This window comes from Mesoplodon densirostris, chromosome 17, assembly GCF_025265405.1.
Source record: "Mesoplodon densirostris isolate mMesDen1 chromosome 17, mMesDen1 primary haplotype, whole genome shotgun sequence".
NCBI lineage: Eukaryota > Metazoa > Chordata > Mammalia > Artiodactyla > Ziphiidae > Mesoplodon > Mesoplodon densirostris.
In genome coordinates, this window is record NC_082677.1 from 18,204,083 (window position 1) to 18,410,971 (window position 206,889).

Genomic DNA, 206,889 nt, shown 5'->3' on the forward strand with positions numbered 1-206,889 from the left:
TTCTTTTTGATGACTGACTAGTACACACACACACACACCACATCATCTTTATCCATTCATCTGTTGATGGACACATGGTTGCTTCCATATCATGGTTATTGTAAATAATGCTGCTATGAACATTGGGTTGCACATATCTTTTTGAATTAGTGTTTTCATTTTCTTTGGATATATACCCAGGAGTGGGATTGCTGGATCATATGATAGTTCTATTTTTAGTTTTTTGAGGAACCTCCTTACTGTTTTCCACAGTGACTGCACCAATTTACATTCCTACCATTAGGGTACAAGGGTTCCTTTTTCTCCACATCTTTGCCAACATTTGGTGGTATTTATGGTCTTTTTCTTTTTCTTTCTTTTTTTTTTTTTTTGCTGCTTTGTGCAAGTTGTGGGATCTCAGTTTCCCCAACCAGGGATTGAATACGGGCCACAGCAGTGAATCCTAATCACTAGACTACCAGGAAGCTCCCCTATTTGTGGTCTTTTTGATGATGCCCATTCTGACAGGTGTAAGGTGATACCTCATTGTAGTTTTGATTTGCATTTACCTAGTGTTAGCAGTGTTGAGCATCTTTCTATGTGCCTGTTGGCCATCTATTCATATGTCCTCTTTGGAGAAATGTCCATTCGGGTCTTCTGCCCATTTTTTAACCTCGTTTGTTTTTTGTTTTTTTTTTCCGGTACGCGGGCCTTTCACTGCTGTGGCCTCTCCCATTGTGGAGCACAGGCTCCAGACGCCCAGGCTCAGCAGCCATGGCTCATGGGGCCAGCCGCTCCGTGGCATGTGGGATCTTCCCGGACCGGGGCACGAACCCGCGTCCCCTGCATCGGCAGGCAGACTCTCAACCACTGCGCCACCAGGGAAGCCCCCTCTCGTTTGTATTTTTGATGTTGAGTTGTATGAGCTGTTTATATATTTTGGATATTAACCCTTTATCAGTCGTATCATTTGCAAATATTTTCTACCATTAAGTAGGTTGTCTTTCTGTTTTGTCAATGGTTAATGTGTCATTTAAGGCCAGTGTTTCCTTATTGATTTTCCATCTGGATGATCTGTCCATTGATGTAATTGAGGTGTTAAAGTCTCCTACTATTATTGTGTTACTGTCAGTTTCTCCCTTTTTGTCTGTTAATATTTATTTGCTTTATGTATTTAGGTGGTCCTATGTTGAGTGCATATATATTTACAATTGTTACATCTTCTTGGATTGATCCCTTGATCATTATGTAATGTCCTTCTTTACAGTCTTTTTTTTTTAATAGATCTTTATTGGAGTATAATTGCTTCACAATACTGTGTTAGTTTCTGTTGCACAACAAAGCGAATCAGCCATATGCGTACACATGTCCCCATATCCCCTCCCTCTTGAGCCTCCCGTCCATCCTCCCTCTCCCACCCCAAAGTCTATTTTGTCTGGTACAATATTGCTACCCCAGCTTTCTTTTGATTTCTATTTGCATGGAATGCCCTTTTCCATCCCTTCACTTTCAGTCTACATGTGTCTTTAAATCTGAAGTGAGTCTTTTGTAGGAAGCATGTGTACAGGTCTTGTTTTTGTATCCATTCAGCCAGTCTATGTCTTTTGATTGGAGCATTTAGTCCAGTTACATTTAAAGTAATTATTGATATGTATGTAGCTACTGCCATTTGTTAATTGTTTTGGGGTTGTTTTTGTAGTTCTTTTTTGTTCTTATTCTTTTTTTTTTATATAATGTATTTATTTATTTATTTTAATTTTTGGCTGCGTTGGGCCTTCGTTGCTGCATGCAGGTTTTCTCTAGTTGAGGTGCGCATGCTTCTCATTGTGGTGGCTTCTCTTGTTGCAGAGCACAGGCTCTATTGCCTGGACTTTAGTAGTTGTGGCATCGGGCTTAGTTGCTCTCTGGCATGTGGGATCTTCCCGGACCAAGGCTTGAACCCGTGTCCCCTGCATTGGCAGGCGGATTCTCAACCACTGCGCCACCAGGGAAGCCCTCTTTGTTCTTGGTCCTTGTGATTTGATGACTATCTTTAGCGTTATGTTTGGATTCCTTTCTCTTTTTTGTCTGTGTATCTATTATACATTTTTGGTTTGCAGTTACCACGAGGTTTTTGTATAGCAATCTATATATATATGTGATTATTTTAAGTTGCTGATCTCTTAATTTCAAATGCATTTTAACAGCCCTACATTTGTACTCTTCTGCCCTTATGATTACTGTTTTTGGCATCATATTTTAAATCTATTTATTTTGTGTATCCCTTAACTGCTTATTGTGGATATAGACAATTTTAGTACTTATGTCTTTTAACCTTCCTGCTAGCTTTGTTCATGGATGATTTCCTATCTTTACTGTATGTTTGCCTTTACCAATGAGCTTTTTCTTTTTATAATTTCCATGTTTCTGGTTGTGTCCTTTTCTTTTTCACTAAAACATTTCCTTTAACATTTCTTGTAAAGCTGGTTTGGTGGCACTGAACTTTTTTAGCTTTTGCTTGTCTGTAAAACTTCTGATCTCCATCGGATCTGAACGAGAGCCTTGTCAAGTAAAGTATTCTTGGTTGTAGGTTTTTCCCTGTCATCACTTTAAATATATAGTGCCACTCCCCTCTGGTCTGTAGAGTTTCTGCTGAAAAGTCAGCTGATATCCTTAATGGAGTTTCATTATAAGTATTGATAACTTGTTGCTTTTCCCTTGTTGCTTTTAATATTCTCTCTTTATGTTTAATTTTTGCCATTTTAATTATGCTATGTCTTGGTGTGGTCCTCTTTGGGTTGATCCTGTTTGGGACTCTGTGCTTCCTGGATTTGGGTGACTGTTTCCTTTTCCAGGTTAGGGAAGTCTTTAGCTACTGTGTCTTCAAATATGTTCTCAGGCCCTTTCTCTCTCTCTCTTCTCTTTCTGGGATAATGGGAATGTTAGTATGCTTGTTGTTGTCTCAGAGGTCTCTTAAACTGTCCTTCTTTCTTTCTGTTCCTTTTTCTGTTCAGCATCAGTGATTTCCACTACTCTGTCTTCCAGCTCACTGATTTGTTCATCTGTGTCATTTAGTCTACTTGTGATTCCTTCTAGTGTATTTTTCATTTCAGTTATTGTATTCTTCATCTGTTTGGTTGTTCTTTATGTTTTCTAACTCTTCTTTAAAAACTTCTAACTTCTTGTTCTGTTTGTTCGTTTTTATTCTGAATTCTTTGATCAACTTTATGACCATTGCCTTGAGCTCTGTCTCCACTTCACTTATTCCTTCTCCTGGTGTTTTATCTTGTTCTTTCGTCTGGAACGTATTCCTCCGTCCCCTCATTGTGCCTAACTTACTGTATTTATTTCTATGTATCAGGTTGGTTATGATTCCTGACTTTGGAAAAGTGGCCCTTTGTAGGAGACGTCTTATGTGTCCCAGCAATGCACTCCCCTCTTGTCACCGCAGCTATATGCTCTAGGGGCACCCTCCATGTGGGCTGCATGGGTCCTTCTGCTGTGGTGGGCTGACTCTTGTGGGCAGCCTGGTGGGTGTGGCTGGCCTCTGGTCTGATTGGTTGCCAGGCCCTGCCTTGTATGGAGGAGCCAGCCACTGGCTGGCAGAGTGGATCATGAGGTGGCCAGCTGTGGAACCCCGGGAGGCTGGCCCTGGGACTTGTGCTGGTTCACTGGCACCAGGAGTCAGGTCCATGAGATCTGGGGCTGGTTCCCACCCACTGGTGGGTGAAGCCAGGTCCTGGGGTCTCACTGCAGGGCCCAGGGGCTCCAGAGCTGGTGTCAGACAGCTGGCAGGTGGGATCATTTCCTGACACAGCTGGCTGCAGGGCCTGGGGTGTCTTGAAACTTGTGTTTACCTCCTGATGGGCGGGGCTTGGGCTCAGGTGGTCCCAGGACTTGTGGCAGGCTGCAGGACTGTGGTCATCCTGTAGGGGTGAGGCTGGTCCTAAGGCTAGAGCAGACTTGCTGGTGGGTGGGGCTGATGCCTGCCCACTGGTGGACAGAGCTGGGTCCCAGGGTGTCTGGGTCTGTTGCCTGCGCACTGGTATGTGGAGTTGGGTCCTGGGCCCTCTGGTGGGCAGGGCTGTGTCGAGGGACGGCTGTGGGCTCAGGGGGTCTAAAGGGGGCGTGTATGCTCCACCCCAGTTGTTCTGCCTGAAGTATCCCGGTACTGGTACCTATAGGCTAGTGAGCAGGGGCACAGCTGGATCTTGAGACTAATAAGCTAGAGGGAGGATTCCTGAATGGCGCTTGCAGGCACCTGTGTCTCCGTGGTAGAATGTGCTCCCAGAAATGGCCGCTGCCAGTGTCTTTGTCCCCAGGGTGAGCTCCATTTGCCTCCTGCTTCTCCGGGAGACTCGCCACGATCAGTAGGTAGGTCTGTCCCAGGCTCCTTTCAAATTACTTCTTCTGCCCTGGGTCCTGGAGCATGAGTTTTCGGGTGCACCTTTAAGAGTGGAATCTCTGTTTCCCCCTGCCCTCTGGGACTCCCAAAGGTAAGTTCCACTGGCCTTCAAAGCCAAATGTTAATGGGGCTTGTCTTCCTGGCACAAGACCCTTGGGTTTGGGGATCCGGATGTGGGGCTCAGACCCATTGTTGCTCCCTGGAAAGAACCTCTGCAGTTGTGATTATTCTCCCATTTGTGGGTTGCCCACCCAGTGGTGTGGGTCTCGACTGTATTGTGTTTCTGCACCCCACCCCACCCCCACCCCCCGTCTGGTTGTGGTTTTCTTGGTATCTTTAGTTGTAGAAGATCTTTTCTGTTTGCTTCGGTCTTTTTGATCCATAGTTGTTCTATAAATAGTTGTAATTTTGGTGTGCCTGTGAGATGAGGTGAGCTTACAGTCTGTCTACTCTGCCATCTTCTAAAATCTTTTGTTGGCTTCCGTAGTTTTTTAAGTGCCTCAGGTGATTCTGATGTGTAGCCAAATTTGAAAACCACTGAGATTTTGCCCCTCAGTTATTAATGACTTGGGCTGGGGTTGCCATTACAACAGGAATGGACGTGTTCTTTCGTTTATATCATATTCTTCAGCAGATATTGAGCATATTATGTGCCAGATACCATGCTGGAGACTCAGATCAAACTCATGTTGAAATGTAGCACTACTGTGCATCAAAGCAGTGTGGTAGAAAAGTAGAAATGTGACGTTTTCAGAGGTCGGACACGGTAGTTAGTAGGGCATACAGATCTCAATTGTATATTGTTGGGTTGAGCAAAACCTTCAAAGAGTCCATCCAGTTGTAAATGTTTGCTTTGAAGATGATGTTATGCCCATGTGCTGTGGCTGAAGAGAAATTTTAAAAACACACAGGTATGTTTGGTACAGGTATACAATTCAGATTTATTATATCAAAGAAGCATTACGGGCTGGAACTAGTCTCAAAAGATAAAAACAGTTTATGCATTTTTTTCAACATTTATTGAGCACGCTAGCTGTTGGGAATGTGATAGGGAGGAAAACACAGGAATAGTGAGTTTCTGCCCTCAGACTGCTTATACTCCAGTGGTTTGATGTATGATAGAGTGGCTTACACCGAGAAAGGGATATGAAGAGAAAGTGCTCTCAGATGGAATAGGTATGAGGACATCAGCAGGAGGAGCAGTGAAGACTTCACAGCAGGATGTGCAATGGCCCTGGGGGCAGGAGCACCTGGAATCCACTTAGCTCACTGTAGTGGGGGTGGGGGAGGCGGGATCTAAAAATCTAAAAACTTACCAAAGGAGTTTTAGGGAGATGGGAGGCATGGCCCAATTTACTCAAGTAGAATCAGAACTGTTTTCCTGGGGGGGAGAGGTAGACGTGAGATGATGATGAGGAAGAGGAGGCAGTAAAAAGGCCTAAGATGCCGAACCAGCAAGAACAGGTAAGGGCTGGCGAGGGTCAAAGTCTGAGGGCCAGAGAGACACGAGGGCCCTAGTGCTAAAGATGGGAGGCTTTCACAGGCCCGTCTCCAGCTTTCAGCCTGTTTGCAGCTGTGCTTGATTCCTGGCTTAGGAAATGGTCATTCTTAAGAAGACAGAGAAGAATCTGAAGTAGAACTTGTTGACTGAAGCTCAGAGCACAAGGTCTGTTTTACATCCTGTAATAGCTCAATCTCTTCCTTCAGCTGCTGCTGCCTTTGTTCAGATTGATGAATTTTATTCTCTATTACTATAATAAGAAAATTATTTCAGGTTATCCAGTAGTTTTATACACAATGTACTATTTCTAGCCTCTTCTGAAAGTGCATAGTACACAATGCTGTGCCCCATATGAAAAGGATCTAGGGTCTTGTCAGCAGGAATTGATGCTTTTATGCCTTTGCTTTCTCTTCTATCTCAGGATAGAATTCTAGTATTTATCACACATAAAGCTGGTCTGTAAATCTTTAAAATTTTGTATACATTTATAACAGAAAAGGCACTTCTGTATACTTTTGAGGATTTGAAAGCAGCCACTAAATAACCTTCATGCTACACAATACCCATTTGTTGAGAGGATGCCATTAGACTATCAAGGGTTAAGGGCAAATCTTTCAGAGAAATGCATCCAATTTTTAATGTTACATAAAAGCTTTTGGTTTTATTTAGAAATAGGAATGCTTTTATTGTGGAAACTTAGAAGCTACTTTAGTTAGGCTTTATAAATTATAATATTACTCAGTGGCAACTTTTTAAAAACCTCAAAATCTTAGAATATCTGTAAACCTGCAATTAACTTTCTGGAACACTGAAAAGGCTGAATTAAGCAAAAGAGTCTTTATCAGTTGGGGTGTGAGAAGTTAAGTCTTTTAAGTTGGTTCTCATACGATTCCAAATAGTGTCACCTCCGGGAGCTCACACCCCCCAAATACGACACTATACTGTATGTACTCCCAGCTAACTTAACCTAGGTAGTGACATGTTCCAAACATGTTACTTTTATATGAAAGAAAAATAAACATACATGAAAGTCACCTACAAAATAAAGCTTTTTAGAAAAAAAATTTAAAGGCCTCTTAAAAAAAAAAAAAGGATATTCCCATAAGACATATGCAGACATTCTCAAGAAACTGGTAAAAAAACACACTATTGTTGACTATTTTTCTGCTGATTATAAATGTAATACAAAATTCAAATAGAAATGTGTAATATCAAAACAAAAATGAGAAAGGCTTGTGTATACTGAGACAGGAATATGAACTAATATTTTCTCCACAGGGAAAATCTATTTTCCTAATACATTTGCTGGAAGGACAAATACATCTGTGGAAAAGAACAGAGTTTAGGGCACTGTTTGTGTACAACTTCAGGGGGAGCCATCTGCCTTAAACTCTGTGTCAACCTGTGCCCTCCACTCCCACCGGGATGTGCAGTGCACAGCCTGCCCAGCTGTGTGTGGCAGCCTTGATGGAGAAGTCAGGTCAGACTCATCAATGTGGAAACTTAGCCTGTCTTGAAGGCATCTGAAATAGTGGTGAAAGGACCACTGTTTGTTTGATGTTTTATAGAAAGGTCAACTCTCTGTTTCCACTAGGTTTTCTTTTTCAAAAGTTTCTTGGCTATTCTTTTTTTTTTTTTTAATGATGAACTTTAGAATCAATTGATCAATCACAACCCTCCCTCTCCCATTAGATTTGAAGATTAATGTTGAAAGAACTGAAATTTATACACATCATACCAAGTGAGAGGGAGACAGTGCAGCATGGTTTATCACAGCCTCACCAGTTCCTGCTGATTTCCAAACGTGGTGCCCAAATACTTCCATTTTGCAATAAATTTTTTGTTTCCACTTTTTTAGATGAGTTCTTTTTCTGATTACAAAAGCATTGTGTGTATGTATAAAATGTGGAAAATACAATGAGCACTAAGACAAAAGAATATAATCCAGTCACCTAAGATAACTACTGTTTCCATTTATGTGCAGTTCTTTGTGCATGTGTGACCCTGGGTATATATATATATTTTTTCTTCTGTGTGTGAGGGCTCATATTGTTTTGTAAAGGGCTTTTTCATTTAATGCAAGGGTGAACATTCTTCTAAAATAGGATTTTTATCACCTGAATAGTGTTATTTTAATATATATGATAAATGTTTATAAACTTTGCTGCTCAGTTATAACTCATATACCTGCTTGAAGATTTACAAATGCGTCTTCAAACAATCTACAGTCAAAAAGTGAAGTCCCAATTTCTTCATAGTCTGGAGGAAGAAAAACATTTTCAGTTTTAATTTAAATAACTTACTTACATAGGAAGAAACACCTCTCAGAATAACCCTCAAAAAGGAAAAGCACGCAGAGCAGGCATCCCCTGCGGACTGCAGTAGCAGCAGCCTCACCAGGGAGCTCGTTAGAAATGCAGATTCTTAGCACCTTTACTGGATCAGAACCTCCAGGGATGGGGCCCAGCCATCCGTTTTTACAAACCCCCCTGGTGGTTCTGAGGGGTATGCTCAAGTTCGAGATGTGCTTGGTCTAGAGACAAGAGTAAACGAACAAAAGAATGTAATGAATGAGCTTTGGGAAATGTCTGTTTGCTCTTAACTACACTTTTTGGTTTTGTCCTGTAGAAAAAAAAATCCCTTTCAAATAATCATATATTTTACATTGTTGCCTAAAATATAGACTGTCGAGGTTTTTCCTTCTAAGACAGCTATACAGTCGACCCTTGAACAATGTGGGGTTAGGGGTGCTGACCCCCGTGCAGTCACAAATCCAAGCATAACTAACTTTACAGTCGGCCTCCCAAATATGTGGTTCCTCTGTATCTGTGGTTCTGTATCCACGGATTGTATAGTATTTTATTGCGTAGTATTTATTGAAAAAAATTCAGGTATAAGTGGACCCGTACAGTACAAACCCATGTTATGTGTCAACTGTATTTATAATAAAGTTTTTAAGCTCCTAACACAGGTTATGAGAAGGCTAAGTGTCTGTATACCTGCATGTACAAACGGAACTTCAGCGTCCCCAAGAGCTCTTTCTGAAAGGCCACATTTAACTAAACCAAACATCAATCAACACATTAAAATTACTTATTTCTTCTATATTTTACAGTATAAAAAAAGGCACTTGCTTGTTTAAGGAACAGAATTAGAGGCAAATCAAAACTAGCATAATGAATGCCATTCTCAGAGCTTAGCAGCAAGCGTGCTCAGCTGCGGGGAGTGGGGGGGAGTGCGGGTGTGTGACTGAACCTGGTTCTGAACTTGCCCGTTCTCTTGATGGTCACTCTCAGTTATGAACCTCTGGAAAAGACATTAAAACTTTCACGGAATCAGGGTATTTTACTAAAGTAATGATTTTGTGAATTACCTACCTCCTGTTGATTTATAAAAAGATAAGAGATCTAGAACAATAAATTGTATTAAAGAATGAGATAAAGGATGTGAGGGTGATCTGGCTGCGACATCTGTCACCCCCACTGATCACCAGGGTTGATTCGGCTGATCTGGCTGGCTAGGCGGGTGTCCCCTTCCTCCCTCACCCCTCCACGTGCGTCCCTCCCGAAGCTGCGTGCTCGGTTGAAGAGGATGACCTTCCCCCATAGAGGAGGACTGTTCTTGGAGGACTGTTCTTCGGTCAAGGGTATACGAGTAGCTGCGTTCCCCTGCTAGAACCTCCAAACAGGCTCTCAAGAATGAGATAAAGAAGGAAAAGAAAAGAAACAGTACAGAAAGAAAATGTGTACTTTTGTGGGGGGGGGGGGGCGGGTGTTGGTTTTGTTTAACATGTAGGTCTGTGAGAAGTCTCTATATGTAGAAATTTTCTTATTTCAATACCTGATTCTGAAGTGGTCTCATCCTTGAGTCTTTCCTGAATCAAATGAAGTTTGTCTACTATTTCTTCAAATAAAGCATTAAGAAGACCCGCTTTTTTACATTTCTTAAGAAAAGCAACTTTCACAATTGCATCTAAGAATGAAAAAAACATTTCAGAAGGAAATCGTCTGTCTCAGGACAGCTATCATACATCATTTTATGGTCACTTCTTCAGACTTTGCCTAATGGTGGATGAACATTATTAGATAATACGTACAGCACCTTGTATCTTTTCTATTAATTGTAATTTCATCATACCTCATTTTTTTTCAAGCTGAAACAATGAATGAAATGTTATAAAAAGTGAAAATAAAAACTTCTCTTAGAATAATTATATGAATAAAGATAATTTTCTAAAATTTAGCTTCAAATCTTTGAGATAACAGCCTCCCTCATTTTTTTCTGTCACAGTTGACTGTTATTATGGAATGTCTGTTTCCTTAACAGAAAGTTACAATTACTGGCTTCAGCTTCTTGGGCGGGGCGGTCACAGTGTGAGGGGTGGCATGTCATTGGATTCTGAACTCAGGCAACCCTGGCTTCTATATCAAGAGCTGTATCCTTTCTTGAGCGGCATGGACATATATACACTACCAAACGTAAGGTAGATAGCTAGTGGGAAGCAGCTGCATAGCACAGGGAGATCAGCTCGGTGCTTTGTGACCACCTGGAGGGGTGGGATAGGGAGGGTGGGAGGGAGACACAAAAGGGAGGGGATATGGGAACATATGTATATGTATAACTGATTAAATTTGTTATAAAGCAAAAAAAAAAAAAAAGAGCTGTATCCTTTCTTAATACTGAAGAGCAGTTGGACCATCCCAACCTAAGTTATAACCTAAGTTATTTTGATCTGTTGGGGTTATGATGGAGTGAATAATTATGATAAAAGATTTCTGTTCTTATAATTCATTACTACAAGTCTAGAATAATAAAGTGGGATACCAACTGTGAAATGGTACTAAGTACTGTAAGTCATATTTGTTAACAGACAAAACTTATAGCAAACCTGTGTGTCTGCCATCCTTTTCCTTCCTATCCAATGCCATTCTTTCCGGTGGCTGAAAGGAGAGAAAGATCAAGATTACTTTACACTAATTTTTTACTGTTGACATTTAATACAGTAAGTCCCCTACATATGAATGAGTTCCATTCTGAGAGCACATTTGTAAGTCCAATTTGTTCGTAAGTCTAACAAAGTTAGCCTAGGTACCCAACTAACACAATCGGCTATATAGTACTGTACTGTAATAGCTTTATAATACTTTTCACACAAATAATACATTAAAAAACAAACACAAAAAATAAAAATTTTTAATCTTCCAGTACAGTACCTTGAAAAGTACATTAGTACAGTACAAGACCTGGCACACAGGGGCTGGCATCGAATGAACAGGCAAGAAGAGTTACTGACTGGAGGAGGGAGAGGAGGTGGGAAATATGGTAGAGCTGAAGGATCGTCAGCAATAGGGGACGGAGGGCAAGCTGCAATTTCACTCACGCCTGACGTTGATGGCACAGGTTCTGGTTCCTTGCTGGATTCAATTCTATCTACCCTCTTGACAGAACGACCCCATGATGTCTGGGCAGTAGCTCTTTTTTTCTTGTCATAGATGACATCGTAGCACGGGGTTGCATTCTTAACAGCTGCTGCAGCCTTCGTGTACTGTTCTACGTTCGGGTCCTGTGCTTGAAATAAAGTTACTGTACTACTGTATACAGAACTGTACAGTAGAGTACACAAAAGCACAACCATTTGTAGAGGATGCACGCACGTGACAATGTACTCCAGACACATGAATGTGATTAGACGTGTGAATGCACGTTTGCATCTTTGAAGGTTCGTATGTAGGGGACTTACTGTATTGCATAAAATGAAGACCAAATTCAGTGATATGCTTATGGTGAAAATCATGTTCCATGTTCATATGTAGATGTAAACATCAAATGTAGTTTTGTTTAACAAAACATTAACAGGTGTAACAAGCACCTCTTGTATAAACAGGGTGAGAGGTGAAGGTTGCTGGCTCATATTAAGCTTACATGAGCTGTTGCAAACCCCCAAAACATTTTCATATGCTTTACATAGAAATAGGAATCCAGAAAATTATGAATCACAAATTAGGTCAAATGTGGATCCTGCAGCTGGGAAATACTTGGCTAGGTAAGGATGTTCCACTGCACCTATGCCTGTTTTAAGACCATAAACACCCTGTGGGCTCAGATCCTCTCGCTGATTTGGTACCCGGGGATGTGTTACAGGGGCCAGGGGACGGTCACCTCCTGGAGGTTATGTGCTTGGATACCCAAGACACATCCAACTTCTCTTTAATATTCATCATCATCTATCATTGTGTCTCCTGAAATTCAGAAGGTTAAAAAAAAAAAGACATTGTATGGAGAAACTTAAAGCTATAATGAAATTAATTCAAATTACCTGTACAGGATTGCCTGTTGAGAGACGTTTTTTCCTCCCCCTTTTACTTTTCACTCCTGAAAAGTAAGCAGAAAAGTATAAATTATGTAGGTACTGGAATCCACAAAGGAAAAGACTGATGCTGGACTACAGAAAATGTACAACTCTTATATGCCAAAGGTTATAACAAAGTCAAGAGATAGGTCAAACAGATTACATGTTTGCAAAAAAAAAAAACGACAAAAGGCCAATTTTTAAAATATAAAAAGACCTTATAAATCAATACGAAAAAGGCAATTGGGTAGAAAAACGGGCAAATGAGGAACTCTAGAGAGAGGGTTCATTAAACAAAAATAAATGAGATCACAGGGAAACAAATATAATGGATCAAAAGATAGGGGAATATACTCAGTTTCACCCATAAGTAAAGATATGCCAAGTACAACAGGTAGACTTTTTCACTGATCAGGTTAAGATGTGTAATATACAATGTCTGCAAGGATTTGGGTCAGTGTGCACTGCTGGTGTGGCCTCTTTAGAAGATAATTAGCCAAGAGTTACCCAAAGTTTCATTGTTTATACTCTTTGACCCAGCAATCTACTTACAGCAAGTCTTTCTAATAGTATTGTTACATAAAGGCACAAAGATGAGTGGAGAAAAATGTTAGCTACAGTATTAAATGTGATAGAAAAAAGCTGGAAATAACTTACATGTCAGTCACACAGAGTCTAGTTCAACTGTGGTTCAGCTATACCACTGAATAATATACACAGTGGAATACTATGAAGCCTTTTAAAAATGAGGTAAGATCTACTTATACCCACTGATAGAGAAGAATCTCTAAGATATACTAAGTGAAAAAGCAAAATATAGTAGTAGGTATGTTTCTATACACAGAACATTTTTGGAAGAATTCGAAAGAAACAACGATGGTTTCCTCTGGGGAGAGGATTCATTACAGTGTTATAATCTGCTTTTTAAAACGCATACATTCTTGTCATCTTTCCCTGTCAGTAAACACTGACTGACAGCAATGTTTTTGATAGTATTTCTGATAAGTTGCAAGGGGAATGGCTGAAGAATGGCTGAAGGGTAACGCTCTTGTTTAGAGAGCGTTGCTTACCACCACAAAATGCAGCTGGCATGACAGGGAACTAAGCCTTTTCCAAAGAGGGCCGACTCCTGTCCACAGAGAGCATTCCACATCTGGTGTTGGCAAGACTGCTCTTCTGGCAGTACACAAAGGCCAGGTAACCCCAGGTAGCCAGGACCCAATGTTCCTCAGAACGGAAAGGCTAGTCATGCATTCTTAGGAGAATTGCATTCAGGGAACATACAGCACTTTATCAGTTTTATCTACAGAAAATTCTGATAGTCTTCTTAGAAGACAAGTAGTCACAAAATTCAAAGCTTCTTACAGTGTTTTGGTTCAGTCCGCTGACTGTAGTGAGAATGGAAGACACCAGACAAAGGCTTCACTGAGAGTAGGTCTAGTTCACGAAGAAGAAAAGTTTAGTCCATTATACGGCACACCGCACAGGGACTGACAATTTTAAAAGTATGTAACATTTTGACTCAAAAATTTGTATTTTAACTTAGGCCAGTAAATCAGATTATTCCATGTCTTACCGAAGGTTTACCTTTCTTTAAACCCACAACACTAAATTTTAGAGACTTACCATTTTGAGGGTCAGCATGTTGTTGGCACAATACTCTGAAAACATGAAATTTTAAAGAGTCAAATAATTGTATTTACACGTTTCAAACATTATGCCTATTGCATTGTAATTTAAAAGGGAACTAATCTGTTTTTCATGCGAGCTTAACCTTAAATATTTATTTGTTAAAAACAAAATTGCTGTTCAAGCCTGTGTAGTTACTGACAGACATCAAGTGTAGATGGACCCTGTGCCAGCGTCCCCTGTGCCCTTGAACCTTGGACAGGTCAGCGTGCTCTCTGCAGGGGTGAGTGCTGACTACATATTTTGAACAATACTTGTTCATAGACAGCGGTCACTGAGATTTTACTGTATAAAGAAAATACCTAGAGATCCAACAGCTAAGACACAAGTTTTCATCTGACTACACAAAGTTCTGCTGACTTTCAACAATAAGCACAAAATTGCATGCATTATCTGGCGGGAAAGTAGTTTTCTAACTCAACGGGCATCTCCCCCAGATCTTAGATTTGAACTGCATGAGCTTAGAACTGATCAGAGTCCTAGAAGAGAAGAAGAAGCGGAGCAGCTAGAGCAAAGAAGTGCAGTGAGTAAACCTGAAGGAGCTGCTCAGGCCCTGTTTTCTCTCCAGCCTTTCTTCCTCCGCAGCCCCCAGTTCCCTTCCTTATGGTGCTGACCCACATAATGCAGGGTCCCCCTCACCTAGGGGAATGTATGAACTCTTCCTGTTGTACATCAGTTCCCGCCTCCTCCATGCAGTCCTCCCAGCACCCCACCCGCCCACCCCCAATCAATATTAATCTCTTCGCCCTTCAGATTCTGGTTTCTCAGCACTTTTGTTTGCCAGGTACTTAATTTTTTTTTTCAACCATATATAAAAGTGGAGGAGATGTGATGACCTCCCATGCCCCCAACCCATCACCCGTTTTCAACAATTATCAACTGAAGGCCAAGCCAGTTTCATGTAAATCCCCTCCTGCTCCCATCAGGCCACATGCTCCTACTAGTTTTGACCTTCTGGTCCTCCTGTGGGGTGATAGTTTTAGTTCACGTCTTGTTTCTCTTGATATTCTCACTATACCTAACAAGGGGTCTCGTGCATGACAGCCACTCCGAATGTTTAAATTCAATTTAAAAATAAAAGTTCACCTGATACTTGATAAAACTATGACAAAGAAGATTATTTTATGAGTCTCTATTCATTGGTTCTACTAATATATGATCAGTATTTTTTCAGACTTTAAGGTATAGCAGGAACTTGACTCCTTTTTGTTTGACCTTGTAGCTCTGCTAATAATAGTCTTTCTAGTGGGTGTTTTAGGTCTTTGGAGAAGTCATAATAAAATAAGCTCTTTGGGAAGGTAAATAATAAAAGTGAAAGAATATTTCAATCCATGAGTTTCTCAGCAAATCAAATATAAAAATATAAAATTAACATATTTACACATTTCCTGTCTAGTCTCAAGCAAGAAAATACCTGTGTAAAATCAGATTTAAAATTATTTAACAAACTTCTTTGAGTGTTAGGCTTGCCCACATTTTAGGATATATGGCCGCTAAGCTTAAAGAGGATATGGTGTCAAAGAGCAAAGACTCTGGAGCCCTGAAGCCCAGCTCTGCCTCTTACCAAATGTGTGGCCTGAGTACAAATTACTGTCAGGGCCTCAGTTTCCTCATCTTTAAAATGGGGATAATAGTACCTACCTTACTGGGCTATTATGAGTATTAAATGAAATAACATTTGTAAAGTACTTTGAAGTATTCCTGGCATAAAGTAAGTGGTTAAAAGATAAAGTAATATAATAGTTCTGGAACACATTGATAAAATTGGGGATATATGCCCACAGGGGGAGAGAAATCTACCCTCCATATAGAATTTTAAAGTATCATTTAGGAATGTAACAGATCTTACAAAAATCATATTAAAAATAATCCTCTGGGAGGGATAAATTCGGAGTTTGGGATTAACATATACATACTACTATATATATCAGTAAAATAGGTAACCAACAAGGACCTACTGTATAGCACAGAGAACTATACCCAATATTTTGTAATAACCTATAAAAGGAAAAGAATATATATATATATGGGTATAAGTGAATCACTTTGCTGTACACCTGAAACTAATACAACACTGTAAATCAACTACTTCAATTAAAAAAATAAAAAAATAAAAATAATTCTCTCATAACACTAATCCTATTATTCAGATACTATGCCTGAAAAAAATGTATATGTTTCAATGAAATTTAAAATGTATGTTCAACCAGAATCTATTCATATGCCCCAAAGAAGTGAGAAGTGTCTGCCTGGCTCGTCAACATTAGACCATCATTCTCTGTTTTATTCCATCTCATAACTTTAAAAAGGTCAAACCTAACCTTTTGACTGTTATTTCCTTCACCTTTATATGACATATTCTAGACTGCATCTACGTACAAAAAAGAGTTCGCTGAACATGACCTGAATCAATTAAAAACTGGGTTACTGATTTCTTCTGACTAAACTGTATAATGACTTAACCGAACTGACTTCTTTCATCAGAAGGAAGATCAAGTTTCTTCCTGGATAAAACAAATATACTTGTTCTGGACTTGAAATATGCCTTACCGGATCAAAGTTAACACTAAAGAGTTATTGAAAAACAAGGAGCAAGATTTCAAAGCCAAAGGCAACACAAACAAGGTCTAAGTTTCTTCAAGGACTTAATGACTGATAACTGTATTTGCTGCATAGTTTCTTTATCATTTTTAGAGGCTATTTATAGTTAAGAGGGTGGTGACAGTGATGGGAAAATACATTCATTTGGAGACAAGATGGGTAAAGCATGGACCTAGAACTAACAAGTCAGGCTCCTTTCCTGTTTACAGAAAAGAGTGAGTGTGAACTGGTTCCCAGCCTCGTGGCCACCTGTTAGGTTACTTGTGCTACCATGCCAACCAGTGCTTTCTATGAGGAAAGAAAGGATGCAGGGAGAGTAAAACCCCAAACAAAACCAACCCTGCTTCTTTTCCTCCTATGACACTTAGGGAAGGTGCTTTGAAGTTAGGTTCCCAGCTGGGCATCTCCCAATCCACATTCTTACTTGGAAATCATTTGCATAAAATTAGCTTTAAAAAATCTCCTTGTCCTTATTCCAATCCCCCAAACGTGGCTTTAAAGCTGTTTTATTAAATACCTGTAAGTTCCTTTAGGTACACCAGCTTGTAGAACTGCGTGGTCACTCTTGGCACAGAAAAAGTGGTAATTCTTGAGACAGGATTTTAAATCACATCCCACGGTGGCTCCTGTTTTCCCACAATATGTGCACTTCTACAGAAGAACAGATTTTACTGAGTAAGCACCTGATTTTTCAGAATCTTTGTTAAAATTTAACATTTCTAAATTTCTAAAAAGCAGCGTTGGCAACACTGTCCAGCTCTAGGCAAGAGGTTCTGTTGGGGACACTGAGCCTGTGGCCAAGGTCAGCTCCTGGCAGTGCCACCAACAGCTGTGTGATCTCGAGCCAGTCCCTTCCCCTCTCTTAGACCCGAATTCCTCCCTGGGGATCACAGTGCCTGCCTTACAGAGGCACTACTGAGGAGACGTGAGAGAAAGGAAGTGAAATGAAATCTCTTTGGCATCTATGTAGAAAGGCCAAAAATGTAAACAAAACAAAACAAAAAAAAGCCCCTGAGGAATAAGTTTTTTTCTTAGCTCAATTCATTTGATCTCTTTCTTTTATATATCAGTCTATTGGTCTGATAGGAAGGTGGCGTAGACATGGCTAGGAGGAGAGTACGTGGCCACAGAAACCTGTTTGGGGGAATCTGAGCCATGACCACAGCTGGTTTATATTATGCTCTGGCTGAATGACATGGGCGCACAATGAAACCACCTAGCAAAACAGGAGGTGACAGCTCACACAGTATCCCAAGGTCAGCACAAGCAACTATATAAATAAAGGAAATTTAATTGCGGGTGAGAAATTATATTGTGCAAAAGGCAGAATTTGAAGTCAGAGCACAAAGAATGATCATTTAATGTTGGGGGGCCATCTGACTATATGTATAGGAAAGAAAGAAAGTTAGATCCCTACCTCACAATATATTCCTAAATAAACTCCACGTGGATAAAAGCTTTAACTATATATAAAAAAAAGTATTTTTAAAAAGCTGCAAAAAATTATAAAATATAAGAGAAAGAAAAAAAGGACAGTATTGAGGCTTTCTAAGCAAGGCAGGAGACACAGAAGCCACAAAGAAAAAGACTGACAGATCTGACTATATAAAAAATTTAAGCTCCACTTTTAAGGTGATAGATACCATTAAAAAAAAAGGAAAAGACTGTTTGCTGCATAGTAGATAAAGGGTAAGACTCTGATAGCCCATAGAAAAATGGGAAGAGAAGAAATACAAACGGCTAATAAAGGGTGACTCATTGAAAGACTACAGAGTAGCTGTGATGCAGCAGGCCCTCTTCCAGGACGGGGAAAACAGTGGTGGATAAGGTACCTGCCTGCATGAAGTTAACTTTCTTTCTAGTGGAGACAATGATCAAATAAAGCAAACTTTAAAACATAGCGATACACGCTTTGTAGAGAATTAAGGCAAAGTGACAGAGTGTCTCTGGGTCTCTACTTCAGATTGGGTGGTCAGTGATATAGAAGGCCTCTCTGAGGAGGTGATATAAAAGCTTAGATTTTAATAATAATAAGAGCTGCTAGTCTGCACCAAAGCAGGGGAAAGGACATCGTAAGCAGAAGGCCTTATGTGCTCATGGCAAGAATGAGCTTCCCCACTGGCAAACTCACAGGAAGGGCGAGAGGGATGGGTAGTGTTGTTGGAGCAGAGAAGAGGCAAGGGGGACAGTCTGAGCTAAGATCCAAGGGGTAAGTGAGGACTGGGTCATGGAGGGCTTGCGAGCCACAGTGATGAGTTGGGGTTTTACCTTTGTGCAATAGGAGCATAAACCAATTCATAGTTTAAAGATACTGTTCTGGCGGCCGTGTGGAGAATGGGCTGGGGAGGGATAGGCAAGAGAGAAAGAAGGACAAGTATCTGTAGTGTTCAACAACAGTCTGAGAGAGTGAGGTCACACTTCACCACAGTGTATGAGTGGCAGTGAGGGAGAAGAGGATGCAGGGTCCGTAGGGTGATGCTGATGGACCCGATGCTGGGCTGGGGTTGAGGAGGGGATGATGGCGGACAAATGGTGTGCTGTTTACTGAGGAGTGAGCAGGTTTGGATGGATCGTGTGTGTATGAGTGTGTAGAGGATGGAACTATTCTTTTCCGGCCAGTTTAACATGAGAGGCTATTACCTATCCAGGTAGGTATGTCAGGTTGGTCATCAGGGCTGGAGATAGAGAGTCCCGGCATAAGAATGGTATTGAAGCCATGGGAACTGGATGAGGTCATGTAGGAAGGATGTTCAGATTGAGGAAGGAGCCCAGGAAAGAGCCTTGGGCACCCCAAACTGTAGAGGTTGAGCAGAGGAGGAAAAACAGCCAAGGCACCTGAGAAGAAGCAGCCAGAAAGGTAAAAGACATCCTAGCAGTGTATGTCCAGGAAGTCAAAAGAAGGAACTGCTTGAAGATGCAGGGCAGGGACCACTGTGTGATGATACTGCTGACAGGTCCACTAAGGTCAGACAAGTGACACTGTAAGTGACCAGCTCTTTGTGTATAAGGGAGAGTTTTTTTTTCTTTTAAAAGATGACATGATCAGTTGATCATGTTTATATGCTGACAAGAGTAATCAATCAGAAAGAAGGGATACTGATGTGAGGGGTAGAGGAAAATGCAAGAACCTAGTCCTTAAGGAGGGAAGGAGGACGGCTCCAAAGCCCATGTGCAGGGTTGGCTTTGACAGGACGGAGCTCTGAGAGTCTGGGGACAGGCTGGTGGGCACTGGTTCGGACAGTAGGGGTTCCTGTCTAGTCGCTTCCATTTTCTCGGTAAGAATCTGGCAAAGAAATGTACAACACCAGGAGTGAACCCTAATGTAAACTATGGCCTTTGGGTGTTTCTGATGTGTCAATGTGGTTCATCAGTTGTAACAAATGTCCCCTCTAGTGGAGGGTATTGATAAAGGGGAGACTGTGAACGTGTAGGGGCAAGGGGAATACAGGAACTCTCTGTACCATCCCCTCAGTTTTCCTGTGAACCTAAAACTGCTCTAAAAAAGTTTATCCAAAAAAAAAAAAAAATCAGGGATAGTCATCAACTTGGCAAGGAGAAGTTGGGGTGGATCAAGGTTTTAAAGAGAGATGATAGGATATGAAAGAGTAAATGTGGAAGGTGGAGGATGAAGTGCTGATTGTCTGTTTGAGGTTTATGGCCATGAATCTAAGATCAGTCAAAACATCTGTGGGTTTTTCTCCGGTTAACTGCTCAACTGCCAGCACTACTCAGCTCCTGCAGACATCAGACAGACACACTTCCCCAGGCTGGGGCTTTGCTCAGTGAGTAAGGAGGGTGTCCAGGGGGTTTGCAAGGGAGTGACTGCTGTGCTGGACCATGGCCAGGGATCACTGAAGAACTGCTGGAGCTGGGTGAGCCAGGAGGATTGGGATGATGACTAAAGAGGGGTAATGTTCAACCTCTCCAGTGATCAGGGAAATGCAAGGTAAAACTTTTTGAGACTGGCAAAAATTAACGAGGTTTGAGATGTTCATTTTCGTCAAGGGCTGGGAGAAGTGCTCTTTCATCCGCTACGTACAGAAGCATAAAGTGGTGCAGTCTTTCTGGGGGACAGTTTGTCAGCATGTTTCAAAGATGTTAAAGGGGATTTTCTTTGACTCAGCTGTTCCACTTCTAGGAGTGTGCTGTACAGCACCGATCAAACCAGCACACGAGGATAATGCACAAAGATGTTTCTGCAGCATTCGCTATTACAGTGAAAAACAGTGTCAGCTCATTATCTAAGGGCAGGGAATGGCTTCATGCCTTCCAGTACATCCTATGGAATTCCATGAGGTCAGTGAAGAGAATGCCAGGGACAGTCCTATGCTTATGGTTTCATGAATGTGCCACATCTTCTTTCTTGCCTTCCACACTTTTGCACACCCTGTTCCCTCTCTCTGAATTTCCCCCTTCCCCATCCTCATTCCCCCCGACATTCCCAACTAGGAAGGCTTCCTGAGCCCCAACTGTGCTGATCTGCCTGCTCACTGAGCGGCCCGTGCTGACGTTTCTCAAAGCACATCAGGCGATGTGGAAATTGCCCATGTATATGCTGACATCTTGCAAGGACTAAAAAAATGTTTGTTCCAGGTTACTAACCTGACTGTGGATTGTGGTGGTGGTTAGGGTGTTAGTGCTCACGCTGGCTGTACCGCTGATTAAGCTGCGAAGGGCCTGTCACGGAGGGAGTCTACTACAGCAGATCCAGTAGAGCAACTACTCAACATTCTTCCTTCCCAGGGGGAGCTGACCCCAGCTCTGAGGGTAGATCCTGATTAGTTATGGTTGCCTCTAGCAATTGGTGCAGAAAGAGGGGTGTGGCCTAATTAAACTTTCAGAAGGGCTCTTAATCCATGCTTGGGGATGAACTTTCTCTTGTGATAGGAGCAAGAAAGCCTGATGCTTCAGCTGCTGCCTGTGGCCACCCTATGATCACAAAGGGACCAGCTGATGTGGACAGGAGAGCGGAAAGGATGATGAACCCTTGATGACATCATTGAGCCACTGAATCAACCAACCCTGAAGCCAGTTTTTCCTCTGGCTAAGTTAAGAAAATAAGCATCCCTTTTTTTTTTTTTTTTTGTGGTACGCGGGCCTCTCACTGTTGTGGCCTCTCCCGTTGTGGAGCACAGGCTCCAGACGCGCAGGCTCAGCGGCCACGGCTCACGGGCCCAGCCGCTCCGCGGCATGTGGGATCTTCCCGGACCGGGGCACGAACCCGTGTCCCCTGCATCGGCAGGCGGACTCTCAACCACTGCGCCACCAGGGAAGCCCCCCCCCTTTTTTTTTAAGCCAGTTTGTTCCTTCTACTTATAGCCAAAGCATTCTAACTCATATCTACTTTGCCGATGAAGCATATTGTAGTTTATTTTAAAATATTAAAATATTCAATTGAATCTAAGTTCCCAATATAGGTCCTATTTCTTTCAGCTCTCCACGTTGCATCTCTGTCCCCTGGTTTATCAATCAAATAGACTTTCTTTTGAAAGCATCACCAAGGGTCTGTTCATCTGAGTAATAAAATCATTTATACTTACCAACTTCCTTCCTCTCTTGATTTCTTTCTTTACTGATTCCACATCAAAATTTCTATCATTATTAGACGAATCATGATCCTCACATTCCACAAGTGCTGAGGAATACAGCTGCAGATTGGGAAAAGAAAAAACCCAGAGTATGCACAAAGTAATGTTGAAAGCTGCAAGTCAGAAAATGGTACCAAAAAGTACTCACCAGGAGTGGAAGATGGGTTGGGTATAGAACAGTGCCCACCTTTTGGCGTGTGTAAGCAGATCCCAAGTCACCCTGCTTTTCTTTGGGAGTTGTCCTGATCCCCAGACATGTTTTATACTGCATAACCCTGACCCCCAGCGGCTAACTGGACCTGGTCGGGGCCCTGACCCCAAGCTGGGCCAGTCAAAGTCCCTATCCTAGGGGACTAAAACAGGCTCTGAGCCACATGGTCAGAGCAAGTCAGTCAACAAAGAGAGGAAAACAAAAACGAGGGCTAGAGAGGATATCCTGGGTTCCTGATGGCTTCCCAGCTCCTGTTTCTTGTACCCACCTCTGTGCCTGCCTTCAGGAGCCAAAAAATGCCCCTGCAACTTATTGCAAAGCCCCTTTTATATTTAGGTTGGCTCGAGCTTTAAAGTTTCTTGAAACCAAAAGAATCCAAACTACCTCTGAATGAAAGATCAACATTACACATACACTTAAATAATAAAGGGCATGAAAAACATAAGATAAAAAATTTTTGACACTGGCACAGGCAAAGATTTCTTATAAAAAGCAGAAACTATAAAGAAAAAGTTATTAAGTTGGAATTCACCAAAATTAAAACTTTTTGCTCTTTGGAAGACATTGCTAAGAAAACAAAAAGGCAAGCCAGAAATTGGGAGAAAATATTCACAATTCATATATCTGACAAAAAAAATTATATTGAGAATACAGGAAAAACTCTTGCCACTCAGTAAGACAAATAATTCAGTTAAAAATGGGCAAAAAACCTGGACAGACTCTTCAGAGAAGGAGAGTTACAAATGGTGAATAAGCACATCAAAAGATGCTCAAAATCATTAACCCTCAGACAAATCAAAGCCACAATGAGATACCAATACACACTCACTAGACTGGTTAGAATTAAAAAGACTGAAAATACCAAGTGTCAATGAGGGTGTGGAGCAAATGGAACTCTTACACGTTGTAGAAGTGTAAAATGATGCAATTACCTTTAAAGTTAAACATACACTTACTTTATGACCCAGCATTCCTCTTGTAGGTATTCACTCAAGAAATAAAAGCATTATTGTCCACATTTAAAGAAGGCAACAGTATACAATGGAGAAAAGACAGTCTCTTCAATAAGTAGTGCTGGGAAAACTGGAGAGCTACATGTTAAAAAAATGAAATTAGAACACCTTCTCACATCATATACAAAAATAAACTCAAAATGGATTGAAGACCTAAGTGTAAGACAGGACACCATAAAACTCCTAGAAGAAAACACAGGCAGAACACTGACATAAATTGTAGCAATTTTTTTTTGGATTTATCTCCAAAGGCAAGGAAAACATAAGCAAAAATAAACAACTGGGACCTAATTAAACCTAAAAGCTTCTGCATCAACAAACCATTGACAAAACAAAAAGACAACCTACTGAATGGGAGAAAATATTTGCAAACGATATGACCGGTAAGGGGTTAATATCCAAAATATACAAACAGCTCATAAAACTCAACATCAACCTGATTAAAAAATGGGCAGAAGACCTGAATGGACATTTTTCCAAAGAAGACATAAGATGGCCAACAGGCACATGAAAAGATGCCCAACATCACTAATCATCAGAGAAATGCAAATGAAAACCATAAAGAGGTATCACCTCACACCTGTCAGAATGGCCATCATCAAAAAGGCCACAAACAAATGTTGAGTGTGTGGAGAGAAGGGAAAACCTCCTGCACTGATGCTGGGAACGTAAACTGGTGCAGCCACTGTGGAGAACAGTGTGGAGGTTCCTCAAAAACATAAAAATAGAGCTACCATGTGATCCAGTGATTCCACTGCTGGGTATATATCCAAAGAAAATGAAAACACGAATTCGAAAAGACATATGCACCTCATATGCTCATAGTAGCATTATGCTCATAGTAGCATTATTTACAATAGCCAAGGTATGGAAGCAACCTAAGTGTTCATCAACAGATGAATGGATAAAGAAAATGTAGTGTGTATATATGTATGTATATATACACACACATACACATACATACAATGGAATACTATTCAGCCATAAAAAAGAATGAAAGTTTGCAATTTGCAACATGGATGGATGTGGAGGGTATTATGCTTGGTGAAATAAGTCAGACAGAGAAAGACAGATACTGCATGTTATCCCTTATATGTGGAATCTAAAAAAATTAACTAGTGACTATAATACAAAAAAAGTGTATGTCTACATGAAGACACATATTCAGATCTTCACAGATTTATCCTAGTATCTTCAAACTGGAATTAATAATATGTCTATCAACAGGCAAGTGGATAAACAAATTGTGATAGAGCCATACAACGAAATACTGTGCAGAAACAAAAAGGAACAAAATACACATACAAGAAACAACATGGATGAATCTCCAAATACTGTAATGAGCAAAAGAAGCCAGACACACAGAATACATACTGTAGGATTCCTTTCATGTGAGATGAGAAAGACAGGCTCAAGCTATAGAAGCTGGGGTGGGGAGGAAGTGGCTGCAAGGAGGCATGAGGGAACCTTCTGGGGTAATGGAAATGTTCTACATCTTGATGGTGGTGGTGGTTACGTTGGTAAATACATGTCTTAATACTCTCTGAACTGTACACTTAAAATGGGTGCTTTTTTTTTTTTTTTTTTTTGCGGTACACGGGCCTCTCACTGTCGTGGCCTCTCCCGTTGCAGAGCACAGGCTCCAGACGCGCAGGCTCCGCGGCCATGGCTCACGGGCCCAGCCGCTCCGCAGCATGTGGGATCTTCCCAGACCGGGGCACGAACCCGTGTCCCCTGCATGGGCAGGCGGACTCTCAACCACTGCGCCACCAGGGAAGCCCAAAATGGGTGCTTTTTAAATGTAAATTATACTGACAAGGTTAACTAAAAATAGCAACTTAACATTAACAGTATATTAGAATAAAACATCACAATCAAATAGTGTTAATCTCTGAATGGTTTAACAGCAAAAAATAAACAAGCACATAATTGATTACTAACAGATTAAAAGGAGAAAATTTGAGACATGAAAACCAAATGTAACCTGTGAATCGGAATCTTTTGTTATAAAGTTATTAGGACACTTGAACCTGAAACCTGGGTGGTTTGAGGATTAGATCGTAGTAATATATTAATGTTAAATTCCTGATTTTGATGGTTACATTGTGATTATGTGAATGTCCTTTGTATAAAATACATAATGGATTATTCAGGAAAGATAATGCATCATGTCTCAAATTAACTTCAAATGGTTCTGTAAATGAAAATAATCAATAAACAGTCTATAAAAAGAATAGAAAAGAGTTTTATTTGAGCCAAACTGAGGACTACCCTGGAAGCCCACTTCCCAGATTACTCTGAGAAACTGCTCTGAAGCACTGTTTCCAGCACAGTTTTATATCTTGTCAGAACAAAGAGCATTAAATGAGTCAGGGTTACATTTCTTCAAGGTTAAAAAAAAAAAAAAAAAGAACAGACTAGTATGTACACAGTGAGTCAGTATGGCCTTGGAACCTGGGAAGGGAGTCTTATCATCAAAGGAGTACCAGCATTGGCATCCCAGGAGGAGGGGCATGTAATCTTTATTTTTAACATGGACATTCTTTACTTCTGGTCAATGTGTCCTTTTCTCTAATACTTAAAGCAGATGTACAGTGTATACTTGATAGGCCACAAACAGGCTATTTTAGTTAGCATAAAATTCAAGTTAACTCATGTATAAGCAGAATGACTTCCCTCTGTCTCAATATGTGAATATTTCTTTCATCAGTTCCAACAAAAAAGGTACTTTGTACTGTATGTGCAACTTTTCTGTAAGTTTGAGATTTAAAAAAATTGTGTATATAAAAAATAAAGCATCGGACTTCCCTGGTGGAGCAGTGGTTAAGAATCCGCCTGACAATGCAGGGGACACATGTTCAAGCCCTGGTCCGGGAAGATCCCACATGCCGCAGAGCAACTAAGCCCGAGAGCCACAACTACTGAAGCCCACGTGCCTAGAGCCCGTGCTCTGCAACAAGAGAAGCCACCGCAATGAGAAGCCTGCGCACCGCAACGAAGAGTAGCCCCTGCTCACCGCAACTACAGAAAGCCCGAACGCAGCAACGAAGACCCACCACAGCCAAAAATAAATAAATTAATAAATTTAAAAAAAAATAATAAAGCATCTAGCATTGTGCATGGCCAGAGAAAGAGAGGGAAAGAAGCCAGAAGATCATTACAACAGATGCAGAAAAAAGCATTTCATAATATTCAATACTTTAACTTGTAGCAAGCTAGAAATAAAAGGAAACTTCCTAATTTTAATAAAGTATTAAAAAGCTAAAGTATGCACAAATTTAATAAAACCTAGAAGCATCCCAGTAATATAAGAAAAAAGACAATGCTCACTAAAATGCTTTTAATCACCACTATAACACAATGTTCTAGAAAAATGCAGTAAAATAAGAAAAAGAAATTAAGAGGCCCAAAAATTTAAAGGAAAAAAAGTCATCTTTATTAAAAGATGAGGATCGTCCAAATAAAATATCCAGGTGAATCTGACTTTTAGATTTGAGTTTGGCAAGACTGTTGGATGAGATAAAAAATAAATAAAAATTGACAGTGTTTGTGTATACCAATAATAGCTCACTTTAAAAATGTATTAACAAAACAAAACAAAAAACAAACCCACGAATAGGCCTAACCCAAAGTTCTAGACCTCTATAGAAAAAAAACTGTTGGACATTTTTGAAATTCATAAAAGACCTGGATAGTTGAAGAGACATACCCTGTTAATGGATAGAAAGACTAATAGATTATGAGGGTGTCTATTTTATCCCAAATTCATCTATAAATTCAGTGGAATTCCAGTTAAAATTCCAATAGAAATTTCTGTGAAACCTGACAAGCTGATCCCAAAATTCAAAGTGCAAAAAAAATAGCCAGGGTTTATCATAAAATCATAGTAATTAAGAGTGTTGTACCAGCTCATTAGTCACTGATAATCTGCTTGTTTAAATGGCCTGTTTGAACTCCCATGCTTTGGAGACCTAACTGTTCTTCCAGAAGATAGCATTGAAAGTACCATGTTACACTCTGTGTGATCTCTGCTAATGGCACTTTGGAATTGTATTAAGTCATTTTAGACATAACATCACTGTGGATCCAACTGTCAGGTACTGAGTTATCAGCTCTTTGAAGCAATAAATTTTGAGGAGGTATGGGAGGAAGGAATACATTTCATAAAACATTACAGTGAAGCTCATGACTGACTTTTGAATAGTAGGAGTTTTAAGTATGCTGTTAAAAATCTGTAAGGGACAGTTAAGAAAATTATCAGACTGTAAGAGAAACATGTGAGCTCGCCAAACAAGGATTTCAGTGTAGATTTTGTCTTTATCAAATGAAGTTAAAGGAACAAGTTATAGTTAAAGTTTGAATGGAAGAGCCTGCCATTGTTGTTCCACATCTGGTTGTTGCTGTTTACATTCCTTGACTGAGCCTACATCTTCATAAGCTTTTTGGCAGGTACACGTTGAACACTTCTGTTTCGTGGTCAAGACAGGATCAGAGGCCGTGGATACTGACAACTGATTTGTCTGTTTTCTTCTTTTTCCATGACTATCTACTGCCTCATCTTGATTTACAAGCAAAACCTAGAAAACCTACAAAAATAAGTGTTTTGTGGTTTATCTGGGAATAATACAGAAAATATTGCTTGTTATTTTTGGTGAAGAAAATCAATTTCGTATCGTTTATTTCAACCTAAATAAAATGCGAGTTTTGTTTAAAAGAAAAAAAAAAAGAGTGTTGTAGCAGCTCAGGAATACACAAGTGACCAATGGAAGAGAATGGAGAGCCAGAAAGAGATCTGTGCACATATGACAATACTGTTAGAGCAACGGATTAGCATGAGGGTTTGAAACTAGATAGCTGGGTGAGAGTCCCGGCTCAGTCACTTACAGCCCTGTGACCTTGAGCAAGTCATTTAATTTCTCTGTGCCTCAGTTGTTCCACCTTTAGTTTGGGCGTAATTATAATACCTACCTCTTAGGGTAGTTGTGAGGATTAACAGTTAATCCTGTTAATCTCCCAGAGCTCCTAGGTTAAGCTTCCAGAACATTACCTTACATAGTGAACACCAAATAATAACAACAGTTATTATTATCACTACAAATCAGTGAGGAAAGGATAGATTTTTCAATAATAGTGCTGGGGAAGGTGCTTAATCTCATAAAAAAAAACAACTAAAAGTAGGTCCCTACTTTACACTATAATCCAAATAAATTCCAGTTGGATCAAGAAGCTAAATGAGAAAAGCAAAATTTTTAAACTTTTTGGAAAAAAGATAGAACTTTAGTTCGGAAAAGAATTTCTTAGGGGAAAAATCCTACAAATTATAAAGGAAAATAATGATGAATGTTAATTACATTACAAGCTTCTGTATGACAGAAAGCACCATAAATAAAATTAAAAGCAAAAATATATAATAAAGCATTAGAATTTATTTACATGTGAATAAATACATATAAGCAAAACTAAGATCTCAAAGATAAAGTGTAGTCTATGAACACAAGTCACAGAATCGAAAAAAAGAACTGCACAGGAGCACAGCAAACGAGGTGCACACTCACTAAGTAATCTAGTAACTGCAAATGCAAATAACAACGAGAGACCATCTCACACCCATCAGAGAGGAAAACATTAAAATCTCATAGTATCATGACAGACACCAAACCATAGATCCAGGGAGGCACTGTAAAGAGAATGAAAAGAAAAGCCACAGATTAGGAGAAAATATTGGTAAAATATATCTGATAAAGGACTTGTATCCAAGGTATAGAGAGCTCCTAAAAGTTAATTATAAGACAACCCAATAAACCCAATTAAACAATAACAACCCAATTAAAAATTGGACAAAAGATCTGGACAGGCAACACCAAAGAAGATATACAAATGGCAAATAAGTATATGAAAAGATGCTCAACACCACATGTCATCATATGTCAGGGAATTACAAATTAAAATATGAACAACATCATATATACAGTAACATGTATAAAATAGATAACTAGTAAGAACCTGCTGTATAAAAATAAATAAATAAAATAAAATTTAAAAAAATATGAACAACATGAATTCTCATTCATTGCAGGTGGGAATGTAAAATGGTACAGCCACAGTGGAGGACAGTTCAGCAAGTTCTTTCAAAATTAAACATACTTTTACCATACCAAGAAATAAATAAATCTCATAGAATCAAGTGTTGACAAGGAAGAAGAGAAACAAACTCCGAAATAGTGGAAGTCAAACTTGGTACGATCCCTTTGGAGAGCAATCTGGCACATTTAGTGAGGTGCAAAATGTTCCCTTCCTGTGTCCAGCAGTTTTAAGTGCCCTAAACCAGAGAAATTCTCCCGTGAATTAGGAGACCTATACAAGGATATTTATGACAGCTGGTCAGTCACATAAAAAACTGGAAAACCATAAATGCTCACAGAATACTTTAATGGTGATTATAGTCATAAAATGGAATACTATAACATTTAGAATAAAAGATTAGAACTACATTTATCAACATGGATATATCTCAATAATCCACAGAATCTGATAGAAATTCTATAAAGTCCAAGAACATGTAAAACAATATATTTGTTTATAAATACTTAAAACATGGTGGGAGCATAAAGTTAAAAACACAAGGTAATAAGAAACACTGAATTTATGATGGCAATTACCTCTGGGGAGGGGTGGAGAGAAGGGAACAGAGAGAAGAGAGAGTCCTTAACTATCTATGTTTTTTTTTCTTTAAAAAAAAATCAAACTGAGGCAAATATCATATACTATCATGATTTTATAAATCTGGGTGAAGTGTCTATGGGTATGTTATATTTGGAATAATTAAAATATCTTTAAAGGAACTTCATCACCATAATTCTTTGTGTGTTTGATCAGTTATAAATAAAACTAAAAGTAATCATAAGGTGTTAAGATCTGAAACTTTAAAAAGGGAAAAATATGCTCCCCAAATCCCCACTTAAAAGCCCTGGTGGCACAGTGGTTGAGAGTCTGCCTGCCGATGCAGGGGACACGGGTTCGAGCCCTGGTCTGGGAGGATCCCACATGCCGCGGGGCAACTGGGCCCCTGAGCCACAACTACTGAGCCTGCGCGTCTGGAGCCTGTGCTCCGCAACAAGAGAGGCCGCGATAGTGAGGGGCCCGTGCACCACGATGAAGAGTGGCCCCCGCTCGCCACAACTAGAGAAAGCCCTCGCACAGAAACGAAGACCCAACACAGCCAAAAAATAAATAAAGAAATAAAGAAGCTTTCATTAAAAAAAAAAAAAAAAAAAAAAAAGCCCAAACCATGGGCAGCCAACGTGTTATTCTTTGTTGTATCCAGAGTACATTTATCTATTTGGGTATGTCCTTCCCTAAAAGGACTCATGTGTTTTCAAGTAACTTACCAAACAGTTTTCATGAGCAGCTATATTCTCTGACTGTGCAAAGTACAGGACACTACACTCGAGGTCTTTGGGGCAAAGCGCGCATATCCTTTTTTGCAACCTTTCTGCAACCTGAAAGACACCTATAAAGTAACATCCCTGATGAGAAATGGAAAAGTGGAATTTCTTGGTGTCTGCAACTCCTCCACCCATCTTAAAGTAGAGGGCAGGGAACTTGTTTTATGAGAGAGTCTCAACTCCCAGGGAGAAAAAAAATTGGGACCCAAGTAGAAAAGCAACTTTGTATTTTTTTAATGGCTTAATGAAAGAAAAGAAAAAAATGTTTCATTTAAAATGTCTAAACGTGAGGAAAACCTTTACTTAAGAAACATAAGCAGGAATTTAAATACAAAGCTCTCAAAGCATTGCCTTGCCCATAGTAAGCTCTCAATAATAATTACTGACATTATAAATCAACAAGAAAACAATGGTGTATTCAAGAAATAATGCTCTGATTAACTACCTGTAAAAAATAATTTAGATCCCTATATCATACTATACTCAAAAGTAAATTTGGGATAAATAAATAAATTTGGGGTGAATTAAATAAGTAAATGAGCAATATACTTTAAATGTGCTGTAATCTAGCATTATAATAAATTAGGAGAGAAAGATACATGAAGGCAGGAGCAGTTTTTTTTTTTTTTTTGAGAGGAATAAAGAAAGGAAAGAAGCTTAAGAGAAGGAGAGTTAGGAAGAACAGGGAAGAGACAAGAGGGGGGAAAAAAGCCAGCTGTTCCCAATATCCACTGGATGCATTGGTGACAGGCAATCTTCTCTAACCTATTAGTTTGCTATTAATTGGCCACAAGCATCCATTTAACATTTCTTTGACTTTTCCAATGCTCATCCTGTTATTCATTTAGTTTTCTGTAGCAGAAAGCACTTTCAATTTTATCTTCAAATTTTAGTTTTGAAACAAAAATTCATTTAACCATTTAATGGCGAAAGGTTTTAATTTAAATGAGGTTAACCGCTTAAGCGCTTCCTAAAAGTCCTTTTTGTTACTTAAAAGTGTAAGGTCTCTTGGTGTCTCTCTAAAATTACATCTTGCATCTCACAATGTCAGAAGACCTCACTTTGGAGCTAGCATTTCTTTCACATTCAGATGAGTTTCTTCCTCAATTAACGTCTGTTTCCTGGATTTGGGTCGTGCTTAGTAGGGCTACAAATTAGTAGTCCTCCTGCTCCACATCAACCAAGAAAAAGGGGGGAGACTGAGACAAAACTCCTCAAATGAAATGAAATGGGAGAACTACTGCTTTTCATTCATCTCAAACCACCACCGAGTTGGGAGCACCTCTTGTACGAGAGTCACCGCGCTAAGAGCTCTAGACCAGCGCGGTCCGCAGAAACATAATGTGAGCCACAGGTGCAGATGAAGAATTTCTAGGAGCCTCATTTAAAACAGTCAAAGGAAATGGGTGAAGTTAATTTTAATAAGCTTTATTCAACTAAACATATCCAAAATACTACCCTCTCAACGTTTAATTAAGGAAACAATTAATGCATTCTTTTGTACTGAGTCTTTGAAGCCCAGTGTATTTTGTGCTTACAGTACCTCTCAACTGGACGAGCCACATTTTCAGTGCTCAAGAGCCATATGTGGAGAGTGGCTACTGTACGGAAGGGCACAGCAGAGGATATAAAAAAACATGAGACAGAACTGTTGCTTGCAAGAAGCTTACAAAATAAACAAGGAGACCAAATAGTATTCTGGAAAATAAAATAACAGAATACGTGGCACAAGTAACTGCTGAGTAGGAAATACAATATACACTATGGACAGAGGAGGAAGTGCTCCTTGTGGGATGGAGTGCTGTCAAGGACACTTCCTTGAGCTGGTACAAGGAAGCTTGAGATGGAGAGGAAGGGGGGTCGGGGTGGGAGGGACGTTGCAGACAGAAGCAGAGATATGTAAGAGACCAAGAGGTCTGACTGGGAGACAGAAAACCAGCCAGGCTGAAGAGGAGAGTTCATGCAAAGGAAGCTGGAAAAGAATTTGAGAAACAGATGGTGAAAGGCTGCCAGGAAGGATTTTTTGAGCCCCAGGCTGGACATTATAATGCTGTCAGCTCTATCTCAGATAAGTGCGGACAAAAAAATGTTGCCGACATCAAGCCATCAGCCACTGCAGCAAACCCCGCCCCCCCCAACAATGGTGTGTCCTGAGGGGAATTCAGGGTGGAGAAAAACAGGATACTGGCCCTAGACAGTTACGATGCATTTCTAAGGAATAATTTCAATGAGCCCAGACTCTTGCATCTTCCCATACTTAGAAAAGCACTAAAATCATTAACTTAAGACGTCTGTTTTTTGTTATTAGCAGTAATTGTTTGATGTTTGACTACATGTTTGTTTTCAGCAAAAACTCCTATATATCCTGGCTCATCCCTTACCTCTTCCGATCAGTTCCTCAGAGCTGAGAGGCTGTCTCCCAGGCCATAGTCTTCAGTAAGCTCCCCAAATAAAACATAACTCGCAATTTTTAGGTTGTGTGTTTTTCTTCAGTCAACATAAGTTTTAGATTTAATGCCATTTCAACTTAAATCCCAAGAAGGTTATTTTAAAGAAGTTGAAAAAAATATTATTTGGAAGAACAAATGGGCAAGGGCAGTAAAGAACACTTTCAAAAAACAATGAGAGGGTGTCTACCTATCTGATTTAAAAACATACTAGAGGGGCTTCCCCGGTGGCGCAGTGGTTGAGAGTCCGCCTGCCGGTGCAGGGGATGCGGGTTCGTGCCCTGGTCCGAGAAAATCCCACATGCCGCGGAGCGGCTGGGCCCGTGAGCCATGGCTGCTGGGCCTGCGGGTCCGGCCGCAAAAAAAAAAAAAAAAAAAAAAACATACTAGAAAGGTACAGCTGGAACAGAAGGTTAGATGACCATGTCAAAAGAAAGAACACAAAGTGCAGAGAGAAGTGGATCATAATCTCTAATTATGAATTTAAGGTGGCATTTGCATTTCTTCTCTGGCACTGATGTCCTTAGCCCATTTTTCTATTGGTTTATTCACTACTTCCTTACTGATTTATAAGAGCTTGTGGTGTATCCAAGATACTAACTCTTTGTTAGTCAAACATGTGGCCTTTTAACTTTGTTTATAATGTTCTCTGATATACAGAATGTTTTAAGGTTTTGTTTGATGAAATTATATCAATCCTTTATCATGTCTCTCTGGGGTAGGGGGAACATAACTTAGAAGACACCTCTTCTTTTCCTCTAGAATTTTATTTCTTACATTAGAATATTAACGTGGAATTTATTTTATTGTAAAGTATGAGATGGAGATCTAACTTATTTTCATAATGGCTAGCCACTGATTTAAAATCTTTTTTCATATATTTAATTATTACATATATTTAGATTTGTTCTACATACTTCTATTTGTTCCACTGATCTGTCACTTCCCCCACCAATACAACACTTTACAATTTTCAATGTTTTAGAATATATTTTAATATCTGACCACACAAAGCCTCCATCCTAGCATGAAAATGGGAAAAAAATATCCCCAAATCTTATTCACCTTGGACCCAAAATCTACTTCGATTAAATACTGTGTTCTTATTTAAAAGAACACTCAAACTGGACATTAAAATTTGTAAAGCATAGGCTAAAAAAAAAGATTCAGGCAGTTAAATTACTAGTGCTAAAATTCCCTAATAAAAAAATATGATAATGGGGCTTCCCTGGTGGCACAGTGGTTGAGAGTCCGCCTGCCGATGCAGGGGACACGGGTTCATGCCCCGGTCCAGGAAGATCCCACATGCCGCGGAACGGCTGGGCCCGTGAGCCATGGCCGCTGAGCCTGCGCGTCCGGAGCCTGTGCTCCGCAACGGGAGAGGCCACAACAGTGAGAGGACCGCGTACCGCAAAAAAAATTAAAAAAAATTAAAAAAATTTGACAGTGTTTGATAGGCTATGCAGCACCCCTTGTGTAAGAGCTAGGTATCTTTGCCGTGTCACCCCTTCCTGTGCAGAGCTGCACCTGCAGGCAGACAGGTGAACTGCATCGGGCTGAGCTATCAGGCCGCTGATACCTGAGTGTGGTCCCCTGTGCTTGCTCTGGGGACTCTGCCTGTCTGAGCTACACTCCCAAGTCTGCAGCGTCTTGGCAGTCGGGAACACAGAGGTGGTGGCAACATTGCTATCCTCTGATCTGGAGTTTCCAGTGTTGATGGACAGAAATCCAAGGTGGAAACACAGGCTCCACCTAAGAGTTTCTTCCTGCTAAAACACCCCCTCATCACAATTTCCTAAAACAGCTTGGCTATTTTAACTTGTTTATTCTTCTAGACTGGGGGATCACAGAACTCTCTGTAGTTGGGAGAGTAACATTATAGGCTTTTACACAGGCAGGCATCCCTCATATCTGAACGTTTGCTATACATTATCTGAAACTCATGGACCAAATACATTTGGATAACTTGATATTCCTCACTATCTGAACTCAGGAACTGTATAGATTCAGACAGTGAGGGACAGGTGTATCATGGGGGCTGGGACATTCCATATTATGGAAGAGTCCATTGGTCTCCATCAGTAGTTGAGACCAAGAACAATGAAGATATGTAGGTCTCCCCAAGGTCTTTCTACTGGGTCTAGCAGGCCTAAGGGCTCACAGAGACTGACTCAACGAGAATTCTCAAAAATGAAACTGGTAAGCAGGAAACGTTCTATAGAATGAAGCCGAAGAAAAATTATAAGCCAACAATACATGAACTACGACTAACTCAAACTAACAGCGGCAGGCTCGCCAGCAATCTCCAGGCTCAGCTCCACCTGGGAAGGGAGTGTTAAGGCCACAGCCTCTGCAGGGGTGTCTTCCCAATGCTTCTCTTCCAAGAGATGGTCTTAAAGCTCACCAGACAAGGGCAATCCACCCAGAGGATAGAATCTGGGGTAGTCAGATAGGATGGCCAAGGAACATGTTCCACCACTAAAGAAATGAGTGAAATGGATAGAATGAGATTCACTAACCCTATACTTCCATTTGCAATCCCCTTCCAATAGGGTATGGTCTATGTTCTGGACTGGCAACCAATTTATGGTGCTGGCTTGGAAATTCCTTCCTCTTTTCTCCTTTGATCAATAGTTTTCATTGCAGTTTACTATTTTAGTTCTGCCACTGTATATCAGATGTGTAGACGTTATTACTGAGTCCAGTGACTGCATACCTGAACTGACCAAAACAGAAGGGGAGTAGATATTACCTAGAGGCTTGGTAATGGACTTGGAAAATGAATGGCTTCATCACATTGTCTCTGGATGGTGTGACTGGATATAACTTTTGGAGAAGTTTGGCAGGATGTATATTTGGGATAGCCAGAATGCATTACTGGGGACAGCTTCAAAATTTGAAAAGAGGAATAAGGATGTCTGTGTTGTAAGGGAGGGGTGGCAGGCAGCCAGGGAATAGGATGTTCAGTGGACTTCCTTAGGGTATCCATCTGACTCACAATCATACACGGGGATAAGCCCCAGCAGGCATGCTTACACTATGTGACTCTCTTTCCCTAGGCACAGCTGACAGGCCCACACGATCTACCTGCCCATCTCCCAGATATACAGAATTCAGAACAGAAGATTTTAGTTCAGATTGGGCTGGTTTCTTGAAGGAGATGTAAAAACTGAGAAGCTGTGAGGGTAGCCATCTTCTATCCCATTATCAGGAAAACTGGACCAAAGAAAGAGAACAAAGCAGATATTCTGAGTGCTGTCAAAGTTTATGATGGCTTCTCAGGCCCTATTTCCTGGCTCTTTCTGATAAATGCTATAGCATCCATGTTCCTGGGGTCTGTGAGTATGGTCTCCCTGCTTTCCAGTAACAAACATCCCTTTTGCTTAAATGACATCAAATTGATTTTGTACTATTTGTAGCCAACAAGTCCTAATTAACACTGTAAGTACCATGACCTGATCTCTCTGTGTGTAGGCACGTGTGTACGTATGTGCGTGCGCACATGTGCACTTGAAAGTGAGTTCCGGCAGCAGCATGTAAAGTGGACTGCCCTGCCTTCACTGTCTTCTACCTGGTTCATTCTGATAATCTCATTTCCCTCCTTCTGCTTTCCCTGTCATGACTCCACTTCATTCTTCACGTTGCTGCCAGAGTGATCTATCTAAAATGTACATTTGCCCATGTTTCTCTCCTGCTAAAAACCCTTCTCTATCACCTAAAGATCAGAAGCCAAGCTCTTTAGTGCTACATACAACTCCATTCATTCCTTCAACATATACTTAATGAGATCCTACTATGTATAGTTTTAGGCACTAGAAATAAAGCAGGGAATAAGATGTGAATTTCAAGTCTCATGGAACTTACATTTTAGTAGTACAGAGACATCAAACAAGTATTATTTCAGGATGTTAAGTGCTATGAAGAAAAACAGTGCAGGGGAAGGAAGTAGAGATTAATGAGGGTGGGGGAGGGCTCTTCTAAACAGGATGAGCAGGCAAGGCTGTGGAGGGTACATTTGAGCAGATATGTGAATATGGTGGGGGCTTAGAGGACTCACAGTGCAGTGAGGGGTAGTAGAGTCATCAAGATGGGTAAGGGCTGGATCAGATCAGGACATGGGGTACACCGTAGCCACAGTAAGATTATTCTGAAAGTAATGAGAGACTATTGGAGGGCTTTGAGTAGGAGAATCACACTTACTTTTTGTTTTTTAAAGATCATTTTAGCTACTGTGCAGGCTTGTCTGTATGAGAGGCTAAAGTGGAAGCCAGGGGACCAAAAGTCCAAGCCTGAGATGATGGTGGCTTGGATGGCAGTGATGGAAGCGGTGAGAAGAGGCCAGGCTTGAGATATATTCTGAAGAGAGAACTGACTGGTCTGACTAATGCATTAGTTGGGAGGTCAGGAGGAAAGAGAGGCACGAAGAGTGGCACTGGGGTTTTGGTCTGAGCAACCAGGTGAATGGAATGGGGAAGGCTGGTAGTGGCTGAGCAGGTTTGGAGTGTGTGGGTGTGTGCAGGCAAACAGGAGTCTTCTTTGGGACATATGCAGTTTGAGATCGTTCCTGGCATTAATGAAGTTGGTTATACAAGTCTGGAGTTTGAGGAAAAGGTCAGGATGGAACCTCATCTCCAGTAACTCCTCATCTTGCATTCTGTATACACACTAGCTAAATGAAATAGTCAACTGCTTGGCTTGTGGTTGCCACATCTGATGTTTTGTGGCTGGTGCCTTTTGTCGAGTCTTCACCTCTTTCTGGACCACCTTTTCTACGTTTGTATCTCTGGGTGACTCTTTCTCTTTAAAACTAAGACAGGATGTTCCTTGAACACCAGGCTGAGTTGGAGGAGCCCCTCATTTGTGACTGTGGTTCTTAGCAGGTCACACACGAGTTGCCTATTAAGACTCTCTAGGGCAGGATCTGCCTAACTCGTCTCTGCATCCCCGGCACCTGGCGCTGAGCCTGCACAGGGTAAGCGCCCTACACCTGTTGAAATGCAGGGAAGGAGCCCAGCCAGAAGGCTGTTGCCTCGCTTAAGGGGAGGGCCACAGACTTGAACTACTACATGGAAAGGAGGGGATGGTTCCAAAACGTTACATTCTCTGTGGAAACTTCTCAGACTGCTTCCTGAAACCTAGCTGACCTCTCTTCAAGAGGGGTCCTCCTCCAGCCTTCCTCCCCAGAGCACTTCTCCGACTGCACTGTTTTAGAGGCAGGTGGAACCGCGCTGGGAGAGTAAACCCCCAGGCATTTCCTTCGGTTTTCCTTGCTGGCTGTATTCCTAGCGTTGTAGGACTGTAGCAATGGGCTGTCCCATTAGCAGTGGGTGAGATAAATGGTAAACGGTAAGCCGTAAACGGTAAACGGAAGGCAAACCCGCCCCTTACGAGAGGCCCTAGGCAGCGGTCTGGGCGCAAGGCCGCCGGCGGTGGACGCCCAGGGGCCGAGGGGCTGCTGAGCCAAGACCTCAGCGCGGTCTCGGGAGGCGGGCTCGCGGGCCCCCAAGCGGCGGCGACCAGGGAGCTGCCCTGGGCCCCGACTGCCCCTGCCGGACCCCGCCCTCCCCGCCTGACCGCCCCCCCCGCCCCCCACGAGCAGTACTCACCGGTTGGGAGGGGGACCAAGTCCTGCGCCGCCCGGGCCTCGGACCAGCTGGCGCCGCAGCTCGACTTGGGTTCCGAAGGTCCCGCCGGCTCCATGGCTGCGCGCTGCGCACTGCGCCCGCGCGGCCGGAAGTCCGTGACGGTGAAATCATGATGATTGATTTCCCCTACCCGGGGAAAAGTCCCGAGCAGGAAGAGACACCTCGGCTTTGCACATGCAGTTCTCAAACAGAAACTCGCAACTTCTCCAGATCTGAGTCTGAATTTGAATTGCTTTAAAAAAAAAAATCATGCCAGGAGCTCCCCACCCTGCGCCCACTTAACTGATAGTCGGAGTAAAGGTGGCCGAAGCTCCTGGACTCAGGTGGAGAAATGATTGTTCTTCTGAGGGTTTATCCATTATTTTCTAAAAACTGTATCACACCAAGTCTGGCCTAAACAGGTCTACCATAAACGGACGCAGAATTAACTGAGATTAATTCCAGTTGCCAGTAGAGAGCCTTTATTTAGCACCCATTGGGTACACAGCACCATACAAGACAAGGTTTTTGGTGCATGGAACAAATACACATGTAGAGAACACAAACGCATATAATTACAGTTAAAAAATAAGTTGCTCTGTAAAAGAAGCATGTAATAGCTGGTGGTTTGCTGAGGAACTAATCAAAGGAAAACTCCTGGAGGTCTTGCTTTTTGAGCAGATTTTAAAGAGAGGAAAGGAGACAAACTGGGGACAGAAAAGAGAACAATATTAAAAAGGATAACTTGGAGAGTCTTGACAAACACAAATGGATTACAGAAGCAAGAGTGTGGAGCTGCAAAACGGGAGAAAAGAGCACGCTCTGGCAGCAAAGTTTTTTTGCTTTCAAGCAGTAAGATGGAAGAGTACTCCTTGCCAGGCCAGAAAGAAAGTGCTAAAGAGACTGGATAAGAAACTGAATAGCTCAGCTAGGTCAGGTGAAGCAGTTGAAGAGCCCCTTACCCTGCTCTCAGTTTATAATCTCAGCTTTTCAGTGTTCCACTCTTAAGAATGAGCAGACTTAACACATATATATGGAATCTTAAAAAAAAAAATGGTTCTGAAGAACCTAGGGGCAGGAATAAAGACGCAGACATAGAGAATGGACTTGAGGACACGGGGAGGGGGAAGGGTAAGCTGGGACAAAGTGAGAGAGTGCCATGAACATATATACACTACCAAATGTAAAACAGATAGCTAGTGGGAAGCAGCCGCATAGCACAGGGAGATCAGCTCGGTGCTTTGTGACCACCTAGAGGGGTGGGATAGGGAGGGTGGGAGGGAGACACAAGAGGGAGGAGATATGGGGATGTATGTATATGTATAGCTGATTCACTTTGTTATACAGCAGAAACTAACACACCATTGTAAAGCAATTATACTCCAATAAAGATGTTTAAAAAAAATCCCTTATTTAAAAAAAAAAAAAATGAGCAGACTGCCAAGATCTAACTAACTAACTGAGGAAAGCCTAAAACATGAAAGACAAAGACCAAAGGACACATACAGGGAAAACACAGAAACAAACCTTGCAGGTCACAGAATATTCAGGAAGAAGAAAATATAGATATGAATGCCTGTATGTATGTTACACTATATAAATAGTATTTTCAAAGAGATAAGATACTGCAACCATGAACTAAAAATAGGATATTGAAGGAAAAAAACATTCAGAGAAGAGAGCTCTAGAAATTTAAAATGAGACCAAAAAAAAAAAAAACCTAACCAGAACAAAACAAAACCCAATCCCCACCCCCCAAAAACTCCCCAAATGAAAACTCAACACAATAGACAAATTGGAAGATTAAGTTGAAGAAATCTCCCAGAAAGTAGAGCAAGAACACAAAGCTGGAAATTAAAAGATAAGAAAATGAGAGAACCAATCCTGGAGGTCTAATGTCTAGATAAATAGGAATTCTAGAAAGAGACAACAGATAACAGACAACATAACTATTTCATTAAAGAAATAGTTCAAGAAAATTTCTCTGAAGAACAAAGTTTTCAGATTGAAAGATCCCACCAAGCACCTGGTATGAGGTATGAAAACTGACTCTTACTGGGAACAGAACATTGGGACAAAGAGAATGCTATAAGCTTGAAAAAAACTGGCCACGTATACAAAAGATAAAGAACGGCTTTATCTGACTTCCAACAGTCACCCTGAAGGCCAGAGGTGAGAACATTTTCAGACTTCAAAGCAGCAACATTGGAATGTAGCAGATGTGTTCAAAATTGGGTATGGAAGCTACTCACGAACTGAGTACCCCTACCCTGCCAAAATAGCAATCAAGTGTAAGGGTAAAATAACATGTTCAAACATACAAGGGCTCAAAATATTCACCTCTCATTTTTCCCTTTCAAAAGCTACTGGAGGATGTGCTTCACCAACATGTGGGAGTAAATCAAGGAAAGGGGAAGTAACGGGATTTAACTGGAAACAGACCTGACATAGGGAAGACAAAGGGAATCTCTAGGACGCTGACAGAAGATGACAGCTGTGAACCAGTACAGAATGAAGCAGATCAAGATGTCGATTTCTGCACAAAAACATTCTCCATACTTATCAAGCGTCTTCACTTTATTTTAGTGCATTGCCTAAAATTCCTGCATCTTTACTGTGAACAAATGGACTTCTCAACTTTCCTCATCTGTCTACAGGCTGTTGGGTTATAATTTTTTGCTCCCTTTCCTAGCTCTTTGGTTTCCCACTCTCTAAACCAATTTCAAGTTAAATTTTTATTTAGTTCAATATTTTTAAGAAATTAATCTGGTCCAAACTTAGAAGAGATTTTTGTTTGAAAGGTAACCAAACTAAACCCAGAATCAAGATCAAAAAGAAAAAAAAAAAAGAAAAAAACACCTCAAAAACCAGAACTACTTTTAATTACTCCTTTTTGAGCTAGTATTCCCATCCTGGTTCCTAGTGGGAAGTTTCTGGCAGCCAAACGTACATCTTTGTTATAGATAAAATTAGTTTTAACTCTTGGAGATTCTCATCCTCTTTCCACTAGACAATCATGGTTAGGTAACCTAGAGCAAAGTAACTTTCTCTAGGAAAGTAATTTGCACATCATGCCTAGGAGAGTCCAAGGGTCTGTTTCAGACTCTGCAGTTCAGTAGAATTGTTTTGTTAAGTGAAATTCTTGCCCAGCACAATCTCTTCTGGCTTAAATAAGCCACGTCTGACTATTTTCTAAGTTTCCTTTTCTTAAGGCTCTATCTAGAACAAAAATATTCTAATTCCTCCAAGTTTCTACTCCCTCCTTTCCTGTCCGTGTTTATGTGGAAGGAGTGAAGAGAATCTGTGGAAAAGAAATTGAATCGCAAAGAGTGTGCCAAAACCTTCCCCACAGGAGAGTTTCTCTCCCTTCTCATTCAAACGGACTGATGGGACACTTTCACGGAGCCAGATACAGCTTCTCCAACTAGCATTAAAATACTTGGAAGTAATATGCATGAAGTGAATTTCGACAGATTCTTCAGGCTCTGTTGCCCACCTTATGGTTCACAATGGTAGATTATTTGCCAGGAATTAAACATAAATAAATTTTGTAGGTAAAGATGTGAACTTTGGCCTTTTGGGGCCATGAAAGTCAAAGATAATTCCAAAAGCAATAAGAAGTGCTGAAATCAATTGTGACATTTGTCTTTCTTAATATATAATTTACAAATAAGTTACAAATTATATAGCAGTATTTCATATAAAATATACACTTCCATCCTACTCATGTACAGTTGAACAGCAGTAAGAATAAAGAGATACCCTATGCATATGAAAATGTCCTTATTTTGTTCCTAGAGTTTCTAAGTAATGCAAATGGACCCCCCAACAAGGGTAAACTGAGAGGAATTCTCTTGATGGATTATAACCTAAATTAATTCCACTGACCACTGGGGTTTCTTTTGCATGACTCTAATTTCAGCTTGATAAACTAATTTCATGAACAGGCACTAGCAACAGGTTTATAATATTTTTTTCCTACACTTATTAACCCCACATTGGCAGAGTATTTCTTTTTCAGGCATAGTCCCAGCTTCATAACCATAATCCCATGTTAGTTCTGTTCTTGCTTTCACATACCTAGAAAGTAGAAATTTTAAAAATAATTATAAATTACCCTGAATAACTACCAAATGAACCAAATTTGATTATATCAATTTTCATATTAACATCATTAACCATCCTCAAAAATATGGTTTTCTCTCTCTCTCCAACACCAACCAATTAGGAATGCTCTTTTATTAAGAATAATCATTTAAGCTTTATTTCAAATCTACTAAAATCATAAGTAAGAAGAAACTTGTCAATATCCACAAGGAAGGAAGTGTGTTTTGCAAACAGTGGAACCCAGTAATGGGATGAGGCATGTGGTGTGGTAGTTGGGGGCAGTTTGGACTCAAAGATATAGCATTCTGCATCATTTATCCTCTGAACTGAACTGGCTGAGGCCTGCCATCCTTAGCCTTTTCAGGCATTAACTCTAAGAGGAAATAAGAATGAAAATTTCAGCTATTTAAAATTTTATTGACCACAAACAGTTTGGGATAACTGAATATTCTAGGGTGCCAGATATGTGGGGCTATAGCATATATCTTCTCTTAATATTTTTCTATTGTTATTTTTAAAGTCACAATTTCAAAATTAAATCATATAAAAAAATTTTTCAAACCTGTTGGTGAAGAACGCCACCAATGGAAAATTTCTGTCATGTGTTTCTACAAAAACATTCTGTACCAAAAGATTTGGGCAACAACTATGCTGTTAAAAAAAAATAAACAAACACAGAGGTTAGACATAGCATCAAGTTTGATACCTTGTTCTTTGCAGCATTAGAATACCATTCTGTTTCCAACACATCTAACTTATTTTTGTTTATATCCTTTTTTTTCCTGACTAGTATATAGAATATCATAGCTCATTACAATTTTGTTGACGGTAGGAATCCATTCAGAAAAGCCCTGTTTTGACACTCTTACATCTTTCCAGTAGAAATGCAAAATGGTGCAAACCCCTATAGAAGATAATCTGTCAATATTTATTGTTATTATAGATGCATATCTTTTTTTTTTTTTTTTTTTTTCCGGTACGTGGGCCTCTCACTGTTGTGGTCTCTCCCGTTGCGGAGCACAGGCTCCGGACGCGCAGGCTCAGCGGCCATGGCTCACGGGCCCAGCCGCTCCGCGGCATGTGGGATCCTCCCGGACAGGAGCACGAACCTGCGTCCCCCGCATTGGCAGGCGTACTCTCAACCACTGCGCCACCAGGGAAGCCCTAGATGCATATCTTTTGATTCAGCAATCCAGTATCTGGAAATGTATCCGACAGATATATCTGCACATGTATCCATGTGTAAGATTATTCATTGAACATTGTTTTTAACAGTAGAGGTTTGGAAACAATCCAAATATCTATCTAAAGAGGACTGGTTACATGAACTTTAGGATATCCACACGTTGGAATTCTATGCAGCTATTAATATAAACAAAAAGAACGAGGAGCTCTGTGTACTGATTAGAAAGATCTCCAGGGCATGCTGCTAATTTAAAAAAAAACAAGGTGTAGGACGGTAAATATAATATGCTATCTCTTATGTAATGGGTAGGAATAAGAACATATATTTATATTTACTTGTATTTGCATAAAGAAACTATAAGAATACACAAAAAAGTAGTGAAAATGATTTAACTATAGAGGGTGGAGTGGGGGCCAGGTGAATGGGGGCAGAGTACATTTTTTTTAAACAAAACAAAAAGTTTAATATGAAGAATGTATATGACCTGAGTTTTACAACACAGTCAAACAGACCCATTGGAAAGGGTACCTGTATACGTAACTGATTTCCCTGATGAACATGACCTTCTCCTTTCTCCAAGGCTTCTAACATGATGGTACTATTTCCTCCCATTACCACCAATTCCAATATTGTTCTGTTGCCCACTAGCTGCCACCTCTACACATTCATCTATCACCAGATTCATAAAGGGATCAAATCCCAGCAATTTTCCTCAGGCATATTTGCCACCATTAAATTTCAATGATAACTTCCTGTCCACACAGTTTTTTCAATTTGGGCCTGGTAAGCTTTACTCATGGTGCCTACTTGGCAGGGTCAGAGCTACCTTGAAACAGAATTCTGTTCGGCTGTATGTATGTATGTATTCTCTAAGGCTTTTTATTTTATTTAAACTTTGAAATCATGTGAATGTATTATCTAAGTAGAGAATTAAATTAAAAAAGAAAGAAAAGCCCTATTTTTTTCCTCCTATAAACAAGGGATGGACACAGCTGGTGAAACCAACCATATAGTTCTAGTGCAGCCACCATTCAACATGACCTACCAGAAAGGAAGCCACAACAGTCCTTTGCTAGAGATCATTCTTTAATGATCTTCCGGCTCTCCTGGCATGTTTAATAACTCCTAGCATGTTTGGCAATAGTGTAGAAGTAGTGAAAGTGGAATAGAGAAAAGCAGTTGTAGGAAAGACGAAGGGAGGAGAGGATTCTGTTCCCTGTTAACCAAGTATCCTCCTAACTACGAGAGAGAAAAAGAAAAAAGCCAAATAAACAGATTTATCTAGCAAGGAGAAAAGCTCTTTGGTTTTAAAGATTTTCTGACTTAAGAATATTTTCTCTTCTGATGGCACCTGAACTACATGTAAAATTATCACTGAGGGCTTCCCTGGTGGCGTAGTGCTTAAGAATTCACCTTCCAATGCAGGGGACACGGGTTTGAGCTCTGGTCCGGGAAGATCCCATGTGCCACGGAGCAACTAAGCCCGCGAGCCACAACTACTGAGCCCGTGCACCACAACCACTGAAGCCCGCATGCCTAAAACCCATGCTCCGCAACAAGAGAAGCCACCGCAACGAGAAAGCCCGTGCACCACAACAAAGAGTAGCCCCTGCTCGCCGCAACTAAAAAAAGCCCGCACGCAGCAACGAAGACCCAATGCAGCCAAAAATAAAAAAATTAATTAAATTAAAATTAAATTAAATAAAAATAATCACTGAACGTCAACTTCAAACTACTCAAAAGTCATTTTAAAGAGGTGTTGAGGGAATTCCCTGGTGGTTCAGTGGTTAGGACTCCACTTTCACTGCTGAGAGCACAGGTTCGATCCCTGATCGGGGAGCTAAGATCCCGCCAGCTGTGCGGTGTGGCCAAAAAAAAAAAAAAGAGGGGGAGTATTGAGCTTCGCAAAGGGAATGCATAAAAGAGTCATGGGCCATGCATGCTTCCCATTACTTTAAGGGAAAAAGCAAAGCTGTCCATCCCACTAATTCAACCCCAGAGAGGAAGAAGAGCTCTGATACAGATCAAAGAGAAAAATTAAGGTCATATCCAGGGGTCAGAGTACTAGAGTGGACCTTTCCAAAGATGTGTGGAGGGTATCAAAGTTCCCATCCTCCTTCCACGACTCCTCTTCACTCTCCTAGATAGGATAAGCAAGGACAAAGTGGAGACCAGAGAGTAGGGGGCATACAGGTGGCTTCCACATGGTCCAGTTGGCCAAAGAGAGTCTATATACACACTGGGACTAGAGGTTGAAGGGGATTTTTTTTTCCTGTAGGACTCCTGGGACCATACATTCTTTGATAAGCATGTATGACGGTAGGAGGCAGGATAGAATAGCAGTATGATGGGAAAGCTACAAGGTAACTCCAATTCTACCCTACACAGTAGTTATGGCCAATAATACAAGTTATCCCTCTTATCATGAAGATGCCAGGAGTCTTAAGTCTTGAACCTTAAAATCAGAGAAATCATAAATACTTCTCTGTATAAATAAAAATAAATCTCATTACATATATCCCAAACATACACAGAAACAGAAAACGACTATGGTTTATGAATAAAAAAGGAGTAAGATAGTAAAATGCAATATTCTGATAAATGTACTGGTTTTCTGTACTAAGCCACTAAACCACTCAAAACTTAGTGAGAGTAAGTAAAACATAAGTACTCCCAAATGATTTTTTTGAATAGAGGCATTTCTGAATAAGACATACTGTATTATATAAGACAAAAAAGAGAAGCTTATTCTATGTGTCCCATTGTGATTTTTTTTGAAGTAATGAATCTTGAAAACCTTTCAATAAACATATATGATTTTCTTACTATTTCTTATAGCTTTCTCAAGCAAATGTTTACTGTGTGCCAGGTACCTTTTAAGCACTTTATATATAATACATTTAATCTTCACAACATCCTAGTCAGTTATTATTATTATTATCTCCATATTATAGGGGTGGGAAATACAGCATAGAGAGGTCAAGTAACATGCCCCAGGTCATGTAAGTGGAGGACTGGCTTTTTTTTTTTTTTTAATTGAAGTATAGTTGGTTAGGACTGGCATTCTAATCTAGGTAGTCTGGCTTTGGAGTCTTTTAATCATATTTTCCTCATGATTTTGTTAAGAAGCCTAGGAAAAAAAAATTGTGTTTAGACATAGGAACCTCAGCCCATATACTCACATTAAGGAAGCGGCCCACATTTCCTTCTTTTGTGGCATCCAATAAAAACACTCTCTCTTTATTGAACTTCTTTAGAGAATCAGATGAAGCATTCTTGGTTTCACTTGGTAACTCTTTATCACAAAAGACCTGCTGGTTTTGACATGCTGGAGATTTTTCCTCTTGGGGCTTTTGTATTTGAATCTCATTCTGATCATCCAGTGTGATTGCTTGGTGACATCTGCCCCCTGGTGGAGTTTCTTCTCTACATTTAGTTATATCTATCACATCTGATTCAATCACAGGGTTGTCTTCAGAATCTTCAACTTGGTTTGAGCTTGAGTCCTCTAATAAACATTGTGGAAGGAATTGTCAGGAAATATAATTGGCTGAGCAACAGTGCTGAGAGTAACAATACTAATTAAATGCAAGCTGTGCTGATTATTGCTAATCCTTACAATGTATTAAGGTAGACAGTACTCCAATTTTACAAATGAAAACTTCAAGCCTCTGAAGGCTTAAGGGATTCACCTCACTAGCAATAGTAATGAGAACTGGGGTAAGAAACCCAGAAATATCTGACTCCAAAGCCTGCCTTCTTTCTACTACATAACAATGCCTTTTTACGAATCTGTATACATGTTGCTTCCTGTTACTACATTTAATCTCTACTCCTTAGAAACTGACTTACCTCTCTTCAACTTTGGAATCTGCATTTAAGTGTGTTCTAAACATCTGTAACAGAGAGGGTATTTAGGGAGCACTTTAGGCCTTTAATATACCAATGAAAGGCCTGAGAAGACCCTGATGGAGTCACCCTCTATAAGTCCCAACAGTAATAACTATTGCTATGGGTTTTGTATACATTAGTGTTTGGAGTTTTTACTAGATGATCATTCAATAATTACACTTTTACAAACAACAGTACTTTAGAAGAAGATGAACTACTTATTTTTCTTATCCAATAATGGAAATAATTTTCTGAAAATATTCAAAAGTATGAATGCATGTCAAATCGAATAAAATGATTTATTTTTAAAAAGTCATTTGTGTCACCTAATTCAGTGGCACGAAGAAATTATACTTCTCTAAAATTAATGTTTTTGATGTAATCATCATTGTTGCTGGCTGCTACTCCTACATGTACTTGTATTTTAATCATGGGTTACTTGTGAGCCATAATAGTACATAACTAATTTCTTTTTTTTTTTTTTTTGCGGTGCGCAGGCGTCTCACTGTTGTGGCCTCTCCCGTTGCGGAGCATAGGCTCCGGACGCGCAGGCTCAGTGGCCATGGCTCATGGGCCCAGCTGCTCCGCGGCATGTGGGATCTTCCCGGACCGGGGCACGAACCCGTGTCCCCTGCATCGGCAGGCAGACTCTCAACCACTGCGCCACCAGGGAAGCCCTACATAACTAATTTTTGTGGTGCCTGCTATATACACTGTAGCAGTCAATGGAAATGACAAAAGAACCAAAAGTAACAGTAGTCGTATGGCTCACATGCATTAAATGGTGATATATCAGAATGTCATCCCAAAATATGCATCTCTGACCTAAGGACTATTTTGAGCTAAGGGCAATTAAGCAGCAATACAGGAAAAGCTCAGCCCTCCCCCCATCTGTCTAAAAGCAGGATATAAATTTACAAAGGTGTCCCTCCATCTATAATACTAGGAAGGACAAAAGTTAATTACCAGAGATAACTTTAGACCTTTGTCAGCTTGGAGACTGAACCAGAGCAATCTACATAGCAAACTTGACTAACTAGCCTTTATCTACCATTGGTTTCACATACATCTGGGTCCCCACAATTTCCACCCTGAGAGATTCAAGGCCCTTTTCCTTTGTCTTGTTGTTCCTCTAAAAATGTATTGTTCTTTGACTAAGATACTAGATAAGCCAGAGTTCTAAGCCACCTCTCTGAGTTACTCATCTCTGAGTACTCATGTGTTATGTGTACAATATGCATACTAATAAACTTCTGTTTTTCTCTTGTCAATCTGTCTTTTGTCAGTCTAATTTACAGGGCTCTGGCTAGACAGCTTAAGATGGGTATAAAGAGATTTTCCTCTTCTACAGGTGAAATTATTATAAGTGCCCTTTCTTTTTTTTTTTTTTTTTTTTTGTGGTACGCGGGCCTCTCACTGTTGTGACCTCTCCCGTTGCAGAACACAGGCTCCAGACGTGCAGGCTCAGTGGCCATGGCTCACGGGCCTGGCTGCTCCGCAGCATGTGGGATCTTCCCGGACTGGGGCACGAACCCGTGTCCCCTGCATCGGCAGGCGGACTCTCAACCACTGCGCCACCAGGGAAGCCCCAAGTGCCCTTTCTTGATAGACCTTTTCTGTCAAGGAGCTGCCTTGCCTCCCGCAGTCTCCATCCTTTAAGACCAGGTGGGGAGTTGGGGGTGCAGATGCAAGGAAGCCCAAAGGCAGAAGAGGCCATGGTTGGTCAGTTCTTGACAAAGGGTCATGTCTCAGCAAACGCCTCTCCACTGAGGGATATATTGAAATGCAAATGAATCAAAATCCAAGTTTGTTAGGTTGTAATATTAACCATGGCAGGTCCGGTAACACTGAAAGATAAGCACTCATGGTAGCAATGTTTACACTTTTTGCTAAGCATCTCCTGCAGCAGCACTGGCTGGAATCCTGCAGGAGAATGATGTGTCTTTATTTTTAAGGAGCCTAAACAAAGAGTTAGGATAGCTGCATTGGACAATGCTCCCAAAGCCATATATGCAGACTTGGAGCTGACCACCCCATTCTCCTGCCATGCATCAAGTCATGGTTGGCATCTAGACCAGGGGTCAGCAAACTTCTGTAAGGGGCCAAACGGTAAATACTGTAAGCTTTGTGGGCCACATGGTCTCTGTTGTGACTATTCAGTCTGCTGCTATAGTGTGAAAGTAGACAGAGACAACATGTAAATGAAAGAGTGAGGCTCTGTTCCAATACAACTTTATTTAGGAACACTGAAATTATAATTTCCTATAATTTTCAAGTGTCACAAAGTATTACTTATCTTCTCATTTTTTCTCAGTTATTATTTAAAAGGTAAAAATTATCTTAGCTCATAGGCTATACATAAACAGGTAGTGGGCTGGATTTGGCCCACCAATTATAGTTTGCCAACCTCTGATCTAAACAAGTAGAAACTCTTGTGATGAATGCCACATTTTTGTTATGGAGTCTGAGAAAATGAGCCACAAGTACTGAGCAAGAGAGACAAAAAGGCAGAAGAGGCAGGCAATCAGACTGAAACAAAGCCTACCTCTCATTTCCTTGGCTTTAGAGTTCAGATGTACTTGAGTTGGTTTAAATCCACCATTATCTTCTGAGGTGACAGACTCTGAGGAAGTAAATCCCTTAAAAGAAAACAAGGAAGATGTCTTTACTTCCTAGGTCAGGAAAAAAAATTTAATTTAGCAGTAAGGCCTCTTTCATCAAGTGTCTATCTTCATAGGCTATAGCTACTAGATTAGTTTTGAAAGCCTCTCTGAAGTGATGGAGCCCTTATGGCTGTACTTTACTCCTAGGCACTTTAGTGAGCAACAGCTATGAAAATTATAAGAACTGTCAAGACACTCTTTAGGCATTGTAAGTTCAAAATAAAATTCAAATACACCTGTCTGTATCCCCCAATTCTGATGGCAGATTATAAATTTGGCTTCAACTATAAGATGTGCAAAGATTAAAAACACTCTTTGGCTAGTTACTTCAAAGAAAAGGTTAAAGGAATTGCCTATCTCCATGAGTTACAGACACTGCAGTCACTATTTTTTTCTTATTTTTATTTATTTTATTTTTTTATTTTTTTGCGGTACGCAGGCCTCTCACTGTTGTGGCCTCTCCCGTTGCGGAGCACAGGCTCTGGACATGCAGGCTCAGCAGCCATGGCTCACGGGCCCGGCCACTCCGCGGCATGTGGGATCTTCCCGGACCGGGGGCACGATCCCGTGTCCCCGGCTTCGGCAGGCAGACTCTCAACCACTGCGCCACCAGGGAAGCCCTGCAGTCACTTTAAATGGTAATGATAACTTTCAAAAAGGGGTATATGCTGAGCACAATGCTTGGTACTCAACTAAGTGCTCCATACATGTTGACCATTATTATTATTATTTATGTACTTCAGTGGTCAACATGTGTTGAGCACTTAATTGGGTGTCAAGCATTGTGCTACACAAAGTTTCTGATGTTTATCTCATTTAATCCTCTTAACTCTGAGATAGATACTATTATTCTCATTCTACAGATAAAGAAATGTAGACAGAGAGATGTCAAGCAGCTAGTAAGCTGCAGTGCTGGAGGGCAAACCCAAGTCTATGTGATCCTTTGGCCCAATCTTTTCATAATCATGTGGTACTGGGGAGGTACCTACTGTATGTTACTAAGCAGAGGGCAAATACTTGCACACCACCTAGGGCAGAGTTTTTATTTTTCATCAACAAGCCTTACCGTGAACTACCATTATGTCTGCCTGTTCTTTTTCCCGCATCATTCTGTTTCGAAGTTACATTCTCTGACTATTCTTCTCAGTACAGACTGAAAAGTGTACCTTCAGAGGCTATCATGTAAAATCTTGCTTTCTTGATGATTCTTTCATTAGGCTGCTTCTCTTTTCTCCTACATCTCACAACCATCTCTCCTTAAATTACTCCATCCTTTTTTTCTTATTATGTAATACTATCAACTCTTGAACATTTTAGCTTCTTCTACAAATTTAGACTGGATAGCTCTCAGTCTCAGTAGAATACACTGTCAGATCATGACCAACATTCTCCTTATATATCTAAGTTGGGAACATGCCAACCACCACTGAGGATACTAAGTAAATAAAACATAGTCCTAACACTTTAACAGCACCACATTACAAAATAATAAAAGAAATCCTACACATTATTAAGTAACACAAACAATTTGAACTAAGTAATAGTTAATGTTCTCAGAAGGGCACCATCCACATTTTGCAGTTTTTACCATCTTTTTCCCATTGTGCTGAATACTGGCCGTCTTGGTTTTAGGACTTCTAATGACTGAATGATACTGAATTCTTGAAATATTGTTACATTTCATTTCTCTGAAAAGGAAAAAAAAGTTATTCTGTATATCACTAAAAATGCTCTTTATTGTGCCCTGAAATATAGATAGCTTCACTGTTACATAAATATCCATTAGAAATTAATCTAAGTTATAATATCTATGCCTACCCCTCACTAGAAGAAAAAAGTATAATCATATTTTAAAGTCAATCTTTTTTTTTTTTTTTTTTTGCAGTATGCGGGCCTCTCACTGTTGTGGCCTCTCCCGTTGTGGAGCACAGGCTCCGGACGCGCAGGCCCAGTGGCCATGGCTCACGGGCCCAGCCGCTCCAGGGCATGTGGGATCCTCCTGGACCGGGGCATGAACCCGTGTCCCCTGCATCGGCAGGCGGACTCTCAACCACTGCGCCACCAGGGAAGCCCTAAAGCCAATCATTTTTGAACTATATTAAAAAACTGAAGAAAACCTAAGAAAAGCTTTGCAAATAAAACGGTGATAGAAAATAAAAAGAACTGCAAAAGTTATGACATCCATAAAGAACCTGATTAAAGTCAAAGTTTTTAAAGGTAAAACTCCACAAATGGAAACTGAGGAAATAAAATATGTTGGCTAGATTTTTAAATCTAAGTGCCCTAGATTTCTCACAGTGTTAAGCTTACAACTGTGAAGCAAGTTGACATACAGGAGATATATAGGAGTGGAGGTGGAAAGTAAGAAAGAAAGAGGAAAGAGAAAGAACTACTCTTGATCAATAGTATACAGTAGAGATCAATCTTGATTGGGTTCATAAGATCTCACTCACATAATAGGCTCTTTGGGATTATTATGGAGCTTAGGTGGACACTCCTCAGTCACAGCACTTCTAGGATATGTCCCCGGTTCTAATGGGAAAACTTCAACCTCACAATCTGTGACTTCTATTTTCCTCTTTTTTGAAAACGTATTTTTCATAATATTCTCTTCTTTTCCATTTTCATCAATAGCATCAGGTTTCTCAGTGTTAGATCTGCTTAGTAATCTTCCTAAAAGAAAAAAGTAAAAGAGCTTAACACAACAAAAAATAACACAATTACTAGCAACAAAAGGGCATCTCTTCTGCTCTGTTACTAAAGAACCCTGTAAGGTATACCTTATTTCTAGAATGAAGATAAACACTAACTCATCCTAGAAAGCTATTGTAAGAAATAATATATAAAAGACCAAGAAGAGATTTCATACCTCCCAGTACATGAAAAAATACAGGGCATCTAAAAGAAGTATTTGTCTGTTGTGGTATAACATGAAAGAGAAGAGATTTTGCTACAATAATATAAAACAAAAATACAGATCAGAAAGCATTCTAGAAAATTAGAGAGGTGAACTCTAGTCTTAAAATTTCAGCTTTTGTGTCTAGTTATAAATGCTTTATCATTTAAAACCTTTACCCTTTTTATAAAGTGACCTATTTAAATCTGTGGTGATATGTGCCTATTCTCATATTAAGCCCTAGTGTAATTAAAATCTTCATCTGAAGCTTACGCATTTTCTTTCAAGGAACTCAAAATTATAGTTAACAAGTCAAAATTGCAATTAGATCAGAGAGATAACTTAGGTGCATTTTCTAGCAATGCAGATAAAGCCAATGAATGATACTTTCTGGACACGATTTGGCATTTTATGGGCAGCTGACTTTCATCAAAGAGTTATTTTGAAAGCTGTGACAAAGCGAGAGAGAGACATGGACATATATACACTACCAAACGTAAGGTAGATAGATAGTGGGAAGCAGCCGCATAGCACAGGGAGATCAGCTCGGTGCTTTGTGACCGCCTGGAGGGGTGGGAGGGAGGGAGACGCAAGAGGGAAGGGATATGGCAACAGAGGTATATGTATAACTGATTCACTTTGTTCTAAAGCAGAAACTAATTTTTAAAAAAAAGAGTTATTTTGAGAAATATGAGAGATGAATTGTCTAGGCAAGTTGTGTAGTATGTGTGTCTGTAAGTGGTATGTGGCAGGGATCCAGGTGTGACTATTCTGAACTCTGATAATTCTCACCCTCACTGAAGTGAACCTGGAATTTCAGATGAGGAGGGTTGCTCTAGTCCCTGCTGCCTAGCACATTTCCTTTAGACTGCCTTGAGAGTCATGTTTCTCCAACCTTTCTCATTTCATGGTACGCACAGAAAGTGAGGATTTTTGCCTGACACTCTGGGGTAAAAGGAAGAGACAACTAGAGACCAACGTGTCTGGCCTGTGGGATATGGCCTGAAAGAATCAGTAATTGCACAACTGTAACACACTGGTTGGAAAGTTTCGCTCAGAACATGGGCAACTCTCTCGAGTCCCTGAAATGGAGTGAACTGCTTTGCCTGAATCATCACTTGAAGGTATTTATTACAACGTTAACCTATTAAATTCTAATAGCTCAAGACACTGAACAAGACAGTCTTTGATTAATAATCTTTACCTTAGCAAATAAGTCATTTAGATTTCCTATTTAAATAGGAAGCTTTCTTATCTTACCCCAAAGCATCTGCAGCCACAGAGACCAAAAAATGTGCCTCACACAATAACCCAAGTTTTATCCCTTAGCCTTTCTTTTCTGGAACACCTGATACCTCCTTCTAAGGCATTTCATCCCTTCAGTGCTCAATTTCCCAGTCACTTGTCTTCCTCTGATGCTCCTCCTATATATTGTTGCTCTTGTCCTTGCTATAAGATCTCAGTGGCCCTGACTAGTAAAATGGAGATTCAGAAATGTAGATCTTACTATAGAGTAATGTGAAAGTAAACCTTTGCTTTACCTGAATAAATGCAAACAAACGTCCCTCTGTCAATGTCATCTAGGCAGCGTACTCCCCATCCCTTCTTCTCAGTTTTGAATACTTGTAGCCTCACTTGAGGTCCATGTTGGACAACTCGGTTTTGACACATTCGTCGATTACATTTGCACAACAGGCTGCATTCATAAATGCTGTCAATAAAATATACAAGAGAAAAATCAATCAGACATCTTAAATTAAAAGCAAAAGCACTTTATATTGCTACCTCACTAATAATTACCAAGGGAGACAGACAAAGTGTGAAGGCTCCTAGAGCTAGACTGCCTGGTTCCCATCATAGCTCCAGCATTTACTAGCCACGTGACCTTGAATTTAACCTCTCTGTACTTCAATTTTCCATTTTTAAAATGGGGATTATATGATACTACCTACTTCATGGGGTTGTTTTGTGAAGATTAAATGAGTTGGTATCTACAGAGTGCTTGAGACAATGCCTGGCACATAGTAAAGGTTAGCTCTTTAAAAATGTCTAGCAATGTCTACGAAGGAAATGTCTAGGAAGGGAAAGTCTAGGGAGAAAATTTTCTGTTTACTTTTATTAATAACAACCATGAGAAGTTGAAAATTCCCAATTCTCAGACAAGTTTTGCACAGTATATATCTTAATGGGGAAACATCTACCCAAAGTAAGCTAACCCTAGCAGGGAAAGAGTCAGACTCAAAGCAGATGAGTGTTAGATATAGTCTGCATGTTACATGTGTGCTCTCTGACTTCCATTTCCAAGAACAATATACAGGTTTGTTTTTTTAATTCTTTAATTTAGATTTTTGGTATAAGAAATTAAGATTTAACAACATTTATAAGACTACAGGCCACAATGATAAAGTACCCTTCTTCAAAGATATAAACACCCTGCAACGGATCCTCAAGGTATCTTACCCAGTAGGTATCTGTCTCTGTAGTCTTTTATATTTATATCCAGTGGTTATTTTACTACTTGATAAGGGGCAAGTCTTGGCATTCCTTGCTGTCAGTTGAAGACATGCACATTTTGTTCTAAAAGGCAATGGACGAAGAAGTCAGAATAAAAAAGCACCAAGTTAAGAGACTGTCTTGACAAAAGTGTAAAGGATGTAATTGTATTTAGAATAGTTGTTTGGTTCATGGACTGTTAGACTTCTTCCCTAAATAAAAATGACCTCTTTGAAAGACAACATCTACCAAAAGTTTATAAATAATTATAAACTGCCCTGTACCTCTATTTGCTCACGAAATAAATACTTAACTTTACGACTTTTCTCTAACTTTTCAAAATGAATTCCTTTCATTTCCTATTCTGCAAAACCTTCTTTGTAAAAATTCTCCTATGTCTGCTCTCTTGCAATGGATAAACTTATATGTGTCAAACTCAAAAGGGCATATATAGTTTTGCATATGTCTTGTATTACCTCTCCCTCCAATGACATGAAAATAAATTGGGGAGACTGATGCTGGGTATCTGGCTACTACAATCTGTTTTTCATAACATTGTTAAGCAGTAAACATGCAACCATAAAAAAATTTTCCCTCTAACTATTTTGATAACTATCTAACATGACAGGGACTTATAACTCGATAGGGAGTTAAGGAACCTGGTTATCTCGGCTATAAACTAGGTATGTAACCACTGGTAAGCTGGTTAAAATCTCTGGATCCTAGCTATAAACTAGGTATGTAACCACTGGTAAGCTGGTTAAAATCTCTGAATCCTGTCTCCTATGTTGAATTGTAAGTGACTTTAAGGTCTTCTCCTCTATGATTTGCTTCTGCATTTTTCTGTATATACACAATACATGTCAGAGTGGTAACTACTGTTTGCAACAGAAAAAAACAAGCAATAAATTCATTAATTTGGATTCTATTTACAGATGTAGAAATCTACTGTTGCGTTTTTTAGTATGACTTTGTTTGCAAAGTTTAAAAAGTACAGAAAAACACAAACAATAATACAGTAAACACTCATATTTTGACCATATAGAATTAGCTGTCATCATTTTGTCTATTTCTTTTAGTTGACCCTTGAACAATATGAGTTTGAACTGCATGGGTCAACTTATACATGCATTTTTTTCAAGAGTAAATACCACAGTACTACACGATTCACGGTTGGTTGAATGCTCGGATGTGGAACTACAGATGTGGAACCACTTATATGGAGGGCCAACTATGTTATATGTTATATTTTCTACTGCATGGAGGGTCAGCAGCTCTAACCCCTGCATTGTTCAAGGGCCAACTGTAATTTAAAACATATATACTGTATATATGATCTTCCTTAAAAAAAAAAGCATTACAGATAAAACTAAACTCTCAAGAGGTTTGGTGAGGCATCCTTTATACTTTTTACATACATATTTATCTACAAACAATATATTGTATTGTTTTTTTTAAAAAGTACTATAGTTATTATCCTACAACTTTTTTCATTCAGTATAAGGTTTTTGAGACCCATCTGTGTTATATACAAATCTAGTTATTTCCTTTTAACTTTTTCACAGCATTTAGATTACAATTAAGTTGCTTGGTATACAATTAAGTTGCTTCTAGTTTTCAATACACCAAAAATGCTACAACATCCTTACTCTTACGCACATGTGTAAGCATCTCTAGGGTAGTAGCTTTCAAATATTTTTGACTATGACTCACAGTAAGAAATATATTTTCTTCACGATCCTACAGAGGCATGCATATTTATATATGTGTATGCATACAAGCAGAAATAGCAGTGGCATGAAAGTACCTTATCATGTGTGATGCACGTGGGTACCTTCTGTATGATTTAATTTTTAAAATGCTAGTTACAAGTGATTTTACATCCTACTAAACCTGTAGCTTGAAAAACAATGCTCTAGATAGACTTAAAAGTACTATTGCTAGAAAGCAGTTATGCATGTCTTCAACTGCTGTGTAATTGTGTGAGGGCCCTCCTCCCTCCCCACAAATGACCGTCTGGGTCGGTACAGAATTCTAGTTTTACCTTTATTTTCCGTCAGCATTTTAAGCTAATATGCCTCCTTTTTGTCTTCTTTCTGATGAAAAGTGTGTTATCAATCTATTTTTCCTCTTTTCTATCTGATAGTGTGAGATTTACTCTTTGCCCTAGATACTTTTTAAGTTGCATCATGATATATTTAGATATAGTTATCTTATTTTCCATTACTAGTATACAGTAGGCTTTTTCACTCTGAAGACTCCTGTCTTTCTTCAATTCTGGAAAATTCTTAGCTATTATCTCTGAATAATGCTCTTTTCTTCTCAGATGTATGTTAGAATTTTTCATTTATCCTCCATATTTTTTAACCTGTAAATTTAGTTTCCCCATATCTTTATCTCTTTGCATTCTGAGGGAATCTCTTTAGTTTTGCCTTGCAATTCACTAATTCTTTCTCCAGCTCTACCAATGCTTACCATTTAGTCCATCTATTTAGTTTTTATTTCAATGACCATATATTTTATTTCCCATATTTCCAAATGGCTCTTTTACATATATAGTATACCTAAAAACATAATCTCCTTTTCTTGTTTCATGGATGCTAATATTTTATCTCTTTGGACATTTTAAACGTACCTATTTTAAAGTCTCTTTCAGTCAGATTCTACATTTACCTCTGATTCTTCAGGTGTGAATGCTGCCCGTTGTTGGGACTTACGCTGCCTTCATGGTCCTAAATGTCTCTGTGTGCTTTGACTGTTTGAAGTCATACTTTTCGTGGAATTTACTCCTGGGTGCTCCTCTACACTGTTTGCTTTCCTCATTGCTCTGGCTCTGACCTATGGGTTTCACAGCTCTAAACCCAGTTGTTATTAATACAATTCCAGGCCCTGTGAGTTATTAGCCTGCTTCCCAGCCTTGTGCAGGTCCCTGTTTCTGTCCCCCCATAGAGCTCAGTGCCCATTCTCTGCCACACATGGGACATGTTTAATTCCCATTCCTGTCAGGATTAGAATCCCTGGCCACAGTGCTCATGCCCAATTCCAGATCCCAGTGGGCTTCAGCTTTTGCTTATTTTGTGATTTCTCTTGTAATTTCTGACCAACAGATGAAAATATATATGTTGGTGGTGCATGTTACATGGGGGTTACTTTCTGCAGTCTAAGGCAAAAATCACATACAGTCAAAATTATTCTTTAAAAATCCCTGTTAAACTGACCATAAAGTACAGTAAACACTATCCAACAGTTAGTTTTTTTCCTCCATCACTGAAAAAGATTGGGCTTGGCCAGATGTAGATGGGTTACGTTTAGAGGCAATGCTGAAAAAACAACAACTTATATTTAAACAGAATAAAACTTGGCACAGTGAGAGGTTTCCTCTGTGACAGACCTAAAGGAACTGAGCCAAACTGAGGTAACAGCAGATGGATATCTCATCTCACACTCCTTCTGAGAGGATGGTGAAAACTATCTATATAATTTAAATTATTTCTCTTTATCTCTCTCATGCTTTTTCTTTTTCCTAGTACAGGCAGCTAAATTTGCATTGAATTAAATGTACATATAATGCAACTCCGCTCTACATATGCAAACCTAAAAATACCAATAAATTACACACCCTGAAAAAAAATGGTTTTCAAAGTCTTAATATATTAGAACATGTTTTCATTTTTTTTTATGGAATGTCAATTTTATGATCAGGAGAGGCACCATTAACCTTCTAAAAAAAAGTAGCAAAGAAACGATTTGCAAAAGTAAAATACAACATATAACATAATGGTTAAGAGCACAGGTTCAAATCCTGGTTCTTAAATTTGTTGACCTTACACTTGGCTTCTCAACTTCCTCATCTGTAACATGGAAATGATATTACCTACCCCATGGGTTTTTGTGAGAACTAAACAAGAAGATATATGTAAAGCACTTGTCATAGTGTTTGGCACAGTTCCATGGCATTAGCTGTAATTGCTCTATTAGGAGTATGGTACTAGATTAAAGGGAATACTTATCCTTGGAAGAAATAATTCCCAAATTACTAAAATAACTGGCAAAGAGTTTTCTTTCCTATTGCTAATGAGATGCATCTTTCTATTTCAGATTCTCAATGAACTGGTTTTAGATAGACAGACAAACTGATACACAGCAGGACTTCTTGACAAGTACCCCTACATTCAGAAGATTTTTTTGAAATGCCATGTTTTTCTACTCACATGTCTATGCAGCCCTCAGAACAGTCACATGAATCAGTAAACATGTTGGAAAAGCTGTTTAAATAATATGGTCGTGGCCACATAGTCTTTCTGTACTTAAACTGTGGAAGCTTTCTATTGTCAATTTCATTACAGAAAGAAATGGGCATCGATTCCACTCCATTGCTAATATCCATATCAGAAACAATTTCTTCTTGCTTTGGGCAATTCCGAGTCAACTGAACATAGGTATTGAAAGAAAAGTTATCTGTAAATAGAAAGTTACACTCTGTCTCAAGCAGGTAACGAAAAACTTCCTCCTTGTTTCGTAGACTCCTTCCACAAGGGGTTTTATAACTCACGTGGAGTGCTGAAGAATGAGAGTTTGTCTTTGCATGTCGTCTTTGGAAGTGGCATTGGATTGGTAGCTGCAGAGGGTTTTCTCCCTTGAAGGTAAGTGGCATTTTCATCAGACAGGCACCAGAGCAGTCATGCTTTTGGTAAGATAAATTTGAAGATGATTTTTTTTCTCTAAAGTCTGCAACTTTATTTTCCAGAGGGGGAATTTCCTTATTTTCTGTAGATCTGTTTAAAATTAATTATTTATTAGTATTTCAAATGTATAGCACAATCCCCATTTTTTAAAAAAACACTGCACACTAAGGTGGTATTTAACTATTAGCTTCTTCTTAGACAACACTAAAATAAGCCAGACTCTGAAATCAACATCTTACTATGTTCTGCAGCCACATAAAGTTATATCTGAAGGTTTTTTTTTCTTCTGGACATCAAATATGTGGTGTTTTTTCCAGCACCACTTCTTCAACTGGGTGTCCAATAATTCAGTTCAATTCTGACACTATCGACCTGGAGTGTCAGCAACAGATTCCACAAGTTAAAGGGCTCAGTCCCATAAGACTGCCCCCATGCCAGATGCCAAATGCAGTTTCCAGGTCACCCACACTCTTGACAACCCCTTTCTCTCTGATAATGTGCTGGAAAGACTCAGAACTCAGGAAAGCACTTTAATTACTATTACCAGTTTATAATAAAAGATACACTCAGGGGCTTCCTTGGTGGCGCAGTGGTGGAGAGTCCGCCTGCCGATGCAGGGGACATGGGTTCGTGCCCCGGTCTGGGAGGATCCCACGTGCTGCGGAGCGGCTGGGCCCGTGAGCCATGGCCGCTGAGCCTGCGCGTCCGGAGCCTGTGCTCCGCAATGGGAGAGGCCACAGCAGTGAGAGGCCCGCGTACCGCAAAAAAAAAAAAAAAAAAAAGATACACTCAGGAACAGCCAAATGGAAGAGATGCATGGGGCAAGGTAGGTAAGAAGGGGCATGGAGTTTCCATGCCCTCTCCAAATGCACCACCCTTCCAGCACCTCAAACTGTCCACCAACCAGGAAGCTCCAGGAGCCCTGTTGTTTAAAGTTTCTTATGGAGGTTTAACTGCTTAAGCATGAATGATTAAATCATTGGCCACTGGTGATTATCTCCACCTGCAGCCCTTCTCCCCGCCCTGGAGGTTGGGAGGTAGGGCTGAAAGTTTTAGGCTTCTAACCAAGGTTGTCTTTCTGGCATCCAAACCCCATCCTTAAGTCAACTAGGAGCGCCTCACCAAGTCATCTCATTTGCACACCAAAGACACTCCTACCACTCAGGAGATTCCAAAGGTTTTAGAAGCTGTGTGCTGGGGACCCAGACAAAGCAAGTATCTTTCTTATTATATCACAGTCTAGGGCTTCCCTGGTGGCGCAGTGGTTGAGAGTCCGCCTGCCGATGCAGGGGACACGGGTTCATGCCCCGATCCAGGAAAATCCCACATGTCGCGGAGCGGCTAGGCCTGTGAGCCGTGGCCGCTGAGCCTGCGCGTCGGAGCCTGTGCTCCGCAACGGGAGAGGCCACAACAGTGAGAGGCCAGTGTACCACACACACACACACACAAAAATACATAATCTCAATGGCCCATCTTCACATTTCCCTGATTGTCTTAAAATCTGTTTGAATCAGAATCAAACAACCCCTACACTCTGTATTTGATTCAGGTGTCTTTTATGTCTCTAACCTTATGTAGTGCTCCCTCCCTCTTCATTAATGACATTTATTGGTTAAAGTTAAATAAATTGTGTCACTTGTCCTATAGTAGTTCCCACATTCTGGAATTTGGCTGATGCCTTCCTTGTGGTGTTGTCATTTAACTCACCCCCTTCCATTCCTGGCAAAGCGGTAGTCAGTTCTAGAAGCCTGATTTGATTCAGGTTCAATTTTGGTGGGGGGTCGGGGGAGATAATTCATACGTGGTGCCATGAATTTCCTATTGCATCACATAAGGAGACAAACAATGTCTGATTGTTCACGTTTAGTGATGCTTAGATTTGTAAGTGGGTTTGGGTGTTTCCATCCATTTTAAAGCTCCTCACTTTCACTTAACAGTTTTGGCATTCACTCATGATCGCTGTCTAGACCAGTGCTACGTTCAGGTGTGGTGGTGCCAGTTCCCAGTGGTTTTTTAACAATTCATGGTAAGTACAAAAATTGAAAGTGCAAAAGTTTAGAAACTTTTACAGCAATTTAACATTGCTGCAACATTTTACTGCATTTTACAAGAGCATCATTCCTCAATAAGTTAGAAGTTTAAAACAAAACACCTGTTCTGACCACAATTCATTTGAGACCACTGGGCTAAGGCCACTGTTTCTTTGGGGCAGGGTGGGGTGGGGGTAGTAGTTGTAAAAATAACAATCTTCTAATTCTATCATTCCTACTGCATTTTCCAGCTAGAGTGCTTTGATAAAGAAGAAATTTTACTCATCAGTTCTTGGGTTATCCTGAAATACAGTTAGTATAAGCAGGCAGATAAATGCTTGATTCTTTTTCTTTAATTACTAGTATTCAGAATGATGAGTTGTATCCTAGGAACTACCAAAGTGACAGATTTTTTTTTTTTTTTTTTTTGCTTTACAATGGTGTGTTAGTTTCTGCTGTATAACAAAGTGAATCAGCTATACGTATACATATATCCCCATATCTCTTCCCTCTTGCGTCTCCCTCCCACCCTCCCTATCCCACCCCTCTAGGTGGTCACAAAGCACCGAGCTGATCTCCCTGTGCTAGGTGGCTGCTTCCCACTAGCTATCTATTTTACATTTGGTAGTGTATATAGGTCCATGCCACTCTCTCACTTCGTCCCAGCTTACCCTTCTCCCTCCCCCTGTCTTCAGGTCCATTCTCTATGTCTGTGTCTTTATTCCTGTCCTGCCCCTAGGTTCTTCAGAACCTTTTTTTTTAAATTCCATATATATGTGTTAGCATATGGTATTTTTTTTTTTTGATAGCTTTTTTTGCTTTCTGTCACAAGATATCTCAGGTCTGGAATCAGCCATTTCTCTAAGGGACTACGGTTCCATTTAATGAGAAATGGCATTTAGAGACTACGATCATGGTACTAGGAGGTACACATACTTTAATCAATATAAAATGCCAAACAGCTTTCCGAAAAGGCTGGACCAATTTATACTCTCATAGCACGGATGAATGCTCAGCTACCTGAATATTTTAAAATTTTTCATCAATTGGATTGGTGAAAAATATTTTATTATCTCAACTTTTTCTCTAAATAATAAGGAGTTTGAACATAATTTCATGTTTATTGATTATTTTTTTCCTTTTGGCTAACTGTCTATTCATATGCTTTGTCCATTTTCCTACTGGGGGCTTATTCACTCGTTCGTTCATTCATTCATTCATTCATTCATTCATTCTTCCATCAACGATTTCTTGAGTGCCTGCTATGCGCCAGGTACTACGGAAAAAAAGACGAGAGCTCTGTCATCTCAAGGAGCTTACATTCTAGGCAGTGAACTAAGTATTTATAATAAAGTATAAACAATATTATGAATAATGCCATGATACATAATGTTATAGAAAGATATCTAATATTTATTATTTTTCTGTTTTTAGGGTTCTAATTTTATAATTAATTTTTCTATGGTTTGGGAGTCCAGTTTCATCTGGAATTTATTTTGATGAAACATGAAGATATAACTTAAATTCTCCAAATGATATCCAATTGTTCCAGAGTCTTTTACTGAATACCTCCTTCTTTCACCTTCTGACTTTTGACTTACTAGCTTAATCATATCTCAAGTTCTTAGAAATATATAAAAATGTCCTCTTATTTTCTAGACTTATTCTGCCTTTTGATCAAACTGTTAATTCTTATGAAGAACATAGGGGTAAGACAGGAATAAAGACACAGACCTACTAGAGAATGGACTTGAGGATATGGGGAGGGGGAAGGGTAAGCTGTGACAAAGTGAAAGAGCGGCATGGACATATATACACTACCAAACGTAAGGTAGATAGCTATTGGGAAGCAGCCGCCTAGCACAGGGAGATCAGCTCGGTGCTTTGTGACCGCCTGGAGGGGTGGGATAGGGAGGGTGGGAGGGAGACGCAAAAGGGAGGGGATATGGGAACATATGTATATGTATAACTGATTAAATTTGTTATAAAGCAAAAAATAAAAAAAAAATTAAAAAAAAATAAAAAGACACAGACCTACTAGAGAATGGACTTGAGGATATGGGGAGGGGGAAGGGTAAGCTGTGACAAAGCGAGAGAGTGGCATGGACATATATACACTACCAAACGTAAAATAGATAGCTAGTGGGAAGCAGCCGCATAGTACAGGGAGATCAGCTTGGTGCTTTGTGACCACCTAGAGGGGTGGGATGGGGAGGGTGGGAGGGAGGGAGATGCAAGAGGGAAGAGATATGGGAACATATAAAAAAAAAAAAAAACCTGTTAATTCTTATACCAATATAACATTGTTTTCCATACTATGATGGAACATTTTGATATTTCTCAAAGCAAGTCCTTCCTCACTATTTTGCCTTTTAAACATGTTCTAGGTGTTTTCTGATTTTTTTTTTCTTTTGAGATTAAATTTATAATGGCTTTCCAAGTTAAAAAAATATCCAAGTGCTTGGATTTCATATGAAATTAAATCTATAAATTAATTTGGGAAGAATTACCATTTTTACAATATGCAGTTTTCCCATCCAGGCACATGGTAAGTTTATCCATTCATTAAAATCTTTAGAATTAATTTTCCTCGGTATATACTTCTTGTAATTAGTCTCATTTATTTTACTTTCTGGTGTTGTGAATGGGGACTTAATTTCATATTTTCTAAAGGTATAGAGTTTCGTATTTTTATTTTATGTGACTGTCACTAAACCCTCATTTTAGCTTAATAATTTTACACTTGCTTCTTAGATTTTCTAGAAGGATAAGACTACAAATAATTTTACTTTGTACATTTCAATAATCATATTTTCTTTTACATTCTATTATACTGGCTAGAATTTCCATAAAAATACTGAATAACAATTATGATAGCAGGCACTTCTGTCTTAATCTTTATTTAAAGGAAATGTCTAAGTTTCACCAGTATATAGGATGGATGCTGGTCTGAGAAACATATTCTCTCCCACATTAAGAAAGAATTCTTCAAAATGGTACAGATGAACCAGTTTGCAGGGCAGAAATAGACACACAGATGTAGAGAACAAACGTATGGACACCAAGGGGGGAAATTGGGGGGGTGGGATGAATTGGGAGATTGGGATTGACATATATACACTAATATGTATAAAACAGATAACTAATAAGAACCTAATGTATAAAAAAATTAATAAAATTCAAAAATTCCAAAAAAAGAGAAAGTTCTTCTATTTCTAATGGTTCATATTACTTTTAAAAGTCTTTTGGCATCTTATCTTAAGATAAGCTTTTTTTCCTGTGGTTTACTTCTGTAAAATAATATATTTCCTAATACTAAATCATTCTTGCTTGACTAGTATAAATTCTAAGTCATCTCATTCTTTTAATATTTCTCTGGATTAGAATTGCTAAAATTTTATTTAGAAGCTCCATATCCACAATAATGATATTTTAAACTTTTTAGGGCCATAAACCCTTTGACAATCCAATGAAAGCTATGAACTCTCTCTAGAAATACACTATAAACATAAAACTTTGCATACCATGCAGGGCCTCCATTGTCTCTAGTTTAAGGACTCATCTTTATTATAGTTAACTCTACATTTAGATGGTTTCCATTCCACTGCCATTTCTTAAATACTATATCTTATACATTCTGACTCCTCTTTTGGTCAGCAAGAGGATTTCTGAGAAAGTTTTCCAGAAGGTTATGTATATAGATGTTTTCTGAGCTTTTGCAAAGGTGCTAGCCTGATTTTTGCTGTTTTGTTGGCTTTTTTGGTTTGTTTTGATACTTGTAAGATATTTATACTTTAAGACTGATATTAAAACTTTTAAAAAATCAATACTTATCTATTAGTAATTTTCATTTCTGTGGTACTTGGTAAAAACCTTTTGCCTCCAGACTTGATATTTTCTTATACTCAGAAGTTACCTTCTTTGACTATTGCTTCTGCTTCACTTATTCTAGCTTCTTGTGTTTTTGTTCATTTGTTTGTTCTAGTTCAGAAAAAATAGGGTAGATTTTTCCGAAAGCAATGATTCTGTTGGGCAAGTTTACATTATTTTTTAACATATTGAAAACATCTATATTTCATATTTATTTAAGTACCAAATTTTTTAATGGAAAATATATGTATTTTCATTTTCTAGCTGCTGGAACAATTCTGAATCCTAGTTTAGACACTGTGATTTCCTGCACTGCCACTGTAAGCAGTAGCACATTGGTCCTAACTCTGTCGCCTTAGCTTGAAATTCTTAACATTTTGTAAAGAACATTATAACATATGGATGATCCTGAAAATATTTTACAGTGTTCACTAAAATTGTTGGTTTTCTGTTAAAAGCTTCTTTTTTGAGAAAATTATTCATCATTCTCTTCTTTTTCTCATTCATTTGCCCTTTTCTTCTACATTTTGGGTAATCTTTTTTTTTTTTAATAAATTTATTTATTTATTTATGGCTGCATTGGCTCTTCATTGCTGTGCGGGCTTTCTCTCGCCGCAGTGAGCGGGGGCTACTCTTTGTTGCGGTGCATGGACTTCTCAGGCTCAGTAGCTGTGGCACACGGGCTTAGTTGTTCCGCAGCATGTGGGAACTTCCCGGACCAGGGCTCAAACCTGGGTACCCTGCATTGGCAGGCGGATTCCTAACCACTGCGCCACCAGGGAAGTCCCGATTTGGGGTAATCTTAAAGATCCCAGACTATACCTTTGATTTCCTTAATTGGCTTTCACAATGAATACTTTCTTAAAAGAAAATCTGGGATAAAACTGATCACTGCACTACTATTTATAATAGTAAATACTTGGAACAATCTAATTATCCATCCTTAAAGGAATGGAATTAATAAAATGTATTCTCACATGATGGAAATCCAAACAAGGAGATGAAATAGATCTATAACACGGAAGCAACATGATTATATCTCAAAACTAATGCTGAGTAGGGACTTCCCTGGTGGCACAGTGGTTAGGAATCCGCCTGCCAGTACAGGGGACACAGGTTCGAGCCCTGGCCTGGGAAGATACCACATGCCGCGGAGCAACTAAGCCCGTGCACCACAACTACTGAGCCTGTGCTCTAGAGCCTGCGAGTCACAACTACTGAGCCCATGTGCTGCAACTACTGAAGCCTGCACGCCTAGAGCCTGTGCTCTGCAACAAGAGAAGCCACCACAATCAGAAGCCCATGCACCACGACAAAGAATAGCCCCCACTTGTGCTGCAACTAGAGAAAGCCCGCCCGCAGCAATGAAGACCCAACACAGACAAAAAAATTAAAATAAATAAATTAAAAAAAAAACTTTCAAAAAACTAGTGCTGAGTAAAACAAGTAAGAAGGTACATATATGAATGTTTATGTAAAATTTAAAACTATAATAGCACTATATATTATTTATGGCTATATAAATATTAAAAAATGAACTAGAAAAATAACTGATGATAGTGACTGCTTCTAGAGAAGCAGAGAGGGCAACAGAACTTTGTCATGGTGAGAAGTTAGGTATGGCTCAAAGAGATTATAGTGTTTTGTTTGCATTTTAAAAAAGAGACTGGAAGAAAATACAATGAAAGGTTAATAGCTGTTAATTCTGGATGGTGTGAGTATGGGTTTCTGCCATATCCCATTTTATGTTTTCAATCTTTAAAATTTCTCGAAAAGGTAGCAAAAACTATTGGATGAGAATGCAAGTCCATCACTACCCATGGACTACAATGCAGTAGCACCTAATACGTTAAAAATGAGGGGGGGAAGAAAAGCAGAAAAAATGAGGTAAGGTTATGTTTCCCCTTAAATAACTTCAGTCTGTTTTAGTATTTTTGAAACATGCTGGGGGTACATCCCATAGTAAGAAATATATTCTATAATGTACTTTTTGTTTTGTTCTTCCATTTAACTTCTATCTTCTTTAGCCTAGTCTACTATAATACGTTTCTGTTTTTATTTATTTATCTATCTATCTATCTATCTAATATTTCCTTGTTTTTTAAAGCCTGTGCCTGGAATTGCTTTTCCCCTATTATTAAGTGCCAAGTTCCTTTCTACCACTTTTCATTATAATGTATTCTGAACTACGAGCAGTACTATTTACTTGTCTACCTAAGATATAGATCCCTTTGTTTGGTTTCACTCAGTATTCACTGTAATAAATTCTCTTAGGCTCTCACAGCTTTGTTCTTTGTTTTGATATAGGCTAATTTACTCTCAAGTGATTTATATAGCTACAGTGTTGTACAACCAGTAAACTGAATGTTTCATTTCCCTTTTCACCTTGACTTAACCAACTAAATTATGTTCCAAACTGGGTTCTGTGGCATTCTTTTCTACAAATGTCATCATTTGATTTCCCCTATTTTGGGGGAAGGGGAATATGAAATACTAATTTGAAGATTCAAAAAGTTCTTCTCTGAATATGAAGGGATTAACTTAGGGTATATGCAAGAGAGAAAATTGTATATAAGCTATCATTAGTTCTTAAATAAAACCTAAAATTTGTACAGTAATTTACAGTTTACAATGTATTTTTACATAATTTCCTCATGTGACACTTAATAAGTACAGCTCTAAGTTAGTCATTACTGGAACAATAGACAATTAGAACTACTTACGACTAAAATGTAAGCATAAACATGCTGGTAAAATCTGTAATTTGGAATTTAGGGTTGCAAGAAAGTTAGCTAAGCTGGCTTACAAGTACTCTTCTGGCAACTAATTTAATAAATATCAAGAGGTGTAAGGCTCAAGTTATCAGGCAATTAACAAAGGAAAAAATCTTTTTGTATTTATAAAGAAAAGTTAGAAAAGCAGAAAAACATGGAAATGAAATACTGATATGAACCTCAGAAGTGATTCTTTTCCTAAAAATTAATTTAAAAAAGAAAAATGATTCTTTTCTTATCTGAGCTTCATTTCATAAAACAAATGAAAGAAAACCAACCTACTACAAATCTCAGGAGTTAAGTAACCTAATTTCAATCCAATTTTGTGGGGAGGAAGATCAACTTTCTTACATGTATGAAGGTACTTTACTGGAAAAAAACAAAAACAAAAATAAAGAAAACCAATCCTATGCACAGTGCTGTAGACCTAGTTACTGACCCTGCAAAAACACAAAAATGCTGTAGGTAAACAACGGATACATAGGTAAAGCAGGGTTATCTGGTATTGTCTGCATCTTTCTGCCAGTCTCTGGGTAGGGGTAAACTGATGATAGTGACTACTTCTATCAGTCACTATAGGGGCTTCTCTGTTTTTACTTGGCTTGAGAACTGTTTTGTCATTAGACACCTTGAACTACAAGGCAGAACATGGCTTCAGAGAATGCCAACTGATTTCCCAGCTCTTGACAAGTCTGATGTACATAAAATACACAACTTTTAAAACTTTTGATGGGAAAGCATCCTTTTTTATATATTTTATCTACTCTTATGTCAAATGATTAGCAACAGTAAATCCCTTTTTGGGAGCAAAAGCATTAATGACATAAATAAATTTAACTTATGTACATACAGAGAGGTATAGTCTTCTGGAAAGGAGTCTTCATGTGATGTACAGGGCAATGAACGTGATTTGTTTTCCTGTGCATTCTGGGTCACAGATGTATGATCTACATGAAAAAATTACAAGAATACCAAGTTAAAAATCACTCACTGTAAAATCTAAATAGTATCTTTATTGACTAGATATATATATAGCCCTTAAATCTGAAAACATATTAAGATTTCGAGACTGAGCCAAAAAATTAGGTGTCAACATTTTCAAAAACATTAAGAAAATAAGATAGGATAAAATAAAAGACTTAGGAGAGAAGAGATTTCTACTGCAGAAATTGTAGTTTGGCCGAACTTTATCTGAATTTTAATCAACCTTTAAAGTGAAACATCAAGTATCCCTATTTCTGCTTGTATTTTACAAAAAAACATAACTCTTAAAGGCTCTATTAAGGTCACAAAATGGAAAGTTTATATATCTTTTGTCTTTTCATTATTCTATTACTATCTATTTTTGGGGGAGAGAGGGAGGTATTTGGGTACCTCTTTTTGTCTTTCCATTTGTATTTTCATATTTCTCTTAGTTTGTCCTATATCTTTACATACTTAATTTCATCTCATTTGTTGTCTCTTCTTTTTCAACTTCATCTATTCTTTCTAATGTGACTCCACTATAGAAATAAGCTTATTTAATGAAAAAGTTATAGATTTCGTGCTCCTATTTTGAAAAAAAATGGATATGTAGAATATTCTATGTTTGGTTTTAAAAAATTGTTTTTAATTGTGCTTTTTCCTATGCAGTGGTGGACCTTAAGAAAAAAAGTGATTCTCATCCTGCCTTAGATTATTAACTTGCATTGGTCCTTTAGTGCAGACCACTCTTATTAAAAAGAAAAAAAGGGCCTCCCTGGTGGCGCAGTGGTTGAGAGTCCGCCTGCCGATGCAGGGGATACGGGTTCGTGCCCCGGTCTGGGAGGATCCCATATGCCGCGGAGCGGCTGGGCCCGTGAGCCATGGCTGCTGAGCCTGCGCATCCGGAGCCTGTGCTCCGCAACGGGAGAGGCCACAGCAGTGAGAGGCCCGCGTACCGCAAAAAAAAAAAAAAAAAAAAAAAAAAAAAAAGTTTAAGTAAATAAAAGAATAGTTTAAGTTATAATCCAAGGTCATCCTTGGCTAATTAGAAAGCATAAATAACCCTCTTTAGTTATCCAGGTGAAAAAAGAAGATTTAAAATCTGATAGTTGAAGAGAGCTGAGTAAATAATATAATAACTGATTAAAAATTAAATAAGTTTAACAAGTTAAGAATTTCCCAGCTAATTTCTTTGTGTGAGCCATATTAACAAATAGGAACAAAACAAATAAATATAAGCATAGTTAGAAATAAGATTTACTAAAAAAACATGGAGATTTTATATTAACCATTAGATAAGGGGAGAATGGAGAAATAATAATTTCTTTCAAGAAAACAGTATCCAATTCTTTGTATGGGGATACAGCAGATATTTACAGAATTATACACAATCAAAGAAAATTAAAGGTAATTAGTGGTTTGGAGAATTCAGGCTGGATCTGGGATGGCTTGTTTTGACCTCAACACCAAGCCCTTTTGTTTCCCCCAGTCTCAATATTCCTTTCAATATAAATACTAACATGAATCTTTATTATTAGAAAGTGTTTAATCCCTACATATGCTAGCAATGTCAATTACATAGCTCCCCAACTACTTTTAAAACATTGCTCTACCACTAGCAAACATATACTTTTATTTTGATAAATTTGTTACACTTCAGATGAACTATATAAAAATATGAAACTACAGTACTCAGTATTTCTATTGATGAAATCATTACTTTAAAAGAACCAAAACAGGGCTTCCCTGGTGGCGCGGTGGTTGAGAGTCCACCTGACAATGCAGGGGACACGGGTTTGTGCCCCGGTCTGGGAGGATCCCACGTGCCGTGGAGCGGCTAGGCCCGTCAGCCATGGCCGCTGAGCCTGCGTGTCTGGAGCCTGTGCTCCGCAATGGGAGAGGCCACAACAGTGAGAGGCCCGTGTACCACAAAAAAAAAAAAAAAAACCAACCTACTTTCTTTTAGTGGGAAAGATTGTTTCAGAAAGAAAAAACAAAAACGTTGTTTAGAATTAATTCCTCTTACCACCTCTTGCATTTAAAAGCTTCTCTCTTGCAAAGCAAATATAATCCCTTAAGGGTGTGTTGATTCCAAGTGCTATTGAAGGATACTGAGAGAAAGACTGTTTTTTTAAAGAATCTACTCTTCTAAAACTGTACATTAGCTACTGAAATTGAAAATACTTTTGAATAACAAAAGCTTTCTTTAAAATAAACTTGGGACTTCCCTGGTGGTCCAGTGGTTAAGACTCCTCTTTTCCACTGCAGAGGCATGGGTTCAATCCCTGGTCAGGGAACAAAGATCCCGCATGCCTCGGCACAGCAAAAAATACATACATACATACATAAATAAATAAAAATAAACTGATGATGTTAAGCCATTTTTCAGAGATTTAAAACCTTATGGCTCCAAATTATGAGTTAAAATAATTACAATTTGTTGAAAATATTTACCAATATTAATTAAAATTAAGTAAATGTACCTCCTCAACACTTTAGCAAATTAGTGATAGTCTAAGATTTATAGGATAGTGATTCTGATAAAATAACTTGTTTTTTAATTAAAAAAATTTTTGGAGAGGCTTGTCTGCTCCCCCGCCGGGGCGGACGGCGCTGGAGCTGAGGCTCGGGCTTCGGTCAGAGCGCAGGGAGAGGACTGGGGCTGGCGGCGAGAACTCTGCCTGAAGGGGGCTAATGTGCCACAGCTAGCCGGGAGGGAGTCCGGGAAAACTCTGGAGCTGCCGAAGAGGCAGGAGACTTTTTCTTCCCTCTTGGTTTCCTGGTGCGCGAGGAGAGGGGATTAAGAGCGCCGCGTAAAGGAGCTCCAGAGACGGGCGCGAGTCGCGGCTGAAAGCGCGGAGCCCAGAGACGGGCGTGGGACGCTGGGGCTGCTGCTGCCGCCGCCAAGAAGCCTGTGTGCGAGCGCAGGTCACTGTCCACACCGCCCTTCCGGGAGCCTGTGCAGCCTGCCACTGCCGGGGTCCCGGGATCCAGGGGCGGCTTCCCTGGGAGAACGCACGGCGCGCCTCGGGCTGGTGCAACGTCACGCCGACCTCTGCCGCTGCAGGCTTGCCCCGCACTCCGTGCCCCTCCCTCCCGCCCGGCCTGAGTGAGCCAGAGTCCCCGAAGAGGCTGCTCCTTTAACCCTGTCCTGTCTGAGCGAAGAACAGACGCCCTCCGGCGACCTACACGCAGAGGCGGGGCCAAATCCAAAGCTGAGACCCAGGAGCTGTGAGAACAAAGAAGAGAAAGGGAAACCTCTCCCAGCAGCCTCAGAAGCAGCGGATTAAAGCTCCACAATCAACTCCATGTACCCTGCATCTGTGGAATACATGAATAGACAACAAATCATCCCAAATTGAGGAGCCAGGAGTCAGTGCTGTGCCTCTGAGGTGGGAGAGCCAACTTCAGGACACTGGTCCACAAGAGACCTCCCAGCTCCACATAATATCAAACGGCGAAAATCTTCCAGAGATCTCCATCTCAACACCAGCACCCAGCTTCACTCAACGACCAGCAAGCTACAGTGCTGGACACCCTATGCCAAACAACTAGCAAGACAGGAACACAACGCCACCCATTAGCAGAGAGGCTGCCTCAATTCATAAAAAGTCCGCAAACACCCCAAAACACACCACCAGGCGTGGACCTGCCCACCAGAAAGACAAGATCCAGCCTCATCCACCAGAACACAGGCAGTAGTCCCCTCCACCAAGAAGCCTACACAACCCACTAAACCAACCTTAGCCACTGGGGACAGACACCAAAAACAACGGGAACTACGAACCTGCAGCCTGCAAAAAGGAGACCCCAAACACAGTAACATAAGCAAAATGAGAAGACAGAAAAACACACAGCAGGGGAAGGAGCAAGATAAAAACCCACCAGACCTAACAAATGAAGAGGTAATAGGCAGTCTATCTGAAAAAGAATTCAGAATAATGATGGTAAAGATGATCCAAAATCTTGGAAATAGAATAGACAAAATGCAAGAAACAGTTAACAAGGACCTAGAAGAACTAAAGACGAATCAAGCATCGATTAAAAACACAATAAATGAAATAAAAAATACTCTAGATGGGATCAATAGCAGAATAACTGAGGCAGAAGAACGGATAAGTGAGGTGGAAGATAAAATAGTGGAAATAACTGCTGCACAGCAAAATAAAGAAAAAAGAATGAAAAGAACAGAGGACAGCCTCAGAGACCTCTGGGACAACATTAAACGCACCAACATTCGAATTATAGGGGTTCCAGAAGAAGAAGAGAAAAAGAAAGGGACTGAGAAAATATTTGAAGAGATTATAGTTGAAAACTTCCCTAATATGGGAAAGGAAATAGTTAATCAAGTCCAGGAGGCACAGAGAGTCCCATACAGAATAAATCCAAGGAGAAATACACCAAGACACATATTAATCAAACTGTCAAAAATTAAACACAAAGAAATCATATTAAAAGCAGCAAGGGAAAAACAACCAATAACACACAAGGGAATCCCCATCAGGATAACAGCTGATCTCTCAGCAGAAACTCTACAAGCCAGAAGGGAGTGGCAGGACATACTTAAAGTGATGAAGGAGAAAAACCTGCAACCAAGATTACTCTACCCAGCAAGGATCTCATTCAGATTTGATGGAGAAATTAAAACCTTTACAGACAAGCAAAAGCTGAGAGAGTTCAGCACCACCAAACCAGCTTTACAACAAATGCTAAAGGAACTTCTCTAGGCAAGAAACACAACAGAAGGAAAAGAACTACAATAACGAACCCAAAACAATTAAGAAAATGGGAATAGGAACATACATATCAATAATTACCTTAAATGTAAATGGACTAAATGCTCCCACCAAAAGACACAGACTGGCTGAATGGATACAAAAACAAGACCCATATATATGCTGTCTACAAGAGACCCACTTCAGACCTAGAGACACATACAGACTGAAAGTAAGGGGATGGAAAAAGATATTCCATGCAAATAGAAACCAAAAGAAAGCTGGAGTAGCAATTCTCATATCAGACAAAATAGACTTTAAAATAAAGACTACTAGAAGAGACAAAGAAGGACACTACATAATGATCAAGGGATCAATCCAAGAAGAAGATATAACAATTGTAAATATTTATGCACCAAACATAGGAGCACCTCAATACATAAGGGAAATATTAACAGCCATAAATGGAGAAATCGACAGTAACACAATCATAGTAGGGGACTTTAACACCCCACTTTCACCAATGGACAGGTCATCCAAAATGAAAATAAATAAGGAAACACAAGCTTTAAATGATACATTAAACAAGATGGACTTAATTGATATTTATAGGACATTCCATCCAAAAACAACAGAATACACATTTTTCTCAAGTGCTCATGGAACATTCTCCAGGATAGATCATATCTTGGGTCACAAATCAAGCCTTGGTAAATTTAAGAAAATTGAAATTGTATCAAGCATCTTTTCTGACCACAATGCTATGAGACTAGATATCAATTACAGGAAAAGAGCTGTAAAACATACAAACACATGGAGGCTAAACAATACACTACTTAATAACGAAGTGATCACTGAAGAAATCAAAGAGGAAATTAAAAAATACCTAGAAACAAATGACAATGGAGACACGACGACCCAAAACCTATGGGATGCAGCAAAAGCAGTTCTAAGAGGGAAGTTTATGGCAATACAATCACACCTTAAGAAACAGGAAATATCTCGAATAAACAACCTAACCTTGCACCTAAAGCAATTAGAGAAAGAAGAACAAAAACATCCCAAAGTTAGCAGAAGGAAAGAAATCATAAAAATCAGATCAGAAATAAATGAAAAAGAAATGAAGGAAGCAATAGCAAAGATCAATAAAACTAAAAGCTGGTTCTTTGAGAAGATAAACAAAATTGATAAACCATTAGCCAGACTCATCAAGAAAAAAAGGGAGAACACTCAAATCAATAGAATTAGAAATGAAAAAGGAGAAGTAACAACTGACACTGCAGAAATACAAAAGATCATGAGAGATTACTATAAGCAACTCTATGCCAATAAAATGGACAACCTGGAAGAAATGGACAAATTCTTAGAAATGCACAACCTGCCAAGACTGAATCAGGAAGAAATAGAAAATATGAACAGACCAATCACAAGCACTGAAATTGAAACTGTGATTAAAAATCTTCCAACAAACAAAAGCCCAGGACCAGATGGCTTCACAGGCGAATTCTATCAAGCATTTAGAGAAGAGCTAACACCTATCCTTCTCAAACTCTTCCAAAATATAGCAGAGGGAGGAACACTCCCAAACTCATTCTACGAGGCCACCATCACCTTGATACCAAAACCAGACAAGGATGTCACAAAGAAAGAAAACTACAGGCCAATATCACTGATGAACATAGATGCAAAAATCCTCAACAAAATACTAGCAAACAGAATCCAACAGCACATTAAAAGGATCATACACCATGATCAAGTGGGGTTTATTCCAGGAATGCAAGGATTCTTCAATATACGCAAATCAATCAACGTGATACACCATATTAACAAACTGAAGGAGAAAAACCATATGATCATCTCAATAGATGCAGAGAAAGCTTTTGACAAAATTCAACACCCATTTATGATAAAAACCCTGCAGAAAGTAGGCATAGAGGGATCTTTCCTCAACATAATAAAGGCCATATATGACAAACCCACAGCCAGCATCGTCCTCAATGGTGAAAAACTGAAACCATTTCCACTAAGATCAGGAACAAGACAAGGTTGCCCACTCTCACCACTCTTATTCAACATAGTTTTGGAAGTTTTAGCCACAGCAATCAGAGAAGAAAAGGAAATAAAAGGAATCCAAATGGGAAAAGAAGAAGTAAAGCTGTCACTGTTTGCAGATGACATGATACTATACATAGAGAATCCTAAAGATGCTACCAGAAAACTACTAGAGCTAATCAATGAATTTGGTAAAGTTGCAGGATACAAAATTAATGCACAGAAATCTCTGGCATTCCTATATACTAATGATGAAAAATCTGAAAGTGAAATCAAGGAAACACTTCCATTTACCATTGCAACAAAAAGAATAAAATATTTAGGAATAAACCTACCTAAGGAGACAAAAGACCTGTATGCAGAAAATTATAAGACACTGATGAAAGAAATTAAAGATGATACAAACAGATGGAGAGATGTACCATGTTCTTGGATTGGAAGAATCAACATTGTGAAAATGACTCTACTACCCAAAGCAATCTACAGATTCAATGCAATCCCTATCAAACTACCAATGGCATTTTTCACAGAACTAGAACAAAAAATTTCACAATTTGTATGGAAACACAAAAGACCCCGAATAGCCAAAGCAATCTTGAGAACGAAAAACGGAGCTGGAGGAATCAGGCTCCCTGACTTCAGACTATACTACAAAGCTACAGTAATCAAGACAGTATGGTACTGGCACAAAAACAGAAAGATAGATCAATGGAACAGGATAGAAAGCCCAGAGATAAACCCACGGACATATGGTCACCTTATCTTTGATAAAGGAGGCAGGAATGTACAGTGGAGAAAGGACAGTCTCTTCAATAAGTGGTGCTGGGAAAACTGGACAGGGACATGTAAAAGTATGAGATTAGATCACTCCCTAACACCATACACAAAAATTAGCTCAAAATGGATTAAAGACCTAAATGTAAGGCCAGACACTATCAAACTCCTAGAGGAAAACATAGGCAGAACACTCTATGACATAAATCACAGCAAGATCCTTTTTGACCCACCTCCTAGAGAAATGGAAATAAAGACAAAAATAAACACATGGGACCTAATGAAACTTCAAAGCTTTTGCACAGCAAAGGAAACCATAAACAAGACGAAAAGACAACCCTCAGAATGGGAGAAAATATTTGCAAATGAAGCAACTGACAAAGGATTAATCTCCAAAATTTATAAGCAGCTCATGCAGCTCAATAGCAAAAAAACAAACAACCCAATCCAAAAATGGGCAGAAGACCTAAATAGACATTTCTCCACAGAAGATATACAGACAGCCAACAAACACATGAAAGGATGCTCAACATCTTTACTCATTAGAGAAATGCAAATCAAAACTACAATGAGATATCATCTCACACCAATCAGAATGGCCATCATCAAAAAATCTAGAAACAATAAATGCTGGAGAGGGTGTGGAAAAAAGGGAACACTCTTACACTGCTGGTGGGAATGTGAATTGGTACAGCCACTATGGAGAACGGTATGGAGGTTCCTTAAAAAACTACAAATAGAACTACCATATGACCCAGCAATCCCACTACTGGGCATATACCCTGAGAAAACCATAATTCAAAAAGAGACATGTACCAAAATGTTCATAGCAGCCCTATTTACAATAGCCCGGAGATGGAAACAACCTAAGTGTCCATCATCGGATGAATGGATAAAGAAGATGTGGCACATATATACAATGGAATATTACTCAGCCATAAAAAGAAATGAAATTGAGCTATTTGTAATGAGGTGGATGGACCTAGAGTCTGTCATACAGAGTGAAGTAAGTCAGAAAGAGAAAGACAAATACTGTATGCTGACACATATATATGGAATTTAAGAAAAAAAAGTCATGAAGACCATAGGGGTAAGACAGGAATAAAGACACAGACCTACTAGAGCATGGACTTGAGGATATGGGGAGGGGGAAGGGTAAGCTGTGACAAAGTGAAAGAGCGGCATGGACATATATACACTACCAAACGTAAGGTAGATAGCTAGTGGGAAGCAGCCGCATAGCACAGGGAGATCAGCTCGGTGCTTTGTGACCGCCTGGAGGGGTGGGATAGGGAGGGTGGGAGGGAGATGCAAAAGGGAGGGAATATGGGAACATATGTATATGTATAACTGATTAAATTTGTAAAATAAAAAAAATAATAATAATAAAAAAAAAAAAAAAAAAAAAAAAAAAAATTTTTAATTGACGTATAGCTGATCTATCATGTTGTGTTAGCTTCTGGTGTACAGCAAAGTGATTCAGATATATATATATATATATTTATATATATATATATATATACATAAATATAAATATATATACACACACATGTATTCTTTTTCATATTCTTTTCCATTATGGTTTATTATAGGATATTGAATATAGTTCCCTGTGCTATACAGTAGGACTTGTTGTTTATCTAAAATAACTTTTCAATTTTTCTTTTTATAATCCTGGTACATTATCTTTGTTCAGTTACTTCTAAAATAAATTTGTTAGACTGATGGTCTAATAGTAATCTAGAAATGAAAAAATTTTCCATCAATTTATCTATACCAGAAAGTACCTTTTAGCATTGTTCTTTACACAAAGTATCAATAGGTTTATAGTGGTTTGGAGTCTTGGAATTCTATTTGCCCTTCTTATAGTAAAAGCGTTTTTGAAAAAGAGATACATTTGTTCATTCCTTCCCGGAGAGGTTTAGTAGAGTATGCATTTCCTATCTCTGGATGGGTAGGACTTTTCGTTTACTAGGGAAACTGATTTTCATATATGGATCTTACAGTTTTATTTTAAACTGTCTTCAGTTAACTTGACATAATTAAGGCTGGCTTGCTTCAAAGCAAGAAAACAGCAGAGAATATTCTAGATTGGGATTAGAAATGTACATACCCTTTAACAAAGTTGAATTATTATTTATAGTTGCTTCCTTCACTAGAATCATTGCTTGGATGTATTCTGTTAAGGAAAGGAAAAAAGAATGAAAACAATCAGCAGCAGTATCATCTTCACTCAAGACGTCAGCTACTGTACTAGGCAATTTATATACTTTATCTCATTCAATCTTCACAACTCCTCTAAGAGGTTCTTATGATTATCTACTGAATACATTAAAGATAAAGAAATTAAGCCCTAGTGGTTAAGCTGTTTATTCCAGGTCAATAAGCTAGGAAGTGGCAGAACTGGATTCAAACCTAGATATATCTGATTCATGAAGGAATGAGAAGGAATATGAAAATGAAAAATAGTATTAATTTTGTGGACAAGCACATCATAGATTAATGTCATAAGAACATCCATAAAGTATTAAGAATATCCTGGGGAAAAATAAAGGCTAGTCAGGGGAGATTTTGCTTGAAAATCATATGTTCTGATGGAATGAAGGAAATTTCCATATAAAAGTCTATGTTCTACAACCACTTAGGTTGAAGACAAAGAAGCAGAAAAAATACTTGGTTGACTGAACTGACTGCCTATGTAGAACGCAAGGTTTGGTTTCTGAAGACTACTAAGGTAAGTTCTGTTTAAAGCAGGCAAAATATATTTATATATTTACTTTTATATTAAAAAAATAAGTTGTCTCTGAATGATTGGGTAAAAGATAATTTCTGTTATATTCTTCTATATGTACCAAATGTTCTACAATGAGCAGATATTAGTTTTGCAATACACCCCCCAAAAAAAAGATAAAATGAGGGAGAAAAAGGTAGCCTGAGATAAATAGAGATAAATTCAGCAGCTATTTTTCGAAGTAATCAGCTTCATCCAGTTTTACAAAATGTCCACAGTATGGTAAAAACAAGTTTTTATAGAAGCGGGGCACACACACACACACAAAAAGCAAGTAGAACTGATGTTAGGTTCTTAAAAAACAAAAGAAGTTATTTGACTTTTAAAACGAACAGCAATACTGAAAACAGAATTATATTAAACTATATTATGAGTGGGTAATATTCAGCATTAAATGTACTGAACATTTTTATTGCTTCATACCTTTATTTGTGGCAGATCCATCTTTGATCTTTTGTTTCAGTGACTGCAGCACATTTTGCACTTGTTCAAATATGAAATCCACTTTCCCATCATCTTCTAGCTCCATCCAGAAAGTTTTTGCATCACCTAAAGAAAAAGTAAGTGAATAGCCTAAGAGCTCAATAGACATAATTTTCCTAAGGCACATGTTATTAAAAATATACTTGGTTTCTAAATAAAAATCAAAATTTAATTGGCCTATTACTTTCCTTGAAGAAAAAGATTTTGGTCACTGTTTCTTTACAATGACCTACAAGCAAAAAATATGACCTGGGTATCTCACTTATTTCTGCTAATTAAAAAAAAAAATGTGTTGAAAACTTTAGTGACAATATATATATATTTTAACTTTAAGTGCCTAAACAATTTATTTTTCTTTCTGTGTAGTGACACTATTTCTTGACTGGAAAACAGAAGGAATGACTTCATTCTAGGGGTGGGAGTGGGTGTATTTACAGACACATTCATTTAAAAAATTTCAAGGACATAACCTCCACTGAGTATGGAAGTGGAGGGTTCCAGAAGGAAACATCTCAACAATTGATGAAATAACTAAATGTCTAACAATAATGCTTTAAAAACTATCTGTGATAGTAACTTTTTAATAATTATGTTGACTGAAAGAAAAATGCACAACCTACAAGTTGCACATTATGTTTTATTTGGCAAACTACTGAGGACCACAGCCTGGGAGACAGCCTCTCAGATAGCTCTAGGAACTGCTCTGAAGAGGTAAGGGAGGAGCCAGGATATACAGAAGTTTTTTGCTGCGGGGAGTGGGGGCTGGGGGGTGGTGGTAATAAAACATGTAGTCAAACATCAAAAGATTACTGCTAATCACGAAAGACAGACATCTCAGTTTAATGATTTTAGTGCTTTTCTGTGTCTGGGGAGATGCAAGAGCTTGGGCTCATTGAAGTTATTCCTCAGACATGCATCTTAACTAACTAGGACTAGTATCAGGTTTTTCTACACTCTGAATTCCCCTCAGGGCGTGCTGCTGGGGGCGGATGTAGTGGATTAAGTCTTGATGGCAGGCAATATTCAATGTTTACTGAAATGGCAGGCAACATTTTTTGTTCACACTTACAGGAGGCACAATAATGTTTAAAGCTTTTACAGATAAAGTTATATAGATAAACCAACATTTCAGATGCCCAGCAAGCTAACACCTTAATCAAAAATTTTCTAGCGAGGGCTTCCCTGGTGGCGCAGTGGTTGAGAGTCCACCTGCCGATGCAGGGGACACGGGTTTGTGCCCGGGTCAGGAAGATCCCACATGCCACGGAGAGGCTGGGCCCGTGAGCCCTGGCCGCTGAGCCTGCCTGCGCGTCCGGAGCCTGTGCTCCGCAACGGGAGAGGCCACGACAGTGAGAGGCCCGCGTATCGCAAAAAAAAAAAAAATTTTTCTAGCGAAATCATCCTTTCAAAGCTGGAAACAGAAATATGAGAAATGCAATTAAAATAAATTGGCGAAAGTCAAATCTTACACCATGTTTAAAAGTAACAGAAAATACCTAAAATGTTAAACACAAATTATTTATAAAATATATAAAATTAATGTATAAAATGTTTAAAATGAATAGGGCCTTAAGCAAAGGAGAAACATAACAATAACTGCACTGTAGAAAGGTCACTTGAGAAGCCATTGGGAGGATTAACGAGCAGACAGCGAAGTAAGTTTACAAAAAATACATTTTCCTTAATATTAAAAATTAAACCCAGAACCTCTAAGTTGGTAATGGAGTGAGATTCTTCAAAAGAGGCTTAGGACTCAGAGTCCCAACTCTCCCTGGCAGTCATCTAACCAAAGGGGGAACCTCTGGCTAATTAAGGCTGCTGCTATCATAGAAGCCTCAGGAGGGGTGCTGTTTCACTGTTAACTCTCTGGCCTGATGTGTACTACACAAGACTAAGCCTACTTTTCCTTTTTCCCCATAGCACAGTTCAGACAAAGGTTTCAACATTTGAAAAAATGCAATGTGAAAGGACAAAAGGAATGAGAAATGATGTTTTAGAGACAGATAGGGGCTGTGACATAGCCTTGAGTGCCATGCTAAGCAACTTTATTTTTATATGGAAGGCTATGGGGAGCCACTCAAGAGGTTTAAGCATCTTATTATGTTATTAATTTTGCTTCTTAAAAATATCACTCAAGTGGCAGTGGGAAGAGGGACAAGACAAGAATGATTTCTACATTTCTGACTCAGGCAACCATATGTATAATAATGGTATCCACTGCGATAGGGAATGAAGGTAGAGGGACAAGTGAGAAATTCAAGTAGGGTAAGTAAACTGGATGCACAGGCTCCAGGGTAAGATCTGGTCCAGATATACAAATTTTGGAGTCAATAGCACACAAATTCTTGCTAAAGCCACAGAACAGATGTGATTAGAGAGAATTTGTAGAATGAAAAGGGGGTCTTCTGTAGAACATCAACATGGAGTGCTTACTAAATACATCAATAATGACCTAGGTATGTGTATATGTATATATCTATATTTCTCCATCCATCCCTTGAAGAGCTTCAGGGCATTGGTCCAGAGAATCTCTGGACACCTTTGAGCCTGTTATCAGCAAAGTGTAGTCTATGAACTCCTGGGAGTTCCCAAATCCTTTCAGACAATACGCTAGGTCAAACTATTTTAATAGTAATATCAAGACATTATTTCCCCTTTTCTTCCCTATATTGACATTAGCTGATGGTTCAAAAGCACTGGTGAGTAAAAATGTTGGAGCCTTAGTGTGAACCAAGGCAGTTGCACCAAACTACTAGTAAGTCATTGTTATTATTTACCACCTATTTCACTTAAGAAGGTCCTTGATAAAGCAACATAAATAATTACCACAGTACAATGGCTGTTTCAAGGAAAAGCACTAGGGAGATTGTTTGAGTTGTAAGCTAAACTAGCTGGTTTTTTTTTTTTCATAGAAAACCATTTTTCCTTAAAAGAACCACTAATAAAAATTATGGTTTTTTCCAACTTGGGTGTTTGGTACACATTTTCTCAAACATGAATAAAGGGAGCCTATCACTTGAAGGACAAAAGTAACAGCATTTGTTGCTAATGAAAAATTCAAGCTATCAAGTTGAAATTGAAAATTTAGAAAACTTGCATCTGCCATGGTAAGCGTGAGAGCTTCTCAATAACTAATCACTTTTTGATGAGATTGGTAGCAATATTAACAAATGTAATTTTTAAATACTGTATGATTAAATGTGTCAACATTTGGAAAAATCTGCATAATTCATTGAACCAATGTTTTCCAAGAGGCCAATGAATGATGTTATAAAATCATACATGTGTAAAAGGCCCATCAAAGTGCAAGACAAACCAATGGATTTTTAATGTAACATAGTGTAAAAAAAGCTCACTGATATGAATTCAGATTCCACACTATAATTGACCTTGAAGGAATGACTATTTGTTGAGTTTTGTAGTTGTATCAAAGAAAAATATCCACAATTATCTGAGAGGCTATTAAAATATTCTTCCTTTTTCCAACTTCTTGTCTGTGTGAAGCTTCATTTTCTTTATACATTTACACCAAAGCAACATATCACAACAGACTGAATGCAGAAGGAGATCTGAGAATCTCTCTTCTATTAAGTCAACTATTAAAGAGACTTGTAAAAATATAAAACAATGGTTTTCTCACTAATTATTTTCGTTTCAGAAAATAGTTATATCTCACAAAAATGTAATTTGTTAACATGTTGGGCTTATTATTTAAAAAAAATAAGCCAATTACCATTTTTGAAGCTTCTCAGTTTTCTAATACAGTAAATATGAATAGATATTATCCACATAAACAAAAGCTGTTAGGGGTTTTAAACACTTTTAAGAGTATAAAGTAGTCCTGAGACCAAAAGTAAGTTTGAAACTGCTGGTCTAGATAACTGTCCAGTGAAATTAGTACTACAATCTGTAAACAATCCGCATATTACAATTATGTTAAAGGGTGGTGAAACTATTCTGTATGATACTGTAATGGTGTATACATGACATTATGCATTCGTCAAAACCTATAGAACTTGAAAGCACAAAGAGTGAAGCTTAATGTATGCAAATTTTAAAAGATCATTTAAGAGATCAGGGATCCCAGGAAGGAATGTATACACAACCTCTCTGAAGGGCTGGGTGGAAAAGGTGCTGACCTAAATAACTTTGGAAATAAATGGACTCTGTAAACTATAGGCAAAAGGAAGTTGCACAAGCACTGAGGTGTCACACCTGGGAATAAGTTTACAGTACTTCTGATACTGCTATACACATATACTAGAATTGAGCAATTAAATAAATGGATAACAGATAATGGGAATTTATAGATAAGCAAGGAGAGTAAGCTAGAATAATCCATGTGGTAATGGATTAGAGCCAGAAACATCAGTATGAACTCATGTTTAGCTCAATACAGATACAGATGGTTACATATAGAAATATTTATAGATATGTGTATATACAATTATATTTATATATACCTTGCTCTGTCAGCTGAGAGGGCCAGAAGCAAGACACCCCAATAACAAATGAATACACCTACTGCCCAGATCTTAGTTTGTAATACCATTCTCCAATAAAAGGAACCAGGAGGGCTCATTCAAGAAATGGCTCATTCTAGGACTATGGCAATATACAAGATGAGCCTGGAGCATCATATAGTACCAGAAAATAAGGAAGTGCTAAAAACCAAAAACAAAGAACAAAACAAAAACCACCTACATTGATGGGGGTATGTCAAAGAGACAGGAAGCTGACCGAAAGAGCTCCAAATGCCTAATCCTGGGACAATTTGAAGAACAAAATGAAACAGTACTGGATTATAACCCAAAGTATAAAGTAAGTATCCATGAATCCATACTGATGTAAATAAATGATTGAATAAAACATATATTGGGGAAAGGAGACAAATCTCCCTTGCAGAAGAATTCTGAATAATTAATGTAAATATTCTGTTCTCAAAGAGGAGGAGCATAAATTCATGTTCCTTAAGTATGGGTTCCACACAGTGAATTCCTGTCAGAGTATAGTAGAGAAACGGAGAAAAAAAGAGTAGTAATTTACAGTGGAGAAGCCACTTAACACTATGTCAGCCAGGTGATCTAGCTCAACATCAGCAGGTGAGAAATCATGTTGGTAACATGCACCTTTGATATCATTTCATAAAACTGACATTTTACCTCTATGGTCTTCCTCCCCAAAATCCACTACCCAAGTCTAATCGCGAGGAAAAAAAAAAAAATCAGTCAAAAAGTCCAATGAAGGGGCATCTTACAAAACACTTGGATACAAAATCTTACAAAAACAAGGGAAGTCTGAGAAACTGTCGTATGCAAAAGGACCCTAAGGAGACATAAGTAAATGTAATGTATCCTGGATAGGATCCTGGAATAGAAAAAGACATAAAGTAAGGAAATAAGAATAAACTGTGGACTTCAGTTAATTATAATGGGTCAATAATGGTTCATTAATTGTAACAAATGTACCAGCCAAATGTAAGAATTTAATCATAGGCAGAACTGGGTGCAGAGAATATGGGAACCCTCTGTACTATCAATTTTTCTGTAAATCTGTAAGTTTTCTAAAAAAAAAGAAAGTATATTTTTAAAAAGTACATTAAGGTAGTGACTTAGTATTACAGATACACAACTAATTATAAAGACAATCAAAATTGTTGCTACATGAGAGTAAATCCTATAAATCCTATTAGTTCTTTCTAATTAGAAAAGTTACTTGCACAGAAAAACCTTGAAAATTCCACAATTCAGCTTCATTAAGTAGTCTATATACTTTTAAACATAAAGTTTAACAATGGTTTTTCAACCTACCATTTTTTTCTCCCATCTTCTGGCGTTGTTTACAAACAAAATTCTTCAAAATTAACTTTATCAAAGAACTGAATCACTTTGATTGTAGAATATAACTGGAATCCAAATGTGGTCTCTATGAAATTTGCAGTACTCAGAGAAAATACATCATTATACCACTCTAAACCAAATATTCTTTGATACTTGAATTTTCAAGTAGAAACTGTGGTTGAAGAAACTTTCAGAAATGATCACTAGTCCAACTTAATGACAGGTCCGTGCATCTTCATCAAGTGAATACTTATAGTCGTATCAGATCATTGACAATATCATTTTAAAAATAAAAACCAACTCCATCTTTCGGTCCATGAATGCATGAAACATTCTGTAAGGAAAACAATAAGGAATGGTGCATATTTGTAAATAATAAAATATATAAGAAAAAAGAGATTTTTATAACAAAAACGCTATCTTTTAAAACAGCATGAACTATTATGAAAAAAGAATACATATTAACTGGGAAAACATGTAAAATATCAATATTAGGAAAATTACAGAAAAATTAAGAATCATCTACTTAATATATATGTTAATTAATATAAACTATCTCCACTTTATAAAACTTTAAAAAACTTTTTAAATGGGGATAATAATGCTAACTACCTCAAAAGATTGTTGTGAGGTTAAGACTTAACCATCTAGAATAATACCTGGCACATTACAAAGGACTCAATAAATGCTAGCAATTATTATTATTCTTTCAGTATATATACTTTTAAAACAAAATTTGAATTCTGGTATGTATAATTTTTTATAATCTTTCATTGATAACATATCCTGTACTTTCTCTCGTCATTAATGTTTTCCTGTAATATGACTTTTAAGTGGCTGTATAATGTACTTTGGTCAATAATCCATATATTAAATTACACTAAAGAACAATTATTATGTCCTTTAGTGTAATATGAACAATTATAAACAATAATTATGCAATTATTAAAATTTAATAAGTTAATAATTAGTACTATAAATAAACCTGTATAGTGTACATTTAGATTATTTCTATTTTTCCAGTATAATAAATAAGGCTGGAATATATCTTATGCATATCTCTGATTATTTCCTGAAGATATACACCTAGAGGTAGAACTAAAAGGTCAAAAAGAGATCAGCAATTTTAGTCTCAAGATGTTAGTCAACATATAAATTCTTCTCCCACTACCACACCAAATCTGCAGAAATGGTAATTTTTTTTGTAATTAAAAAAATAAAGTCATGCTGAAAACAAAAAGGGAATTCTCTATAGATTGAGTCTGTGCGACCTCTCTAGGGAAAGGAAACAGATGGGAAGTTGCAGACATAATGCCAACCACAAACACGTCACCACGGCAAAAGGAAGAGTAAATCCTCTCAGAGGAGATGAATACACAACCAAGAATCATCAAACATATGAAGAAAGCTACACCAAGAAAGAGACTTAACAAGCCTACCAAACTGATGAACTTATATTAAGGAGGAGAATTAATACAGCATCCTGGGCTTCCCTGGTGACGCAGTGGTTGAGAGTCCTCCTGCCGACGCAGGGGACACGGGTTCGTGCCCCGGTCCGGGAGGATCCCACATGCCGCGGAGCGGCTGGGCCCGTGAGCCATGGCCGCTGAGCCTGTGCGTCCGGAGCCTGTGCTCCGCAACGGGAGAGGCCACAACAGTGAGAGGCCCACACACCACACACACACAAAAAAATAGGGCATCCTGAAAATAATTTTAAAGCAAATATTGTATTTAATATCAAAGAGCTGAAGAAGGAAACCTCACCTGTGAAAAAACATACAATTTAAAAAAAAAATAACCAATTGGGGGCTTCCCCGGTGGCGCAGTGGTTGAGAGTCCGCCTGCCAATGCAGGGGACACAGGTTTGTGCCCCGGTCTGGGAGGATCCCACATGCCGCGGAGCGGCTGGGCCCGTGAACCTTGGCCGCTGTGCCTGCGCGTCCGGAGCCTGTGCTCTGCAACGGGAGAGGCCACAACAGAGAGAGGCCCACGTACCGCAAAAAAATAATAATAATAACAAATTGGCTATCTTGGATATAAAAAGTTATTGAATAAACTCAATAGATAGATATAATAGCATAGACTCAGATGAAGAGCCAGTTAGTAAACTGAGTTGAGTAATTCACTCAGAACACAGAGTAAAGAAATAAAAGGAGGGATAACTAGAATGAAGAAGAGGCAATAATGACCAAAAAATTCTCAGAACTGGAAAACACATTAGCCTACTAATGTAGCTAGTGTGGGTAAGGGTCCATTGAGTATCAAGCAAGATAAACTTTTTAATACATACCACTAAACAAACCATGGATAAACTTCAGAATATCAAGAAGAAAGACAAGGTCTCAGAAACTTTCAGAAAATCTAGATTATCTAAAAGGAATGTTTATCAGACTGGTACTCAGACTTCTCATCAGAAATGCCAGATGCAAAGTGTAAAGGGAAAATAAGTCTGAATCCAGAATACTATTTCAGCCAAGGTATCTTTCAATGGGGGGGGCTGGGGGGGAAGGCTTTTACAGACACTCAAAAACTCTGAAAGAAATAAAGTACTTCATGAATAAAAACTAACATAGAAGGAAGTACTGAGGTAAAAGAAGCAAAAGTGAGCAAATAAATGAGTAAAACACATTAATACTAGATAAATACAGATTAAAAATGGGTTTTAATGACAAATGAAACCAAATTGCTAGAAGATATAACCACAGGAAATTTATATTCTTTTTTGAAGGAGGGATGGAAGAGGATTCTTGCAAGATCTGAGAAAATAAAGTAGAAGCATACTAAGTTCTTCATAGGGAGGATATCAATACAAACGAAATGTAGACTTTGTTAGGAAAATATAAATTTAATAATTGTGTTAAAAATGTAAAAGTAGGGACTTCCCTGGTGGTCCAGTGGTAAAGAATCCGCCTTACAATACAGGGGACGTGGGTTCGATCCCTGGTCATAAAACTAAGATCCCACATGCCGCGGGGCAACTAAGCCTGCTCGCCGCAGCTACTCAGCTCGCGTTCAACTAGAGCCCGCGCACCCTGGAGCGTGCAAGCCACAGCTAAAGAAGCCCACGCAAGACAACGAAGAGCCCGCGCACCCCAACTAGGACCGACACAGCCAAAACTAAATAAAATTTTAAAATAATAAATAAATCTTTAGAAAAAAATGTAAAAGTAATCTATGAAAAAGAAAACAAACAAACAAACAAAAAAACCCCAAACAAACAAAAAAAGAAAACAGAACAAAGAAAACTAGGGGCAAACCTCAATTAAAATGAGAAATGGAAAAATATAAGATATAAAAGATACAATGGGAAGCAAGGAAAATAAGAGGACAAGAAAAAGGCCAATTATGTTAATAATCACAAAAAAGGTGAATGTGTTAAGTCTTACTTATTAAAGGAGACTCAGATTAAATTGCAAGCAAAACCTAGCTATATTTTAAAATAAAAGACCCACTTAAATCTCACAAAATGTCATCAAAAGGTTGAAATGAAGGGATGTGAAAAAAAGACATGCCAGCAAATACAAGAAGAAAACATTCATATCAAACAAAATAGAAGTTAATATGAAAACCAATAAAAGAGACAAATCTTTTTTTTTTTTTTTTTTTTTTGTGGTATGCGGGCCTCTCACTGTTGTGGCCTCTCCCGTTGCGGAGCACAGGCTCCAGATGCGCAGGCTCAGCGGCCATGGCTCACGGGCCCAGCCCAGCATATGGGACCCTCCCAGACCGGGGCACGAACCCGTATCCCCTGCATCGGCAGGCGGACTCTCAACCACTGCGCCACCAGGGAGGCCCCAAGAGACAAATCTTTTACACTGACAGAACAATTCACCATGAATATCTAATTGAACTTATTGACTAAATACCAACTAGGCTCAAGAAAAAAAAAAAAAAACCAATTAGAGGGATAAGTACGAAAAGGAAATTAAAACAATTAAAGAGGGCCTCCCTGGTGGCGCAGTGGTTAAGAGTCCGCCTGCCGATGCAGGGGATACGGGTTCGTGCCCCGGTCTGGGAGGATCCCATATGCCGCGGAGCGGCTGGGCCCGTGAGCCATGGCCGTTGGGCCTGCGCGTCCGGAGCCTGTGCTCCGCAACGGGAGAGGCCACAACAGTGAGAGGCCCGCATACCGCAAAAGGAAAAAAAAAAAAAAAAAAAAAAAAAACAATTAAAGATCTTACCAGAGTTGCATGCCACACATCCCCATCTCTCACTCCCAGTATACCAGGTCCCAAAAGTTTTATAGATGAATTCTACAAAACTTTCAAGGAATGGATGATTTCCATAGTATACAAACTGTTCAAGAGCAGAAAAAATATGGGAGGCTACTCAACATTTTTTTGAGGTTACTGTAACCTTGACGCATAAAAAAAGAAACTCAAGGCCAAATGCACTTCTTGGTATAGAAGCAAATATAGTAAGTAAAAATATGCAGCAGTAGAGTAAAAGTATGTTACCAAAGTATGGTTTATACCAGGAATACCCAAAAAGTTTAGCATTGTAAAGTTACTCAATGTAAATTTCTACATTAACAGATAAATAGAGGAAAACTATCATTTTAAATACAGAAAGACACACAAAAGAATTTCAATAAAAGTCAACAACTATTCTGGGGCGGGCGGGGGAAGAGGAGGGACTCTTGCAAACTAGGAATAAAAGAGAATTTCTTTAACCCGATAAAGACTACCTACCAAAACAAAGAAGTAAATATCATACTCAATGAGGAAACATCAGAAGCATTTTCGTTACAGTCAGGCACCAGATGGGGACACTTGCCACCAATGGAAGTTTGGTACTGGAAGTCTTAGAGAAATACAGTAAAATAAAAAGAGACCTAAAGATTGTAAAGAAGAGAAAAATCTATCTGTAGAATAAATAATTGAAAACTAACAAACTTAAAATTTTAACTTAAAGTTAAAAGCCAACCAAAGAGTTGGGAGAAAATGCTTGTAACATTTTTTAACAATGATAACAAAAAGTGGGCATAGCCACAGACTCTAAAGAAATTTTTAAAAATTATACAGGATACACAGTAACCAGGACGCATAAAGAACTCCTCAAATCATTAAGAAAAAGATAATTCAATAGAAAAATGGGCAATTTGAAAAAAGAAATTATAGAAACATATATATTATAGGTCAATAAACATATGAATAGATACTGCAGTTTTACTGGTAATTAGAGAATGAAAAGAATTTTTAAATGAGTATAATTTTCATCCATCAGATGGACAAAAAGTACAAAGATAGTATCTCATGTTGATCTAGATTGTAGGAAAATTGAACTGTCATAGACTACTTTGTAGGATGTGTAAATTAGTAGAAGTATTTTGGAGGCAAATTTGGCAATACCTATTAAAATTAAAAATGTTCATAACTTAAAACCAAGCAATTCCACTTTTAGGTATATATTCTTGAGAAACAGCACATGTGCACAGCAATACAAATACAAGGATATCTCTGCAGCACTGTCTGAAAGGTGAAAAACTGAACAACCTAATGTCCATCAAGAGGAGAATGGTAAATAAAATGCGCGACATAGTACATATAAAGCAAAATATAATTTAACATGAAAATCGATTAATGAGACAAAGATAAATATTTTACATTAACAGAACAATTCAGTCATACATTGGAACACTACCGAGCAGGTGAAAGAAACGAGCTGTAAATAACATAACAAGCTATAAAATAACAACACGTTTACACTGCAAAAACACTGTCAAGTGAATAAAATTACAAAATTATATAGTATGATACCATTTCGATTTTTAAGAATTACAAATGCATATATGCACCTACAGAGAATATGTAAGTGTAAAAAAGGACTTGAATGCTCTGCATCAAAGTCTTGAGTGTGGAATGGAGGGAGAAGGGGGTAGGTAATTCAGGGATTGTGGATTGTGCTCTTTATCTGTAAGGTTCTAATTTCATAAAAGGAGAATGTAAAAATGCACTAATTTAAAAATTAAGTATATAACTTTCAAAAAGGGACTGTCCATTTTAAAGCCTTCTGGAGCATACTGCCAAACTGCCTTCCAGAAATGTTCTACCAATTTATACTTCCACCTGTAGCATACAAGTACACTCAGTAATAGCTTCGTTTTAAAGAAAGCTCTCACCAGTGTTGTTCATACCTTCTGAAAATTTAAAAGTAACTAAACTTACAAAATTAAAACATGTTTACTGAAGAAAATTTGCAAAATATAGTAAAGCATAGTGAAGAAAATTTAAATCACTCATAATCTCATCATCCAGAGACAACCAGCATTATCTGAGAGTGTAACAGGATTTTAAAATTTGCTCATATTTTTTCCCCTTCTTTTTCATTTTGGCAGAAAAATAGTCTGTTTCGCTTCAATTTGTGGTTCCTTTTCGTTTTTACAAATAGGCTCTTAGGAAACTGTGACCATTTCCTGTTATGTTTTAATTGTGATGACAGTAATGAACATTTATTGCGTATAAACCATGTGACAGGCAGGCTTCTAAATACTTCACGTGTTCGTATTAATGTGCCTAACAATCATGTGGGACAAATTAGCATGCCCGTTTTTCTCACAAGGAAGCTAAAGCCGCCACACTGTAAGTGGCAGAGAACAACTAAGGAATCAAGCAGCCTGGTTTGGGGGCCCGTTTTTTGATTATTCCAATCTACCGCCTCATTAATACATGCAGAGCTCACTGCAGGTTTCCACCTGCCAAAGAGCACAATTACATACTGTTCCTTATTTTATTTAACTACCTGTTGGGGATAATTCCTTATTGGATTGTGATTAACTTAAAGAGTCAGGAGCTCTTAGGATCTGACCTCAACTCCGTGATCTTGGGTAAATGATTTTACTTATTTAGGGTTTGTGTGGTCTTACCTGTGAAATGGGTCAGTGGTTAAACCATCAAATTCTGCTTCTGGATTTTGGACTGCAGTCCACTCCCCGCAGCCCCTTTTACAGCCTCAGGTTCCCCAGCTGCTTAGGAATCACCTCACATGAAGATGTGCACCGGGTGACAAGAGACTGGAATGCGGGTTGAGAACTCAGTGCGCCCGCAGTCCCTTCTCCAGCCGCGGACTGCACGTGGGTGAAAGAAGGGAGGTGACAAGGGCTGGGATCCACGCGGCCGAGAGCTCCGCCGCGTTCCCGGGTGCTGGGCCGAAAGAGCCGTCCGGTGGGCCAACCACGACCGTGCCTCGGTTACACCGGCTCGACTGCGGTTTCCACGCCGCCCGCCAGACCGGAGGGCTGCGCTCCTTCCGCTCCGTTGGCGAGGCTGGGTTCCCCCGCGGGTCTGACTCCTCTCCCACTGCACGCCACCGAGACCCCACGGCCCCAGGTGTCCTCTGGCCGGGAAGTACTTCACCATTTACTAGACCTCACCTCGGCAAAAACAGTCCCGCCTCGCTTCAGCCGGGACGGAGGACCGCCCAAACCCTAACGGCCAGGCCTAACGCGAACCCGAAATGGGAGGAGTCGGACACTGAAGCTTCCCACCACCTGGCCCGGAGCCCATTGGCTGCACACCCACTGGGCCCACGCCTCAGAACTTCCGCGCGCGTACCGTCGGCAACGCGGCAGCGCCGGAGCGCGCCGTCTCCCGATTGGCTGTCAGAACTCTCGGGTTGTCTCGCGCTCACTGAATGGACCAATGGGGATATCCGCAGTCGAGAGGACGGCATCGCTGGAGTGGTGGCTCAGCTGTTTCCTCTGGTAGGTGGTTGGAGCCATCTTGGGTGTGTCTGGGACGGGGCTGCTTGGCGGTTGAAAGCGTACTTAGCAGCTCAAGATGTAGAGGTGTTCTGAGGGAGCAGTGGAGGAGAGGAAGGGCCTGAGGAAACAGACCTGGCGCCTTCTTACTTCCCTGAAAGGGAAAGGTTTTCCTGGTCTGAGTCTCAGCCCTGGCTAGGAAGAGCGATAAATGGTGGCGGTGATGGGGATTGCAGGCTTTGGTTGGTTTGTTATTGTCGGGGCTTGGAGAGGACTCTGATGCCTTAACAGTGATCCCTTGGTTTCCAGGGAACTATTCCAATAATCTTTGTCTCGAAAAGATTCTGACCATTAACCCTCTTTACTGACAAAAGAGGTTGGCTGATGGACTGCCTGATTCAGAAAGGAACAAGACTGGTAATGGAAGGGGACAGGGGGAGATACCTCACGACTGTCCTCAGATTCGAAAGAGACGTCTTCATTTTCTGTCGTTTGCGAGGGAGTGACTGCTAAAATGTTTGCCCTACTCGGTAGTTAACCTCTGACTAAGGCCCTCCTTTGGTAGTAGTGAGCGTCAGGTTCTGCGTTAGGGCAGTTTTTATTCATTAAGTGTACAGCCAGCATTCCTGCAGTGGTCTGTTTTTAAAAGCAAGAAAGTGGTTGATCTTTGCAGAAACAGTGGAAATGAAGGAAGAATTTGTCAAATTTTGGTTTTCCTTGTTACAATCTGCTGAAGATTTAGGAATCTCCGGGTTTGCCTTGGCATCCTTGGTTGCTTCGTCATGGGTAGGGAGAGGTTTTTGTATGAAAAAGCATCTTAACTTCTCAGCTCTTTGGGGATGGGAGGAGGGAGACAGGAATTACCTCCTTTTCCTCATTATTTTAAAAAATCGAAGTAGAAAGCACGCATGGTCACTCATTTGAGGGGAAATTTTATCGGATCTGAAAACCTAGCTAAAAGGTTAATATTTTGTGATTAACTTCAGCAGTTTTGACACTCATGAGAAGAAAGCAAAGACACTTATTGCCTTGAGTTTAGTTTTCATTTATTCAAGGTTAACTGTTAACCCAACTCAAAAGTACCATGGCAGGAATACCAAAGAGAACAGCAGTAAAATAATAATTGAAAATTAATTTTCTTTTACAATTTTACTTTTTATTCATGAGTCTTAAAAACTTAAGTTGCAAGAGTTCAAGTATCAGTAACTTAGTGTTGAGTTGATGGCTGAGGTACGTAAGGAATGTTGGTGTCTGCGGAGAGTTTTGGAACCAATCCTGGGCGGATTTCTAGGGAGGACTGTTTAGGCTTAGGCTATCAAAGTAAAGTTGGTGGGAATTCCCTGGCGGTCCAGTGGTTAGGATTCTGTGCTTCCACCGCAGGGGGCACGGGTTCAGTCCCTGTTTGGGGAACTAAGATCCCGCAAGCTGTGCAGTGCAGCCAAAAAAAAAAAAAAAAGTAAGCGATTGGTGGCTAACAAACACCGATAACACAAAGTAGCTGCTCAGTAAATGTTTGCAAAAACTTTTGGATAGCGTTCACATATCATAGTTACTGGCATATATTCAAAAGTGTAATTGTTGATTGAATAAATTTAAAACATACAGTAATTGGGAGGTATGGATATATACATTTTTTTAGCCTAACTGAAACATAATTTTTTAACCTGCTTTCTGGAAAACTTGACCTGCAATTTGAACTAAATTTATTTGTTGCTTCCACTTTATACATGTGAGTAATAATGAGGATAGGTGCATAAACCTTTTGTGAGGTCTGTTTATGAGATTCTACTATAAGGAAATTTAGATAATGAAAATGAACCCTCAACTAATAATGCTGTAGTTGCCATTTTTTCTTGAAAGTGTACAATCTCGGTAAATGATACCAAACTTATTAGTGCCTTCGCTCTCTTCTGCTGAAGAAAATTTATTGCTTTTCTATTTTCTATTTTTTTAGTTTTATTTTATTTTTTATACAGCAGGTTCTTATTAGTTATCCATTTTATACATTTAGTGTATATATGTCAATCCCAATCTATTTTCTTTTTAACACAACTTAAAGTCAAAATACTACGTTTACATTTACTATATTGCATAAATATGTTCTGTATGTAAGTAATTTTAAAATAACAAATTAGGTAAGTGTCTTCAGATTTTTCTTTGAAGAATACAGTTCTCTAGATTTCATAATATATAATCTGAAGATCTGTAGAAATTTTTTAAAATATCACTTTTGCATGAACAATGTTAAGTGACTTTAAGTAAAAGTCATTTAACTTAGATTGGTATGTTAGAGATTATTTTTTATTGCAGTCTCATATATACAAATTTAGATTTTTTTCCCATTATCAAGTGATGCACCATTTAATTATAAAAGAAAAAATTTAAATGAATATGTTTTGTGACAGAATGTATATTAGAATCTCTTTATCTAAAAGAGCATAAAAAAGTCAATAAAAACTGCTCTCAGAACCTGTTTGGAATTCTTGTGTTTGGTACTTAAAAAACCCAAATGATTTTATGAGTGAAGGTTTTAGAGTGATTATAAGCACTTCTTTTTTATTATTATTAAAGTATAGTTGACTTATTATATTATTTTCAGGTATAAACCACAGTAATTCAATATTTTTATAGATTACACATCATACAAAGTTATTATAAAATATTGACTATATTTGTTATTGAACCAAACTTGAGCCTGCTCACCTGCCATGCAGCAAAGCCTATTTATTGACACTGGGTATGGTGAAAGAAAGTACACCATTTATTGCAGGGCCCAGGAAGGAGTATGGGCAGCTCATGCTCAAAAGACCCGAACTCCTGGTTGGTTTTCAGGGGATCAGTTTTAAAAGCAACATTTGGGGGTGAGGGCTGCAAGATTCATGACTTTCTTCTGATTGGTTGGTGGTGAGGTAGCAGGATGACATTTCAGGAATCTCAGTCATCAATCTTCTGGTTCCAACCAGTCTGGGGTCTAGTGCTTGAGAATGTAGTCACTGTCCTCCACCTGGGTGAGTGGGGGGCCTTAGTTCCTGACAAAGATATCTGTCAGATTGTTATGTATATCCCTTGAGGAGGAACTAGGACTCTGCTTTATCGCTGAATTTTACTGCCATTATTTTTCTTGTTTAACTGCTTTTCCTTTGTTTCTGCATTCTCTCATTTCCCTAATTAGTAACTGCCTGTGCCTGCTCTTTGGAACTCAGGGAAAGCCTGGGAGACTAAAGACATTTTTTACAAACAAAAATTGGGGGAAATAGGGCTTCCCTGGTGGCGCAGTGGTTGAGAGTCCGCCTGCCGATGCAGGGGACGCGGGTTCGTGCCCTGATCCGGGAAAGTCCCACATGCTGCGGAGCAGCTGGGCCCATGAGCCGTGGCCGCTGAGCCTGCGCGTCCGGAGCCTGTGCTCCGCAACGGGAGAGGCCACAACAGTGAGAGGCCCACGTACCGCAGGAAAAAAAAAAAAAAAAAAACAGAGAAACAAAAAAAAACCTATGTAAGGATCAAAATAACTACTGCAGTTTGTGGTGTTCAGCTAATCAATGAAATTGATCGGATGCCTGAATCATGAGAATGTCCATTAACTACTGAAAATGATTGTGAGGTAAACACATGGGACATTCATATTTCACTTAAAGGAGTAAACTTTAAATTATTATATATTTTGTTTTTTTTAAAGGACAGAGGAACTGAAACACTAAAGTTTTGCCTTTACTGTGACTTCTCCCTTTGAAATCTCATTTGTTCCTGCTGTTTAAACCATCATTTTTGTGCAAATGAGCCCTAATTCTAAAGTCAAGTTCTGCTCTCTTAAGCACTTAACACACATTTCTCACAGCCTTTTGGACAATTAGATCTACTCAATTTATATACTATTCCTCTTTCATGTTTCCTATCTTGATTAATGGGATAAGCATCTTCTGAGTGGCTCAGATGTAAAACTTCAAATTCTTACCTCCCCTTTTGCCCAACTGTATAATCTGTAGCTTTAGCCTCCAAAATGGCTTTCTTCATTTTCTGCTCTCACTGCCACTGCTCTAATTTAGGCCTTCCTTTTCTTTTTCTTAACGACATTTTATATGCCATTGTATGATTGATGATTTCCTGAACTTTTGATGATTCTGTTAGGTTCCTTCAGTTACATTTGGGAGAAGTAAGGTGGGTTGCTTGTGACCCTCAAATATTGTGCTCATGGCCTATCACTTGCAGACCTAGGGACTGGTACTTTCCTTTTCTCTGTGTGTAAAAATGATTTCCATATTCCAAAATTACTTTCTTTTGAAAGTAATCAATGCCTAGCTCAACTTCCTCTTAAAGTATAAATAGGTTTCATTCAATCACAATCTCTTCTAATCACGCTATACTCAAATTGTGCATTTTATACAATGCTACTTGCTTCTTACAAGCTTGTGAGAAACAAAATAACTCCCTGGAAGGCAAGACTACTTCCTGAATCTGATGAACACATGTTTGTATGTAATTGATATTCGATAATTGTTCATTTGAAGTATATTTCATTTTTCAAATAGAATAAAGAATTGAGTGGGGAGGTCAGAGGTAGGCCTATATTGCTTTACATGTAAAGTGTGGTCTATACTTTTGGCGAGTGTATTCATTTCTTACAAATCAACATATAAAAACATCAGTACCCAACAGAAAATGAGCAAAGGACATGGACTCATGGTGACAAAAGTACAAGCACAAACGGCTTCCATGAAAAGTATTTAACTTGTAATTAAAGAAATAAATACTTAAAGCAATTTGTCGGGATGCATCGGAGACATAAATATGTATACTCTTTGACCCTTTCTAGGAAGCTTCTGTGAAAATGGAGATGGAGTCAAAACTTTTTGATCACAATGTAATCTTATACTTGTGAAAAATTGGAAATAAAAACTACCCAATGGTGGAAGAATGGTTTTATAAATTACGGCACACCCATCACAATAGGCTATATTTCAACCTTTTAAAAGGATTATTTTCAAAGGGTATTTAGTGATACAGGCTATTTAATGACATAGAAAAATAATCATTATTTTGTGTTACATGAGAAAAGTATATAATAGTAATTGAGGAAATGCAGTGAGATTCCACTATACAACCTCTTAGAATGGCAAAAAACAAAACAAAACAAAAAGAAAAAGAAAAGAACACAAGTGCTGGCAAGGATACAAAGCAACAGGACTCAAATCTTGCCGGTGGGAATGCAAGTACTATAGCCATTTGGAAGACTTTGACAGTTTCTTATAAAATCCAACATACCTTTATTATATGACCTAGCAATCCCACTCCTAGATTGAAATTTTCCAGCAAGATATGAGAGCTCCATTAGCTTCTCTCTCTTGCCAGAATTTGGAATTATCAGTTTTTTGTGTTTTTTTTTAAATTTTAGCCATTATAATGAGATATGAAGTGACATCTTATTATGACTTTAATTTGCATTTCCCCAACAACTGCTGTATGCTTTTCTCATGAAAAGTGAAATGAAAACCTGTAGTCTCCTCTCTGCAAGTATTTATAGCAGTTGTATTTGTAATCACCAAAAACTGGAAACAACCCAGATATTCAACTGGGGAATGAATCTTTAAAAACTGAAGTATGTCCGTACAATGTGACACAGGAACGAACCTCTTAGTCTAGGATAACATATAAATATATTGGAAAAAGGACTATGAGATAATTACATACTAAGTTATCATAAGAAAAAAAACCACATGAGCCATGGAGCATTGCATCATATAATGAAAACACACCAGAAAAAAAGTGGCCAAAGAGCAGATGAAAATGGTAATTAAATATTTCAAAATAAAGCAAAGAGAAATTAAGGGAAAGATGAAACCTTTGAAAGAACCACACAAATCAGAAATAAAAGGAGCTCAGAAATGAGGTGAATAAGCTATATAGAAGGATGTGAAATGAGAGCTGGCAGAACTCCAGAAAGAATTAGAAAAAATGGTTTTTTTTTTTTTTTTTTTTTTTTGCAGTACGCGGGCCTCTCACTGCTGTGGCCTCTCCCGTTGCGGAGCACAGGCTCCGGACGCGCAGGCTCAGCGGCCATGGCTCACGGGCCCAGCCGCTCCGCGGCATGTGGGATCTTCCCGGACCGGGGCACAAACCTGTGTCCCCTGCAACGGCAGGCGGACTCCCAACCACTGCGCCACCAGGGATACCCAGAAAAAAGGATGTTTTTAATGATGATTAAATTAGAAAGAAAACAAGAGTGAATATACATCATAGCACAATAAGAGAAATAAAGAGTAGATAAGAGAAAATTGAAGAAAATCAAACAGATAAAGATTTTTGAAAAGGGGCCAAAAGAAAGTGACAAGATAGGGACTTCCCTGGTGGTCCAGTGGTTAAGACTCCACACTCCCAGTGCAGAGAGCCTGGGTTCGATCCCTGGTCAGGGAGCTAGATCTTACATGCCTCAACTAAAGATCCCGCATGGCACAACAAAGATCCCACGTGTGCTGTGACTAAGAGCCGGCGCAGCCAAATAAATAAATATTTTTTTAAGGAAAAGAAAGTGACAAGACAGACAGAGAGCCAAAATAAGTGTATTAGGAGTGTATTTGGTTTTGTTAAGCCAAAGCATAGAGGTGATGGTTATGTAACATTAACAAGTATATTGTGAATATACTTAATGCCACTGGATTGTATACTTAAAAATGTTTAAAATGGTACGTTTTATGTTGTTTATTTTGTTGTTTATTATTGTTGTTTATGTTGCTTATTTTACCATGATAAAAAAATTGTAAACCAACACAGTGGAACAGAACAACTATTAGACCTATAATTCAGGAAAACTTTAAAGAAGGTTTAAATCTGTATACGTTGAAAGGCACACTGTGCATCTGGGGAATTCAACTCAGAACAGTCAGTTAACACAGGAGGATTCTTGTAGAATTGTTGGATTTTAAAAATAAAGAAAAAAAATCTTTCTGCACCCATGGAAAAAAGACCAAGTAAACCTGTAAAGAAAATTAGACTGGATTAGATTTTTTTATATAAAAATTTATTTATTTTATTTATTTATTAGTTTTGGCTGTGTTGGGTCTTCGTTGCTGCGCGTGGGCTTTCTCTAGTTGCAGTGAGCGGGGGCTACTCTTCGTTGCGGTGCGCAGGCTTCTCATTGTGGTGGCTTCTCTTGTTGCAGAGCACAGGCTCTAGTCACACAGGCTTCAGTAGATGCGGCGCATGGACTCAGTGGTTGTGGCTCACGGGCTTAGTTGCTCCACGGCATGTGGGATCTTCCTGGACCAGGGCTTGAACCTGTGTCCCCTGCATTGGCAGGCAGATTCTTAACTACTGCGCCACCAGGGAAGTCCTGGATTAGATTTTTTTAGCAGCAACATTTCATGCCAGATAATAACAAAGCAACATTTTTTAAATATTCAAGGAAATAAATATTCCATATCTCACCAAATTATACTTCAAGAATTCAGGCCATTAACAAGCATATATGAACATAAAACAACTCAAAAGAATATTGTTCCTATGAATCTTTCTTGAAGAATATACTAGAGAACAAATTTCAGACAACCAGGAAATGACTGGAGAATCTTTGACATGAGGTCAGGTGGTAAGCCCTGAGTATATATTGTGTAGCACTAAGATTGTAAGATGGGAATAATTGTGGTAGAATGGTATGTAAATGTTGTATAATCTGATGATGTAGAAAAAACATAGCCCACAGAAAAAGGGAGGGGGGTAGGGGAGTATAAGTGAAAAGTAGAAAAAAGTGGTTGTTTGCCTCATAGGAATTAGCTGTAAGGTAAAGGATAGCACTTGAAGCTGACTGATGGACATAAACATACTATAAATAAGTATGTATACTTAGATGAGTAAGATAAAATGCTAATAAAAGTAATACCAGTGATCAAAACTAGATGGTGGGGGAGAAGAGGGAGTTACTAATTTTGTTACTGCTAATTGCAGGGAACTAACAGTATCTTAAAAAGAGGGGAGGGGAATGACGAGTATTGTATAAAGATATTACTATAGAGTTAACCCCAATAACAAAAACTTTCCTAAATACTAAAAGAAATACCTACCCTAAAAAGAGCAAAGAGAACTATGTAATGATATGCACACATTTTCTATATGTATTTTATTTCTATATGTATTTATTTTCTATATGTACTTATCTGTACACACACACAAAATGAATAGAACATGAATCATTATCACAACACTAAATATATCAGGTGTATTAATAAATGTATATGGGCTCAACTTACTTAATGATCGCTGTATGCAAAAGATACAGTTGTAAAAAGTATGAATAATAAAAGGAGTTCATAAGAAATGAAGAATAATTTTAAAATAACAATAATAGAGGGAAGGGTGAAAACATATCAGAAAAATGCAAATTTTTAAAAAAGCAAGGTTCATCATCTTGGTATCAGACAAGCAGAGTTTAGTTCAAAAAGCATTAAGATGAAGGATATTATAAAATAGCCCATATAAAGCTAACGGTTATATTTACAATGAAGATTTTTTTAAATATCTATTTACCAAATGACACATCAGTAGTTTTCATAAAGTAAAAACTACTAGATGTAAAAAGGAATAGAAACCTGCTAATAATAGAAGACTTTAACACAGCTCTCTCAAAATGTCAGGTTAAGTGGACCAAGAAAATTAGTCATTATTATACATAATCAGTAAGGTAGATCTTACAGATTTGTATCAAAGTCTGAATCCATTAATAGAGAATATGTCTTCTCAAATGCACATAGGACAGTTATAAAAATCTATTATGTATTAGACCACAAAGAATATATTAATTCCAAAATATAAAAAGTCAAAATTTTGACCACATGTAATAAGACTAGAAAATAATCTAAAAATTAAAAAATTAAACCTGGGTCAAGTCTTCTGTAGGATGGTGGCAACTGTCTAAATCCAAATCTCTCCAAACATCCTTTAAAAAAAAACATATAGGGCTTCCCCGGTGGCGCAGTGGTTAAGAATCCACCTGCCAATGCTGGGGACATGGGTTCGAGCCCTGGTCCGGGAAGATCCCACATGCCGAGGAGCAACTAAGTCCATGTACCACAACTACTGAACCTGTGCTCTAGAGCCCACGAGCCACAACTACTGAAGCCCGCACGCCTAGAGCCCGTGCTCAACAACAAGAGAAGCCACCGCAGTGAGAAGCCCACGCACCGCAACGAAGAGTAACCCCCACTTGCTGCAACTAGAGAAAGCACGCGCAGCAACGAAGACCCAATGCAGCCATAAATAAATAAATAAATTTATTAAAACAAACAAACAAACATACAGATCTGTAAGGAGAGCAAAGTGAATCACCACCACCCTTGCCTAACTAATGTAATTTCAAATTATGGTTATGTAGGCAGATAAACTGAAATGCAGCAGACTCAGCTCTAGACCCCATGCTGAGGTGACAAATGAGGTTGAGACTTCAGAACAGAGAAAAAGGAAGCAGGAACTGGCATCAGTAGAATGCAAGTAAAGTAACTCCAAAAAGAGAAAACCTAAGGAGGGAAATACTAAGGTTTGAGATTCCTTAGACAAAAGGGACTTGAAAGTACACGGGATCAAAGGGGCCATCTCAGAAAGGTATTGCTTCTGGGAACAGAATGACTTGGAAGGGTCACCATTTACCTGGAGGCTTGGTGGTAAAGAGGACGAAGAGGTAGTAGAAACTAAGGATCTTGGTGAAACAGAGTAGAAGATAGATGAACCCTTTTTCACCCAAAAAGGAGTCACTGATTTTTAAAAGTCTGTACTTTATTAAACCAACAGGAGGTGCTATTGAACTAAAAAAATCCAGTATTTCTTGCAAATCCCTCACTCCTGTCTATGTACCGTTGTTAATTAGTTTAGGAAAATTGAAACCCTTCAGAATGAACAGAAAATGATAGGCAGCACCCATATAAGGTTACTATAAGTAGAAAAAATAAAATGAGAATCAAAATATTTCAGCTGATAGAAAGTCTCCCCCAAAGCTTACTCAACTAAAGAGCTAAAGAAAACTACCTGAATTAAATACTCCTACCTCAATGAAATACCCTTAAACAAGCATTTGCAGAGATAAAGTCTCAAATTCAGAACCCCAAGACAAAAAAAGAAGGGAAGAAATGGAAGGTGAATTTACTGAACTCAGGAAACGAAATGAAGACAAAAAATAATCATCTTTTAAAATGAAGCTAAAATCCAAGATACCTAATGGAAAGAGTATAAGGGGCATTGAGAAAAAATATGAAGACAGCCAAAAGAATGAAAATTAAATGAAGAAAGGTAAAAAGTCAGAGAGAAAATGATTTATATAGATAATATGTAAAATTAGAGTTCCTAAGAAGAAAAAAAACAGTAGCTGAGGCAATATTTAAACTTAAATCCATGAAAACATTCTAGAAGTAACAGAAGATTTAAATCTATGTATTGAAAATGCTCCTTGTGTACTGGGAAAATTGATCCCAAGTAGTCAACACTAAGTCATGTCCTAATAAAACTACTGGACTTTGAAGATAATGAAAAGTACCTCTGGACTTCCAGGCAGAAAGAAGAGGTTAGCAACAAACTTCTCAATGGCAACATACAAAGCAAAATAGGCATGGAACAAATTTAAAGTCTATGAAATTGTAAGCCAAAGATTTTATAACTATGACTCAATCTCAGAAGAAAATTAAAACTATGATAAATTCCACTATATTAAAAAAATATTTACATGGTGACAAATGCCATGAACAAAGTCAAACGACAAGTGACAAACTGGGAAGAAATATTTGAATATACAGCACAAAGAGCTCATTTCCTTAATGAAAATAGCCTCCAAAAATCAAAGCAAATTACCATCAACCTGGTAGAAAAATAGGCCAAAGATATAAAAATAGATTTCATGGAAAAAAAATGCAGATGACAAAACATATAAAAAATGTTCAACTTCAGTCATACAAAGAGAAATACAAATGAAACCTATTCTAAAAAACCACAACTACACTAAAGCCTTTCTCACCAAAATCTGTAGTTACATAAAATATTCTATGGACTGTGGGGAAACAGGCACTTTGATGCATTTCTGGTGGGGATACAAAAGCACAAAGCCCAGGAGGGAATTTAGTAGTATCTGGCAGAATCACATATGCGTGTGTCTTTTGACTCAGACATCTAACTTAAGAATCTGTTCTAAGGACACACTGGCATAAAATATAAACTGGCATTTGTATCAATTTAGTCACAACAGAATTACTTGTATTAGCGAAAGATTGGAAATAACCAAAATGCCCATTAATAGGGAACTGATTAAAGTACATGTAACAATGGAATAATCTTCAGGTTGATGGTGTCCCTTCCAAGTCACCCTTTTCACTAGAAGGCATAAATAGAATGTAGAAAGTCTCCATGTACCAATATCGGGTGATCTGCAGAATATATATTACAAAGTGGAAAAAACAAAGGTACAGAAGAGTATATAGAGGAATCTATTAAATATGTAGAAGGAAGGAATGAGAAAGGTGCCAATGATAGAGAGAGTTCTCTAATTATAACTTGTTTACATGGTTTCAATCTTAGAATCGTGTATGTTTACATATTCAAAAATTAAATTAAGTAAAAAGGTAGAAAGAGAAGAAAACTCTACAAAGGAAATAAATTTACATAACTGTATAGAAGTTTGGTGACATAGCCACACAAGAAAAGGAACAATTTTAGTGACTTTAGAACATAGATTTTGGACTGTACATTGGCCCTCTGTATCTTCAGATTCTCCATCTGCAGAGTCAACCAACCACGGATTGAGAATATTCAGGGAAAAAAATTCCAGAAAGTTCCAAAAAGCAGAATTTGAATTTACCCCATACTGGCAACTATTTATATATCATGTACATTGTATTAGGTATTATAAGTAATCTAGAGATGATTTAAAGTATATGTGCAATTTGCATAGGATATTTGCAAACCCTATGCCATTTTAGATAAGGAACTTAAGCATCCGTGGATTTTGGTATCCATGGGGGGATGGAGCTGGAACCAATCCCCCATGGATACCAAGGGATAACTGTATCTTCTTAGCAGGGTATATTCAGTAGTATAATTGTTGTATTGCTATTTTTAAAGTATTTTATGTCTATTGTTGGGTAAAATAAGTGTTGCAAAATGTTAATTGTTGAACAAAACCACAGTAGTTTATCAGGGCTATGACTTAGATTGAGCAAAGTGGAAATGAAGTGCAAAATTACACAGAAGGACAGCTAACATAACAGAGTACAGGTTACGTAGCAGGCTTTGTGCTGGGCACTATATATATATGCTATATAATTTGGCTCGTGCAGCTACCCATTGAGACTTGTGATATTATTTTCCTAAGAGGGATGTTGAGATTTAAACCCAGATCTATGTGATTCCAAAGCCTGTGTTTTTTCTACCACATTATTGCAGGATATACATCAAATATTGAGAAGAAAGAACATCCAGAGCTAAATGTTCTGTTTAAACCAGTAGTTGCTGCTCAGAAAATAAATAAAGATGCAGACCCAAAGTCAGTGGTTTATACGTTCTTCATGCAAGAACATTGTATTAAAGGAGAGAGTGTAAGTTTTCTCTTATTTCTAATGGGAAAATGTAAGCATATACACATGCACACATACACGCCCTCATACTGATATTGGAGATAGAAATTTTCTAAAAGTTGCCATTGATGACTGAAATTAGTGACAGATGTGAACTAAAACTATGGCAAAGCAGAAAAGAAAAAATCTAGCAGGCATGGGTTTTCATGATGCTGTTAAAAGCAAAAAACCTTTCAAAGCTTCCCTTCGTGACACTTCAAAGCTCTTCTAAGCTTTGCACAACCTTTTTATATTGGCCTTTAAGATACTAGTTTAGATAAGGTGGTTTCCTCCTGTGGAAGGTTAGGGCTGATAGAGATTTCAGTGGTGCTAGAGTTCCCCTCATCTAAGCCACCCCTTCACATTTCTACTGGTTTTCCCTAATGATGAAATATTTTTATTTGGTTCAGTACTACTTTTTAAAAAGTCTACCACTTGAAGTAATTGGGGTAGGGAGATATTCCTATTTTAATTTGATTCATTTGTATATGATTATGATGGAAATTCAATTTATAATTCTATGTACTTGATAATAAGAAAAATGTTGAAATTTCTATAAGTATTTTTTAAATTAATTTTTAAACTTTTCTTTTTGTCAGAAGCTGTGTTGATCAGTGACTTTGGTGAAGGCTGAGAAAGTTGAAGAAAATTTGCAGATGATACACAACTTCTAAGGTAAGCTAATATAATAACTCAGTCAAGATTATAAGTACCCTTGACAGACTTATAAACTATAGCTAACACACTAAAATAAAATTTACAGGAGTAATTATAATATCCTGATTTAAATTTTACAAAGCAATTGTAGAAGTATTAAATAGACTTCCATTTCTGGCAGTATGATAGACAAGACATCCACCAAATATGTAAAATACTAGATTCAGTATTTTAAAAATTCTTTCAAATGAATGGATGAACCTATAAGAAAATAAGGGAAACTTTCTGGGGCTAGAAACCAAGCAAGTATATTTCTGTGAGGTAAACGAGTGCTGAAATCACTGAATACTTTGGGGGCATCCTTCAGTTTCTGTTGGCATAGAAACTTGTGCATGGAGAAGAATGGAGACTGAGGAAAATTCCCTGCGTTCTGCAAAGTGAAGGGGGCCTATCAGAGACCATCCTGGAGAGGCATACAGCTCTGGGTGGAGTTGAAATCCCCCTGAATAATTCCTGGTTACCTGCTTACAGTCACTTGGATTTGAGGCCTTATTTTATACTATTTTCATGGTCCTTAAACTCTACAAATGGAGAGTTTTAATGTAAAATAGACTTGGGTCTGTAACACTCTTCAGTACCTACCAGAAACAATCACAAATCCTCCATGGAAGGAATTATCAACCTAGTTATCAAATAATCATAGTTAAAATTCTAACAAATAAACTCACTTTTTAAAAAAAAATCACAAAACATACAAGGGGAAAAAATCAAAACACTATGAGCAAGAGTCAGCAGAAATCACAACTGAAACAGATCTACAGATATTTCAGCTATTAGAAATATCCAATACATGAGATAAATATATTTAATAAATAAAAGAGGGATTCTAACCAAATGTAAAATAGATAGCTAGTGGGAAGCAGCCGCCTAGCACAGGGAGATCAGCTCAGTGCTTTGTGACCACCTAGAGGGGTGGGATAGGGAGGGTGGGAGGGAGACACAGAGGGAGGAGATATGGGGATATATGTATATGTATAGCTGATTCACTTTGTTATACAGCCGAAACTAACACACCATTGTAAAGGAATTATACTCCAATAAAGATGTTTAAAAAAAGAGGGATTCTAAAACATAAATAAAGAGTAATAGACTATAAAAATGACAAGGCACATTAAAATAAGAATGAATTAGAATATCAGAAATGAAAAATTCCATAATAGAACTTAAAAATTAAATAATATGTTAAACCAGCATATAAGGCACAGTTAAAAAGAGTAAGAAACTATAGTTGACCCTTGAACAACACAGGTTTGAACTGCATGGGTCCACTTATGTGTGAATTTTTTTCAGTAAATACGAACTTCAGTACTACATGATCTGCAATTGGTTGAATCCACAGATGTGGTTACTGCAGTTATGGAAAGCTGATTGTAAAGTTAAACATAGATTTTTGACTGTTTGTGGTTGGTACCCCTAAACCTCAAGTTGTTCAAGGGTCAACTGTTCATGGAAGGCCATACACAGAGAAAAAAGATATAGGAAAAATAAAAGAGATGGCGAGATGATTTAATCAGAGTAGCAGGATACAATTTATGAAGAAAGTTAGTACTAAAGTAGGACACTTCAGAGTAACCTAAGATGAGCTTCTCTAGAGAGAAAGCATCATCCCCTTTGTAGGGGCAGGAAAAACAAAACAAAACCAGAACTAATTTGTTTTTAATGGGTTCCCCAACTCATCACTTAAAAGTCAGCACTTCCGGGCCTCCCTGGTGGCGCAGTGGTTAAGAGTCCGCCTGCCGATGCAGGGGATACGGGTTCGTGCCCCGGTCTGGGAGGATCCCATATGCCGCGGAGCGGCTGGGCCCGTGATCCATGGCCGCTGGGCCTGCGCATCCGGAGCCTGTGCTCCGCAACGGGAGAGGCCACAACAGTGAGAGGCCCGCATACCGCAAAAAGAAAAAAAAAAAAAAAAAAAAAGTCAGCACTTCCTCTTTGTCTTACTTTTTTATTCAAGACAAAGAATATAGTAGAATGTGATTCATAATTTTAAAAAAACAATTGGGGGCTTCCCTGGTGGCGCAGTGGTTGAGAGTCTGCCTGCCGATGCAGGGGTGGCGGGTTCATGCCCCAGTCTGGGAGGATCCCACATGCCGCGGAGCGGCTGGGCCCGTGAGCCATGGCCGCTGAGCCTGCGCATCCGGAGCCTGTGCTCCGCAACGGGAGAGGCCACAACAGTGAGAGGCCTGTGTACCGCAAAAAAAAAAAAAAAAACAATTGGAGATTTATTCACAAATATTTGCTGAGGATAAAGCAGTGAACAAAACACAAAAGTTCCCTTCCTTCACATTAGCTTAAGTTCTAGTGTCATTAAAGTTGTCAGTTAAGAAATAAAAATCAGGGCTTCCCTGGTGACGCAGCGGTTGAGAGTCCGCCTGCCGATGCAGCGGACACGGGTTCGTGTCCTGTTCCGCGAAAATCCCACATGCCGCGGAGCGGCTGGGCCCGTGAGCCATGGCCACTGAGCCTGCGCGTCTGGAGCCTGTGCTCCACAACGGGAGAGGCCACAACAATGAGAGACCTGCATATCACAAAAAAAAAAAAAAAAAAAGAAGTAAAAATCAAGACAACAGCAAACTTATTCCTTTCCTTTTCACTCATAACTTTCCTCAACATGGGGTTATAATGGAAACTAAGGAGTATGCAGTGTAGAGTGTATACATTATATATATCAGAGCCTACATTTTAAAAAATGCCTATTTCTTGTGTCAAAAAAATTAAAAATGCCTGTTTATAGAGAAACGTAGCTGCTGCTTTTAAAAAAAGAAACATTTTTTCCACTTATGAATGCTATGGTTGAAAACTTGATTTTTTTCTTTTTAAACATTTGTTGAGTGACTAATTATTGAAACCCTTAAGGATGAACTGGATGCTGCAACAGCTGCTCTTTTGGGAATAGGTGATGTTCTTCAGGGAATTCATGCCTGAATCTACTGTATACAATTTTTAGGTACTTTATTCAACCAGTGCCAGTGGCATTTCATCTTTTAACCTTGGCACTCCAGTTATACTTTCTCTTGCACTTGGGAGGGTAGCCACATTTGCCACAGATCAACTTATGTCGGTGGTAGGCCTTAGAGCCACAACAGCGGTACAGCATGTGTGTCTTATTGCTATGCTTTGCAAATGACGACATTCCCTTCCTCATCTCGCTTCTGATCATTACAGAAAAGAATAAAAGAAGAAAAAGTAATCAATCCTAATACCCAAAGAAAATTACTTCTAAAATTTCATTGTACTTCCTTCTAATTTTATCTATGAAAAATTATATGTGTGTATGGACACACAAATGGTTGTGTGTATATATATAATTTAAAAGTGAATTTGAGGGACCTTCCTGGTGGTCCAGTGGGTAGGACTCCACCCTCCCAATGCAGGGGACACGGGTTTGAGCCCTGGTCCAGGAAGATCCCACATGCCATGGAGCAACTAAGCCCGTGTGCCACGACTACTGAGGCTGTTCTCTAGAGCCCACGTGCCACAACTACTGAACACACGTGCCACAGCTACTGAAGCCCACACGCCTAAAGCCCATGCTCCGCAACAAGAGAAGCCACCGCAATGAGAAGCCTGCACACTGCCAGAAGAGTAGCCCCCACTCGCCACAACTAGAGAAAGCCCGTGTGCAGCAACGAAGACCCAACACAGCCAAAAAAATAAATTAATTAAAAAAAAAAAGAACCGGCACAGCCAAAATAGATTTAAAAAACAAAAAACAAAAAAAACCGAGGGGGTAATCAGCTGTGTCAGATGAGTGAATCAAAGGGTTGGATAGTGTTTCAAAGCAACACTAATAAACTGCTCACATTTAAAAAATAAATAAAATAAAAGTGAATTTGAAATACTCATATTTATTCTATTTTTGATTTTTATTTAACATAGTATTTTTCTTATCTGAATATATGACACTTTAAAATATTATTTTGACACCTCTATTAAATTCTATTATAAGATGGTAGCATAGCATAATTTATTCAGCCATTTCTTTTTGTAAGCATTCCAGGCTTTCCTATTATAAATAACATTATGATAACATCGTTGACTATCTGGCCATATCTCTGATTATTTTCTCAGGATAGCTTTCTGTTAGTAGAAATAGTATGTTAAAGAGCATGAATATTCTGATAAATTGTTTTCTAGATATATTCTTAGTGATTTTGTTCTACACAGCAGCATATGAGATTTTGTCTCACCACATTCTTGCTAATGGTAGTTTATGTTTTAAAAAATCTTTCTTCTATTTCTTAGGAGGATTGGTTCTGTTTCTTATAACAGTTAGGCTTCTTTTACTAAGGTGAAAACTTTTCATCTGTATTTTTGATTTTGTATTAAGATGGAGAAATTGTCGGTCTTTTAGTAGTTGGCACAAGAATTTTTGTTATTGCAGAAAATGCTGAATTTGTTTGGAAGAAATGCCTTGATAATTCATTTGTGATGAATATTGAGTCTACAAGGGGCTTGTTCAAGTATGAAAAGATGATTGTTAAATTGCCTTTTAAAGAGGTGTGTTGTGTCCATTGGAAGGGCCTGCTTTGTTAAGGTTCAGGATGAGTTACGTACACAGATTTGGAAGTAGAAGCTGGGACAGAAATAATGGGAAGAAAAAAGTGAAAGGTACAGGGAAAATCTGGCAGGAGGGGAATGGGAACCCTCTAGAGATGTTAGATGAGACTTTCCAAGTGAAATGCTGTATATTGTGTAATGTGACTCTCACTGTGACCCCACAAATAAAAACATATGGAAATTAGGAAATCCTTGGTGTACCTGGATTTCTTGCAGAAGCCAGTGAAGGGGCTGAAAGCTAAATGTTGGTTGATATGGGACTAAAACATTTGGCCAAGTGTTTAGGGAGCAGCTACCATTTGGGTTACTTCTTCCCTCTAGGGGATATCTCTGTGTCTCACTGTTCTCTTCACACTTTGCTTTACCACTGACTTCTTTTCCCACTAGGATCTTTTAGTTTTACCTCTCCCTAGGTTCTTCCTCTGACAGTAAATATATGTGGCTAAGCAACAAACAACCCTCCCTGCCCACCACTCCATCTCAGAAACTTTTTCCTGTATGCTTCTCTCTTAACCATGATTTTTTCTCCCTTTTTCCTAGTTCTCTTTCTTTCCCCTTTCCTACTGTTTCCCCTTTCTTTTTTCATGCCAGTCTTCAAGATTTTCCTAAAACATTTTACCTTGCTGGGAGTATCTTCCCCCCTTTTCTATCTCACTATCCAGATCCTAGTACTTTTCCAAAGTGTATCTAAATTCCCATTCTTCCATTAGTTCTTTACCTTTTCTCTCCTCACTAGGTAATCTCTATATTGTACCTTATAATACTTGGTCCCTTGATTATTTTTTCTTCCCTTTACATTTTCTCCAGTCTTTATATTCTGGTGTCATTGTTTCATATACGTAACTAAGTTTTTTTCCCCAAAAGTTGTAAGCTCCCTGAAGGCAAGTCCTTTGTGAAAGACTTATTTTTAATTCCTTAAACAAAGCCGTACTACAGTAGGCTTGTAGCAACACCAATAAAGAGTTGTTACATGTAATTGAGTGATAGTGGAGAATTAGGCTATAATGTGTAGTTAATTTGAAAATCAGTTATATGTGAAAATTTTCAGAATTGCTGATAACACTGTGTGGAAAACAATGACAAATTTTGCATATGATTATCAGTGATGAAAGGCCAAAATCTTTATTTAAAGTAAAAAAAAGTTTATTACTATTAGATGACCACATTACAGCTTCTTTCAAAGGAGAACTGGCATCATAATTTTTAATCCTAATTTATACTTGTATTATCAGTGAATAAGTTAAAAATAGATTATAAGATAGAAGGGGCGGGGGAGCAGCAGCTACTGTAATATCTACATGTAGAGAAGTGGTTAACAAAATTGGTACACCAATATTAAGGAACACCATGCAGCTCTTTAAAAAGACTGAAGTTTGGGGGCTTTCCTGGTGGTGCAGTGGTTGAGAGTCCGCCTGCCGATGCAGGGGACACGGGTTCGTGCCCCGGTCTGGGAAGATCCCACATGCCGTGGAGCAGCTGGGCCCATGAGCCATGGCCGCTGGGCCTGCGCGTCCGGAGCCTGTGCTCCCCAACGGGAGAGGCCACAGCAGTGAGAGGCCCAAAGAATGAAGTTTATCTATCAAATCTGGCATGTAAGAAATCCAGGATCTACTATTAAGAAACACAAATAACTTATAAAACAGTATGTGTGGTATGATCCCATGTTTTAAAAGTTGTGTATATACTCGAACAACATGTATGTCTGTCTGTGTTTGCCTGGAAACAAATGTCAGGAAGAATAAAACTAAACTATTATTAGTAGTTAACCTTGAGGAGTGTAATTAGAGAAGAGGAAGGGAGGGGATTTTCAAACAATAGAGAAGCATATAAAATAAAAAGTTAGTTTTTTTTTTTACAGTGAGCATTTATTTTGAAATCAAAAGGCTCAAAGATATTTTTAAAGAATTAATATAGCAAGAAAAGTATACTAGTTTGTATTTTATTTATAAAACGAGATACCATTCTGTGTTTGTATTTATTAAAGGTATCTTTCTGTGGTCAGTAGTTATTAATAGATTATAATCATTTCTCCTATTCTAGATCATGTTTTATAAGTCTTCAGAGTTATGGTAAAATGTGTTTTATAAAGATAATGAAATCCAACTATAGTTACTGAACTAATTCCATAGAGATTTTTCCATTCAGTGAATATGTTTTATTATAATTCTATGTGTTGTTTGCTGTCAATGTCTTTGTTTGAATCTGAAAATTAAATATCTTGTCAAAAAGTACTTTCCATTATCAACAATCTTCAAAATGTAGAAAGAGATACTTTGAGACTAGTTTCCCACGACATTTTATTTTATTATTATTTTTTGTGAATGAAAACATATTATTTAAAGTCCTACAAGGAGATGGAGGATGTTGGTTGAGTTTGACTTCCCTTTCATTAAAGACTTCAGAAAAGGCTATTCGCTATTTGAAATTCTAGTCCCCAAGATCTCATGTAATAGCAGGTGTGCTAGAATCCAGGTGAGATGCTGGCAGACAGAGCTCTCTTATGGCCATCTCCTAGGGTAGAGGAGATTCCTTACTGTAAGTCACTACTGATAAGTTGTTTGCGTGACTGCTGGGGGAGAGATTTACAGAGTTCTGTGAGAGTCTATTCTCATCTTGCTCGGTTTGGTCAGGAGCGGGAGACCATGTGTTTTTGCTGATCGAGTCGAACCTGGAACCCCCAGGGTCTTTTAAGTTGTTTTCATCTGATTGTTGGTTCTTTTGGGGAGAGGCAAGCGGGTTGAAGTTTCTCCTACCTTGCGATGTGGCTGTGTGTTGAACTCCGTTTCAAAAGATGACAGCTGCTGCGTTACTCCTAAAAGTCCACCCACCTCCACACTGAGAATGACCCAGATGACATCTCCATAGTAGAGTCCTGTAGCAGTGCACATCTGCCACTGTCCCTGATACATTCCTGCTCTGCTGGGGCTGCACATCTGGACGCTGACATCTGCAATCACTTGGGGCTCTAGCGATCTCACCATTACCGTGTTCACATGTCCAAATTGGTCCTCCCTGACTTATTTAAGACAAACCCCTGGAGGCCAGGCCTCTGCCCCAGAATTTTGGATCCGCCATGTTTTTATAAATTGAGTATCAGGAGGTATCGACTCCCCTTCTCCTATGGTGACATCTTCAACAAAGGACATAGAGGGCACACTGATGTTTGGGCTCTCAAAGTCATAATAGGCGCCAATTGCTGCTTGTAGGTTCCAGTTGGTCATGTCCAGGAAGAGGGCGCAGACGGCCAGGTTGAGCTGGAAGCCGAGCAACCGCTGGAACTCGGAGATGAGCACGTCCTTGTCGGTGGTGCCCAGGCAGCTGAACTTCTGCATCAGCTCGGGGTCCAGGTTCATGTCCATGCTGTCCGTGGCTGGGGCCGGACACTCGCTTCCCCGCCTCCTCGCAACTGAGCCGCTACCGCCGGGCCAGGGACCGGGAAGGGGCCCGCTGCTAGCTGGCGCCGCGACCCCGCTCCTCGGAGGTAGGCCCCGGGCCTCTCACTGCCCATAGGGATAAACTCACTCAGCGGCTCACTCACTCTCGCACCACCCCCACCCCACGCGCCCCCAGTGCCGCCGCCAACGCCTCCTCTCGCTTCTCCCTCCCAGGACATTTTTAAACTGAATAATTTGTAACTCAAGGTCTTCTGTCCTTTTATTCAGCCTAATTCTCTCTTTGTCCTTTCTGTGTTCTTTTTAGATCCTGTTTTCCTTCTTGGTTCTAGAGCACCAGCTTACAAATTGTACTTTTAAAGAGTTATAACAGAAATAATATGATTTTCCAACATAAAATTTTTTGTATAGCTCTGATTTCAATAATTTGTAGCAAAGTGAAAGTTTGTAAAAACTCAGAAAATTGGAAGATGACGTACTTTATAAAAAGAGAACGAACGTGTGTCAGTTCTTGATAGGATGAGAGTTGTTCTTTCATTAAAAGCTATGTTGTGTTCTTAATTGATTCAAGGAAGAACTTTTCGTACAAGTATCAACTGTGGAAAAAAACAGAAAATATATCCAGCAAAGAAGGGCAGGGAAGTAAGAGAGTCATTACCATCTGACTATGGTTATAGCACTAAGCCCATTTTTGTTGGTTATGATGCTATTGTATTGATATATTGTATGTGAGGATTCCATGACTTCTTTCTTACCTCATTCTTTGTTATTCCTTGAATTGGGAAGTTGGAGGAATACCATAGCATGTATTTCACCTGGTTATTGTTTGTGGCGCAATTGTAAGTGGAATTATAACTATTGATGTATGCAAGTTATAACCTTTAGCTTGTCTTCTTACTACATTTATATGATTTTTTTAAATTATTATTTATTTATTTATTTTGGCACCCCTTCATTTCTTTTTTTTTAAATTAACTTATTATTTATTTATTCATTTTTGTCTGCGTTGGGTCTTCATTGCTGTGAGGGTTTTCTCTAGTTGCAGCGAGCGGGCGCTACTCTTCATTTGCGGTGCGCGGGCTTCTCATTGTGGTGGCTTCTCTTGTGGTTGCGGAGCACGGGCTCTAGGTGCGCGGGCTTCAGTAGTTGTGGCTCACAGGCTCTAGAGCGTAGGCTCAGTAGTTGTGGTGCATGGGCTTAGTTGCTCAGCAGCATGTGGGCTCTTCCCGACCAGGGATTGAACCCGTGTCCCCTGCATTAGCAGGCGGATTCTTTTTTTTTCTTTTTATTTATTTATTTATTTTATTTATTTTGTTTTTGGCTGTGTTGAGTCTTCGTTGCTGCGCTCAGGCTTTCTCTAGTTGCGGCGAGTGGGGGCTACTCTTCATTGTGGTGTGCAGGCTTCTCACTGCAGTGGCTTCTCTTGTTGCAGAACATGGGCTCTAGGTGCGCGGGCTTCAGTAGTTGTGGCTCGCAGGCTCTAGAGCACAGGCTCAGTAGCTGTGGCACACGGGCTTAGCTGTTCCGCGACATGTGGGATCTTCCCAACCAGGGATTGAACCCGTGTCCCCTGCATTGGCAGGCAGATTCTTAACCACTGCGCCACTAGGGAAGTCCCAACAGGCAGATTCTTAACCGCTGTGCCACCAGGGAAATCCCTATATGATTTCTGATAACATCAATTTTCACTCTGCTCAAATGCACATTCTATTACTCCACTCTCATTCTCTTCAGATGATCTTGAGTCCTTCTTTTCTGAGAAAATGGAAACAATCATGTGCTTTCTAACTTCATTTCTCTTTACCTGGACAGTTTATTTTACTCACACTTTCTCTTCCTTTTTCATTTTAGAAAGATATATATCATTCTTCTTAGGGGTTAAACTTTCCACTTATGTTCTTGATCCCATCTCCCGCTGTGGGCTTAAGACTCTTGCCTCACTAATTATCCTCTTATCTTGCATCTTTCTGATATCTGTTCCACCCAATCTACTGAGAGTTTTTAAAAAAAAAAAAACAAGCAAGCAACAAAAATCCCTTTCATTAGTCCTTCAAGCTCTCCTTCTGTTCCCTATCAAAACACTTGGAAACAGTAATATATGCTCGTGCCTCCATTACCTCATCCCTAACCTCTTACAATCCTAATTTTGCCCCGGAATATTTGTTGTGTGTCAGGGACTACTACTCCAACCTCTCATCCAGTGTTCAAGGCAAGTCAGTTGAGCCATGCTACCTGGATCAGAACGAATATTACCAATTTCCCAGAAGGACTGGCTTGGAGCCCTCTGCCTGCTTTATGCTTTGCTGTAGTACGGTATGCTCTGGTGATCCCAGCCTGGCTTTGGCCTCTCTATCAGCCTATGTCTTTAGGATTTTAGGGGAATATGAATTCTTAAAGGTCCCTTTCCTTGTCCTAAGTGGTTCTCTGAATATCCCTATTTCCCCTGATACCTTTGGTTTGTAAGAATTGAAAGAGGGCCTTAGAAATTAGATTACAGGTTTAGGCAGGATGCTCATCACTGCTCTACAGTATTCCATATTGTTGCACACGTCATATTCTTGATGCTCTCTTTTTTGTTTATAGTGATAGTAAACTTTTCTGGTTCTCCTGTCCTTCTCTAACTACTGTTTCTTTAGTCAGTTTTTTCTATCACAACTTATAGACGTTCCTTAAAGGTTTGTTCTTGGCTTTCTTTTTGGTCTCTCATATTGCACTGGCAGAATGAGTGACCCCCAATATATCTCTGGCTCTGTTTTCTCTCCAAGTTCTATTCTATGTGTTCAACTGCCTCTGTAGGCATCTACATCCAGAAGTCTTGCTGGCACCTCAAACTTGTTACATATCAAGCAACTGGTTATTTTGCAAAAAATTGTTTTTCCTTCGTTGGTCCTTATTTATTTTGAAAATATTACCCATCTACTCTTTCACACAGGCATGGAAACTCATCATATTGTCTCTTCTCTCAATTACCATCTACATTTATTCAGTTGCCAAACCTATTGTCTCTGATACTCACGTAGTCTTTTCATTCCCACTGCCTAGTTACTTTCATTGCCATCCTAGACTAGTGCAATTGCCTTTAATTTCATCTCCTCCTGTTTCTTTGCCTCCTTGATTCTTCTTATACACTGCCACGTTCATATTCATGAAAGAGAGTTTGATTACATCATGGCTCCCTTTTGCCCACAAATTAACAGTTAAACTCATTAACCTAGTATTAAAGCTCTTCATAATCTGATCCCAACCTGTTTTTTTCAATTTTTTTTAGTGTCATTCACATAGCATTTGCTTCTGATAAGCTAAATTATTGTTTGTTATTTATATCTTGTACTTCCTAATGCTCTGTTCTTATCTCCATGTGACCAAATCATACCCATCATTCAAAACTGAGTTCAGCGCACCTTTCCTATGAAACCTTCTGTGATTCCTCAAGGTATGTTTTTTTGGCTCTTCTGAATTTTTTGGTATTTCATTAGTCTTCTCATTTGTAATTCATAACTTTTTGCCTTACACTATAGTTATTTTTAGTACGTCTTATATCCCCTAATAAAATATGAATTTCTTATTTTACTCTGTACCCCCAAAGAGCAGATTTCCCTCAGATGGTTGGATGAATGAATCCTATACATTGAAGTGATAAGAAAGTTGTAACAGAGCCTTGCCATTGTCAAGTGTTCAGGGCCATTGTATTTAGTTGTATGGCTTGTCCACTGCCCAAAGGCTCCTGGCCAGGGAAGTGAGTGGGGCCTGAAATCCAGCTCACATCCCCACTTCTGTCACATCAAACTATGTGCCAGGCTGGTGCAGGGCTGCATCTGCCTGTGAAAAGGGTACTTGTTCTTTGTATGAAAGTGCTATCTGCTGGTTAATCTATGCGCCTGCTTGACTGCACCTGTCCCTTTTTCTGACTTTTACCAAAGTACCATATAAGCTAGTAGCAACCCTGAAAGTATGCACAGTATTAATTGAAGTTCATTATGAAAACTACTTTGTGTCACATAGAAAATACTCCCAAAGTGTTTGTTAGTATGAAAGATGTGGATTAATCGAGTGTAAAATAAAGCACTGTTATAGAGCATCTCCTTGATAATTTGCCATTAATCTCAAATTCACAAATATTCTGGAATCACTGCACCGCTTCTGGAACCTCTGAGACTTCTTGTAATTTTCTTACTTAGATCAAATGATTAAGGGTCCCGTTTCCCTTGCCCCCACCCCAACTCTGTCTTTTGCTTAGAGTAAATTAGACTAAACTCCAGGGTTTCTGTACTCCCATCCTATGCTTTTTAAAAATGCTGCGTTCAGGGAATTCCCTGATGGTCCAGTGGTCAGAACTCTGTGATTTCACTGCTGAGGGCCCGGGTTCAGTCCCTGCTCTGGGAACTAAGATCCCACAGGCCTTGTGGTGTGGCCAAAAAAAAAAAAAAAAAGCTGCACCCCAAATTCTTTTAATGGAATTCTTTTGGTCTAGTTGGTATATAAGACAAATTTAAAAGTCCTTAAACACATAGTTAATGACTTGTTGGTGTGTGGGTTATGAGTATCTCTGGAGCACCTACTATAGCACTTTGCATCTACTGTTTCATAAATGAGGTTGCCTACAAACTGCTTGTGACTCCTCCAGTGGATCTGCCCCATTCAGGAGTAATGACAGAGCAACTGCAAGTTGGATGATGTACTTTTAATATATGCTAGAGTTTTGTTTGTTTGTTTGTTTGTTTTTTATGAGTGGAGCAGTGTCTAACATTTAACAGTTAACTAAGTCAGGCATGTGTGTATATTATTTCACTTGATGCTCACAACTAGTCCTGGAGTGTATACTGTTATCTCCAATTTAAAGATATGTTACTTACGTACAATCTGTTTTCATTCAAATCTGGGTCTGCCTAATTTCAAAGATTTTATGGACTGTGAAACTAGGCACTTGATATGAGAAGAGTGTTCAGAATAGTTTATCACATAAAGGCCTTCAGAGACTATGTATCTATATTTATTTATTACTAAATAGATATACGTAGAGATATATTTTATCTTGGCATTAGGGAAACAAGGCAGTCATTCCTTGGACTGGCATAGTAGATGTTACTGCTGAGGGCCAAATATTGCCGCTGCCACTGCAGTGCGGTACCAGTAGGGGGCCAGAGTAGTGCTAGAAAGTGAGAAAAAGATGGATGGTTTCAGCTTTGAGAGATTGCTCAGACATTTTGGAAATACAGCCAACAGGCAGGGATGTCACCTAAATTTTGTAATTCAAGCTTCCTCCTTCCTAAAAAAAGCAGAAGGCGGAGATGGAAGCAGAGTTAGTATAAGAGAGAAAACAGACTAATGTAGAAGCTTTGTTATCTTGCTGAAGTTAAGAACTTTTAAAGATTTCCAAATGTGACCAAGGATTAGCAATTAATGGACAATTGGAAATGTGTTTTCATTCTATCAATTAACCCCTATTTCAGTGCAACTTGGACACCTCTAAAGCATTTGTCCTCTGGCACTTCTTCTATATTCTGCTTTTATGAAAGCAATTTGAGTATCTTTAAGCAAGTTCCAGGGCCATGATGTTAATTCTGTCTGAAATGGGAATTATGAGAAGAACTAGAGATATCTATGGTACATGGATAGCATGACAAACTCCTAAGATAATAAATAGATTCTTTGCTTTGGGGCTCCCTTTTTGGCATAAGACTATTGAAGAAAAGTCAAATGTTATTCCTCGGCTACCTGAAGTTGCAGCGGTGGGTATTTTGTACCTATACTGTAATCTTTAGGAAGAGAGAAAAATAGAGAAACAAAAGCATAGGTGAGAAGTGAGGAGAAAAAAACAGTGAATGGAATCAACCTAAGTGTCCATCAACAGATGAATGGCTAAAGAAGATGTGGCACATATATACAATGGAATATTACTCAGCCATAAAAAGAAACAAAATTGAGTTATTTGTAGTGAGGTGGATGGACCTAGAGTCTGTCATACAGAGTGAAGTAAGTTAGAAAGAGAAAAACAAATACCGTATGCTAACACATATATATGGAATCTAAAAAAAAAAAAATGGTTCTCATGAACCTAGGGGCAGGACAGGAATAAAGACCAGACATAGAGAATGGACTTGAGGACATGGGGAGGGGAAGGGTAAGCTGGGACGAAATAAGAGTGTAACATTGACATATATACACTACCAGATGTAAAATAGATAGCTAGTGGAAAGCAGCTGCATGGCACAGGGAGATCAGCTTGGTGCTTTGGGACTACCTAGAGGAGTGGGATAAGGAGGGTGGGAGGGAGACGAAAGAGGGAGAGGATATGGGGTATACGTATGCATATAGCTGATTCACTTTGTTATACAGCAGAAACTAAAACAACACTGTAAAGCAATTATACTCCAATAAAGATGTTAAAAAAAAAAAACAGTGAGAGTAAGAGGTTAATACCACTTAAAAAAAAACTGTAGTTACCCAAATTAGCAAAATTACAACAATAAGTTCACAGTACTTGTCAGCATACTCAGCATATACATATACATATATTTTACAGTGGTAAAAGTAATACTCATTTCTGTTTTTTTTTTTTTTTTGCCGTACGCGGGCCTCTCACTGTTGTGGCCTCTCCCGTTGCGGAGCACAGGCTCCGGATGCGCAGGCTCAGCGGCCATGGCTCACGGGCCCAGCCGCTCCGCGGCATATGGGATCCTCCCAGACTGGGGCACAAACCCGTATCCCCTGCATCGGCAGGTGGACTCTCAACCACTGTGCCACCAGGGAGGCCCTCATTTCTGCTTTTAACACTTGTTTTGAAAACACAAATTTGTTCCAATATGATTGATATATTAGGAAACATTTGAGCATAATGCAGATTTCTCATTTGCTTTTGTACAGTTTTATGAATGCAGAAAACCACCCAGCTGAACCAAGCCATGGAGAAATGCACAAAACATAAACCATGGAGAAATGCACAAAACATAGACATGCACACACCTCAAGCATGTACCAGCTATCTCTGTGTACCACATGTTATATGAGTCACATTCATCCATGTTTGGTGTTACAACTCTCCAACTTATTTCAGATAATCCTATTTCCACTATTTTGAAATAATTCACAAGCTATAAGTCTCCTAACATCCACCGCCACAAGCAAAATGTCAGGTCTTTTTCAAGGAAAAGTACCATATTTATTGTGGTATTTATGTATTTTTTTAAACCACTTAACATGTGTAAAAGTGTGCTACTATTTTTTTTTTTTTTTTTTTTGCCGTAAGCGGGCCTCTCACTGTTGTGGCCTCTCCCGTTGCGGAGCACAGGCTCCGGACGCGCAGGCTCAGCGGCCATGGCTCACGGGCCCAGCCGCTCCGCGGCATATGGGATCCTCCCAGACCGGGGCACGAACCCGTATCCCCTGCATCGGCAGGCGGACTCCCAACCACTGCGCCACCAGGGAGGCCCTGTGCTACTATTTTTATTAGGTTCCTACTTTAAGAGAAAAAATATGTCTCTGATGAAATTTTTGAGTATTGAGCTCCAACCCTGTTTCCCCCACAATTCCTGTGGTTCTTATTGCATGATATTGCATAGCATGGAAATTTTTAGGAACACTTACCTCATTCTGTAGCAAAACTGACTGTACATGTTAATTTTAGAACATTTGGAAAACTCAAGAATATATGAATGTAATCACTGGTGTTCCAACTAATGTTAACATTTGGTATTGTTTCCATGTCCAAATAGAAGGAAATATTTATGTAAAAAATAGAACAAAAACTGGGGGCTCGTACTCTTTACTAAGTTTAGCATCTTGGATTTTTTAAACTTGGTATTATGCAATAAATATATCCCCATTTCTTTAAATGTTCTTAAACAACTTGACCATGATATTCTGTATTAATGAATGAACCCTGCTCAATATTCAGTAGGCATGCTGAATGGCCTGAAACTATGCTGGTTGTTTGGACATCTGCTTTGGTTGGCCAATGCCCATGCCACATGGAACCCGGCGATTATAATCAATCACATACTTTGGACTTTAGTTTTGGGGTTTTTCCCTATAAGTAGTGTAATAAATATCCCTGTATATTCTTCCTTTCATACTTACTATTCTCAGAATAAATTTGTAGACATTGAATTACTAAATAAAAAGGAATATGAATATTTTAAGCCTTTTGCAACTTATTGTTAATATCCCTACAGGAAAAAGTTATGTTAATTTACACTCTGTGTTAAAGAACTAGAGTTCTTGTTTTATATTACCCTCCCTCACCAACCTTAGAAGTATAATTAAAGCAAACACAAAAACAAACTTTATTATCTATTTAGGTAACTACAGTGTTATTGATCAGGAGAGAAGAATGTGGGGGAAATAGAGGCTGACCCCTTTCTATAGGGAGTTAAATATCGAAGTGGACCATGGGAAGTGGAGTGATGGATAGAACTGATAAATAGGAATTTATTTAAGTAATAAATGAGTGTACTAGGCTAAGACGTCTTTAAGAGAATGCACGCAAGGTAAGGGTGAAAGGCTATAAAATTTCTGCCTTCTTGCAATAAAAAATGCTGAAAGACCCAATGATATGAGTAAAGTAGAAAAAAAAAGGCGGGGTGAGGGGGAGAAAGTCTTATTTAAGACCTTCCAGACATCACTTGCAATTGCCAGATTTTAAGCCACCCTCCTCATGATAATGATATTGTAAATAAGCAGTCACAGGTTAATGAAATGAATCATAATCATTCAAGTGGAGCAACATGTGATTTTGCAGAGCTCCACCTGGGTAGAATTTGAGTCAAAGGATTTTGAGTAAGAGATAATGAGCTCATATGGAAAAGGATAACTAAAAAGGCATATACAGAACCTGAGAGCTTAAGAACTTCCTAAGCATTATGCCTGCGTATTTGTCTCTCCAGTGTGATCACAGCCATGAGCTAAATTAGTTTGAGCAAAAGTAGGGAGGCACAAAGTGTGAGAAAGATGTGATTAGAATCTAGGAGAAGCCCGAAAACCCAAGCATCTTTTTCTACTTCTGCCTGTGGGGCAGTCAACCCCGGAATACAGAGCAATCTAATAGGATGCAGCCTGGGTGTAAGGGGAGGTTCCCCCATTTTTTTGGAAGAAGAGACCAAGAAGGAAGCATTTTAACCTGGGGGCTTGAGTAATGGGCAGACCAAGGAAGCTGGTTAGAGACAAAAATCACAACAGATTCAACAATTTCTGGCTTTGATGAGTAGAAGACAAAAGGCAATGTGGTTAAAAGCCAAATGATAAGTTGTATTGTCAAAGAAATTCAAGCCTGAGAAAGTTCTGTCATCCCTTGGCAACTCCCAGACCCCTAAATCTGGCCCCCAAACAGGTAGACTGGCTTCAGCAGGAAAGCTGTCAGTCATGAACCATCCACAGTGACCCTCTCAAGTGTGACGTTGGAGGACAATTGATAGGGAGGATTCTCCCAGGGATTAGAGAGATTAGAACCAGGGGCAACCAGTTTGGTAGCTAAGGAACTCATTCCCAGGCAGGGAAGCTTGCTCTTCCTGTCTAGCAAAATATCATACATATTATAGATTAATGTTTCTTCACTTACCCTTTTTCATGTGGGAGTATTTATTCCTGGTATCCTGTGTTCCTTTTGCCTTGTTTATTAGATGTCCTGGGTGGGTGGGGGAGTAAATTTATAATTGAGCTGTAGAATGCTAGACCATAAGGAGCTACTTCAAATTTGATTAAAAAGCATAAAACCAACAGAAATCTTGGAGCTGGATGCAGTAAGTAAACACTTTTGAGCAAGGGTAAGTGCACTGTTCCTCACATTTGGAAAACTTCTCCCTGGAGAAATGGCCCAGATCTGGGAGAAAGTAAATACAAGGTGAGCCTGTACCATTGTGTTGAACAAGAAAGCAATGAAAGTTCAAAGATTATTGAAACTGTATCAGAAGGATGTAGGAGCTATCTTGAAAGGACTCCCACTGGCCTAATTTGTGGAAGTTTGAGCAATTGTTTTAGATACCTCTTATATACCATTGCAGATCCTCTAGGACTCACTGGTCTCATTTCACCTCTGTGCAAACCCCCATGCAGGCATAACCTAATAGCTTCATCTCCTGTCATTCTGCAAGCCCTTTGCTACCTGCTGCAGGGCTTCCATGTGGCCACTGCTCTGGGGTCCACTCAGTGCCCAGACACACACATGTGCAACCAGGAAGAATAGAGGAGTTAAACTCAAGTGTAGGGGAGTTAGTGCCCTTTGGGGAAAGGCTTTGATCAATCCAAGATGAGAACCAGTAGATAAATTCTTCCTCTTCCTTTCCCACCCTACCACCCCCGAACCCTAGGGGTGATCCTGAAATGCAGTTCATATAGCTTCTAAGAGTTTCAGTCTGATAGATTTAACAGGTGGTCAGCTTGGTGATGCATTGTCATATTGGCTGACATATTCCTTCTTTGTTTTATTCCCCTATTCCCTCATTCCTGCTCATTGTGATTGGATTTCTTATTAAAATAATGTTACATGAGCCTTTTGCTTCAGACCCTGCTTTTGGGGGGCAACCCAGGCTACAAGGACAGCACCAAAAAGAATAATGCCTGTAATTGATTGAAACATTGAATTTATAAAAATTTGTGAACCTATAGTGATATTCAAGAGAAGAGAAAGACTTCCCCCACTAAAAAAATGTATCTCGGGCTTCCCTGGTGGCGCAGTGGTTGAGAGTCCGCCTGCCGATGCAGGGGACACGGGTTCGTGCCCCGATCCCGGAAGATCCCACATGCCGCAGAGCGGCTGGGCCCGCGAGCCATGGCCGCGGAGCCTGTGTGTCCGGAGCCTGTGCTCCGCAACGGGAGAGGCCACAGCAGTGAGAGGCCCGCGTACAGCAAAAAAAAAAAAAAAAAAAAAAATGTATCTCTCATTTGCCACCATTGGAAATGAATATTACTAGCTTCCTACTCTCAAAATTGGTAATTAAATAAAGAGAATTAAACAATTAGAAGTATAGTTGAGGAGAAGCTCTTCGCTACAAAACAATGCCAGCCAATATACATAGAAAGAATAGAATTTTTAAAATTACCAGTTTGCAACCCTGATGAAGTAATTGATTTAGGGAAGGATCACCAATGAATACTAAAATCATTGGAGGAAGCACTGAGAGAGAATTGCATATTTGCAGGTTGAAAAAAATATCAGTCTATATCCTACTAGCTAGTCAAAAAGGGAAATGTCTTTTCAATAAAGAAATGTGCTATTATTACCCTAACTCAGTCATCAAACATAGATCACTAATAGTGGGACAATGAGACTGTTGCCTCTTGGTGTGATTCATTATGAACTTATCTTGTAAAAAATGCTTATGTTTTATTATGCTTTCAGAGCTAATTTCCTTTTTATAGGAAATACAAGGGATAGAAGAACAAGTTAAATGGCACCACAAAACACATTCTCAAAAGTTTCTGTAACAGAATTGTCTTGGTTTTTTGAAAAGTCCAGAGTCAGTTTTTATAAAGGAAGAGGAGGGAGGGCTTAACAAATTAAAACATTATTCTTAAATAGATCTGGTCTGAAAAAACTATCTTACCCAGAGATCAAATAAATATCAGCATTTTCTCATAGCTTTTTTATGGTTTAATGTTTCATTCCTGATAGTGATATTTTTGTCTTTTTTTCTTTGTCAGTCTTGTAAGATGTTGGGCAATTTTATTGATCTTTTCAAATAATCAGGTTCTGTTTCATTGATTTTTTTCATTGTTTTTCTGTTTCTAACTTTATTGATTTCTGCTCTTTATTATTTTCTTGGTTCTGCTTGCTTTGGGCTTAATGCCTCTAGTTTCTTCAGGTGGAAGCTGGGGTCATTAGCTTGAGGCATGCTTTCTTTTCTAATATAAGTGCTTAATGTTAAACACATCTCTCTAAATACTTCTTTACCTGCATCCCACAGATTTTGATGTTAGGTTTTCCTTTTCATTCAGTTAAAAATAGTTTCTTTTCTTTTCTTTTCCTTTTTAATTTTTGGCCATGCTGCATGGCTTAGCAGGATCTTAGTTCCCTGACCAGGGATCGAACCTGGGTCTATGGCAATGAAAGTGCCCAGTCCTAACCACTGGACTACCAGGGAATTCCCCAAAATAATTTCTAATTTCTGCTTTTATTTCTTCTTTGACCAATAGATTATTTAGTAGTGTGCTATTTAGTTTCCAAATGTTTGGGAATTTCTCATATCTTTTATTATTGATTTCTAAGTTAATGTGATCAGAGAACATATTTTCTATGTTTGTATGTTTGATATGTATCAGATCAAATTGTATTTAGTGCTTTTCAAGTCTTTTATATACTTACTGATTTTCTACTTTTTCTATGAATTATTGAAAGAGTATTTATATCTTGGACTATAGTAGTAGATTTGTATTTTTCTTCTTTCATTTCTCTCAGTTTAATTTTCATTAAATTTAGAAAATTTTTAGTCATTATTTCTTCAAACATTGTTTTCTGTTTCCCCTTTTCTCTCCTCTCCTTTTAGGACTCAAACAATGCATATATTAGGCTGCTTGACGTTTTCCCATAGTTAGGAATGCTCTGTTAATTTTTTTTTTGGTCTTTTTTTTCCCTCAGTGTTTCATTTTGATAGCTTCTGTTTTGTCTTCAAGTTTACTAATTATTTCTTCTGCAGTGTCTAATCTGTTCATCCTATTTGGTACAATTTTTATCTCAGAAATTGTAGTTTTAATATTTAGAAATTTGATTTGGGTCTTTTTAATATATTCCAGGGCTCTCCTTAACATACTTATGCTTTTTTATACTTTCTTAAACTTATGGAGTATATTTGTGATAGCTGTTTTAATGTCTTTTTGTACTAATGCTGTTACTTGTGTCATTTCTGAGTTATTTTCTATTGATTAAGTTTTTCTCCTTATTATGCATGTGTTTTCCTGCTTTTTGCATACCTGGTAATTTTTGATTGGATGCTAAACGTGTGGATTCTATGTTGTTGTGTGCTAGATTTCTAAAAAATTTTAATTCTACTCTAGGATACACTTAAGTTATTTGGAAACAATTTGATCCTTTCAAGCTCACTTGTAAGCTCTATTGTGGGGGGGGGACCAGAACAACCTTTAGGACTAATTTGGTCCTGCTACTGAGGCAATATTTTTCTGAGTACTCAACCCAATCTCCCATTTATTATGAGATTTCTTTACTCTGACTGTTGGGAACATGACCTATTTATTCTCAGCCTGTGTGTGTAGTGGGAATTCTTCAGCGTGCTTCTTTCCAGTGGTTCTTTCCTCGGCCTTGGAGAGTTTTCTCATGGACGTGCACTGATCAGTTCTCAGTGAAGATTTGAGGGGAACTTTTTGCAGATCTCTGGGGCTCTCTTTGCAGCTCTCCCTCTCTGGTATTTTGCCCTGTGAATTTTAGCCACATTGGCCTTCTTGAATGATCAACTCTGTCTTTTAAACTCAGGGAGACTGCCATGCTCTGTTTGGGTTCCCCTTCCTGCTCTGCAGACTGGGGCAGTTGTGAAGCTTACCTTTGTTTGTTTCCTTTCTCTTAGGGATTACTGGGCTGAGCTGCCTGGTGTCCAGTGTCTGAAAACCATTGTTTTATTAATTCTGTCCAGTTTTTTAATTATGTAAGATAGAAGAGTAAATCTAGTGCCTGTTACTCCATCATAGTCTGAAACAGAAGTCCCTATAATTGTACTTTTAATTCTCTGTCCAAATAATTTTTGAAAGAATGTCCTTTTTTAATTTTCAGGTATTAATAGGGTATTTTTAAAGAACAGTTTGCTTATCTTCTGAAAAATTTAAAAATAACTTCTAGTTTTATTGTGTTATATTTACAGAATGAAGTTTGCACTATTTCTCCTTTGAAAATTTACTGATGTCTTTGTGGCCTAATATAAGGTCACTTTTTGTGATTTCTTTGTATGCATCTTAAAAAATCGTATTTAGTAGGGATCAAATATAAACATACATTCATATGCAGACAATCTGCTTAATTATGTATTAAATGCCTTATCTTTATTTTGTGCCTTAGACTCCATCACAGATTGATATAAAGTCTAATTTTAAAGTGACTTAAAAAATCAGCCTTATAGTTATTCTAAGTGCTACCCTTACAAATTCTGAACTTCTTCAGTTATACCAGAGCTCTTTGAGTATAATCTTAAAAAGATAGTAGGCTCTTAATACCCTTTAGGGTTTTGGGATAATTTCCATTTATTTTTTCTTTAAAAATAGGAAATAAGATTCCAGATTTACAGAACTACTAATTTGAAATAACAAACAGCAGACTAATCTCTAGCCTTCTTTTATTTATTTTTTTACTTACTTACTTACTTATTTGTTTTTGGCCGCATTGGGACTTCGTTGCTGCACACGGGCTTTCTCTACTTGCGGTGAGCAGGGGCTGCTCTTCGTTGTGGTGCGCAGGCTTCTTACTGTGGTTGCTTCTCTTGTTGAGGAGCATGGGCTCTAGGTGCATGGGCTTCAGTAGTTGCAGCACGCAGGCTCAGTAGTTGTGACTCACGGGCTCTAGAGCACAGGCTCAGTAGTTGTGGCGCATGGGCTTAGTTGCTCCGTGGCATGTGGGATCTTCCTGGACCAAGAATCGAACCCGTGTCCCCTGCATTGGCTACTGAGCCTGCATGCCACAACTACTGAAGCCACGCGCCTAGAGCTGGTGCTCCGCAGCAGGAGAAGCTACGGCAATGAGAAGCCCACGCACCACAGCGAAGAGTGGCCTCTGCTTGCCGCAACTAGAGAAAGCCCGCGCATAGCAACAAAGACCCAACGCCAAAAATAAGTTAATTAATTAATTAATTAATTAATTTAAAAAAGAAAACCCCAAAGCAGGTTCTGACTAGCATCCTCACAGAGCTAGCATGTATTCCAAGCTTACCTTTTAACTCCAAAGAATCTAATAAAGGCCATCTAAGCCTGTCACTAGCCATCCCACTCTACCTAGTTCCTCATCCTCAAACCTTGCAGAAAGATCCATAATTTTAAGAAATTTTACTCTATAATTATACATGTATATTAATGAAAAAATGTTTTTTGAAACCTTTAGCTTTTAAAATTCTCATTGAAGAGGTATTACGTATCCTGACAAATAGTGCTTTTGTGTGATGGGGTGGGGAGGGAGGGGGAGACATTCTACACCAAATAGTTACATTTGGTTTGCACATAAATGGTGTAAGCTGCTCCATTTAATAGTTTTGGTGTTAATATTTCTCTATGTTCTTTGTAATTTCCTTTTTATAACTAAATTGATTCTAAGTTCCAAAATATACCGTATTTTAAAAAAATTAAGTTTTCACAAAATTACACTGAAATTAAATTATGAATACTCATTCTAACACCTCCCTTGCTTTTTAGAATCTTCTGATCCGTAGTCAGAGGCATTATCCATTGTGCCAGTGCCCCACCCCCACCCCCCACCCCCACCCCCGCCTCCTCCCTTGCTTTTTTAAAATCTCAAGATTAAATTAATAATACTTGTGTATTTACTTGCTACACTTTCTTATTATGATTGGGAATAGCATCTTCCCTGGGGAACTAACATATTAGCAAATGAATCTGTTATTATCACTATCAATATGCCTTTGTTATTTAAATTTTTAAACAAGATGGTCAGGCCAATTTAATTTCTTGACAAAACCATGCATGAACAAGTATAGGACTTAAAAGGAAAAAATGTGATGAGAAAAAAATTTTGTTTATACCTAGACTCTTTTTTTTCCTTTGGCCAAGAATTAAATTTGCCTCAACTTAATTGCTTTACACACATTCTTGTGACATTGCATGATTGGGAAGGAGGAAGAAAAGAGGGAGCTGTGACTGTGTGGTATGTATCTAAAAGAGTGCATTAGAGGAGGAGAGGAGAACTCATAAGCAAGCTGGTTTGACCAGAAACAGAACTGCCTGTGACAGATTAAGAGACAAGCAAGGCTTGGAATCTGAGAGCAAGCAAAGAGAGTGGAAATTTACAGCTGCCCTGTGTGAGTGTTCAGTGATCATTTTCTGCTAACTTTTTCCGGTGGTAACTTACTCTTCAAAGAGGGAGACAGAAAGTCAAGACAGGATTGTGGAAACTCTTCTCTGCCACGCTTTGGTAATAGGAGGCACCCTCTATTAAATGGAAGATAAAGGCTACTTCATCTAAAGTGCTTTGAGCCCCAGAGAGAGCTGTCTTCAGCACCTCACCACGTGTCTACTTTTCTTTGCTTAGGTGAGCCTGGGCTTTTCTGTAACATTTGGTGAGTATCAACCAGGTTACCTATAATGGTTCACAGAGATGGAATTAATATGATAACCTTTAGTTTAGTTGAGGTTTTACAGTTATTGCTTATATTTTCATTTTAAGCTGTGCTGTTACCTTGTTTCTTTGTGCATGATAAACTGCAGTTACTAGGAGAGGTTTTAAAAAACACCTACAAAACAATAGTTCTCTGTTGCCTAAGGCACTTGAATCATTACCAACTATTCCGTGTCCATGGAATATCTTATTTTGGAAATGGGTTTTTATTTACAAAGAGTTTCCAAAAATAAAATAGTGGCAGGATACCATTTTCCATGTTTCTCTTTCAACTGAATAAAAATTCAAAAGTTACCTTGTTCCGTCTATTTTCAGTAAATTTAAAATAATCATTGTGATGTTTGATATTATCAATATTATAAATTACAGCATTCCCTCATAATTCAATTAGAAATATTAATGATGCCATTAAACAAAGGGATATGTAATTTGAATGTTGAATGCTTCTGTTAGATCTAATAAGTGACACATGATTTTTTTCAAAGTTCTGGAGTGAAGATAAAAATTAGACAGTTTACATATCAAACTTACCATTTGATACAAAGTGAATGCACATTTCAAATTAAGGAATAAGGCAGTTATTTTGTTCTTATAGCTGGCACCAAACTCTTATATAATATTGTTGTTCTGCTGAAGAACTATTTTAACCAGATGCATATATGTATGTAAATAATAGAGAAGAGAAAAAAGAAAAAACTCTTAAGATATATATTCACATTCCAATAAAAACTTCATTTGTACAATCTTAACTTGGGAGATTGTATGCTAATTTTATATATGTTTTTTTAAAGGCATCGATGGAAGGCATGTAATCATTCTTCTGTGTAAGAAGGAAGTATATATTGTTAGCTGCAAAAGTGAGTCATTGCTTAAAGATGCATCATTCTAAGCAATGTTTCTAGTTTGCTAGCCTCAAAAAAGATGTCCTTAGTTATTGATTCAAGTGAGTCCTTTAAGGCAGAGCAACTTAGCAGAAATGAAAACTTAAGCAGGGTGTCAATGAACCTATTAAAAGGGTTTGTACTCTAGATATAATGTAAAACTACTGTACTTTCTCTAATATTTCCTGTATGTGTGCAGAAGCCTGTAGAACAAGTTTTGTTTTGTGGAGTTTTTTTAACCTATTGACCAGTGTATAAAAAGAAACTCAGCTTGTCTGTGAAAACCTTTTCAGGACTAGTATCTTATACTTGAAGTCAAAAATAAATACAATAGAGATTATATCACAAACCAAATTTTACTTCTTTACAGAATTTCCCACACTCAGTCCTTAGACTGATGGAAGATTTGCACGTAGCTTCACAATCTTCCGAATAATTTTTTATTTTAAACTAGTAATTCATTGATATTATCTTTGTAGTGGCACCATTTCTTAAGCCTATAGGATTATAAATATAGAAATAAAAAATAAGCCATCCCCGATTTCCAAGTGTTTTGTACCTTAGAAGTTTATTTGTGAGTGGGTTGTTGGGAATTTGGGAACCATCTTCTCTGGGAAACAATTTAACAAATAATGATTGCTTGGTGTTTATTATAGCCTAAGTTTATATTTCACTTACACAATAGAAAATCCATTGCCACCCTGAAAAATATTAGAAAATCAATTACAGTGATGAAACTAAATATAAAAACAATTACAGGTTGAATAAGACATTATTTTTCCTAAATATTAATACTTGAAGAAAAGCAGTATGTTTATAAACAGCATTTCTAGGTACTTTTATGAGCTTCCAAGATTAATTGCACTGTTTATGAGATCTAATCTTATATTAAAATCAGTGATTTTTCTTTTCCTTGCTACAGGAATATTTCTAGCCATTGCTTTTATGCTTATCAGCCATTTCTGAGATCTAGCCCAGTGTCTGGCATATAAGTAGGTACCTAATATATAGTTACCAGATAGGGACTGAACTCTTTCTTTGGTTTACAAAAATGGAACTGAGTAGTTTTTCTAAGGTACCCCAAAAAGGAAAGGGGTTTAGGGGCACACAGTTTTCATTACGAGAAAGAGAGGGCCTGTCAACAATTGAATTTTAAGAAGTAACCAAAACAATAGTAGTACAGAATAGGCCTAACTGTTAAGAGAAAAAAGAAGACTGTGGTGTAACCTGGGGGTAATCCTGAATGAGTAGGGATGGTGATGAGGGGGGGCAATTTACAAGCTTGTTATCTTGAGTACATGGGACATTCTGAAGTAAGGTGTCAACTTTAACTCAGAAGAATTATATATTTGCATATGTGTACTAGGACCCATATGAAGAAATGTGGCCTATACGGAAAACTCAAATTAGGTCTATCCAAATTAAGTTTAGTTACACTGGCCCTAAAAGTTTCTCTACAATAATGGATAATAATCTGGAAAAATATATATATAGATATAACTGAATCACTTTGCTGTATACCTGAAACCAACACAATATTGTAAATCAACTATACTTCAATTTTTTTTTAAGTTTTTCTAAAAGGCCAAGATATAAAATGTTAAAGTTAGTACTGCAGTAAACATATGTAATGAAATAAACAATACAATGAATGCAGATTATACTTAGATGATTTTTAGTGGCAGAAAAACCTTTCCATCTGATCAAAAAATACTTCCTATATTCTATTTCAAATCATATTTTAAAAGTAATGATTTTGAGTAGTCCCAAGTGGCATATAATAGGTGCTTAATAAATATTTGTTGAATGATTGAATGAAATAATGTGGAATAGTTTGGACAGTGTTCCATTTCTGAGGTATGGATGTCTGTGTACATGCATGTATAGATTTATAATGCAGCTTAAAGATAATATCTAGCTCAGATTCCCTTAACAAGGAAAAAAATCTATGTTAGCATGCTTCTTAATTATGGACATACTTAGTGTTCCACTGGTAATTAAAATGGTTGGTTTAAGATGAAATCTTTACTGCTTCTAAATGAAATAATAAATATTTAATTTTATGACTTATATGTCTTAAATTTCCAGCAGAAACTCATCTAGTCTCTTCCAGCTGTGGAAGGATGAGAGGTCATATTAACTTACCCATCCAGAAGAACTTTACAATCCTGGAAGTCTATAGGATGAGAGATAACTTCAGCTAAATCACATTCATCTTTATTCTCCCATGTTAATGTTTTATAGATTGAGAGTTCATAGATAGGCACAGGGCTTACTGAAGCTATGAAATGGTTGTATTTCACACTGTAACTATAAACTTTGCCTTAATACCAGTAACAGTATCTAACCAAAATTTGATGATTATTTTGTATATGTATATGCTTACAAGAAAGACACCCCCCCAAAAAAAGAATTACAAGTTTCTCTTGATAATTCTGTTGTGAAAAATAGCCATTTGTGAATTTCAGTGAGAATTGATGCTTTGATTACACTTCCTAGTCTTTGAGAATACTGACCTAGCTTCAGATCTCTGCTATAAATTTTTTTTTTCTGCTATAAATTGAGATTATGAAATTCAAATGTAAAATTATTATCCATTGACAATCTTTATTAACTAATAGATGTAGAAAATTTTAACTCCAACAAGTGACTGGAGCTGTCAACAGAAACATTACTGTGAATGAAGTTTCTGGTTGTTTTTCCTGGAACAGTAGTCTAGTAGGTTAATGTTTATAATAATAAATTGGTAGTTGTATGTCTTCCTAATTTCATAAACTAGTTCTATTTTTAAATTGTTTCAGTGGTTACAATACATTAGAATTAAGGAGCAATTCCCAAGGACATGGGTTTTTTTCTTGTAAAAGAGTTTTTATTCTGATATAAGTCTGATCAAGGCTTCCAAATGAGTAAGGGTGCATAAAACACTTCTTACAAGTTTTTCATTTCTATATAAATTGTTCATTTTTGAAAATGGTGCTCCCTCAAGCTCTGTTAACAAAACTTATAAAAACAGGTTCATTCTTAGTCATTTTGAACTGAGAAAAAGGATGATCAGTGAAAGTTCTTATTTATACTTTGGCCACTGATTTTCACTCGTTTCTATAGGTCTTCAAGTACAAAATGCAATTGTGGTGTCTTCTAATTACATCTAGGAAGTATATTTTATTTTTATTTTTATTTATTTATTTTTTTTGCTGTACGCGGGCCTCTCACTGCTGTGGCCTCTCCCGTTGCGGAGCACAGGCTCCGGACACACAGGCTCCGCGGCCATGGCTCGCGGGCCCAGCCGCTCCGCGGCATGTGGGATCTTCCGGGATCGGGGCACGAACCCGTGTCCCCTGCATCGGCAGGCGGACTCTCAACCACTGCGCCACCAGGGAAGCCCGGAAGTATATTTTAAAATGGAATGGTTGAGGGATAGCAGGCATTTATTGGAAGGTACTTTGACATATGTAATATGTTTTATAATGGATTTGATATCATAACATATATAACAATAATGATATGCTTTGTAATTTATTATATCTGTGAAGGTAATCAATGATTTTGTGGTGGGAAGAGGCCTATTTGGGATGCAACAAATACAGTAGAACTTTTAGGTGCACTTTTTTTTATTTTAAAATTTACATTCAATGAAATGTACCCATTTTAAGAGAACAGTTCACTGAATATTGACAAATACATATACTCATGTAATCTCCATCCCATTGATCTTTAAAAATGAATCTTATTGGCCCAATTATTTGCCGTAGGTGTACTTTTTGATTGCATTATTTCTATCTGTGAGTCCTATTTGGAATAAAAGATAAAAGAATGGTAATTTCTGAACTTTCTTGAAATTTATTTTAATGTGATGGTTTAATTTTTTTACTTTGAGCGGAGGTACCTGTGACTAAGTTTAAATTAGCAAGCTCTATGAAAGGCTTTTGGAAATCTTCCTTTCTTACTTATTGTTCATTGCAAAATAACCTATATGAAGGAAAACAAGGCTCATTTTTTTTTTTTTTTTTTTGCTGTATGTGGGCCTCTCACTGTTGTGGCCTCTCCCGTTGCAGAGCACAGGCTCCAGACACGCAGGCCCAGAGGCCATGGCCCACGGGCCCAACCGCTCCGCGGCATGTGGGATCCTCCCGGACCGGGGCACGAACCCGCGTCCCCTGCATCGGCAGGCGGACTCTCAACCACTGCGCCACCAGGGAAGCCCAAGGCTCATTTTTGAGTTGACTTTCTTACAATGAGTTAGCAGTTTGGTTATGTTTTTTATGGTTTTACCTATGGAAATCTTGAGACTTCTCTTGTCTTCAATGATAAATTTCCCACTCCCTTAAGCTTTCGTGGAAAATCTTTGAAATGAAAACTATTATTGAACAGCAAATTTGCAGGTTAGACATAAAGGCCTAGAGATACTCATTAGCCACCTACAGATAGACATTTATTCCCCTTTAAAATACTTTAAGGGATAACAGTGAGGGTATTTAATGCCCCAAATGACCTCTTCTCCTAGCTTCCCTTTCCCCGTCCCCCTTCAAACACACTCCTCTCCACTTACGTCACTGAACATGTTCAGATGAGGCATTTGAGTGATTGACTTTGGGTCATCTTTAGAAGCGCTCACACATAAGTTAGGAATATGAAATATTCTACTGTGTCTTAGGAAAGGGAATGCTGCCAAGCTGCCAAAATCTACTAAAAATCTACAGGGCCTGAGTTCCCTGGGAGCAGAGCTGAAGAATTTTTTTTGGCTTTCTCTCCAGAATCTGAGCCAAGTGCTACTCTTAATGAAATTTCATAGCCAAAGTAACAGAAATCATATTTGTTTGACTAGTGCTTTGACAAGACATGATGATCAGATATTCCACAGTTTGAACTTTAAAAAACGGTTATTTAGTCATTAAAAGTATCATTTATGAGAAGGTGTTTCCATTGTAAAAACATTTGCATGATCTATTGAACAAAGTTTGGGGACAAAAGAGAAAATTTGAAGGAAGAAGAAAACTAAGTATTTATAAGCCAACTACCCAGAGGCAATCACTGTTAACTTTTTTAAATTATTTTTTCTATGCATAGGTTTTGTGTATTTGTGATTTTGTTTGCTTTTACATAGTTGTAGTTTTGCTCTATATTATGGGATAGTGTTTTTTTAACATGTACGTTTCATTTCAAGTTCTTTGTAAACATTTTCATAGCCATATACTATATTTCATCAAATCTAAGAAGCCATTGGTTGTAAGGCATATACTCTTGTACCACTAAGAAAGAAAAAAAACAAAAACAAAAAAACCCCCTGCCAGTTAGTGTAAGGTCCCATCAATTGTAAGACACATGCACATTTTAGAGATGTTAAAATGTGGGGAAGGGGCTTCCCTGGTGGCGCAGTGGTTGAGAGTCCGCCTGCGGATGCAGGGGACACGGGTTCGTGCCCCGGTCCGGGAAGATCCCACATGTCGTGGAGCGGCCGGGCCCGTGAGCCATGGCCATCGAGCCTGCGCATCTGGAGCCTGTGCTCCGCAGCGGGGGAGGCCACAGCAGTGAGAGGCCCGCGTACCGCAAAAAAAATAAAAAATAAAAAGAAGGGGAACCAGGGCTCTGAAAAAAAAAAAAAAATGTGGGGAAAAAAGTTATAAAGATAACCTTTGTTAGTTTATTTTCTTAGGACAGATTGATAGAAGCAGGATTACTAAAGTCAGAGGTTGTGAATATTTAAAGGCTCTAGATCCATATTGCCAAATTATTGTCCAATTTTTACTCCCACCAGTAAGAAAAGAGAGGGCCTGTTGCATCTCACCATCAATAGAATTGAATTTTCTCAGAACAACAACAAAAAACTTTGTTATATGATGGGCAAAATAGTCCTTCACTTTAAGTTTGCATTTTTCCATTATAGAGAATAAACATTTACTATATGTTTAACTGTATTTCCTCCTTTGTGGTTTTCTAATATCTATGTATTATTTCTTAATGATTTTCTTATTTGTCTTAGATCTCCTTTTATAATGATATTAGCCCTCTGTCTTTCATATCATGTCACAGAATTCTCTTATTTGTTGTTTGCCTACAATGTTTTTATTATTTTATCCATAAAAATTCAAAACAATTTATTAGATTTGTAACATATTTATATTAACTGATTTGTCAGTCTTTTTTTGAGATTTATTTCATCACTTCTAAAATTAGAGGAATTATTTTACACCCAGAAGTTTGAAAGTCACTTATAATAACATCTGTATCTGGCCTCTTTTGTTCCATTGGTCTGTTTTTCTTGTGTCACTGTTTCACTTATAGCACTTGATAGCACTTTTAATTTCATTCCCTCGTAAGAAATCTTCCTTTTTATAACTTGTTATCCTTGTGAGTTTTTTTTGGTATTCTTGGCTTAATTTAGTTACTAAAAACTTTTTTGGACTTGTGACTGGAATTGTATCAAATTATGGACTTTAGGATTATTGACATTTTAATAATATTCAGTTTTTCTATTCAAAAACAAAATAGGTTTTTCTATTCGGTTATTTTCTTAGTTACATGGGTTTATTCCCCACTATTATAGATAATACAGAAAAACATCAAGATGAAAAATTTTAGATGTATCACAAATCTCATTCAGATAATACCATTAACATTAGCTGAGTCACATTCCAGAAATAGTTCTGTGGCTAATTAAAAGGGTGGCTTGCTGAAGGATTGAGTAGACAAATAGACACATCGTGTACATCTTTAAGTACATCTTTCATTTGTTAGTTTTCTACTTCAGGAACAGTAATTATCCTTATGTTGGATTATCACTGTTGATTTTTCATAGTGATGGATTCTTTATTTTTAACTTTTTATTTTGAGATAACTAAAGATTCACATGCAGTTATAAGAAATAATACAGAGAGATCCTGTGTACCCTTCATCTAGTTTCCCCCTGTAATGACATTTTGCATACTAATTAGCAGGTAGTGAATTAATGGATAATGATCAGCACTTTTTAAAAAAATAATGTAGGATAGAACAGAATGGAATCTATCCAGAGGTCAAGTATTGTTTCATGAAACAATTATACAATCATTTATACATTCCTTTGCTCTGGATCACAATATAAAATGCATTTCTTACTACAAGTCACTATTTAAAAAGTTGAAACCACTGCCCTAGAGAAATTCTCATACAAATGTATAAGTAGACTGGCAAAAGAATCTGTGTTATGATTATGCGTGTAATAATAAACAATTGAAAATAATTAGAACTCGGAGAACTGATAAATAAATTGTGGTATAGTCATACAGTGGGATGCTATACAGCACGTAAGATAAACGTGAGATTTGTGTATTAACACAAATGAATCTCATAAACACAATGTTGAGGGAGAAAAAAAGAAACTGGCCATGTAATACCATTTCTATAACACTTTAAAGCATACACAATAATATCACATATTGTCTGTAATATTAGTAGAAGTGTGAAAGCATGTATAGGTAAGGGTACATGATAAATAGGTACAGTATGAGACAGAGGGAAATGGGATCAGAAAATTGTACCAAGGGCATTGCTTTAGTTGTTTTATTTTTTAAGCTGGGTGGTAAATATACAGGAACTTGTTACATTGTTCTCTATTTCTTCTTCTAGATGCCCTAAATATTTTATTTAAACTAAATTAAATTAAAATACCTAGGGGAAAAAGTCCTGTTGAAGCATTTTGATTAGCTTGATGGTGTCACAATCCATTTGTGAGCCAATTGCTGTAGCCAGGGCAGTGGAAGGAATACTCTGGCCCCGCCTGGGTCATGTTCCCACCCTTTTGGTAGGGTGGGGTGGGAAGGAGAGCAGACAGGTCCAGCACCAGAAAAAAACAGGCACCAAAAAGTATCAGAGATTTTCTTTTTCTTTTACTTTTCCAATTCAGTTATTTCTAATTCTATTGTTATTTCCATCATTCTTTTCTTGAGATTTTTGAGGCAGTTTCCTTTTTAACTTATTTAGTTGAATCCTTATTTATTTTTATTCCCACATGAATGAATTGTAGATTTGCACCCTCCCAAATGTTCTGCCAGCAATATCAAGGCTCCCTTTCAAGAACTGTTTCTGGTTTTTAGCATTTATTTTCTTGAACTCTTGTGGGTTTGACTCCATCTCATCTTTTTTGTAAAAATTTTAGTAAGTGTACACAATCTATTCACACATAAATATGTTGGCTAGAGACTTAATTGTGAGGTTATAGACTTTCCCTTTCCCTTTCACTCTGTAGATTCTCTCCATGGTTTTATGACATGTAGTTTTATGGAAGTCCAAAGACAACTTAATTTTTATCCTTTTTGTTGTTAACAGTCATTTTGTAGGAATGAGCTTTAAGAGAAGAATGTTGGTTTCTTCTAAAAGCCACAAGGCACTGAATTTGGGGTCTCATCATTAATCTCAACTAGAAAAATCCTGTAAATGACCACATTTAGATCTTTTTTTCTGCTTAAGCTGTTTTATCTTTGTTGCTTTTCTCCATTTTTTAGTTCCTTTTGCATTTGTTGTCTTCCTCCACCTCTTTTCATTGTTGTAATACCTGTTTTTATAGATATAACACTGTATCTTCTCCATATTTCCATAATATATACTATGCACACATACACACGAACACACACCAAGTACCTTTTCTCCATCATTTAAGTTTGTTTAACCTTTTCTGGCATTCTGGCAAAACCCTTTGTGTGGCTGTGTCTCCACTACATTGTGCACCCTCTGAGGCTTATTTTGCATTTACTAGTGCAACACCTCACACCTTACAGGTGCTCAGTAAATATTTTCTGAATGAATAAATATAGACTAACTAATTGTGTACCTTTTGGTTGTCCTCAATCAATTTTCTGTGGGGTCATTTCTGCTGTATGCAGATTTGGATTGCCATGCTGCATTTTGGGGTGTTTCTGTATACGTGTGTATATTATGTGTTTTTGATCTTTTATCTTGACCAGCTCTCTTTTTGTCTAAGTTCTTCTCTTCCTTTTTTTAATTTTTATTTTACCAATTATATCTATTCTATCTCCTACAGAGAATTAATTTTGGAAGTAACCTTTCCTGTCAAAATCCACAGGGCATTTCTCCCCTTTGCTTGTGCTTTTTTTTTTTTTAGTAGAACCTATTTATTTGTTGTTTATTCTGTTCACTTACTTTGGAAAGTGGAAAAGTACAATAGGGCCCATGTCAGTCCTCTGATATTTGTGTGCTGCATGGCCTGCTGTCAGTACTAACGCCGGAGGGCAGGTTGATGTGTGCAACCTCACCACAGTTTTCAGTGCCCAGGAGGCATTCACTTAATGTCAGTCTGTTTGACTTAGCACGGCATCTTCTCCTGTTCCTGCTTCTTGTGTTGTTGAAATATAATGTGTGTTCTAAAAACTCTGACATAGAATTTATTACTATTACCACTTTATCCCAAGGAGGCACCATTTTCAGGACTGCACCTTACATACTTTATCTTTGGCCTTATGGAGTTAGAATGGGTGTGGACCAGTGATGAATATGCTAGGGCTCGCTGTATTTGGCCTATCTAATTCAAAATATGATGCTCTATCTTTAAGAATCTCCCTTGCAGTATAAAGGTTCCTCAAAAAATTAAAAATAGAACTACCATATGATATAGCAATTCCACTTCTGGGTACTTATCCAAGGAACATGAAAAAGCTAATTCATAAAGAAATATGGGGCTTCCCTGGTGGCGCAGTGGTTGAGAGTCCGCCTGCCGATGCAGGGGACACGGGTTCGTGCCCCGATCCCGGAAGATCCCACATGCCGCGGAGCGGCTGGGCCCGCGAGCCATGGCCGCGGAGCCTGTGTGTCCGGAGCCTGTGCTCCGCAACGGGAGAGGCCACAGCAGTGAGAGGCCTGCGTACAGCAAAAAAAAAAAAGAAATATGCACCCTCATGTTTACTGCAGCATTATTTACAATAGCCAAGATATGGAAACAACCTAAGTGCCCATCAATGGATGAACAGATAAAGCATATGTTCTATGTGTGTGTGTGTGTGTGTGTGTGTGTGTGTGTGTGTGTGTGTGTGTGTGTGTGTATGTATAATGGAATATTATTCAGCCATAAAAAGAATGAAATCTTGCCATTTGTGGCAACATGGATGGGCCTTTGAGGGCATTACGCTAAGTGAAATAAATCAGAAAAAGACATATACCGTATGATCTCACTTATATGTGGAATCTAAAAAAACCAAAAACCAAGCTCATAAGTACACAGAACAAATTGGTTGTTGCCAGAGGTGGAGGGTGGGGTGTGGATGAAATGGGTGAAGGGGGTCAAAAGGTACAAACTTCTGGTTACAAAATAAGTGAGTCATGGGGATGTATTAAAAAATAAAATAAGGTAACTAAACTGGTACTAACAAATAAATATAATGTATCTGGGCTTTCCCAGAGCATTTGGAAAATTTTTTCTTGATATCTTCGTGAATGAGATGAAAAAAATATGAGTTAAGTGATATGACTAGGTGAATTCACAGTTAAAAAACAAAACACTCATTTTACAGATAGAGCAAATGACATGCAGACAAGGGTGATAACTTCGGAATCATAGCAGATGAATTACCAACTCAGAACAATTTGGGGGTTTAAGTACCTCCTGTTTGTTTAGCAGGTATGTTAAGTGCCACTTAGCATTATTCTTGATCACAAACAACAAATACTGAAGAAAGTTTCTGGAAGCATATAAGGTAACTCAAAGATTTGACAGAAGTCCTAGGGAACCAGATTTGGGAAGTGGGAGTCTAGGGAAATGAAGTAAATATTTAGAACCATAGCCAAGGTTATGCCAGAGGAATAACTGCTTAGAGTGTTGCTATCGACTGCTGTGTACAATATTCTTTATTGATTAATTGCATCATTGTTAATAAGAAAAACATGAGGAAAAATGGAATTAACCCAAAAGTCTATCAATAAAGGTATTGGTAAAATAAATTATATAATAATTTAATAAGAAATTACCAAATACTAGAAGTAATTACATAATATGTCTGTATAATGGATATTGCTATAAAAAGATTGTAGTGCATCTAAACATATACTCATAGAATGATATTCAAGATATAAAAAGTGGGGAAAAGTTGAAAAATACTATATTTAGTATTTATTCTATTTTGGTTTTAAAAAATATATTTTTATATACATAGAAAAAATTCAGGAGGAATATGTATCAAAACTGATAATAGTTGTTGCCTCTGGATGACTGGTTAATGGGAGCCTTTGATTTATTACATCATATTTCTGTAACATTTGAAATATTTTTGCTAATAAATGTAAAGTAAATGAATATGCCTCTACTAACTGGAGCCTTTAATTTTAGATATTTTTCTAAAAAAAATAACACATTTTTCGTGTAAATAGGGCAATGACAGCTATATGTGGCTTTCTCTGCTCTATGTAAATAGATGTTCTCAAAAAGAAGAACTGATTTTCCTGTTCCCCTCCCACTTCACCCCCCATCATGGTAGTCCTCATTTCATCAGTGAGTATGCCAGCTGAATATTTGAAGAGTAAATAAAAAACAGATTCTAAACAATTTTACATTTTAATTTTGTGATTGCTATGGAGTGGCATGTTTTTAAACATTGCTTTACCAAAGTATGTGGATCCTAATCCCACTTTTGTTTTACATGTTTTAACTATGATTATTATTATCACCATCATCATCATCACTCTCTTTAGTCAAAATATCTAGTTTTAAATATCAGGTTATTCTCTAAAAATACCCCTTTCCCCATTCTTGCATAAATCTTGAATTTCTATTTTAGGAAAGATTTTAAACTTTGAGTAAAAACTTTTAGGTATAAACTTTAAAAAAGATCTTTCTTAAAATATTTTATATTAATTTAAATTTGGCACAAAACTTGGTGAAACTTTTTTTTTAATATTTATGTATTTATGTATTTATTTATTTGGCTTCGCTGGGTCTTAGTTGCGGTACGCAGGATCTTTAGTTGCAGCATGCAGATTCTTTAGTTGATATGTGGGATCTTTAGTTGTGGCATGCGGGACCTTTAGTTGCGGCATGTGGGATCTAGTTCCCTGACCAGGGATCGAACCTGGGCCCCCTGCATTGGGAGCACAGGGTCTTAACTGCTGGACCACCAGGGAAGTCCCAATGAGACTTGTTTTAGTTTGACTGATTTTAATGTTTCATATTACTGAATTGGTTATTGAAAACTTATAAGACATTTTGGTATAACAATTTAATCATGTTAAGAATTATAATTTTTGTTTATTTGTTTGTTTGTTTTTAGCATTCCACATTGGAAGAAGAGATTTCTATAGATTAAAAAAAATGCCTTTGTTTAGTAAATCGCACAAAAATCCAGCAGAAATCGTGAAAATTCTGAAAGACAACATGGCCGTTTTGGAAAAGCAAGACAGAAAGACAGATAAGGTATGAGCTAAAATAATAACATTTTTATTAAAATACATGAATAGACCAAAAAGCTAATGTAAAAGCTAATGAAGAATCCTAAACATGGTCTGTGATGCACTCGTAGGGTCTTTGTAAGTACGTTTAAATTGATTCCAGGTTTTATGCAACTGATAATTGTTGAGTCTGTTGTCTTGAACTCTTTGTTCACTTTCTAGAGCCTCTGACCAACCTTGGATCCCTCTAGACTTAAACTAAGGGGTAACACCCCACCCTCCACCTCTGGCAACCACCAATCCATTTCAGTCATAAAAAAGAATGATATCTTGCCATTTGCAGCAACATGGATGGACCTAGAGGTCCATTATGCTAAGAGAAATAAGTCAGAGAAAGGCAAATACTGTGTGATTTCACTTATATGTGGAATCTAAAAAACAAAACAAAACAAATGAACAAATATAAAGCAGAAACAGAGTTATAGATACAGAGAACAAACAGGTGGTTGCCAGAGGGGAGGTGGGTTGGCATTGGAGGGGGAAGAAATTGCTGAGGGAGACTGAGGTACAAACTTACAGTTGCATGGGTGTGAAAGATACAGTGTAGAGAATATAGTTAATAACTATGTAATACCTTTGTATGGTGACATATTGTAACTAGACTTATTGTGGTGACCATTTTGGGTTTTTTTATATTTTTTAAAAAAATATTTATTTATTTATTTGGCTGCGCCAGGTCCGCCAGGTCTTAGTTGCGGCGCACGGGATCTTTGTTGCAGTGTGCGGGATCTTTTAGTTACAGCATGCAGGCTCTTAATTGCAGCATGCGGGATCCAGTTCCCTGACCAGGGATCAAACCCGGGCCCTCTGCATTCGGAGCTCAGAGTCTTAACCGCTGGACACCAGGGAAGTCCTGTGGTGATCATTTTGAAATGTATAGAAATGTTGAATCACTATGTTGTAAAACAGAAACTAACAGTGTTGTAGGTCAATTATACTTCAAAAACAAAGAAACTCAGAAAAAGAGATCAGATTTGTGGTTACCAGAGGCAGGGGTACTGGGGAGAGGGAATTGGATGTAGACAGTCAAAAGATACAAACCTCCAATTGTAAGATAAGTAGGTACTAGACGTGTAAGGTACAACATGATAAATGTAAGTAACACTGCTGTATGTTATATATGGAGGTTATTAAGAGAATAAATCCTGAGTTCTCATCACAAGGAAAAATATATTATTTTCTTCTCTGTTTCTTTAAGTTTGTATCTATATGCAATGATGGATGTACACTAAACTTATTGTGATAATTATTTCATGATGTATGTAAGTCGAATCATTATGCTGTACACCTGAAATTTATACAGTGCTGTATGTCAATTATATTTTAATAAAACTGGAAGGAAAAAAACTCAGAATGAAAAAAAAATCTAAGGGGTTATACTGGTATATAATATTATACTGACATGGAGGGTAAAAATTTTATATTTAAAGATCAACTGATAGTTTCTACTACAGTGCAGCCTCTTTTTTTTTTTTTTTTTGGCACACCACGCAGCATGTGGGATCTTAGTTCTCTGACCAGGGATCAAACCCGCGCCCCCTGCAGTGGAAATGCAGAGTGCTAACCACTGGACTGCCAGGGAATTCCCAGTGCAGCCTCATTTTAACATTGTTTTAAAGTCCTACCAAGAAGGGCTTCCTTAGAGGAAGGGGTTTTTAGTAATTTAGTTATTCCTTCAAAGGGACATTGAATCCTACATATATAATTTGTCTCTAAAGTGACTAGTTTATGGCAAGATTCAAGATATCTGTAAAATAAATACCCTTGAGTTAATAGTATCTTTCTGTCCCAGTGAATGATACAATATTGTATTCTTGTAATGATGTAGAAATATATTTTTTATCCTACATCTTATAAGGAATGTAGAAATATATTTTTATTTCTAGTGTACTTTGTAATATTGAGCAAAATATTGGCTCAATAGAATGAAGAAATGACCTTCATATAAGAGTGAATCTAAATAACAAAAGAGGGGAAAAAGGAAAAGACATAAAACGACACTAATTTTCATCAGTGATCAGGAAAAGCCCGATTAGAACAACAGTAAATTCGTATTACATTCCTACTATCTTGTCAAAAATGAAAAATGTCTGATGGTATTAAATGTTGACAAGTGTGGAGAGCAATAAGAACTTTCATTCACTATGAGTGATAAAGTATAAATTGGTGTTTGGAAATGAGTTTAGTATATTAACTGTTAAATATGAAGATATACATGTTCTAAGACCCTGCAGTTCCCCTCCTAGTATAAACTCTAGAGATGTTCTTGCAAACATGCACCAGGATGCGTGTCAAGAATGTTCATAGCATTGTTGTTCATAGTAACCCCTCAGTGGAAACAACCCTGATGTCCATCAACAGTAGAAGTGAGAAGTTGTGGTCCAGCCATTGATGGAATACTACAGAGCAATGAATATTAAAGAACTGCTGCTACATGCAGCGGCAAGGATGAACCTCCCAAATACAGTGTTGAGTGAAAGAAGCAAATCATAAGAGGGTACAGGTACTATTCCAAATCAGGAGAACTAAACTATGTTGTTTTGGGATACAAACATAGGTGAGAAAGCTATAAAGAAAAGTAAATAAATGATTGTCATCAAAAACATAAAAGGATTTACTTCCGGCTGAAAAAGGGGCATTCAAGTGACTTCTGGGATGCTAAAAATGTTCTATTTCTTGACCTCTCTTATGGTCACACTGGTGTCTGCTTTATAATTATTCTTAACTCTATATATGTTTAAAATAATCTTCTGTGCGCCTTGGGCTGGTGCAACGTCACGCCGACCTCTGCCGCTGCAGGCTCGCCCCGCACTCCGTGCCCCTCCCTCCCGCCCGGCCTGAGTGAGCCAGAGTCCCCGAAGAGGCTGCTCCTTTAACCCTGTCCTGTCTGAGCGAAGAACAGACGCCCTCCGGCGACCTACACACAGAGGTGGGGCCAAATCCAAAGCTGAGACCCAGGAGCTGTGAGAACAAAGAAGAGAAAGGGAAACCTCTCCCAGCAGCCTCAGAAGCAGCGGATTAAAGCTCCACAATCAACTTGATGTACCCTGCATCTGTGGAATACATGAATAGACAACAAATCATCCCAAATTGAGGAGCCCGGAGTCAGTGCTGTGCCTCTGAGGTGGGAGAGCCAACTTCAGGACACTGGTCCACAAGAGACCTCCCAGCTCCACATAATATCAAACGGCAAAAATCTTCCAGAGATCTCCATCTCAACACCAGCACCCAGCTTCACTCAACGACCAGCAAGCTACAGTGCTGGACACCCTAAGCCAAACAACTAGCAAGACAGGAGCACAACGCCACCCATTAGCAGAGAGGTGGCCTAAAATCATAAAAAGTCCGCAGACACCCCAAAACACACCACCAGATGTGGACCTGCCCACCAGAAAGACAAGATCCAGCCTCATCCACCACAACACAGGCACTAGTCCCCTCCACCAGGAAGCCTACACAACCCACTAAACCAACCTTAGCCACTGGGGACAGACACCAAAAACAACGGGAACTACGAACCTGCAGCCTGCAAAAAGGAGACCCCAAACACAGTAACATAAGCAAAATGAGAAGACAGAAAAACACACAGCAGGAGAAGGAGCAAGATAAAAACCCACCAGATCTAACAAATGAAGAGGTAATAGGCAGTCTACCTGAAAAAGAATTCAGAATAATGATGGTAAAGATGATCCAAGATTCTATTTCCCAGATCCAAAATCTTGGAAATAGAATAGACAAAATGCAAGAAACAGTTAACAAGGACCTAGAAGAACTAAAGATGAATCAAGCATCGATTAAAAACACAATACATGAAATAAAAAATACTCTAGATGGGATCAATAGCAGAGGCAGAAGAACGGATAAGTGAGGTGGAAGATAAAATAGTGGAAATAACTGATGCAGAGCAAAATAAAGAAAAAAGAATGAAAAGAACAGAGGACAGTCTCAGAGACCTCTGGGACAACATTAAACGCACCAACATTCGAATTATAGGGGTTCCAGAAGAAGAAGAGAAAAAGAAAGGGACTGAGAAAATATTTGAAGAGATTATAGTTGAAAACTTCCCTAATATGGGAAAGGAAATAGTTAATCAAGTCCAGGAGGCACAGAGAGTCCCATACAGAATAAATCCAAGGAGAAATACGCCAAGACACATATTAATCAAACTGTCAAAAATTAAACACAAAGAAATCATATTAAAAGCAGCAAGGCAAAAACAACAAATAACACACAAGGGAATCCCCATCAGGATAACAGCTGATCTCTCAGCAGAAACTCTACAAGCCAGAAGGGAGTGGCAGGACATAATTAAAGTGATGAAGGAGAAAAACCTGCAACCAAGATTACTCTACCCAGCAAGGATCTCATTCAGATTTGATGGAGAAATTAAAACGTTTACAGACAAGCAAAAGCTGAGAGAGTTCAGCACCACCAAACCAGCTTTACAACAAATGCTAAAGGAACTTCCCTAGGCAAGAAACACAACAGAAGTAGAAGACCTACAATAACGAACCCAAAACAATTAAGAAAATGGGAACAGGAACATACATATCGATAATTACATTAAATGTAAATGGACTAAATGCTCCCACCAAAAGATACAGATTGGCTGAATGGATACAAAAACAAGACCCATATATATGCTGTCTACAAGAGACCCACTTCAGACCTAGAGACACATACAGACTGAAAGTAAGGGGATGGAAAAAGATATTCCATGCAAATGGAAACCAAAAGAAAGCTGGAGTAGCAATTCTCATATCAGACAAAATAGACTTTAAAATAAAGACTACTAGAAGAGACAAAGAAGGACACTACATAATGATCAAGGGATCGATCCAAGAAGAAGATATAACAATTGTAAATATTTATGCACCAAACATAGGAGCACCTCAATACATAAGGCAAATACTAACAGCCATAAAAGGAGAAATCGACAGTAACGCAATCATAGTAGGGGACTTTAACACCCCAGTTTCACCAATGGAAAGATCATCCAAAATGAAAATAAATAAGGAAACACAAGCTTTAAATGATACATTAAACAAGATGGACTTAATTGATATTTATAGGACATTCCATCCAAAAACAACAGAATACACATTTTTCTCAAGTGCTCATGGAACATTCTCCAGGATAGATCATATCTTGGGTCACAAATCAAGCCTTGGTAAATTTAAGAAAATTGAAATTGTATCAAGTATCTTTTCTGACCACAATGCTATGAGACTAGATATCAATTACAGGAAAAGAGCTGTAAAAAATACAAACACATGGAGGCTAAACAATACACTACTTAATAACGAAGTGATCACTGAAGAAATCAAAGAGGAAATTAAAAAATACCTAGAAACAAATGACAATGGAGACACGACGACCCAAAACCTATGGGATGCAGCAAAAGCAGTTCTAAGAGGGAAGTTTATAGCAATACAATCCCACCTTAAGCAACAGGAAACATCTCGAATAAACAACCTAACCTTGCACCTAAAGCAATTAGAGAAAGAAGAACAAAAACATCCCAAAGTTAGCAGAAGGAAAGAAATCATAAAAATCAGATCAGAAATAAATGAAAAAGAAATGAAGGAAACGATAGCAAAGATCAATAAAACTAAAAGCTGGTTCTTTGAGAAGATAAACAAAATTCATAAACCATTAGCCAGACTCATCAAGAAAAAAAGGGAGAAGACTCAAATCAATAGAATTAGAAATGAAAAAGGAGAAGTAACAACTGACACTGCAGAAATACAAAAGATCATGAGAGATTACTATAAGCAACTCTATGCCAATAAAATGGACAACCTGGAAGAAATGGACAAATTCTTAGAAATGCACAACCTGCCAAGACTGAATCAGGAAGAAATAGAAAATATGAACAGACCAATCACAAGCACTGAAATTGAAACTGTGATAAAAAATCTTCCAACAAACAAAAGCCCAGGACCAGATGGCTTCACAGGCGAATTCTATCAAGCATTTAGAGAAGAGCTAACACCTATCCTTCTGAAACTCTTCCAAAATATAGCAGAGGGAGGAACACTCCCAAACTCATTCTACGAGGCCACCGTCACCCTGATACCAAAACCAGACAAGGATGTCACAAAGAAAGAAAACTACAGGCCAATATCACTGATGAACATAGATGCAAAAATCCTCAACAAAATACTAGCAAACAGAATCCAACAGCACATTAAAAGGATCATACACCATGATCAAGTGGGGTTTATTCCAGGAATGCAAGGATTCTTCAATATACGCAAATCAATCAACGTGATACACCATATTAACAAATTGAAGGAGAAAAACCATATGATCATCTCAATAGATGCAGAGAAAGCTTTCGACAAAATTCAACACCCATTTATGATAAAAACCCTGCAGAAAGTAGGCATAGAGGGAACTTTCCTCAACATAATAAAGGCCATATATGACAAACCCACAGCCAGCATCGTCCTCAATGGTGAAAAACTGAAACCATTTCCACTAAGATCAGGAACAAGACAAGGTTGCCCACTCTCACCACTCTTATTCAACCTAGTTTTGGAAGTTTTAGCCACAGCAATCAGAGAAGAAAAGGAAATAAAAGGAATCCAAATAGGAAAAGAAGAAGTAAAGCTGTCACTGTTTGCAGATGACATGATACTATACATAGAGAATCCTAAAGATGCTACCAGAAAACTACTAGAGTTAATCAATGAATTTGGTAAAGTTGCAGGATACAAAATTAATGCACAGAAATCTCTGGCATTCCTATATACTAATGATGCAAAATCTGAAAGTGAAATAAAGGAAACACTCCCATTTACCATTGCAACAAAAAGAATAAAATATCTAGGAATAAACCTACCTAAGGAGACAAAAGACCTGTATGCAGAAAATTATAAGACACTGATGAAAGAAATTAAAGATGATACAAACAGATGGAGAGATGTACCATGTTCTTGGATTGGAAGAATCAACATTGTGAAAATGACTCTACTACCCAAAGCAATCTACAGATTCAATGCAATCCCTATCAAACTACCACTGGCATTTTTCACAGAACTAGAACAAAAAATTTCACAATTTGTATGGAAACACAAAAGACCCCGAATAGCCAAAGCAATCTTGAGAACGAAAAATGGAGCTGGAGGAATCAGGCTCCCTGACTTCAGACTATACTACAAAGCTACAGTAATCAAGACAGTATGGTACTGGCACAAAAACAGAAAGATAGATCAATGGAACAGGATAGAAAGCCCAGAGTTAAACCCACGGACATATGGTCACCTTATCTTTGATAAAGGAGGCAGGAATGTACAGTGGAGAAAGGACAGTCTCTTCAATAAGTGGTGCTGGGAAAACTGGATAGGGACATGGAAAAGTATGAGATTAGATCACTCCCTAACACCATACACAAAAATAAGCTCAAAATGGATTAAAGACCTAAATGTAAGGCCAGACACTATCAAACTCTTAGAGGAAAACATAGGCAGAACACTCTATGACATAAATCACAGCAAGATCCTTTTTGACCCACCTCCTAGAGAAATGGAAATAAAGACAAAAATAAACACATGGGACCTAATGAAACTTAAAAGCTTTTGCACAGCAAAGGAAACCATAAACAAGACCAAAAGACAACCCCCAGAATGGGAGAAAATATTTGCAAATGAAGCAACTGACAAAGGATTAATCTCCAAAATTTATAAGCAGCTCATGCAGCTCAATAACAAAAAAACAAACAACCCAATCCAAAAATGGGCAGAAGACCTAAATAGACATTTCTCCACAGAAGATATACAGACTGCCAACAAACACATGAAAGGATGCTCAACATCTTTACTCATTAGAGAAATGCAAATCAAAACTACAATGAGATATCATCTCACACCAGTCAGAATGGCCATCATCAAAAAATCTAGAAACAATAAATGCTGGAGAGGGTGTGGAAAAAAGGGAACACTCTTGCACTGCTGGTGGGAATGTGAATTGGTACAGCCGCTATGGAGAACGGTATGGAGGTTCCTTAAAAAACTACAAATAGAACTACCATATGACCCAGCAATCCCACTACTGGGCATATACCCTGAGAAAACCATAATTCAAAAAGAGACATGTACCAAAATGTTCATAGCAGCCCTATTTACAATAGCCCGGAGATGGAAACAACCTAAGTGTCCATCATCGAATGAATGGATAAAGAAGATGTGGCACATATATACAATGGAATATTACTCAGCCATAAAAAGAAATGAAATTGAGCTATTTGTAATGAGGTGGATAGACCTAGAGTCTGTCATACAGAGTGAAGTAAGTCAGAAAGAGAAAGACAAATACTATATGCTAACACATATATATGGAATTTAAGGAAAAAAAATGTCATGAAGAACATAGGGGTAAGACAGGAATAAAGACACAGACCTACTAGAGAATGGACTTGAGGATATGGGGAGGGGGAAGGGTAAGCTGTGACAAAGTGAAAGAGCGGCATGGACATATATACACTACCAAACGTAAGGTAGATAGCTAGTGGGAAGCAGCCGCATAGCACAGGGAGATCAGCTCGGTGCTTTGTGACCGCCTGGAGGGGTGGGATAGGGAGGGTGGGAGGGAGACGCAAAAGGGAGGGGATATGGAAACATATGTATATGTATAACTGATTAAATTTGTTATAAAGCAAAAAATTAAAAATAATAATAATAATAAATAAATAAATAAATATGAAAAAATATCTTCTGTGGATTTATGTCACAATTTAAGGAACTTCCAACCTTTAATAAATTAAGGATTGCTTTAGCAATATCATAAAATGTATCTGGAAATTAATTTTTTAAGTAGTGTCATGCTACTATGAGTTACTTTTATTATTTTGCCTTATTCTCCTCATTTCCTTCTTCAATTATAATGATTAGAATACAATACTTGAAAGTAATAAAACTACATTTCTTTAAAAACATTCAGCAAATTGTTAACTAATTGGCCTGTTTTTTTCTTCACCTGTTTTTTTTTTTTTTTTTTTTTTTTTGGTATCCCATGCTTGCTTGCTTGCTTTATTTATTTATTTATTTATTTATCTTCACCTGTTTTTAAAAAATTTTTCTATTGAGTATAATTATGATACCATATAATCCACCATTTTAAAGTGTACAATTCAGTGGTTATTAGTTTATTCACAAGGTTGTGTGACCATCACCACTATCTAATTTCTAATTTTCAGTACCTCCTTCTCCCTTACCTAGGCCCTAATACTCACTAATGTACTTTCTACCTCTATGTATTCTCCTATTATTTAAAATGCAGTGAGGGCTTCCCTGGTGGCGCAGTGGCTTAAAATCTGCCTGCCAATGCAGGGAACATGGGTTCGAGCCCTGATCTGGGAAGATCCCACATGCCGCGGAGCAACTGAGCCCGTGCGCCACAACTACTGAGCCTGCACTCTTGAGCCTGAGAGCCACAACTACTGAAGCCCAAGCACCTAGAGCCTGTGCTCCGCAACCACAACAAGAGAAGCCACCGCAATGAGAAGCCCGCGCACCGCAAATGAAGAGTAGCCCCTGCTCGCCACAACTAGAGAAAAGCCCGCGCACAGCAACAAAGAGCCAACACAGCCTAAAATAAAATAAATTAATTAAAAAAAAATTTTTAAGAATTAATAAAAGCAAAGTAACATATAAAATATGAGGACATTAAAAAAATATAGTGAGATCTTTTGCTTTTTTTTTTAAGTTTCATAGATAACAAAAAGATAATGGTTATGTGTGAGGGATCAGTGGATTGACAAAGGTTATGGGTTTTGACAATATATGATTTTGTACCTACTCCATTAAAAAAAACAGAATAATAGGGATTTGTTGAAAAACATTAACAAATGATTTAAATAAAGACTACTAGCTACTGATAAGTCTTCAAAATGGACTGAATTTAATTTATAAGTTAAATTTATAATTAATTACTAGTAAAGTTCAATATGAGTATGATTTAAGGAAGTTCATGGGGACTTCCCTGGTGGTCCAGTGGTTAAGACTCCACACTTCTACTGCAGGGGGTGTGGGTTCGATCCCTGATCAGGGAGCTAAAATCCCACATGCTGCACAGTGCAGCCAAAAAGTAAAAACATTTTTTTTAATTTAAAAAAGTTTTTTAAAAATAAAGGAAGATGATTTCAATTATTCTAACTAAGTAGAAATACTAAACATCTCTCTTTTATAAATTAACTTTAGTAACATTTTCTGAAATAAAAAACACAGTGCCTACTGAATGGTTTTTGTTTGTAACTGTACAGAGTTCTTTAATCATAAATAAGCAGGGCTCAATAAGTGGTTTTTGTTTGTTTGTTTATAGCCTGAAATTTTTTATTACTCAACTATTAGCATACTTTTTGGTCACTAGGCTTCAGAAGAAGTGTCGAAATCACTGCAAGCAATGAAAGAAATTCTGTGTGGGACAAGTGACAAGGAACCCCCAACAGAAGCTGTGGCTCAGCTAGCACAAGAACTCTACAATAGTGGGCTGCTGGTGACACTGATAGCCGACCTACAGCTGATAGACTTTGAGGTAAACTATCTGCAAAAGGATGACAATTCTGTTTTTCAATTTTTATATACATACCAATATTTGACTGTAATTTTTTTTATTACTGTTTATATATTATTTAAAATCCCATTTTCCCCTGAAAGTTCTAAAATCACTTTAATCGTTTTTTTAGAAAGGCAAAAGGTATACTGGAATTAAGTTTTATGCAGCTAAGTAAGAAAGTTACTGGTCAATAATAATAATAATAATAGATAACATTTGTTGAGTATTTACTGCATGTTGTACAGTTTCCAAGCACTCATCTCATTTAATTCTTAAAGCAACCTATATATGATTGGTACTATATTATTAGTCTTGTTTTACAGGTGAAGACCCTAAAGTTCAAAGATATTAAGTAATTTCCCCTAAGTCACTCAGTTATTAAGAGCCTAAGCTGAGATTCAAACTTATTGTCTCCAGACCTGTTTCTTTTTTTTTTTTTTTTTTTTTGCGGTACGCGGACCTCTCACTGCTGTGGCCTCTCCCGCTGCGGAGCACAGGCTCCAGACGCACAGGCTCAGCGGCCATGGCTCACGGGCCCAGCCACTCCGCGGCACGTGGGACCCTCCCGGACCGGGGCACGAACCCGCGTCCCCTGCATCGGCAGGCGGACTCCCAACCACCGCGCCACCAGGGAAGCCCAGACCTGTTTCTTTAATTGAAATATTTATACCAATGATTTAAGAAGTTTGTTAAATGCTACTAATATGGGATATTTATCTCATTTTGAAAGCAATTATACCTAATTACCTAAATAATAAATAAAACAACACCTAGAAACATAAGTGGTGAATATGTGTAAGCATTTTATTATCTATGGTATATCTAACTTAGAACAGTGGTTTTTCAATGAAATACATGTATGTAAGGCACATTTCAATGATGGAAGTCTTGGTTTTGATTTGTTTGTTGTTTTGTTACTACTATCAGGCTTTTGATACTCTCAGGTGAGTGCTTGGATCTCCATTAATTCTCAAAGATAGAAGAGAATGGAGATTTCTGAAGTAAATTGCTTTTAGTTTTGTCACCAGGGAAGTTAAAAGAAACTCATTACAGTGATTAGACCAAGATAAGGTCAGGGCTCTGGGGATCTGTGGAAATACTAGCCCACAGCTCTCTGGATGGCTTAGATGAGGGAAGATTTTGGCTGACTGGAGCAGCGGAGGAGGAATGCAGGGCAAGACTGCTCTGGAGATGTGAAGTTAGGTGTGTTGACTAGGAACTACACTGACTGAGGGCCTCTCAGGGCCCAGACTTCACAGCCTTCCTTTCAGAAACACCTGTTTTTTTTCTTTCCTTCCCTCTCTTATTTGTTTCTCTAACCTTGACATTTTCTGCTCAAAAATATCCTTTCCTACTTTTTCCTCTTGCCTGGCTTGTCACTCTCCCTCCCCATCTTACTCCCCATTTTCTTTTTAAACCTGGCATATGTGGAATTAAAGTGTAGTTTTATCATTGTGTTTATATACTTCCATGTTTTTTAAGTTTAGTTTAAAATGAGGTATTATGGACATTTGTAGGAGCTTTGCATAGTGGAAAAACACTTGACTTGGATTTAGGATTGTTTATAGAGTCCCTGCTCTGCCATTTGATAGTTAGTATCATAACCTCTTTGAGACTAAACTTTCTCATCTATAAAATAGGAATAATATGAACTTATATCATTGTTTTTAAATATTAAACAAAGTAAAATATATATACATATACATGTTATGGAAGAACACTAAATACATGTGCAAATATATACAGATGTCCGATAGTATATTTTCATCTTCTCTCTTTCTCAAACTTAAGTTAAATGTAAGCTGGTTTATTTTTGTTATAACCTTTGATGTTTGTTTCTTTGTTTATTATTTTAGTTTTAAATTTAGTTGGTGAGTGACCATAACTGGGAAACTCCCTGCTCTTGGAATACGGTATTATATTTCTATAAATCTCCCCTTGTTTTGCACATTTCCCTGAAAGCAGCAATGTATTAAGCTATTATCATCACTAATTAATATGTTAGCTTGAGTTAGTTTATGAGATTAGCTTAATTTGCAATGGGATGCTGGAAGGAATATGACCAAGGTTGGTTCTGTTTTGAAGAATGAGTCAGGGATGAGATGTCGTCAGGTCCAGTGACCTGGAGAAGCCTTGAGCGACCACAGAATAGCATAGGTTCAAAGTGCTCTCCAAGAATTGGGGAGATCGGAGTAGACCAGAGAAAAACTTTGGGTGCCTCACAACTTTGTGCAGCTTTGGCTTAGAAAACAAAAGAGGAACAGTAAGAAACACTTATGCAAATTTCCCTTATTTTACATGGTATACTGGAAATAAATATAGAGAAGTTTACTTAAAAATTATTTGGGGGGCTTCCCTGGTGGCGCAGTGGTTGAGAATCTGCCTGCCAATGAAGGGGACACGGGTTCGAGCCCTGGTCTGGGAAGATCCCATATGCCGCGGAGCAACTGGGCCCGCGAGCCACAACTACTGAGCCTGCGCATCTGAAGCCTGTGCTCTGCAACAAGAGAGGCCACGACAGTGAGAGGCCCGCCCACCGCAATGAAGAGTGGCCCCCACTTGCCACAACTAGAGAAAGCCCTCGCACAGAAACGAAGACCCAACACAGCAAAAATAAATAAATAAATAAATTTTTAAAAAGTATTTGGGGATTAAGACATTCAATTGCCTAAAAATTGACTTATACATTATCAAGTAGAGTAAACTTTTATTCTCTGGAATCCTTGGGGAAAAAATTATCTTTCTGAATATGTGCATTTTCCATGTAGCTAAAGATTAACTCTTCAAATGAAGAAAGTTAAGTAGATTACTTTTGTGGATTACTTTACATTTTCTTTATAACATGCATTGTATACTTGCCTCTCCTCCAAAATTATATACTAGATGTGATAATTTTTTACTGATTACTCAACACTATCATTATGAAGGTCTATTATCATGATAATTGCAGACAGTTCTTTTTTTCAGCTTTTTTGAAGAATAATTGACCAGACGGTTCTTGACTTTGTTCATTTAGTTGATGCCTAGAACATAGTTATAAATGAATGTGATATTCAGTAGGTGAAGCTGTCCTCCTCAATCAAACCCATAGACAATAAATACTTATAAATGCTTCTTGGTTGAATGAATGAATGAAAAACAGTTAAAATTGAAAATGGTTCAGTTTTAAGCATTCCACCAACTATATACTCATAGTATTTTCAGGAAGGATGCACCATTACTGGCATTATGAGCCCGCTTGCAGAAATGTGCTGTGTATTTCTATGGACTGGAAGCATGAATGATCAGCTCACAGGCAGCAACTTTCCTTCTCAAGCTTAAAGTATCCATATACACTAGTGACCATTGGATAAAACTCCCCCTAACTTCAAAACTCAGTCTAATCACACAGAACCCCACCCTCCTCATCTCTTGGTTCTTAGGTAGCCCTGGTACAGCTCCTTTTGGATTGAGAGTATCTTGAGTACTAGGACTGCATTTCCCATGCTTAGTTCCATATCCATTGGTTGGATGAATGAATCAATGTAGGTATGAGAATGAGAAATAGAAGCAGAGGTAAGGGAATTGGAACAAAGGAAGGTGTCCTGAAGCACAGCAGGAAGCCACTTTTCTTAAAGAATTAGTAAATGTGTAGAGCATAGTTCAAGAATATTGATAATACTTCAGTAAGTGAATAGCCTCTCCTGGGGCTTCTTTGAAGAGTATAACAGTCATTTGACTGTAAAATCTTTGGTATATTTTTATAACAGGAAAGGAAAATTATTACTTTATGGAAGGGCTGTAGCTTTTGCCAGATAACCTAAAAGGATGGAGCATTCCTTACAGAAAAAAAAAAAAGAACTTTTGTTTAGAAGACACCTACATGGGCTTTTTTGTTAGTTGTGAAAGGTGAGGTCTCTAGGCAATGTTTAGAAGGAAAAAGACTGAAAGAAGAGCTTAGATTCCCTTTGCAGAGTAAAATAACAGAAATTTGAGAAATGCCGTCTCTTTGGCTAAATTTGATAGGAGTAGGAAATAGAAGAGAGATAGGAGAAGAGTTTGGAGTAGGGGAGAGAGAAGGCTCCAGAGCCATGACACAGGAAGGGGCTTAAGGAAAAAGATGATCAGGAATGCTGAGGAATCTTTAATAATCTTTAATTATGATGTGTAGGATTCAATTTGAAGTTGTTTCTGCACTGTGCTATAATTACCCTTTGTTACCCTTAAACCCTTGATAAAAGAACTATGTACTAATAGTATATGTCAAATGAAGGAGAAGAGGCGGCTTTCTATACTTGGATAAACAGTATATAAAATAACTAGTTGAGAAAATAACTAGTTGTAGAAAGCAAGACAATGAACAAGGGCTGAGAGGAGCTAGGAGCAGGGATTTGAAATCCAGAGCTGACAACAGGGATGGTGGCCCAAGGCATTGGTTTAGATTGGGTAGCAGAGACTGACTCAGGAATCTGTGTGGCAAACCCATTTTCTTCTTCAGGAATCAGGAGGAAAGTGGTCCATCAGGGTGAGGAAAGTACTGGAGAATCCTGCTGTTATGTGAATAACGGCTAGTTAGAAGACAGACCTTTGGGTTAAAATTATTTGAAAGAAAATCTCATTACTTTATAGCCATAAATTTTTGCCTAATCCTTTAAGCCTTAAAATTGCTGACAGAAAAAAAATACTTCAGCATATTCTTATGAGGTTAAAAAAAAAAGAGTTATGGCTGAGATTGCAAGGTTTCTGATTTGTGGGCTCAGGATCAAACTCAGAGCTGTGTGTTTTGATGTTTGGCCACTATTCAAGACACAGCTTTAGACTCTTTGATGTTTTGAAACACAATGTGATAAGAGATCAAAGGATGAAAATGTATTGCCTGTAAGAGTTGATGCATTCATTTTAAAGGCAGGTGTGCCTTGTGAAAATAGGGTGGATGCAAAGTCAGCTGTTCAGTTTGAATTAGAAAGCAGCTCAAAGAAGCAGAAAACTTCCTAGGGAGGATGGGAGGGAGACGCAAGAGGGAGGGGATATGGGGGTATATGTATACGTAAGGCTGATTCACCTTGTTATACAGCAGAAACTAACACAACATTGAAAAGCAATTATACTCCAATAAAGATGTTAAAAAAAAGCAGAAAACTTCCTACTGTGATAATTTAATCTCTATAATTATTTCTTGCTACGTTTTTAAACAAATAAGCAAAATAAGCACTCCAGGATCAGCTTCTCAATAAACCATTTTATGGTCCTAAGTTTTTGAAAATTTCCATCCCCTAAATATCCTTTTCTGTTCCCTGGCCCTCATTAAAAAGTGGTCCTTAACCTTTGGTTTTATTACTATAAAAATGAGAAATCAGAAAGCCTTGAGACACAAGCTTTGACTGTACTTCATGCATTTAACAATTTGAAATGCTTACTATATGTGTAGGGCATTGATTTTATTTGATCTTGATTTTTTTGGTTGTTTATATATTTTGTACCCATCATTAGACAAATTAAGTCAAAGAATTCACAATCTCAGGTGGGAAAATACTATGTCATATTAAATGGAATGAGTGTGTGTGTGTGTGTGTGTGTGTGTGTATAAACAGCTTTTGAAATAATTCACATGCCATGCAATTCACCCATTTAAAGTATACAACTTAATGGTTGGTCGTTTCTTTAACAGGGAAAAAAAGATGTGACCCAGATATTTAACAACATCCTGAGACGACAGATAGGCACTCGGAGTCCTACTGTGGAGTACATTAGTGCTCATCCTCATATCCTATTTATGCTCCTCAAAGGGTAGGTGCGTGCTTTCCTTTAAAGTAGGTTTGAGTTTAGAAAAGTTGTTAAAAGTAATATATAGCATTAGCCTCATTTGAGAAAATGATCCCTTTTGGATTCATATTTGCCATGCTTGAAGTTAGCCCTCCAAATCTATGTCTCTGGGATTACTCAGGCTGCAGCAAAATCCTTTCTAAATAAATTCCCTTCCATTTACTGCCTCTCTTTCCTCCACTTTCCTGTTATCTCTTCCTGTTACATTACTGCTTGTGCTTTGCAATCTTCCCTTTTTCTAGCTGCCCACTTAGCCTCTTTGCATAAGACTGAATCCCCTCATTACACAAACACACACACACACACACACACACACACACACACAATATCCTTTCAATGGCTAGAATCTACTATGGTGGCATGCTTCACGTGAGGATAGAATAAATATCACTGTATGTATTTGGGACCACAGGGCAGCCAAAAAACTAAAGTCTGGTCAGATAATAGAATTCCTGATTATTACTTTTTATGTATACTCATTTACAAATGTTTCTTGGGCATTTTGAGGCTACTCCAACTCCTAAAACCAGAAATATGGATGTAGAAAGGCTTGGGGATAGCAGACTATCTTTTGTCTCCCCTTCTCTATCTTTCTACTTTACTATCTTGAATCTAGCATGCTCTTCTAGTCCATCTCGTCTGTGTTCAGTTCCCAAATCCTTTCTTGTACATTTTAAAACATTTTATTGTATCAAAATAATACATACCACATAGTTTAAAAATCAGAAATATCAACAAACATCAGCTCTTTGCCTCTTCCTTCTCTATTCCTCAGTCCCATTGTCCAAAGACAACCACTTTCATCTTTTTTTGTTTGTTCATCTGGTATTTACCTCTGTATTATCAATAATGGGCTTTTACTAACTTCTGATTTACCAATTTTAAAAAATATCTTTTAACTTTCTCATAGACTAGATGACAATTTAGTATTTCCACCACCACTGTTACTCCATTTTCCTTCTCTTAACCCTTCCAGTATACTTTATCACAATTTTTTATTTTATTAGTCACATTTATATTATTATAACTATGTAATTATTATTCATTGTTGAACAAAGTAGTGTACTATAATTACTTTGTTTTTTAGTACGAAATATTGTTTTTACTGGAGAATTAAGTCTTTCAGTTCTGGAAAGGGAAATAAAATATACCTGTATCATGTATTATTTAGGGTAGGCTAAACTTATAACAAACCTTAAGCTTTATAACAAATGGACCCCAAAATAGAGTGGCCAACGACAAGATAAATTTATTTCTCACATAATAGAGAAGAACAGATGTTCTAGGTCAGCAGGGGTTCCTTTAACATGTGGTTCCTAAGATCACTTTGTTGATTGCCATTTCAGCCCACAAGAAGGCAAAAGTACTTGGGAGAATTTATGAGCCAGGCCTGGAAATGGCTTGCATTACTCGCACTCACATTCCATTTGAGAGCACGTAGTCACTTGACCTCTTAATTCTTAAGGAAACCTGAGAAATGTAGTTAGTGCCCAGGAAGAAGGGGAGAAAGGATTTCTGTGGACAGTTAACATTCTCTGCCACATAGTGTTTCTTTGAAAATTTATTCCCTTCTATATTCTCTGTTCTCACTTTCTCATTCTCCTATTAGTCAAAGTTAAATCTCTGGGATTGATTTCATATCTCTTCTATTTTCTGTTTCTTTGTCTTTTTTTTTTTTTTTTTTTTTTTTGCGGTACGCGGGCCTCTCACTGTTGTGGCCTCTCCCGTTGCGGAGCACAGGCTCCGGACGCGCAGGCTCAGCGGCCATGGCTCACGGGCCCAGCCGCTCCACAGCATGTGGGATCTTCCTGGACCGGGGCACGAACTCTTGTCCCCTGCATCGGCAGGTGGACGCTCAACCACTGCGCCACCAGGGAAGCCCCTGTTTCTTTGTCTTTTTGTTTTACTTGTCAGAAGATGTTCTTTTTTTTTTAACATCTTTATTGGAGTATAATTGTTTTACAATGGTGTGTTAGTTTCTGCTTTATAACAAAGTGAATCAGCTATACATATATATATATCCCCATATCTCCTCCCTCTTGCGTCTCCCTCCCACTCTCCCTATCCCACCCCTCTAGGTGGTCACAAAACACCGAGCTGATCTCCCTGTACTATGTGGCTGCTTCCCACTAGCTATCTATTTTACATTTGGTAGTATATGTAAGTCCATGCCACTCTCTCACTTCGTCCCAGCTTACCCAGGAGATGTTCTTAATTGTATCTTCCATTGAAGATAAACTCTACTGAATTTTCCTTTCAGCGACCCTATTTTTAATTTATAAGAGCTCTTTTTTTGCTCTCTGATTATTCCTGTTTCTTGTCTCTTCCACTTCTTAGCTCTGCGACTTCGGGCAAGTCACTGCACTTTTCCAAGCCTCAGTTTTCTTAACTATAAAATAAGAGTAAAATTTGTAATATTACCTTTGCACTAAAATAATGTTGCATTATATGCCTTTGACTATGCATTGTCAGACCGACCTGTGTGTTCAGTCAGGGTTCTGCTATTTACTTGCTAAGACCTTGGGCAAGTTACCTAACTTCCTTAAGTCTTGATTTCCTCATTATAATATGAAGACAATAATAATACCTACTTCAGTATGTCATTTTGAGTCTTTAGTGAGGTAGTTCTTGCAGAGCGTAGTACCAAGCACATGGTACTCAGTACTCAGTAACTACAAGTCTAAAAAATTATTATCCCTATCCCTCTTAATAGCTGCAGTTCACATTGAGATATATGTGCAATTTTAAACAAATACAATTAAGACCATACCCAAATGTCAGAATAGTATTATAAAGGGAAGTGTTTGTTTCTAGCTCAGATAAGATCTACAAAATGTAATGGGTTATGATCTGCCCAGCTGGTCATTGGTGGATAAGGCTGGAATGATCAATTTGTACCCCCTTCTGGAGATTCTAAAATGTTAAGCTAAAGCATTTGACATTATCCTGTAGGAAATGGGGAGTCATTGGAGAGTTTTGGAAGAAGAATATCGGATTTGTGTTTCAGGAAGAGAAGATAAATTAATAATCATTTAAAGTTAGTTTGTAAATAAATGATCCCTTGAGAATGCTAAAATGTGTTGTCCTAAAAATGTATTGGAGAGCCCGTCAGCTGATGTGGAGGAGAAGTTGTGCGGATGTTCTAAAACAGTATCTTCCACCGTGGGGTCGTTATGTGAAGGATACACGCAACTCCACGGACTTCATTCCTGGAGTGGGAATTATTTGTTTGGAGGATCTCCTTCATGTTGCTGCTGTCACTGAATAGCAGTCAGGTGATGGCAACTGCCTTGTATTTAGTTTGTCAAAGAGCTGCACCAGATACAAGTGGCTCTGCTAAACATATGAATTTAGTGTCTTCTTACCAAGGAAATTATAAACACATGAAAATTATTACTGTTAAGCTTTAAGAATTCAGATAAAAGCAATCCAATAAATTATAAAGTATGGTTGTAGGGTAATTTTTTCATTCCTTTTATATATGATAGAATGTATATACATTTTATACATTGACACATTATAAATGCTTTGTGGAAGATGTGAAAATTTAGCGTAATGGGATATTTATTTTTTAAATTAAGTTGGTGAAGAATTACAACTTATATTAGGGAACATAACTTTATTTTCCCTTTCTAGAAATAACGAGTCAAGATAAACAACTAATTCTAATTGTTATTCATTAATAATTTATCTGCTGGAACATATTACAGATCTGTAGTGAGCCTTTATTATTTGTGATGTGCACAGGATTCATTAAGGTGTAATTGTCCCCTGTATTTCTCCCACCCCTTCCCCTTTTTCAGTAGAGAGAGTTGAGAAAAAAACCTAGTGATGGGAAGCCAGGCAGGGGAATTAGACTAAGCTAGAAGGTTATGTCCACTGGCACAAACAAGACTTAGAGATGAGGAGGAAGGAATCAGAGGGAGAAAACCCACTAATATCAGGAGAGGGTTTTGGAGGTTTACTAATGGGAGGCTCCAAAGCAGCTGCAGAGTAAATTAGAGGAGGGAAGGGAGTTTGAGAAGTGGTGCTGTAAGTTATAAATCAATAATTTTGAGAGACAAATGATAAAGGTTGGAATCTCTTTTAATAACTTTTTCCTACTAGATTATAGATATTTATATGTGATTCTATAAAACGTGTGGGGCGTTGGCACTTTTGCAATTATGATTACACATAAAATTTACTAAGTATGAATAATCAGTATATCTTTATTATATCTTTAATTATTTGAAAATGTGTCTCTGTCCTATTTGGTGGTGAACTTTATGATGAATTCAAATGACTACTATTCTTTTACAAATTAGTTGATGCAAAAGATCACTCAGTTTCTGAACAAACTATTAAATTGATGTAAGTAGAAATTTTCCTTATATTTCAAATTTGAACTCTTCTATTCATTAATCACCTGTATTTACCAGGAATCCTATTGTAATAGATAATTTATAATAATTATATGTCATTTTTTCTGTATTTAAGGAAAAACTTAGCTTTCATTTATTTTCTAATATGTGGAAAAAGTAATTTTTAGTCATTTAATTTAAAAACCACTTTCTCAATATACAGATTTCTAAGACTCTATTTTCATGTAATTATAGCACACAATAGAAAAATAGGAATTGTTTATTTTAAGCCTAACTCCCTCAAATCTGATTCATCAGGAAAGTTTTGTTTGTTTTTTTTTGCGGTACATGGGCCTCTCACTGTTGTGGCCTCTTCCGTTGTGGAGCACAGGCTCTGGGCGCGCAGGCCCAGCAGCCATGGCCCACGGGACCAGCCGCTCCACGGCATGTGGGATCCTCCCGGACCGGGGCAAAAACCCGTGTCCCCTGCATCGGCAGGCGGACTCTCAACCACTGCGCCACCAGGGAAGCCCCATCAGGAAAGTTTTATATAAGGTCTTTCCATATCTTCTGAAAAGTTAATAATTAGTTTAGTTTGTAAGGCTAAAACTGCTTATTAGTTCATTTATTAGGGGTCTACAGTAAGAATAGTAATAATAGCACTAATGATAGTAAGTATAGTAATTGTAGTAGTTAACATAGTACTTAGTATATGTCAGGCCCTGCTTTGTATTTATATAATAGTCCTGTGGATAGTTACTGTTGTTTTTGTTGTTGTTATTTTTATTATACCCATTTTATAGAAGAGGATACTGCAGCCCAGAAAAGTTAAGTAACTTGTCCAAAGTCACATAGCCAGTATGCTTTAAACTCTAGTAGTCTGACTCCAGAATCTGTGCTCTCAGAACAATATCCAGCTTTCCAGTCTTCAAGCAGTTATAGTCTACAGTGAGCAGGGATAACTCATTACAACTCATTGTTGTTTCTTTACCAGTATATTCTGTGGGAGCACAGATGAAGAAGCCATCACCTCTGCTTGAGATGTCAAAAATGAAGCAGGTCTCGGGGCCTCCCTGGTGGCGCAGTGGTTAAGAGTCCGCCTGCCGATGCAGGGGATACGGGTTCGTGCCCCGGTCTGGGAGGATCCCATATGCCGCGGAGCGGCTGGGCCCGTGAGCCATGGCCGCTGGGCCTGCGCATCCGGAGCCTGTGCTCCGCAACGGGAGAGGCCACAACAGTGAGAGGCCCACATACCGCAAAAAGAAAAAAAAAAAAAAAAAAATGAAGCAGGTCTTAAAGTAGAAAATTTCCAAATAGACACAGAAAGTAGAAGGATTAGGTACCTCCCATGCAAAGCCACAGAGGCATCAAATTGCACAATGTGTTTGGAGGATGACAAGAATTCTGATGCAGCTGGAACCTAGTGTGAATGGAAAGTAGGGCTGAGGATAAAGCTGGAAGGGCTAAGACCAAGTTATGAAGAGTCTTTCATAAGTCTTTCAGTCTTACCAAGGAGTCTGAATGTTATTCTAAAGGCAACATGGAGACATCCAGGGACTAGATGTGATGAGTTCTGGTGGCAGTATAGAAAATGGCTTGGAGAATTGGGGGTCTGAGATTCCAGCTTGGAAGAGTCCAAGCAAGGGATAATTAGGGCCAGAACTTTAGTGGTGATATTGGGGATGAAGAGGAGTAGATATTTTTATTTATTTATTTTTATTTTCTTTTTTATATCTTTATTGGAGTATAATTGCTTTACAATGTTGTGTAAGAGTAGATATTTTAAAAACATTTTATTTTTTCTGATTCAAAGTAATACATGTTTATTATTTAAAAATTCAGACATTTTTAACACAATATTGTAATTCAACTATACTTCAATAAAAATAAATTTTAAAAATTCAAACATTTTAGAAATCTATAATATAGAAAGGGAGTGCATACCATAATCCTTCCCAAGGAAACCATTATCAACAATTTGGTGATGACTCCTCTGGTTTTTATTCTATATTATAATGATTCTTCTTTTATTTTTTAACCCAAACTTTAAACTCATTGCCTCACATCCTGTTTTATAGATACCGTTTATTGAGTGTTTGCTGTGTGCCAGGTATTACATTCAACGTCTTATGTTATTTCATTTAATCCTTCTAACAATACTATGAGGACTAGGTATTATCCTTACCATTTTACAGATGAGGAAATTGAAACTTAGAGTAAGGCTATTGCTCAAGGTTATAAATACAGCTAATAAGTAACAGAGCCAATTTTTCAATCCAGATCTGATTCTAAATCCCATCCTCTTAACCATTAATATGTCCTTAATAAGATTTGAAGCCCTTCAGATAAGAAGGGAGAGGTAATTATAGAAGACCCTGAGGACAGAGTAGACAAGAAGCCCTGAACGGAACCATTGCACCTGAATCAGCTTTACCCATTACTATTTTCTAGGTTAGCTTGAAATGCTAGAGGTTTAGCTCTTTGTTAAAGATCAGTATTTTTACTGAATTATCTCTTGTAAAGTTGCTTGAAAACTGGGGACATAATTTGATTGGTGCATTCAGACATCAAACAGTGATGTCATTTAGGTAAACAAATGGGACCTAATTAAACTTAAAAGCTTTTGCACAGCAAAGGAAACCATAAACAAGACAAAAAGACAAGCTTCAGAATGGGAGAAAATATTTGCAAACAAAGCAACTGACGAAGGATTAATCTCCAAAATTTACAAACAGCTCATGCAGTTCAATACCAAAAAAAACAAACAACCCAGTCAAAAAATGGGAAGGAGAGCTAAATAGACATTTCTCCAAAGAAGACATACAGATGGCCAACAAACACATGAAAAGATGCTCAACATCACTAATTATTAGAGAAATGCAAATCAAAACTACAGTGAGGTATCACCTCACACCAGTCAGAATGGCATCATCAAAAAATCTATAAGCAATAAATGCTGGAGAGGGTGTGGAGAAAAGGGAACCCTCTTGCACTGTTGGTGGGAATGTAAATCAATAACAGCCACTGTGGAGAATAGTATGGAGGTTCCTTTAAAAATTAAAAATAGAACTACCACGTGACTCAGCAATTCCACTACTGGGTATATACCCATAGAAAACCGTAATTCAAAAAGACACATGCTGGGCTTCCCTGGTGGTGCAGTGGTTGAGAGTCCGCCTGCCGATGCAGGGGACACGGGTTCGTGCCCCGGTCCGGGAAGATCCCACATGCTGTGGAGCGGCTGGGCCCATGAGCCATGGCCGCTGAGCCTGCGCGTCCAGAGCCTGTGCTCCACAATGGGAGAGGCCACAACAGTGAGAGGCCCGCATACCACACACACACACACAAAAAAGACACATGCACCCCAGTGTTCATTGTAGCACTATTTACAATAGCCAGGTCATGGAAACAACCTAAATGTCCATCCACAGAGGAATGGATAAAGAAGATGTGGTACATATATACAGTGGAATATTACTCAGCCATAAAAAGGAATGAAATTGGATCATTTGTAGGGACATGGATGGACCTAGAGTCTGTCATACAGAGTGAAGTAAGTCAGAAAGAGAAAAACAAATATTGTATATTAATGCATATATGTAGAATCTGAAAAGATTGATATAGACGATCTTATTTACAAAGCAGAAATAGAGACACAGGCATAGAGAACAAACATATGGATACCAAGGGGGCAAGGGGTGTGTGGATGAATTGGGAGATTGGGATTGACATATATACACTATTGATACTATGTATAAAATAGATAACTAATGAGAACCTACTGTGTTGCACAGGGAAGTCTACTCAATGCTCTCTGGTGACCTAAATGGGAAAGAAATCCAAAAAAGAGAGGATATATGTGTATGTATAGCTGATTCACTTTGCTGTACAGTAGAAACTAACACAACATTGTAAAGCAAGTATACTCCAATAAAAATCTAAAAAATAAAAAAAAGAGAAGAAATGCAAAATAAAAGAAGATTAGACAGTGGAGTCAGGTGATGAATATGGCTCAAGATGGAGGTCAGCATTATTCTGTTAGTTGAATTGTTCTTTGAAATTATCTCAATTCTTTAAACATGTTAGTAAGAACATGTCTCAACAGAACTAAGTGGCAAACTAACTTTGCCACTACTATATATAAAATGATAACTAAAAAGAAACTATTGTGCAGCACAGGGAACTTTACTCAATACTCTGTAATGACCTATGTGGGAAAAGAATCTAAAAAGGAGTGGTTATATGTGTATGTATAACTGATTCACTTTGCTGTACCACAAAAACTAACAACATTGTAAATCAACTATACTCCAATAAAAATAATAATAAAAAAAGAAAGAAATCATTTAAAAAATGATGTAATTTAGGGATATGATAGTAACATGCTATACTGGACCTAAATCTAACCATAAAGAATGTAAGACAGAAAGAAATTGATTCTTTTCCATCAAGGAGAATCACTTGGATATGGGATACAAAACATGGTAAAAGGATTTGGAACCCAAATTTTATGAAAAGATTATTAAAAAGGACTTTCTCACTTCAAACGAACTTTTCTCCTGGCCCATGCAAATGACATTTCAGGGTACTGAGAGAACTTGAGAGTGAGGTCACTAAACTGCTCTCAGTGATCCATAAAGAACCACTGCCAGTGGAAGATTTTCCAGAAGTCCAATATTAAAATAATAAATTTCTCCTAATAATCTTATTTTTAAAAATTTTATTGCAAAAATTTTCAACCATATACAAAACAAGACAGTACAAAGAAATTCCATGTACTCATCTCCTAGCCTTAACAACCGTCAGTACTTTGCTGTGTTTATTTCATTTGTCTTCCCAACACCCCTTCCCGTGTTTTTTCTTTTTTTTTTTTTTCTTTGACTGGAGTATTTTAAAGCAAATCTCAAATCTCATGTAATATCATCATATCAACCCTAAACACATCAATATGCATCTCAAAAATAAGATAATTTTTACATAACTACAATGTAATTTTGCACTTAAAAATTAATAATAATTCATTAATAACTAATACCCAGTCCATACTCAAACTTCTTGATTGCCACCCCCCAAATTTTAGCTGCTTTGTTCAAACAAGAATTCTAATAAGGTCCACTTATTGTATTTGCTTATAATGTCCCTTAAGTCTTTTTTAAGTCCCTTTTCATTTAAAACAGCACCTTCTCCCATGTTTATGCCATTGACTTGTTGCAAAACTGAATCAGTAATCCTACATAATTTCCTTTATTCTAGGTTTGTCAGATTGCTTCACTGGAGGTTATATTTAAAGGCTTGATTAGATTCAGATTCAGTTTTATTATGGCAGTCATATTTTGTAAGTGGTGCTGTGTAGTGTGTGTTTCATCACGTCAGGAGACATACATTTAGTGATGCTAAGACTGAGCAATGAGTTCAGATGGTGGCAGCCTAATCTGTTATAAAGTTCCCCATCAACTACACGTAATTGTTTTATCATCCACTGATGAACATTGCCTGATTCAGTCATTTCGTTAGGGGTTACAAAAAGGTGATTTTCTAACTTTATTATTCCTTATGTATTTATTGACTGGACTAGTTTTATAGAGAATAACTTTCCATCTTCCACCACAATTTAATTAGTCTGAAGTACAATCCATACTGGAGAGGAAGAATAAATGCCTAATTCTTTTCCTTCAATTATCAGTTTAGAAAGTAATGACTTGTTAACCTGGGAACTTCCATTGGTGTCCATTTATTTATCTCTCTCTTTCCCCCTGTCTTTCTCCCTCTCCCCCTTTTTCCTCTCTTCTTCTCTCCTCCTCCTCCTCACCCCTGTATCCCTGTAGTATCATTATGAACTAGTGGACTTAGTGTTTTTTCATACATCTTATATAGTTGTACTTTAAAAAAAATTTTTTTGATGCTTGATTATCTGTCTGTGGCCTCTTCAAGTTGACCCATGTCCTTTTGATATCACTCCCATTAGTTTGTGAGAGTCTCCTTGCTTTCTAGCCCATCTTGTATATTTTCTAACACAGACCTGGAGTTAGCCATTTCTACCAAGGACTCTTGCTCCTTTTAGTTAGAAATGTTTCTTAGGGACTATAATCTGGATGCTAGGGATGCTCATTGACATTGGATTATTGCTTCTAGCCCTTTTCAGTGGACAGAGTTAGCTCACTATTTTTAAAGTAAGCAAATGTTTCTAGATTAGAAGCAAAACTTCTTGATTATATTGAGGAGGCCAAGTGTATGCTGAATGGCATCTTACAAAACTTGTCCTAGTGCTGGCTGACCTTGTTTCTTCCATCAGTAACAACAAAAGTCATTTTTCTCCTTACATAATATAATCTGTGTTCTTAAATTGGATATTCTTGCACAAGATCTTTCTTCTAACCCTTTTTTGTGTAATGTTTACTGTAGCTCACTGCTAGATGAGATCATTTCTCTTATACTTTGGCTTTTATTAAATTTGAAACAGATCTTACACACTGTTATTATTTGAATAAGCATGCATATAAAGTAGTGTGCATTCTCCACAATGACATAGTTAATTATATAGTCCAGACTATATGATCCAAACTGCAAATCAGCAGGAAGATATGATTCAATTCTATAAAATAGTGATTCAACATTCATTGGATTAACCTTTATCAACAACCTGCCATTAAGTTAGTTGTTGTGGAGAACATAGTGATTTGTTGTGGTCTTTTGTCCTTGAGACCCTTATCCACAAGTAGAATAAAATATATGAGGTAAATATTGATTCTTTACCAAACCTAATACATTGATGTTCTTGGGATTTGAAACTTAAGGTAGGCTTAACTTATGGAGCACTTCTTTATATTGTAGGCAGTAAACTATCAAAAGTCAATATCCTAGAGGGTAGTCAGGTTGAAATGATGTATGTGAATTATAAATTCCTTAAAGGTACTGAGGAAAATTAGGACTTTCCTTATATATCCCAATATATTCCTAACTTTAAGAAGTTGTCATCTCAGAGAAATGACAGTTCCACTCTTGGGCACAAACTACTAGGTTGGAATGACAAGTCTTCTGACCTAGAGTAGCATCTTTTAAAATATTCTCTTGGTTCTCAAGAATAAATAGTCAGTGCATCACAGATGGTTCCAATAAACTTCACCAAATGAAAGAAAAAAGAGAAGTAATGATACACAAAAGTTGGAGTAGAAACTTTTTTTATAGATAGCTTCAGTTTGACAATTGAATTAAGAAATGAGAAAACATTGGCTACAGATCATACAGTTTTTTCTCTAAGCCAAAGTTTGTGTCTCGTTAGAGTCCTCTAGTATTAAGAATTTTAATCAGAGTTTGAAGAATGAGAAAAGTGCTAAAGTAGAATTACAGACAAGCTGTTGTAGGAGTATGAAGGAAGGGGAGAGTGATTCTGAATGGTAGGTGATTGGAAACACCAAGAAGGAGGTGGCATTTGAACTAAGTCTTGAAAGATGAGAGAGAATCTTAGAGGTGGAAACTTAAGGAGAAGGGCATTCTAGGTTGAGAGAATGGCATACCCCAAGGAGTTAAGGGATGTGATGAGAGATGAAATTGAAAAGTTAAGTTTAAAGCAAAATTATGAAAGTCCATAAATATCTTACTAATAAGTCTGGATTTTAATTGTCTGTAGGTTCCTTCTCTAGGTCAACAGTCTTCATTTCATATTTTCCTAAGTACTCTGTTAATAAATGATAGTGTTTTTCTGCTTCACATTTCAGAAAACGTACCCATCTTTATAACATCTTTAATAAAAACCCACCTTATAACTCTTCCATGCATGCCAATAGGCTGATTTTTCAAATTCTTCTGATAAGAGAAATTGCTAACACTATAAATTGGCATTTTTTAATATTCTGCAAAGAATAGTGCCTATCTGAATATATTAGCATTTGATGTTAATATGAGTTTTTCAGGGAATATTCAGATGATATTTGTGAATATTATTCCACATAAAAATGGGGAAAAAATGAATAAATACCACACACGTTTAATGAATTCTCTCAAATACCTTTCTTTGCTGTTTTCCCTACTGTATTTATAAAGTTGATGTTGCAAAGTAGCCTATTTCCTAAATTGTGGGAAAGAGATTTTATTATTGATTCTGAATTTCATGTAAATATTATTTTGTTACTCTTTTTTTTTTTTTTTTTGGTGGTACGCGGGTCTCTCACTGTTGTGGCCTCTCCCGTTGCGGAGCACAGGCTCCAGACGTGCAGGCCCAGCGGCCATGGCTCACGGGCCCAGCCGTTCCGCGGCATGTGGGATCCTCCCGGACCGGGGCACGAACCTGTGTCCCCTGCATCGGCAGGCGGACTCTCAACCACTGCGCCACCAGGGAAGCCCTATTTTATTATTCTTGAATCCTCAATTTCCCTCACCCCAAATTTATTCTTCACCCTACCCCAACTACAGCATCTACAAGTTTTGTGGACTCTTCCCCTGAATAATATGCATGACCTGCCCATAGTCCTCTATTCTACTACTGCCACCCCAGTCCAAGCCCCCATCATCTCTAGCTGGGCTTCTGTTCCTCCTACTAGCTAGTCTCCCTGCTTCCACTCTAGCTCCCCAGCTCATTCTTCCCTGTTTTACAAGATTCTCCACAGGTAGCCAGAGTGATCTTTTTTAAAGCATATGATAGACTGTGTTAATTGCTTTCTTTAAACTATCCAAAGGCTTCCTATCACACTTAAAAATGAAACTCCCTGGGGCTTCCCTGCTGGCACAGTGGTTGAGAATCTGCCTGCCAGTGCAGGGGACACGGGTTCGAGCCCTGCTCTGGGAGGATCCCACATGCCGTGGAGCAACTGGGCCCGTGAGCCACAGCTACTGAGCCTGCGCGTCTGGAGCCTGTGCTCCGCAACAAGAGAGGCCACGACAGTGAGAGGCCCACGCACCGCGTTGAAGAGTGGCCCCCGCTTGCCGCAACTGCAGAAAACCCTCACACAGAAACAAAGATCCAACACAGCCAAAAATAAATAAATAAATATTAAAAAAAAAAAAAAAAGAAACTCCTTACCTTGGCTTACAAAGCTGCTGGTTCTTTCCTTGGAGCCTTTGCACAGTTAGTTCCCTTTGCCTGAATGTTTTGCCTCTTCCCTGACCACTCAGTCTAAAGTAAAGCAAATTAAGTACACTCTATAGTGTACCTATTTTATTGTCTTCAGTTTCACAGCACTGAAGTATATGAAATTATCTTTTCATTGTTTATAGTCTGTCTCCTCCCCCACCAGAAACATTTGCACTGAACTGTGAATGCTAGGAAGGCAGTGACCTTGTCTGCTTACTGTTCTATCCCCAGCATCTGGAATAGTGCCAGGCACATTTTGGATATTTAGTGGGTATTGAAAGAATGGTGTTTGAATGAACTGTGACAAATGGTATCTATGCTTCCATTAACAGCAGTATTGAAATGGTTCTTTTGATACCATTAATATTATTTTGTTAATAAAACAACATAGTTCTCTATTTCTCTCTTGTTTATGCTTTAGATATGAAACCCCACAGATCGCCTTACGTTGTGGGATTATGCTGAGAGAATGTATTCGACATGAACCGCTTGCGAAAATCATCCTCTTTTCTAATCAATTCAGAGATTTCTTTAAGTATGTGGAGTTGTCAACATTTGATATTGCTTCAGATGCCTTTGCTACTTTTAAGGTAATTTTTTCTGAATCAGCTGGGTTATTTAATTTCAGCATTTAGTCATTTGGCCTCTAAGAGGCAGTTTAACTTTTAAAAGCAGAAAATTATATTCCTTAGGTCAGAGCATAGCCAACTGTATATGATGTGGATCATAAGAGGATTCAGTAAATAGAATGCAATTAGACCCGTCTGTCACATTGTGGAAAAAGCAACTCAAAATGCTTGTCATAAGCTCATATGGGCTTATGAAGAAGACAAAGACACAGAGTAAGGAAGAAGAAAACCAGTGAGAAGAGCAAAGAGTGAGGGAAGGAAGGAAAAGAGGAGGAAAGGGCAGGGGACAGACTCTAAGGAGAGTTGGCGGTGGGTGGAGGGAAGAGGAGCAGCGAGGGCAAGAAACATGGACTTGTGCTCAGGGTGTTGAGAAACCCCAGCAGCCTTCGATGTTTCATAGGCGACAAGTCTCACCCGGCAAAACAACAGTTGTACAGTGGCTACAGATGAAGCCCCCAAGAGTATATCTAGAACACATGGTAGGAGGGGCCTTGGTGCATCAAATAGGAAGAAGGACATTTAACACAAAGGATGGTTCCATTTCTTTCTAGCAAATATCTGTGCCTAAACAAAATCCATAAATGTGCCTTTTTTAAAAATCCATAAATAAGACTTCACAAATAACTGTAAACATAGAACAACTCTAATGGAGTGGGAAGATCAAATTCAATTGAGCATTTATTTTTGAAAATTTCCCCAAAGATTTTTCAACATTTAATAGAATAAACTGTACTTGATAATAGTGTCTTGCATCATATGTTCAGCTCAGTTTAATTTTCAGCACAATATTGAATCACAAAAATAAACTATGGTGATTTGTGCATGAGCATATTTTCCGTTGAACTTAAGTCAAGTCCTTGAAAATCTAAATGACCTTAAAAAGTTTCCTAGTATGCTACCGATATTGAAAATGCCTATTTTCTATATTTTACCAAAATGCTGTGGTTAATATAATGTAATGACCATAAGTCACTTTTTTTTTTAAGTAGCTGGTTTCAAGGGGATTTGTTTACTTGGTTGGCTGGTTGGTTTGGGCTTTTGTTTTTATCTTCTTAGGCTTAACCTTTTTTGTTTTGAACTGCAGGATGACTACTGCGCAGTTAGTCATTGGTGTTTTCACATTGTTGGCTTATGTTTTTGTCATGGTATTGTCTACAAATTGTCCTTTCCCAAAAAAGATTCCTTACAATCACAATCTCTTTCACCTCTTCCTCTAAGAGTCGACATGATAAGAAGTGGTATGAATTCCATCTCTCTCTGCACCTGACTTGCTATATGTCCTTCACCTGTGAGATGAGGAAAATAATCTCTGTTTTTGCAGAGTTGTGAAGATTAGAAATAACGTATGTAAGGTGCTCGGCACACTCTCCAGCATGTAGTAAAAACTCAATAAATGCAGCTGCTGCTGGCTGATGTAGTATCGTGTCCCTGCCATTGCATGTCTGTCTCTGTCATTGCACCCTGAGTTCTCCCAAGCTGTGAAGAATTCACTAAAATATCCATATCAACATTTTTTTAGCATGATACTTAGACTATGCAGAACCTAGCCCTGTCAAAATAATTGTTAGGAGGTGGGATGAAAGAGTACACTATTTCTGATACTTTTTTTAAACTTTAAATTCTTTAAAATTTGAACTTTATTTTTCTTGGCAATTTCCTGCTTTTTCCTTTTTGGGTGGGATCCTAGCAATTTTTCTCCCACTCAGTTATTTGATCTATAATAATGCAACTTCTGTATTTGTCTATGTATTATGTTTATATACATGTATTGTTATATATATGTGTATGTGTGTATATATATATGGTATAATCCCTCCAGTTTTGCGCATACATTTATTATGTATATAAATTGGAGGGTATATCTATGTATATATAATGTATACACACTCAAGTGTAAGAGTGTATGTGCACGAATCACTTATTGGCTGTATCCATCATACACGTGTGCTGGAGGAATTCTGCCCTACCATATTATATTTTCTATTATTGGATTTTAAAGTTATTTTTTTCCCTTAGAATTTGAAGGAGCTGCTACTAACAGAACCCCCTCCTTATTCCTCTTTCTTTGGTGTAACACTAATGTGTAGTGAATGGAAAACCTTTCCAGGCAGCACTCATCGGCAAAGTACTCTTTCTGTTGCCACCATCACGGTATGTGCAGGGCCTGAGGCCATGGGAGATCATGGTCCTCACACCCGAGGCTGATGACTGTCCTAATAGATGCAGAACCCCATGGGTGCAGCCATCCACAGTGTCTGCTGCAGCCCATGGAGAGAACTTTCTAACCTGGGTCAGCTTAGAAAATCACTGATGCTGCTCAGGAGGTTGGGGAAGAGAGTATCTGAAAACTAGGCATCCCGAATATCCACTTAGAAAAAGATTAGGGACCCCAAAGGATGCTGTGGAACTACCTTACTCTCTGAGGTGTCCCCTGACATAGGAACTGGTTTGAATTTTGACTTGGGATGGACCAGGAATGAATTCCTTAGAGGATTTTCCCATTTTAAAATTGCGATTCCAGAACAGTATTACGTGTTCTCCTGAGGAAAAAAGTACATTTCTCCACGGATAGGCTGAATGGTCAATCAAGTTGTGATGAAAGGTAATATGAAATGAAATTAATAGCCAGTCTCATTATTTTTGAACTTGAAAATTGTAGTGCAAACTAATGAGGACCTACTGTATAGCACAGGGAACTCTATTCAAATAATCTGTACTGACCTATATGGGAAAAGAAACTAAAAAAGAGTGGATATATGTATATGTATAACTGATGCATTTTGCTGTACAGCAGAGACTAACACAACATTGTAAATCAATTATACTCCAATAAAAAATTTAAAAAATAAAAATAAAACTGAAAAAAAAGAAAATTGTAGTGCAAAGTGCTTTAAATATTTAACTTTTTATTGAAATAGAAATAAGTGAGTTTTACCATTGCTGCTGCCTTCTTTTTCTCTGTGAGGTTATGTTGTGTATCTTGTATATGCTTTTAAGAAGCTTTAATTAAATATGTATTAAAGTATAAGAATTTATTTTTGAAAACTTGAAAATTCTTGTTAGGTTTTTAATTAAATTCTGCATAGTACCTAGACAGGGTATTTAGCCCTTAAGCATGTTAAACGGATTACCTGAGGCTTGTTTTCTTTCAACATTGAGGTGAATTAAGGATATAACGTAGGTGTGAATTTTCAGTCAAACATTCCTTTATGCTTTTGTTCAGTTTTCCGAGAGTTATGTCTGTAGTTAGATCAGGCTACTTGTCTTCAACTTTGAAAGGGTGCATTGTGCTACTTAGTAACTGAACAACACTTCCCAGCCCATTAACCCAAGAGCGGGATGATGCTGAGATGGCCCTATTAAATGTCATTCTTGTGCTTCCCAGCATCCTAGGCATTTACATTTCAAAAGTGGTTAAGAAACTTTAAAGGTTAATCGTTGAAAATCTGTTAACTTGTGAGATATGGTTTTAGTCCATGCAGAGCTCTTTTTTTAATAAATGGTTATTAATGACATTTTAAAAAGATCATCATAAACTTTATTTGAATATTTATTATATCATTTTCACAATGTAGAGTTATGGCTTGAAGAAATATACTGTACACTTGTCTGTTAGGTGACATTTGTTTCACTAGTTGAATTATTTCTATGGTATGAATTTAAAGCACTCTGCTGTTTTTAGCATGAAACAAATTGTATTTTACATCTTAAACTAAGAATGGAAGTAATTTTGTGATGTAAATGAAAATATCCTGAAACTTTTATGTTTCAAATTAATGGACTTGGAAAATCTTAGAAGAAAAAGATAGATTTATAAAATTTGTTACCTATAATAATTTTGTTTCACTTGACTGTTCTTTTTCTAGGATTTACTGACCAGACATAAAGTGCTGGTAGCAGACTTCTTAGAACAAAATTATGACACTGTAAGTAGAAGTCATTTTTAAGTCTTTACCTCATTCTCTCTTCCTCTCTCTCTCTCCTTCTTAGATCTGTTAGCACTTACTCCTATTTATGATACACAGTTGAAACCAACCATACACCCGATTGGTTTATTACCTAGAAGCCAGGTCATCAAGAAACTATGGAAAATAGAGGATGGCAGGAGATCAGGGCTTTCTCGTTTTTCACATCTCTTCCTGTTGTGCTCTGGAGCTCCAGGAAACAACTAGTACCTGCTCACTTTGATCTTGACTTACGAGCATCCATGTTGCCCTTAAGAGGCAGTAGGGAACTCCAAATGGAAGAGCACCCCACCTTACTAATAAATACATTACTAGTAAATCATTTTACTTGGTTTAATAACTAGTTTTACTTACTAGTAGAAATACCAAAATACATATCTGTCTTCCAACTCCCTTCTCTAAGGGTGAATCCATCTCAACCTTTTGATAATTAGCTGTAATTGTTACTGAACCAAACTCACCCGACATGCAGCAAAGCCAGTCTACTGACACCGGGTTGTGATGAAGGAAAATTCAACAGTTATTGCAAGGCTGAGCAAGGAATGTGCGGTGGCTAATGCTCAAAAGACCCCAATCCCAAATGGTTTTCAGGGAAGGGGTGAGGGTTGCGGGGTGCCTCATCGGCTCATGGACAGTCTTCTGACTGGTTGGTGGTAAGGTGACAGGGTGGTATTTCAGGGGTTAACATCATCAGCCTTTTGGTTCTAACCAGTATGAGGTCTACATGTCTGTGGGCAGTATGCAGTTAACTTCTTCCACCTGGTGAGGGTTTCAGTATCTGCAAAACAACTCAAGGATATGGCTCAGGATATTATCTATAGACCTTGAGGAGGAACTAAAGATCCTTGACTTTGTTTTATGGCTAAACTATTATTATTTTGTCTTGCTTGGCTGTTTTCCTTTGTTTCTGCATTTTCTCACTTCTTTGATTAAATTTGCTCTTTGAAACTCGGGGAAGACCTAGGAGGCTAAAGCTTTTCTACAAACAAGAAGTGGGAGACTCAGGAGGGTATGTTCCTGGGAAGGCCCCTCAGGGTCCTTCTTGGTTTCATAATGTGACTCTTCTAGGAAGCTTTCTGTAATCCCCCCCACCCCCAAACACACACAAACACACACACACTCTCTCTCTCTCTCTCTCTTTCTCTCTCTTTCTCTCCCCTTCTCCCTCCCTCCCTCCCTCCCTTTCTCCCTCTCTCCTTCTCTCTCACACGTTTTCCACATTGTATTATTATGGTGTGTCTTTATATCTTCCTGACTGGTTCTTAAGCTCCCTGTGAAGCAGGAACGTTATCTGTCAAACACAGTGGTTCAGAATACAGTATAGACTTTAGTGTCCACTTGCTTTGCTTCAGGATCCTGCTCTACATCTTACTAATTGTATGATCCTGGACAAGTTACTGCACTTACCAAAAAATGAAGATATTAATAATACCTGCTTCATAGGATTGCTGTAGGAATTTGATAAGATTTAAAGTTTTTAGGATAGTACCATGTATTAATTTTTATCATTATTACTTACATCCCTAATACCTAACTCAGTGCCATACATTTGGTGGTGTTAAATGAATATTGAATGAACAGACCCATCCAAGAGCTTCTATGCTTTTGCCAAGTGTATCAGCAATAGGAATAGCATAATTAAAGTGAAACATAGCACAAACCTAGAAGCAAAACTTTATAAGGTTTGTTCCAGTATTAGTTTAGCTGCTTTAGACCAGTACTGTCCAATTGAAATACAAGGCAACCCACTGTGTAAATTAAAATTTTCTAGTTAGCCACACAAAAATGTAAAAGGAAACAGATGACTCTGGGAAGATATGAAATACCCTATCAGTATCCTATGTCTTCATACATCCAAGTCACAGAAATTATGGATTTTTTATTCATAAATTGTTTGCTGATCTTCCTTTGGTTTGAGATTAAGAATTATCAATATAATCATGAAATCAAAAGTGATTTTCATATCCTAAAATTATCAAGAGAATACCCATGGGATCAACTGGAGAACTTTGATCAAAGTGTAAAACATGAAGGGAGAAAAAGATTATTGCCAGAGATATCCAAAAGCTTCAAGACTAAAAGAAAATCACATATTTTTGAAGTTAGGAAGTGAATTGTTATTATAGTTTAGTTGTTCAGTAACTATAGATGCTGGATGGAATGTTAAAGACTCATTAGATGTTACATTTATAATAAATGAAAATAAAGAGGGCAAAGATAGTTTATGACAAAATCTGTAGTATTAACTACTAATCTTTTCTATAGGATGAGTGAGATAAATGTGTTGTGCAGTTTGCATTCAAGGATAATAAGCAATAATCTGAGAGACCATAAACTCATTCTCTTTGACCCTTATTTACCTAAATTTGTCTCTGTATCTATAGTCACTTCATGGGTAATTTAGTAGTTTCACAGATGCTGAGCCTGCTACACTGACCTGAACATTAGCTTTGAGAACTCATACTCCCTAAACATTTCATACTCCTTGAGTTTCATATTTCTTTAGCAGTAAACCTGAAGCTGGAGAACATGATATACGACCTAAAATAATGAAACTGGTAGCTTGGGGAGTCAACAATGCCTTACCTGTGTGTATTTGCATTTTATAGTTACCATTAAAATTTACCACAACATTCGTGTGACAGATTTAGTGAAAAATCCTCCTGTGTTCCATGACAATTAGAATAAACAAGTCCTTTATGTAAAAGAGTGTAATTACTGTGACTTTAATGTGAGCTACATGATTTTGTTTTTACTTTTCACTTTCTTAATTCTCTATCAGGAATTATCCTCAGTGTGCACAGCTTGCCATCATCATGCACACGCACACACACCTGGCACTTGCTCCTCTGAGGACCAGGACCCTTTTCTACCCTCCTCAGCCCCTGAGCTCTCTTGCCTTCAGTTCTCTGCCAGGCTTGCTCCTCCCACCTGAGTGGTCTCTGAGTGTGTCTATGTGTGATGGGAGGTTGACACTGAGCTTCGCCAGCCGCTGGCACTCTGTGTTCAACTGAAGGGCCTGGGCAGTGATTGACGACCAATCACATTAGGAAACGGACCCCAATCACCAGCGTCCCCTAGCTTCTGGGGAGAGTGGAAATGCCCCAGAGAGGCCACTTGGGATTAACATGGCCATTATGTGGCACAAGTCTCCCTATTCCTCTACCCGTTCATGCTATGAATTTGACAGTTTGATTCTTTATGAGTTGCTAAGTGTATTTAATCTTTTCTCAAATTATTCATAGACTAATAGCTACCAGCAAGACTACATAAACAGATTTCTTTAAAATGGCATAAAGTGAGTTATCCTGTAGCTCATTAGATGAGCTAACAGATGTTTTATTCAAAGTGATTTATTGGGAGGACTCACTTCATTTTCTACTCAATTTCTAATTTACAGAACCAAAATAAAACAAAGAGAAGTATCTCTCTGGCATCACTTGACTCCTTGTCCCCCAGTATCCCTACGTGTAAATGAGGATGGTGAAATGGGGAAACTGCCCTATGGACAGTGGTGATCGGCCCAGGGATACAAAGCACAGCAGCTGGGCTGGGCTAGGCTAAAGGGTTGGGGATTTACTTCTGAAGTGAGAGAGCAAGCAAACTTAATGCAGAGAAGTCACTGCTGGGTTTACACTCTAATATTTCTTTTCTTTTCATTAGATTTTTGAAGACTATGAGAAATTGCTCCAGTCTGAGAATTATGTGACTAAGAGACAATCTTTAAAGGTAATATCAAATTTCTTTAAGTTAGAGTCTCCAGAAGTTGATATTCTTGTTAGTAAATGACAGGTTTAACAGTGGACAAGTAAATACAGAAAAATTATTCTCTTTTTTTGTAACTTGAGAAGTACATTCAACGTTATGACTGTACTTTGTAGCAAAACGAGGTAAGTGCCCTGCTTCAAATACTTTTTGGAGGTAACAGTATAAGTAATAAGTACAGAATAAATACAGGATGAGGGGTATGTTTTTATTTGTATGTAACCAAACGGCATTTCTGATTTGAGATTCTATCTCCTATGAAATGCCTATTGAAATGCCTCTCTCCCTCATCAGACAGGGACCCGGCAGAATCGGGCCACATCCATCTGTGAGTGGCCTTCCCCCCCTCAGTGAAAAGGTGCCTGGAAGTAGCCATTTGGTCAAGAGGAGGTGGGACAGCTCCTGAGGGAGTAGGACATTGGCTAGAGCTGCATCTCTGCCCTTCAGATCCTACTCAGATATTCAAAAGAATGTTTTTGGCAGATAATAATTGGCTGTTTTTGGTCAAGCAATTTGTATGATGCTTGAGCTTACTAAATATTATTTTATATTATTATATATTCATATTATTTTATGTATTAATTATAAAAATATAGTATTATTTTTTAAACGTTGGAATGATGACATTATAGAACAATGCATTTGTTTCTAAATATTGGGTACAGTTTTAAGCTAAAGCAATAAATTAAATCTGTTTTGGACCACATATTTGTGAATTCACTTTCCCCATGATTATGTGTCAGCCTTGACCCCTCTCTCCTGTACTTGTGCCCTTGCTGCTCCAGCTTTACCTGTTGATGGAGAGATCAGTGTACTATTTTCAGCCAGTCATTCAGCACTCTTGATTGAGTTTCTCCTTGTGCAGAAACCCATACAGAGTAATCCACATAGAAGAAAAATATCATGGGTGTGCTGCTGTCTGTGCTGGAGCCTGAATTAATGAGATGGAGCTCCAGCCAAAGGCAGGGACATCAATGCTGTGCTCTCCCATGTCCAGAAAGCTTCTTAAAAGCAGTTGAAGATAAGGATACATCCTGTTGGGACAGCCGTGTACTTAAAGAATAGACACAAGGGCCTCCCTGGTGGCGCAAGTGGTTGAGAGTCCGCCTGCCGATGCGGGGGATACGGGTTCGTGCCCCGGTCTGGGAGGATCCCATATGCCGCGGAGCGGCTGGGCCCGTGAGCCATGGCCGCTGAGCCTGCGCGTCCGGAGCCTGTGCTCCGCAACGGGGGAGGCCACAACAGTGAGAGGCCCGCATACCGCAAAAAAAAAAAAAAAAAAAAAAAGAATAGACACAAGGACAGTCAAACCAGGAAAACTTGTCTGTGTTACAGAGGTAGTCATCCTGGCGGGGAGTGGAAATTGGAACAGTAAACAGAGGTGATGATGCTCTGAAGGGCCAATATATGGCTAATTGCTCATAAATTTTCCAAGTCCTTCCTATTTTCAGTGGAATCTGTCAGATACTGGGCCAAAGTAGGGTGGTTGATATGAACTAAGGTGACTGAACCAAACTGGGATCAAGAAAGTTGAGGGTCATGGACTTTAGAATATATCCTTGTACCATTTTCCACAGTGATAAGAACTTGTGACAGAAACTTTTCTGTGATTGAGTGACTCTAGGGCCTTAGGCAAAGTTATAAAGCTTACAGTTTTTTACCCAGACATTTCCCTTCTTGGCCTTCTTCCTGCTTTTCTTGCCTGCTGTCCTGTCATCCCCTCCTACCCATGTGCCCATTGCCCTCATTCTCTTCTCAGGATGCCTTCAACCCCACCTTGTCCTGTTCCCTTGTTAATATTTGTAAAATGGTTAGAGCAGAACCTACCACATGGTAAGACCTGGATATATTTGCTAAAGAAAATTGAAATAAATTTCATTAATAAATATTCCTCGTCACTGTCCCCAGAGTTCAGTCTCTGGACTGAAGGCACCGATCTATTCTAAATAAATAATTGGGACTAGGGTATGAGTTAGACTTTTTCCTACCAGGATGCATTTGCATTTAAAAATCGAAGCCTATTAACCCAGTAGATGTATGATTAGTACAACATGTAATACAAATTTAGCGGGTAGCAAAGGGGAGCAAGAAAGACTCATTTCTCACCTCTGTCCGCTGCCACCTGGCTCTCCACCATCTAGCCTCTCTTCCTCTTTTCACATAGTTCTCCTGCTGAAGACCTCAGCGCTATTCCAGTGACATGGCAAAGAGCATCTGACTTTGTACAGCATGTGGTGTAGAAAGTCTCCTTTAAACTCTCCCTTTTCAAGCTGATTGTTTGTTTTCTACTTATTTACAGATGCCCCAGCCCACTCATAAGTCCTCTTTCTTGTTCTTTATTAATGCACCCACACATACTACATGAGCTGCTATTCCCACTTAAAATCCTTTATAGTTGACTGTCTCACAAATATTTGATATACAATGTGGTAAAACCAAGCACTGGTTAGACACTGAAAAGCACTAGTAAAAGGTAGATAAAGTATATCAAGAATGTAAAAATTGCTAAAATTGTTACTGAAGAGTTGGCCTTTTTTGAACGTTGGATTATAGGCAGAGATATTGCTAAGATGGTCTTGTATCAGTCTATTCAAGGAAAGAGCTCCTTAAGTATTGTTTGCTCTTTTCTTCATCAGAACATTGCTCTGCAGAGCTCCACTGTGTGCTGTTGGGTTTTCCTTTGGGCAATTAGATCTGTGGTAGCAGTATGTTCTATTTTGATTTTACTATGTTTATATCTCTGGATTCTGTAATATTTTGCACATAGATGTTTCATAATTTTAGAAAACAAGAGAGGTTAGATTATTGTAACAGTGTATTTACTAGGCTATTTTCTGATTCCAAAGTAGTTGCTACCTACTGCCTTTTGTTAATCAAATTCTAAATTTTTCTGAACTATCTTGGGGTGCTTAGGTTCCTGGTATCAATAAAAAATAATTAACAGAGAAATTCCTTTCACTATGTGACATAGCTTAGGAATTTATTTCTTATCTTCTTCAGAGGCCTGGTATTTAATCACTAGAAAGATTATAATTCAAAAGACGCTTGGTGGAATTCTGGATGTGGGGAGAGCTCTGGTCAATATCATTAAAACACAAAGTTTTTTAAAAACTCATTATTGTGCGTGGTTTCACTGTATACTATGAAGCCTATAATATGAAAGTTAAAGAAGTAAAAAATATGAATTTTTTTCCTTTTACTTAGTATAATATTGCTGTATAATCCTTTGTGTTACTATGAAATGCAGCATTTTCACTGTCAGTATTAATTAATAGATTAATATTTAATGGCTAAAAGATTCAGTGTTTTTGGCCAAATGATTTAACATAATTGATTGTTTCCAAAAAGTAGTGAAATTATATAAGCAGAGGATAGATTGGATAGAATTTATATATAGGCATCCCCATGTAATAAGAATTGAAGTGACTTAATCTGAACTTAACTCATAAATGTCACTTCAACAAATATTTATTGAATGTGTGTATGTATACAAATTTTAAATTTTTTAAATGAAATTGCTCTGTTGCTAGAAGACCTTTTGATATGTGTGTGTGTGTGTGTATGCTATATATGTATTTTTGGCCATACCACACAGCATGCGGGATCTTAGTTCCCCAACCAGAGATCAAACCCATGCCCTCTGCAGTGACAGCATGGAGTCTTAACCACTGGACCACCAGAGTTATATTATAATTATATTTTATTATAACATATAAAATATGTTATATTTTAAATAAATATATATCTGCATAGAATCTATATTTACATAGATGCTATATATATACACATATGTGTGTATATATATAAAGATATATATGTGTGTATATATACACACATATATATCTTTAGAAGCTTCTTGTCAGCTTTACAACCCAGAATGTTTTCTGATTTTTTTTTTTGAGAATCCGGGAGCCATACCCCTGGAGTGTAAACATCTAGGAAGATAGCTCTCCTTCCTCTCTATCACAGGAAAATTTAACCTTGATGCTTCTCTCCAAGCTGTCACCATTTGCTTGTCAGAGGGATAAGAGAAGTTTTATTATTCTCTACATTAGTTGGATAAAAGCAATGAGGTAAAACAAATGGCTACTTCAATGTCCAGGTGAGTTCAGGGTGAACTATAAAAGGGTGCACAGCAAATGGCGCTGTCTGGTCCTCTTATAGGGGACCAGTTATCTTTCATCTTGAGAGTATATATATGTACTGGATTGTAGCTGCTTGGTTGTATAAATAAGGTAGAATTTTACGTCTTTGTAATGCCTTTTTTGTAGATTACCTACAGTGTTGTGCTCTGAATACGCGTATTCGATAATAAAACTGCTTTCTTTCTTTTCTACACTTTGTAGAGAGGATTCTGTGTTGCTTGGACTTTATTTCCCCAACAATATCCACACACCTCACACAGTTAGGTTATAAGGGATACAAACACTAGTAGGAATTGACACATGCCCTTATGGAGCTTATATTCTAAGTAAGCTAATGAGTAACTCTGCACTGCAAGGCAAAGTGAGTACAACTAGGAAAAAACAAAGAGCACAGAGGGAAGAGAGGAAATTCAGCTGAGGAGAAGAGTTGAACTATAGAAACAGAAGGTAGAATGGTAGTTATGGGTGGGGGGCAGTGGGGTGGGAGATGCTGGTCAAAGGGTACAAGCTTTCAGTTATAAGATGAATAAATTCTGAAGATCTAACATACAGCATGGTGACTATAGTTAATAATACTGTATTGTATACTTGAAAGTTGCTGAGAGTAGATCTTAAGCATTCTCACCACAAAAAGGAAAAGGGTAACTATGTGAGGCTATAGATGTGTTAATTAAATTGCATGTGGTAAATATTTCACAATGTATACACATATCAAATCATCATGATGTACAATTTAAATGTACACAGTTTTGTCAATTATACCTCAGTAAAGCTGGGAAAAATTTGGAGCAAGGGTAGTGAAGCCACAGAAGCAGAAGAAAGAGAAAGAATAAGTGAGGGGCAGAGGAAAGGATGCAATAGAAATGACTCCAGTCACAGTGGGGTTGTTTTTTTTTTTTTTTTGCAAAAAGTTTTATTATTTGGAATCTCAACAAGAAAAAAAGAAAACTGAAATAGAACCTAGATTTTTTTTTACAACTTTATTGGAGTATAATTGCTTCACAATGGTGTGTTAGTTTCTTCTTTATAACAAAGTGAATCAGTTATACATATACATCCGTTCCCATATCCCTTCCCTCTTGCGCCTCCCTCCCTCCCACCCTCCCTATCCCACCCCTCCAGGCGGTCACAAAGCACCGAGCTGATCTCCCTGTGCTATGCAGCTGCTTCCCACTAGCTATCTACCTTACGTTTGGTAGTGTATATATGTCCATGCCTCTCTTTCGCTTTGTCACAGCTTACCCTTCCCCCTCCCCATATCCTCAAGTCCATTCTCTAGTAGGTCTGTGTCTTTACTCCTGTTTTACCCCTAGGTTCGTCATGACTTTTTTTTTTCTTAAATTCCATATATATGTGTTAACATACGGTATTTGTGTTTCTCTTTCTGACTTACTTCACTCTGTATGACAGACTCTAGGTCTATCCACCTCATTACAAATAGCTCAGTTTCGTTTCTTTTTATGGCTGAGTAATATTCCATCACAGTGGGTTTTGAATGCCAGACTAAGGACTTCAATTTTTATCCCCAGTTCAAAAGAATCTAGATAATTGTTTGCTTATTCATTCATGTTATAAGTGGCATTAGTAACATGAATAAGGCTGATCATCAGGAAGATTCATTTGACATAATGTGCAGAATGGGTCGGATTGGGTGAAGACTGAAAAAGAGACCATTGTGTGTGCTGTTTCAGTAGTCCAGATGGAAGGTAGGAGGGTCTGAGTGAGTAAAAATGGAATGAAGGATGTTCAAGACATTTAAAAACAGAAAATTGGCAGATCTTAGATGTAGATTTGGTATGAGGAGTAAAGGAAGGAAAAGAGCTGAGAAAGATTTCAACTCTCTTCCCCAGGGGACTAGCAGATCATGATGTCATTAACAAGGAGAGGAAGGGGAATTGGTTGTAGAAATGTTGAGTGTGATAGGCCAGCTAAGTGTTCAACCAGGGCTGGGGTGGGGGGAGGGGAGTTAAAAATGTGGGTGTAGAGTTTAGGAAGGAAATTAAAACAGAGATGTATAATAGATTTGGGAGACATCTTCCTGGATGTCATAGTTGAAGCCACAGGCATAGATGAGATTGTTGGGAGATAAAGAGATAAAATACAGCTTGGAAAATCCCTGCATGTATAGTGCCTAAAGGGAAGGGGAATCAGTAACAGGCAGCATAGGAACTCGCTTCAAGCGGTAAGAAAAGAGAAGAAAGCAGTGGCCTTGAAACCAGGAACAAAGAAAGTTTCCAGGAGAGTATCCAGTTAGCTTTAGATGCTGAGGAGAGATTAAGAAAGATGAGAATAAAAATTTACACAGTTGCTATTGCATATGTTTGAGACTAACTGGTGACCATCTAATATCCAACGCTGGTCATCATTAAGTATATCATATATAAAATTATGTTAAGGGTACATTTCAGCCACGTGGTTGCTGAAGCTTTAGGAATTGCTACCACTACAGTGAGAATAAAAGTTCAGCCATATCCTGCTAGGGGGTCTTCAACTATTCTCACTCTTGGTATTTTTATTTTGTTTTGAAATGTATTAGTCTGTCTGAGCTGCTATAACAAAAATACCATAGACTGGGTGGATTAAACAACAAACATTTATTTCTCACAGTTCTGGATGCTGGCAAGTCTGAGATCAAGGTGCCAGCAGCAAGGGAGCTTTCCGGGATCTCTTTTATAAGAGCACCAAACCCATTCAAAATGGCTCCACCCTCATGTCCTATTCACCTTCCAAAGGCCCCACCTCCTAATACCATTGCATTGGAGATTAGTATTTCAACATATAGATTTAGAGGGACGTAAACATCCAGTTCATAACATGGAGTAATGCTGCATTTTAGGAATTAATAATTTGTCACCAGAAAATGTTTTGCTTTACTTTTTTATAAAAACTTGCTGCACATATTAAATTTCATATGAATTCAGGGTCAGAGTTTTTTTCTGGCTCTATATCAGGTTTCGTAATAAAATTTAGGGAGAAGGTAAGAGTCACTTAATATAACCTGTTTTCCCAGTAAGCTACTAGAGTATATTTATTCAGATAAGGAATGTATAATTGTAAAGTCAATTTTTTTATTCTTATCCTACCTCAGTGCCTAAGGAGCAATACATTACTGGGAAGCACATTAAAGTAAGGGATGAAAATAATAAATTCATTTCTGTCTAGCTCTTGATGAGGGCAGCAGAGAAAGCTTTTTTAAGCAGTAGCAATGACTGGCTTAAAAAAAAAAGATTCAGAAATGCAGTAAGCACTGACTTTAGCAAAACTGTATGAAAAGTTCAAAAATAACTTAATAATAACTACAGCTTCCATGCCTATGCTTTAAGATGTACTTAAGGACTCTGAATTTTTTTCATATCAACATTCATAACTCACATTTATATTTTGTTTTCCGGTGTGAAGAAGTGGGATATATTTTGAATAAGATGACTCTCGGACAGATTCTACTTTGATTCTGTGTTTTTTGTAGCTGCTGGGTGAACTGATCTTGGACCGGCACAACTTCACCATCATGACAAAGTACATCAGCAAGCCAGAGAACCTCAAACTGATGATGAACCTCCTCCGGGATAAAAGTCCCAACATCCAGTTTGAAGCCTTTCATGTCTTTAAGGTAAAGTGCAAGCTGCAGAAATAATGTGGGCATTTGTTTTCCAGTTGCAAATGGCAAACTCCCTACTTTGTACCCTCCTTTATACATGAGAGAAAATTAAATAGGCAGTCTTTCTGTTTTGCATGACTTAGATGAAATTTTAGAGTTATTTTAATGAATGCCCATTTGTTTCTAAAAGATTTGCTAACTAATCCGTATCTCAACATATTTTCATTTTTTTCACTGAGAAAATAGGGGGATACTGTTTCCCAAAAGTTACTAAAATAATCAGTGATTGAGTTGAAGCCGAAAACCTGTGTCAGAATTTGAATGCTTTGCTTCTGCCTGAAGTGTTTCTTTGAACTTTAAGTGAAACCTAAAGAAACACTGAGTACTACTCACTTTGTTACTTGCTTAGAAATGTTTTAATTCGTTTTGAAAGAAAAGTAGTCCATGTAACACCTGCTTTTTCTTTCCAATATCTTTTCTTTGATGTAAGAGTAATAAAATCATCTCCTAGAAACTTTAAACAATAGATTTGTTTAAAAGTAGGGTAGGTGGAAGAAATCTAATCTATAATCCCATACCCCTGACTTAACTATTGTAAAGATTTTAGTAAATTTTATTTTCCTGTGCACATATTTGAAGGTTTTTCTGCAGCTGTATTTACATTGTACACACAATTGATACACTAATTTATCACTCATGCTATACCGTAAGTGAACATTAATTCACTGTTGTTATATACAGTGTTTAAAAAGAGCCAGTAGTTTTATTGGCATCATAGTTTTTCATTGAGTATACTTACTCTAGCTTACTTAAATATTTCTGTGTCATTTATATTTAGGTTATTTTCAATTTGTAGCTACAATGAGCATTTTATGTATTCAGCTAATTTTTTCCATATTTAGGATTATTTTCTTAGGATAGGTATCTAGAGTACAATTAAGGATTCAGAGAGTTCCAGGCTTTTTTTTTTTTTTGGCCTTTATAATGTATATTCAGTGATTGAATTCATAAGTCTATAAATGGGAGACATGGCAGTTTATAAGGTATGTGATTGTTGCTTTGAGAGGTAAAAAACAATTTTAGTCCATCTTTCAGCCACCACATCTTTATTGTCCAAAAGGCTACTAGAACAGTTCAAATCCCAAATTAATTTATAAATTCCATTTAATTACAATCAAAATCCCAGCAGAACTTTTCCTGGAATTTGACAAGCTGACTCTAAAATTTGTAAGGTAGAACGATGGCCTGGGATTATCTATGGCAATTTTCAAGGAAAACAAGGTAGGGAAATCCACCCTACCATATATCAAGACTTATTATGGATTTATAGTAAATGGAGACAATATGGTATTGCCATAGAGATAGATAAATAGAACAACAAAACAGAGTAAAAAGCCTAGAAATAAGCCTGTGCAAATATGAAATTTGATATTTCATAGTGGAGGGATGGTAAATCAGTGAAGAAAGGGTTACTGTTAATAAATGGTTCTAGGGCCTCCCTGGTGGCGCAAGTGGTTGAGAGTCCGCCTGCCGATGCAGGGGACGCGGGTTCGTGCCCCGGTCTGGGAGGATCCCATATGCCGCGGGGCGGCTGGGCCCGTGAGCCATGGCCGCTGAGCCTGCGCGTCCGGAGCCTGCGCGTCCGGAGCCTGTGCTCCGCAACGGGGGAGGCCGCGACAGTGAGAGGCCCGCATACCGCAAAAAAAAAAAATAAAAAAAAAATAAATGGTTCTAGGGTAATAGATTATTCATATAGAAAACCCTACTCTCCACTATATTCAGAAATAAATTCTGGTAAAGATCTACACTTGACAAGCAAAATTTTTTAACTTTAAAAAGAGAAAATAGGAGACTTTTTATGATGTTGGGGAAGGAAGAATTTTTAAAAAGAATTTAAAATCACAAAACATAATAGAAAATAAGTTTGACTACATTAAAATTTAACACTTCTTTTTGAAAAGACATCATAAGCAAAGTGAAAAACAGGACAGATGTGACACATGTAACTGACAAATCATTTAGAAAAAGACAAACAATTCAATAGAAAAATAAGCAGAGCATACAAGTTGGTAATTTACAGATGAGGAAACCGGATTGGCCAACAAATAGGTGAAGGTGCTCATCTTAGTAGTAATTGTGGAAATGGCCATTAAAATATCAGCAAGATATCACTTTACATTTTTCATATTGACAAAAATGTTTAAGTCTGACAACATAAAATTTTGGTAAGGTTGGAGGGCAGTAGGTCATACACTGTAAACTGGTACAAGCACTTGGGAGAGCAATTTAGCAAAATAAAGTACTGAAAGTGTCCATACTCTTCAGTCCTGAAATCTCATTATCTGGCAACTTCCTAGGGACAATCTTGCTCACATGCATAAGGAATCCTGTACCAAAATGTTTATTGCAACATTGTTTCGCATGTTGTAAAATGGAAAACAAAAATGGGTATCTACAGGAGACTGGGAAAATAAATCGTGATGTATTCATACAATATCATATAGTAATGGGTTAAGTATCAGAAACACTGAGTGGGATAAGCAAATGTTAGAAGGATGTTATTTAAAGTTTAAAAACATGCAAAACAACGCTATGTATGGATTCAGACATATGCAGTTATAGTCTAAAAACCTGCATGGGAATGATAAATACCAAATTCAGGATAGCAGTCACCTCAGGGGAGGGGTAGGAAAGAGAATGATATCATGAAGAAATGTCTAATAGCCTTTAATTATATCTGTAATGTTTTATTTTATTAAAATTCTGAAGGCAAGTTTGGCAAAAATGATAGAGCTGATGGTGGGAACTTGAAATCTGATATGTTATTTCTGTGCTCTTCTCTGTGTTAGAATTATTTCATAAAGAATAAACACAAATTGGATGAGAGAAAAATAGGCTCTTGTAGGACAGGAAAATGCCTGCAGAGTATAAAATGATAGGCCCTCTTAAGACCCTTTTCTTTTGACTGAGGAAATTATAGAAGTCTGTGTGTCCTGTCTTTCCAGCTCCCACAGAATTTTAATATATCATCCTAGTAGAGAACATGCTTCATATAACTTGGTTCCAAAATGCAGTATTATGGAAGTATTCAGTGGGTGGCAAAATAGAAATAACCTACTTCCATCCTCTGAGATCAGAATTTGGATCATCTCATTATTGGACAGAATAGGTGCATTTAAAAATAGTTGACCACTTGTTTACTTGTATGTGTATAAACTGGACTTACTCTGGACCCTGATTATGTTCGTTGCACTGAAGGGCAAACTGAATTGTTTACTTGCCAAAAATATTTTGTTATTTAGAAAAAGTAACAGCTGAGTCCTAGAGTTTTTTTCACAGGTCTTTATTAATAGTCTTTTTCCCCAGGTACCTTTCATAAAGTACAGAAAATGTGGAACACATGACTAAAAATGTCTTTGCCAGATTATTAGTGGCCAATTTTCATTAGCTTGCTTGAAAAGTTCAAGGACTTGAATGAGTTGCCATTTCATGTTTTCTCTGCTATTGATGAACAGGATGGTATGATGGGAAAGGACTAGATGGAAGTCATGGAAGTCAAGAGACCTGGGTCTTTGTTGTGGCTCGGTTGCCAGCAGTGACTTTGGGCAAATCCATGTGGATCTGTTTCCTCACTTGCAAAATGTTAAATTTAAAAAGTTAAATTAAAATAAAAAGTCTAATTCTAAGATACTAAGTTCAGGAGACCTTTGTCTCAGTGATCCTGCCTCTTCCAGAAATATGGCCGACGTGAATTTAGGGATCAGCTATGAGCTGATCTTTCTTTCCTTTCCCTGTTAACATCCTTAATAGCAAAGGACCATGTTGCCACTGTCTTTCGAACCTAGAGGGTGGGGATGGCCAGCGCCTTTTGGCTCACCTCTCAGAGCTGCTGGAACTCAATGGCCATTGCCGAAAATGGGCCTGAGTGTACTGCTCTGTCGCTCAGATCCTAGCAGTTGGCCACAATAGCCATTTCCATGAAAACAAGACGCTCCACCCTCGCTTATTCCAAAATCCAAAGGCCAGCTTGACAATACACCTGAAAAAGTATACAGAACAAGAATGGTTGTCCTCATGAATGGTTCATCTCAAGCCTTGATTTCAGTGTCCCGGATGCCCCAAAGGAATTGTGCATTAGAGCATTAGTCACCTCTAATCAGCAACTACCTTTAGAGGCAGCAGAGTTCAGAAGCCATAAAAAATAAAAATAAGGAAAAATTTTAAACTTGAAAACAAATTGAACATTTTTTTAGGTCTGTTGTACAGTGTACGGATTCAGTAGAGTTGATCCAGTGATGCCTTGTCTGCAAATTCCACTATGTTTTACATTTATTTCGGATTCAAACGGAGAAGCTTAGTTTGCTCTATATATTTAATCTTCTAAAAATTTTTTTGGGGAATAAAGACTGTTATGAGTTATTGCTGTAGTTACCACAAATGCCAGACAGTTCCTAGCTAAAACTTCCCAGCAGCTCACTTGTAAACTAATGGTAGCCAGAGGAGCCACACGTTTGGCTCCAGTATGTGATTTCCTAACATACTAGGTGTTCTATAAACATCAGGCATTTTGTGTAACAATGTAAATGAGCCTGGGGTACTTTTTTTTAATAAGTAACAATTTTAATTTATGGTAGTAAAGTTCATATAACATAAAATTCACCATTTTGACCATTTTAAAGTGTACAGTTCTGTGGCATTTAATATTTACAGTGTTATACAACTATTACTACTCTCTAGTTCCAAGACATTTTCATCACCCCAAAAGGAAACCCTATACCCATTCAGCAACTACTCCTCATTTTCTCCTACTCACAGCCCCTGGCAATCACTAATCTGCTTTCAGTCTTTATGGATTCACCAGTTCTTGATATTTGATATAAATGAAATGATGTAATGTGTGGCCTTTTGTGTCCGGTTTCTTCTATTAGCATAATGTTTTTAAAGTTCATCCATGTTGTAGCATGATCAGTAGTACTTCATTCATTTTTATGGCTGAATAATATTCCATTTTAAGGATATATCACAATTTGCTTATCCATTCACCAGCTGATGGACTTTTGGCTATTGTGAATAGTGCTGCTATGAATATTCATGTGCAAGTTTTTGTTTGAACAAATGTTTTCAATTCTTTTGGTATATACCTAGGAACAGAATTGCTCAGTCTTATGGTAATTCAGTGTGTAACTTACTGAGGTGCTACCAAACTTTTCCATAGAGGCTGCTCCATTTTACACTCCCACCAGCAGTGTACAGGGTTCCAATTTCTCCATTCCTCACTTGTTATAGTTAGTTTTTTTTTTTAATTGTAGCTGGCCTAGTCTCATTGTGGTTTTGATTTGTGTTTCCCTAATGATCTAATGATGTTGAGGATTTTTTCACATGCTTATTAGCCATTTGTATATCTTCTTTGGAGAAATGTCAAGTCCTTTGCCCCTTTTTATTTTATTTTTTAATATTTATTTGTTTATTTGTTTTGACTATGCCAGGTCTTTGTTGCAGCACACGGAATCTTCGTTGCGGCATGCAGGATCTTTAGTTGTGGCCTGTGAACTTCTTAGTTGTGGCATGCAAACTCTTAGTTGCAGTATGCATTTGGGATCTAGTTCCCCGACCAGGGATCGAACCCAGGCCCCCTGCATTGGGAGCGCGGAGACTTACCCACTGGACCACCAAGGAAGTACCCCTTTGCCCCTTTTTAAAAAAGGTTGTTTGTCTTTTTGTTGTTGTGTTGTATGAGTTCTTTATATGTTCTGGATACTAGATGCTGATCATATATATGATTTGCAAATATTTTCTTACATTCTGTATATTGTCTTTTCACGCTCTTGATAGTGTTCTGTGATACACACAATTTTTAAATTTTGATGAAGTTCAGTTTATCCATTTTTTTTGTTGTTGCTCATGCTTTTGATGTTGTAGCTAAGAAACCATTGCCAAATACAAGGTCATGAGGATGTACCCCTATATTTTCCTCTAAAAGTTTTATTAGCTCTTATATTTAGTTTTTTGATCAATTTTGAGTTAATTTTTGTTTGTGGTGCAAGGTAAGGGTCCAACTTTATTTTTTTGCATGTGGATATCTAGTTGTCCCATGTTGAGTGTTTATTATTATGAAAAGGTGTTGGATTTTGTCAAATACTTTTTCTGCATCAGTTGAAATGATCATATGGTTTTCTTTCAATGTACTAATATGTCATCTTAGTTTCCTAGAGCTGCTATAACAAAGTACCAAAGACTAAGTTTTCCTAAAACTACAGAAAGTCACTGTCTCAGAGTTCTGGCAACTAGAAGTCCAAGATCAAGGTGTCAACAGGGTTGGTTCCTCTTGGAGCTTTCAGGGAAAATCTATGCCTCTCTCCTAGCTTCTGGTGGTTGCCAGCAATCCTTGGCATTCCTTGCCTTATAGATGCATAACTCCAATCTCTGTGTCCATCTTCACATGGCATTTTCCTCTCCGTATCTCTGTGTTTCTGTGTCCAAAATTCCCTCTTCCTCTAAAGATACTGGTAATTGGATTCAGGCCCAAGCTAACTCAGTATGAACTGATCTTAGTTTGATTACATCCTATTTCCAAATAATGTCATGTTCACAGGTACCAAGGGTTAGGACTTGAACATTCATCTTTTTAGAGGATGCAGTTCAGTCTAGTACATGTGGTGTATTACATCGATTGATTTTATTATGTTGAGCCATGCTTGTATTTCTGGAATAAATCCCATTTAGTCATGGCATGTAATCCTTTTAATATTATTCTGGACTTCATTTGCTTGTATTCTGTTGAGGATTTTTGCATCTTTATTCATAAAGGACAGTGGTCTGTAGTTTTCTTGTGATAGCTTTGTCTGGCTTTGGTATCAGGGTAATTCTGACCTCATAAAATGAGTTAGGAAGTATTCCCTTGTCTTTTATTTTTTGGATGAATTTGAAATGGATTGGTGTTAATTTTTCTTTAAAAGTTTGTAGAATTTACCAGTGAAATCATCTTGGGCTTTTGTTGAGAGGTTTTTGGTTACTGATTCAACCTCCTTATAGAAATAAAAAAGGTTATAAGAGAATACTACAAATAATTGTACATCAATAAATTAGATAACCTAGATGAAATGGACAAATCCCTAGAAATGCACAAACTACCAAACTGATATAAAAAAAAAAGAGAAAATCTGATTCATGGACTCTCATTTCACCTACACCATGAGCCCTTCCTGTTCCAAACTCAGAAATCTAATGTTATCTCCACCTCCTTTGAACCTCCACAGCTTTTCATTTCCCTCTCATAGGTCCTTTACATCCTGGTGTAGTTTTTCCTTCCTCATGCTTGCTGGATTGGAGGAACCTTGAGGGTTCAACCTTGTAGCTCCCACTGTCTCCATAACCAATCACTGGCCACAGTGTGTTCGGAGTAGAGTTGTGCACTGTTGGAGGTTCAGGAAGAGGAGGCGGTGAGCAGAGGGGCTGGTGGTGAAGCACTCAGCCCTTCTGAGGAGTGGAGAGCCCAGAACATGAAACCAGAGAGCTATATAGCAGTCAATAGTTTTATGGGTATTCTGGTCACGTCATTATATATATAGCATCTAACTAGGAAGTGTGTACTTTGCAAAATACTGTATCAGTCAGCATTATAGTTTTTCTTTTTTTAAATATGCTTGGGTTTTTTGGTTTGTTTTTTTTTTGGCTGCACCTCGCAGCCTGTGGGATCTTAGTTCCCCAACCAGGGATGGAACCCTGCCCCCTGCAGTGAAAGCACAGAGTCTTAACCACTGGACCACCAGGGAAGTCCCAGCATTATAGTTTTGACTTATTGTGTCCTGTTATTATAGTTGTCACTGTCTTTTATAGTACAGCTGAGTTATTAGCCCAGGATCATGGTTTCAACTAGGAGTGCACATAAGAATCTTTGTGGAACTTTATAAAAATGCAGAGAGACAGACCTCCCCTCTAGATCTCCTGAACTGGAGTCTCTGGGAGGTGGGACCTAGGCAGTTATAAATTTTAAAGCTCCACGTACATAAGAAAATAATAACATTGGTGACCTCCAGGGAGAGGAGGTGAGAGGGGGACTTTTCACATTTGTCCTTTTTGAATTTTGAGCCAGATGAATATATTAAGTATATTCAATGTTATATATATTGAATATTTTATATTTTATATATATGGTTATATATTTATATATTATCTGTTTCATTATATAGAATTATATATATTTATTTAATTTTATAATCACATATTTAGTTATAATGGTAATTTTAAATATATGATTAAATATATAATTTAAATATATTGAATATATTTGTATATTCTCTGTAGAAAATGGATATGAATGGGGAATTACTCATTTTCCTCAATAAGGAAGTATAATCTGGGGCTTTCTGTATTTTACTAATACATGTAACAAATGAGACACAGGTGGGATCCGTGTTTTCCCTGATGTGCATTCCTTGTCCTAGGTATTTGTTTCTCATGTTTCAGGTGTTTGTGGCCAGTCCTCACAAAACACAGCCTATTGTGGAGATTCTACTAAAAAACCAACCCAAACTCATCGAGTTTCTGAGCAGCTTCCAAAAAGAAAGGACGGACGATGAGCAGTTCACTGATGAGAAGAACTACTTGATTAAACAGATTCGAGACTTGAAGAAAACGGCGCCTTGAAGTCTCACCCAGTTTCCTGCCACCGTCACTGTCTCATTTGCTCAGTTTGTACAAAAAGTGTCATTTCAAAAAGTAGTCATTCTTGGGAAAGCTTTGGAGGTGGTTATTTTTTTCTCAATTCATTGTTCAGGGTAGATGGAATATAAATGTCTGAAAGAAAATAATTAATTTAGAATAATATATTCATCTTATTCGAGTCTGTGATTATTTATGTGAAATCAGAGCCATTGCGTTAGACATTGATAAAAGCAATTTTAACCCTTTATTGATGAAGGGCAACAAGGCTGTTGTGGGATTGCAGACCTGAGCCCTCAGTCACCACAAGCCACCAAGTAGTAGGAGCCCAAAGAATGGGCGTCACTGAGTCCTCGAAGAGGATTAAGTTCTCGGAGAACTGGGCATGGGGGCAAGACGCACGGAACTGTTTTGCCCATCTGTACTTGGACAAACAAATTTCTCAAGGCACCAAGAAAATAAGATCCATGTTTTCAGTCATTACATATTCTGTTCCCTGCCCATATCTTTTAACTGTAATCATCCATCCCTAACTTCCTAGGGAATTGATGCCCACCTTTCTGCTTACTGCCCCACGTTCCACCCCAATGGATCTCCTCAGCATGACAAACTAATGGTACACGCACACACACACACTCCTCCACTCTGACCAGGTTAGCATGGGACCAACTAAGTCCAAACAGGATGGACTAACAAGGGTCACAGGCGTAGAGGACCCACGGGGTAGGACCTGCTCACTTGAGAACTTGGAACAGATGGGTAAGAACCACAGATCTAGTGACAGTCACTGCTGTTTCCCACAGACTTCTGTTGGGTTAGTGAATGTTTGGAATATTTCATTCATACTTCTCATTATGGGAAAAAAGTTTTGTGGTGAAAGTGTGTTTTAGAGTAGGAATCACTGCATTGAGATGCCTAGCGTGTGCAAAACCATGGGTCCAGAGGGTTGTACAGGCCTTTATAAATAAGGGAATGTTGCCGTTGGAAGCGCAAATGATTAAATGCATGAAAAAAATCCTCAAAGGACTAAAAATTTTTTTCACTTTGTTTTCTAATAAGTTGTCGTTCTAATTTCACATCAAGTTCCTCAGTGAAAAGGTAGAAAACTTATAAAAATGTTGGTCTCAAATACTCTCTTGCATACTAGGATGGTTAAAGAATTAATTTGTGTTTTTTTAAAAAGGCCATGGTTTGTTTTCAGACATCAAGTGTATAAAACGGAATTTAAAGCTATATTTACAAGACATTAAAGGTACAATTGTTAATCTGTATTTTTTTCATAATTCTGTTTCCAAATCATGAGTTATTTGCCTTCCATAGGAATCTTCACTTTTTACAACATTGGGTACTGTGTTCTTCAACCAGATATTTCTCCACCCAGAGAGGGAAAGATCCCTCTCCAGGATCAGTGCCCTTGTAGATGTAGCATCTGAAGAATCACCTGGTGCGGTTTCATCCTTCTTGGCTGTGTCTTTCCGTGCCCAGCGTCAGATCCTGAGGCAGATGCTGCAGGGCCTGCAGGACCTTCTTGCAGCAGCTCTGGCCAGTGCCAGGCCGTCTGATGACCTTCATTCTTCAGTCACTGAGGTCAGATTATTTTTATAACATTCCCTGACAGTCCATAGTCTCTTCAAATTTGACTTTTCTGATTTTGTTTATTTGTTTAAGAGAGATGAATGTAAATATTTCTTTAAAAAAAGAAGGCGCAATAATGACGATTGGAAATGTATTTCATTGCTTAAATACTGTTCCACACATCATGGGACACATTTTTTCAGTTGGAAAGCAAGGCCTCGTTACAATTCTTTTTTGATAAATAAAACATACTTTATTTCCTCTGAGCTTGAATTAGCTCGTTCCTAGCAATCCCTTATCCTAGTTTAGTACCTCACAAACAAAACTAGTCTAAAAGGCAATAAATGAAGTAGCTGGGATTTTGCTGTGATACAAATTTGTAGATTATTAACGTGAAAGAGGGAGCAAGAAGCTCACAGTTAAAATATGTTTGCATAAAAGTCACTGTAAATATTGTGAGAATTGAGTTTTGAAAAGGTCATATTTAATAAGCTATTTCAAAAGCACACATTTAAATAAAGACTGACTAAATGAAAAGGTGCCACATATTCCTTGGTCGGTTTCATTCCTCTGCATGTCCCCCCTCTGTGTTCTTGTCACTGCTCCAAACAGGGAAAGCCCCAGGCGGAGGGCACCCCAGGCTGCCCAGATGCCCCACGCCCACTTCCCCTGTCCTTGGCTGTCCCATCCTCCCAGTAAGGCTCACTACCATTGACCAAGGGCCGCCTGTCAGGCAGTATAGAAACACTTCACGTATTGATGCTTCACCACAGCCAGAGTCATTCCCATTTTATATCTGAAGAAACTAAGGCTCTGAGCAGTTTATCCCAGACAATGTGGACTAGACTTGGGGTACAAAGCCACAGTGGCCGGAGGCCAAACTCCTGCTTTTATTCATTTTTTCATCCTCAAGGCTGTGAACGAGGGGAGGTCCTGGGAGTGGGGAATTATGTCGTGCCCTCCCCCACTGCTGCCTGGGAGGCTCCCGGGGGTGAAGGTCCTAGAATGAAGCCAGGATGGATTGAAATCATAATGTTCTTGGACGAGGCTCTGGCTAAAGCCAGGCATCTGCCCAAATGTTAGGATTATTACCCTGGGAGAAAAGGCCGAGGGGCACTCAGCCCTTGAGCAAGTGTTCTGACTGCCAGCCTCTGTGGGTTCTCGTCCTAGAGGGCTCTGGGGAGCAGTATATGCTGAGTAGGGGCAGCAAGCTTTCCAAAGCCTCTGTCGCCAGCCACACTGGTTGGTCTGTGTGAGACGCAGCTGCTCTGAGCCATAGTGCCGTCTGGAAACTACGCAGGACTTGAAAGTGATTGTAATAAAGTAAAGGAAAATGAAATTCAAACATCACTAGGATTTTTTTTTAAATATGAAAAAGTTGTTTCAAAATAGGTTTACAGATCTTTCTAGTCTACTATACTAGAGGAAATTAAGATTTATATCTTTTACTTTTTTTCCTGTTTTATCCAAAAGAATGTTGTACGTATGGCATGTACATCTTTTCCTGCGTGTTTTTTCAGGAAGGTTTTGGCTATTTTAATGAGGGCCTATAGTTAGATAAAGGCTGGAAACAAAAAGAGACCTGGAAAAGCTAGACTTCGTCTTTCTAAGAAGATTGAAAAGACAGAAGATGGCTGTGAACAAGGATGTGATTTTGTCTTTGACATACAGAAAGTGCTGTTATGTGACTACCGTAATTAAAGCAAAGTATGACAAAATGATCAGCCTGGCCAGCACTAAGCCTCTTCAGAGACCCTGTCGTAGCACTCTTCACTTTACGGAGGAGAGCATTGGATCACAGAAAGGGTGAGTAACTTATCCAGGTCACACAGCTGGCAGCAGAGCCAGGAATGAGGGCCAGTCCGACCCCAGAGTCCATGTCTTCGGAAACTAGGGGGCAGGTCTGGGCCACCTCCCGCCAGGCCTGCCCTTCGACTCCACCCCAGGGGCAGACACTTCATTCATCATGGCCCCCAAGGAAAGGAGGAAAGATTGGATTCCACCTAAAGGATAACTCAATGGAAAGATTTCAAAAGCTAGTTTCATTTCAGGGGGTAACTTTGCTCCATGTGGTTGTCTGGTGTTGGAAGATCAAACTAGACCTATGCATGGGGTAAGGGATTCGATCTTGAATTTCTGTATTATTTGGAGCAATCTCTTGACTCTACACAGGTGTTAATTCCAAACCACTCTTCTGCATCTGCTTCTGTTTTCCTGACTTACTTCTGCAGTTGGACATAATATCAGCTTAGATTCCTGATAGGTTGGTTGTTGCCCAGCCAGCCGTGCCTCCATTTCAGATTCCTCAGCGGCCCAGCACCACAGGGCTACCACAAGGCAGACGTTCTGATGCATGTACAGACGACCCTGTTGAGATCACCAGGTCCCTCATCACTCCCTCCCAGGAGGAAGGTGTACAATTACCAATACCCTGAAAGTCACAGAACCATACAAAATGTCCCATTCCCTATACCAGCAATTAATTCAATATCGATTGTAATTTAATCACTGCCCTGTGAGCCATCTATGTTACGTGAAAGCTGTGATCGCAGGGGCCTTTTGGAAGAACACGTTGTTGTAATATACATTAATAATTTATCCATTAGCAAAGGTTGAAAAAATGAGTTCCCCTCATTTTAGTTCTGAAATTTAAAGCCTAGATAAAGCAACCAAAATCGTTATTTATTCAACCAACATTCATTGAACTCACTCTCTGTGCCCATCAGGGGTTGATCCACAGAGTTACTGTAGGGGGTTACTGTAGGGGTCAGACCTATGTGCTGTGGGGCTGGGTAAGTGGCCTTCCTCAGCCTGTCCCCTACGTCTGGCACTGGGCCTGAGTCAGCAGGGAAGGGAAGATAGATTGAAGCGGGCACCCATGAGGACAGCTGGAACCCATGGATATGATCTGGAACCCACACTGCCTTCCCGGCCTCCCAGCCTCCACCTCCGACGCCGTGGCTGACTGTAAGACCGCACAACTCACTGTACAGCTCCCCCAGCTGAGCCCAGATTTGGAGCAGCTGACGGAGGAGGGGCAGGGGGGCTGGGGCCCCAGCGGCAGGGTGAGCCAGCAAGCCTGTGGCAACGTCCTGAGCTGTGATGGCCCCGACCTTCCCGGGGAAAGCATGGCTGCCACCTCATTTCCACTTGCAACGCTGCCAACTGTCTCTTGACCCCAGCCCTAATTCATCACCATGCAGGAGAGGAGACTGGGAACGTGTTCCAGCTAAACGGACACATCCCAAACCCACCACTTATGTGTTGCGCTGGAGGAGGTGTTTCCACATCCTCTTAATGTTCCCCCCGCCCTTGAAGGCCTCTGGCTGTTTTTTGCTTTTTTTTTTTTTTTTTTTTGCGGGCCTCTCACCGTTGTGGCCTCTCCCGTTGTGGAGCACAGGCTCCGGACACGCAGGCTCAGTGGCCACGGCTCACGGGCCCAGCCGCTCCGCGGCATGTGGGATCCTCCCGGACCGGGGCACGAACCCGTGTCCCCTGCATCAGCAGGCGGACTCTCAACCACTGCGCCACCAGGGAAGCCTGTTCTTTCCTCTTAAGTGACATGAGAGGTTTGTGCGGTGTCGATGGACCCATGCAGACATTGGGGACAGCCACGCCTGGACTTAATCCCAGCTCCACTACAAGTGTTTGATCTTGAGAATCACTGACCTTCGGTTTCCTACCTGTAAAATGAGGCAAAAAGAGGAGCTGCCTCACAGGGAATCAATGAGGTAAAGTCTGTGATGTGCCGGCCCGGGGGACGCTCCCATGCTGAACTCCCTCAGCTACCCTGCGGGGCTCACAGCCAGCGGGAGAGGGAATTCCACTCCAGTGTGGAATCTGGGCGGAAGGGGCCATGGGCATGAAGCACGTGTGGCCAGAGACTGACAGGTGTGTGCCCTGAGTGTTGGGCGTGTGGACACGTGGAGAAAGCCGGGAGGAGAGCCTTCAATGTCACCCAAAGGGTCTCGGGCCATCATGGAGGCAGCTGGCCTTTCAGCAGGAAGTGACATGCATCCTGCCTGTCAGAGCACGGTCGGTCAGGAGGAGAGTGGCCTGGCATGGGGAGTGCTGAGTCGGGGGATGCAAGACAGTGAGGACCCTCTAAGAACATCTGTGGCCGAGCTGGTGCCTGCTCTGAGAAGGCCCTGTTCTAGGTGCTTCACAAATACTAAACTCAAACCTTAGAACCACCTGTGAGGTACGTGCTCTTAGTATCCTGACCTTACAAGTGTGGAAACCGAGGTGCAGAGAGGGTCACCAGCCTGATTGTCCACTGAGCCCATGGCGGGGCAGGATTCAAACCCAGGGCTCAGAGGCAGGAGCTTTAGAACCTGTGAGATACTTAGGACTTAACACTGACTGGGCTTAGTTCCACAATACATGCACCCCAATGTTCATTGCAGCACTAGTTACAATAGCCGGGACACATCACTTTTAAAAGATCAGGGCGAGTGTGGACTCAGGGCCACTGTGCCTAGGCTTCTCTGCTCTCCATCAAAGAACTTCCACCCTCCTTTAGTGGCCCCTCTCACTTTTGTCCCCAGTACTCAGCAAGTTTTCTTGCAACAAATGATTAGTTCTTCTCTTCTGACTTGTGGGGCTCCCTGCCACAGACAGCACGGCTCTTGCCCAGCTGACCCCCACGCCTGCTTCATCTCAGTTCTTCATGGGCTTCGCTCTTCCCACTCGTGGAAGGGAGGCAGCTCAGGGACCACCAGTGGGGGCCCTCTTGAGACACTTCCACTCTGATTCAGAAACACACTCCTACCTCTTTACTGTTAACTCCTACAGATGCAGTCAGCAGTTTCTGGGCGCTTCTCTCAGCAGGTGTCTCATACTGGCTTCTCTGCTAGGGTTTCAGGACAAACTACCATGGAACTGCCTCAGCCTCCCCTTTCCCAGTCCTCCCCGCCCCCCTTCTGTCTAGAAATCACTTTGGTTTATCATCAGAAACTGAGCAGGTCCAAGCCCCAGGCTTCCGCTTCTGCCCAGGCCAGTACTCTTTCTTTGAGGTGAAAGCCTTAAAATGTAGCTCCCTGGCCCTTGATGGGAAGCAATGTGGAGTGAATAAGCAAGTTTTAATTTAGGCAGGCTAGTTTGGAATACCTTTAAAAAAAAAAAAAAGACAAAACCAGATATAAAGGTGTCTGGCAAGATTAGAATCAGAGTAGGTGATTTGCTTCTAAAAATTAGTTTCTGGGTTTCCCTGGAG

General features: G+C 38.4%; 2 protein-coding genes, 1 non-coding gene and 2 pseudogenes across 11 annotated transcripts; 1 reads left to right on the top strand and 4 right to left on the bottom strand.

The window, feature by feature from the left end:
• Window positions 1-5,279: 5,279 nt before the first annotated feature.
• SETDB2 (SET domain bifurcated histone lysine methyltransferase 2) lies at window positions 5,280-94,457 on the bottom strand. 3 transcript variants are annotated; one of them, XM_060079694.1, is made up of 20 exons: window positions 93,910-94,457; window positions 87,015-87,378; window positions 81,145-81,270; window positions 80,044-80,109; window positions 70,277-70,373; window positions 60,279-60,842; window positions 56,035-56,151; window positions 55,116-55,285; window positions 53,132-53,351; window positions 52,267-52,366; window positions 50,561-50,654; window positions 30,704-30,825; window positions 22,044-22,151; window positions 17,021-17,154; window positions 13,840-13,874; window positions 12,181-12,236; window positions 10,753-10,804; window positions 9,705-9,836; window positions 8,052-8,123; window positions 5,280-6,114 (listed from the first exon to the last, which is right to left on the bottom strand). In XM_060079694.1, exons 2-20 carry the CDS (start codon window positions 87,028-87,030, stop codon window positions 5,972-5,974), a joined length of 2,424 nt encoding a protein of 807 aa, XP_059935677.1. In that variant the 5' UTR covers window positions 87,031-87,378; window positions 93,910-94,457; the 3' UTR covers window positions 5,280-5,971. The 3 variants fall into 3 exon arrangements, with proteins under 3 accessions (XP_059935677.1, XP_059935676.1, XP_059935675.1); XM_060079692.1 differs by lacking the exons at window positions 5,280-6,114; window positions 8,052-8,123; window positions 9,705-9,836; ... (4 more) ...; window positions 22,044-22,151; window positions 30,704-30,825 and adding exons at window positions 39,336-42,911; window positions 43,501-43,589; window positions 47,307-47,632; XM_060079693.1 differs by lacking the exons at window positions 50,561-50,654; window positions 52,267-52,366; window positions 53,132-53,351; ... (6 more) ...; window positions 87,015-87,378; window positions 93,910-94,457 and adding an exon at window positions 38,814-38,924.
• LOC132477771 (small nuclear ribonucleoprotein G-like) lies at window positions 44,244-44,887 on the bottom strand (annotated as a pseudogene).
• Window positions 94,458-94,694: 237 nt separating the features above from the next.
• Window positions 94,695-202,211, top strand: CAB39L (calcium binding protein 39 like). Of its 7 annotated transcripts, none has more exons than XM_060080128.1 (11): window positions 94,695-94,746; window positions 107,918-107,993; window positions 115,802-116,076; window positions 145,390-145,532; window positions 155,939-156,103; window positions 161,772-161,890; window positions 175,758-175,926; window positions 179,832-179,891; window positions 183,594-183,659; window positions 191,307-191,450; window positions 199,905-202,211. In XM_060080128.1, the coding sequence occupies exons 3-11, from the start codon at window positions 115,815-115,817 to the stop codon at window positions 200,082-200,084; spliced, it is 1,308 nt and encodes a 435-aa protein (XP_059936111.1). In that variant the 5' UTR covers window positions 94,695-94,746; window positions 107,918-107,993; window positions 115,802-115,814; the 3' UTR covers window positions 200,085-202,211. The 7 variants fall into 7 exon arrangements, with proteins under 7 accessions (XP_059936111.1, XP_059936113.1, XP_059936116.1 ...); XM_060080130.1 differs by having other exon boundaries at window positions 94,701-94,746; window positions 107,921-107,993; XM_060080127.1 differs by lacking the exon at window positions 94,695-94,746 and adding an exon at window positions 107,199-107,300.
• Window positions 110,852-111,180, bottom strand: LOC132477397 (large ribosomal subunit protein eL37-like; annotated as a pseudogene).
• TRNAE-UUC (transfer RNA glutamic acid (anticodon UUC)) lies at window positions 127,989-128,061 on the bottom strand. The gene has a single exon. It is a non-coding gene; the product is annotated as a tRNA-Glu (tRNA).
• Window positions 202,212-206,889: the final 4,678 nt, after the last annotated feature.

Bases quoted from the DNA above. Each gene is read 5' to 3' on its own strand.
- SETDB2 (XM_060079694.1), bottom strand. The intron at 12,237-13,839 runs GTAAGTCTCTAA...CTTACTTTTCAG, and splicing joins ACATGCTGACCCTCAAAATG to GAGTGAAAAGTAAAAGGGGG. The intron at 6,115-8,051 runs GTATATGAGTTA...TTCTTATTATAG, and splicing joins ATTTGTAAATCTTCAAGCAG to TAATAGAGAATAAAATTCAT.
- CAB39L (XM_060080128.1), top strand. From the start codon at position 115,815: ATGTCCAGGAAGAGGGCGCAGACGGCCAGGTTGAGCTGGAAGCCGAGC. The intron at 145,533-155,938 runs GTATGAGCTAAA...TTTGGTCACTAG, and splicing joins AAGACAGAAAGACAGATAAG to GCTTCAGAAGAAGTGTCGAA. The intron at 156,104-161,771 runs GTAAACTATCTG...TTTCTTTAACAG, and splicing joins TACAGCTGATAGACTTTGAG to GGAAAAAAAGATGTGACCCA.